Here is a 212,805-nt window from a genome sequence, read left to right on the forward strand (position 1 = left end):
GGAAATATTTCTTTAACGTGCGATATATGTATATTTGTTGACTTTTGCAATCCGTGGGCAAAGCAAGTCACATGTATCATTTTGGGATAAAATGTCTTCAGGTTTTGTCCGGCCTTTATCATTAAGCAGCTGCGTCAGACACCAAAGCAGTACATTTTCTTCATTTAGGTCTGGCCATAAAGCTGGCTGATTCTGACGTAAATTTACATCTGACGTCCGTTTAAATAAGTTGCAGGACAGAAGAGGACCTTTCAACGCTAACTTGGGTAGCAGGAACAGCACGGACCGCTTTTGTCATTTCGTAGAGGTATGGGTACACAAATATATTCTCCCCCCAATAAGTGCTGAATTCAACATTTAAATCGACCGGCTTGGGAGAAGAATGTTCGATTTCACTATACGCATTTTTTATGTCGTCATCATAGGCGTCCGAGTTCTCTCCGATCTGCAATTCTTTAAATATACCTGATTGGCTTGAAGATGATGGCGCAGGTTCATCGTCTTGAATATGACGAAATTCAAATACCGAACTATAAAACAGAAATATTTATTTATTTCAGGTGCTATAAGCTTCTGAACCAAAAAGAATTATGTTGGTAAATCGCAAATATGCGAATACTTAGTATGGATATTGATGTGTGTCTGCATCAGAGACACCTAGCACACAGGGAAACCCCAACGAAATCCTTGAAAATTAAAGCTGGTGGTTAGGGAACAACTTTTTACCTTATTATTTGATAAGTCTTGGTTGCTCCAGGTGCAAAAAAACACAATACCAATTAAAATCCCCGCTAATTTGGAATTTCCCATCAAAGCGTAATACAAAATGGACGCCATCTTGCCATAGCGAGACAGCAAATGGCCATCTTCCGCAAATGAATAGCGTTCTCAACTAATTACCAATCAATCAAGCTTTAATGTCTACTAAGCGTGGGCTGAACTCGATTTGCATACGATAATATATTACTTGTGCATTATTCACCGCTAAAATTCCAGATTTAACAATTTTTGTTAGCAGTTTCACTTTTTTTCACATTTGCTTCGAGCCCTTTCGTTTTTTTGACGTTTCATGAATTCTGGCGCCCCTTTTGATCCTGTCCTGGTATTTTTTAGTGTCAGCGAAGGCGCTATCGAAATTGACAACATATCGATATACGGCTGTTATCGCCTTGGGATCGAGATAAATATTTAAATCTAGTTTTAAAATTTAAAACATTAAACTTTCTAGACATTAGTTTACAGCAAGAGAGACTTTATTAGAGAATTCATTAATATATCCAAGATGTTGTAGAATGACCTTCCACCATTTGGCCCATATGATTGTCAATGTAAAATTTTGCACATATAACATATTATTTGAGCAGTGGTCTGAAAATTACAACAGCAAAGAGAAAGAGAATGGGGCGTGGCACTGCGGTCAAGAACGGATTGCACCCACTATCAACTCATTAGCTGGGTGGGGTTGGAATCGCTTAAACCAACCTACGGTTAAAAACAAGTCACCGGTTCCTATGAAAAGATTTTCAAATGCTGGGATTTTTCAAATTTCCAGGTGCTGGAAAATCTTCCTCGTTTTATGTTAAGAAACTCAACGCTACTTTAACAAACGCTGCTTTGGTATCCTATTTTTCAGCTATATTTGTAGACTTCTCCAGTAATCGTCAACCTCTTGTTGCTTAACTACGATTTAAAATGTGTAAACTTTGTATTAACTACAAAATAAACACATACAAAAATTATATTTTAAAACTATAAATTGCTTTTTTGTTCATGTTTTCTCCTTTAATTTTTAATAGTTATGACTCGAAGAATTATAAATCACAGGTAATATTCAATCAACAAATATATCACATATCAATTCAATTTTGGAAGGATGGAAATCGAAACCAAACGAAACAATATAAGATCTCATTCATATTGCAATTGTTGAGTCGATTGTTGGCATTGATTGATTTTGTTGTTGGTTGTTGATTTTCTTTGGTGTACGATTTGCTGCTGCTGTTGTTGAAGTTCTTATTATTACTATGGTTCGTGCAGTTTTTGCATTGTATTTTCTTAACGCATTCTAATGCGTTTGCTTGGTGGTCCAATTGTTGGAATTTGTGTCGTGGCCAGCGCATGAAATGCCTCCGCTACCAAATGTAAGTGACTATCGATCATATTTCGCCATCCGGAGGTTTCCACCACATCGCTGGCATGGGAACTTATGAATTCAAGCGTTTGTGCCTTCAATTGATCCGCACTGTAGAGATCTGCTAGTATAAGACTATCGGCTGCCTTTTCCACCGAGAGATTGGCGCACAGCTCCTTCTTGCACATCACTTTCAGCTTTTCGAGTGCAAACTCATCGGCTGCGGCTAGGAGTTCATCAGCCATGTTTCCCACATTGGGCGCTTTGCCCGTGTATATGAAACGCAGCGTTTCCTTTAGGACCTCTGGATCCTCTACGTCGGTTATGACCAAACGTTTCATCTTACGCCCCTCCATCCCATTATGAAACATGGCCGCAAAGACTACACTGCAAGCTGCCAGGATGGCCTTGTGCGCCTTGAGCTCTTGACCGCCCACGCAGATTGTGAAATCGCTGAACATAGGGTTGTCAAGGAGATTCCCCATGTGCTCGGACAGCTTGCACGGTGGCTCAGGTGGATCAGGTCCGGGCGAGGGTGCCGTGTATCCTCGCCACCCTCGCCCGGACCTGATCCACCTGAGCCACCGTGCAAGCTGTCCGAGGATATGGGGAATCTCCTTGACAACCCTATGTTCAGCGATTTCACAATCTGCGTGGGCGGTCAAGAGCTCAAGGCGCACAAGGCCATCCTGGCAGCTTGCAGTGTAGTCTTTGCGGCCATGTTTCATAATGGGATGGAGGGGCGTAAGATGAAACGTTTGGTCATAACCGACGTAGAGGATCCAGAGGTCCTAAAGGAAACGCTGCGTTTCATATACACGGGCAAAGCGCCCAATGTGGGAAACATGGCTGATGAACTCCTAGCCGCAGCCGATGAGTTTGCACTCGAAAAGCTGAAAGTGATGTGCAAGAAGGAGCTGTGCGCCAATCTCTCGGTGGAAAAGGCAGCCGATAGTCTTATACTAGCAGATCTCTACAGTGCGGATCAATTGAAGGCACAAACGCTTGAATTCATAAGTTCCCATGCCAGCGATGTGGTGGAAACCTCCGGATGGCGAAATATGATCGATAGTCACTTACATTTGGTAGCGGAGGCATTTCATGCGCTGGCCACGACACAAATTCCAACAATTGGACCACCAAGCAAACGCATTAGAATGCGTTAAGAAAATACAATGCAAAAACTGCACGAACCATAGTAATAATAAGAACTTCAACAACAGCAGCAGCAAATCGTACACCAAAGAAAATCAACAACCAACAACAAAATCAATCAATGCCAACAATCGACTCAACAATTGCAATATGAATGATATCTTATATTGTTTCGTTTGGTTTCGATTTCCATCCTTCCAAAATTGAATTGATATGTGATATATTTGTTGATTGAATATTACCTGTGATTTATAATTCTTCGAGTCATAACTATTAAAAATTAAAGGAGAAAACATGAACAAAAAAGCAATTTATAGTTTTAAAATATAATTTTTGTATGTGTTTATTTTGTAGTTAATACAAAGTTTACACATTTTAAATCTTAGTTAAGCAACAAGAGGTTGACGATTACTGGAGAAGTCTACAAATATAGCTGAAAAATAGGATACCAAAGCAGCGTTTGTTAAAGTAGCGTTGAGTTTCTTAACATAAAACGAGGAAGATTTTCCAGCACCTGGAAATTTGAAAAATCCCAGCATTTGAAAATCTTTTCATAGGAACCGGTGACTTGTTTTTAACCGTAGGTTGGTTTAAGCGATTCCAACCCCACCCAGCTAATGAGTTGATAGTGGGTGCAATCCGTTCTTGACCGCAGTGCCACGCCCCATTCTCTTTCTCTTTGCTGTTGTAATTTTCAGACCACTGCTCAAATAATATGTTATATGTGCAAAATTTTACATTGACAATCATATGGGCCAAATGGTGGAAGGTCATTCTACAACATCTTGGATATATTAATGAATTCTCTAATAAAGTCTCTCTTGCTGTAAACTAATGTCTAGAAAGTTTAATGTTTTAAATTTTAAAACTAGATTTAAATATTTATCTCGATCCCAAGGCGATAACAGCCGTATATCGATATGTTGTCAATTTCGATAGCGCCTTCGCTGACACTAAAAAATACCAGGACAGGATCAAAAGGGGCGCCAGAATTCATGAAACGTCAAAAAAACGAAAGGCCTCGAAGCAAATGTGAAAAAAAGTGAAACTGCTAACAAAAATTGTTAAATCTGGAATTTTAGCGGTGAATAATGCACAAGTAATATATTATCGTATGCAAATCGAGTTCAGCCCACGCTTAGTAGACATTAAAGCTTGATTGATTGGTAATTAGTTGAGAACGCTATTCATTTGCGGAAGATGGCCATTTGCTGTCTCGCTATGGCAAGATGGCGTCCATTTTGTATTACGCTTTGATGGGAAATTCCAAATTAGCGGGGATTTTAATTGGTATTGTGTTTTTTTGCACCTGGAGCAACCAAGACTTATCAAATAATAAGGTAAAAAGTTGTTCCCTAACCACCAGCTTTAATTTTCAAGGATTTCGTTGGGGTTTCCCTGTGTGCTAGGTGTCTCTGATGCAGACACACATCAATATCCATACTAAGTATTCGCATATTTGCGATTTACCAACATAATTCTTTTTGGTTCAGAAGCTTATAGCACCTGAAATAAATAAATATTTCTGTTTTATAGTTCGGTATTTGAATTTCGTCATATTCAAGACGATGAACCTGCGCCATCATCTTCAAGCCAATCAGGTATATTTAAAGAATTGCAGATCGGAGAGAACTCGGACGCCTATGATGACGACATAAAAAATGCGTATAGTGAAATCGAACATTCTTCTCCCAAGCCGGTCGATTTAAATGTTGAATTCAGCACTTATTGGGGGGAGAATATATTTGTGTACCCATACCTCTACGAAATGACAAAAGCGGTCCGTGCTGTTCCTGCTACCCAAGTTAGCGTTGAAAGGTCCTCTTCTGTCCTGCAACTTATTCAAACGGACGTCAGATGTAAATTTACGTCAGAATCAGCCAGCTTTATGGCCAGACCTAAATGAAGAAAATGTACTGCTTTGGTGTCTGACGCAGCTGCTTTTATGATAAAGGCCGGACAAAACCTGAAGACATTTTATCCCAAAATGATACATGTGACTTGCTTTGCCCACGGATTGCAAAAGTCAACAAATATACATATATCGCACGTTAAAGAAATATTTCCAAAATCGCCCCACCGTTGCGCTCATTTTAAATTGATGCAGCCTGAGCCAATAATAACGAGATGGGGAACTTGGACTGAGACTGCATGTTTTCATGCAACGAACATTGATGGAATCAGTCGAGTAGGTTATTCTTTTTAATTGGCATTAACTATTTAGTAAACTTTACTTGTAGGCTGTCAGATCTCTAGAACGCGTCGATGCTCAGGCCATTCAAAATGTGCAGGAGCAACTAAAAGACTTAACGGTTTAAAGGGAACTCCTAAATATTGTAAACTACTTTTACAACGTGCCGTCAATAATTGAAAATTTGGAAAAAGGATCTAATTCCCTGAAACAAAATATGGTTCTGTTAGGCAACTGTCAGGATACTGAAAAGGACGTGCCGGATGGCTTAGGAGATATTTTAAAGAACAAATTAAAGGATGCTCTACAAAAAGACTGGACTTTAAAACTATTGAAAACTTAATGATTCTATTAATAGTATAGATGTAAAGCATTCAATTAATGACTTAAAAGTAGACAATATCTACAAATTCAAATATGCTCCATTAACGTCGTGCGATGTTGAAAGAAGCTTTTCAGCATTTAATCTTTTACTCACCGTCAAAAGAACAAAATTGACAGTTGAAAATATACAACAAATTTTGGTCACCTATTGTAGGCAAAATTACAACTAAAGTCATCTTAAACGTCCTAACTTAAACCATAAAACACTAAATATACCGATATTGAAAACGTGTGGTATTTGTGGTGCATTGGAGAATCAAGGAACTAGTTTTTTGTTTTATACTTTTTAATGTCAATATTTATAAACAAATTTTCACCGAGGGGGCTTGGTCTCCTATTTCAACTGTGGATCATCTAATGGTGGGGCGATTACTCTCCGGTGCCGTCGATGGTGAAAAGGCGACCGCCGAGGCCGCTGACAAGGAGGAGTCCGCCGCCGATGGCCAGGAGGCCAAGAAGAAGAGCAGCGATGCAGCTCCAGCTGCTGTTGAGGAAGGCACCGAGGAGGCCTCCATCGGTGACTCAACAGATGAATCCGCCGCAGAGTGGATTCAGTACAGTGTTTTGGAAGCATAAACTAACCCGAAAAGCTGTTACTTATGTATGGCTTTTTTGCAATTTTGGGCTAGGAACCAAATCTGCAGAAATATATTAATAAATTCCGAACAAAGGAAATGCAGAGTTATAACTTATTAGCCAGGTATACAGAGCAGGGCGTGAATACAGCGACTCGTAGGTTAAGACGTTTGAACCGTACTGTTCGTAGGGTTGACCAAGCAGCCGACACTCTACGACATTTAGAAAGTCGACGAAATATAAATGTGAGAGTTCTACACCAAATACCGCCGCCCATCAGTTAAGGCGCTTGGAACCGAACAAGTAAACACCTTGGAAAGAACAAAAGCTAGATCAACTGAGGATATTATTAGAAAGAGGAGAGCTACAAGGTAAGGAGAGCTACAGCTAGGAGTTTTAGAGATCGCAGGGTCGTCGAGCAGGCGAGAAAAATTCTGGCTTGACGAAGTGCACGTATAGCTGCTCGACATGCAACTATCGATGCAATTAGAAGTATTAGTCAAAGAGTTAGTCAGTATAGAATTTTGAATACAATCCGAAATCAGGAAATACGACTTAATTTATTTTAAGAAAATATGACTATTGGAAGCATACCTATTGGTTTGGAAGCTCATATAATAACACTCAATAAGAATGTAAAGCTCGGCCCCAATCGAATTTGCTTCTGTTGCAAGGGATTGTGGTTTTCCAACTAAAAAAGTAAGCTTTTCAGATGTGCGTCAAATTAGCGTCAGCGACTGAGCGGCGGTGTCGGAACCGTGGAATCTGGAGCATGGAGCCAATTTTTATTTTAAGATTTTCTCGGCTTCTTGGGGCCGAATCGAAAAATATTAATTATTTATTATTATTAAATTGTTTAGAATGAAAATATCTATCGATCTAGATATGTATTGTGAAAATATGGCCATTTATTTATGAAAATTCGGAAAAATACGATTAATATGAAGATTTTTTTGTTTCCCATATCGCATGTGCGATAGGCACAGTTCAAAGCTCGAACAATCGAAAAAAGCCATTATCGGTATCGAAGTAACTACGGTTGTTGACAGTCGGCTCCGGGTGGCAGAGCGGAACAATCCGGCTTTTACTCCCCTGTTGGCACATAGGGAATCGCAAGACGAGAACGAAGCTAAGAAATACTAATTTGCATAAATAAAACATCCCTTGAACATTTCATTTATTTATAATTAAATTTCTTTGTGCACCAGCAGTCTAGTATTTTTTAAATTGATTCAATTGTCACAAAACCCAGCTGCTTGACAGTAAGACTATGCTACATGCATTGCGAGTGAGACTTCGAATTTTTGACTAGTGAAACTCTCGCGATCTGAGTACTAGGCTAAATGTATGAATGAGCCCAACAATGCCGTGGAGTAACCGCATAAGAAAGCTACTCTACTCGCATATCTCTGCGTACAGCACCAACAAATTTAGTTAAAATTTGTTCTACCATATATATATATATATTTAACTCATTTGCTTTTGAATGAAATTATAGTTCATTTTCTTTAATGACTAGACATCGGGTTATATGTTTTACTAAATTTTTGCTCCAAATACCGAAAACAAATTTGGATTTAGGCACTATATTAAATTTGTATTCGAATGAAAACGACATATCGAAGTTTGAGTTTTTTGTACCTTTTGATCAAGCATCTGCTTATTTCTATGAGATAAAGGTAGGACCCAGCAATATATTTTCGAAAACTGTAATCGCCCCACCATTAGATGATCCACAGTTTGAATAGGAGACCAAACCCCCCTCGGTGAAAATTTGTTAATCAATATTGACTTTAAAAAGTATAAAACAAAAAACTATTTCCTTGCTCTGCTGGATGCGTGCGGGATCGGGGCGACTCTAGATTCCAAAAGCAAAAGATCTTATTTTTATTCTCCCTTTGAAATTTACTAGGCTACGAAAGGCACACTAAAATCGTCTTACTTTTTGCACAAATCTTATTTAACTAAAGCCAAATAATAAGCAAACACACAAATAAACCCAATACAGGGACTAATTTGGGTTTAAAAGCCATAAATAAAATGACCATATTCATTTTTATACGAACATTTAAAACAAAATCATTCAAAATATAAGCAAAATGATTTTTGAAAATTTGTATTTTTTAATAAAACTCATGCCGACCAGTGTAGATTCCTTACGGCCAAGGTCGCGATCGTACATTCGTACGCATTTGTGCAAAAAAAAAATAATATGAACGTTTGCTTAATGTTTTTTTTGCTATTTGATAGCATTTTTTAAGCTCTTTGCTTAGTGTTTGCTAAGTGTTTGCTTAGTGTTTGCTTAGTTTGCATTTACACTAAGCAAAGAGCTAAAAAAAATGCTATCAAATAGCAAAAAAAACATTAAGCAAACGTTTATATTATTTTTTTAATATTGCACAAACACAAAGACAAACACAAAAACAAAACCACGAATACAAAATGAAAGTACACTTTGTACTTACCTTCGTTTAAATTGTTGTTGCTCTCCATTATATTTGTTTGCACTAAAAAATTAACACGACCAATTCTATATCTTAAGTGTTTGAAACAAAATTTACCGCAATAACCGTGTTATGTTTTATATAATCGTCTTGCTCTAAATTGTATGCTGTTGGCCCGTTCCTCTAATCAAAAGCTTTTATCAATATTTTTTTATTACTTTACAAGTAAAGACTTTACTTTACTGCAAAGTAAATTTCATAATATAACATAAAATTAAAAAAAAACCCCTGTAAAGAAAATTTCATAAAATTATAAAAAATCACTGTTGACGGCAGTACACATAGTGGCGAAGCGCGCAAGAGAGCGTGCGAAGACAACTACTATGTACATATATAAGCCGCAGAATTGAAAATCTGCCATTATGGTCCGATCATAACGAGTGATACTTTAATCGAAAGGTATCGCAAAAACTAAGAAGATTGCATACCAAGACTTTCGAAATATAGATTTGTTTGGGAGAAAAAGCGGTGAAAGTGTAAAAGTAAAAATTTAGAAAATTGGATCTGCTGGATACGGTGGGGATAAAAGCCCCCGGCTGTTTAGCTAGTTTTATTCTTACTGAGAATATGCGTCGAATGACACCTCATTTGTTGAGATCCGATGTCCCGTTCAAAAGTAATTCAAAAAACAAGATTTTCTTCCCAAAATGAAAATGTTTGTCCCTTTGTTTGTGGGTTTGTAGGCATCCCATCCTAGTTTTAGGGTTTTGGAAACCCTATGGGTGTATAAAGTAGCTTAAAGTAGAAAACGTTTGTTCTACGACTTTTGGAAAAAAACGCTAGTCTGGCGGAAAATCAAAAAAAAAAAAGCCAGATTTAAAATGCTTATAGTATCTAAACACCCAATGCTACAGAAACGTGCTATATATCTCTGAAAAGATAATTTAATTTGCTAAATACACTTCATATAGTAAAATTGTCTGAGTATAATAGATTTAGAGTTATGAAAAAAAGTTATTTTTTAAAACCACTTTTTGACTATTTTCTCAAAATTGAGTCGAACGATTTAATTTTAAATTTCAAATCATACAGCCCTTGAGATTCCTCAACTTTTGATATATAACACTTTTTGCCCTAAACATTACCGTTTGGAAGATATTAAGCGATAAGAAGTGCAACTCGTTTCAGCTCCGTACACGAAATATTTCATACTTATTGGAATAAACAAGAAAAAAACAATTTGATGACCAAATTCCTTATTAGATTTTTCAAACGGAAAATCTGTTATGGTTTTAGGGTCCTTTACTTGCCTGAAGCTATTCGAAATAGGAAAATTGATCTATTTGTTCTACCAATGTAGAAACGAAATGTAAGAAACGATAGATTTCTCTTAGAATCTGAAACTATACAGCCCTTGAGATTCCAAACTTGTGCTATTTAAATAGGTAATTGAAGCGATAAAACTGGTTGTGCCTAATTTAAGGTGGCGTTCAGCTAAGACTAGGGGTCGAATCAGTGAGTTTGGTTTTTCAATAGCGAAGCCATATGGCGACGACTCCTAGTCATGGTATTGGGGTACTTAAGCTCTAGAGCAAAAAAAAAACTTCTGATATCAAACAAAAACACCTCTTAACGAGGTAAAAAGTAGTGGCAAACGCGCTTTTAACAAAAATTTCTGATATCAACAATTGTGACGAAAAAGGATATAACATTCGATAAAATAAATAAACTATATTAAATTTATGTATTCGGCACGCTACAACAGAAAATTTAGAAAAGTAAATATTTTAATTTTTTTAAATATCGTATCGATGACATTTTTTATCATAAAAAATTATAACACCATTTAAAATATCACAAAAAAATATCGATATATTTGATATTTTTTTTATTAGTTAATTTTTTTGCAATTCAAAAAAACAATAAGTTTTTATAACAAATAATACTTTATATATATTCCAATGTAATAATACATCATTAAATTCTCAAATTGCAGTTCATAGATATTCTCAAATTAATAATTATAATACTTCATTAAGTTCTTAATATAATAATAATAATACAGATAATTGTTCATTGTTCATACATATTCTCAACTTAATAATAATACAGATAATAATTCATATATTCCAGATATAATAGAAATTATAGTAATACTTATATAATGATTCTGATATATGTTGAAATTTTATTTCCAATGTGACGACTCAACGACTTGAGGAATACTCTGTATGATGTGGGCATCCGTCATACGGCTCCTGGAGTCGCACACCAAGCATTTTAGAGCGGACAAAAAATTTAAAAAAAAAAATATAGACATTGCGATATTTGGGCAAGCTCAATATCACGATATAAATATATCATTTTAAGAAAAAATATCGATATATCAATATTTTGATATAATATCAACAACCCTAAAAGCTACTGAAAAAAGAAGTGACAGCTTGCACAGATTTATAAAAATATCCTAGTTTGCCTAAAATAGCTAGCTTAGTGTTGAAACTGAAGACTGGCACACACACCAAGTCAGTAGCTTTTAGGCGTTTTCGCACTTCGCTAACAATAAGACAAGTAAAGTACTTCGAAATGGCCGATGTGGCTGGACATAAGATCGAGACTCCCGTCGTCGAGGAGGCTCCAGCTGAGAATGCAACCGCCGCCAAGGAGAACGGAGCACCGGCCGCCGACAGCGGGGCACTCTCCGGTGCCGTCGATGGTGAAAAGGCGACCGTCGAGGCCGCTGACAAGGAGGAGTCCGCCGCCGATGGCCAGGAGGCCGAGAAGAGCAGCGATGCAGCTCCAGCTGCTGTTGAGGAAGGCACCGAGGAGGCCTCCGTCGGTGACTCAACCGATGCCCCCGCCGCAGAGTGGATCCATTGATAAATCTAGCGTAATAAAAGTCGATTTTTAGTTTTTGCCAATTTTTTTCATTTGTAATGTCATTTTATGTTGAATTCTGTTCTTCAAAATTGTGCAAAAGAAACACAAATTCATTTAGCACTAACAATTGCTTTGATGCTATATTTTCCCCAAGCCACATGGAAAAATGTAAGCGCCCACGGACGACATTAATAGTATAGATGTAAAGCATTCAATTAATGACTTAAAATATCTACAAATTCAAGTATGCTCCATTATCGTCGTGCGATGTTGAAAGAAGCTTTTCAGCATTTAATCTTTAACTCACCGTCAAAAGAACAAAATTGACAGTTGAAAATATACAACAAATTTTGGTCACCTATTGTAGGCAAAATTACAACTAAAGTCATCTAAAACGTCCTAACTTAAACCACAATATACCGATATTGAAAACGTGTGGTATTTGTTTTTAATGGGTATTTGTGGTGCATTGGCGAATCAAGGAAATAGTTTTTCGTTTTATACTTTTTAAAATCAATATTTATTAACAAATTTTCCCCGAGGGGGGTTTGGTCTCCTATTCAAACTGTGGATCATCTAATGGTGGGGCGATTACAGTTTTCGAAAATATATTGCTGGGTCCTACCTTTATCTCATAGAAATAAGCAGATGCTTGATCAAAAGGTACAAAAAACTAAAACTTCGATATGTCGTTTTCATTCGAATACAAATTTAATATAGTGCCTAAATCCAAATTTGTTTTCGGTATTTGGAGCAAAAATTTAGTAAAACATATAACCCGATGTCTAGTCATTAAAGAAAATGAACTATAATTTCATTCAAAAGCAAATGAGTTAAATATATATATATATATGGTAGAACAAATTTTAACTAAATTTGTTGGTGCTGCACGCAGAGGTATGTGAGTAGTGTAGCTTTCTTATGCGGTTACTCCACGGCATTGTTGGGCTCATTCATACATTTAGCCTAGTACTCAGATCGCGAGAGTTTCACTAGTCAAAAATTCGAAGTCTCACTCGCAATGCATGTAGCATAGTCTTACTGTCAAGCAGCTGGGTTTTGTGACAATTGAATCAATTTAAAAAATACTAGACTGCTGGTGCACAAAGAAATTTAATTATAAGTAAATGAAATGTTCAAGGGATGTTTTATTTATGCAAATAAGTATTCCTTAGCTTCGTTCTCATCTTGCGGATTCCCAACAGGGGAGTGAAAGCCGGATTGTTCCGCTAAGCCACCCGGAGCCGACTGTCAACAACCGTAGTTACTTCGATACCGATAATGGCTTTTTTCGATTGTTCGAGCTTTGAACTGTGCCTATCGCACATGCGATAGCCGCATATGGGAAACAAAAAAATCTTCATATTAATCGTATTTTTCCGAATTTTCATAAATAAATGGCCATATTTTCACAATACATATCTAGATCGATAGATATTTTCATTCTAAACAATTTAATAATAATAAATAATTAATATTTTTCGATTCGGCCCCAAGAAGCCGAGAAAATCTTAAAATAAAAATTGGCTCCATGCTCCAGATTCCACGGTTCCGACACCGCCGCTCAGTCGCTGACGCTAATTTGACGCATATCTGAAAAGCTTACTTTTTTAGTTGGAAAACCACAATCCCTTGCAACAGAAGCAAATTCGATTGGGGCCGAGCTTTACACTCTTATTGAGTGTTATTATATGAGCTTCCAGGCCAGTAGGTATGTTTCTAATAATCATATCCTCCTGAAATAAATTAAGTCGTATTTCCTGATTTCGGATTGTATTCAAAATTCTATACTGACTAACTCTTTGACTAATACTTCTAATTGCATCGATAGTTGCATGTCGAGCAGCTATACGTGCACTTCGTCAAGCCAGAATTTTTCTCGCCTGCTCGACGACCCTGCGATCTCTAAAACTCCTAGCTGTAGCTCTCCTTACCTTGTAGCTCTCCTCTTTCTAATAATATCCTCAGTTGATCTAGCTTTTGTTCTTTCCAAGGTGTTTACTTGTTCGGTTCCAAGCGCCTTAACTGATGGGCGGCAGTATTTGGTATTTTCACATTAATATTTCGTCGACTTTCTAAATGTCGTAGAGTGTCGGCTGCTTGCTCAACCCTACGACAGTACGATTCAAACGTCTTAACCTACGAGACGCTGTATTCACGCCCTGCTCTGTATACCTGGCTAATAAGTTATAACTCTGCATTTCCTTTGTTCGGAATTTCGGCGTATTTCTAACTTTCCCTATTTAATAATTTCTGAAGATTTGGTTCCTAGTCCAAAATTGCAAAAAAGCCATACATAAGTAACAGCTTTTCGGGTTAGTTTATGCTTCCAAAATACTGTACTGAATTCACTCTGCGGCGGGAGCATCTGTTGAGTCACCGATGGAGGCCTCCTCGGTGCCTTCCTCAACAGCAGCTGGAGCTGCATCGCTGCTCTTCTTCTTGGCCTCCTGGCCATCGGCGGCGGACTCCTCCTTGTCAGCGGCCTCGGCGGTTGCCTTTTCACCATCGACGGCACCGGAGAGTAATCGCCCACCATTAGATGATCCACTGTTGAAATAGCCCCCTCGGTGAAAATTTGTTAATAAATATTGACTTTAAAAAGTATAAAACAAAAAACTAGTTCCTTGATTCGCCAATGCACCACAAATACCTATTAAAAACAAATACCACACGTTTTCAATATCGGTATATTTAGTGTTTTGTGGTTTAAATTAGGACGTTTAAGATAACTTTAGTTGTAATTTTGCCTACAATAGGTGACCAAAATTTGTTTTATATTTTCAACTGTCAATGTTGTTCTTTTGTCGGTGAGTGAAATATTAAATGCGGAAAAGTTTCTTTCAACATCGCACGACGTTAATGGAGCATATTTGAATTTGTAGATATTGTCTACTTTTAAGTCATTAATAGAATGCTTTACATCTATACTATTAATAGAATTATTAAGTTTTTCAATAGTTTTAAAGTCCGGGCTTTTTGTAGTACATCCTTTAATTTTTTCTTTAAAATATCTCCCAAGCCATCCGGCACGTCATTAACCGTATCCTGAGAGTCGCCTAACAGAACCATATTTTGTTTCAGGGAATTGGATCTTATTTCCAAATTTTCAATTATTGACGGCATGTTGCAATGTTAAGGAGTTCCCTTTAAACCGTTAAGTCTTTTAGTTGCTCCTGTACATTTTGAATGGCCTGAGCATCGACGATTTCTAGAGAACTGACAGCCTACAAGTAAAGTTTACTAAGTAGTTAATCGCCCCATCAATGTCTTCAGGTTTTGTCAGGCCTTTATGATATAGGCAGCTGCGTCAGACACCAAAGCAGTACATTTTCTTCATTTAGGTCTGGCCATAAAGCTGGCTGATTCTGACGTAAATTTACATCTGACGTCCGTTTGAATAAGTTGCAGGGCAGAAAAGGACCTTTCAACGCTAACTTGGGTAGCAGGAACAGCATAGACCACTTTTGTCATTTCGTAAAGGTATGGGTAGACAAATATATCCTCCCCCCAATAAGTGATGAATTCAACATTTAAATCGACCGGCTTGGGAGAAGAATGTTCGATTTCACTATACGCCTTTTTTATGTCGTCATCATAGGCGTCTGAGTTCTCTCCGATCTGCAATTCTTTAAGTATACCTAATTGGCTTGAAGATGATGGCGCAGGTTCATCGTCTTGAATATGACGAAAATCGAATACCGAACTATAAAACATAAATATTTACTTATTTCATTATTAATAGCATGCATTTGTAAATAAAGATGCTTTAGCTGAATTCTTCCTCTGACAATGCACTCAGGGTTTTTGTTTAACACACGTTGAATTCGAAGATCCAAATAAACTGCACAAGTTACTATATGATTTTCCAAAAGGATTTCTTCTCTTTTTTGGAGGCAGTACACCAATACCTTACTACTGGTACCCATCGCGTTACCAGCTAGCTTAGCTCGAGCCATATCTTATAAAAAATGGTGGCCACGAATAATGGCTCCAAAGTAGTGCCCATAGTTCTGATCGTAGTCCAGTCGGTAGCCGTCAACTTGGATTCTATATAATGTTCAGTCTTGCAAAAGTTCTCATAATCCAGCAGTCTTCTAAAAATAAAATACGTTGAGCCACACCGAGCTGGGACATCTATGTCGGGAAGGGGTAATCCCAGGACGCAAGACTTATACCTTATAAATTTATAAGACTTAAGTACATAATAATAATTTAATATTATTAACGCAAACGGAGTCCTCAACATTTTGACTACTGCACGAACTTTGTCTATTATTTTTGTACATTTCGAGTTGATTAAAAAGCCCTTTACGCCTAATTTCACGGTATGGGCAGTACATTTTACAGATGTTATTAAAAACACTTCAGGTTTTTGATAAGTGGTTTATCGTCAACAAAGTGATCATCATACAAGGAAGTGGGATCGTCGTCGCCTAGAAGTGACACAGCTTTTGTCATATATTTGCCTTTGTCTGTGGTAATGCTTTATATTTGTTTCTTCGAAATTTTAACCTCCTTTAAAAGTTTCGAGCATAGATTCCTGAAGGTCTTTAATGCAGTTCGACGAGACCAAGAGTTTTTCTTAGCAAAACCGAATATTGTGATAAGTCTGTGCGTTCATTGATGCCACGGTTGCATCTTGTCGCTGTATCCATTTTTATACCCTTGCAGAGGGTATATTGATTTCAGTCAGAAGTTTGCAACGCAGTGAAGGAGACGTTTCCGACGCCATAAAGTATATATATTTACATGAGTCGTTCTTCGCCCGAATAAAAAATCAGGAGATTTTTTTATATTGGTTGGTTATTCTTTATTAGAACGTTGGAAAAAGACTAATTGTATGTTACAGAATTGGGTAGAATGAAACCTCGGTTTGCGTCTTAGAATTTACTGTTAGTGCATTAGGTGACGCAATCGCAAGTGGATGATGCGATCGCCACTTCTTTGTTTATGTTTACATAATTCGGTCTTATTAGATTTTGCGATCTTATTGGATTTTTACGTTTATGGAATTACGTCATTGTTGACATTCGGACTTAATCAATTTTCTTTGTTTGTTTGCATTGCGGGATCTCGAGCTTCTGTATCGTTTTTAATCAAAGCCGAAATTGGCGATTCTGTTTATTTGTGAACGGTTTCGTTCCTTAAACTGGTGGCCGTTGAGAAATCGCAGTGCAGACACGTCACTCCCCCATCACTTAGACAAAATCGTATGGTTATTTATGTGATTTTGGGGTATAGTTGTGGTATTTCTTGTAACTCTTGTGTTTCTATTGTTGGGTCGTCACCTTTTGTGTTATTGTATTTTATAAGTATTCCTTTAGGTATTTCCTTAAATTTATAAAGTAGGTACAGTGATACACTTAATATTAAGAGACCCAGTGTTACAATTACAATTATTTTGTAAATCTGGTTTTCTTTATTTTGTTCAAAAAATATTTCTTTTGCTTGGATGTATGATATTGGGTCTAATTTGGTGACATTATTTCTTGTGTATATGCTTTGTGTGTAGTCAGAATTATAATTGCTTATAGATAAATCGTTAATTGCAATTGAGCAATTGCGTATTTTGATCATATTGTTTCCTTCAATTACAATTTCATTTTTAATACAATTTTGATTTAGTATAGTTTTTGACAAATTCCATGTAACTAAGATATTTGGTTCGACATAATTAATTTGGGTAGTTAATAGCGTTTTTGTGAACCTGCAACTAGTATTTGTTTGATTAACAAGACCTAAAAGACATGCGTTGGTAACAGGTTTTTTTGTTTCTTTGTTATACAAACTATTTCTGTATACGTAATGTTTGTTTTGGGTGTTATCTTGTAATATTTTATTATTTTCATCTGGATAAGGTAATATTTCGTATACGGGAAGTTTCTTTATTTCTCTGGGTATGTGGGATATAATTAAAATTTCGTTTGAATCTGACCTAAGCCAAGTTGAGGTTTTTATGTTCAGAAGTATCTCAGAATTAATGTTTGTCAAGTAGTCGTGTTTTAATAACTTTGGATTGAATATTCCTAATCTTGCTAACTGCATTCCCATTTCCAGGTCTTCAATGTATTCTGCGAAATGTTCTAAATTAAAAATCAATAATTCAAGTATTTTTTCGTTTTCGTTGTATTCGAGATGCTTGTTTATTATATCGATGCCTTTGTTAACTGTATTGATTATATTATTTAGTTCGTTTACCTGTACACTGTTTTGAGCTATTACATTGATTTTTTCTTCTAATTCTTCTTTATCATTATTATCTAATGTTCCAAAAAGATATTTGTAAGCTGTTCCTACAAAATTAGCTGATCCTCTTTTGTTTCTTTTAACAATTTTTAACATATTCATTTCTCTTTGTAGTTTTTCCGTTGAATATTTAATCTGTATTATTTCCTTAAAGCCAAACGCTTGTGATAGCAAATTTTTGTAAGTTTCTTCCGTTTTTGTAATATTAATTGTGAAGCAATGGTATTCAAAACTATCTGGGATGTTGATTGTGTCGGTCATAAATAATAAATAGCCATTGTATGATTTTATATGGTTAATTTCTATAAATTGGTTGTTACCCATTGGCATCATTATTATTAACATTGATGTCAGAAAGATGAAAGTCAAAGCGCTGGGTCTTGATCTGGGTCCTCCTGCAAATATTTACTTTTATTAACTTTCTTTTGTCTCTGGAAGTTTGTTTTGTAATGTTTTATTTTTCGACCTCTGTTAGTTTCCTCAAAATGATCATTATCTATTTGTTCTATATTTCCTGTCTTTTTATAAGGATTGTGTAATTTCCCGTGAATTATGGGAGCCTTTCTAAACTTGGTATTTACCTCAAAATGTTGTCGTTTTTTATTAAGTTGTTCTATTTTAGCTTCTTTTATAATTTGGCTATTATATGCAGGGGTACCTGCATAAATAGAAATATCAGCTGGGGTTTTACCTGTTGCATTGTGTTTTATTTTATGATTGTAAGTATACAGTATTACTTCCATTTTCATAAGTTTATTTTCCGGTTTGTCGCTGGTCTCGATCACACGTATTTTTTCGTTAATTGTTTTGTGTAATCTTTCTACATCTGATACTCCATTTTTACTTGTTGTTATCTGAATATTTACTTTTTCTGTGTCCAGCCAATTTTTAAGCGCTATACTCATAAAAGCACTATCCCTACCTGTTTTCAAGGTTCTGGGTTTTCCCATTGAATTGAATATTCGAAAAAGTCCTCTTTTAACTTCCATCCAGTCCTTTCCGTTTAATTCAATCGCGCTTCCAAATTTTGAGTATAAATCAATACAAGTTAGGTAATTTTGATTTTTGATCGTGTAAATATCTGCGACGTAAATTTCCCTACAAAATTCTGTTTCTGGAGTTGTTTTTAATAAAAGCGATGTTTTTCTATGTTCGGTTTTTTCTTGGTTACAAACATTACACTCATTAATTAAATTCTGAATTAAATTCTGGTAGTCTAATAGGTTTCTTTGAAAAGCCTTACCATTTTTTCAATTCCTGGGTGCAATAGTTTTTCGTGGTTGCTAACAATAATTTCTTTAAATTCAGCGTAAGTTTTTATATCCTGTAATTTAATTACTGCTCTTACAATTTTTGTAGTAGTGTTCATAACCTGTTTAAAAGCTTCTTGAATGATTTCAAAATCAGAGTCGTGTTCGATGTAAAATGCACTTGACTTGGTACAAAAGTGTTTTATTAATATTTGCTTAGCTTTTTCGACGTTTAATTCATTAAACATTATTTTAATCTTGACTTTTTTAAAATAATTTTCACTTTCTTCACCTTCTTTATTGCTTCGAATCATTTCTACCTGTCTTGCGAAATGATTGATTGGTTTTTCAGTAATTGTTATTAAATATTCATTATCTTCTTCAGCGCTATGTGCTGTTGCTTTGTTACTGCCATAGTATACTTCGTTAATTTTGATTCTTGACAATGCATCGGCTACGTGATTTTGCTTTCCTTCTAAGTATTTTATTTCGAAGTCATATTCTCCTAACCTTATCTTCCATCTTTGCAGTTTCATATTAGGTTCTTTGATATTGTTTAGCCAGACTAACGGCTTATGGTCACTTAATATCTCAAATCTTCTTCCGAATAAATAGGGTCTTAAGGTTTTTGTTGCCCATACTATAGCTAATAATTCTTTTTCAATTGTACTATAGTTTTCTTCATGTGCATTTAGAGTCCTACTAATGTAACTGATTGGTTTGTTATCCTGAGAAAGAACTGCTCCTAATGCAAAGTTGCTAGCATCAGTAGTTAATTGAAACTTTTTTCCAAAATCTGGACAAATCAGTATGGGATCGTTTATGTTGTTTTAATTTATTGAATGCTGCAATAAATGTATCATCTTTGAATGCCACTTTAGAACCAGCTTTTAAACATTTAGTTAAAGGTTTTGAAATGTCTGCGAAGTTTGTAATACATTTTCTGTAATAACCGCAAAGACCAAGAAATGATGTTATTTCTTTTTGAGTTTTGGGAATTGGAAATTTATTGATTGCCTTAACCTTTTCTGGATTTGGCATTACACCGTTTGGATCAACTATGTGTCCCAAAAATTCTGTTTCTTTTTTCAAAAATTCACATTTGTCTAGTTGTAATTTTAGATTAGCGTTTCGAAAACAATTTTTAATGAAGTAAGGTGTTCGTCAAGAGACGTAGAGAAAACAATTATATCGTCCAAGTATATCGGCAATGCTTGTTTATTAATTCACGAAGGACATTTTTCATGCGTCGCTGAAAAGTTGCAGGTTCATTTTTTAATCCAAATGGCATTCGTGTGTACTCGTAGTGTCCGTACTTTGTGGAAAACGCTGTTTTGTTTATGGAATTTTGGTCCATTTCGATCTGGTGGAAACCTTTAGCCAAATCAATGGTGGTAAAATATTGACACCGTCCTAGCTTGCCTAGTATTTCGTCCATATTGGGAATGGGAAATTTATCACTAATAGTGATCTCATTTAAGCCCCTATAGTCTACTACAAGTCTAAATTTTTGTTTACCTGAAGCATCTTCTTTTTTTGGTACTATCCACAATGGACTGCAATAAGGTGATTGGCTGTGCCTAATTATTCCTTGCTTTAACATATCCTGTATTTGAGACTCAACTTCTTTTTCAAATAAAAAAGGATAAAGGATTTTCATGATGAGTTTTTATTTCACCATCACGATATTGAATGCATTTATATTGGTTAATTAATTTTAATAATTTAACTTTTTCTTCTTCATTTAAGTGTTCTAAGCGATAACTTTTTCCCTCTGCTAATTCATTTTGAACAGCATAATTTATTTCATCAGTATAATTTTTAGACTTTAGCAATGCCTCAAAATCATTTATTTGTGTTGGATTTTTCAAACTAATGTTTTTGTGTAAAAAAATGCGGCCACTATTAGTAGTGCGACTATTTAAATAATCAATATTTGCCTGGTTTGCCTCTAGTAACTTTCGTCCTAGTAGTATGTCATAATTGGAAGAAAGTCGTGAATATAAAATATTTGTTCTTGAGTAAATAAACTATTAGGTGCAACTTTTACATATTTCATTTAGTTCATAATGACCTGTCATAGTGCGTATAATTGTCGGATCTTTATGTATGCTCCCGTTGAGAAAATTCTTTTTCATTAAGTTAATTGATGAACCGGTATCGACGAGGCAACGATAATTATGATTATTTATAGTTATTTCTATGTATGTAATTGGTCCGAGGCTTGCATTGGAAAATTTTCATTTTCATTATAAACATCTTCTTTGTACTCCTTATTTTGTTGATAATTTTCGTCTACTTGCATTCTTGATTGTCCACTATTACTTTCTCTGACTCTCTTTTGTGATTGGTTGGGTACTGAGCCCGATCGTCCACTTGGCTGTTGGCTTTGATTCATTGTATTATTTTGCTGTCCCTGAATTAAATTTCTTCGAAACTCTTGGTAACTTCCCCTATTTTGGACAAAAGTATTATTTCTGTTATTCGATTGGAACCTATAATTTTGTGGAACCATTCATTGGGGTTGGTTGGGGTGTGGTTGAATTGAAAGAGCTGGGCCAGGATTAAATTTTTGGGTGTTGTACAAATTAGTGTAAGGGTAGGGGTTACGTGTATATTTTGTTTGTTGATGCTTTTGAATTTTATTATTGTTGTTATAATGTTTTAAATTTTCATTTTCTTCGTATAGCCCTTCTTGCTGAGCCGCTTGTTTCAGTTTAAGTACTGTTGATATATCGCTTCTTGCTAATGTCATACAAATTCTATCAGGTAATGTTCGTTGTATTAGGTTCTTTGTTGTCCTAAACATTGCTTCTGTGTACAATATTAGTTCATTTGGATTTCCCTCAAGTTCTAATTTGTTGCTTATAACTAACTGCTTAAGCTCGATCTCGTTACAAAATTTTCTTAGATTACCTTGAAAATTAGTATTGTATAATCGCCTTAATAGTTCCTCCACAGGTGTTTGCGTTTTGTACTCGTCGATTAGGGCTGCTCTAAGATCTGGCCAGTTGTTGACTTGTAGAACTTGCAGAATCCTCTGGGCATCACCGGTGATTTGAAGTTCAATTGCTCCAAATATAACGCTTGTCTGTCGATCATTGGTTGTAGGATACAGACGCAAAAGGTAGTTAACTCTTCTGACAAAGGTTCCTAGGGTAGATGGATCTCCTTCAAACGTTGGAATATTCCGGATCTGGGACAAAAGCTGATTTAAGTTTTGCTCCGTCAATGGGTTGGGTGCCACACCAATTTGTGGTTGCCCTTGAGCTGGTGGTTGTTGGTCCATTTTGTTGTGTTTAATTAAATTCCACTCAACTTTATTACTGACCGAATTGGATTTATTCAGTAGTCGATTGAAATTTAATTTTTTATATTTTTTGTTCAGTGCCTTTAATTTGCACTTAGGTTCTTTTGCGGATCTCTTAGTTGCACTTCCGAGCTAGTCGAATAAATTGCTTACTTGTGGGCAATTCCACGCGCTGATCTGGATATCCTAGTTGTTTAGAAATATCCTTTTAATTGATCAGTAAGCTACTGACTTTGTTTTTTCGCAAGGACATTTTTTTTTAAAGAGATCCTACCGACTGCGCCATTTACATGAGTCGTTCTTCGCCCGAATAAAAAATCAGGAGATTTTTTATATTGGTTGGTTATTCTTTATTAGAACGTTGGAAAAAGACTAATTGTATGTTACAGAATTGGTTAGAATGAAACCTCGGTTTGCGTCTTAGAATTTACTGTTAGTGCATTAGGTGACGCAATCGCAAGTGGATGATGCGATCGCCACTTCTTTGTTTATGTTTACATAATTCGGTCTTATTAGATTTTGCGATCTTATTGGATTTTTACGTTTATGGAATTACGTCATAGTTGACATTTGGACTTAATCAATTTTCTTTGTTTGTTTGCATTGCGGGATCTCGAGCTTCTTTATCGTTTTTAATCAAAGCCGAAATTGGCGATTCTGTTTATTTGTGAACGGTTTCGTTCTTTAAACTGGTGGCCGTTGAGAAATCGCAGTGCAGACACGTCACTATATATTCTTGATCAGCATGACTAGACGAGTCGATCTAGCCATGTCCGTCCGTTTCTACGCAAACTAGTCTCTCAGTTTTAAAGCTATCGGGCTGAAACTTTCCCAAAAGTCTTATATCTTTTGCAGGTAGTAAATAAGTCGAACCAGCCGGATCGGCCAACTATATCTTATAGCTCCCATAGGAATAATCGGAAAAAAAAATTTTTTTTAATTATATCTTTGGTGTTTTTTAGCATATAACCTCCTAAGCTTGGAAATAACTTTCTTTAATTAGTTTTGTATTTTGAATTAAATTTTATCAAAATCGGACGACTATATCATATAGCTGCCATAGGAACGATCGAAAAATTGGTGGAAAAATAATATGAAACAAATTATAGCTTCGGTGTTTTTCAACATATAACCTCCAACGCTTGGAAATAACATTTTTTAATTAGTTCTGAATTTTGAATTTAATTTTATCAAAATCGGAGGACTATATCATATAGCTGCCATAGGAACGATCGGAAAATTGGTAGGAAAATAATATAAAGCAAATTATAGCTTCGGTGTTTTTTAACATATAATCTCCTACGCTTGAATTTAACATTTTTTAATTAGTTCTTAATTTCGAATTTAATTTTATCAAAATCGGACGACTATATCATATAGCTGCCATAGGAACGATCCGAAAATTGGTAAGAAAATAATATGAAACAAATTATAGCTTCGGTGTTTTTCAACATATAACCTCCAACGCTTGGAAATAACATTTTTTAATTAGTTCTGAATTTTGAATTTAATTTTATCAAAATCGGACGACTATATCATATAGCTGCCATAGGAACGATCGGAAAATTGGTAGGAAAATAATATAAAACAAATTATAGCTTCGGTATTTTTTAACATATAATCTCCTACGCTTGAATTTAACATTTTTTAATTAGTTATGAATTTCGAATTTAATTTTATCAAAATCGGACGACTATATCATAAAGCTGCCATAGGAACGATCGGAAAATTGGTAGGAAAATAATATGAAACAAATTATAGCTTCGGTGTTTTTCAACATATAACCTCCTACGCTTGAATTTAACATTTTTTAATAAGTTCTGAATTTCGAATTTAATTTTATCAAAATCGGACGACTATATCATATAGCTGCCATAAGAACGATCCGAAAATTGGTAGGAAAATAATATGAATCTAATTATAGCTTCGGTGTTTTTTGACATATTATCTTATACTATTGGGAATATCATTTTTTGTGTTTTTAAATTTAATAATTATAGCTGCAAGGGTATATAAGTTTCGGCTTGCCGAAGCTAACTTCCTTTCTGGTTGACTAGTGAAACTCTCGCGATCTGAGTAAATGTATGAATGAGCCCAACAATGCCGTGGAGTGACCGCATAAGAAAGCTACACTACTCACAAATCTCTGCGTACAGCACCAACAAATTTAGTTAAAATTTGTTCTACCATTTATACATATATATATTTAACTCATTTGCTTTTAAATGAAATTATAGTTTATTGACTTTAATGACTAGACATCGGGTTATATGTTTTTCTACATTAAAAGAATAAGAAAAAATATTTGGACAGCTACTATGGCCGTCTAGCGTATGCTTATCTTACCCGCAAGCCGCACGCAGTCCGTCTAACCGCTCGGGAGCCTCAGTGCCCCCCAGCCGGTCAGAGATTGGATCTGAAAATAATATTAAAATTATAATTAAAGTTAAAAATCAAATCAAATTTTAAGAATGTACTTACAACAAGGCATCTAGCCCCTCGCTGAGGTCCCGCGACATGGGGGACATCGAGGACTCCCTGAAAGCAGGCGGCTGCATCACCCCGTTGTTGATCCCCGCCCAGTGTTGCCGCCGGGATGGTATGTGGGCCATCCGGCACGTACGCCGTGACCCCGACCCCATCGCACTTAGCTCCATGCCCGCTCGGGTTTTTGACCACAGAGCTGAACGGGCAATAGGGGCACGAATATGTGCAGGACGAGGCCAAGCAGTTGTGGCGCCTGGCTTTATACGCATGGATTCATTTTTGCCAGCACATCCAGCACTGATACGGCGTCGTCGTCCATTGCCTCCCATTGCCGTCGAAGTGACTCGGCTGATGCTTGGTTGGCATCTGCGGCCAGTGAGTCACTGCAGCATTGGGAGGCAATGAAAGACGAGGCCCTATCAGTGCTGGATATGGGCGCCCTGGCCGCTCCTAAGGACGCCTACGCTCTGCTAATGGCCGCGGCACACTTGGGGGTGCCAACGGGGGAGCAGCCTGCGCAGGTGGCGCTGCTGCCGGCTGCTCCTGTGGCGCTGCAGGCGCAGGAGGCTGCTGCTGGTGGGGCGGTGGCGCCACATATGCCTGCTGCTGTTCCTCCTCCCGCTCCTCCACCAGCTCTTCCTGGCGGCGCCTGATATTGCCGAGGCGGATCCTGATATTGCCGAGGCGGATCCTGATATTGCCGAGGCGCCTGATATTGCCGAGGCGGATCCTGATATTGCCGATAATAATAATAATAATATATATTTATGGCCTCTATGATAATGATAAAATATTTCTAAATACTATTAAACTTCTATTTATTTACCATTTTTCAAAATCTCTATAGATATAATTTTTAATAAGTAAAAAAAATTTTCAAAAATCATTTTGTTTATATTTTGTATGATTTTTAAAGGTGACCATGTCGGAAAAAATTTGTATGAAAAAAGGAAAAACATGGCTCAAATTTATTTTTCGAACATTTAAAACCAAATCATTCAAAATATAAGCAAAATGATTTTTGAAAATTTGTATTTTTTAATAAAACTTATGCCGACCAGAGTAGATTCCTTACGGCCAAGGTCGCGAACGTACGTACATTCATTCGCATTTGTGCAAAAAAAAATAATATAAACGTTTGCTTAATGTTTTTTTTGCTATTTGATAGAATTTTTTAAGCTCTTTGCTTAGTGTTTGCTAAGTGTTTGCTTAGTGTTTGCTTAGTTTGCATTTACACTAAGCAAAGAGCTAAAAAAATGCTATCAAATAGCAAAAAAAACATTAAGCAAACGTTTATATTATTTTTTTAATATTGCACAAACACAAAGACAAACACAAAAACAAAACCACGAATACAAAATGAAAGTACACTTTGTACTTACCTTCGTTTAAATTGTTGTTGCTCTCCATTATTTTTGTATAAAATCACTGTGGACGGCACTCCACATAGTGGCGAAGCGCGCAAGAGAGCGTGCGAAGACAACTACTCTGTACATATGTATATATGGCCGCAGAATTGAAAATCTGCCATTACGGTCCGATCGTAACGAGTGATACTTTAATCGAAAGGTATCGCAAAAACTAAGAAGATTGCATACCAAGACTTTCGAAATATAGAATTGTTTGGGAGAAAAAGCGGTGAAATACGGTGGGGATAAAATCCCCCGACTGTTTAGCTAGTTTTATTCTTACTGAGAATACGCGTCGAATGACACCTCACTTGTTAAAATCCGATGTCCCGTTCAAAAGTAATTCAAAAAACTAGATTTTCTGCTTCCCAAAATGAAAATGTTTGTCCCTTTGTTTGTGGGTTTGTATGCATCCCATCTTAGTTTTAGGGTTTTGGAAACCCTATGGGTGTATAAAGTAGCGTAAAGTAGAAAACGTTTGTTCTACGACTTTTGGAAAAACCCGCTAGCTTGGCGGAAAATCAAAAAAAAAAGCCAGATTTAAAATACTTATAGTATCTAAACACCCAATGCTACAGAAACGAGCTATATATCTCTGAAAAGATAATTTAATTTGCTAAATACTCTTCATAAAGTAAAATTGTCTGAATATAATAGATTTAGAGTTATGAAAAAAAGTTATTTTTTAAAACCACTTTTTGACTATTTTCTCAAAATTGAGTCGAACGATTTATTTTTAAATTTCAAATCATACAGCCATTGAGATTCCTAATTTTTTGATATATAACACTTTTTGCCCTTAAAATTACCCTTTGGAAGATATTAAGCGATAAGAAGTGCAACTCGTTTCAGCTCCGTATACGTAATATTTCATACTTATTGGAATAAACAAGAAAAAAACAATTTGATGACAAAATTCCTTATTAGATTTTTTCAAACGGAAAATCTGTTATGGTTTTAGGGTCCTTTACTTGCCTGAAGCTAATCGAAATAGGAAACTTGATCTATTTGTTCTACCACTTCGGAAAAACCCGCTAGTTCGGCGGGAAATGTAAGAAACGATAGATTTCTCTTAGAATCTGAAACTATACAGCCCTTGAGATTCCAAACTTGTGCTATTTAAATAGGTAATTGAAGCGATAAAACTTGTTGTGCCTAATTTAAGGTGGCGTTCAGCTAAGATTAGGGGTCGAATCAGTGTGTTTGGTTTTTCAATAGCGAAGCCATATGGCGACGACTCCTAGTCATGGTAATGGGGTACTTAAGCTCTAGAGCAAAAAAAAACTTCTGATATCAAACAAAATCACCTCTTAGCGAGGTAAAAAGTAGTGGCAAACGCGCTTTTAACAAAAATTTCTGATATCAACAATTGTGACGAAAAAGGATATAACATTCGATAAAATAAATAAACTATATTAAATTTATGTATTCGGCACGCTACAACAGAAAATTTAGAAAAGTAAATATTTTAATTTTTTTAAATATCGTATCGATGACATTTTTTATCATAAAAAATTATAACACCATTTAAAATATCACAAAAAAATATCGATATATTTGATATTTTTTTTATTAGTTAATTTTTTTGCAATTCAAAAAAACAATAAGTTTTTATAACAAATAATACTTTATATATATTCCAATGTAATAATACATCATTAAATTCTCAAATTGCAGTTCATAGATATTCTCAAATTAATAATTATAATACTTCATTAAGTTCTTAATATAATAATAATAATACAGATAATTGTTCATTGTTCATACATATTCTCAACTTAATAATAATACAGATAATAATTCATATATTCCAGATATAATAGAAATTATAGTAATACTTATATAATGATACTGATATATGTTGGAATTTTATTTCCAATGTGACGACTCAACGACTTGAGGAATACTCTGTGTGATGTGGGCATCCGTCATACGGCTCCTGGAGTCGCACACCACGCATTTTATAGCGGACAAAAATTTAAAAAAAATATCGATATTGCGATATTTGGGCAAGCTCAATATCACGATATAAATATTTTTTTGATATAATATCAACAACCCTAAAAGCTACTGAAAAAAGAAGTGACAGCTTGCACAGATTTATAAAAATATCCTAGTTTGCCTAAAATAGCTAGCTTCGTGTTGAAACTGAAGACTGGCACTCACACCAAGTCAGTAGCTTTTAGGCGTTTTCGCACTTCGCTAACAATAAGACAAGTAAAGTACTTCGAAATGGCCGATGTGGCTGGACATAAGATCGAGACTCCCATCGTGGAGGAGGCTCCAGCTGAGAATGCAACCGCCGCCAAGGAGAACGGAGCACCGGCCGCCGACAACGGGGCACTCTCCGGTGCCGTCGATGGTGAAAAGGCGACCGCCGAGGCCGCTGACAAGGAGGAGTCCGCCGCCGATGGCCAGGAGGCCAAGAAGAGCAGCGATGCAGCTCCAGCTGCTGTTGAGGAGGGCACCGAGGAGGCCTCCATCGGTGACTCAACCGATGCCCCCGCCGCAGAGTGGATCCATTGATAAATCTAGCGGAATAAAAGTCGATTTTTAGTTTTTGCCAATTTTCTTTTCATCTGTAATGTCATTTTCTGCTGAGTTCTGTTCTTCAAAATTGTGCAAAAGAAACACAAATTCATTTAGCACTAACAATTGTTTTGATGCTATATTTTCCCCAAGCCACATGGAAAAATGTAAGCGCCCACGGACGACATTTTAACTATTTGGAGCAAAAATGTAGAAAAACATATAACCCGATGTCTAGTCATTAAAGACAATAAATTATAATTTCATTCAAAAGCAAATGAGTTAATTATATATATATATATGGTAGAACAAATTTTAACTAAATTTGTTGGTGCTGTACGCAGAGGTATGTGAGTAGTGTAGCTTTCTTATGCGGTTGCTCCACGGCATTGTTGGGCTCATTCATACATTTAGCCTAGTACTCAGATCGCGAGAGTTTCACTAGTCAAAAATTCGAAGTCTCACTCGCAATGCATGTAGCATAGTCTTACTGTCAAGCAGCTGGGTTTTGTGACAATTGAATCAATTTAAAAAATACTAGACTGCTGGTGCACAAAGAAATTTAATTATAAGTAAATGAAATGTTCAAGGGATGTTTTATTTATGCAAATAAGTATTCCTTAGCTTCGTTCTCATCTTGCGGATTCCCTATGTGCCAACAGGGGAGTGAAAGCCGGATTGTTCCGCTAAGCCACCCGGAGCCGACTGTCAACAACCGTAGTTACTTCGATACCGATAATGGCTTTTTTCGATTGTTCGAGCTTTGAACTGTGCCTATCGCACATGCGATAGCCGCATATGGGAAACAAAAAAATCTTCATATTAATCGTATTTTTCCGAATTTTCATAAATAAATGGCCATATTTTCACAATACATATCTAGATCGATAGATATTTTCATTCTAAACAATTTAATAATAATAAATAATTAATATTTTTCGATTCGGCCCCAAGAAGCCGAGAAAATCTTAAAATAAAAATTGGCTCCATGCTCCAGATTCCACGGTTCCGACACCGCCGCTCAGTCGCTGACGCTAATTTGACGCATATCTGAAAAGCTTACTTTTTTAGTTGGAAAACCACAATCCCTTGCAACAGAAGCAAATTCGATTGGGGCCGAGCTTTACACTCTTATTGAGTGTTATTATATGAGCTTCCAGGCCAGTAGGTATGTTTCTAATAATCATATCCTCCTGAAATAAATTAAGTCGTATTTCCTGATTTCGGATTGTATTCAAAATTCTATACTGACTAACTCTTTGACTAATACTTCTAATTGCATCGATAGTTGCATGTCGAGCAGCTATACGTGCACTTCGTCAAGCCAGAATTTTTCTCGCCTGCTCGACGACCCTGCGATCTCTAAAACTCCTAGCTGTAGCTCTCCTTACCTTGTAGCTCTCCTCTTTCTAATAATATCCTCAGTTGATCTAGCTTTTGTTCTTTCCAAGGTGTTTACTTGTTCGGTTCCAAGCGCCTTAACTGATGGGCGGCGGTATTTGGTGTAGAACTCTCACATTTATATTTCGTCGACTTTCTAAATGTCGTAGAGTGTCGTCTGCTTGCTCAACCCTACGAACAGTACGATTCAAACGTCTTAACCTACGAGACGCTGTATTCACGCCCTGCTCTGTATACCTGGCTAATAAGTTATAACTCTGCATTTCCTTCTTTCGGAATTTCGGCGTATTTCTAACTTTCCCTATTTAATATATTTCTGAAGATTTGGTTCCTAGCCCAAAATTGCAAAGAAGCCAATACATAAGTAACAGCTTTTCGGGTTAGTTTATGTTTCCAAAATCCTGTACTGAATCCACTCTGCGGCGGGAGCATCTGTTGAGTCACCGATGGAGGCCTCCTCGGTGCCTTCCTCAACAGCAGCTGGAGCTGCATCGCTGCTCTTCTTCTTGGCCTCCTGGCCATCGGCGGCGGACTCCTCCTTGTCAGCGGCCTCGGCGGTTGCCTTTTCACCATCGACGGCACCGGAGAGTAATCGCCCACCATTAGATGATCCACTGTTGAAATAGCCCCCTCGGTGAAAATTTGTTAATAAATATTGACTTTAAAAAGTATAAAACAAAAAACTAGTTCCTTGATTCGCCAATGCACCACAAAAACCTATTAAAAACAAAAAACAAATACCACACGTTTTCAATATCGGTATATTTAGTGTTTTGTGGTTTAAATTAGGACGTTTAAGATAACTTTAGTTGTAATTTTGCCTACAATAGGTGACCAAAATTTGTTGTATATTTTCAACTGTCAATTTTGTTCTTTTGTCGGTGAGTAAAATATTAAATGCGGAAAAGCTTCTTTCAACATCGCACGACGTTAATGGAGCATATTTGAATTTGTAGATATTTTAAGTCATTAATTGAATGCTTTACATCTATACTATTAATAGTATATAATATATAATATAATAATAAATATAATATAAAAATAAATATAAATAATAATAATAATCTATACTATCAATAGTTTTAAAGTCCAGTCTTTTTGTAGTACATCCTTTAATTTGTTCTTTAAAATATCTCCCATGCTATCCGGCACGTCCTTTTCAGTATCCTGACAGTTGCCTAACAGAACCATATTTTGTTCAAGGGAATTAGATCCTTTTTCCAAATTTTCAATTATTGACGGCACGTTGTAAAAGTAGTTTCCAATATTTAGGAGTTCCCTTTAAACCGTTAAGTCTTTTAGTTGCTCCTGCACATTTTGAATGGCCTGAGCATCGACGCGTTCTAGAGATCTGACAGCCTACAAGTAAAGTTTACTAAATAGTTAATGCCAATTAAAAAGAATAACCTACTCGACTGATTCCATCAATGTTCGTTGCATGAAAACATGCAGTCTCAGTCCAAGTTCCCCATCTCGTTTTTATTGGTTCCGGCGGCATCAATTGATAATGAGTGCAATGGTAGGGAGTTTTTACAAATATTTCTTTAACGTCCGATATATGTATATTTGTTGACTTTTGCAATCCGTGGGCGAGGCAAGTCACATGTATCATTTTGGGATAAAATGTCTTCAGGTTTTGTCCGGCCTTTATCATATAAGCAGCTGCGTCAGACACCAAAGCAGTACATTTTCTTCATTTATGTCTGGCCATAAAGCTGGCTGATTCTGACGTAAGTTTACATCTGACGTCCGTTGGAATAAGTTGCAGGGCAGAAAAGGACCTTTCAACGCTATCTTAGGTAGCAGGAACAGCATGGACCACTTTTTTCTTTTCGTAGAGGTATGGGTAGACAAATATATCCTCCCCCCAATAAGTGATGAATTCAACATTTAAATCGACCGGCTTGGGAGAAGAATGTTCGATTTCACTCTACGCCTTTTTTATGTCGTCATCATAGGCGTCTGAGTTCTCTCCGATCTGCAATTCTTTAAATATACCTGATTGGCTTGAAGATGATGGCGCAGGTTCATCGTCTTGAATATGACGAAATTCGAATACCGAACTATAAAACATAAATATTTACTTATTTCATTATTAATAGCATGTATCTGTAAATAAAGATGCTTCAGCTGATTTCTTCCTCTGACTATGCACTCCGGGTTTTTGTTTACACACGTTGAATTCGAGGAACCAAGTAAACTGCACAAGTTACTATATGATTTTCCAAAAGGATTTCTTCTCTTTTTTGGAGGCAGTACACCAATACCTTACTACTGGTACCCATCGCATTACCAGCTATCTTTAGCTCGAGCCATGTCTTATAAAAATTGGTGGCCACGAATAATGGCTCCAAGGTAGTGCCCAAAGTTCTGATCGTAGTCCAGTCTGAAGCCGTCAACTTGGATTTAATATAATGTACAGTCTTGCAAAAGTTCTCATAATCCAGCAGTCTTCGAAAAATAAAATACGTTGAGCCACACCGAGCTGGGACATCTATGTCGGGAAGGGGTAATCCCAGGACGCAAGACTTATACCTTATAAATTTATAAGACCTAAGTACATAATAATAATTAAATATTATTAACACAAACGGAGTCCTCAACATTTTGACTACTGCACGCACTTTTTCTATTATTTTTGTACATTTCGAGTTGATTAAAAAGCCCTTTACGCCTAATTTCACGGTATGGGCAGCACAATTTACAGATGTTATTGAAAACACTTCAGGTTTTTATAAGTTGTTTATCGTCATCAAAGTCATTATTATCCAAGAAAGTGGCATCGTCGTCGCTTAGAAGTGACACAGCTTTTGTCATATATTTGCCTTTGTCTGTGGTAATGCTTTATATTTGTTTCTACGAAATTTTAACCTCCTTTAAAATTTTCGAGCATAGATTGCTGAAGGTCTTTAATGCAGATCGACGAGACCGAGAGTTTTTCTTAGCAAATACGGATATTGTGATAAGTCTGTGCGTTCATTGATGCCACGGTTGCATCTTGTCGCTGTATCCATTTTTATACCCTTGCAGAGGGTATATTGATTTCAGTCAGAAGTTTGCAACGCATGAAGGAGACGTTTCCGACGCCATAAAGTATATAAATTCTTGATCAGCATGACTAGACGAGTCGATCTAGCCATGTTCGTCCGTTTCTACGCAAACTAGTCTCTCAATTTTAAAGCTATCGGGCTGAAACTTTCCCAAAAGTCTTACATCTTTTGCAGCTAGTATATAAGTCGGAACCAGCCGGATCGGCCAACTATATCTTATAGCTCCCATAGGAATAATCGGAAAAAAATTGGAAAATTGGTGGGAAAATAATATGAAACAAATTATAGCTTCGGTGTTTTTTGACATTTTCTTATTTATTTATTTATATTCTGGTTTTGAGACAATTGCAAATTGCCACCAACCACTATTTTAGCTATAGCTACTGGGCCTTAAGCTAGGAGGATGTTATTTACATATAAAAGTGTATTTATATATAGTTACTAACAAAATTTATATATTGTTATATAAGCGTATGGCCTTGATGAAATCATTGGCGCTGGCGATATTGGTGGATTTTGGGGATAGGGCATCAAGTGACTTTATCGAGAGGGTGTTGCTTCTTGAAGTTTCATGGACTGGACACTCTAGGAAAAAGTGCAGCACGTTATTTCGCGTACTGCAGTGCTCGCACTGGGTTGTTTTTTGAGAACATGCTCATCGGTGTATCTTGTGTATCCAAAACGTAGTCTTTAGAATTTTGTGAGATCTCTGCGGTTGATGTTGCCTTCGGATAAGATGGTGTAATCTTTAATTGATATTTTTTTTTCGTTGAAATATTTGTAGTGGTCAGATGCGTTTTGCCAGATCGATTCCATTTGTTTTTTGAAAGTATTTTTAATGAATCACTGTGTGTCTGTGAAGTTATAGTTGCATTCCATAACCTGTGGGAATTTTTGCTGCTAGGTCTGCTGTGTCGTTACCAGGAATATTGTTATGGCCTGGAATCCACAGTAATATAATCTTTGGTTGGTGGCGGTTGAGGATGTCTCGAGTACGAACGGTATAGAAAGATTGGTTATTGGTGTTGGTAACTGAAGTTACAGCAGACAGGGAGTCAGAGCAGATACCCACTTTTTTCTTTTGTTTGTCAGCATATTTACATGCAGCATAGATGGCTGCCACCTCTGCTGTATAAATTGGGCTGAGTGTCGGAAGAATGGCTGTTTTAATTACAGTTGTTTCTGTCGTGATGCTATAGGATACTCCTTGGGCGGATTTGGAACCGTCCGTGTAGATAAATCCGTAGTTATGAAAGTTTTCCTTGAGAGATATAAATTTTTGTTGGTATACTGTTGGCGGAGTGATTGCCTGTGTTGTATGGTGCAGAGAAAGGTTAACCGTGTCTTTTGAGAAAAACCATGGTGGTGTCTTTTGTTTGTATGGTTTTATAGGTGGCGTAAATGTGCCATTATCTTTGGAAAATTGGAATGCCTTACGTAAGACTGATTGGAGTCTGGGTCTTCGTTTAGACTTCTTTACTTTTTGTAGGATGGTTTGGATTGGGGTGTTTGCTGCGAACAGTAATGCCTTGCACATCTTTGCTATACTCATTTCAAACCTTAGCTCTATTGGCATCAATTGGGCTTCGAAAAGGAGATTGTTGATGGGGGTGGTGCGAAATGCTCCAAACGCCAGCCTTAAGGCTGAATGGTAATTGGCTTTAAGTTTTTTTAAGTACGACGCAGGGCAATTTCCGTAGAATGGGAAGCACTAGTCAATTTTGGTCATTATTAGGGCATTTGTGAGGCTTATAAGAGTCCTTGTATCGCAGTTGTATTTCTGGCTTGCCAACCATATTATGATGTTGAGACGCTTGGAGATTTGGACTGTCAGTGAGTCAATGTGTTCCTTCCATCTGTATCTCTTGGTTATGGTTAAACCAAGAACCTTTATGTGGTCGCTTGAGCTTAGACGGTAAGCGGTCGAGTTGATTTTGAAATTGCAATTGGTTTTTCTACATATATGTAAGTGCTTGCATTTAGAGATGGAAAGCTTCGCGACAGAATAACTACACCAATTTAGGATGTCAGTGAAAAGTGCATTTATGTTTGCGTTCATGGTCCTCTTGCTGACCTGTCTTGAACTCCTTGTGGATAGCAATCGTGCGGCACAATTTATTGTACGCGATAAGGAAGAGTATCACTGATAGGGGTGATCCTTGTGGAATGCCATTGTGAAAAGGCTTGCTTTCTGAATATACGTTTCATATTTTAATTTTTATTCTTCTGTTGCTGAGAAAGTTAATGACATATCTTAGAATTCTAGAACCTATTCGCCAACTGATCAGTTCATCTACTATCGTATGGATTCCAATTTTGTCGTATGCTTTTTCGAAGTCCAAGCTTATTATTGACAAATGTCTTCTTGTCGATAGGGCAGCGTTAGTCTGATGATCTAGCAGTGCTAGACACTCAGATATCGACATACCTTTTCGAAAGCCAAGTTGACGGCTATCGAGGAGCTTGCAATTGGCAGCAAACCACCACAGCCTGTTCGCAATGATTTTATCCATGGCCTTTGCCATGCATGGGTTTAAGGATATGGGGCGGTATGAACTTACTGCTGTCTTTACGGAATTCGGTTTGTGGATGGGTATGACTGTGCTGTTTTTAAATTGTTGAGGTATGTGGCTTTTAAGGATATTGTTGAATAGGTTTATAAGTCTTTGAGTTACAGGGTATGGTAGGTTCTTTAACATTAAATATGATATTCTATCGCGGCCAGGAGTTTTACCTTTGAGGGAATACAACGCACTGGAGAACTCTAAAAAATTGATGTTATCGTCTATCATCAATGCTTCTGCGCACGGTGCTGGTTTTTGACATATTATTTTATACTATTGGGAATATCATTTTTGTTTTTTTAAATATAATAATTACAGCTGCAAGGGTATACAAACTTCGGCTTGCCGAAGTTAACTGCCTTTCTTGTTATGCATACTTTTTTGTTTGTGAACAACAATTTTAAAAAACCCTTTGATATCATTTAATTTTCTTTCAACTAACGTCACTGAGGTCATAAAAGATTTGCTTTGTCAATGTGGTTGCCTCCGGGACTTCGCTTTTAGACATTTTTTTTTGCGGCAAACGAAACGGTCAGAGTAAACAACTGTCAAATCCAATCCCGGTCGAAAACGCCATCGAATCGCAAGCCACACAACCGGACAACCCCGGACGCAACATGCGTAAGCTGGGCAAGAAGAAGGTGGTCGGGGAGCTGAGCCGCTCGAGTCGCGCAAAAACGGTACCGCCCCGGAAAGCGACAACGAGGAAAAGGACCTCGCCGGCTCCAATGGGGATACCGGCTCCTCGGTCTCCCACTCCTCAGCTGCCTCCACCTCGAGGAAGCCGCCAAACAAGCGCATGGCCCGTCCGTCGACCACTGTGCGCTCAGAGCAACAAGGTGTCCACCTCCACCTCCTCGGCCGCCGCTGGTGGATCGTCGGCGCCCAAGAAGCGCAAGCTGGGCAAGCCCAAGGCCAACCCCGGTCCTGCCGTCAAAAATGGCAAGAAGCCCGCTGCAGAGGATCTGGAGGACGATGCCGACCCGGTCAAAAGCGACGCCGAGCCGGAAGCCGAAGTGGAATACGAAGTGGAGGCCATCGTGGGCCAAAAGACGGTTAAGGGCGCCACCTACTTTCAGGTGCGCTGGAAGGGCTACACCAAGGCCGAGGTCACATGGATGCTGGAGGCAGATCTTAGCTGCGACTACTTGCTCGAACAACTTCGGGCTAAGGATGCCAAGCCCAAGACCAGCAAGTCCCCGAAGGCCAGCAAGAAAGTAGGAGCCGCCGGACGTGGTCACACGCCCGATGCCACAAAGGGCTTGATCGAGAAGTACAAGCGCGACCTGGTCACGCAGAAGAACGTGGATACCAAGGAGCTGCGCGAATCGCCCAAGAAGACCAATCGCCTCGTCAACGAATGTTACCCGAGGACAAATATTCACAATCGAATTGAGCGCTCCTCGAAACGGGCTGCCGCCAAGAACCGTGAATTTTACGGCGAGGACTGAGGAAGGGCAGCGGCCCCGCCCCCTTCCAGTGGTCGTCGGCGGAGGCGCCACTAAAATCCTTTTTTAGTCGAGCCTCCGCCGACGATTGTGAATATTTGTCCTCGGGTAACATTCGTTGACGAGGCGCTTGGCCTTCTTGGGCGATTCGCGCAGTCCTTGGCACCGAAGCCCTTCCACCTGATGCGGTACAGGCCACCCTCTGCGTTGTCCACAAAGTCAACAATGCGCTGGACAACCCATCCCGAGGTTTTGTGCATCGATCCTCTGGCCAAACGGTTGACCCAGACCTCTGCCGATCCCAATCTGAAGGAGGTAATAGTGGACACGAGTTGCGGAGCTGCGTTGCTTCGAGGTGCTCGCATATATCCTCCGGGCGTAATCGCCATGGGGTCCAACGCTCAGCTGGAGGAACTTGTCAGTGTCTACGCAGATCTGAATGGAAAATGCAGGCGACGGTCGATCACCCGGTACGACAGTTCTGTGAAGATTTTCCTGGGTACGGGCAAGGTGCTGATGCAGCGCTATCAGCTTTTCAACAACTCCGACCAACCAGCCAATGGAATCGCCGTGGAAATGCAGTCCAACGTCAGCGGAGTGTCCTCGCTGGGCGATTTGTGTGCGACCGCATCTTGTTGGATGCCCCATGTAGTGGCCTAGGCAACCGACCCCAGCTCTCCTGCAACATCAAGAAGGCGAAGGTCCTGCAGTCGTATCCCAATATATATATATATATATAGCACATGTACCGTCACCGAGGAGAAATGCGAGGGCCTGGTGTCCTGGGCGCTCCGGAAGTTTCCCGAGGTGCGCCTGGTAGATGCTACACCTCGCTTGGGGGTCCAGGACTTCCGCTTCCGGATTTGGATGCAACCAAGTCGCGTCTGCTGCAACGATTTGGACCCAGTAAGGAAAATACAGACACGGTGGGCTTCTTTTTAGCCAAGTTTCAGAAAGAGAGCTAAATAAATTAAACTAAAATCCATTGTTGATTGGTTGTTCATACATAGGTATGTACTTTAATATCAAGTAAAGCGAATACTGCGCTTTGGAAAGTATAACGTTTTAAAATATGCAGGTGGTTAAACTTTCTTTTCTGATTATGCGTTTTAATAACAGATATTCATATATTTGTTTTCTAGATGAACATACATTATAATTAGTATTTACTAATTCATTTATATCTTAATTTTACTTTGTATCTAAGTCGCGCCACTAAACTTGGATGATACAAACAATTTTATGCTTAAGAATAATAATTAATTGTCGAGATATAAGATTTGGATTTGCTAAGGAGAAAAGTTGGGACACAGCAAATTATACGGTTTCAAATTTTACTCCTTGATAGTAATTTTGCAACTTTCCCCGTTTCCCTGTTTACGTTTTCGTAGTGAATGTTTCAATTTTCAATTTCAATTTCCGTCGACTATAGCGTTCGAATAGTACCAGTTATCACAAGTAATGGATTAAAAATGAAAAATTTAAAATGAAAAAAGTATTATTTTGACTCGTTTATTGGGCATCGTACTCAAGCAGGTCTCTAGTTTTGCGGGTTCTTCTATGAAATCGAATGTTTTATTTTATAGAAAACTGAAATTAAGATCCAGCGCTGCTAGTCATATGCGAATTTGTTTTGTTTATCAATACAAATCTACCTATTCAAAAATTTATAAGCTCGGACCATTTATTAAAAAGTTATGAGCAATTAAAGTTTTTAACGCAATGTGTTGCCTTAGCTAAATCAGAAGTTTTAAAAATTGAAACCCATGAAACCCATTCAGCCGAATGCCACGCCCACTTTAACGTCCATAACGAAAAGTTCTGCCAAGCGCCGATATTTTGAAGCTAGATAACGATAACTAAAATTTGACTTACAGATTTATATTGGCATTTCTTTTAACTGAGCTGGACTATCAACCTCCCTGACAGCGAGCCACTTTCATCGCCAACTTCACAAAAAATTAAAAAATTAAATTAAAAAGAATTATAAAAAAAACAAGGAAGAACGCTATAGTCGAGTACCTCGACTATCAGATACCCGTTACTCAGCTAAAGGGACCAAAGGAAAATGGAGATATGCAAGCAGCAAATGCGTCACCTACCGGCGGTAGACAGATTTAAGCGTTGTGGGCGTTAGAGTGAGCGTGGCAAAGTTTTTTTTAAATCAATCGATAGGTATTGACGAGACCAATACATTTCAGTTTAAATTTTTTATCTACCATGAAAATTGTGGGCGCCACAGACTTGGGCGGTTTGTGGGCGTTGGAGTGGGCGTGGCATATTCGCGTAATAAACTTGCGCTGCGCTCAAGCCTACGGAATCTAAATCTGCAATCTCGTTTCTCTATCTTTGATATTTTCCGAGATATCCGCGTTCATATTTACGATTTTTTGAAGTTTGTGGGCGGTTTGTGGGCGTTAAAGTGGGCGTGGCAAACTTTTTTTAGGTCAGTCGGTAGGTATTGATGAGAACAATACATTTCAGTTAAAATTTTTGTTCTAGCATCAAAACTGTAGGAGCCACAGTTTTGGGCGGTTTGTGGGCGTTAGAGTGGGCGTGGCACTCTTTTGAAACAAACTTGCGCTGCGCAGGAATCTCAGGAATCTGCATGCCTAATCCCAGTATTGTAGCTCTTATAGTTTCCAAGATCTCAGCGTTCATACGGACAGACGGACAGACGGACAGACGGACAGACGGACATGGCTAGATCGACTCGGCTAGTGATCCTGATCAAGAATATATATACTTTATGGGGTCGGAAACGCTTCCTTCTGCCTGTTACATACTTTCCGACGAATCTAGTATACCCTTTTGCTCTACGAGTAACGGGTATAAAAATTTTTTTTAAATTGGGTAAAGTCCTTTCTAACAGTCTCCAACAAAAAAGCCGATACACACACCCGGCAAGACGAACTCACTTTCCGAAAGTGAAACAAAAAAAAACTGTGACGAAGACATAAAATGGTAAGAAGTAAAGTAAAGTAAGACGTAAATACTTTACCTTACTTTTAAAAAAAAATATTATTTTACTTGTAGATGTACGTTTTTATTTCCCTTTGGGATATTTTTTCTGAAATTTCTTTAACAAAATGGAATAGAATTTCAAATTTAAAATCAAAATTGAAATTTTGTAAATTCTCTTGAATTGTTTTTATCAAAAAATATAACAAAAACACAATTTAGCTTTCTTCCTTGTTTTTGAATTTATAGCAATAGCAATTTGAAATGCCCAAAAATCTACCATAGGCTTGTGTAAGCGCTATCCCACACACGGTTCTTCACCCAAGTCAGCAATGACAGCCACCTGGCATTTTAGTGAGACCGTTTGTGGAATACTTTTGGTATAATTGAATATATACCAAAATAATATGAGAAGTGCTTGTCACCGCTATCGTAGCGGAGTAGCCAACCTGAAAATTTAGTTAGGCCGTTTTGTCGCCACGGTATAATTGAGCTATAATTCCGCGGTCACACTGCTGTTTTAACGTAAGGTCATTTTTTATAATATTTTTAAGCAGTTTTCCCCGAAAAGCGCAAATCGCGGTAGGCGCAAATCGAACGCATCGCGGACTTATTGCAAAATCGCAAATCTCGCGGCGCCCTTGAAATCGAGGGGAAAAAGCGAAAAAGGCTGAGAGGCTAGCGCAAAATCGAAGAAAAAACTGTGTATGTGCGTGCGTTCGAGTGTGTGAGTGTGACGTGTGCGTTCGCTGTGTGTGTGAGCGAGCTGGCATGCAGAAACGTATGTGTGTGTGTGCGCTGCTGCTGCGGCTGTGTGTGCGTGTAAATTGAATAAGAAAACGGAGCACAAAAGGCACTGATGGAAAATTTATATGTGCGCTGAAAAATTAATTTATTTGCAAAAAGCCAAAGAGCTGCGAAAAGTAAAGTGACAAGCGGAGAGACGGGCAAAAAGAAGAACAAATTGTGGATTGCCGACTCTCTGCAGATTTGAAGAGAGTGGGAGACTAAGAAAGAGAGGAGAGGGAGTTGTATATGTGTGGGTGTGAGCCGCCTTTGCCAGGAAAACTAAAAAGAAAAAAGTCCCTGGCGTTAAAAGTTGCAAAAAAAAATTGTTGAATTCGATTGTTTGCTTTCCGCAGTTCGGCGTTTCGTTTCTTTTTTTTTGCACAAAAACTTTTTTCGCCAATCTTTCATGCACGCTTTTTCGTTTATTTAATACCTCTCTCTTGCTCTCGCTCTCCTGCTCGTTCTCTCTGGCTCCGCTCTCCGGCTCTCTCGCTCTCCGCTTTTTGCTTATGCCAGGCCAACTGTCAAAACTGTCATTTACCTTCCTTTTGTCCGATTAGCAAAACGCAACGAAAAACTAAAATCCCATCCAAATTTAAATCGTGGCCGTTCACTTGTTCTTAGTTTGTTATTTTATACCGAGAAACGTAGTACTTTTAATTCGTTTGTCCTACGCGTAAGTGTTGAATGAAGAAAAAGTCGGAGAACGAGGAGGCAAAATGGAAAAAATCGCCGCCGCCGCACAGTGCAACAAATCGATCAGAAAATAACCAAAAAAAATCGAATTGAAACAAAGTGTTAAATGAAGGAAAAATCAGAGACATTCAATGGGATAAAAGTGCAAAAATGTCGCGTGATTGTGATTGGTTGTGTGTGTGTGTGTGTGCCCATCCTTTTTGCTCCTCTTCTTCCCCTTCACTTTCGCTGTGTTGTTGTTGCAGTTGACACTTTGTACCTTAGATTTTCTGAGTTCCTCTTTTCATTCTTATTTCTCCAAAACAGCTGGCCAAGCATTTGATTAACTCCAATTTTCTTTCTTAGTTTTTTTTGCCATTTGCTTTTGTTTATAATGTCAGCTGGTGCGGCATTGTTGTTTATTTTCTGTTCTGTTTCGCCTTGATTGTTTAGTCAAGTGTTAGTTTTGTTTTTGTGCCATTTTGCAATTTTCTGCTTATTTGCCATTCGATATGGGGTATTTTTATGTGATTTTCTATAGAAATTGGATTTCACACAAGTGTTTGGAATTAGGGAGATGTATTAAGTAACGGAATCTAGTTACATTTGCAAAGAAAGTTTAATCATCATCATCCGTCTATAAAGCCTACTATACGTATTTTGTGAGCTTAATTCGAAAACAACAGAAGTTTTTATTGATTTTGCGTTTTCAAAAAGTCTTCACTACCCAATATTTTCAAAAATTGTTGATTGATTTTATTTTTTAAAAATGACAATGATTTTATGAACTGTTCTTTAAATTCGTAATATTATGAATAAGCTTAAAATATTTTTGTTAATCCGTGCATTTTGAGCCAGTGCAATGATATTAGTTACTTCTACAGAGTGAGCCGAATTATCTGTATTTGTTTTTTTATAAAACAAATAGAACCTTTTTAATTGGCAAGCCAAAACAGTTCATATTGGAACCATTTTCAAACCAACACCATTACGGATAAATCTGATTAGCTTTGCATGCCCTTGAACTGATCTTCATTATCTTCGAGATCATAATGAGCATCCCTTCCATAGCATCTCCGATTTCAAAGCAAAATAAAATAATCCTTAGACAAGATCGGTTTTTTGCCAGGCCGCGTGGCATAATTTTTTGCTTACCCTGCACCTTTTCATAATTGTCACTGGAAATACATTCATGCTTAGAAATCGGATACTTTTTAGACTCCTGATACTTTTTGGTACGAAAGTTGGCAAAGTCTCAAATGTTTGAATATCAGTTATTATTATTATTTCTAACAGGAAAGTTTATTTGAAATCGATTTTAATTTGAGGAAATAAACTGGGTTCTCTTGGGTATACCCAATAGGGATGTACAAAACATGCGTGTGCAGCCAGTCACGTCTACCAAACAAGGTTTCAATCTTTTTTCCTCCAGTTCTATTAATCTTGTATAATGTTGCAGTTGGTCGTATTTAATTTATTAAAAGGCATCAGAGTGTTCAGAATAATTTAAAATATAAAAAAAGGCTTAGCTGATTCAGTCAGTTGTTGTACACATTTAATTTTAAGTTAAAATATAAAAGGTTTGGAATTTAAAAAGATACATTTTTGATTCGTGAATAATGCTAAACAACTTTGTTTTAAGTATTAATTAACAAGTTAGTTTATTTTTTTGAGAACTAAAAAGACTTAAACCTCTAATGATTGTTGTACCCAATTATAGGGTATATAACATACGTTACTTTTAAGACATATTTTCCTTGATATCTTGTTGCATTATTTTTTGTTTGCTGCTCCACACATTCTGCGACTCAATTCAATTGAGAAATTTTATTCGATTTCAAATTGTCATTGTAATCTGTGACTTGTTGTTGCTCTTGCAGCGGCCTCTGCCTCCCTCCTCTTCCTCATCTTCGTCGTCTTTCCTTTCGCTGCTCTTTTCTCGTTTGATAAACATTTTCATTGCCTTCTCTCGTCCTCTCTCTCTCGCTCCGCTCCTATTTCTCTTCTCGGGTTCTTTTACTTCCTCCTACAACGCCTTCGTTTTTCTTTTCCTTCTCCCTTGCCATTTTTTGCATTGTGAATCATTTCCTTGCGGAAAGGAAAGGAAAAGAGGTGGGAAGCTCTGTGGGTGGGGGCAAAAAGGAAAGCGAAGTCCCTGATTAGAAATCGTTCATTTTATTTAAATATATATTATATTATATTAAGTGCTTTTCGGTTGTTTAAAAAATAAGAAATATACATATATTACCACTTTTTTAAGATGAGTTTAGGCATTGTTTGCGAATTAAAAAAGTTTAAAGTTGGTAGGAAAATAGTTTCTTGGATTGCTGCGCTACAAACTTAACATCCTTTATTTCTTGGATTGATGCGGTTATTAAAATGTCGAAGAAAATGATAAATTTCCCAGTATAGTTTGGGCTTAAGGAACCTGAAGAAAGTTTCAGTTGACGGTATTATAATGTGTTATGAATGTATTTTCCTATTTTCTATCATTTATAATTTTTAGAGTTAAAGGTATGATTTTCGGTGGTGCACTGCGAAGAATCGGGACACCTTTCCTCTTAGCTTTTCGTCTTCTTCGGCTGCTGCGCTGCTATCATCATCAATATTGATTACCGGCAGCTGTCCGAGAGAGAGAGAAGGAGAGAGAGGAGGCCGCTCTCCTTTTGCGGTTTGTTTGGTATGCGGCCCCCGCCCGCCCCGCCCACTTGTAGGCGCCCACCTTGGTGGGAGGGGGGAGGAGGCCTGGCTCTCGCTCTTTTGGGGCTCTTTCTCTCTGATTGCAATTTTCTCAACGCGCATTCGCTTGTTCTCTCCTGCTCTCTCTCTCCCTCTCTTTCTGTACTATCTGTTGTAGTTGCTTTTCATTACATTTGTTGTTCTTGTTGTTGCTGGCTTGCCATCGATTTTATGCTTTGTCGTTGCAATTAGTTCTTCTTCTGTTGCTTGTTTCTTGTCTGCACTTTTAGTTCCCATTTTCTTTTTGCCCCATCTCCTTGTTGTTTTTGCTATTGAGGAAGGCAGAGTGAGAGAAGAAAGGAGACAAGAAGAGATTTGTTTGTGTGCGAAATCTGGTGCCTACAGCGATACTTTGATTATCGACTGGCAGGGGTTAAAGGGGGGACTCAAGTTTATTGTCCAGAAGTTGAGTTATAAGAATGGATGTTCCTCTTCTAATAGTCCTGCCTAGGTGGGGCAAACATTGAAAAGTACTTAATCCTATAATTGATTGATTTTCGGTGAGAGTGTCCATACTCTTAATGCTATTATCGAAAACAATCGCTTAGGGTTAATGGATCAGTAGACCAAGACATCAATGCCATTTCTAGTTCAAAAGTACTGTCGTCTTCGATTCGCCTTTCTATTAAGCAGAAGATATGAAGATACATATATACATATATACATACATATGAGCGTTTTAAAGTCTAAGCAACGTAAATCTTAATTTGTGAACCACGTTTATAAATTAGATATAAATAGGGAGGTCCGTATATCCCAAATTTTTAGGTCCTTTGAAGTTTTTATTGAATTTGTTGCACTTTCTAAAACGGTTATTCCTTCCTTTTCTTCAGATACGACTCACAAACTGACCGATCAGCTTCAACTTTTTTAACCCAAAACATGTAATTAAAAATTTCTTAGTTTTTGCATTTTATGAACAATTTTCACTCCTTTACTCCCCCAAGAGATCTCCACAATATGAACGAGATAAAGAAGATCGACACCTGCGTGGCTCAAGAACAAGGCCAATAGACTCTTGAAGACCCAACAAGCAACAGAGCCCCAAAAAACCCACCTTGCCAGAGTGCTACGACCAATGTTGACCTATAACTGATTTTCTGTTGTTGTACGGTTGTTCTTCTGGTATGCTGATTTCGTTGGTTGTCTCTTTTTTTTCAACTAATTCCTCTTTTAGCCACGAAATAATCAGATTTTTTTGCGTCGTTTATAACTCGATTAGGCAAAAGAAATAAAACAAAATCAAGCGAGAAATAGAATGAAAGAGCAGCAGCGTCAAGGTCTTGACTTTGCCTTCTGGGAGGGCACACGCAGAGTTCAAACGCAACTACAGTAATCACTCATAGATCTGCATATGAGTCATCAGATATTGTTCTCAGCATGGGGTGTCCTTTGGGCAAACCTTCAAACTTAAGAAATCAATGTGTTACTTATGGTTTTGGTGGTCCTTAAACCAAAACATTCAAATTGTTTGATTTTCAAATATTGAACAGATATGTATCATTCCCCTTTATAAATGTTTAAATATATTTTCATTGATGAACTTCTATTCAGTGACCACTGTACCAACAAATACGAGCACACTCTTTTCTAACAAGTCCACGCAATTTATGAATGATCGTCAAAAGCGTACGGTTATTAACCAACACAAGTGCTGCGAAAAAAACGGCGCGTGTGCCCGAAAATGTTTGCAAAACTTTTTCGGCAACTTTTTCGCGAATAATTTTGTGGCTGCCTTATTATCTCTTTCTCTTTGCTGCGCGCTCATTTCTGATTTCCGTAAACGAAATCGATTAAATAATGAGTGAGGCGAAACAAAAATCAATGCTGAAAGGAAATAAATATTTGAATGTTCCATTGCAAATGCAAAGGTAAATAAGGCGATCATCGAAAAGAGAAAAGGAGAGAAAAAAGTTATTAAAAGCAAACAATCTGTTTTTTCGTTGGTTCGGAAGGAAACCACCTCCAAAAAACTTATTTCTCACATGTAGCACTTAACTAATTCAACAAAACTACGACGTACATACCTTAACTCTGACAACTCAATGAAATCAATAACAAAAAAAGGAGGCGAAGCAAAAAATAATGAAAAGCACACAAAAGCATCATCAACATCGTCATGATGATAATAAACGAATACGAACTACGCAGTTATGAAATTTAACTAGATACTTATAGAAAATCATCCAATATGCAGAAGCAGAGGTAGGGTTTAAGTTCAGGCAAATAAATATAAAGCTGTTTATTAGACGCTTTGATGGATGTCATCTACGAGATGCTTTTAAATACTGTCAAGTGAGGAAATAAAAAATAAACACTTTGGATTTAATAAGGTTTTTCTAATAAAATACAGAAAGTTTAATAAGTGATTTACAGTCTAAAATTGGAACACTTATAATGGTGAAGCTACAACATTTTTGTAATGGAATATGTTATTTACTGTTGTGTCGATTAATACTTTTAATATCTTTGGTTTCACTTTTGTTTTGGCCCAAGCATCCACTCAGTTAAAAAATAGGAAACCCTTGATTATTCGTTTATTTAATTACCCAAATGAACTCTTGACAAATGTTTTTTCCACTAGGGGTTGGTCTTTCTTTGCCTTCTGTATTCCTATATTACGTATACGTCGCGTTGCCCAGTGCAATTATTTACCTTTTTCGTTACCCCCTCCACTGATCTCCCTCGATCTTCTTGGCCGGCGGCGTTTCTGTATATTTAATTTAATAAACAAATAATGGAAATTAATATTTATGTTTATTCTTGATCGAATTTCGAGTTTAAATGAATATAATTCTGATTGTCATCCCGTTCTTTCTCTTTCACAGGAATTTCATTTCTACAACTTACTGCAGTGTGCTAGTAAAACTGAACCCAAGAAATTGATCAACCCTACGAGATAAAGCTAAAGAAAACAACAATTTGAAAACCCATTCGTAAGCGTGTTACGACAAAGTGGAAAAGTGCAACAAATACATGAATACAAGTATAAATCAACGTTAAGCCCAAACCCAATCCCTAGTTACCCAAGATCACCAAAATATTTTCATAATTTTTAAGAAATATTTCAAGTGTGATAGCAAGTTGTAAGACACCTCGAAAGAAGTCATTTTCAAAAACGAATCATCAACTGCAGGACCGAATCAAATCGAATTGATTCGATTAACAGCTGTGCTGTACACATGCACCTGTGTGTGTGAGGGGCGCGCGCGTGTGCGTGTACGTGAGTGTTTCGTGTATCTGTGTGCTAGTGTTTGTCAGTGCTGGTGGCGAAAATTGAAACGCCCGCTAAACAAAGTCAAGCGCTAGATGGCGCTGTCGCTGCCGCCTGTGACCAGTGTTGTTGTTGCTGTTGTCGGTGTGCCACACATTGTTGTTGTTGTTGATGCTGCAGCTAATAAAACGCGGAAAGGCAAATTATAACCGCCCACCAACCCCACAACACAGCATAGCGCTTAAACATCCCGCCCCAGTCGGATAAATAAATAAGTTTCAATTTATTAACCTAACAAAATCAACGCCCCAACAAAAGAGAAATAAAATAAAATACAAAATAAAAACGTAAAGTAAGTAATAATCAAGAGTTTCGCATTACCCATCGTCGGTCGGTTCAAATTGCGCCGCGTCGCGTCGCGATCGTCGCTAGTCCTCGGATCGGATCGGAACGGAACGGAACCTTATAGTACGGGCTGTTACGGATCAGATCGGATCAGTTGGCAGTCGGTGGCACCTGACAACGCAACGCTAACCGCTATTATGCATCGGCGTCGTCGGTTGGCCAGTGCAAAAATCGGATTCGAATTGGCGGGCGAGCAGCAGCTAACACAACTGACAGAACTCATCTAAACGGGCTACACATAAAGTAGACATTAAATAACCCCATAGTTATACCGGCTTACCAAACCGAAGGTAGATCATAACTTTTTTCGTGACCCAAATAATCCAAGAATCGTCAGCAATCCTGGATTATTTGCTAAAGACTTTGCGCACGCTGAAATCCAATTCGATTATGGCCGAGAATCAAAGTGCGGCCAGCGAAGATTCCGGTCACCAACAGCAACATCAGCAGCAGCAGCAACAGCAACACCAGCAACATCAGCAACCACTAGCCACCACATCAGTCACCGCCGCTTCAGCCACATCGACGTTAGCTAACCAGTCGCCCACTAACTCGCAGGCCTCATCCCCTGAAAATTCCCAGGAAGCACTGCCCCTGGTGCGACGCCAGCAATCAGCAGCAGCAGCGACAGTAGCAGCAGCAGCAGCCGCAACAGTTGCCGCCACCAGTAGCAACACTTCGCAGCAGCAACGCAGCAGCATCAGCAACATGTTCGATCGCACGGTGAATGCCAAGTTCAAGCCGACGGCCTCGAATGCCGGTCCCGGCAACAATCCGGGACGCAGGAACTCCATGCTGACACCGGCCCGAGGGGTCAGTGTGGGCGGCACTGGCGGCAACATACGCAAGTTGACCAAGGTCAACTCGCTGACCAGCAATCATCACTACTCGGTGTGCTATCCCCCCAGCAACATCTATCAGAATAGCAACAATTCCGGCAGCAACTCGCCTTTGCAGCGCACCACCAGCGAGAGCTTGCGTTTGAACTCGCTAAGCCGCGTGGCAGCGGCGACAGCCTCATCGGTGTCTAGGGCCAGCAGCAACTCCAGCCTGGCCACGTCCACCTCCACATCGCTGGCCCCTAAGTCCAGCAGCAGCAGTGGTGGCAGCAACTCGACCCCGCAGCAACAGCAACCGGTGAGCAGTAGCAACAGCAGCAGCAGCACCGGCGGCAGCACCAACAACAGCTTCACCAAGGCCAGCTCGCCCAACAACAACGGAGCACGTTCGGTGGGCGGAGCAACTGCAACTGCACCTGCAGGTGGCAGTCATCACCATCAGCCACATCACCACCATCATCACCATCACCACCATCAGCATCACAACCACCAGCAGCAGCAGCAGCAACAGACTAGCCTCAGCCAAGGACACGCCTCGTTGACCGTCGCCGGTGGATCAGCTGGGGGTGGTGGTGGTGGTGGAGGCTCCTCGGGCAACGCTGGTGGTGCCACCAATCGCAAACCAAAGACGACTTCCTCATTCGAGATCACCTCGGTGACGGTGGGCCATCCCAAGCTGAATGCGGCCGGCGACACTGGAGACGAGTCGGCCGACGATCTGGACGAATCTCACACGGATGACAATAGTCGGATAACGGACCTCGAGAACGAGACGCCCTCGATGTCGGAGGACACGTTCTCCAAGGAGGAGGTGTACTATGCCAACAATGCCCTCAGCACGAATGCGCCGGTGATACCGACTAGCTCGCAGTACGGCCTCGTGGTGGTGGATCCCATTGGTCCGTCGCTGGGCCAGACGATCCAGAACGTCCAGGTGAACGTGTCGGATAACATTATCAATGTGGTGAGTGGTGCCGTCACACCGGGCGGCACCAAGAAGAAGGACGACATCAAGGAGACGCAGCATCGCAGCGAGCGGTTCAAGGTGGTCAAAATCGAGTCCACGGAGCCGTTCAAGCGTGGTCGCTGGATGTGCATGGACTACCTGGACCACTCGAGTGTGGGTAATGGTGGTAATAACAACGAAAAGACTGGCTCTTCTACTTCCGACGCGCACGCAGCCACAGCGGATGGTGCAGCAGGTGTGGCCGGTGGTTCAGAGGCCCTGCCCCACAAGACCACCCAGAGCATGATTCTGCCGCCCACCCAGAAGCTGAACGAGAATCACCTGGAGGCCAACTCGACCGATGCCAACTGGAACTATGCCGAGCAACAGCAGCAGCAACAGCAGTCGCAGCAGCCGCCGCAATCCCAGCAGCAATCCTCGCAGCAGCAGCAGCAACAGGCCCAGATAAGTGCCACGCCCAGTGGGGTGATGACAGCCCCCGCCACAGTGGTTCACGGGATGCAACAGTTGCACATGGAGGCCCAGCAGCAGCAGCAGCAGCAGCTCTTCGACAGCGTCAATGCCAATGCCAGCTCACCCAGTGACTCCGTCAACATGGACTATGCTCGAACGGCGGCCATGCAGTTGCATCAAACGTTGAAGCAGCTCAAGGAACGCGAAGACGCCATGGACGTGCCACCAGGGGGTTATCCAAATTTCCAGAACGGCGGAGATGTTGGTGGTGGGGCGGGCAACAACAACAACACCGGTGGGGCAGCAGCTGGAGAGTCGCAGCTGAGCACCAGCTATGTGGAGCAACAGCAGCCGCTGTCGCCGACACCACTAACGCCCCAGGCCCCGCCCACATTCGCAGCTGTTGCTGCCGGGCAGTCGCCCAACTTCCAATTGGAGCAACAGCAGCAACAGCAACAAGCAACATCGCAGATAGATGGGATAGTCCCCCAGCCATTTAACCAACAACAACAGCAGCAGCAGACCACGCAGCAATCAATACCACAGCAAACAGCAGCAGCAGCACCATCTGTTGTTGCTGCAGCACCACCACAACAGACTTCAAACACTTCCAATGCAGCAGTAACCACTGGCCAGGGTCAGACACTACCGCTGTTATCACACATGACCAGCTACGAGCAGCAGCAGCAGCAGCCCAATCTTGGAGCAGCAGCAACAGGAGCAACGGGAGCAACATCGGTGGCTCCCCAGCCAGCAATTCCCACGCTGCAATTGCAGAGTGCTCCTGCAACAATTGCCGATCCACAGCAATTGATGGTGCCACAACAACAGCAACAGGAGGAGCAACAGCAGCAGCAGCTGACACAGCAGCAACAGCAACAGATTCCGCCAGCAAATATCGCGAGTGCTAGTGCCAATAATAGTAACCTAAACCTAACGAATACGAATGTTGTGGCCACCGCCGAGGCAACGACAAACGCGCTGACCTTGACCGATGAACAGGCGACCGCGGCAGCAACCACTGCAGTTGCAACCGGAGCTGCAGCAGCAACAGGAGCCACATCGGCAGCAGCAGCAACGCAGCAGCAAATTCAACAGCTACAACAGCAACCAAATGCAGAATCCGAGACTGAAAGGTGAGTCAGAAGGCAAATATCTCTTATCGAAAGGATTTACATAAATGAGTGCAGGAAGGGACAGAAAGAGGAAATTTATAAATGCCTAATTGATATGAGTATAAAGAAAAGTATTATTAAATATTATCGAGTAGTATTAGGGAACTATGGTGCGGCAAGAGGTAAAAATCAGAAAGCTGATCCAAACACTTAGTGTGTTGTTGGACTTTTTTATAATCTAAAATGAACAATGGCTAGCCTCTGCTTTAGTTTTAACACTCGAAAAATATAAGAAACTTAGGCAATTCTTTTATAAGTTATATTATAATTTCCATTCTTTTAATTTATAAAGTATCCCATCGATTCCCAAAAACCGCCAGTTTAATTAGGGGAAATCGAAAGTATTCAGTTCAGTGGGCTAATGTATTTAGCTGCTATCTTATCGGGTTTTCCATTTTCCTCTTCAAATTCATTCACAAAAACTTGTGACTTTGCTCTTTTCCACATTTACGACCTGGTATTTGGTTGTCTTATCTCAAACCGTATTGGGCTGATCAAATATTTACACGATTATACACAAAACGCTGCCGCTCTGTCTACTTATGTACGGGGGACTTAATCAATTAAGCGACGACGACGGTCCCAAAAGTTATTTATGGCCAGAGCCGAGGTTCGGCTTTGGTTTGCATTCGACTATATTTAGAACGCATAAGCGTTGTTTGAACAAGTTTTGAGAATGGCCGATGCCCTGCCAGCCCCTGGCGCCCTCCCCTTCTGAGTATTATCGTCTAGGGCTAGTTTCAGGTTCATTTCGAGCCGCTAAAGTGCCAACACGCGCCGCCTCTCTTTCCCATCGTGTTGTGCCGTCTCTTTCGGTCACAAGAAATAATTTCGCCACTCAAATAATTTGTTGTTGCCTCTTTTTTATAGTTTTTTCTTATTTTTTTAGTTTTGTTTGTTTGCAAATTTGTTGCGTCCATTTGCTGGAATAGCTTGCTTAGGCGGGAAGCGCAAAAAGAGAGAAAGAGACCTCTAATAGAGGGTAAACCTCATTATAATAATTTATTTAATAAAAATTCATCAATGAAATTAGCCATGGAATGTTTGCACTGAAAGCGAGCGGTAGATTCTTTTTTTCGGGAACGTTGTGGAAAAAGGGGGATGGACGGATCGGCGTGTTTTTGTGGGGGCGGTGGCTCTACAACTACAAAAACACGAACGTGACACAAAAGGTCGCTTTAATTAAGTTCGTTTTAAAGTGTGCAAGCGTTTACCCAATTGTCATACACTGGCAACAATTTTTAGCAAATTGTAGTTAAGACTTTTTAAATTGAAATAATAAAATCTGGTCATTTTAAGCAGCAGTTGAACTTCTTCGACCTAAACTCACATAGCACTCTGTCTTTAAAACATGTTTTATAATATATTGTGAAACATGCCAGTCCTATTTTACTTAATTGATTATTTCAATTTATCTTCGAATAGCCATTTGTATTCATGGCTGCTCAGATTCGGGCAACACATTACAAATTGCATAAATCCTTTCATGATTGCGGTCGAACTATTATCCATTTTAAAAGCAATAAAATGCTTTCATCACCAATTGTACATTTAAAAGCAAATAATTTTATAAAAGGTTTGTTTTTTTGAGTATTATAAGACTAACTCATTGACCAACTTTTTTCCGGCTAAAACTTGGTGACATTTTTTTGTTTTTATTGGTGCTCCATCAGGCTGATGACTAATTTGTTTGCCATAGAAAAAGTTTATTGGATGACTCACTTTTTGGGGGTTTTGCATGTGGCGCTGCAAAACGGATTGATTAAACTATAGAAATGCATACAAAAAGGGGGATCTTTTTCATTAGTTTACACATTGAGCAAATGCCAAGAGATTAAAGAGAGACCAAAGTCAAGGAAAATGAAACATGTGTGTAGATACAGATACATATGCAGCAGATACAAAAGATATGTGTATATTATATTCTTGGCGGATTGCGCATTTGCGTGTGACGAGGAGCGAGTCAAGTGCCTGCAACCCCCTGAGACCCCTTCACACCCCGCCCCTTTTGGTCACTCCCCATATTTCTGAACGATCGTCCCTCTTTTTGTTTTTTTTTTGTGCTTCCTCAACGAAATGCAACTGGAAAATGTAAAAAAGGGGCAGACTGTGGCAGCAAAAGGCAAATTACAATGAATTATGTGGCTTGGGTATTAAAAATAGCCGGCACCCAGGGCCGTGGGCTGCAGAGGGGGTTTCATGGAGGGCCCGGGGGGTGACATTGCGTCGTATGAGTAATACCTCCCCATATGCACACTTGGAAGTGGCTTGTCGGCTTAGCAACAACTTGAAGACCAAAACGGCCTGCACTTGACAACTTCTCCACAACTAACCCCCCTCTCAATCTTCATTTCACATCTATTTTTCTCCATTTCGTCTTACTCTGGCAGACAATTTGTCCATGTTTTCTTTATTAGAGCAACTGATTGATGCACTGGGCCCAAGGGCGTCTTACCCATGGTTTTCCACATTTTCCCCACCCCCTTTAGGTCCACTTACGTCACTTACATTGGGACAAGTGGCCATAGAGGAAAAGGAATGAGGAAAACCAGTTTGAGCCCTGCACATTGAAAAGGAAAGTCTTTGTTGAGTGGCACTCAGTGTGACTTGTTACAACAATTGCAATAGTATATCACTTTACCTTATATAAAGGAAGAGAAGGATTTTCTTGGACTTAAATTGATTAATAAATAAATAACAATTGGCTAATTGAAATAAATTAACGAGCTTTATCAGAACAATATAGGAGCTTAGCCGTTGGCAAAAAAACGTTTTTATAAAAAAACTAATATTTTATTTAAAAACCCCTTTTGCTTTCTTTTTGCCAACCTTAAATTCGTAGATCCACTGATTAATCATCATTATTCTCTTGAAATCAGCAAATGTTTATTGCTGGAATATAAATCGCTGCTTGCGTCCGCCAAGCATCTGGAATATAAATTCTATTCCCTCCCGCTGAAATTTGCAATATTCGAATGGGTTTAATGACAAAAATAAATTCCATTAACTTCATATGCCCGACTTGGCCCCATGGTCAAATGTTGTCATCGTCCAAGAGCTGAGCTCATAACTTGTACTCAACACACACACTGGAAACTAATTTGCCTTTGTCCAACTGCCAATTAGTCGGGCAGAAGTAATCAAATGTCTCTATAAAAAAGAATACTTTATGTTAAGATGGCTGGTACAATTCTTTCGCAACGGACCACTTGGTCTTATCGTTACATTGGTAGTTTGGTAGGAGAACATTTAAAGTTCATTTGTTAAAGTAAGGTCGCAGATTTAAAAATTGTATAGAAAATGTAAATACTTTTTTAATAGGTATAAATAAATAGGTAATGTGATTCAAGGAATAATAACTTTAAAACATTAAGAGTTATATATACTGGAACAAGTCATTTAAAAGTTTTTTGTTTTTATTTATTTAATCTTATAACATTTTTGTATCCTAGTTATAAGGAAACAGTCAAAGTTCATTTGTTAAGGTTAGGACGCAGATTTAAAAAATTTACACAAAATGTAAATACTTTTTTAATAGATATAAATAAATAATTAATGGGATTCAAGGAATAATAACTTTAAAATGTTAAGAATTATTTATAACATTAACATTATAACATTTTTGTATCCCAATTCTAAACATTTAAAATAATATGAAATATATCATTAAATATACAAAAATTTAATATTATATAAAACAAAATTAATAATATTTAAAATTATATTTAATTTATATAATCTCCTAAAGCTCTTCTGGCGGTAGTAAATATAATATCATATTTAAAGAAAAAACATTTTGAAAAAGGTATTAAAACAAAGGTTTTTTTTACTTTTACTCCTCCAATAATTGTTGTCACGCGGATTCCTTCTTCTTTTTCGCAGCTTTGGCTGAATGTTTTCCGGACTTTGTTGCTATAATTTATATCGAACAATGCTTCACTCAGCCGCCTCTGTCTCGACTTCTCTGGATATCAAGTGATTGTGCGCTTGTGTGTAGGCAATTGACAGATTTACTGCAATTGGTTTTGGTTTGCCGGAGGCAACGACCCGATCGTCGTTTCCAGAGACCCAGGAAAAATGCGTCACCCGGCAGATAAAAGGAAGGAGACACCTTTACCTTTGCCACAATCCGAACCCCCTGGAAACTTGAAACTACAGGGGCATATCAGTGGATGTGATTACCTCATGCGTTGCTCAAATCGCGACCAAGGCAGGGCCCACCAAATATACGTATATATGTTTATACGTATCGAATTGTTAACTTGACGCGTGCCTGGCATTGACCGACTTAGAATAATTGAAAGAGCCCCGAAACAGGAGCTGGGAAATGGGGAGGTTAGGCCTGTTCTTGGGTTCCAGTGACCTCGACAAATGAACTTCCGTAATGGGAGGAACGAACCGAGGCGGAGGCGCCAAGAAATGCCTTGTCAATTACTCACTCTCCTTCGAACGAAGTTGATTCACTCACAGACAACACCAAGCGGAATCAACAATAATAATGTATGAATAAAAAAGTAGCCAAAGAACAGGGGAAGAAGAACCATATTGAGTATTCAACAGTGTTCTTAATGCCATTATTGTTTTGTTTTTGCATTTTCTGCGTACTTGGACAGCGACGTTAAAATCTATGTCAAAGTCGCAGAGAAAGGTATGATATACCATCGCGAAAATGAATGGACACCTGCTCGAGCATTTTGCTGCTCGTGTTTCCAATGCCAAATTGATGAAATTGTTTAGTATACAGGACAGTAAAATACACTTTATTTTAAAATATTCGTAACATATACGACATTGGATTAATCTATATATTGCGAATGTCAACTGAGATACATGAAATGCTTTAAATTTCTATTGTGATATCCTTTTCAAAAATATTTAATATCAATCTTAAGTCGACTTTCCTTCCCTTAAACGCATGTGATAATGCGGTGTACGGAAAAACGATAAATCATAAACCATACCTAAAACAATTCATCTCTGTGATTCCAGTTTTTTGCAGAACATTTTTGTGAGGAACCGAAAATATTGAAAATACTTGTATTTATTTTTTGCCACAAGGTCAAAAACATTCCCGTCTCACATGTGCCAAATTATATATCATTCCTTTGCTACTTTTTCCTTGGCTAAATTTGCTGCCTGTTTTGTTTTTCGGGGCCTGTCGTCTTTTGACGCAGTTGACCTACTAAGGAGGGAACTTTCGGTGCCATTATTTTACGCTCAAGAACCTTCTGATGCGGTTGTCACTTCCGTTGGGGATTCTGCCTTATCGGGTGGCGACCATCCAACCAACACTGCTATCTTCATCCCCTGCCCTCGTCTAGCATTTGTTTATCTAAATTATCTAGAATTTGCCCGAACCAAATTGAACCCCATATACCCACTTGTCATGCCAACAGATTGTACAAATGTATCTGCATGTCGGTTCATAAAAGCAGATTCTGGGTGTTATGACATGGACTAAAGCGCACCTAAATATGTTAACTGAATGGTATTCATTTAACTATATAGAACAATTTAATTAGCTTGCTTGACTAACTTATTATTTAACAGAAAGCCTAGCTCTAGTAGTACAAATCATGTTAAAATCTTGGAAGAAATGTGATTGAAGTGGTACAGTTAACCAAATTGTTGGTTAAACACGAAACCATTCTAATCTTCAGATAATGAAAACCTTTATTTATCAGCAACAGTTGTTGCCATTCTTGGCGCTAAAGATAATTTACATTACTAATTTTTTTTACTGGGAAAAATGCATGAGCGAGTGCTAGTTCAAGCGATTGTTTAATGAAAATGTAAACAAATTTGTCAACGCTTATTAAAAAATATCATTGGATGGTCACAGTTATTAGTTGGATTTGTTATTGAATGATGAATTTACTTTAATAATTGTTCTTTGTTTTGATAGAAAAATGCAACTTAGTTAGGGAATGCCTGCTAGACAGTCAGATAATTTCATTAAACCTCAATAATTTTAGTTTTTTTTTGGCTTAGATATTTTTTAATAAATTACCCAAGACATCTTTGCCAGATTAACTTACCATTAATTTCCTCATAATGCATTACCGGCATGTAGCTAAATAAACATGAGCACAGTATACGAACATGCATTTCCATTTTATTTTCGTCTCGTTTACATCTAAAAGTACGCCATATTGGGGGCTTGCAGCCCCCGTACATCTTCCCACCCCCTTTTGCTTACATAAAAGCCACGCTTTACGCTAAAATGAGCTTCGCCTTATGCGCTGCGCACTTACTCGCCGTCCAAGTGTGTGGGGAAAAACCTTGATGTAAAAAGTAACAAAATGTAGTAAAAACTGGAAATAATTCGTTTACAACAGTGTGTGGAAAATGTAACGAAACCAAAAACACAGCTTGACCTTCGCTTGGGAAATTCGATGCTCAAGAAATGTGGCTGGCGACGGGAAAGGGAGAGGTGTGTGCTAATATAGGCGCCACACAACTTTCCAATTGGTGATGAAATAGTTTCGAGTGCTTTATTATATATTTATAATGCACATGGGATGATAAACGTGGAAATGAATAATGCGACTTTAAGGGAATTTGTTATGGTTCCCTTCATATGAGCCATAGCTCGAGTCATGAACACAAACCGATTTGAAGCTACAAAATGTTTAAGGATTGGATCCATAGAATTTTACATTATATTAAATAAAAATTGTATTATACAAGTATACCTAAAAAGTATTATAATATAACATAAATAGGAATTAACATATTTAAATACTATTCCACACAATTTTTTTTTATAAGCTTTGAAATATAACTTAACTTGATCTTTTAAATTTCAATATCTTCAAGAAAGAGTAAAAATGTATTTTCAGTTTCACTTTAAATATTTCTGAAATAGAAACGTTGCAAACTTTTGTTATTTCTCAAAAGTTTTTACTGAGGTTTAAAAACAAAGATATTTACAGAGATCAGAGAGCTCACAAAGTTGGGGAAGGGAAGTCGATGTATGAAAAGGAAGTTCTGGCTGGCATACATGTCGTATGAGTAATTTTTAAGGAAACTTTGAAGAAGTTTCGCAATGTTAATTTAAAAAAAATAAGCAAAGTTTTTGAATACATTGTTTCACACTTTAATATACTATGCGAAGGGTGAGAAAAAGATTTCATTTTTGGACCGCCCTAATGTACATGTTTCGTATGTCTTGTAAATGGACTTTTCTGTTATAGACTAAGTGTAGTATACCCTAGTACCTATAAAATAGTGAGTATTGAAAAATAAAAACAAAACGTCGACTCTCTGACGTCGCTTCGTCTGTCTGGCGTCTCACACACACAAGCGCATACAAGACATGTACGTGTTGGAGAGAGATTTTTGCAGTGCTCCTAGGATTTGTTGTTGTTGCTGTTGGTGTAACTGCCAATGATCGTTGGCCGGCGCATTACAAGCTCTATTTTTCTCTCTCTCTATCTTTTCGGCTGGCTCTCTCACTCTCTCATTTTCTCTCGCGCACTCAACCCACACAATCAACGGTCATGCGTTCGTATCGCTTCGTTTGTGTCTAAAAATAGACACAAATATTGAAGTTGATTTTTATACGACCACCGTCAGATACCCCCACCCCACCCCCTGAAAAACCACTCCCCCTTCCCGCGCTCCCCCGAGTCGTTTGGCGAGTTCGTTGTTGCTATCAAGCATCGCCTATCAATGTGCGACTATTTCACTGGATGTTGTTGTTATTGCCATTATGTATGTTGTTGCTGCCTTCATTATAATGCGTTGTTGTTGCTTAAAAATAAGCTCTGCTGCGCGTGGCATTTTTTTTTCCTAATTCTACTCTCCCACGAGAAAGAGAGGCAGACAGAGTAAGCAGTCTTCTCATGCGTTGATTAAACTCAATGAAATAAATTAGATTTAATTCATGTTTTTGGCTCTCTTCGAAATTCCCAGTCGTTACACAGAGAAAATTATAGATCATCTTTGTAAATCATCCAAAATGATTTAAGTATTAACATTCAAAATGTATTATTTAAGGGTTTATTAATGAATTTTCCTCCCTTAAAAATTATGAAGCTAGTTTAGTTTATGGATTAATCTTCCACTATTTTCTTATTTCCATCTTTTAACCATTATAACAATTTTAGAATGTTTATTTTTGGAAACTTTAAGCCTTTACGGGATCTTTTAAGAATAATACAACCTTTTAAGAGTGGATAAATAGTACCTTTAGTTTTGCTAAGTGTAACTTTTCCTTTTGCATGTTTGCGACAAAGTTTTTTAAAATTTTTGCGCAGCATTTTGCAATATTTGTTTTGTATTTTTTCGCGCCAATATTTTTAGCACCTTCTCCAATTTTTCTCAGTTGGCGTTTTGTTTGTTTTCCTATTTAACGCCACGAGCTGTTTTTCTCAGATAAAATTCAGGATGGTGGGGGAGGTAGGGGAGCGTCGTCTGGCGAGTGCAACAATGTTGCCTCGTTTCAAGTGGCTGTTTAACCCATTGGTGGCCCCGGGCGATGCGAGTGCATAATGGGAACATTTAACCGAGTGTGCATCTGTTTTTGATAAACAAGAAAAGGTTGGGAGAGTTTCAGCTTTTTGTATAAAGGAGAGTAAGGGTCAGGGAAAGTAGAAAGACATTTGGCATTTTACATAACTCTTCCAAGAGATATATTAGGGAAGAAAATTCTGACGTTCTCATCTGAGTTGAAAATGTTCTTAAAAATATAACAACATTTTTGAAGTTGAAAACATTTTTATTTTGCTCAAATCAAGTTGAATTGGCGGTACTTACATTGTATATCTCAACAAATAAACTATTAGTCCAGTCCGTTGTGTATACTTATCATAAAGTTGTTAAATAAACTCAATTTAACTTTTCTCTTCTCACCATATCGTTCTAAAATTGAGAACATTGATACAAAAATGTACTTAGACGGTTTTTGAGATCGAATGATCTTAATTCAAGAACAGTGTACTTCAATAATTCTATTTTTATTATCCCCCCCGTGTAACTTACTTTTATGTTATACACGTGTTCTGATTAAGGTCGAAAGTTTTCTAAAATCCAATGTAGTTTAACCGATTCGGCTATGATTCTCTGCACTTATAAGCAAAGGAATCTATAACCTAAATAAATAAAAATCTAAGCATTCAATAGAGACCATCAAGTACTTGCCCCCTACTTATTCCAACATAATCCAAAAATAAACTGGCCAACTGCTCCAAAACGAATTCCAATACGCTTAGAAATAGAAAAATTCCCTTTGTTGCCAGGCAGGAATGTTAACGAGGTGTGTGGTGTGCCGTTGGTGATCTCTCCAATCATTATCAAACAAATACAAAGCGAAAAAACCTGATGGCTCACAACCTGCCCCACTGTGGTTGCGATGCGAACTGCGAACCGAAATGCTGAACAGGTGTTTCCATGTGACGAGGGCTGAACTTTCATCGCTCGAAATTAAATGCGGATTGCCGGCAGAGGGAATACCTCAGATTACGACTGCCCCCAGGGTTGTGCTCGCTTTGTACTCATATTTTTCTTTTTTGCTTTTTGTTTCCCCACATTTGACACTTCCCTCACTTGTTTTAGACATTTTTGCTGAAAATTGAAACCTTGACAGAGCGTGAAACGCCTTTTATTGATTTATGGGCGCCTCTTCGTGCGCTCGAATCGCCCGATTGATTGATTGATGATTGGCTGTGACTCTGGGTATTGACTTCTTGCACATTTGCAAGTCAAATTCGGCCGAAAAAAAGGCGAATTGAAAGAGTGTAGGGAAGCCAAAGCACTGGGAAAAAGTCGGTTCCCTTTTAAAGATACCCGAAATACAGAACGATATTATTGATAGACGTCAGTTGGCTGCGATCATTTAGATAGATAGGAAATCGCAGGGGAGGAGGACAGGACCCAGAGCACATGATTTAAATACTAAAGGCAAGAATAACAAAGAAGCCAAGTAAAACGAAAGAAAAACAACCAGCAATATCAGGCATATTTATTTGCTCATAAATTTCTACGGTCCGCAAAAGATAGCAACCACCGCAGAGAGACAATGTCCCCATCTCTTTCGCCATCTCCTCTGCCCTCTCACTCTGAATCCCCCCCCCCCCCATTTCTCTTGCCAAGTGCCAAGTTTGTGGTGCGATTCTTCTCACAGTGGGTCAATAATCGCAATCAATTGAATGAGTTTATGTGCTGTGAATGCAAAGTGCTGTTTCCCATACAAAATTCTTACAAATTGAATTTATCACAACATTCGGGGAATTTATTTAAAGGGTAATAAGTGGATAAATTAATATGACAATATCGACGCCTTCGTTGATTTAAATTTTCCAATAAATTGCAGTGGTTAAACCTCCTAAAACCCTAACAAACCTCGATACCTGGAAAGTATCATAAACCTACCAAAAAATATTAATGTTAATTATCGATTTGCAAGCCAGACATTTATTTCTTTCATAAAAAATACCTAAAAAGTTTATTTTAATCTGGAACTGGCACTGCAAATTGCATTGGGGCACAATAACTTTTTTTCTCAATCCATGAAAATTTTAATTAAATGACTGCACAATAGAATCCTATCCTAATGTTGGATTGACATGTCCATTAATTAACGTTCCCTCTTCATTTAATCATGTCAGACGCCGTACAATGCCAAAAGTTGTCCGACTCTTTTCGCATGTCAAACTTAATTTGATATTTTGGCAAAACAAGGGGCATAAAGAGCTCTTTCCTTCAAAATTTGTGGCCAGCAATGGGGATGTAAACAAAAAGCAACAAAATCGAACTAACAAACCAGGGAAATTTTCGGAGAGTGGGGATATTACTTTAGTGGATTGGATTTAAGGACCCATGCTATTGTATAGTTTAAAAGGATTACTTCATGTTTATATAAAGTTTAAAAAAAAAAGAAGAGTATTATCCAAGAAAAAAATACGTATTTGTTATGCTATTTAGGGAATTCTAATTTTAGATCAAGATAAATGTCAAAACATAACATAATAACTATATATGTACATTAGGGCGCGTATACCAAAAGAATTTTGTTAAAAAAACACGCGTTTTACGGTCTGCGAATTAGTTACAAAGTTTATAACTCATACGCAGTGTTGCCTTTGATCAAATGTGTTATTTTCATGACTTGGTTTTATATCTTAAATTGGTTTTTAATACATATTGACCGAGATCAGAGAGTTCACACACTTGGAGAGGGGAAATTAATTTTTTGAAAAAAAATCTGGCTGGCATGTCGTATGAGTATTTTTTAAGGAAACTTAGTGATCGCTTTGAAAGGTCTTAATTTTAATCTTTAAAAAAACGTAACTTTCCAATACATTTCTTGCCCACTTTAATCTACTATCTGAAGGAATGAGAAAAAGATTTCAGTTTTTGGAGCCTTTGCTGTAAAAGGGAAGTAGTAAAACCCACATTCTTAAAACTGTTTGCGATACCACTTTTGAAATATTCTGCACCGTTTTTCACCGCATTTCGCCAGTACACAAATCAACTGGTGACACCTTACCTGCCCCACCATTTTCAGGGAGTTTATTGTCGGATAAAAGTGCCACAACAATGACCACAAATAGGCGAAGGAACAACAGAACTCAGTTGGAAAATGGGGAAATGCCTGCTTAGGCGAAAGTTAACTGTTGCCGGAATCGGGACCTGAAAACGGGGTGCGGAAGTTGAGAGGCTGGGGGCGGAGGTACCACCCGGCCGAAGAACGACCTTGACAGCGGAAAATAACAATCGGCACACGGGTGGGAAAAAGCGAAATTATTATTATCGTGTGTGGGCAAACAAACAAACTGCAAATCGCGGAAAGTTGATTATGGATTTGCATTTCGGGGGAAGGCTCGAAACTGAACTGAAACGCAATTTCCACTTGCTGGAAAGTTACTCGAACCGAAAATCAATAAAGAAACAAACGCCGGGAAAATGTCAAACGGTGCTGGGGGAAAAGCGAATGGGCTGCGCCAAAGTTGCACGTGAAAGTTGGCAGACATGAAAAGTGTAAAAAAGTGTTTACGTCTTTTTTAGTTGCACCTTTCCTTCAATTAGCATCGTTCGCACAAATTGCGGGGGCGTGAGATGTCTGCACTCTTGCAAAAGGTCGTTAAAACGTTCGATGGGAATTACCGGATGGTTTTTCAACTTTTGCCGAGTACTTTCGAGAGATTTGTGGCGAAAGTTCTTAAGAAAAGTTAAAAAGGAAAGTGTTCAAATTGCAACAAAACACCAAAAATGCAGAAAAAAATTTTGTTACACTTTACTTAAATTTCGTGTTGTCTTTTTTTAATATCACAAAATAAAAAGGCAAGGTAATTTAAAGGTAAAGTATTTTTTTAAACAAATTTCATAATTAAAGAAGCCCTTATACAAATTTTAATTAAAAAAGTAAAGGAAAAACTGCTGTGGAATAAGATTTGTTAATGACTTTTAAAACCTATTCAAGAAAACAAAATGAACTGGGTTGTCAGAGTGCGAAAACACATTTATAGTTCCTCATAAAAACAAATTTCAAATAAAATGTTATTTAACCAGAAATAACAGAAATACTAATACAAATGTGAATGAACCTTTTGCCCCGATTGACGTATTCTGATTGTGACGCATTTGGTCGAGACTAACATTTGTTGGCCTGAAATCGAAGGTGGCGAACGATGAACCGAACCTCAAAGCGGTTCCAAAACAAAAATGTGCGTGACAAAATGCATTTCTCTTATCAGGCATTTGTTTTGACCCAATACGGATTTTTACAGGCCCAGTTGGGCAGTTTCATCCTCTGTTTTCGCACCTCATTTGCTAATTTATTTATTGTGGGGTCATCGAACTGGGAAAGTGGGGAATATATTTGCTTCTGTTTAGATACTCTCACTTATCGGGAAGGGGCTCATTTAGTGGGTCAACCATTGTCCAATCTGTATATGTAAAATTATATATTTATTAGAATTATTATTTATATTAACCCATCGACTATGTGATGGAGTATCTGATAGTCGAGACACTCGACTATAGCGTAACTTCTTGTTTAAGTTGAATTTCAAGATAATACAATTGCGATATATGAGCTATTATTTATTTCAAACGGATGAGTAGTTTTCCTCAATCATATACACAAGTTTAGAAAAATCGTAAAATGTTAAATTCGGAATAATTTTAATAAACAAAATTTTGGTCAGCAGCGTCGTTTTATATGAATAGGATTCCGATGTTTCACTAATTTGGTTTCGAAATTCTGCGATAGTAAGGGCCTCCTAGATGAGCATTCACCCTTAATCACTGATTCAGTATTTGCTTGCCCCATTGGTATACTATATATTTCCGTTTCACTAAGCTAAGTGTTTGTATCTCTAGTTTGTACTCTCATGTTGCATTTACAATCGCGTTCCCCCACTTCCATTCACATTTTTTAATCAACTTCTTTGTCTCGGATTTCATTCATTATGAGATTTGTGTTGCCCATTCAATTCAACTTTCTATCGAAGATTAAAAGTCCTCAGATAATAAAATAAATCTTTTTAATATATAATACGGAATGACTAGCCGAAAGTTCCATTATCACATTTTTAGAATCACATTTTCTATGTGTTTATCTTTATTTGCCGGACTTGTTTTCTTTTAGCATTCTTTTTTTCTTATCTTCCACAAGTTTGCATAATTTCGTGCATTCTTACTAGTTAATACTACGTTGTTTCTGTACATTATGCGAATTAAGATTTTTGAAAAGATTTTAATTAGCTCGGAAAGATTTTCTATAGTAATAAATGTCTTTTTGAATATCTTGTCTGCTTGAGATCTCTATGGCTGACTAAGAACTTTTCTAGGCGGATACTTCTGCCCACGCAGCTTAACGGGAAATTCCTCTGAAGATGTCAGTATTTTTAAAGATTCGTAATATATCGATTTAAATATTATTGTTTGTTTTGGGACAATCGTATATTTATACCCGTTGCTCGTAAATTAAAAGGTTATATTGTATTCGGGGAAAATTATGTAACAGGTAGAAGGAAGCGTTTCTGGCCCTATAAAGAATGTATTTTCTTGATCAGGTTTTCTACTCTAGGGGATCTAGCCTTGTCCATCTATCCGTGTGAACCCGGTGATCTCGGAATCTATAAGAGCTAGAAAGTTGGGACTTAAGATTTACATTCCTTAACTTCTCATTCAGCGCAAGTTTGTTATCCGAATGTGCCACGTTCACTCTAACGCTTAGAAACGCTTACAACGCTAGGGTCTATCTAGCATATACATTTTGTAAAAATGTAAACGGGATTTGGTTTTGAATATTAATATTCATCTACCCATCTACCAGATTTTCAAATCTAACCATTCATTAAAAAGTTATGGGCAATTAAAGATTTTAACGCTTTGTGGCGCCAGTTTGGGAATTTTAAATGTGTCTCCCTTTAAAGCTAGAGTGTTGAAAAGTTTCATATATTTTTACAAGTGCGTATGAACCCCATGTTTGTTTCAGCAGATTGCAAAATCCACTCTAACTTACACATTTTTGAATTTTTTTTAGTGTAAAATTTATTTTGTTAATATCTGTTGACGTGCCAAAAGTTTGTCAAATCGGACCATAAGTTCATGATTTAAATTGGTTAGCAGTCAAGGCACTCGACTAACGTACTGTAACGGTTTATTATGTTTTAAAGGTTACCATACTTTTTTCTTTCTCTAGAAATTATAAAAATAAAATCATTTTTCTGGATACAATCTTTGAAATAGCTTCGCTCTGCCTTAAAAAATGTTTAACCAGCTTTATGTTTTATGGGTGTAATTTTTTCATTTGTTTTTATTATTTGTTTGTGCTGTTGATGTGATGTACATATAGTTTTGAGCCGGTTTTTTCTTTGTCTGACTGCTTGTTCGTTTTTAGCTATTTCGCCGGCTTTTATTTTTGTTTTTAGTTTCCAGTGCTTGATTTTTTATTGTTTTGTTTGTTGTTGTTTGTTTTACGGAGTGCAGAGTCTCTTTGTTGTTTGCTGGTGTGCGAGAGTGTTTATTAGTCACCATCCACGTACACTCCGCAATATAGACTCCGATTTCCACTTACAGAAACTCCATAAATGTGATGGTATTTGCCCTCTCTTTCTGGCGCCCCTTTGTTTGCCGATTTTGTATGTTTTTTGAGTGGATATATAGCAGCTGTGTGGAGTCAGCAGCAAACAGCTGTTTTGTTTCCAGCTCCGTCTTCTTCTTCATACGACAACGCCCACATGGCATCCACACAAACTTGCAAACTCACACGCCCACACGAACTGAGCTATACGAATACACCCAACCATATGGACAAAGGAAGTTAATCAAAGTTCCGTGGGCAGATTGAAGTTTTTCATACTTATAAGGAGTAGAGGGGAAGAGTTTTGTACTTTAGCGATGAGATTCCATTACAACAAGATGGCACTTAAAACTTAAGGAAATATATTTAGACTTTAATGTTGCAGGGATCATAAAAAGGTAGTTAAAGTTAAAGAAAGTATTCATAAAACATCTAAATGTTCTCATTAAATCTGAATCAGAAATTAAATTGATTGTACAATAATAAATAAATATACATAAATAATACACATCCTATAAATGGTATTAAAAACATTTTAAAGTGAACAACCACGATGAAAAATTATAATATAATTGTTTATAAGAGTTCAATGCCTTTTATGTTCGTTAGTGATTTTGCTTTTTGAAGTAGATACATATTTTTTTTTAGAATTTCGCATCGTCAACCACTTTGATCAGTTATTACATTTTCCTGTCTAATGGCACAGCAGTCACTCTTCTCTGAAGATTGAAGTTTTTCATACTTATAAAGAGTAAAGGGGAAGAGTTTTGTACTTTATATAGACCTTAATGTTGCAGGGATAATAAAAAGGTAGTTAACGTTCTCATAAAATCTGAATCACAAATTAAATTTAATGTACAATAATAAATAAATATATATAAATAATACACATCCTATAAATGGTATTTAAAATATTTAAAAGAAAACAACCATGATGAATAATAATAATAAATCTTGTTTATGAAAGTTCAATGTCTTTTATGTTCGTTAGTGATTAAGCTTTTGGTGAATACTACCAATAAGATACATTTTCATCTAGAAATTCGCATCCTCAAACACTTTAATCAGTTATTACATTTTCCTATCTAATGGAACAGCCATCATCGGCCTTTAGTCACTCTTCTCTGAATCACTTTTTCTGCTGTCTGGCGCTGCACTGCTGCCCAAAGTGCCAATTAATAAATTACTAATTAAATTGCAACCGAACACTTGGCAAATTGAATGGACATACGGGTGTATTATGATGTCTATATGTCTGGGGCTATGGCTGGGCGATTCAAGTGAGCAGCAGACGCCTTGACGCTCCATTAATTTCGCATTAATTTTCTTCACGCGCGAAAATGCGAAATTAATTTATTTACTTTGCCTAATTATTGTTTGTCAGTGAGACAAACACACGTTCGCAGACAGAGGGGCGGAAAATTGAACAAGACACATGCAGTTGTCATGGACACGAAAAGCGGATGAAAAACAACGGCACGAGATAAATTAAAATTAAATAAATAAAATTGTTTGCACGAACGAACGGTGGCGACGCCAAGGAATAGAAGAAATTGCAATTTTAATGAACGTTTCTTGCACTGTCTTTCGGCCTATTTATTTTACCACACGAGTTGATGGGGCATGCTCGAAGACATCATTAAAATAAAGCCATGACTTGTCTTGTTTTAATAATGCACATATAAATTTAAGTCTAAAAATCCAAACAGTATTTATATAAAGAAAGACGCCAAACCATTTCTAACGAGGAAATATTATTTATTAACTTTTAAAAAGCAGGTAATCCTTTAGTCCAAATCATTGCCTTTTGTACTGTTTATTTTGACTTTCTATTTGCATTTTACATTGCCTTGTGATCGGTCAATTTGTCATTGCCAAATTTGACTTCCGCACAGGGTGCATCGTGGGGAATGAGAACATTTTTAAAGATACATTAAATCGGGAGGGAAAAGCATAAATCAATTGAAATTCATTTTCCTCGAACTTAGATGCGCTGAGCCATTTTTCCCAGAGAAATTCCATTGCAAAATGCAATTTCCGATAAGGTAAATCGAGGTCAGCAAACGATCTATTGATTGCATTCTGACGATATTGGTGATTTATTTGTGCGCTTATTAGGAGGGTTGGGGATCGAGACTCATTAAACAATTTGCAAAACTGCAACTTTACAACTGTGTAAATATTTTATGACAATGCTTCCTGGTTGTCTATTGTGTCTATGGCATTTTTAAAAGAAAGATGATTGGTTTCGGCGCTTGAATACCTCATGTATCCATTTGATACAATACAATGGGTTTTTAAAGTTAAAAAAATTCCGAAAATAAAGTTTTAATACGTTTATTCCAAAATAAGAAACAAAATGAAACTGGATTGCATATATCAAAATAAAAGTGGGCTGTTGTGATATAACCTTCCTGATTTTTTTGTCACCCGGAAATATTGCAAGCAGAACGAAGTTTTTATTTTTGGCATTTATCAATTGGGGAAATTAAAAGTCGCCTCGTTGCAGCACGCTCGTGTTTCGCCCTCTTTCTTTTCGCTTTCTTCTTATCAGGTATCAAGTCGAGTCGAGTCGGTTCTGTGATAAGAGACATGCCATCGATTATTCTTGTCTTACGTGAATTCCCAGTCATACGGACATATGGACATATATTCACCCAACTTGGTAGTCAGGGGCCTTAAACAAAATTCTGTGCATGAACGGAATAGTGAAAAAATCGAAAATAATAGATTTTGTCGCTTGTCGGTTGGCGCCAAGGCGCTTAAGCAAATTGTCATGAGTGTGCATATAGTATATCATATACGTATGCGCGATATCGAAGGGGGCGTGTGAGGGGTTTTTCCCGTTCGCCAATTCTCTTTTTGTTTGGCACTATCTTCTGCAGTCTTTCTGCTCGTACGCTTTCTAGGGGACTATTTCGGAGTATGAAAATTAAGAAGATAATATGTATTTTAATGTTCATGTACTGTCTATTCAGTCGCAAATATTTCCTGTACTCATGCAATTAAAAAATCCAAAATTAAACTTTAATGTTTGCTTCGGAATTCGAAAAAAATTTAAAAAAGAAAGAATACCAGACCAGGGGTGATAATTTTAGCATATGACCAAATATACATACATAAATGTTTTTTTTTTTTAGAATAGTTAGGGCTATAAAAAAAAACCAAACATATTCTAGCACACTTTTAACCTACTGGATTTCTTTTAAAAAGTTGATCAGTTGTGCAAATCTTAGCTTAAAGGGTATTGAAACTGATCTTATTTTCTTACCTTTTTTTTGTTTTGCTCTTTTTGTGATTGACAGCAACAACAAACCGAAGCTGACAAATAACAAAACGTGAAAATCAGAGAGCGAAAAAAATAAAAAAAATTAAACAATTTCTCAAAACATTTAAAAATAGTGCGCATATTGCTATTTTTATTATAGACGGAAAAAAGAGAATGCAAAACAAAAACAAAACAAATGCGACACAAGACTCGCAGTCAATCAATTCTGCGAGAGGAGAGAAAGAGTGGGTAGGAGGCTTATCACTTGCGTTCTCCGCTCGTTCCTCTCTGTCACTCTCTTACATCGGTAGTCTTTTACACACGTGAATTATTTTGTTTTGTTTCTTCTCTTCTCTGCGTCCTCTAATTGCATTCTATCGTCGTCCGTTTTGTTTTGTTATTGTTTTCTGTTTTTTTCTTACCCTCTCTCTCTCTCTGTATTCCTCTCTCCATCTCTTTCCGATTTTGTTATTGATCGCTTTTGTGCATTGCACATTATCGCCTTGTTTGTATTTGTTGCCATTTTTCTTACAAATTAAAAAAACAACAATTTTGCGGCGAACGTAAACACATTTTTTTAATTGCGTTTCGGTTTTTTAGCTTTCATTTTTAAATTTTTCTTTAAGTAAAACCAATTCTCAAAATACATACAAAATAACGCAGTTTTAAATGATCTTAACTTAAAATGTTCTCAAAATTTTTTCTTGAAATTTTATTTTAAAATAAATATTATTTCGTTTAATTTAAACTTTCTTCAAATTTATAATGGTTATTATCGAATTGCAGTCTTACATGTTAAACAATTTTAGCTAAATTTCCACAGCTTGCTTAGGCAAAACAATATAAATATTATTTCTTCAAGTTGTTAATAGATTGTAAAATGATTAATATTATATTTTACTTACTTTGAAATTGTATTTTACATTACATACAAATTGTACCCCGAATTCTACACGACTGCTTGATTCCTTTAAAGCAAGCAGTTAATTGCTCTTATAGTTTTAGAGTAATTGTTCATGGCTAACGTTTAAGTTAACTGCTTTCGCTTATAGTTTTAGAGTAACTGTTCCTTGCTACATTTTAAATCCAAACTGCTTAAAGCAGTTATGTTTGAAAGAACTGCAAAGGGTCGTCAAAGCAGTTTTTATTTTAAAATATGTTAGGCGCCTTCTAGCGGAATAATTATGTACTTTAAAAATCGAAAAGCAGTGCAAAGCAAGTAGTTCATTGCAAAATTTGAATTCTAAAAAACGTTACTGTTAAGATTATATAAAAATTAATTAAAAATTTTCTATCTTAGCTTTTTACTAAATCCCACTTTCTTTTCATTTTCAGGTAAGCAAGAAAACTGAAAAAACGTGTTATTGCCTTTGTGTGTATGTGAGTAGTACAATATCAACCTTTTCCCCAACCACACATCAAATAAACATGCATTCGTTCTCGTTTTCTATCAACCTATCTGATTTTATCACTGTCTCTGTCTTGCCATTTAATGCATTTAAATAATTTATTCATGCATCAAAAAACTAACTTGTAAATAAACTAGCCTAGAAAAACACACTGTAAACCGGCAGTTATGGTTTTTATCCTGTGCGCACGACAGCTGTTTGGAATTCTGTTACTCCAAGAAAATAACTAATTGACCACTACTTAAAAATATCCACTGTGTGCTATCCATAAAAAATGTTTTTGAACCAAACACAGATTTAAATATTTAACATGCAATTTGTGTGGAATTGAATTTTCAATAGGAAACAAAATGTTTAATAAGAAAATTCAAGTCATTACAGTTTATTGTTGATTCGATATCTGGTTAGGTGAATAATAAAATTGTTTAATAATTGTTCTAATTTGTATAAATTATTTTATGGAAACATTCTGTTTTTATAACTATTCAAATATTATTTTCTTGGATCAGAAGTAAAACTTTAATCATTAGAAATTGAAAGAATTCCAAATTGAGTGCCTTGCGGATATTTGTAGTTTAGTTTTTGGTATTGTCTCCTCTTTTTCTACCCCACCTCTATCCCCTTTCGCGCTTACGCAATCCTTTCTGCTGTCCTTTCAAGCTAATTGTGCTGTCAAATCAAACTGCCGAATTGCGAATAAAAACCGCAAAATTGGAAATCAAATTACGTAAATAGAAACGAATGAAAGACAATTCGCAAATAAATTTGGCTTGGCTTGGCGGTAAAAGTGGTCAAAAGCAGAAAACAGCAGCGACGAGCGATGAAAATTCGCAGATAAACTGCGAAAACAAAACGGCAGAGCGATTAATTTCCCCCCTTTTCCACCGAAATTTTCCTTTGAGCTGACTGAAAATTTCTTTTCAACGATTTTTTGTTGTCTTATCTCTGATCGCAGTTTTCGAGGCTCCCGTTTTGGAATTCTCTGTGCAGTTTTCTTTCAACTCTAGCTCCATTCACCTAATTTTGTTCAACAACAAATGCTTGTTTTTCACTATTTTTTTTTGTTTTTTGAAACTTTTATTTCCTTGTTGGCTTTGGGGCGACATACTGAACAACAACAAAGCGGGAAAACACAATGGTAAATGAAAATGGCAGTGGTGGGGGAAAATGCTGCATGTAATGTGCATTTAATTTGCTGCTGCAACAACAACGCAGCCGCAATTTTCCATAGTTTTCAATGGGGTCGTTTTCTTTTTTTGTGTGTTACCCATTTTGTGTTGTTCGTTTTATGCTAATTTTGCTACTTTGCCATTATGCAAGCGGCAAGTGGTGAAAGAAAGGACGATGACAACCCAGTTGCCAGGATGACACTGGTTTTTTCAAGAGGATGACTCAAGACAAAAGGAGAAAGTATCAAGTGTTAGGGAGGGAAAACAATGTGAAGTAATTAATTTTTATTGGCGGAAAGGGATATTGGAAAATTAAAAAAGTCGGCAAAGTTAGCGTGTGTCAACATTTTCCATTTAAAAGCAGAAAAAACATTGCTTAACCAATTTACTTATCATCTTTTATGAACTTTTATTTGTTGTGCTAATTTCCTTAGCCGCATAAAAACTTGCACTCCAAAAAGTTAAATTTTTGTAATGTGGAGCACATAAAAAAGTTTCCCGAAACTTGAAATTAACAATTAAAATCGTAGCAGGAAATTCAAAAAAATAAACAGAGCTGTAAAAGAAAAACTTTTGCTGCAGTCGAAAAAACAGAAAACCACAAACCCTAAAGCAAAGGAAAAAAACAGACATGTGAGCCCCATTTTATTCTACTGAGTATAAGCCAAAAACCACTGGGGGAAAATTGAAAAAAAGAAGATGAAAATTGCTGCTGGACTGCAGCTAAATGTAGTTGTTTTTACTATTTTAGGGATAGCCCTGACTTTCCTTAGTATTTTTCGCACTTAGTTGATTTTAGTTTACTCTGATCTTTATTTTGTGCATAACTAATGTGAAATTAGACCTTTGGGCTTCTTCTGTATGATAAGTTTTAAGGTGAAATCATCTTTCTGCATGCCTTGTTGCATTTAAATTATGCACTTGGCTGTAGAAAGAAAATCAACTTGACTTTGTAAAACGGAAATATGTTCTTCGCTCTCAAAGAAAGTTGTCGTCACTCTGTCACAGATCAAACAATTTCAAAAGGAAATGTTCGTTTTTACCCTATTTAAGGAGATTAATTTGCCACAACGTAATTGACAAATTTCTGCACTTCCCTCGTTTTTTCTTTTTGGATTTTGTCAGTTTCATTTGCGATGCATAAATTGCATGTGGCATGCCACATCCATCATCTGCGGCAGCAGCTAAATTCGATGTTGCATCCTCGGCAGTTGGATGTTGTTTATGCTGAGAATTGGAGCGCATCGACACGTTGCCGCAAATGTTGCATCATAATTTTCCTTGTTGCTGTTGTGCTGGCAAATGAAGTGGAAATTGAATGTGCTCCTCTTGTTGGCTGCAGTCGCATTTATTTTCTTTCCTGATTCTTAGAGTTTGAAGTGCGGATTTTTGTAAATATATATATTTATTCAGCAAATATGGGCAATCAAAAAAAAAAACAATAACATTTACACATAAATTATACAGAACAACAAAACAATTTAACAAAAATCATGTCATATTATTTTATGTTCAAAATAATTTCCATAATTAAAAACATACGAAACAAACTTTATTGGCAAATAAAACCTTTGATAAAATTCAAAGCAAAAAATGCCACTCAAACTGATTCATTTTAAATTACAAAAAACCAAAAACCTAAAAAAGGTAGTCTAATCTGGCTATATCAACCCATAAGATTAGATCACCCAAATTATTTGCCACCGATCACAGTTCACTTCGAATCGCAACTTGATCACTTCATTGCAGCAACACCAAATCGACTTTTGTTGCCTGGCACCAAATCCCCTCCTATCCCAACCCAAACAAAATTATAGAAATTATATTATAGTTTCGATTGGCGAACCGAAAAGAAAACTTGCAAATCTAATGAAATCTATATATCTAAAGCTTCTTCCAACCTATCTTATGCCTATAAACCTTTTATTTTTTATTTAAACTGCGTGCGACCCTTTGCTTTGCCAACACCCAAAATCCAAATGAAAAATGCAGCTTTAGAACCGCTTCGATGATCCCAGGTGCAAGTCGGAAGCGGGCCTTAAGTAATCCGCACATAGGAGGGCCCAACGATCCGACATTCGTGCACCGACTGAACCCGCAGCTGTACTACTACAACAAGTCGCAGTCGGGGCGGAGTTCCTTTTGCGTGGACGAATCCCTGTGGCCCACCAACAATCCCAATGGCACGGCCAGCGAATCGAACTTGTACATGGGCTCGAGCACCGAGGAGGATTACGAGGAGGCCATAGATCAGTTCTCGCCCACGATATACACTCGGTCGGCCAGTCGAGCGATTCCGATACCCAGTAGTGCTGGCAACAGTCCACAGCACCATCCGCACTCGCAACCAAGGATTGCATCTGGGATTGCTTTGGTGGCAGGAGGAGGAGCAGGTGGACCTGGTGGACCTGTACCCACAGGGGCCTTTAGCGCCAGTCCCTCGATATACGCCTATCCGCACTCGCCCTTCTATGCCAGTTCGCCGGATACGTCGCTCTCCTCGCCGGCTCAGACTTCCGGATTGCCAGGACAGCATCCGCACCCCGGCTCACGCATATCCTTCAGCTACGACCCTGCCTTCCAGCGCCTGCAAGTACCGCTTATATCCAGCGATCGAAGACCCCGATCTCCGCTGGAATGCGCCACCGTTTTCGCAGCCGTCGCGGCGGCAGCCACCTGCGGTGGTGCGGTCGGTGGTGCAGGTGGTGCGGCGGATACCACGATCAACAGGTCGGTGTGGGTCGATCACCCTTCCTTTCTTCCGGTTGCGGGCTCTAATCTCCATGTCTACTACTTGTCGCTTGATTTTGATCCTATTTCCGTGTCCCTCCCTGTGAATGCTTGGTGTTCCCTAACCGCTTGGCCTGTGGTGTTGCACGCTGAATGTTGTTCTGTACTTGGATTAAGTTCTTTATGTGGTTTCGATTGCGGTGGATCCTGATTTAGTGCACGCATACCAGGGGCATCTCAGTGTATTTCTTTTTAAAAATTTTACTCCGTAAAATGTCTTTGGGACTGGTGACGATTGTTACAACTCTAATAAACTAATACATACATTCCTAGAAACAAAGTCGGAATATAACTAACTTTTAATTTTCTAACCGCCATAAAAAGCTAAATTAATAAATGCTAACAGCTATGCCATATGTATTATAATAACTAATGATATTTAAATTATAATTACTAAATCAAAGCAACATTAAATTAACAAAATAATAAATCATACAAAATCCTATCAGTGAAAAAGGTTCTTTTGTATATAAAATGCATATCTGTCTAGCTTTGATTTTCAGTGTTATTAAATCGGCATGAATTAACTTTTAATAATTTTAAGCATGATTCTTTAACCAAAATTAATAATTTGAACATTTTTTTTTGTAAATATTATTGGTAAAAATTATATACCTATACATGAATTCAATGTTATGCCCCTTAATTGATGTGTTTTATGTTAGAGTAATTTTATTACTTTAAAAATAACTATTGAGAAGTCCCCATTGGCATTTCCGATTTCAGCAAATTGAAAAAGGTTTCAGTAATATCTATCAGGAATTCGCCTTTAGCTTTCAATCACGTTGCGTCATCCCGCTGGTGATTCATGTGGCAATCACAAAATGCATCCTTTTCGTGGTCCAAGGCAATTTGTAATCCAGTCGCGAGGCCCTTAGGTTTCTTCCTTTTCATTCCGCCTTTTGCTTAATTATAAAAACCAATCTGGCGGTAGGAAGGAAGCTTCCCCCGCCTCCCTCGCCCAACTATTCAATCAACATTCAACGCATTTAAAAGTTGTGCGAATTTTTCCTTGGGTTTGGTTTTTGGTTTGGCTTTGACTTGGAATGATGTCATTCCTAAACTTGACTTCCCTTGTAATTCTTGCTTCGTGTTTCGTGCATTTGTTCCTCGATGATGATGATGATGATGCGTTAGCATTTGCTGGCTCATAAGCAATAAAAAAGCAATTCCTTTGAGGTGGTGCCCTGGCCACAACGCAATTTCTCGCCAGCGAACTGCGCAAAAAGTGAAAAGGGTCTCTCGATAGTTCCCCATCCAGCCCGAAAAACAAAAATGGGGTCCCACAAAGGCGAGGCTTTGTTGGGGAATGGCGCACTAAATTAGGTATCCATGACAAGACAAGTTCACATGTTTTCGAGGCCTGATAAATAACATTTTATGTCGCACAAAAATCCTACAAATGTCAAAAATTCAGCCCATACAATATGTTTTCCTTGAAAATGGCAAATGACGCAATTGTAAGAAATTTAAGTGAACTTCCTTTAAAATTGGAGATGATCATATTAGCTCAGAAAACTATTTGAAAGTATAACTACTCGTATAATTGCCTTCTGTGACTCATTTGTGAATCACCTTTAAAGTTCAAAGATAGCGCTTCATGTGGCCTTTTAAGGAGCGAGTATATTTGCGGGTGATTAATCGGGAAATTTTGTTGTACTTAAACTATGTTGAACGATTTCTGGTATTTCCCACACAAAATTAGCTTTTATATGGCATAGGTTCAAGTCTATCTGTTATTTGCGGTTTCTAAGATAACTTGGTACTTGCTTCTAATAGGTGATAACATAATGATACTTGACGCAAAAGATTTAAAAGAAAGTATCTAGTGGTTCAAACAAATAATTATCAAAGTAAAAATCGTTGCATCATACAGATTATGGTATTACTTTTTGTAGCTTAAAAGTTTTTACCATCGATAGATTTAATTTATACTTGGTTTACCATTAAATTAAATTTCTAAAGTAGCTAATTTAAGTTATAAGCTTTGTAACTTTTTAGAAAGAAGTTCTAAGTAAAGTTCCATCAAAAGGTTTTTAAACATGTTGACTGGTACACCGTGGGTTTTTTTTCATCTAAAGTACAGCTCCGTCAAAAGGTTTTCAAGATGCTGGTTTCGCTCCCCAAATGCAGTGCAAATGCACTCAAAAAGCGCACAAAATGATATTCTGCCTGAAAATAAAAATAAAAGATGTTCGTGCTCCGTCCAGAAACATTTTACTGGGGAGAGGACCGAACTGACTCAAGTTCAAGGTCAACAATCCCAGGGAACCGGGTGTTCCCTTAGTTTCCCCAGTACTTTCGGAACATTTTTGGGGAGGGAGCCAATGGAATGGAAGCTGCTGTCGACTCCCCAGCCCAATTAGAATTTCAATTAGGCATCATCTTGAACAACTTTGGCTTTATCTCACTCAAGAGAGGCAAATGAAACGTGGTGCTTGTTTGTGCCACTCTCCTTATCGAGAGGGTCTCCTCCTGACTTCCCCTGCCCCAAAGCCAAAAGTGAGCTCGATTTTTGTGTGGCTGCGGCTGAATGGTTTGCTCGGGATGATGTCAGCATTTATTTTTGGCACAAAATGCTTGCAGCCAGCCGAGCAAAACACAATGGCCAAAAAAAAGAGCAGACAACAAAAGCAAAACAAAACCGAAATCCCAAAAAATGAGAAAAACAAAGCAGAAGGCAACGAAAAAAGCCGCAAAACATGCCAAAAATAATATTCAAGTAAGGAAAATAAGAAACCAAAAAAAAAAAACGAACCGCACACAAACAATTATCTTATGGAAATGGTTTAAGGAGTCGGGGTGATGAAGTGTAGGCCAGAGGCGAGTCTTTTATGGCCAAGAGTAATGTATGTTGGTCCAGAAGAGGAGGAGATCTGTCTTGAAACGATTCTTCTTGTTTACTTTGCTGTCTGGCTTGAAGATTTCTCTCTTATTCTACTGGTCGATGGCTTTGTTTGGCTTTCGGGCCTGTCTAAGAGGAATTCTTCCCCTTTCTTCAGCTGCCTCCGAAGATCATTCTTCGTCGCCCACTTTTGTCTGCAAATATGACGATTTATTTATTGGTCTTTTTTCACAAGTATATCTTGTCATGTCATTTTAAATTATGGCCTACTCGATGAGTCGTGGTTATTTATTTATTTTTATCTTTAAATTTTATTTATTTAATTTATTGATTGCGGTTTGTTGTCTGGTTTTCGTGTGTGTACACATGCAATAATCGTGTCTGATAAGTCTAAATTTAGGCCTATTCAAAAAATGTTTATTCGTCAATCAAATTTTTATACTTATTTCAGGTATGTTATGCAATATTTATATTATTACTATTGGGTGGTAAGTTAAAAATACATTTTGCACTTTCTCATGCAAAATATTCATCCCAATGTCAATGAATTGTTGGCTATGAAGGCCCAAAGGTTTTGCAAAACATTACACGTCCTAATTAATTGGTTTGAAAACAAATTACATTTTTTTTGTCACATTTGAATATATGCCAAATTTAAAATTCACTTTGATTATTTCGCAAAGGCTCACTATTAAAAATACATCAATCTCTGTTAAGTTAAATTATGCAGAAAAGGGGGAAATCGTGAATATTGGTCCCTGAAGTATGTAAAAAGCTAACATTAGCAAAGTTAAAACCTAAATACATAAACATTTTGTTTTACATTTGGTTTGTATTTTCAAGTAGAAGTCCGGTTTATCAACTACATTTTGCGCATGTGGTAATGTGGTTATCTTTTCCAATAGTTCATGAACTGTAATAACCATAAATCTAGGCCATAAGGAAGTGGTTGAGGAACTTTAACTGCCTAAGCCAACTCCACTGTCCATACTAATCGATGCGATTACATTAGCATTAACCGGGGACATATACAATGGGAATAGACATAGACATCGTTGAAATGTGTAGGAAGACAGGGGGACTTCGAAGACTAACGAGCAACAACAATGGCAACCGATGTCGACGCCATCATGTCTGGCACATTCGCTCGTTCACTGGAAATCGTTAATTTAACACCCTTTTCCCCAGGCCCTCCCGCAAGCGAGGTGGGCCACGAGCCAGCGACAAACCTACAGAGACAGATATAGATACACTTTTCTTTATTTCATTTCACATAGCAAAGTGCGCCAAATTACATTTAAATGGCTGCCACTTTAAATGTCTATGGGCGGGCAGGGGAGAAACTATGGTTCACGATGAAGGCTCTTGTGGGGGAGAGAAGAAAGTTGGAACGGAAAGGGCTGTTTATTATTAAAATTGCCTACGACGGGAAGAGTGGGAGGGATTGGAAAAATGCAATGACATATGTATGTGCAAATATACATTTTTAATAAAGAGCGAAATCTCTAGAATGATTTTAGAAATCCGATAAGAGGGTTGTGCAAAATTTGCAAATTCAGCACAACGTTTTAATTCCATAAGAAGTGTAGAGATTCAAACCCTTACAGGCACCTCAGAAACAAAAGCAGGAATTTTACTAATTAGAATCAAGATATAATTACTAAACTAATTTACAACTTTCCAATTCAATTTCTAATCTCTTAAAGAAAAGTTAGGTAGCTATATGTTGATGCATATCGTTCGGGCGTGTCGAATATCTTTATTGCGGTTTCTTTTGAGGCTTTGGATATTGTCCGAGTCGATTAACGCTTTTCGTTTTAATTACTTTAATTGCCATTGGCTTTGTTTTCCACAGAATAATTCCCGATGAGAAACGGTTGCATAAACACACAAATATAAACAGAACAGCACAAAGAGCGTGCGCAATTAAAGAAATTACTGGGCTTGGTCGCATCTTGATAGATTCCGATTGAACTTTAGAATTGATAATACTCAGACAGCTGCGACTTCGTATTCTGGTATGGCGTGAGCGGAATAATTCAGGGTTGGCAGGTGTCATCAGTCCAGGTGGGAGATAAAGACTGCAGCTTGTTTTAAAACGTCATTGATACATTTGATTTAACGGTTGGGAGGGTTAGAACTATAGGGAAAATATGAAAGTCCCTGAAAATGCGGTCTTTATATGACTTACAATGGCAAAAAACAAACTACGCTAATTCAACGAGGAAAATGTTATATTTTAATAGAGTTGGCATCATTGTATTTAATACTTTGCCAGCATTGGCATCACTGATTTTTTTAATCGGACTAATTGGCATCATTTTTTCAAATTGGGCTCCGAAAAATCTTCGAAACAGAAAGTATTCTAACCATTATTGATTACTCTTCCAAACAAAAACCACGAAAACGAGGAAATCTCACTATTTGACTTCCATTTGATTGCATTTTCGCTCGACTCTTGTTGCCGCATAAAAAGGCTGAAGTTTTAATTATTTTCCCTAGAACTGACAGCCACGTGGCCAATGTTAAACAGAAGCCGAATGTTAAACACAAACACAGACAGAAAAGCAATTCTGCTCGCCATTTGGCCAGCCGCCTCTATTTGGCCAAGCTAATGAGCCGATAATGGTAGAGGGAAAAGGGAGAACGAAGGTGAGACAGTTTAACCAGAAAATAAACCAAAATATACTGACGGTTGGCACATGGTTCGCTTCATTAGTTTACCCCCCAGCCAAGGCGGGGCAACCAGCAACCTGAGATGGAAAGTGTGGGGGAGGAAAGCTGTTGGTCGACAACAACGTTTTTAGAACGCTTAAGTTCATTATGGTCTCGGGTTACAAAAACACACGGAGAAAGACGTCAAGATATGGCTAATAACATGGCAGACATTCTGGCGGCACAAACAAACGGCGACAGTGAAATATGCGGCCAAAACAAACTGTTGACTAAGCCAAAGACAAAGACACAAGTTTTCACTTTATAGTCATTTTTGCATAATGCAAGGAAATTCTTATGAAACTCCGAGCCACGGATTGTTATGCTTGCAAAATGTGGAAAATAATGGAAGAGCGCGGCTTAAATTATGGTATATCAATTATTATGCAAACGTGCAAAGCGCAAGCTGGTGAAATTGTCAAAAGAATTTGAGTGCAGTTTCAGATACACTTTATTTTGAGAGACCTTTCTGTCTTTTATATCAACAGGTTAGCCATTAAATTGATATTACTTAATCGTATTTATTAAGTCGTAAAACCTGAGAGCTCATCCCCTTGGCGGTAATTTCTCGGTAGGCTTCGTTCCGCCCACCAAGAAAAATCACAATGCAACCAAAGGAGGTCATGTTTTGCCCCCCAGTCATCGGCACAATCGCAAGCTTCATGACAAGCCCAAAATGCCCCAAGACAGGCGACTGCCATAGAGAAATAGAAAGAAAAACAACAGAAAGAAAAGTGTTGCCGCCCAGTTCGAATAATTGCATAGGCAAGTTCCCCCAGTCAATCCCAAAAAAAGTGCAACAATCCAACCGGCGGCCACAAAAACGTCAAACTTCAAAGCAACTCCAACCGCAACAAAGAAAAACATGAGTATGGAAAACAAGCTGAAATTATGATTAGTTGTAATTTGATTTTAGCCAGCCTTTTGCCTTGCGGTTGCATTTTCCCCTCTGCCATTTTGCATTTAATTATGTGCGAAATTTGTGATTTTATGGGCAGCGATAAAAGCAACTTTGCCTGAATCCGAACAAAAGCATGAAGCAATGGTTTCAAATTGCTGTTTCGACTGTGAAATACTCAGTGACCAGACTAGCTAGGCATAATATAAAAACTTTATATTATGTTATTCATCTAAAAAAATATTTTGAGTTAATAATGACCTTGGATAACTTTATATTGTTGTCTGTGGGCTACCAAAATTGTTCTTCGTGTTTAAATCCCATACATGTACCAAGTACCCCTCTACCCTTACAGATACAGAAGGTATCTAGGGAAAATAATATCTAAGAACGTGCCGCACTTTGGGATTCGGATCGTTCTCTCAACGCATACGATACTATTTGCTGCCTTTGCGATTTGTTGTTGTTGGGGAATTAGAGCAATGAACTGCGGCCACGTTGACTTGTCTCAGCCGGAACTATGAGTTCATAGTGCCCATTACGAGAAATGCAAAATACGAGAAGGCGAAAGGCCCAGGGACCACACTCGCATGCAGACAAACCGATTTGAGCACGAAATTGTACGGGTAAACATTCAAAATTCATAGCAACAACAATGGCTCCTGCTAACTGCAGTCCTGCTGACCCACAAAAAGGGTCTCGTTCCGGAGGTGATTGCACTACAGTAGCACCACCCACTTTGTCCATGTCGAACACCCCACCGAACATTACAGAAATTGCCTTCGAGGGCCCACGGCACGCGATGTGTCTCAAATGTCTTTGCAGGCCTCTTTTCCACGAATTGTTGCATTTTAATGAAAATGCATTTGGTTTTCCCAAGCAGTCGTGCATAAATAAGTATACCCCCAAAGCCAGTCAAAGTTTGCTAAAATGGAATCAGACTAAGTTGACTTTACCCACTCATCAATGGGTCAATATTTGGTCTTCTTCGGTTGAGTAAATAAAAGCCAGTTCACAATATTTGTCCATTTGCACAAAAGGCGATTGGAATGCCGCAAAAACAAAAGATAGCTAGGAAAAGATGAACTAAATATGACTCAGACTTTGTTTTAAAAATGAGATTAGTTATAATTTGTAATATCTTCTACTTTTAAACTGTAATTCAACTGCACAAGGGGCCCCAATATATTCCTTATTTTGTTAAATGTAAATTAATCTACAGTTAAATGTATATACCTTCTTTGTAAAAACAAATTTTGGTTGAGATGAAAATTATAAAAAATGTTTTGTTAATAATTGATTTAGTTACTCTTCTTGTGCCCTCCATTGTTCTTTAATTTGCTAAGTAAGTTCAACGACACTCCAAACACGCAGACAAACATACGAAAGAGAAAACTACCTTGTTTACTTACAATCAGCCAAATAAAAATATTTAAAATACGTCTACGAAAAAAGCCCTGGATGGACTGCGCTGGTTATTGTTTGATTTAAAAATATGTGTATAATTAATGGCTATGATTTACGCAGTGCTCTTCTGTTTCATTCATTATTTATTTGCTTAAAAGTGTTTTATTTATCAAGTGATGGCGTTGAGTGGATATACAAACGCAGACTACACGTGTAATTGTCTTTACACTTATTACGTTTTTGTGACAAACTTTCACTTTTTAACGAGTACTTGTTGAGTGATATTTTAATTCGTGGAAATTGTGTGAGCTTTTGCGATGTCCTCATACATATTTAATAGGCTATATCCAACAGCTAGTTCTAGAAATAGATTTTTCTTCCGTTTTTTTATGAGAGCATTTGTAAATATTTGAGAGATAGAAAGCACTCACATTTGTGAATGAATTAGTTGAGGTCATGTCCCAAATTAGCTCTTATCAATAACAGATACGACTGAAGTAGTAAGATAACCAGGCTTTTTATATATGACAGTTGGTCGGTTTCGAAAGACATTTATTTACGGCGCACATAACAGTGATAGATTTAATATGTTGATATGCAGTGGAAATTGGGCAACTCACGTTTCGGTAACTCATGTTTGGGCAACACAGTACATACTTTAGGTATTTTAATATTTTTTGCAGAAAAACATAAAAATAAACTCGTTTATTTCGAGATACAAATAACTGTAAAAATAATTTTCCATATAAATTGACCTGTAATGTTCCATCTTATAATCCCCCTCCTCTGTTTCTATATCGTTTGTAAACAACTTGGAATAAAGGCCGGGCAGCAGAGCGAAGCCAAGTAGATTTAATCACACGCAAAACTGGTTTATAAGGCTAAATTAATAACAGTCAACAATGGAATTATATATATGCCAGTTAGACCTTGCCCACCTCGAAAAACCTTTGATTCTCAGATAAATTCCAAGTTTATTTTCCAAACTTAAAGCCTAATTAAAAGTATGTATATATAAAAGGTACGATTTCTTACATAATACAATCATTAAAATACAATTAAATCACATTACACTTCAGTGTGGTCAACAAGCAAATAATGGGGGTAATGAAAACAACAAATCAAGCACATTTTAATAGGAATATGTTTGGGTGTCGCAAGAGGAATCTTTCGGTAATTTCCGCTGATTATTTGGGCACACTGCCAGCTGATGTTTCGCAATTTGTGTGCCCGTTCGTTCCGCCGTTTGTTTCACATACTTCCAACTAGATTACAGTCATGGCGACGAGCATGAGCAGCAGGATGAAGATCCCGGGGAAGATGAACATCAGGCAGGCGACTTCGAACATTTTGCTGCGGAGCCCTCCTTTTTTTTCGATCTGCCAACTGTTGCTATCGCTTGCGATGCAGGACTTCTCACAGAGCTCTTTGTTTTGGCTTGGGGTTTGGACCTGCTGCCATAACACACAGCACTCGGAAAAGGCCAGAAGTTTTGGAAACACACACACAACAGGTACGGCGTTCGCTGTCACACTGAGCCAGTCGAATTCGAACCTTTCCTCGTGTTTGTCGACGATGTTGCTGATGGGCAGCGATGTGTTGCTGTTGCTGTCGTGCTGTTGCTGCTGCTGCTGCTGTCGCTCGTTTTCTTGTCGCTTCGGCTCTTTGTTTGGTTGTGCCGGTTTTGGTCTCTCCTCTCCCTCTCTGCATCTCTCTCTCTCTCTCTCTATCTCTCTTGCTAGTATCTCTCCCGCTTTTTTCGATCGGTCCAAGCTTTTGTTTGGCTTTGCCTATAGCTTACCTTTCGAGTTCCCCCTACATCGGAAAGCTTCTGACAATTGCATTTCAATTTCATTGACCCCACACATCAGCGTTTTGATTTCCCTTCTGCTGCCTCGTTGTTTTCCATTTTCCCTTACTTTGTCTGCGAGCTGTTCTTATCGTCTTCCCTTGGGTTATCATGAATAACCTGGATTTCCTCAGGTGAGCTTCGGTCTAACACGTGTTGTGCAACTGACAATGTTGAGGATCTGTCTATAACCTCCAAAAGAAGAACAAATGGTTTTCTATGTAAATTTTGTAAATAGAAAAACATTAGCATTTTAAATATTAAAAATAAACATGGGGACACACTTTAATACAATATGAAGTTTTTTTTTTGAAGTATCCTTATGCCTATAAACATATTAAACAAGTTTTAAAATATAACTAGTTTATAGGGATTCAGAAAATAAACTGTTGTATTAAAGTGGTAAAAATTAAAATGTTTGATGTAATATGTTATTTGAGACTTACATATAAAGATTGCATATTATTAACTGCCCATCCAGTTCTTCGCGATTCTGACCGATAAAATGTATTAACGTTAGTTTTAAGGTACTAATATCTCATTCTTTATAAAGACAAACATTTTCCATGTTTTTTATTCATCTACTTAAACCTAAAATCCTTTTTAAATCTTCTAACATACCAATCTCCCCTTTGAACTCCACATAAATCATAATTATAGTATCAATACCATGACTAGGTCAATTCTACCTTTCAAAGATTTACTGGCCAGCTTTTCTGCTCTATAGTCGAAAAAAAGACATAATTTGAGAGTGGAATTGATCGTGACCATCGAGGCGACCTTTTACAGAACTGGTCTGGGGACTGCACCCATTGCCATGTGGAAAATTACAAGCAACCAGTTATGTTTACTTTGGGCTCTTTAAGTCCCAGACAGCGGCGATGATTGCTCTATAAAGTAGTATTCAATATGTGCTTACTGCCGTTAAAGCAATAAAAAGTGAACAAAGCGGGGCATTCAAGCTTCGTCATCTAATCAGTTTTTCACCCTCCAACACTTCCTGCGCATCTAATCTTATCAATCGTTGTTTACTTCTCGAAAATGTCTTCAATAATGATTGATTTACCTGCAATTGCCTTGTTGTGCTAAAAATATCAATGAACTGCACTGCATGACTGATAATTACCTAATTATTTTAATTTATTATATTTTGAGATGAATGTATTTAATGTGTTTTCTCTTTTATTTTCAGGTATGTAAATGACGATCTGCATTCTTAGCACATTTTTGTAGTAAGTATAAATCTGTGCGTGGGATATACATATATTTATATGTGCTCCTATAGTTTGTATCTATTAGCGTCTATTAGTCAGAGCTAAATGTTTTTACAATTATAATTTATTGGGGCGGCAATATATAGCCTTTTTAATAGCCTATTTTAAGTGGTGCTCTTTAGTTAGGGATTTGGTAACAATATTCTGCTAAGTATGCTATATAAATTATAAAATGTAATTATCTGAAGAGGAAACCGAATAGTGTCCCTTTTTATAAGCTTTATTGGTATGCAGATAAGTGTTTCGCCTGTGGGATTCCTATGTCAAATTTCAATTTATTGCGTATACGCCCCGTTTAAAAAATATAGTCTTACATTTTTTAAGTAGAAAAGGTTGTGGTTAACTTAACTACTAAGATAGAGCATATTTCGTAAACGCTTAGGTTCCAAGAAAACTTCCCAATTTTTCAATGTGCGAAAGTGTTTTCTTCCACATTACACAATATTACGTATACGCCTAGTAACCAACCATGATCAGGCATTAATTCTTTTAGCACAATTTCAACTCCCCTAGCTAACTGCTCTATTTGGCCTTATCAACTGAGAAGCCTTAGATTTTATTGGGCTTCGTTTTTATGACAAGAATCAGTCTAAGTTTGTCCCTTTGTTCCCTTTTCCCCAGTTAACTTCCACGACTTGAACGACCAACACGCACCGAAATTCAAATGTTTTCTTAGGGTTCTGAGCTTTTTGTTCTGAACATATATTCGCATAGCTGATTTTTATGGTTTGTTTATTCAAGTATGTGGGTCATGCTCCACTTGTAATCAGAACAGCAGGGAATTGGATAGGATGGGACGGTCCCGCATACAAGCAATTAATGTCGGGGCGTCCTTAGAATGCCCCCTGAAAAACTACATAGCTATTCAGTTCGGAAGCACAGGAAATGCCTTCAATTCCTCCACTGACATTGATTTACCTTGTCATTGAAATTCTTGAGCAGGAAATTCTTTCATTCCTCCATGCAATATTGTACATTTTTTGTGGTATTTCGCTGCCATTGCCTTTCCAGGAAGCCTTGAGGAAGGACCTTTCAAACGGTTTCGCCTCGTTGATAATTTATAAATTGGTGTAATTATTTTGGCCAGCCGAGGAGAACTTTCGAAAAATGGGGACAGCTGAGAGGCACTTCTCTCTCGTTCTCTCTCTGGGTTTTTGGCCTATTGTGCAGGGTTCATTTCTGCACAGACACATGCAATCGCAGCCCATCTCTCTTCCACTTATTACCGATGATAACGATGAATTTATGTTTTTTCCTTGTATTTTCTATATATACAAATATATCGTGGGGCTAGCACGCTTTCTTGGCCGATTTGCGCAGGCGTGAGAAAAGTGAGGGCCCCAAAACAGGAGCAGGTGTTATTTATGCTTCACCCAAACCCCAATGTGTTCTATATTTATGTATACATCAACAGAGAAAGAGAGAGATGGAAGGAAAGATAGAAAGGGCCCCTGCAGGCCAGAGCTAATTAAACGGAAACGAATCTCAAATTGGGAGGGAAAAACCAACGGAAAATTCAGATACAAATTTTCTTTTGGCGAGAGCTCGAAATTCACTTTCTTTGCGAAAATTGCGGCTCTCACGTGGCTCTCGCTCTCTCGCCTTTTCTGGCGAAAATGAACTCGCGCTTGCTCTCTTTCTGCACGGCTCTCTCCGTCTCTCTCATCTGCATGGTTGGGCGATGAACGCGCCACAAAAAGCTAGCAACAAAAAAAATCCTACCCTCAGTCAGTCAATCTACACTTTGGCTTCTTGCTAAACCAAACATAAAAACAAGCTGGCGAAATACAATATTTTGCAGCGTTAGAAAACATTAAAAATTCTCTAATAAAATTTGATAAAAGTAATTGCAAGAATTAAGTTCGTGTTTTATCGCTCGATTTCCACTGCTGTGCAGAAAAAGCCATTTTTCTGTGTCTTGTTTTTGTGGCAAACGCGGAAGTTTTCGCTGCTGTCGTCAGTCAGTCGTATTCGGACATCATCGCCGAGCGTTTGTGTGCGTTGAGGGTGCTTGGTGTGCGTGGTGTGTGTGTGTGTGAGTGAGCCTGCCACAAATTAAAATCTACAACAATTTCAAGTTGTATGGAAAATAAAAAATAAATCAAAGCCAAACCAAATCAAAGTGTTTCAGCTGGTTATATAAAATCAGCGAGTAAACGGAATGAAAATTTGCATCTGAGCAATCAAAAAGTGAAAGAAAAGGCAGCTACCAAAAAATCTTTCATTCAAAACGCCTCGGTTGGTTTGAGTGTGTGCGTGTGTGTTGGCCTCTCTCTCTCTCGCTCTTACAACTCGCTCTCGCTCGCTCTTACTGCATAGATAATTTCTAGAATTTCGCGCCCATTTGTTATATCTCTTTTTTTCCCGTACGCGATTGAGTACCCAGAAAAGTTTACTAAAATAATTACATCCAACACCAGTGACCAAAAAAGTATCATTCATGGAAAACAAAAACAATTTAGAAATCGCTTTTAATAACGGAAATATTTTTATTAAAAGGTAATGTCACCCAATTCTAAATTCTAATTATTTGTGCTTGTGTTGTTAGTTAATTCGTTTCGGCTTATGATTTCATTGTGTTGACCAGAACAAAATAAATGGCAAATTATCCAATTGAAAATATTCTTCACATCTGATCAACATTAAACGAACATCAAACATTTATGAGCATTTCCGACTAATTGTTTAAGATTATTTGAGGGATTTCGCTGGGAATCTCTGCTTGATTTGATGGTTGGGTGAGGTCAAAGCCTTGGCTATTTGGGGGTGCACAAGTATATACAATGTTCCTTGGCAAGGCAAAACTCGGGTTGCTTACCAGGGTTATCAAATCGGCAAATAAAGTAGCAATCTATACAATAAAAAAGAATTTTTTATGTTAGAAACAGTTGGCATGCATTTGTTTGTTACGCATGACTGGTCTTTTGTGGAAGAATAAAGCAACATATGAAGTTAGTTTACAAAAATCATTGTTAAACACACACTGGAAGTTTTTTATTCATATGAACTTAAATTCATTACTGCTAAGACGTATTAAAAAAATGTATTTCAATTTTACACAATGGTATCGACTATCATACCAAATTATACCATTCTTTTTATGAAACTACCCCCCCAACTATCTAAATTTCAAAGTAGTACCGAAACCAACCGCAAAAGGATCCCTAACATGCCATACCTAGTCTCTATAGTAAATATACCTCCCAATAGAGCACAGCACTTCAAATCAATACAGGAAAATACTAGTCATTGAAATGGCAAACATTTAATCGCCTTGACTGGCGCTTTGCCTTCAATGTCACGGCGTCCTTAATGGGCCAATAAAAGTGTCCTTCTCCCCAAAGCCGAACGGACATTAATCAGAAATCAATAAACAAGGGAAACCAAATGGCAAATTCCCCTGGAAGTTAAGCGCAAAAAGTTTAATTGTGCAAACATGATTGAGGGCATTTCTACGAGAGCCAACGAAATCATTGATTTTTCTCTATCTTATGCTGTTTTTCCTTCTTGTTCTTGTGCTTTCCTTAACGAATCATTGTTGTTCTTTTGCCCACACAGAACATTTGAGGTTGTCAGCTTATTCGTGTTTGTTGTGGTGTGTTTGTTTCCCACGCATTCGTTTGGCTAAAACCATAGAAAGAACCCCACCCCCCTTTTGATTACGCAACTCTTACTTGAAAGTTGATTTTCATTCATTTCCTTGACGTTCTTCCGTGGAATTCCCTTGAGTTTGGGCCCAGTTTCGTTATCGTTCTGCAAGCCACAATGGCGTCACGTCAACGCTGCGAATACGCAATATTTTGACTGGTGACCTTAACAAAGGGAGGTGGAGGTTAAACCGAAAGAAAACGATGACACACACCCCGAAAAATATTATCAACTTCTATTTGGCGAGAGCGATCTTTCTCGCTTGAATGCAGCTTTGCCTGTAATTTGCCAATTTTGGTTATTATTAATTTAATTTGAGATCTTTTCATGCTGATAATTTGATTTAAACTGCTTAGCATCATCATCAGCTGTACACGTCACACATGTGAGTGTATAGAGAGATAGAACATCTGGCTGGTTCATTTAATCGGCGGTTGCCTATTAAGCGGATCGCATTTTGTGCATCTCGCTTTTCGATTTCGAGTAAATGAATCTTGATGAACTCAGCCGGCTTAGAGCGGTTTTAGCCGGTATTTCGCGACTTTAATGATCTAATATTGATGGTTCTTTTATGTATTTATTGATTTATGATGGAATGATAAATCAATTGAACAGAAAAGTCGTTAAAAGAATTGAACGGGGAAATTACTTTTACGGAACCTAATTGAGCACAAACTTTAATGAACCTTTGAATTAAGTTATAGGAAGTAAATTAGAAATTGGTGTTTGTTTTTGTGGAATTCGTTTCAGTATGCGCTTTTTTTTTGACTTAATCTCTTTAAATTAGCTAATTTTCTTTAAAGGTTTGAACAAACTTGACACCTTCCTGTAGTTCTTAACGATACATGCGTTTTTCATATATAGTTTCAGACGAACTGTTATTTTGTAAAAGTCGGAATTGTTAAAAACAAGCAAACTTGACAAGATTTTTGGCTGGAATAGATGAGATGCAGTTGCTGGCTTTCAGCAACTATTCAAAATAGACTTGGTCAGTGTTCTCGTCTTTATGATAACTTTAAAGAATATTTTAGCCTTAATTCTTGCATAGGTCTTTTAAGTTTAATACCTTTTTACCATAAGACCGAGAAAATTATTCCAAAACTATTATCTCCGTTGTTGCCATACAGCAATTGCTCAAACTGATCATTTGGGAAACTTGTGTACACAGAGAAAATTTTAACGTTCTCATCTGAGTTGAAAATGTTCTTAAAAATAGTACTACATTTTTAAATTGAAAATGTTTTTATTTTGCTCGAATCTAGTTTGCATAGTATATCTTAACAAATTAACTATTAGTCCAGTCAGTAGTGTATACTAATCAAAAAGTTGTTAAATAAACTCAATTTAACTTTTTTCTTCTCACCATTTCGTTCTAATATTGAGAACATTGATACCAAAATGTACTTACACGGTTTTAAGAACGAATGTTCTTAATTCAAGAACAATGTACTTGAACAATTCTCTCTGTGTAGCAATTATTTTAAAGGTTATGGTGCAGCTCGAAAAAAAAAACACCAAACAATCGAATAGTCGCAAGATTTAAAATTAAATCTTTGTATTTTCTAAGAATGGTTCGATTTCTTTGTCTAATCAGACTTTTACAGTGCAGCCTTTTCAATGTGTTACGAAGTGACACAATCAAAAAGTAACCATTACTCCATAAATACCGATAAAAACGCAGTTTCATATCAACCCATGATTTTTTTATACTCCACCCATTAAAGTAGAAATTTATAGCCCGAATGCAAAGCTATTTCGTAGATGCAAAAGCCCTCGGACTGCTGAAATGCAGCTTACGTGATGAAATCGTTTTGGAAATGTTGACGTCCTTGGCAGCATTTTGCGGCAATTGTGAGTAGCTCAGTCGCTGAGTTGCAACTGGAGATGCCATAAAGTCAAGCGAAGCTGAGGGAAAACTATAAAATTTTATCATAAAATCAAGAGGGGGAATGGGGTTCAGAACATAGCGAAGCATCCGCCACGACCCACATTTGCACCCACACAATCACTTCGAGCATTTCATGCTGTATCTGTGTATATGTATCTGAGTCTGCTGCTGATTGTGGGCTGTATCTGTGTTCGCCCGCTAGTATCTGTATCTGCATCTCCATTTGTATCTGGGCGAAGCAGTTGCAACAAAGAACCGAACTAAACTCAAATAACAGCATGTTCAGGTTTCGTATTTTTCTGTTGGCCCATTCACAGGGAGATAGCTCGAAGAGGGGGCGAAAGCAGGCCACCCACCCCTCGTTTGCCCCACATGGCGCAATTTTCAGGTCAAGGTCAGGTCTGCTGGTGTGCAACTGTATGTGTGTGCTTTTGTGGCAAAAACGATTTCGTTGTATTTTTTTCTTTTTATTTTCTCTTGTTCCCAAAGCAAGTAATGCGCTTTTGGAAAGTTGACGAGTCCTTCGCCCGATCCTTGTCCGTACTTGCTTTTTTGTGTTTTGTTTTCCATAGCTCAATGACGCGCACACATACACACACTTAAAAGGGCCCGCACACAGATACTTTGCATAATTCAATTTTACACTGCGTGTGTTGCGTTTAAATACGCATAAAGTTACTAAAAGAAGGGGAAATGGGGGCAAGATGAAGGAGATTTCGACTCCTTGCTGACATTGTTCTATGAAGTGCATAAATTTTACGCTCAAATGCTTTTTACTGTGCGCCTTGGCAGGGAACGATATTTATTTATGGCAGTACATTTTGGAAAGGAAAAATATATGTCTGTCCTCGATTTTAAAAATCTTTCTTTAACTTTGAGTGGGTATTCCTTGTTTAAGAATCAAAATTTAATTTTCAGTAAAACTAGACAATGTCAAAATAGTATAAAAATACTTCAACATTACATATACTTTTTAAATTTTTTATTTCCTCAATTGTCGTTTAAAATACTTTTTACTTAATACTAAAATTAAATGTTGGGTTCATATGCTGAAATGGTAGGTTAGGTTAGATCCCAAGTAGCTGTTAAGTTAGGAATTCTAAAGGAAAAACATTTTCTGAGCATCCAGAATTAATAAGATATGATTAGTAATTAAATGTTCAGGGAACATATGGCAGACAGTTCAAATACATTGTTTTTAGAAAATGTATTTCAAATGCATTTTTGCTTTATAAATATTTTAAAAAGGTACTCTTCGTTATTTTTTAAATTATTTCTTAACGTATTTTAATAAATTTTTAAATTAATGATCAGCCAAGTAAGAAATCACCTAATATTTTCGCCTTGTTTCCTTCCCAAGCCCATTTAATATGTGCCAAGATTCCCCAAGCCAAACCTGATATACTAGGCCTTCCATCACTGTAATCTCCCATTACCGCCGCGCATTCCATCTGATGTATCAAAGCTCACTGGCCCCCAGCACGTGCTTAGCGAAACAAAAAATCCTTGCCAAACATCCATTCAACCATTGTGTTGACTACCTCAGAAATTATGCCCCTACAATGGGACTCGAGCATTAGACTTGCAGTTCATTTTCATACAGACATTTTATTTTCTTGTTTCGCGCTGTGCTCTGTGTTGTTTTGGGTTCCATTATGAAAACGCTTTCAAGGCGAGATGGTTTTTGTGTTGTTTCATGCTGGGCGCCGTGTGTCAGTTTCAATTGAGTGGGGGATGTGAATGGGAATGTGAACGAGTTTGTTCTTTGGCAGAGCAACTCAAGGTTTTCCACCAACTCTGTAGAGGAAAATACTTGGCATGCTGGTGCCCCAAACCCGACCTCTCCTTCCGAGGGCTCAGAAGTGTGGACCCTTGACAAAAAAAAGTACTTGGACCGCCTCTCTGGTACGTGACTGGTCGACTCGGGTTGTGTGGGCACAGGGAAGTCAAAGTCAGGGTCGAGTAACGTAGTCGTTAGGGCCTCAGCACTTGACTGTATTAAAAACCTAAGCGTATGATATCGCACAAAAATATATAAATAATTCTGTCGAGTATGTTCTAACCTTCGTACTCTCGGTTCGGGTGATTAAAAATGCTAATTAATGTGTGTAGCACATCAATTTTAGTCACACTGTATTTTGGGGCCTGCTTTTTAGTAATGTTTCTCTGGGGAGCCATCTCTCGTCCCTCATTATGGCTGGAATGTCTCTGCTTTTTGCTTATCGCATCTTAAACAAGTTGTTGGACAGTTGTTGACACACAAGTGCCTCCAGCCGGAGCTGTCATACTTCTAGCCGAACTGTCAACTAGCTGTCAACAGGCGCCATTTGTTGCACCCACAAAGGCTGGGGGGAGCTGGAATAAAGTGGGAAACCGGCGACCCAGTGCCTGACTAACTTTTGCATCAGAGACATATTACATTTTTGTGCCACTTGACAGGCGGTCGGAGCAATATCTTTGGCTAAACAAAACGGTGGCCCACTCTTCCAAACTAAAAACTAAATATTGTCGTGAAAAGGGAAGATCATATATTCGACACTGCGGTTCGGCTTTTCCTTTGAAATTATCCTTAGTCACTTTAAAAATTGGGTTCTTTTTACACTGTGTGGGACGTAAATATATTTTATTAAAACACGCTTGTTCACTCTACTTTCGAATCTTTTAGTTGTGCTTACAAGTCTTTATATAAAGGGGTGCCTCAAAATTCATAACAGTTTTCAAATCACTAACTATGGTGCCTAAAAGTATGCAACAACGTATATTTGGTAAATGTATTTGGCAACGGACTAAATTAAATCATACCTTTTAATCTTATATACATTTTAACAGGTTCCTGAGATATTGGTTACATTTGTATACAATAAAAATTTTTTAAAAGGATATATAAGTGGACAAATTACACATTGCTGTAAATGTAGTGTTGGGACATAGAACTTCTAAACAATTAATAGCCAATAAATTATGACAACAAAAATCCGGTAGTCGCAATTGTTTCTGTTACTGCATCTCGCATGCTCCCTCATCCGCTTCACTTGTGTTATGTAAGCGTTGCTCATCTCCCGTTTGTACGAGTGTGTTTTTGTTGTGCGAGGCATGCAACAAAATGCCTCGTGGCATGTCAGAGCTCTGCGAATGTTAATTAAATACTTTACTCCACGCTGAAACTTCGCTCTTAATAATGAAACACGCAAAACACCCACACAATCACCACCACCAACACCACAACACTCGACAAATTGCAGCTGAAACAGAAATTAATGGAAATTGGCAAAGTTTCAAATGAAAGCAACATTAAATTTGCCAATTGCTTTTGTGATTTAAATTATGGTTTTTTGGTTTAAGTATTTTTGTATGACTATTGCAGGGTGTCAAACATTTTTATTTAGGCGGAACAAAGTTTAAGGTTATTTATAAAGGATTTTTAAATTAGAGTGTAACATTTAAAAGTGTCCTGCTCATCGTCCGATAAAAGTTGCGTAATATACCTTAATTATTAATAATTCTAAATTTAACGTTATTTAGAAGAGATTTTAAACCAAAATGTAACATATTATAATGACCAGCTCCTCGTCCGTTGAAAGTTACGAAATATAATATATAACAATATAGATATAGTCAATTAAAAAATTACTGAAACTTTTGGTTATTAAAATAATATTAATACAAATTTAGACAAATACTATAAAAAATTCGTACACAAAAATTTGGCATTTTGATAATTATTTTACAAACATTGCAGTCAAGTTTTGTTATTAAATTTTGAAGCCTTTGCAATAGTTCTTTGATATCTTTGGCTTGCCAAATTGTAGACTTTTATATTTCAAATTTTTGATCGATTTTAAGTTAAGTTCGAATTTGGCTTCACGCAAGACAATAAAAGTGCGCTAATAAAACCGCACAACCAACTTTGATCAAACAAAAACAACAAAGCTAACGCGACAGAACCACAACAACAATTGCATGAGAGTAAGTGTTGCCAGCATGGCGGCAACAGCTACAACAAAATGGCTACGTTAGCCAACAAAATGGCTGCCAATATGGCGACGACCAGCAGCAACAGCAACAACATCGCCGGCAGCGAAACCGCGCTGCAGCTACAACAACAAATGCACCACCAGCAACAGCAACAACAAAACGCAAATCTGATGCCCGCCGCAGTCATTCATCCAGAATATTTACTCAATAATGACCGCGGTTTATTTAAGGTTTATTGTTTTATCAAAGATTTCATCGGGTAAGTAAACAGAATACAGGATACAAAACACAAGCCAATTTATTACTGGAAGATACTATTTAATCAACATTAATTATTCGAATTAAATCGGTTAATTATATATTATTAAAAATCAAAGACGCTGTATTATTTAATTTGATTTTAAAAGAATATTCAAATATTCTTAATCTACACAGAGAAAATTCTGACGTTCTCATCTGAGTTGAAAATGTTCTTAAAAATATAACGACATTTTTTAAGTTGAATTTCTTTTAATTTTGCTCGAATCAAGTTGAATTGGCGGTATTTATATTGTATATCTCAACAAATAAACTATTAGTTCAGTCCGTAGAGTATACTTATCAAAAAGTTGTTAAATAAACTCAATTTAACTTTTCTCTTCTCACCATTTCGTTTTTATATTGAGAGCATTGATACCAAAATGTTCTTACACGGTTTTTGAGAACGAATGTTCTCAATTCAAGAACAATGTTTTTGGATATTTATCTCTGTGTACATAAACAAAACAAATAAAAAGGGCTATATAATTTGTTATCAAACAAAAACAGCCTTCAACCACCTCGTACACTCAGAGAAAAACAAATAACTTCGATCAAGAAATATTTGTTTGTTTATTTTACTTACATTTGTTTTATTTTTAATATAAACAAAAAGCTATTTAATGATACATTGTATAAAGATCCAATAAGTTGGAAGTAACCATTCAAAGTCGAGAACTTCTGTATTTCATATAGAAACATATGTTGCTTTCAAGTTCAATTTTGAAAGCAGTGTAAATTATGATTAACACCTGAAAAAATGTATATTAATAATTTGTTTGTTTTTCTTTATTCTCTCTTTTCTAAGAACACCCTGTATCAGAATCTTTGTTGTAGGGTTTTTAGTATACCGGCGCTTATCGTTTTTCATGACACACATACACTTTTGGAATTCCGAGTGTGTTGTGCCTTTATTTGTTCATATAATTCATATTTAATCAACTGATAATATAAGAAAACTGTTCAACCTGCCTTTGTGCTGACTGCCTGGCTCTGGGGCTGTGCTCCAATTTCTGTGCTCCTGATACACTTGCTGACATTATCACCTGCCCTGGCTCGGCAAATGATATGGCAGCGAGGCTCCGGCTATGTGATAAGAGCCAGCCACTTGATATTTTCCAACAAAGCGGCAGAACAGCAGAGTAAACTTATGTTACCACACTCAATATTGGCAGATGAAATATAGAAAACTATAGAACTGGACTGATAGAGGTCTTTACTTGGGATTTGTTATATGATAAGTATTAGACAACTGTGCAGGTTATGCAGGTTCAAGTAAAAATTTAAGAGTTTATAATGATATATCACACTGATACTAAACTTCTAAATAAGGAAGTAATAAGGAAATAAGGACTGATAGAGGTCTTTATTTGGGATTTGTTATATGATAAGTAGTAGATAATTATGCAGGTCATGTAGGCTCAAAACAAAACCCTTAGGGTATATAAAGACATTTCTCAAACTGATACTTAACTTATAAATAAGGAAGTAATAAGGAAATATGATCCTTACTTGTAATTTGTTATATTATAAGTAGTATACAATTATGCAGGTTATGTGGGTTCAAATAAAAATATTTCTTTAAGGGTACATAATGAAATTTCTCAAACTGATACTAAACTTCTAGATAAGGACAAATTAAAATTCTTTGAGAACCCCTTCGCAAGTTGGCCTTGAGAATACAATTTTTTAGGTACTTGTTCGAAACAATTTGAAACTCAAGCACTCCCAGAGGAAATGTTAGGAAACAACTGTGTCAATAAATAAATTCCGAATTTTACTTAGTACCATTTCGGCCAAGTTGAAAGAGTGATAAAGCAATATGAATGAGGAGCTAGGTGACTTGGGCTGTATGGTCAGCATTGCGTTGACCTTTTGTGCGGCTGCCTTGGCGTATTTATACGTCTATCGATATCAATTGAGAACCGGCGGACGCAACCAACTGGATTTGGCCAAGTTGTGTGCTACCGATCTGCCCGACTTACCCCCTATCAAATTGACCCTGGATCAGCTGTCGGGTTTCGATGGGACTCGAAGTGATGGGAGAATACTGGTGGCGCTCAGGGGAAAAATATACGACGTGTCCAGTGATTTCCCAGAATTCGGTTTGAATGGCACGCTGTCTCATGTAGCTGGCAGGGACTTCACTTACTATCTCGAGACAATTATGGACATGCATAACTCGGAGATCAACTATGTGGATCGGTGGGAAGCCATTCTGGAGACGAATTATTCACGTGTCGGCATCGTGATCGATGAGCTTGGCAATCCCCTTATAGAAAAGATTAGTAATGTGGGTGTTAAGGACTCAAAGATCCGAAATACTGAAATAGTCGAGCAAGATAAGGCGGTTATGGTGGATGCAGAAGAAATCGGAGTCACTGTTCCGGATACTGTTAACTCAAATGTAAAGGCGAAAAAGACACTAAATGAGGTTCTAACAGCCGAAACTTTGCCATCTGATACAATACCAGAGAAACATTTGGAGGAGCCCAATTCAGATCTCATTATCAACGCGGAGATGTCTGATTGTTAAAAATTAATATTTAGCCTTATCGGGGTTTTCTTTTTGCTTGTTAGGTGATTTTAAATTTCTTAATAAAGTTGGTTGGCTTTGAAATAAATATCCTTAGTTTTAGCATAGTTTTGCTACAATGGCTTTTTCAAAATTGTGTGTGCCCATACTTAATGCTTAGCATGCAATTTGTGCTGTTTTTATACCCCTAAATATAATATAAAATATCTACCGAATAACGCATATATATTCTTGATCAGGATTACTAGCCTAGTCAATCTAGCCATTTCTGTGTTAATGTCTGACTATCTGTCTGTCTGTTCGTTTTTAATCTTTTTAACAGTTCTCGATAACAATACAATTTTGATAAGAAAGATTTTTCAAAGTATTTTCCATCTTTTACCCATTCATCAGAAACACTTTGATATACTATTTTTTGTTCGACACGTAACACTTATTAAGTAGAAATATATGTAAACAAAATAGTGTACGTAATTTCTGTAGAACAAAATTGTCACGTCCGTTTTGTTGTTTCGTTAGCCAACATTTGTGTATTCATTAAAATTCCTAGAAGTCTATTTTGTGCCTTTGGGGGCTCAACCGAGCAGCCTCCCCAAAACCACTTCACCCCTTTCCTTTGACACTTGACGATAAGTGCCAAATTAGGCAGAGTATTTCAATTATAAGGCCGAACCCATTTAATCTTTGACTCATCCTCGATCTGCCCACCTGCCAACAGCCTGACAAAAGAATATTTCGAGTCGGGAAAAGGGCGCACGAATTGTATATGTGCAGTCAAATTTTGGCCATCAACACCCACTCGGATGGTGTCACACATCGCGGTGCTATTGCCAAAATTGGCTAACCGCGAAAATTGATGCTGTTTTTCTTCTCATTTTGCTGGTGGTCGGTGCCATTTGGCCGACAAATTACACTCGTGTGACGTCTTTTGGCAGGAAGCTAGCTCTTTAAAATTGCTGAAATTTATTTTTACAGATACCCATGCATTTAATTTGTTGCTATACCTGATTACGACAATTAATTAAACCTGCCTCTGCTTTATTTTATTTTCATCTTCATTGTTGCCGAATTGCGTCTTTTTCGAATTGACAGCGCTTTCAATCAGTTTAAAATTAATTATTTGGCTAGGCATAAGTACTTGAAATTGATTGGAATTGGATTACAGTTAATTAATTGATATTTATTTTTGCATTTTCTTTCCAGGTAAGCGTTTCCATTTCAAGTCACTCACTCGCAAACGACAGTAAGTTAAACGGGGTGGGATAATTGTAGCACAGGGATAATTAAGCAGAGGAACGTGAACCGATTAATAATTCAGAGCAGGGTTTTGAAAGAACATTTTGATAAGGGGGAGGGGGGCTTAACCAGCATTAAACAACCATGTGATATAATTTATTAAATATACATGGCTACAGCATCGCTAGAAAAGTATAGTGTAATACCAAAATCAATATCATAGAGTTAGCTAAACTCTCTCAAATGAATTGTATCTGAAATGGTTTTTAATATATATTTATGTTTACGATTCGCAGAGTCCATCTAAATATATATTCCCTTCAACCGTACTGGTTTATCAATCCAAGCATTGGGTCCATTAACTTCGTTTGATATTTTCCTGACTAATCCATTCGACAGCTCTTCACACACTCAGTCTGAAGGGTATTTGCACAACCTTATATATGGTTCCAAAGAACTGCAAAGTTTCATACTGCCCCGCAAATGGTCGAGTTGGAGTTGTGCTCGGAATATTGACTGTTAATTAAAAAAAAAGCCAGTCAAATATTGACTTTGTGCTGCTGTAAGTGCTGTAAAAACAATGTCCAAGTCAGGGCAACGTGACTGAAACACCTGGTTAACGACAGCAGAAAAATGGTTTGCTTGTAATATAACAATATATTAGTAAATTGTTAAATACGACTTAACTACCTTTTTATTTTATAAGAATAAAATGACTTAAAAATTGGCTTTTTAAATCTTGCCAAACCTTTTTGTGAAAAATAAGCGGAAGTATTTCCTGTATCCGAAACCATCTCGTATTACCCAACGTCTAATGGTCTATATATAGAAAATGACTCACAAATAGCAAACATACCGCGCTTATCGCTAGACCATATAGATTATTAGTGGGCCGATAAGAGCTGAGTTCCTTGATGAGAACGTTCAACTGACAGCTGCCCAGTCCCAATGACATTCAACCAATTGCAATTAAACGCCAATTAGACATGTATACGACTGTTAACGCCCATAGATACACCCGTGTGTATAGAGATATAGATAGGTGGCTGAGGAAAGCAGCGTTGAAATATACCAAGCATAAATTCGCCTTGGCTGCAAACTATTTTTGCCGCTTTAACGTTTGCTCAACTCTAATGAGCCAATAAATTCACATTACGTATACGCGCAGGTGGCCAGCTGCTGTAATTTGCTTAAATCAGAAAGCAAAACTGAATCGTTTGCATTTTCCTTTGCCTCGCTTTTCTTCTCTGACTTTTCTTTCACTCAGGCGCGGCCCGTTGTTGGCTATAAATTTCACGCTAACTCGACACTTGTCGCAACCTCTTTCCTCTAATTTTCCTGTTTTTCCCTGCCATTTACCCCAAGGCTTATGAAATCTAATTTCTTCCTCTGTTCATAATTTGTCATTAAATCGCTTTTCAGTCAGATGATCATATAGAACATTCGATAAGTCATGCGTCAAGGCTTTGTGTTGCGTATTTGCTTAGATTTTCCGCATTTTCATATTTATTTGGTTGGAGTTGGGTAGTCGAGTGGCTTATAATCAAAGTGCACACGCTTTTCCTGTCATTTGATAGCTATTGTTTGCTTTTAATGACGTCAGTGAATAGTTCATATAAATTCTGTTGGGGTAGTATAATTGGAGTGATGGTAAAATATTATTTTATCAATTATTAGTGTAGTGCTCTTGGTGATGGCATTAATGTGCATTTTTATTTTGAATTTAAATTTAGCAGCCTCTTTTCAGTACTTGGAGAGAGTGATCATGTAGCAGGGCGGTGTCTTTAAAGCAGACTGACTACCATAAATTCTACATCCTTTCCAAAAGCCTTTGATTAATTGATTTTGTGCTTTCGTTTGTTATCAGTATCATTTACATATTGTCTTTATATGGATTTTAATAATAAATACCTTTTAAGACCCATTTGTTGACGGCAAGACAAAGTCTTGAAAAGATAAAGTTTGTTCAAGGGCGGCGTGTCTTTATAACAACAAATAATTATTTGCAGTTAAATATCGTGCTAGAGATGGAAAATCGTTTACGAATATTTATCGTAGAATCTTTAAAAGTCATATCATTCCTAATGGATGTCTTTTTAAACGTTGAGTTACTGAACCATCTCTGCCTTAAACGAATGATTTGCATACCAACCTCCTCGTCAGCAATATGATTGATGATGATTGCCGTTCAATCAGCTTTCAGGGGTTTTACTTTTTGTTCAATCCCTACTTTTTGCCACCCACAACTGGTGCCCTCCCAATATTTCAAGCTCTTTTTCGTTCTCTATTCTTCACCGCTCCAGCCATCACTCAATGCTAATTATCAGACGGCGATTAGATAGACTACTTTTTGATAAGGAACACACGACGGTTCTTCGATGTAATCTACTCTGTTTTTTCGCTTGGCGCGTTTCGTTTTTTGGACTTCATTTTTTCTCGTTATCGTTCATCGGCGTCGGAGCTGTGCTCCAAAAAAATACAATAAAATAAAAAATAGCTTCGGCTCCGGTCGTGTGTGTAAATTTTGTTTCTCGCCTATTATTCGGCGCTGTCGTCGCCGCCGTCTTCCCAAACTAAAGAGAGGAGAAACGCAGAAAAAATGTATTTTTGAAAATAATTTTATTGCTGCCGTTGAGCGCAGCCACCACTGTCGACGTCGCCAGTCGTTTTTGGATATTGTGTAAAATTCGGTTTTTGGTTCGAATTCAGTAAACAAAATCTTGTCGCCGGCGAGAGACGCAAAACGCGAACAAAAGCTAGTTTTACCAACAAAAAGCTGCAAGCGAAGATCAACCAAAAAGTAAAGAGCGAAGAGTGTTTGTTTAAACAATTTGCTATAATTTAAGTAGCAGATCTCTATCCCGTCCGTCTGTCGCTACTTGTATCTTACGGATACGCGTCGAGTGATGACGTCCGTTGAATGTTGCTGCTGTTTTCTGTTGTCGATGTCGATCTCTGGGTACCCTGACCTTGTTACTGACTGTGAATTCTTAGTTTATTTATCTACGGTTTTTCTTTGGGCCCCTATTTACCTACAGTTGAGATACAAATCTATCTATGTACTTGCCGATCGCACGCACAATTTATCTAAATCGAATTCGTCTAAAAATAAGCGGCGAGCGAAAACAAAATGAGGGAAAACGGCAAAAACAAATGGTGGAATACATTTTGGGTGGTTCAAAAGTTTTGCCTTGCATTCGCTTTTCTTGGTGGGAGATCGCTTGATTTGTTTTCACATTCGAATGGAGCCAGAAATGGACCGGAGAAAAGCGCAAATTAATTTCACAAAATAGTGAACATTTAAGTGTCTACAGTTGGGCAAGTGCAGTAAAGCTAAAAGCAATAAAATTGATTTTTTGAGAACTCAAAGTTTAAATATATAAAATATTAAGTTCCATGAGCAACTACCCCTTTTATAATTAAACAAAAATTTTCCCTGTATTCCCGATACGAAATGTGCATTTGCTAGAACTAAAGAACTTTCGTTGCCGATATAGTATTTTCAAAATACGCAGCAAAATCACGTTTTGACATTCTGTACACAAATTCCTCGTGTATCACAGGCGGCTCTTCTGCTAAGCAAACATTAAATTTGTCTGCAATTTCAACTTTGTATCTTTCGAGTGCCCGTGTGCGGCTGCTGTGCGTATCTTAATAGATAAATTTAATTGGTTGATATTTATTTTTAGTCAAGACTTGATTAATTGCCACCCGAGAGGAGGAGTTCTCTGGGAGCTCCGTTCGGGGAATTCTCCACCAGCTCGCTGTTGCTTTGCTCCCTCATATTAGTTTTTGCTATTTGGCACGCGCAACCAGTTCCAGACAGCGCTTAACAATTTATCAGCGCGAAATACAGAAACAGAAACAACAAAATAAAAAGGCGACAGCAACAATGTATGCAAAATATATAAATAAAACAAGGAAGAACGCTATAGTCGAGTACCTCGACTATCAGATACCCGTTACTCAGCTAAAGGGACCAAAGGAAAATGGAGATATGCAAGCAGCAAATGCGCCACCTACCGGCGGTAGACAGATTTAAGCGTTGTGGGCATTTGAGTGGGCGTGGCAAAGTTTTTTTTAAATCAATCGATAGGTATTGACGAGACCAATACATTTAAGTTAAAATTTTTTATCTAGCACGAAAATTGTGGGCGCCACAGGCTTGGGCGGTTTGTGGGCGTTAGAGTGGGCGTGGCAAACTTTTTTTTAAATCAATCGATAGGTATTGACGAGACCAATACATTTCAGTTTAAATTTTTTATCTACCATGAAAATTGTGGGCGCCACAGACTTGGGCGGTTTGTGGGCGTTGGAGTGGGCGTGGCATATTCGCGTAATAAACTTGCGCTGCGCTCAAGCCTACGGAATCTAAATCTGAAAACTCGTTTCTCTATCTTTGATATTTTCCGAGATATCCGCGTTCATATTTACGATTTTTTGAAGTTTGTGGGCGGTTTGTGGGTGTTTAAGTGGGCGTGGCAAACTTTTTTTTAGGTCAGTCGGTAGGTATTGATGAGAACAATACATTTCAGTTAAAATTTTTGTTCTAGCATCAAAACTGTAGGAGCCACAGTTTTGGGCGGTTTGTGGGCGTTAGAGTGGGCGTGGCACTCTTTTGAAACAAACTTGCGCTGCGCAGGAATCTCAGGAATCTGCATGCCTAATCCTAGTATTGTAGCTCTTATAGTTTCCAAGATCTCAGCGTTCATACGGACAGACGGACAGACGGACAGACGGACAGACGGACAGACGGTCAGACGGACAGACGGACAGACGGACAGACGGACAGACGGACATGGCTAGATCGACTCGGCTAGTGATCCTGATCAAGAATATATATACTTTATGGGGTCGGAAACGCTTCCTTCTGCCTGTTACATACTTTCCGACGAATCTAGTATACCCTTTTACTCTACGAGTAACGGGTATAATTATAAATACAATTGGCCAACGTATTGGGAGCTGTTGGCCGTGTTGTTGCTTTTGTCCAAGTTGAAGTGCATGTTTCTCTCGGGTCTCTCTGCACGGCTCTCACTCTCGGCAGCGAGAAAAATAAAATTAATGCAAAATTCGAAAATTCAAAGCAATTTTTGTTTTTAGTTGTCGTTCGACCGGCACCACAATTCGTTTGCTGTTTCTCCTTTCTTCGCCTGATTGAATAATAATTAAACACTCAATATTTCTGCCTGTTTTATTTATATAACAGCTGAAACCAAAAAAAGGGTCACAAAAGCCAAACAAGTTATCCAAAGCGCTAATTTATAAGCCAAAAATAAACCAACTCAAAGTGAAAAAGTAAATATTTACGATAGCAAGCCAACAAATTGTACTAAACATCAAATTGAATAAAAACAAAATAGAAAAAAGTGAAAAACAAAAGCGAGAAAACCCACAAGTGTGAGAAAATGCTGAAGTATCCGCGAACCACTTCGTCGACCTCGTCGGGCTACTTTGATGATGATGAGGCCATGATGAATCCCTATCAAACTCCTCCAGCCTCGCCGCAATCTGTGCCCCAGTATCTGCAGCGTCACATGGTGCGAATGTTCAGCACTGAAGTTGATAAGTAAGTCGTCCTCAAACAGGCCCCAACTGAAGTCTTACATTCTTTCTAATATACTTTAAACTGATTGCAAAATGGAAAAGGAAAAAATTTGACTTACTTAGATAAGCAAAAGATCGTATCTTTCAATAATGCAATGTAAACTTTTTTTTAAATATTTAATAGTGTTAATCAAGGGAAACAAAGATATTTCTAATGATTTTAACTTTTTTTAAATTTATGTGGGCTAAATAATATAATAATTTTCCATTGACACCTGAAATCGCGAATATTCGCGAGCGCCTCGACTATATTATACCCGTTACTCAGCTAACTGGCTTATTGAACAACTTTTAAGTGAGTAGATGGGTATAAATAAACGAAACATTTTTGGCACGTTGATAGATATTGACAAATTAAGTATAGTAAAAAATGCACTGAACAAAAATCTTGGACGACCAAAACTTTTGTGTTTTGCGGGCTGAAGCAAACATTGGCTTCACATGCACTAGTAGATTCTACATTTTAAATTTAAACTCTCTAGATTCAAAAATGTAAGCGCTAAAATATAGGGAAGTGTAGAGTATAGTGTCGAACAATTCGTTTTTTGAATGTTACTTTAAAAAAATATATATTTATCAAAGGCTTAAAAGCAGAATGTTGTTGACATCTGTTGAACATAATCCTGCAAAAAATCCATGGTAAAATTTCAATGATGTTAAATACTACAGTTCTTGACGTAAACCAATATTTTATAGCTTTCACAAGTTGTAGGGTAAGGTGACGAACTGTTAAGTACACACTAAAACTGTATGCAGATGTAATATTTTTTTCATGAAGAGATGAAAATCTACAATAATGGAATACAAATTTAACTGTACACTTAAAAAAATGTCTACTTCAGTTCTGGCCTTAAATTGAACAAATTAAGTTGTTCAATTTCTAGTTCACAAAAATCAACAAAAAAGTAAATGTTTATAAAGTTATCGGCTATAGAAAAGAAACAAACAACGAAATGTCAGCAAGTTCCAACAAAAAAATTTAATCTTTATACCCAACAAAATGTTTGTCACGATATTTTATAATATGTTGGTAGCACTTTTATAAGGCGCCAAAGAACAAATCACAAAATAGCAAGAACTTTTGCTAAAGATCTTATAAATATGTACTTTTATATATTTATCCGACTTTGTTTTCCACAAATATTTGCTCTGGCACTGCTGAAACACCTATAAATTGAATAGGTTTTTAATTTTTGCTCCACATTTGTAGTCCAAATTATCTTACGAACAAATTACTGGAACTCTTTATTTTAAATACAATGTCGGCACAATAGGAGAAATCGACTAAAAATATATGGAGTTTTTGACGTGACGTTCCATATGAAATATCACGAGCTCGTCACCTTACCCTACATTCCCCTGTCCTATTACTCTATAAGTAAGGGGTAAAAATTACAATTTTAAATTTAAATTACAGGCCGTATGTGCTATTAGATTTATGCCTAGTACCTCTAGTTTTTCCAGACTTACGTCTTATAAATATGCATACGAAGCTCTAGAATGAGTTATTTATAGTAAGTGATTACAAATGGAGAAATTATATAAATCTTGCACGATAAAATCTTGTAACGTTTATTAATTCAGGAATTTACAAAAAAGTAGCAAACTAGAAGAAAATAACCCAGGTCGGCAAAAAAAAAAGCCCAAGACTGAAAGTTACAAAATCTGAAAGGATTTCACTTGAAGATTACGACCCCAAACTTTGAAATTTTCATCACGTCATAGCTTAACAAAAAGGCGTTATAGTACAAGATTTCGATTTTTTCGGCACTTCACGGCTTAATAACATTCGTATAGTATATCTGAAATGCTACTTAACCTTAAGTCTGTGTCGTGATAAAAAGTACCCAAGTTTGGGGTAGAAATCTATAGGTAAAATCTTTTCAGATTTTGTAGCGTTTAGCCTTGGTCCAAGAAAAATTTTGGATTTGGCCGACCTGTGTTATTATTATTAAAAAATTCCAAAGAAATAAAGGCAATATTTAAAGAAAACTTGTAAATAAAAGAGTTCGGTTTCAGTCCTATTTGCAACGACAAAATTAAGCAAATCTTTTTTTCGCGAATATATTTTTTTTATTGCAAAATAGTTATTTAAAGTATAAGCAATTTCTGGTTTCATAACTGCAAGCAACAACAAAAATAAACAGAAGCAAAAATGCTAGGAACGCCAATTTGGTTCTACAAAAATGCTGAAGTGGAATAATTGGACAAAAATCAATTATAAATAAAATCAACGGTGGGGAAGCGATGGCCACAAAATCGTAGAATTTTACATCCGTCCTCTGCTGTTTTTTTTAATAAAACTCGGTATGCCCTTTTCTCATTGCTTTCTTCCCCTTTCGAATCTACCCGCTGTTTTCTCTGTTCTGTGATTGTGGGTGGTTCTTGTTTATTTTAACAGCCACGAGCGCACATGTGCCATGTCTCACCCATTCCGTCGTTTGTTGCCACAGAGAAGTTCATTTGTTTGACCATTTATCGCATTCATCGCTCATTGCATTTCTAAGTGCAAAATGCGCTTTTTATAGTGTTTCGTATATAGTCGCAAATCCTTTTTTTTTTGCCGGATGTCACATCATCTTAATGGTTTAGAAGTAACGGTGTAAATAATAGGGTTATTATAATGAATTTAAGACTTACAGCTGGCTAAGAATTTAATTAAAATGTAGAAGGGATTTCTCTAGAGAAATGTTTGTAGGGAAATATTGAAGGCGGTATATAAAAAAAGCCATTTTAAAGATTTCAAGATTTAATCAATGATTAATGATACGATTTTGCAATGCATTTAATATTAAAGCTGAAGTCATAATTTTTATTTTTAGCTGTCTCAGCAATTTTATATTGCATTTCATTACAGCGATTAACTTTTGACCGATTCTGACGCAAATTTACTTTGTTGTTTCTTTGTGTTGCTGCCCTTAGAACAGAACTGTTATCTCTAAGGAGTGTCTTCGTGATAATGGATTGGGATCTATTATTGAGCACAAGGCTGTTTCATCTTCTGTTGAAATTATATTGTTATAATATATTGTGCTAATCTTTTCTGACCTTTCCTTACATCTTTTGCTAAAAACCTTATCATCTTGATCATGCCCTTCTTCTAAGACTTTTGTTTGTGGTGTTTGTCCAAGGTTCTCTTATTTTGAACAACAAAACACAACGAAGTTATCGCTATTTATACGCAAAGCGTTATTAAACCCATGTCTTACAGTGCCAACTTCTTCCCTTCCTTTTTTCATTAAACCTGGGCACATGAAATATCAATTTGTCTGTTCTGGTCTTACCTTTTTGAGTTTTCCCCTCCCATAACTCTTTTTAATTCACGCCTACAACAGAACAATGAGCAGTAATTAGACGAACTTTTCTTGGTTGTTGTTCTTTTCATCAATGAACTGCCTTGAACTCGCGTAAACACAAAAATATCAACTAAAAGCTTTCAGAAATCTTGAAAAGCCCAGACAGACGAACTAAGAACTTCAACTACAATAATAACCAGAGGAAAAGGGCTTGAGCCACGCCCCCTCCAAAGGAACTACAAAGGCAGAAATAAAGTTGTTGTGTCTTTTTTGTGTCAACGACTGAAAAGGTAAATGCACCTGAAAAGGTCGTGAGCGACCTTTGACCTTTTCGTGCCCAGCAACGCTTATAACTGTGAGATATGTATGCCGAGAAGGCGTAGAGTATGGCAGTAGAGTTTTTCAAGTGGAAAAGCGGCGTGAAAGCGGCAACACATGTTCTTTATTGTGGCCAAAGCTTTCCACATCGTTCTTCTTCGAGCTTATCACGGCGAATTGACAAACAACTTATTTATATCGCGATATCGATTGGATATATTTATAATTACGGGGCGGATAAAATGTATTGGTTTATGAGAGTCAAGTCAAATAATACTCGAAAATTATTGAGCGGGAGAAAGGAGAAAAGTCCAAGTTAATGTTCATTAATTTATTTTTGGTTTTTGTTCGATAATTTCGAAGAAAAGATCCAAAGAAATCTGTTATACACCTAAACAATACAATTTTTAGAATTATAGGTGATGTTAAGCAAAACTAAAACCACAACGAATAATTATCATCCCGGAGGCAGCTTTTAATTATAAAATTATACTACTTTAATCACCTCAACAACCGAACAAAGCAATACGCAAATAATGTATTAACCTTGACATTGTCTTAATGTCAAATCATGATAAATGAAACGAAATGCAAAACAGTATGCAACAATTAATCTTCTGCGCTGACTAAAAACGTGTGGATACCGACTTTCCTCGCCAAATCGTTTCAGGAGGTAAATGAATAATGTTCAATAAATTTTAGCTTAACTCGATGAAAATGTGAACAACAAGAGGGAAAAGCAAAAAACAAGGAATATAAACAACAAAGTGTTGGCAAAATATAAACAAAAACAGCGGGGGAGGCATAAATCTCTGGTTCCGGACGATAGGGCTGCATAGAAGGGTGCTTAAAATGTTCAATTCAAGGTGAAAGAGGCGCCACAGAGTCGGCTTTCAATAGAGCCATGTGTTTTCCTCAATTAAAGCGAAAAAACATAATAAAATTACACATGCTGGGATGGAAACAAGAACTCTGAAGGTCAGAATGGTGTTAAAATAGTTAAAACTTAAAAAAAAGTATATTAAAAGAAAACATATAATATAATAAATTTATATTCATATGTAGTTCTAACCCAATTTTTATTTCCCCTTTATATACGTTTTGGTACTACGTATACAATTTTTAGCAGGCCTCTTTCTATTTTCATCTCCCATTGTTACACCTTTAGCTTTGTTATGGATGTACATATTTTCAGTAACGCACATGCAAAATAGATTGACCGTGAAAAGTGTTTTCGCTTGGCCGCGTATTTTCCTTCAGGTGTTCGACCGCAAAAAGTTGTTTACCTGTATGTGTTTTCGCCAAAATATTTCGTGGCTGTAAGAAATTAACGAGGTAAAATTGTGTGAAAACTAATTGAAAAATTTCTTCAACTATGAATCAATTAGTAGGCTACAACTTAAATTCATGAATTAAAAAATCCATTAGTGTAGTATTTTTCGTTTCACAATTCGAATGGGTTGATTGATGGTAATAAACGTAAAAGTTGTAAAATTCAGAATATAGAATCAAACATCCAAAATGTACCTCGATGGGTGCTAGAAAATTTGGTCTGCTTTTAATCGCTATTTTATTAGTCAGACGTACAGTTGCGCCCTTCATACTTACAAGTTAGTAATCGTAATGTATCGTATGTTTATGTTTTATTGATTATAATCATACTATTGGACGAATTGGATAAGATAAGTGACAACATGCTACTTTTAAAAAACAAGGGTGTTGGCACTTATATTATTTCGGCTCATCTGTACATATGTATGTATGTCTATGACTTACTTCTACCGTTTATAACTCTTATTAAAATATCCTAAAATTATTTTGAGTATAGAGTTGGAAAAATAAAGTGCGGCAATTTTCAAATGCTTTTACATACTAACAAACCAAGAATCCATTCGTCTGTCATTGCGATTCAAAAAAAAGTAAACACAGGATTTTTTTAAATTGGTTGTACTTTATCTCAGAATCCTTGCTGTGGGGAATTTTAATTAAGTAATTTTTTTACGTATGACTTATTTTCGTTCGTCAAATTTGTTTCATTAAACTAAAGGTTCTTGCTTACCGGTTGGCTTACCGATCATTTAAGCGGCTTAAATAAAATCGTTTATTCTTAAATAATAATATTGCTCTTATTATTATTCTGGATCTATAACAGATTCGTACAAATTCCTCCTTTTTTAAATATTTAAACTCACCACTTATTATTTTGTACACCCTTGATTGGGATAATGATTTTAATGAAGTATGCAACTCAGTGAAGCTGACGCGTCCGACCCCATAAAGTATATCTATTCTTGATCAGCACCGATCTAGCCATGTCCATCTGTCCGTTTCTACGCCAACAAGTCTCTCGGTTCTAAAGCTATCGTAATGAAACCTTTCCAAAAGTCTTTATATTGCAAGTAGTATATAAGTCGGAACGAGCCTGATCAGACAAGTGTATCCAAAAGCTTCCATAGGAATAATCAAGAAAATATTTGTAAAAGAGGAAATAAAAAGAATAGCACTAAGTTTTTTTGACATTAACTTATACTCTTTGGAATTAAAAAAATAATTGTACCTTTGTTATTTTTTTTTTATCATTTTTCCTTCTAGTCCAGTATATATCATTTTCTAGATATTTTAAAATTACGATATCAGTTTAATAATTATCAGACTACTATATCATAAAGCTGTCATAGGAAGAAATTAATGTCAAAGGACACAAACCCGTTATATTTCGTTTTTGGTAAATCATATACGCTAGTAAATTAAAAATCTTAAAATTTCTGTAATTATTTTTTTCTTCTAAAAATTGGATTGTATATATGTATATTGCTCCCTGAATGGGTATAGAAACTTCGTCTTGCCGAAGTTAGCTTCCTTTCTTGTATATGAATAGATTATAACGCCGGTGGTGTCACTGGCTAATACTGAGGTTTGCATCCCAGCTGATAAGAAATAAGTATTTGTTTATAATTTCTTTTCCATGGATATTCAGCTTTAACCTTATAATAAAAACCAAAATAATTCATAATTAAAGCAAATGTTCCCCTGTTATGGAACTCAAGCAATTACAAATGCGATTACCATGAAAAGTTGAAAAGTTTATCACCCCGGTGGGTGGTGTCACGTCTGAGGAACCGGTTTGGATCTTAGGTAACAAAGACTAGTTGTTCGTAATTACTTTATAGCTTGGACTGCAAAGAGAACGGGGAATCGAAACGACTTAGAATTGATAATTCACAACCCATAATCGCGTTTGGCTGTGGCATTTTCATAGGTCGCAACTTAAGATTGATTTGATTGCACAAACACGTTTCTATTTCCATATTTTCCTCACCACTTACAAGATTAGCACGTGAAACATGAATGATAGTCTATAGGCGGTCAAGCGATAGTGCTATATAGTAAGATAAGGGGCAGGGGTATATAAGTGGTGCCGGTTATACGTGTCTTTCCTGGCGATTTGTTTACTCGGCTGCGGTTAAATTACGTTCGCCAGCGAGAGTCATAAATACTAGATAGATTTAATAACGCTAAAAAGTTTGCCACGAGCTCGTGTCTCAACGATGACGATGATGAGCGTGTATATAAGTTATATAGTATATTCCACTGCCGCCAGGCTGTCTCAGCTGCAAATCGAAAATCAATCCACTTAGGTGGAGGTGTGACCACAACAACCTTGCAACTTGATTAAGTTACCCACCTTTTCTTGAGTTCAAAGTGTCCACTTTACGGCGCACCGTCTCTGGGTTTTTCTCGCCACTTTTTGACGTCACTTTGGTTTTCTTTGCCAATCGCAAACCGATCGTATTTTGACTGTAAATATTCCCACTTTTCATCTTCGACCGGCGATGGTGGCCCCTTTTTGGCTTTTCGTTGATTTTATGACTCAATTAAAAGATAAATACGCAAAGTGCAAACATTTCAATGTTCACTGAATGCAGCCGACAAACGAACACATGACGTCAACCCAACCATCAAACAAACAAATTGTTGAAAGATTTATGAGTACTTCGAGTGTCTATATTTGGATATCCACGCAAACACGCACTTTTCGAAGATGAAAGAAAAAGAGTTTGGCTAATGGGACATTTGCATCCAGCGAGTACCATTAAGTTATATGGTGGATTAAGACGAAATTTGAAATAGTACGGTGATGTTGACAGATCCTTGGGCTTTTTATGATGGAAATTAAAACACTCCCAGTTTATTTGAAAGATAAACAAACAGGCAGAAAAACAAAATTTTCAGAAAATAATTATTTTGAACACGCAATTTACTAAACAGGTAATCCTTTAGTCTTTAAATGTCACTCGCTGGTTTGCGGTTTATTTTTCGGTATCATAATTATTTGTGTTTATGAGTAACATCTTTATTTATCTTTTTAATTTACGACTCTCGACTGCGTCAGCAGTGCGTGAGTGAAAGGCAAAAGCCCGCCAACAAGTTAACCTTAACATCTTTTCGCCGCTTTTTTATTAAATTTATAATCAAGTTGCTGCCGCAGATTTGCATACAAATTCAATTAAAACGCGTGATGGAATTCAGTAAGCGAACTTTTCCAAAGGCAGTTGTGGGAAACGAACATTAAATTAAAATGCTAAAAAGGAGATTTAAATAAAAGCCCATATAAACTTATAAATAAGTTCATTTTAACCAAACCTTCATTATCATACTAAAATGTGCCCTCTTAAAATACCAAAATTATTATATATTTATTAACGAGTGCAGCCTGACGCTCAACTCGAATTAATGTTCGATTGACATGTCAAGTGGAAATTAGAGAGGAAAACATTCAAGTGGTTAATCAGTGTTGAACTTGTTTTTGTTGTGGTGCCTTTAACACTCGCCACCCACACAGCCACAACCGCAGAGAGCTGAGGTCAAAGGTTGAACTTGACGTGAGTTCGCCTTTCGCTTTTCAGCGGTCTTTGGCTGAGGGGCAGGTTTTCGCCGGGTCAGAGGTGCAGGCGCCACCTAATGACTTGCAGCCTGGCATTAAATTGCCATTGCCTGGAAAACTCTGAAAATGAAAGTAACAAAAAGCGTTAAGTCGAGCTCACGATTTTGAATTCACAAAGTTCATTGGGCGAGGTCTTCAAATACCCTTTTATGAGTATTTGTGAGAATATTACAAGGTTTTTGATATTTGTACAAACATTTTACCTGTTAAAAAGTATTTGAATATTCTTGGAACAGTTGGAACTATTGTAAAATTTCGAAATTACAGCTGAGAATTTGTTATGTTCCCAATTTAAAGTGTTTTCTATCTAATAAATATAAATCTTAAGGAAAAGAGATAAAACAAGGGAGAACGCTATAGTCGAGTACCTCGACTATCAGATACCCGTTACTCAGCTTAAGGGACCAACGGGAAATGAAGATATGTAAGCAGCAAAGCGAGATTTAAGTGCGCCACCTACCGGCGGAAGACAGATTTAAGCATTGTGGACGTTAGGGTAGGCGTGGCAAATTTTTTTTTGGATCAATCGATAGGTATTGACGAGACCAATAAATTTCAGTTAAAATGTTGTATCTAGCATGAAAATTGTGGGCGCCACAGGTTTGGGCGGTTTGTGGGCGTTATAGTGGGCGTGGCATATTCGCGTGACAAAATTGCGCTGCGTACAAAGCTACGGAATCTAAATCTGAGATCCCGATTCTCTATCTTTGATAGTTTCCGAGATATCCACGTTCATACTTACGATTTTTTGAAGTTTGTGGGCGGTTTGTGGGCGTTAAAGTGGGCGTGGCAAACTTTTTTTTGGGTCAATCGATAGGTATTGATGAGAACAATACATTTCAGCTAAAAATTTTATTCTAGCATCAAAACTGTAGGAGCCACAGTTTTGGGCGGTTTGTGGGCGTTAGAGTGGGCGTGGCACTCTACTGAAACAAACTTGCGCTGCGCAGGAATCTCAGGAATCTGCATGCCTAATCCCAGTATTGTAACTCTTATAGTTTCCGAGATCTCAGCGTTCATACGGACAGACGGACAGACGGACAGACGGACAGACGGACAGACGGACAGACGGACAGACGGACATGGCTAGATCGACTCGGCTAGTGATCCTGATCAAGAATATATATACTTTATGGGGTCGGAAACGCTTCCTTCTGCCTGTTACATACTTTCCGACGAATCTAGTATACCCTTTTACTCTACGAGTAACGGGTATAAAGATAAAGATAAAATAAAGTTATGAAAGATACATATGATCTTAAACTACAAATTATTTCTAGTTGCAAGAAACCTTAACCAAATCTTTTTTGTTAAAGGTCATATTGCTATTTGTAATTAAATATTTTTGTTTATTTACTTACTTTAACAAATTGTATAACCAATAAAAATAGACCCTATAGATAGGGTATACAAAGATGCGGCCTAGACGGCGGCGCCCCGAGCAAGCGATTTAATGTTGTTATATGTCTCTTGGGTTGTTCGTTCGGTGTTCGTTGCTCGTTGTTGGTTGTCTTGGGTTTCATAACAACAACAAGACAATGCCTGGAAATATCCATCTATCTTATTGTGGGTTTGTCTTTCCGTCGGCCCCAGTGTTCACAGTTATTAGACACTGTTTTATGTTACACAATTGTTGTTTTTGCTGACCAAACCAAATCCGGCTGGCAACATGTTGCCAACTGGCAGATCTCTTGGGCCTTTCGATAATGGTGGGGCCTTTGCTAATTGTCGGGGCGTGGCCCGATCCCCAGCACAGCGATGTTGTTTTGTTCGAAAACCAACAGTCGTCCAGCTGTTTACCACCCAATAAAATCACACTCCGAAATAACACTCATTAACAGGGAGGTTCCAGTATTTTATCGGCTTGGCTGGGTTACATTTGCAATCCTCTTTTTTATGTTTCTTATTTTTTTCGGCGGGGCTTGGCACACGTTTGCCTTTGTCAGCGCTATGAATACCAAATATTGCCTTTGCTGACATTTATTTGCACTTATTTTTCGTAGCTGGCGAATAATAATTTGCACAAACAATTTGCATGTTTTTGAGATTTTTATTTTGTTGTGGTTTTCATGGAGGCGGAACGAGCTTGTTAAACGCAGTTAATGAGGTTACGGAAGTCAAGGTAAAGGGGATCGTACCAATTCAGGTCAGCAAACGAAAAGAATGGAAAAATCTTAAAAGAACGATAGGTTTGGGGTTCCTTTAAGGTTTTTTGTTATTTAAAAATGTTTAAAAATGTAAAATATTCCTCTGCGCAGTTGTTACGCACATTTCTTTCTCTTTTCTGCCTCATTTTCATTGCGTGACCAACAAAACTTTTCTCCAACAATTTCAATGCGATTTCGAAATGGTTTAGTTACGGGGTGTTGCAAAAGTCGTAAAATAAGAAAAGGCGAGAAAATGTAGTGAAATAGCGGAAGAGTAAAGTATCTAAATGCGTGACCAGGTGGAAATAGCCTCGCTTAGATGTCCAAGCTGAAAATAAAATTAAGTTTAATTGTACATTACGCAATTTATTAATGATATTTCTCTTTTCTTTTGCAGGTGAGTCTGATTGAAAAAATGTATTAGTTTGTATCCCATGTCGGAGACGGTAAGCTTTTAAGAAAATATAACGCCAAAGTTTCGGAAAAATGTGGTAAAGTAATGGTAGCATCAGGTTTGATCTGGTTGTGCATAATAAACACGTTAGCAGAATTTAATGTCATTTATTATACATAGCCTGCCATAGATGAAAAATCCATATCCCAAGTTTTTATTATCACATTTATTGGTTGTCCACGTTAGGACAGTTTTAATTTAAAAATTCCACGATATTCCTTTACATTTTTAAATTGTTTTTTTTTAATGTTATAGATATCTTTCTTAAAAAACATTTTAATAACTATGAATTTAAGATGCTTCTATAATAAGGCAAACTGATTAATGAAAAGTCTACTTCCAGACTTCTGGAAAATATATACACATAAGTACTTGGAAAGTTTATCCAAAGTAACACCCCGCAAACAACCCGTCAGCGAAAATAAAATCAGCTGACTCGAAAATAAGCAGCCACACAGTATCTTTGATATTTCACAAAGCAACAGCGTGAGAAAATGGTCGAATGTGCATGGAAAACTCTTTTTCATCGTGGGTGGTGGGTTTGGTGGATAGGTGGGTTGCTGGTTCGTGGCCAGCGAATCTACAGTTAGCACACGGGTTATTGAGCCTTCAACGTGGCAACTTGTCATAGTCAAGTGGCATGGAGAGTCTCTTGCTGTCTCTTTCCGACGCTGATGCTGCTGCTGCATCGCTTCACTGGATTTCAAAAGTTCTTTTGCCGTTACAACACGCTCTCTCTCTCTCTTTGGGGCCCGCTCTCTGCTGACAAAACCGCTGTTGTATGGTTTCTCTCCCGCGGATATGGCTCTCTGTATCTGGAATTCAGCTAAAAAGCTTTCAAAAAAGCAGCCATGTTGCTTTTTTAGCGTCCATGTGTGTGTGTGTGGGAGTTGAACATCGCGCTCTCTCCTCTCATAAATTAACTGATTGGAAAGATTCGTTTGTCTGCTTTTTTCGGCTTCCTCGACGTTTTTCTGTGTTTATATTATTTGTTTGTTTATTTTTCATGCATTTTTTTGTTTGTCTTTAACACGAGCCCAGCGAAAACGTGGAGCGGCCATGGGAATATCGCTCCGAATCGCTCTCGAAAAAGGGTTCCGTAACAAAGATCGCGCACCAGACATACAGTGAAGCCTTTACATAAGGGGTTTTTGTCATTCTAACCATCTACGAGAAACTTAGATGTCAAAAGCTGTAATTTAGTGATAGCTATATATAAATTAACCTAAATTTAATATAACAAATTGTTTAGCAAACATATTTGGATCTTATTTCCGGTCTAGAATAATGTGTCAGCAAGAATGTTATTAATTTAATCTCATGTTAATCCATGCTATTTTCTTTTTAATTAATATATGTAAACATTTTTTTGTATACTTATATTTTGGTTTGGGAAATTTAGCAGCAATGGTGTTTTTTTGCAAGTTCCACTTTAGCTTCCAAGCTTTGCTTTGTTGTGCTCTCCTGCATTTTTGCAAAAACAACAGCTCGGTCGGAACTGCCTCTCTCTCGCTCTCCCACCAACTTCGAAACTTCAAAAGCCACCACCGAAAAGCTGTTGTAACAACTGTTGTTGTTGCTGCTGCTGCACGTTCAGCTCTCTTGTTGGCTCTCTCTCCGTCGGCAGAGGCAGGGCAGCGACTGCGACGCGCAGCAGCGACGTCAACATTTTCAGTTATGCTTCCATTTCCATTCAAACACGAATCGCCTAGAAGTTAAAACTTCGAATCGCTTTTGTCGCTTGGGCTTTTATTTTATTCCGTTGCTCAATTGTTGTTATTTGTGTGAAAAATAATTATTTTTAGCTGTGCGCTTGTGTTGCAATCTGTGTTCAAGAGAGAGAGGGAATTTGAACTAGAAAAAGAACAAAAACTGGAGAAATTGTTTGCGACGGCAGCCTAAACAATTGGCAAAAAGTTCGCCAGACATTTAATATACAAATCTTGAGGGAAAAAACGGCGAAAATCGTCTCGCGCGCATTTTTAACAATTTCCATCAGTGAGAGAGAGTCCAAGAGAAAGCAGAGAGCGAGAGAGACGGAGTTGCTGAATAAAAAGCGTATTCAGCAAAAGAGAGAGCCAGGGATTCTCTCAAATTTTATCTATCTCTCCCGAGCACACAAATAAAAGAGCTCCCCAGTTCGTTGTTTTTGTTTGTTTGGTGTGTTAAAACATAAAAAGGCCTAAAAGCGAACACCTTAAATACATGTGTAACTGCAAGTGAAACTCATTAAAAGGGAAGCTGGTAAAAAGAGCACCCAATTAACTGTTTGGACACATACACTGAAATCAATTATTGCGGCAGCTCCTCCCAACAGTGTGTGTGTGTATCTAATAAGAAAAAGCAGCTGCGACCTCCCCAAACAAATTTGTCAAATTAAACTAAATGGTCTGAGAAAAAAACAAAAATTACATTTTATACATATCATTGCTGAGCATTTAGAACATAAAGTTCTTCCAACTTTAAAAGATACACAGTAAACAAATCGCAGTGAACTATCGTAAGATCGATAATGAAAACTGAAACCGGCGGCAATAATAACAATAATACCGGCAGCAAAATGGATTTCGATATGTATCCAAGTATTTCGGGCAAGCAACAGGATCCCGTTCGCGAAGTAGTTATGAAATATATCGATTACTTTCTGCCAGAGTGAGTATGCTATGCGACAGGAACTGAACACCTCATCCAAACATTTTGAGACAACAAAAGAAGGATGTTAGAATGCGTCCAACTGTAAAATGATTCCCCTAAATAGACTTGTTCTATATTTATAGTACATACTATCAAAAAATTAATAGTTTTAAAGGATTATTTTAAAAAATAGAAAATATTTTAAATATTATTTACATTTTAAAGATAAGTTGGTACAAAAAGTTTGCAAGCCTTTCTTCTTTAAAGATATATTTATCAATTATCAATTAAAAACAATTGAGTGGAAGATCCTTTGGGAAACTACATTTTTACTTTTATAATAACTCTATTACGATAAATTACGATGAAAAAATATATAAATAGCCTGTGGGAAAACAAACATTGTTTAGATAAGGTATGGGGTTATTGTCCAAGCTGATAACAAACTGATGAAGAGGTCATCCCAAGATAAAAGCCGCATATTTGGCTAAGGATTTCAGTGGGGAAAACAGTAGCTCTTTATACATTTGTTGACAAACGGCATTATCGTTTGAGATAAAATTGTTTTCAGACTGGTTATAGCTGGGTTTTTTAAGTAAGCTTCTAGGGAAAACATTTTATGAATCTGTTTATATGGTTCTGGCTATTTTTGTTTAGCTGCTAGGTACAGCCGTTAAGCAGAGGAATTTTACAGTTTACAGTTTAAGATTGTTTAGATGTAATTAAAATGGTGTGTTACGAGCTAGAATTTATTTTGGGCGTGATATTTTAAAAGATTATACATACTTTCCTCATTTAGAAATGTATTTTAAGAGGGTTAAAAGGGAGTTAAAAATAATGTTATTTATCTTAACTTTATTTCTTTATTCAACTTTGGGGCAATGACTTATTTTATACTCGTTGTTTTCAGTTGAGTCGTTTAAAAGACATCCATTTTTTTGGCGCATTACTTATAACACATCTTCTTATCCAATCAAAAAATGGTTATGTGTCCATCTGATGACTGATAAACCAAGCGATGACTAATTTTAGATGTCCCCAATATCTGTTTAAAGTAAACTGTCAAAATGGAAGCAGCTAATTTAAGCAAATTTGTGTGAACTACTAGAAAAAAAAAAATATGAAAACAACTTCAGACAACTAAGCAAACGACAATTGAGCAGGTGGCTATAAATAGCTGGCAAAAATATAGGTACTTCCGACCCATGGTTGATGTGATTCGCCGCTTAGGAAACCAATTAGCGAACCCAGACATCATGATGATCCATAATGGGTCCTATATTATATCCCGTGCATGGCAACGCAGCTGAGCTATTGCTCTTCGATCAGATCTGAGTAAGACACATCCGATGGCAAATTCACTTCAAGGTGCTAAGTTGTGGATGGCGAGAGTTGATTTTATAAGCATATATAAATATTTATCGGTTGGATAAGTAGACGGGCGCTCTAATTATATTGGTAAATTAAGTTGTGTAAGCGATTATAAACGGTTGAGCTGGTAGGGAAAATGTATATTTCTAATATTTTGTGCTGGTATACAACGATTACATTATAATTTTAATTTGACATTTAAGACACAAATCCCCCGAATGATTTGCTTGGCAAATCTCGTGAGATATATACTTTAAACCGTACCGAATAATCGAATTATATGTAAAAGACTGGTTAGTTCGCCCGCTTCCTGTCTATGGGGCCTTACATCACCGGGAAAACGGGCCAACGCATCGTTAGTTGGATAAAATACTATTTTTTGCTCTGACCTCATTTTGTTTTTGTCCGTTACGTCCAGTTAGGCAACTTGTTGCAAGTTGTGTTGGCATGGGCGGGGAAAATCCAGGAAAGGGGGCGCCGAGGAGCAGGCTGCCACGCGCCTCTTGCTGTGAAGCCTGCCAAGTTGGCGACATTTCTTCGGTGGTTTCGTTGGCACTTTAAGGCTTCCTACAATAAGGCGGTAGCAATGAACCGGTCTTGGTATTGGACTTCAGTTTACTTTTTTCAACTCTCTTTTCAACAGTTTTTAAACCGCCATCTTACGTCTTTTGAACCCTTTTTGCCGTTTCTATATATAGACATTTATTTAATTTCCATTTTATTTGGGTCAGGGGCAAGTGATTCCTTTTTATGTTTCTCTCATTATTAAGACTGAATATATATGATTTTATATTTTAAGTTGTTGCTATTGTGTTTTCTTTACTTTGTAAAAGAGCTTTCTTTGTTATTTGTGAGAGCTGCGGTAGGAACATATTTATTTTTAAGCTATCAACAAATATATATTTAAATGATTATTGAAATAATGTAAACTTTGTAGCCTGATTGCTTCCTTCACGCCCTAAACTTCGCCTTAAATTCATTTCCCTCTTTCCGATCGTTTATTGTTCCTATTTTGCTGAACAGTTTTTACGATGTGTTTTGTTTTCGTTCGCCAACTTCCTGGAGTCGTAAACTCGGTGTCATCGTTCCCGGCTCTTGAGACCCTCAAATGCAAATAAACACTTCGCAAAACGCCATGCCAGAGTGACGGGAAATCATTCGACGGATTCAGAACCGCGAAGATGGCATGAATAAGTATGCCAAGTTCTCTTTTCGCTTACATCAGCCATCAGCAGTGCCTGCCTGACAACCATTTCGGTATCTGTTTTTCCTATGCATTCTTCGATTTTGCGGAGTCAGCGGAGGGCATTTGCTGTGCGAGCGATTTGTATTTTTAGGGGGAATCGCAGAATCGGCATCCGCAAGTTTAAAATTTCGGAAATGCGCGAAACAGTTTATGTCGTGTGAATCCCACAAAAAGTTGTCGTTGGCTCTCGATATTTTGAATCAAAATAGACCGGGAGAAAATGCCAAAGAGCAGCGACACTCATCAAGGGATTAGTCTGGCACTCGGCCAGAGTTTCATTCACAGATAATGCGCTTATTCGGATTGATTCGATAGGATTCGAAACGGCTCATTGGCGGCATGTAATTCGACTTTTTCAATTGCCAGTCGAAACATGAGTCCAAGAGCTAAAGTGGAACGCCTGTGAAGTAAATGATAAGCACACATTTTTCAACGAGTTCCAGAATACCATCTCTACTGACTAAGTTAAAAAACTAATGATGTTAAGTGGTTCAGCATTTAATGTTAATTTCCTAAATCATAAAATTTAGTAGTTTGCTGTTAAGATACTGCCAAAAATGGAAAAGTATAAGTAAATACTTAAATTTAAAGTTTATATTTCATATTTAACGAATTAAAAACTGTAATACTTAATGCAAAACATTGCATACTTTAATTTAAAAGTGTTTGAGTAAAGTTTGTACATTTTATATTCGATGCTCGTAATATTTAATTTAACCATTTTATATGATTAAGAAACAGAAATAATGGTATTTTTTTTAAATAACCAATGAAATAATAAAAAGTGCAGTAGATAAAAAATAATTGGGAAAATATTTAAAATTAATATGAAATCGTTTGATTGTTTTAAAATTAATTTTCCTTACGAAAATATATTTATTAACCTCCTACCTGGTTACTCTAAACATAACTATACATTTTGGATAGACATTTTAGTAAACAAAATCTTCACCCGTTCTTACGTTCTTACGTAGTTACTTAAAATAACTTATTTTCTTCTACTTTGTTTTTGTTTTCAATATTTTTTAATGACGTATTTTGGCAATATACAACTTTTGCTCACGAGACCTTATAAATAGTCCCAAACTAAAACTCAACATAAACCACACTCAGACTGCCGAATAAATAAATAATCTTTAAATTAGCACAAAAAGCAGAAGTGAAAAAGTAAATAAATAAATGACATCACTGATATTTTTACGAGCGTTCGATGGCGGCGTTTGAACCTTAATAAACTTTGCACTTTTCTCCCTCCGCTTATTTCTTCCTCTTCGTGTTTTGGGTGCTTTTGAATAATTAAATATATAAATTGTGTGGCTTTAATTTGTTGTTCGTCGCGTGATTTTGTGCCTTCTTTTCCCACTAGGTCTAATATTTATTTTTTTGTGTCTGTACCTGTTTTTATACCCGTTACTCGTAGAGTAAAAGGGTATACTAGATTCGTCGGAAAGTATGTAACAGGCAGAAGGAAGCGTTTCCGACCCCATAAAGTATATATATTCTTGATCAGGATCACTAGCCGAGTCGATCTAGCCATGTCCGTCTGTCCGTCTGTCCGTCTGTCCGTCTGTCTGTCCGTCCGGATGAACGCTGAGATCTCGGAAACTATAAGAGCTAGGGTATTGAGATTAGGCGTGCAGATTCCTGAGCTTCTTACGCAGCGCAAGTTTGTTTCAGCAGAGTGCCACGCCCACTCTAACGCCCACAAACCGCCCAAAACTGTGGCTCCTACAGTTTTCATGCTAGAATAAAAATTTTAACTGAAATGTCTTGTTCTCATCAATACCTATCGATTGACCCAAAAAAAAGTTTGCCACGCCCACTTGAACGCCCACAAACCGCCCACAAACTTCAAAAAATCGTAAATATGAACGCGGATATCTTGGAAAATATCAAAGATTGAGAAATGGGATTTCAGATTTAGATTCCTTAGGCTTAAGCGCAGCGCAATTTTGTCACGCGAATATGCCACGCCCACTAGAACGCCTACAAACCGCCCAAACCTGTGGCGCCCACAATTTTCACGCTACATCAAAAATTTTAACTGAAATTTATTGGTCTTGTCAATACCTATCGATTAATCTAAAAAAAACTTTGGCACGCCCACTCTAACGCCCACAACGCTTAAATCTGTCTACCGCCGGTAGGTGGCGCATTTCAATCTCGCTTTGCTGCTTGCATATCTCCATTTTCCTTTGGTCCCTTTAGCTGAGTAACGGGTATCTGATAGTCGAGGTACTCGACTATAGCGTTCTTCCTTGTTTTCTTTATTTTTGTTTGTCTGCTTGGGCCATGTCTAATATTATTTTTCTGACAACATGCTGATAACGCCTGGAGAGATTATAACGAAGCAAAACAACAATCGCGTTTCTAATGATGATTATGCTGCCACCAGCTGTGCGTGAATGCCATAGTTTTTAGAGAGTAGTTCAAACTATCAAATTAGTATCAGAAAAATATGAGTTATGTAGTAGTTATGTATTCACTTTTAATCATTTGTATTTGTTTATTTCAATAAACCTATTTGAATGTTATAAAATTAATACTTTCGCTAATTTAATTAAATTACCTTGAGGCCCAATTTAATTTTAATTTAAAGTAATACACTTCGGTAATAAGCACGGTGTTGTTGTCTCGATTTCAGTTAAATGAGTACTAAAAACTCCCCAACAACCAAATCCTATTTATAATTTATACTCCCATTCACCTCAAAATAATTAAGTGTGTTATTTGTTTAAATTGCTCTCCATTTTATTATCGAATGAATTAAAATTAATGGCCATGCGAAAAACGAAGCGAATTTTCGCCCAAAAACTCCGCGTGGCCAGCAAAAACAACTACAGCAATAAAGACGCCATTGACCGGTGTCCGAAATGACATTGGCGAATAAATGTGGTTTTATTTTATTTTTCTGGCTTTTGTTTGTGCCCATAGCCCAAAGAAAGAGAACAAAAGTCACGGCATGGATTGAGTCATTGCACTCGTCCGACGTCTGGATGCAAAGGCGAGACTTTTACTTTTTCCCGCCTTGTTTTTCCCAGGCAAGGCGAGATGATATAGAAAGTCGTAAACTAAGTTCCCTTGACTCCCCCGCCTCCTCCGGCAGGTTAAGAAACTTTCCGCCACTCGTCCTTGTCGGCTGACTCAGGGGGTAAATCACAAGTTTCCCCTTCTGTTTTCGAAAACGAAACTCTCGTAATTCTGTTCTCGTTCTTTATTACCTCGCCCAAGCCGACTTCCACTGACTTTAATTATTTTGCACGCCGCAAATCCATTGCCTACATACGAAATGATTATCTTCCATTTCATTTAAATGAAAGGCATTTCGGCAAAAGCATCAACAGAGCGATGTGTTAATCATTAAAGTGCATTGTTTATTATTGTGGTATTTTTGTCTTATTTTGTTGATATATACTGAAACCAAAAAATATTATCTGCTGAAAAATGGAGAAGAATAATATAAACAGGAAAGTTGAATATGTTATCACATACAAGATTCAAATTTGCTCATTATAATTGTAATGGCATGCCTATATAAAAAATGAAAAATGATACTGCTAATTTGAATGTTTTGCTACAGCTGATCTGGGTTTAATATTTTTTTTTTGGTTTTTTTTACGCATACAATTAATTAATTTTTTCTTGTTGTGCCTTATGTCTTAATAATATTACTGAAAGGCATTTACTGTAGATGACTTGTGCAACCCCTATGTGGACAACCTTAAATAAATTGCTTTCAAATGACTCATGACTCCATTATATCACATAAGTGTAACTAACCTAAAGCCATATAATTTTATGACACACCACTCCATATTATCATGCCATTTCTATAATTAGAAATTATTGCGTATGTCAATTATTTTTGAAGCACAAATCGAATCCATTTCGTTTGATAAAATGAAAAACAGATAGAACAGAAAAAGATATGAACAAAAATGACATGACCCTAAAGAAATAGCGCTGACAGTTGCTGAATTTTCAATCAAATGGATCGTTGGAATATGGATTCTAAAAAATTTGTTGAAAAGCGTTTTAAATTTTCCTTTTGAAATTTATCAAATAGGGCTTACCACCTAAAAAATAATTTGAATTACCCCTTAAGGTGAGGTCTAAAAAATGCAAGAAAATTAGTTCTAAAGAATGTAATCCGAAAACCAATTTTTATCAACGCTATATTTACTGTTCAAGAATTTATTAAAATGGCTTTTGGACTGTAAAATTGGCTGTGCTTTTCTAGTTTTTCCTCAGAGTTTCATAATTGTTTGACAATCGATCGACCGAGCAATGTAATAATTTGCACTTTTGCTTGCAGTCAACAATTAAAGAAATATGTCAAACTGTTGTTGATTGATAAAATCGTGGGGTACGGGGAAAACCCGTTGCATAAATATAATTATATCGGATTTAAATTCAATCAAAAAGTCTGAACACTTTTCATACCATTCATCTTTCACTTTGGTCTTATGACAATTTAATTGCTTATTTGGCATTGCAATTAGATGGGGAGATTTGCGTTTTATTCGGAGTTCGTTTTTTTTTTTTGCGAAGTCGAGGAAGTTTAATTGTCAGATTGACCTCAATTTGCGGCTGTCATCAGCAAGGTCGGATCGCCAAAAATAACTTCCATTCGAAGGTCTTCAGCAAAAGTTTTTAGGCATTCAAAAAGGCAACTAAAAAATAGGTATTTGATTCGTTTTTAATTGAGAGGTTTGATGAGACTGCTTGGATAATGATGAAGGGGCTATTAAATTGTTGAGGAGGCTAAGCTATTATTTGCAAATTTTTAAATATATAATGTGATACCCTATTAATACTTTACATTTTGTAAATTATAATACCCTAACTATTTACATCTTTATTTCAGTGCATCTGGAACAAGTGCAGTTGCGATTGATAACAAAATCGAACAGGCAATGGTAAGTTCAAATTGAATTATATTTCTAATTGTTTTATCTCAAATATTTATAAGTACGGCCGTCAACTCATAAATTATACACAAAGACAGAAAAAAGTGCGAGTGCCAAATTGATAAGAATTCGAAAAAAACATGAAATCGTTAATCTTTATACTGGGCGACAATTGCTACAAAAGTTCTTATCAGGCCAAAAAGGAATAATCAAGGAATACGTCATGGGCTGAGCCTAAAGTGTTTTTGAACTTTTGACCGTGAAAACAGTCGTTGTTTTTAAGGCAAATGGTGCGTACTCTGGTGGATGGTCCATTCTTGATCTCGATTAGGCAAGGTCTCAAGTCTCGGCAACCCATAAATAGCTAGAAGTATGAAAAGCCCATCGAAATGATTTTCGAGTGGGGCACCATGCTCACAAAAAATGATACAATTCAATCAAGTGGCCCTCCTTCATCATTCTCGGCTATGGACGAGCATGAAGTAAAAATTTAGTTCAATTGAATTGAATTTGCTTTGTACATACTGAGTTGGCATGCATTTCAATGGAGGAATCTATATTTAGGCACAATTAAAAGACAGTACACAAGACTCTCAAAACAATGAACAATCCCAAGAGATGACAATTGGTTTCGAGTCTTTTTCAATGAACTGAAATGAACTGTGGCGAGAGTTATGAATGGAAAACCATTGATATTCATGGTTTACGGCTCTACACAAAGAACAATCGAATTGGTCTTAAGTTCTGAAATCTAATCGAGCTTGTAATCGATTTTGCAATCAGTCAAAATAAAAGTTTCAATCATTTTAACCAGTGGCTTGTTGCTTACAGACAGAGTTGTTGTCAACCCTAATTAAATTTGATTTGTAGATTTGCTATCAGAAATCGATTAAGCATTAGAACTTTCAAGTCCTTTAATATGGTATACATCTTTGGGAAACGCCAGAAGCCATATTTATAAACAATATGGATTTATGTGAAAACCATAATTCTAAGAATTCAATGTTTTTCCGCTTACTTAGATTAAACTCAATTTATTTATCTCTTTCAATAAATCTTCACGATGGCGTATTTTTATTATACCAAGTAACGGAGCTAATAGAAAATTCCAAGCGGAACTTGATGACACATTTTGCGTTGTGGCAACTGGCTGCTGCATGTGGTTCGATTTTGCCTCATTTAAAGTCAATCAACTTTTCCTTTTCCACGAAATCCAATTGAGAGACAGTGTCTGCGCCTCTGTTGCAGTTGCAACTTGCCACCCATAATGGTCATTTGGGTCAATTGAATTGCTCTCCCCACTTTCTATGGGCCGACGCATTTCATTTCGATTCTCTTCTTTTTCATTTTCTTTTTTAAATTCCTTTCTATCCATCTAGAAACGTTTTCCCTCTTTTTTCACTTTGTGAAAGTATTTTCCCCAAGCGTATACCATTTTCCCTGCACTTTGTGCAACACGCTCTTAACTCTTGTTTGCGGCTGAATTTATGCGTTTAATTCTGTTGTTGCTTTTGACCTTGGCGAGGAAAGAAATAAAATAAAATACAATTGTATACGAGACTTTGGGGCTGATATTTTTATGAGCTCCCTTCCCGGCGACGCTTATCAGGCTTTTGTCTTGTTTACAAAATGGCAGACTGTTTTTTCTGCTTATCTCACCACCGCCAGCAAATGCCACACTTCAAATATGCCATAAATTGTTTGCCAATTCAAGAGCAAATAAGGCCAGAAATGTGAAAGAATAAAAGAATACAGCGATATTGTGTTTGCTTTGAGATAATTATTGAAATTACTCAACTCAATCATCGAAATGAAATTGGCTTTGGGGCAGCTTTGTATATTTATGTGACACATTGCTAGACAATTCTCCGCCTTTGTTATCTTTTTTACTTTTGGAAGTCTGAATATGTCTTTTGTTATTAAGAACAAGTTTATTTTTACTCACATGATAGTCTATTACATTTCTCACCAGGTGTAGCCTCAATTTGATTCGGGAAAGTTCTCTAACCCCCAGCAGATGTCGCATACCATTCATATTTTAGGACACTTCCCATTTCTTGATCTGCTTTATTTCATATACACATTATGCATAGTATATAAACTCATTCCGTTCGGTTCAGTTGTCACGTAGTGGACATGAGCACACAGATTGCGGATTACGGACTGCGGATCTTACGGATTCTGGCATATTCCTTGGCTGACTCAGAAACAAGAGATGATTTTTTTAGTCATTTTTTGCCTACGCCCAACAAAGGCGCGTCAAATAAAATGTAATTTATTTGCAGAAGTCTCTTTGCGACAGTCTTCCTGTTTTACAAATGCAAAGTACATAAAAAATAAAACTGAGACGGAAGCGTTTTGCTTCCTTAAACAATCGTTTTTATTGTTGATTCTCCTTTTATCACTTATCAATCAAGGCAAGTGACGTCACGGATTTACGTTCTTTTGCGCATTTCTTGGTTTTTTTTTGCCGCCGTATATGGAAGTAAATTTAAATGGTGATAAGCCCCCGAATAGGCGATTGCAGTTCTATGAAGCACAATCTCTAGCCCATATAATCTATAGACTGGGAATACTTGACAGCCACGCTCCAATTTCTGCGCTAATCATTTGCCTCTTCAATCAAGCGCCGATCGATGAAGAAAACAAGTTTTCCTCAAATAGAAACAAACATAACATATAACTTAGCGCCAATGATTAAGAGTTTCTTTTCGTACCGAGTCTGGTGATAAGGTTTTTAGGTTATACCAATATTAAATAATTGATTTGAATTGGCTCAAAACAATAAGAGCGCAGGGTAATATAATAATACACTTATCAGCTGAAAATGTTGGAGTTGATTCTACTCAAGGTAAGATGTAAGCAAAACCTTGATGGGTTATCGTTGATGATTATTTGAAGGTTTAGCTATATTTATTGAAAACCTAATGTTTCGAAGTTTAATTTATCACATACATCCCCTTTCTATTTGTAATTTTTTTTTTCTAATATTTATAAAGCCCAATAAAAACGAATTTCTCAAGCAGCTTTCGATTCTTCGTAGTTCGAAAATTATAAAGATCAAAAATTTTCCTTACCAATCTCAACAATCAAAGAAAAAGTTGTGAAAAACAACAAGATAACGATGATAAGTTGATTTGCTAAGACAACTTAATGACTTAATGACATTTATGAAGCTTTATTTCGACCAATGTGCGGATCGAATGGCTTGACTTTTGTCGAGCCCCTGGCTGGCTGGCTTTATTCCACAACTTTAGTGAAAAACAAAATGCAGAACCCATAAACAAGACCATAAAAAGCATGACAGATAAGATAAAAATAAAGTAAAAAACACATTGGCCTGGTCGGGTTGTGCTGGGTTTTTACCACTCGATTTGTTCGGAGTCTCGTATTTGTGCAAGTGTGGGGAGTTTCAGCTAAGGCGAAGTGGGAAAACAAGCCTAAGAATAGTGTTAAATAATTTACTTTTCCTCGACAGCCAGACATCAGCCGATAAGAATAGCAGACAATCGGACGGTTAGGGGAAAACAACGATATCTGCTGATTGCATAACATAGGCACAAGAATTGCCAGAAAGGTTTCTATAGGATGGGTAAACATCGGCCCAAGTCTGGTTCCAGGTTCCAGGTTATAGGCTGTTTACCTTTGGCACACAAAAGCGTGTTCTGGCCACGTGCCTTTCGGAGGTCTTTCCCTGATCTCTTACATGATCCCCACGGCGCTGGAATCACAGTTGTCCGAAACGATTCATTTACTGGTCTGTCCAAGTATCCATAACCAATGCTCAAGTAGGTACAAGTTATCATTATCCATCTCTGGCTGTATCATGATCTATCGCCCAGTCGCCCTAATTGCATTGACAATGCGCAGCTCCGCAATTTTAAAACAATTGACGTCAGAAATCGATACTGTACTGTGGGTCGGTCAGTCAGTTAGTCGGTCGGTCGTTATTTTCTGAGCCCAAACCGTTCGGGCTAATTAGACGTGGCACTACAGCAAAGGCTCCCGCTGAGTCGCCGTTGGCGCTGCGTGTCTATCAGACGATCTAGTCTGGTCTATAGTTTATTACTATGGTTCTGGTGATGGACTCGTGACTCAAGACAATGCACGATAAACCATCGGATGAAGTAAATCAGTTGGCCTGAAAAGAAACATTACTTGTTCTCATTTTATATTTTGTTGGGTGAATTATAAATATAAGGTAAATAGGTAGGGTAAGGAAATGTCAAATTATTAATTTTCACTCGATATTAATCGATAGTTATCGTGTGCTAATCGGAACAATTGTAAACTTTACAAATTCTTTTAGACTGTAAGCCCAGTTAAATCAAATAATTGTTACATACCGTTTTCTGTTAAATATAAACTGGTACTAACTGTTGCATCATTTCTACTAGAACACATTAAATGCCTTGCTTTGGACTTTGTAACAGCCACCGTGCTGACGTCATCTATTCAATCTCAAATTGCGTCACAGCATGCAGTATCACAATGCCCGGATGATGATCTCTGCGCTATTGTAATGCATAATACATGTGGACACGTCTTACACGAATTCCCCCAGCAGAGAATTCTTTAGAACTCGGAGAAATTTGATTCTGGCCTTTGTTTTTTCTTTCCCCCTCCGTCGAGGTCGGCGACTTTCAATTCACGCGAAATGCAAGAACGAAATCGGTGGGAAATCGAGGGGAAATAAGGCAAAAGCAGTGGCGCAGAGAAAGGTAGTAGGGCAATGAGCTAACAGTTCACAAACGGCGATGAGCTCACCCCTCCAACCTCCCACTCCACCAGTGGCGAACTCCTAATGACTCACAAATGCCACAATTTAGCGAGAAAATTTCACTGCAATTAGAGTTCATGCGAGCAAAGTTCCCCGAATCGAACTTTGTGTTTCAGCAACCTTGAAGGCTGAATCCGTGGGTGTTTTGCAATTGGGTGTGAAGTTCGGGTTTTTGAGTGAGAGGTTTTTGTTTGCAACGCGAGCCTAGTTGTGCTAGGTTGAAACGTGTTTCGCCTCTGGCCGCCTGCCTGCCCCCTTCTAAAATCCAAGCTAAACACTCTCAGCCGGACCAGACGTTCAACATTTTATTTATTTTTGTTTTTTTTTCGCAGCCAGACGAGATAGCCTTTAGTTTAAGTTGCAATTGTCGTTCGAGCTGCCCGCTGTTTTGTTTGTACGTGCATTGCAGCTCCAAAAGTGGGTCAGTTTTATCGCCAATACATGTCTATATGCCCATACTCACACTTGTATAGACCCGATGCAGTTGATTTTCGTTTATGTTGGCTGCCTGTTGCCAAGCGCTCTCAATTTTCATAAAATACAAATGCAAAATGCGACAAACTTTGGGTCTGCGGTCGTTACTGAAAGTGCACTGTGAGTGTGTGAAGTTCAAAGAAAATTGGATTCGAAATTTGATAACTATTAAAATAGATTTTATTTTATAAGGTATGAGTGAAATTTGACTTCTATTGCACTTGGAGTTGAAAGCCCAACCTCATATAGTCCACTTCAACTCACATTAGCAGAGATAATGCCAAGAATCATTAGGGAATTCTGCTTTATCTGCACACTTTGGGGAATTGGCCTTTCTCTGTGCATTTGTAATGCTTATCAAGGAATTTCAAAATACCCCAGGGCCGAAATGTGAAGTGTACTTTCAGTCTATTTTTTTTTTAAATATAGCAAAATATCTAAGAATTAGTTTACTAATGAGGCGTGTGTGTGGGTCTGTCCAAATGAACTACATTTTATTTTAATTTCATGTATTAGCATACAATTAGCCAACAATTTGCCTGCCAAAATATTTTCCTCAATATCAAAATTAATTGGACATCATCGGCGCATCACAAGGTATAATAAATTTGGTCGGATGCTGTTTTCATCCATCTCTCTGCTTTGGCAGCCAGTTTCCTGTCTGCTTTAATGCGGAACTTAAAAACCACATTAAAAATGCCTAATGTTTTGCCAAAAACATTTTCTAATTCACAACACTTTGACTTTCAACCAGATATTAATGTGGTTTTTATTTTTCTCTTGGCAGTGTTAAATATTAAACCTGTTTCGTGAACGTCACAAACTGGTTTGGCATGCGGGTTAAATAAAAACGAAGTAAATTAAAAGCATTAGGCGCAGTCGTTCGATTTGAACGTTTTGTCTTCCGTTAATCCGCCAGTCGGGCACGCCAATGTGATAAATGCGGCTTAGATGTATTGACCTTTGTGCCATATACGCTGAACTCTAGCTAATATCTTCCGTCTTTGTTCGCTACACACAGTCGGGCGAGAGGAATCATTAAAAAAGCGCTTTTAAAATGCAGGAAGCAAAGCTCAATGTATTCTTAATCGCTTTTAATTTGCAAACATGTGCGCCGATGATAAATCAAGCAAAACAAAAGGTAATCAAAAGTGAACAAAAGTAAGCACAAGATAAACCCTGAAAAGTGTTTTTCAACTTTTGCTGTGGGCAGCAGCCTCTGTCCTAGACCTTCCCGCCCTCTTTGACCTTTGAAGTCGTCGTCAAACTATATCTAAAATGTTTGTGGGAGGTGTGTCAAATAAAGAAAAAGAAGGCGTGCTTCAGCGAAACGATTTCTCCCCTCGGGTAAACAATTATTTTTTGGCCCATGGCCTGTGTGCCACTTTGCACAACAACTAAATATGTCAATCAGCTGTCCACCTGTCACACACAACTGTACTTGACAACCACTAAAATGTTTCGATTTTTGCTCATTTTTTCGATTCTCCAATTGTGTTGCCAGGCAAACAGCAACTCGGCAAATTATTCGTTCACGCAAAAATTGTTTAAAACCGAAATGAAAATGTTATTGGGAAAATGACAAAAACAGTTGCTGACCTAATTATATATTTTTTTGCCTGTCGAAAAAGCTCCCAAAACATACCAAAATTAACTAAAAACGCTATAAATAAACGCGAGTTTATATTTTTGCTAAAGCTTTTATCTTTCGCTGTTATGCCTGCCTGCATATACATTTTAAGTAATTTATTATGGTTAAATTGATGGCAGCAATTTGTCTGGTTCAGGGTCCGATTTGTGGATTGGTTTTCGGGTTTTTGGCGGCACTTGCTTTCTAATTGGGTTAGTGACATCACAGTGAGGGAGCTAAAACCAGTTTGGCAGAGTTTAAAGTTGTTCAATTGCGGGTTGTTTATAGGTTGTTTTTATGTGGGCTACCGAATAGATTTGCCAATGAATACGGCCAGGTATATAAAACGGTTTAACGATCTCAGATAAACTTCAGGTTTACTCAGAGTCAAGGATGGCCAAATTTAATTTTTATTTCGAAATTAAGATGATAAAATCGTAGTATCATTTAAAATTTTGTAACTCTAAAAAAATGCACAGTTCTTTTGAAAAATCACTACATATCTTTTAAACTATCATACAAATCTATATCTATCTATAAAAATAGTTGTGTTTATTTAAATTTAAAAAAAAATTGAGGGAAACCCCTTATAATTTCTCTCTAATATTTAATCAGAGCATTAATCATTGACAAAAGCCGAGACAGAAACTATTTATAATGTGCCTACGCCGGTCTAATCGGGCCAATTAAGTTTTCCATTTTTAAAAATTTTCAAGTGCATTGCTGACATAAATTGATTGTAAGTGGCAGCGCCATCGACAGATTTAAATACATGCGTTAATCGATTTCGGTTGAGGTGCGACTCGTGTTGATTTTTTGCTTCTTTACTTTGGGGACCTGTTTGACAACTTACTTGCAAATGATCTGAACTGGACCCAGCTGATCTCAGATCTCAGATCTCAGCTGAGCTGAGAAAATCAGAAATGCGCTGCGTGTGCGTGGCGTGCGCGTTGGCAATTGGCCGAGACACACCTACCTGCCTTACCTGCGAGTCAGCCGGACTTGTACAAACGATTTAAATTTGGCCATGATCGAACACCAACGCGAAACGCGTTTGGCCCGAGACACGGCGATCTCTCTTTCTCTCATCGTAAACTTAAAAAAGATTTTGCAATTGATGATTAATGTGTGCGTTGGCTTGTTTGTTTTTTCCCTGCCTTTGTCTTTGGCTTTATTTTTGGGCCTTTGCATTTTAATTGACACCAATATGTCATTTGAAACAACGCGAAGCGAACTGGCAATTTGAGGCCCCCACAGAAAGTTTATTCCGACCTAAGCATTTCTATTTTGCTGTGGCCGGCCCCGCCTTTGGTCTCTACAACCGCTACGAAAACAAAACGCCAATAAATATATCAAAGAGATATGTGTGTGTTTATATCTGTGTGCTCAGACCCCCACATAAAACTGTGGCGACTTTAGCTTCCGCATTATAACTCATCTAAAGACCTATTGAGAAACATTTGTCTGGCCAAGAATGGCGGAGAAAATTCCGCCTTAGAAACTCCCAATGAACTATGTATGTCAAAATGTTAATTTATTTGGGAAACATTCCCAAAGATTATTCGAAATAATTAAGTTTCTTTCTTGATATTAACCCTTCAATTTATGTTTTTATTCGCTCGTTATCACTGGTTCATTTGGAACAATAACCGAATCAGAACGGATCCATTACAGGGTTAAAAGTGGTTATTTCTGGCAAAGTGCCGGTTAAAAACCGATTTTAAATCAATTCATAAAAAATATAAAGCCAATTAAATTGTTCAGTTATCAGGATTGAATCATCAATTTTAAACCATTTTCATAACATGCTTAAAAGCAAAAAAACAAAAAAATATTTCACCGCAAAAATATTCCGCGGAGCATTTACTATATTCCCAGAAATTTATTTTCCCGTTGACAGTTTTATTTATTTGTCTAAGAAAAAATTCGACAATAATTTTGTTTACACATTTTTGACACTCTTATTCTGCTTCTTCTCTTTGCAGGTAAGCAAAACAAAAATTCATAAAATTAGACAGCAAATTTTGTTGTTCTATGGTCGGCGTAAGTCAATTAGTTAACCCATATATGTACAATGTACATATATGCAAACATTTGAGTACAAATATATATTCTTTGAGTCAGTTAAAATTATTCCACACACAAATTGAATAAATTCCAATCAAAACAGAAGAGGGAAAAAGAAAAAAAAAATTCCACACAATAATTGAAGGAATGGAAATTATGTTGACATTCTTGATCACTTCTTGTTAGGGTGGGAGAAATACACATTGCCAAAAATATATTCGGAATATATATAGCAAAACAAAATAATTAAGCTACTTCGCGTTAGGATCGTTCCTTACTGCCAAAATATATCATTCAAACAGAGCATGATAAAAACAAAATACTTGTTATTGAGAACGAAGACTTAAGTACCCTAGATATGTATTTTTCTACTATATGATATCACTACTATTCCCAAGACGCATAATCCTTTTTTATGGGGTATACAATAAAGTGCGAATAAGAAGAAGGGGAGCTGAACTATTTTTCCGAAAGCTTTAAGGCCTCATTTGGGTGCAGAACACTAAATAGTAAACACACAAATCGAATGATACTCACACACAGACTTATATCAAATAGTGTTATTGTGACTGCCTCGATTGGCCTTGAATAATTCATGATTATTTGAGGTCTTTTTTTCGCTTTCGAGCTTTAATTTTTCATTAATGGTTGTTTTTGTGGGGCTCTTCATTTTGTGTTGTTTGTAGTTCTCTTTTTTGTGATTCCTCTTTGTTCCGCTTATTTGTTTACCAAGTTTTTAAGACCCTTTCGCCATAGGTGGAAAAAAGAACTTTTGATTTGCGACCAAAATATTTGTTAGGTTTAATCGTATTCTGGGAAGACACAATATAGACGAATATCCAGGATTGCCTTTTTTTATTTTAGGCCCGCTTTAATTTTTAAACTTTTCCTTATAATAAGTTGTTATGGACTCAATTTTTTTGTTTAAAAGATGAGGTCATCCATAGCAAAATAAAAATATTGAAGAAAAAATGGGTTTATGCTTCACCTATCTCACGAAATATGTTAATATTTTAATTTGTATTGCGTTCCATGTCACCTATTTCTAATCTATTTCATTTTATGAGTAATTGGTTTTTTGCGTGTTTGTCCTTAACCCAAAAGTTGTCGCCAATTGTCAAATCAATTTTCCGAAACTTTTTCAATTAAATTATAGTACAAGAAATGGTCACAAGGATGAGAGGCAAAAACAAATTCTATGCAATTTCAATGAGTTTTTATTATTAAGCCAAAATAAACAAGATAAAAAGCAAGAAACAAACAAAAAAATAGAAACATGGGAAAAATTCAGGTCAAGATGAAAGTCTATTCAACCGAATTGCTTAAAATAAACCAAGAAAATGATATATATATTCGAGATATATCGTTTATATAGAAAGGACTTCCAAGCAATGTTAGACACATACATATATTTCAACGTATAAACCTTGAAAAGTCGAGACATTTTTTTCGATGTTTGACTCTTGGCTAGAAGTTAATTAGCAACACGTGCCGGTGGTCGAATCTCTTTACAACAAATTCGTGCGCATTCAAATGCAATTAGCGGTCGGGCCCCTACCTGAAAGTATCTTTGTCTACCTGGGAGTACTTTCAGAGGGTGAGGACGATCGACCATAAAACGATTTAATGGCTCGCCGAAACTGCAGCAGCCGGCCGATTTAAATGCAATTTGCGCTTTTATTTTTATCTCTTTCGTGTCCGGATGGCGCATTAGTTTCACATGTGATAAGTGGCCGAAAAAAAAGTATTTTAAATATCTTTTATGACCTGTTGCTGGAAATCCGGAAGCGTTAAGGAAGAAATAAACCAAATCCTGCCCAGCAATCATATGTTTAAACGATGTTAATTGATTAAAATCTATAATATATGCCATTATATTTTTAAAATTTTTTTGTTGTTCCACTAAGTCGTTGAATCTTTTAATATAGCAACTGGGTTATGGAAAACCAACCAAATGAATGGCGGATTTTAGTAAAACACTAATTGAAAGTGAAAAAAACAAGAATGTCAGCCAAAAAGAACCCCGCACAGTAACAATCGCTGCAGAAGTAGTGCCAAGTAATTTTTTTATAAGGCCAGCCACTGCACCGTCCATTTTGAACCTAAACATCAAGTTGGTGACCTTAAAGAGCCTTGGAGGGATCGTTGTAAAGGACACTCTTTTACAATACCTCCCAAACTATATTAAAAAGCGGAATTCTATTAATATCTAGGAGTACCGAATTTTCGACTATTTATCTAAATCAGTGGATAACCCAAAAGATTAAATCCTCGGACATTATGACATACATATTAAAACATCGCAAACTTTAAAAAGGCCGTGCGGGAAATGGAAAAATCAGTAGAGGCGGCGACAAACTAATTAGCCAAACTTTTAAAATAGGAATATTTTTGCGGATTTCCTAGAAAACTATTTTTTATACCGTTAAACAAATAGTTCCTTGACCAAATTCAGGTCCCATGTATTAGTTTTTAGTTTTTTTCTCCCTGTTTACAGTTCCCAATATCTCACAATTTCGCTCACCTTTTTTTTTGCGCTGATCACGCCACACCTGTCGATCATCTGTTTGCAATTTCCGAAAATCGAATTTATTTTTTTGCTGGTGCCAAATAACGTCCCAGACAAATGTTTGTCATAGTCAAAGAAAGGGAAACCGTTTGATGGACGTATTGACAGACAGCTGCTTGGACTTGCACCGGCCGTTATGTACACATAAAAATATATAGTCGTATATTTGTGAGTAGGCCTCTTGTTTCAAGGTGTTCCCTTGGCCGGTCAACACAGATAAAGGCTCTTATCAACTAAACAAGAAAACGGAACTATAAAATGTGCTAGGCAAATGCCAGCTAATCGCGAACCGAAACTTGTTCTAAGCAGACTCAACTCAACAGCGAATTCTTTGTTTTGATTTTCATTCGATTTTGTTGTTACACAGCTGCTGACGTATGGCTGCTAAATGGTGGACAATTGAAATTCATTAAAAGCGAATCAAAAGCGAAAATTGTCAGAAGCAGCGTTCTCCAGTTAAAAATCTGAACCGCTATCAACCCATCTGCTTATGACTCGCCCTTATCAGCTTGCCTATATGTCTAGCTAAACTGCGAGCGATTTATTTAATGTTTTTCCTTATCAGCCAGCTCATCCCACTTCCATCTTGCGTGATTCGCTTGTCCAAAGGCAAATAGCACAAACATCTTCTATTGAAATAGTATGTGAAATCATTTCCTATCTCCTCATTACCACCAACAAAGTTTGTTTACCTCAAAAACTGGTCTATCAAGAAACGGGAAACGAGATAATATCAGCAATGTGTAAGAACCGTTGCGTGGCTCTATTTTGCGTAGGCTTGTTATTTTCTTTAAAGATATTTATAAATTTTAAATGATTTATTGAAACTAGGGCAGAGATAGTTCATACATATACCCCATGATTGCCTATATATTTTAGACCGGCGCGTGTCTCGATGGCCATCATCCATCATCCATTTTGAAGGCACGTGTATGGAATGAGGGCAGGGGATCATCTGTTTAAACCGCGCTCCCACGGAGTCTTATCAATTTGTACTGAGCCATTAGTCAGTTGTAATTGTCTAATTGTATCTATCAGATACTATCGGATACTGATACTGAGAGACACACGCAAATGCTTTTTTCTTTTCAATATAAGGAAATAACTAATCAAAACGTTTTCTGTAGATTGGACAAAGTAAAAAAAATGAAATTTCTAAACGAGCTCAATAAATTGTATTTACGGGAAAAAAGATATTGAGTGAAAAAAGAGCAGTTTCGATATGGGATGGATATTGAAGAAAATTGAAGAGGAATTGTTCAGATTTTACTTGCTATTTAAAGGATCTTTTAGGGGGGTTAAATGGTTGTAATACACGTATATTTGAATTGTTAATAAGTAAATAAATTGTTCGTTAATAAAATGCTCTTCATTTATTTTATGGCCACTGAGATCTTGAGCATGTCCTCTTGAGATCTTAGCCTCTTGAAAAGTCAGTCAAACGACTTTAGATATATGAGTTGTTACCTAAAATGTAAAAAAAGTGATAAACAATACTTTTCCACTGCCAGTTGATGTCTTCTCTATCTATATCGCCAGTTTTTGTATCTCCCTTTGTGTCGGACTCTCTGAGTAGAAAAATCACTTGTAAGTTTCCACTGGGTCTGAGACTGCCTGTCGCACCTTTCCCTTTCCCTTGCCCCACCCACACCCTTTCGGGTTTAAGGTGTACCATTGGCTACCGCATTTGTTATGGATTGTATATTATGTCGGAGACTGCGGGACGACTCACTTTGCCCTCCTTTACCCCTCGCTCCAGGTTCTGTGTTTTATTGCCCTGTTTTTGAGGATTGCAACTTAGACAACCTGTCAAGCGGTTGTTGTAGGTTTTGTTCGGCGATAACCTATCTTATCAACACTCGGTCCTATGGAAACCAATTAAAACTCGTTCAAATGGCCCCAAAGTCCAGTACATACTATCTACAAAAGCAATTGCCATTAAATCAAAATTTTCCCACATATGAAACCCCGTCGATCTTCTAACAATCTGACACGCGCCGCTAAATGAATCAGAATTAATTGAGTTGCATGAGAAAAGAGCTGTTTATCCCGATGATGATACGGTAGAAATGTTGAAAATTAATCAAATACAAATAACAATGTAATGTTTTGTTGTTTTATTGTTTACTGTTGTGTCTTAAAAAATTAAAAGGTTCCAATATAAAGGAGCCCACGTTTTTTTCTGGAAAGTGTATCAAACATTTAACACCCACTTCCAATTTTAACTATTTTGAAGTGTATATATGTAAAAATGTTATTTTTTTTATTTAAGATTCGCAAATTTGTATAAATTATTATAAAAACACAACAATAAGTCAATAACAACCACTCCCTTAAAAACTCACCACACACATACGAACATGTGTTGGGGGCGTTCGAAAATCAACAACGAAATCAACATCAGAAATGCTGTAATTTTCCACACTCTTTTTCTTTTTGATTTCGCGGACTTTTCAAATATTTTATAACTTTTCCGCATGTGTACAAATTTGTTATGAGTGTGGGAGAGAGTGAGATGGTGGGATGACTTGCTCCGCTCCACCCACCGCCCGGTTTTCACCCTTCTTTGGGATGTGGTCAGGCTGTTACAAAACATTTGGACTTGTTATTGTTGCTCGCTCGCTCTATCTCAGTTTTTCTCTCGCTCGCTCCGCCCCCTTCTCGGGCGCGATTCAGTTTTATTGATTGTCAGACTCGGCGACTATTTCGAAATTTTCATTTGTTGATTCAAAACACACACACAGAAACAAAGAATGTGCATTGTTATTGTTGTCTTGATTTTGTATGCAATATGTGCGGCACTTAAATGCATATTGTTTACATATACAGCCAGTCGTCAACAAATGCATGCAAAAACTGTGTGTACAGAAAAGCTGTTAGAACTGACACAAGCCAGCCGCATAGGAAAGTTTTTTGAATGGCTTTTAGAATTTTCCGATTTGATTGAACAGTTTTATAGATGCCTTAGAAGCAATGGCAATCAATAGCTAGCCCAAAGTATTAAACTTAATTGCTAACACTTTTTGATGACTTATAACTATTGTAAATTACAAAATATTGAGTCAGTAGGGTAGCTTAGGTAATATTTACAATACAAGCTAGAATGTTCGTAGTCTATTTATGGGTTTCTAAATATTTTTGAGTCCTATTCTAATATTTAAAAAGTATTCCTTCCTATCTTTTATGTGCGGAATCGTTTTTCTCCATTAATGCATTTAGAGCCTCTTAAGTTCCTTAAAAACTGAAGCAGATGCCCCGTTTCACTTAGCACTCTCAGCATCCGAAACTCCCCTCCACCACCCCAAAACCCAACCAAGTACTACTCCCCACAACGACCCAACCCATGACAATCCCAACTCGATCCCATCTACGCAGTTTGCGTAGCAATTAGGGAACTTCTCTGCCTACCAACCCACGATTGTTGACATATTATTTTACAGCATGCCATTTGTTTATTTAGATGTGCATTTAATTGCTGTTTTCTCCGGTGTCGGCATTTAAAAATATTCTTTTTCATTTTTCTTTCATAATTTTTAACGCGGATGTTTGTTTCATTTTTGTTAAACAATTTGTTGTTGATGCGTCGCATGCCGCTCGTCGAGCTTACTGTTGGTTCCTATATAGATCGAAATCTATATGGCGTGTATGGATTGACAGAAAACGCTTCCTTCAACATGCGCGTGAAATCGATACGTTCTGTTCGTTTTTGTTTTATTGTATAAATTTTGTTCTGCGGGTTTTTAGTTTACCCTCTTCTACTTCTTGAGCCCTTGAATATGTTTTGTTTTTATCACTTTGTCATTGCCGAAAAAAGGGAGTCGGTTGTATGTCAAGGCTGGGGTTATACAATGTTTATGCTGATATATTTTTAAACTAATAAGCCGCTGATTTTGTTGGAAAATATCAGTAAACTTGAAAGTTGTCTTGCAACAGCTTTTGGTACAGATTTTACGAAAATAAATGAGGTGTTAAACAAAAATTTTACTTGGTATGAAGACCAAGGAAAAAAACTTTCGTATTGCAACCCTTTCAATTCCACACCATAATTATGTAAACTCATGAATTTTATCGAGGAATTTTGTTTACTGTTTACTCCAACCGACTTAATTCGGTTAGGGGGAAAACGCAATGCGCAAAAGGTAAGAAAACCAACCCCACACACTCACACATTCCCAGAGAAATGCCGAAGTAATCGAAAACCACCGCGTGGCAAGCGAAAAAGTATCTACAAGAACGTCCCATCAAAATAAAAATAAAAAGAAATAAAATATAATAAGAGAGCGAGCAGAAGAGCTGCTGAGCGAGGCGAGTGATAAACAAAAGTGTCGTAAAGTTTTTGCGTCGCAGTGGCTGAAAAAAACATATGTATATTTTTCAAACAACAAAAAACCGGCTGGCTGTTCGGGAATTCAGTCAAACATTTTGGCAAATGAGCAGCCAGAAAGCCAAATTTATATATGTGGATTGAATAAATAGTGGAAGTCTTTGTAAATTGATGAGAAAACAGTGGGAATGAGTGGCGCGTCAAAACAAACAGAGAGTATCTGAGTATCTTTGTATCTGGCAAATGCTGATGGATATATCTATAGGCGGCCAGATACAGATACACAAGAGAGGGCCGCCGCAGAGAGAGCGCGATTCGCAATGCGCAACGAGAGAGTCCGGCTCTCTTTCACTCAAAGGCACTGCCATTTTATATGAAATCCGCACTAATTGCACGCAGACGTTGAGTCGCCATTTGCTCTCTCCGCTCTCTGAGAGTCTGTTTTGGTGTGATTACACTTGCGTTTTGGTTGGATTCCTTGAAAAATGCCAAAAAATTGGGAATATTATAGGTGCTATATCTTAACCCTCCACCAGTTGGCGGGGGTGAGATCGTCGTCGTCTCTCGCACTCGTGCTCCGACCAGCTCTCTCCCAATGTATCTCAATGTGGCCTGGCTCTCTCTTCACTCAAAGGCACTGCCATTTTATATAAAAGCCGCACTAATTGCACGCAGACGTTCAATCGCCAGTTGAACTCGCAACACGCCACATCGCCAAGTAGAATTGGCACCAGTTTTTTATACTAAAATACAAAAAAAATTACAACTACTTATATATACCAACTAAAAAACAGAAAAGCCAACCAGAGACTCGTGAATTATATTAATTCGTTTTAAGCAGACGCAAATCGCCAAAGGCAGTAATTTTAATCGAGAAAAGCTCAAATATATCGCAAAAGCTCTGCGCCGGTCTCGTAAATCTCACAAAAAGCTAAACTTTGCCATACAAACACAGCCCGAAAAAGGCCTGAAAAGCAAGAAAGAAAAGAAGTGAAAATACAGAAATACATTTTTCAACCCATCTGTGATCTGATCCAACTGAAACTGAAAAAATAACTGAAAAGTGCGAGTGTGGGAGCAGAAAGTCTCCGAAAAAAGAAACCAAAAATTATCGTAAAAAACCCTTAAACCCAAAAAACCAAAACGCCAAATATGATGGGCACAATGTCGCTGCGCCAGCCAGAGAATTGGCTCTACGAGATTTGGCAGAAGGGCTACGACAGCCCCTGCTATGTGATGGTGCCCAATGCAAAAGTATGTATACCTTGCAAACCCCTTCGAAAAACCCCAGTTTACCTTGACTAGATGCAATTCAATCGATTTTTTCGTATTTCGTGAGGCTGCGCGCGTTTTCGTGGCGATTTTCTGGCGACTTTTCAATGTCGTCAAAGGCAACCAAGAAAAAAAAAAAAGAAACGTTATTCGGTGCTGTCACTTGTCAATTTATTTTCGCTGTGCCATTACTCTAACTTAAGTGCAAAAAATGAGACACCACTTCCCCTGCTTTGAACAAAAAGCAAGAAGAGGAGCTGGGTCTGGGTCCTTTGTTCTCTACACAAAGACATATTATTTCTACCTAAGGACCCCCGACAAGTGTACCAAAAAAACCTCAGTGCGGTGTCCGCCATGTTTGTTTGAGAAATGCAACCGAAAAAAGCAAACTGAGGACTGCAGGAGACCTCGAGAGAAGAGATATCTCTGGAGAAGCGCGTGACCTGACCCCAGAAGGCAACCCAGCCCGCTTCTCCAGAGGGCAGAGGTCTCTCTCTGTTTCTCAGCCGAGAGTGTGTGTATCTCCCCCGAGTGTGTATAATTAGCATTCAAATCGCTTACCTGAGCCGGAATTATCTTTTTAGCAGATAACCCCTATGCCTATCTATGGAGATTTTCTCGAAACCCCTTTTAAGATGGTGCAAAAAGCCGATAGAGACCAAAAGAATGGTTGAAAAACAGATATTGTGGCACACCTGCCCCGTTTTTGAACAACAATTTAATGATTCGGCCCCCGGGCCTCACCCTTATATGCCATATATTTGGTGTTCACTTATTTTTTTTTTTGCTTTTTTGCACCTCATTGTTAACAGGCCGAAGCGGTATCAACCGGTTTGCATTTGCTTAAAGCGGTTGCTATTGCTGTTCCAACTCGGCTTTTGCTCGCCGATTCGACTGCCGTCTGCTACGAGTTTTATCAAATCTTGTTTTCGTTGCGTTGTCTTCTAATTTTGGTGATTTTTGCACTTATTGATCGGTCAAGCGAGGGACCGTGTGTGTGGGTCTAAAAATACAGATTGGTATTTTTATAAAATTATTTATTAGCTCGCCTCGAAACAGGCGAAAAACGTGCAAAATATTATTTCTTACGATGGTTTTTGGCACTGCTGCCAGAACATGCGACTCTCCGATGGCTTTCCATGCCTCATGCTCATGCTCTACAGATATACATATACCCACTTTATAGCGTATAGAATTTGAAGTATGACTAATTGGCAAGAGGCGTGCGAAATGTTTGCGTGGTTCAGAGTTCTCGAATATAATTTATATTTATTTTGGACATTTTTGGTTTGCCTTGCCAACGACGTTTCATGACAGGATTTCGGAACGCGCTTTTAAAGTATTTCCAGTTTAATATCCTTTTGCCGATATTGTGCGTTTTTCTTTGGGAGATTTTTACTTTCAACTTTTATTTCTTGGGCTGCCTGAAAAAACGAGGCCACAACAACAAGAAAATGTTGAAAGAAATTGTTGAAAGTGAAGACGACGAAAGCATCCGAGCTGACTATTTATAGAGCTCGCAGTGGAGAGTCGAGAAAGAAAGAAAACTCTTTCGTGAAACGGAACTGCCGCGGGCAGCCTTTCCTAACCAAAGCCGAACCGAGCGCCCCTTTCCCCACCCACGGGCTCTTTTCGTCTATTGACATTTCACATTAAACATGGGAAGAAATCACCTGAACACGTGCGGCTAAATGCACAGAGGAAAAAACGAACAGACGCCCATGCGATTATTCTATACGCCTGCACGCGTTTTCCTATCGGCCGCCTCTTTAATGGGTTTATTAAAATTTCACAAGGTGCCTGACAGCCAGGTGAGCCGTGGATGTTGTGTGCCGATTCGGTTTTGTTTCGGTTTCGGTCTGGGTCTGGGTCTCGATGACGTGTTCTGCGGCGGTGGCATTGACAATGACACGAAAGCATTTGATTCTTCGGGGAACCATTTACATTTACATTTACCTTTGCTCGGCAAACAAGCGAAATATGCAACGCGAACACGCCACCACATTGGGCAAACATTCGCCGCTGGTGCAAAATGTGATTTATGAATGGCCTGAATGTCGTGGGCAATGTTAAATCTCTGCAATGAGTCAGAGCCACCATGTAAAGCGCATTTATGGGATGTTAGATGAGCTGAACTAACAGAGGATGCCGGTTAAACTGTGGGGTAAATATGAGAGATGGATAAGATTTACTTTACAATGGGGTTGTTAACTGGGGGTTATAATCCCTTATAAAGGAATGATTAATGCAGAATGAATTGACTTATGAAATATTATACTACTTATACTACTAGTTAGTTATACTACTAGTTAGGATTATTTTAATATTGTATTAAAAACAACTTACTAATCACATCTTTCCTCTCCCCTTTCAGGATCTGGTCAAGTCGCATCTCATGATAGCGGTGCGCGAGGAGGTGGAAGTGCTGAAGGAGCGCATCTCCGAGCTGATGGACAAGATCAACAAGCTGGAGCTGGAGAACAACATTCTCAAGTCGAACATCCCGCAGGAGACGCTGCAGCAGCTGCAGATGCAGCTCCAGATCGCCGCCCCCCCGGCTACGCCCGCCATTCAGGCGGCACCGGCGGTACAGAGTGCCGTTGCCACGGCTGCCGCGGGTCAGGCAGTGCAGGCCGGTCAGCAGCAGGCCGCTGGAGCGGTCACGGTGGCGGTCGCGGGAGTGGCCACCAGTCCGGCCTCCGCGGTGGTCCCCACGATCATTCCCAACGGCAGCGCCGAGAACGGCGGCAGTGCAGTCGAGCAGTCGGCGGCAGCGGCGGAGCAGCAGCAGCAGCAGCAGCAGGTGACCTCAGCAGCGGCAGCAGCAGCGGTAACCACGACCAACGGTCCCATGTCCTAAGCTGCTGTGGCCCAAAACACAGTGTTTGTTTTTTAAGCGCCCACGCTCTGGCATGTGGGGGAAAATGAACGTTTTTTAAGAATGAAAACCGTAATGTAAACTCAGCCTGGTCTCTTTCTTAGCCGGAGGAGACGGGGCCGAGCAGAGCAGCGAAAGTATTAGGTCACTAACAACAACAACAACAGCAGCGGCAGACTCGCCACCAACTTGTTAACCTCACGTTGGTTGGGCTAACCTGCGGTTAAGGACTGTTATGTTGTTGCTGGCTGTTAAAAAGCTGCTGCAGCCGCCGTTTTGTTAATTTCTCGATTGTGATATTTGTTTAACACACACACACACATACAGACCACACACATGTACACACACACATCCATATAAAACACACACACACAGATAGACTGCACGCTAACAGCGACTGCGGCTGGCGCTGTTAACGTCCTCTGTTAACAGGAGGCGAGTATAGGAGTCATTTTTAACATCGCGCTGCTGCGCTTCCACTTTTTGTTTAAACTTTTTATTTTTGTTTACCCGTTTGTTTCCACGTTGTTAACGCTACGAATAAAAAAAATTGAAAATCATAAACAAACACACCCAGAACACAACACAACCACTCACTGAACTGGCTGCAAAATAATACTTGAGGAGAGTAGAATTTTTGGCCATCGGAGAAAAATAGCAGAAAAAATATACAAATCGATAATGTGTAATAGAGTGCCAGGGAAAAACATGCAGAAGAAAGAGCAGGACAGAAGGGAAATTAAATGAAAAATATGTGATAATTTGCATTGTGCAGTCAGAGACATAAGATGTAAATTGTAAAAAACAAAAGCGAACCAGAGAAGCGCAGGACAGGAAAGTAGGATTCAAATTTCCAAACATATTCAACATTGGTTGATAAATACAAATACAATTTAACGAAACAAGAAAGGACAGCTGCTATTTTTATAATTTACTTTTAATTCGTAATTTTACTGTAAAAAAAGAACACAGCAAATATTAACTACATCATAAATATAAATATGTTTCAAATTAAACAAAGCGATAAAAAAGCACGTAGAAAATTGTAGTAATTCTAGCATATTCTCAAGCTATATTAAAAAAGATGTATAGCTTTTCAAAAAGAACATAAATAACAACAACCAAACAAAATGAAAGCTTATCAAAATTGTTTGTTAAACTCTTAAACTATCTGCAAATCGAAGAACCCAAATATATCTGTAAATATTGTGTAAAACTAAAACGAAAATTGAGAACAAACTTCTAAAGTCACGATGTTGAAGATCCAATGCAAAGAATATGAAAACAAGCAAAACAACAAGATGAAAAGCTAAATTTGTAAGATGAAAAAACTCGTCCTATTTTTGTTATAATTATTTAGTCAATAATTTTGCATTAACCTTAGTTTGAGAATTCCTCGGTGTTTAAATGAAATCTGTTATAGGATTTTCTCCACATTATATTTTTGTTCCCCTCCCGCACTCTACGACCGACAAACCAAAAGAATGAACCATGAAAAGAAGCTGAACTGCTGCAGCCAAGAGATGGAAGTGTGAATAACTAAAAGGGCAAAGCTCTCGAGAGGTCCCTCGCCTCCCAGAGTGGTCCCCGTCCGAAGTTGACCGCCCCGTAGACGCCAAGTTTTGTAATGCCCAGAGCACTCACTCATTTGGGGGCAGGGCATAAGATCCTGCCCCAAAGACAGAATGCCACACACAATGCAGCCTGCGGAGACTCAAATTGTCTAAGGCTAGCGTGGTAAAAACAAGAAAAACGAATGTCCCACATCGGTGAGGACCATCAAAAATGATCGAAGAATAAAACGTGAAGTAGAACCAAAAATAATACTCCAACTAAAGTGCCCAAAACTAGCAGTCTACGGAGCGAAACCCAACGGAAGGACATATAGGACAGACAGACGGACGGACGGACAGACTATTGCCATCCCCCGATCCCACATTAATTCTGTTAAAAGTATTCCCCTTTTATGATTTTCTTATTCAATTCAATGAACCATCATCATGCGTTTCATGTTTAGGTTTTTTCCTATGAGTTTTACGACTTAAGCCTCTTTTTAAGCTAACTATTAATTTATTAATTAGTTTGTAAGCGCAAAAATAATTAAAATAAATCTAAACAAAATAACTGCAAACAACCTATATTAAAATAAAGGAAAAAATAAAAGTATATTGAAAACCAAAATAATCATGACTTGACTTATTTTTTGGGAAAGATATCTGCAGTTTAAACTTTTCCAATTTCAGAATGAGGATACAAAATATGTTTGCGGGGACCAAATGTGTTTCAATTTGTGAGACCCCCAAGTCGGAAAAAATCCATTTGGACCTGTAGATGTCTTCGGACCAACTTAATTTTGGCTAATACTAAACACCAGTAAGCGGGCATATGGAATAGCCTCGCTCAGCCTCTGGCGACACACGTACAGCGTAGAACTGCGTCGTCACACACATCGATAAGCTGTCCCGTGCAAATATCTCATACAAAATAAGGACAAAATATCGTTGTGTTCCATGCCGACCGCTAAGATAGTCCTATTAGAGCTAGAGTAGTCGGCCAACTCATACCCATTTTTCGTATCAATCTAATTCAAGAACTTGAAGATAGCAGTTTAAGCTTGACTATGCATTTGTCTACGTCTTTATACATTTTCTGTAAGGGACTTTAAACTACCTCCGCCTAAAAGTATACTTCATTTTTCAGTACTCACTCTTCGCGTAAAATTTACTTGCCGCTTAATTACAAACAATCACATTAATTTCGTCCGATGTATTGTGATACAATATCAAGATTGTTTATTCAATGATGAATTAAAGGTTCAAAGTACAATTTCAGATAAAATTTGGCTCTTGGCTACAAATAATTTGACTGATGTGAAGCCGTAAAAATACCTACGCATTCAAATTATAGTACTTTCGACTCTATTGTTTCGAAACTTTATCGTGGTGGAAAGTTTTGAAGTTTGTGTTCGTAATCTACAGGAAAAATCCGTTCAGATTTTGTAGTGTTTGTTCTTGGGATTTTTTGTCGTCTTGTGTTATTTGGCTTTTACTTTCCGAACGTTCTAATGTTATCTGCCATCGAAATGGCATCTAAGCGATATTTATAAAATGTAAATCGTAATTATACCCTTTACTGGTATACTCGACGCATAGTAAGTAAAACGTAGAAGGATGCGTTTCCGACTCCAAAAGTCCGACCGTATAAACTCTGTCATCTCGAAAACCGTAAAAACTACGATTCTAAAGACTACTACGCATTGTAAGTTTGTTTCATAAAAGTGCCACGCCCACGAGACGCCCAAGACAGTGGCTCCTGCAATTTTAATGCTAAAATAAAAATTTTAACTGAAATGTATTGCTTTTGTCAATACCTTTCAAATGAAACAAAAAAATGATACCGCGCCCGTCCTAAACTGTGGCGCCTATTTTCAAAGCTTAAAATGTAAAATAAAATGTGTATTATTCCTCTTGTCAATACCTAGCGGCTCGCCGAAAATGGTTAAGATGTTAGTTAATGAGTAATGATTTTACGCCCGTATCTAGCTAGAACATCTGATGCTTTAATTTTGACCAAGAATATACAATATTTAATAAGAGATAAATATGGACTATTATTATTTTGGGGTACGCAACACTACATACGAGTACTACTGTGGTCGAAAGGAAAAGTAAATGTGTTTGTAAAATGAAAAATCTTTATTCTTCTAAATAAATTTAATCTCCTTTAAAGTAATCCCCTCCCGATGAAATACACATAAGGCAACGTTTCTTCCAATCCTCGAAACATCCAATCCGGTATAGCCATCAGCGCCTTCTTCGATTTTTATACCCGTTGCTCGTTAAGTAATATTATATTGTATTCGACCCCATAAAGTGTATAAAGTCTTAATCAGCATCAGTAGCCGAGTCGATATAGCCATGTCCGTCCGTCCGTCTGTCTGTGTGAAAGCTGTGAAACCCACAGTTTTCAAGCTACAAAAAATTTTAAATGAAATGTATTGGTTACGTCAATACATATCAGTATACCTAAAACAAAGTTTGCCACGCCCACTCTAATGCCCTTAACGCTTAAATCTGTCTGCCGCCCACATTACCATATATTGAAATCGCACATAGGTGGCGCTTTACAATCTCTCTCCATCTATATCTCCATCTGGGTAACGGGTATCTGATAGTCGAGGCACTTGTTCTTCCTTGTCATTTATCTCCTCACGAAAAGCGTTCCCCGAATTGGTCTTGGATCTAATCTTTAATGGCTTTACAATGGAATGAAAGATAACTTTATTTGTTCAAATGATTTGTCTTGGCACATTGGATCGGTCTTAAGCTAAGGAATGTAATAAAAACACGTTAGAATACTTTGGTGTGGCCTCCTCAGAAGTCCGTTTCGGGGCTTTGTGGCCTGGCATCGTCTGGCTGCGATTGGTGGTTTGGATGTGCTGGAGAGTTCTCCTCCTGGACCTGCGGATGGACCTGTGGGAGCACGGCTTGGACCTGCGGTTGGACATGCGCTTGAGGTTGGGTGACCACCACGTCGTCTGTGTCCACCGTATCGAGACCCGGGTCAGCCTCCTGTTTGGGAGGATTGAAGGACTTCAGATTGCCCAGCTGGCTGCGAACGTCCGACTCGGAGAGAAGGTGCAATGGAACATTGGCTGGGACGGCCAAGCGCTTGGGACTGGTGCTGCCGTCATCCGGCTTGCGTTTGTCTGGCGGGAAGACAACCTGCGCATAGGTGACCCCACCCTCATGGGGCTCCACAATGCTCTGGGCCCCGCCCGACGAGGTGGTCACCGAACTGGGATTCCTGAAGACAGCCGTCTCGGTCCGGCGCTCCTGCGGGGCATCCCGGCGTTGCATGGGCGAGGAGGTGGTGGTGGTGGTCACAGGACTTCCTCCAAGGGGAGCACTGGGTGACGTGGTCGCATCCTCGTGCGGAATGGGGGCGTACAGGGAGGGTGTGTAGTTATTATCCGTCACCTTGCAGTTGTACAGATTGAGACCCTTGGCGAAGACATACACGAGGATGTCGAAGAGCACACTGGCCAGGATCAAGGAGGCGGTCAGGATGTCCAGGATATTGCCATGTTTGGGCGTCTCCCGCAGCAGACAGCGCTCGTAGTTGGGAGCCCAGTAAACGCAGGTTGAACCTGGGCAACAATTTATTAGATATTTAATGAAATTCCCTTGGGATCACTGCACTTACGGGTGACAATATCGTAGCTTAGATGCACGGGAACATAGGCGAAGAGGCCCACAATCATGAGCTCGAAGGCCAGGGCCAAGGACTTGTCCTGCGGCAGAACAGCCCTCAGGGTGATCAACGTTTTCCCGATCACACCCACGCCCATCAGGAAGGCCACCGAGATGCTCATGATCTGGAAGATGATGATGGCCGACTGGCAGCTGTCGGAGCTGCAGGCTCCCGCGGTGGCCCTCATCTGGCCGGTGGAGTTCAGGGTCTGGTCCCCGCTGCAGCTGCAGCCCTCGAACAGCTGGAAGCTGTTGATGGTGGTCTCCTTGGTGCAGCCCGCGTAGCAGGGCGAGAAGTAGGTGACGGCACTGTTCTCCGGGCAGACGGGCATGAAGGCGGTGGGCGTGCACAGGCACTGGCTGGAGCAGTAGGGCTGCTTCAGCTTGCCCCCCTCCACGCCCGCGATGGCGCCCACGTCGCACTGGACAAAGACCAGGCCCACAAAGATGGCCACCAGATGGACACTGAGGGCTATGTTGATGCCCGTGATTTTGCGGGCCGAGAGCTGGGCCTTCGAGATGATCAGGCCACTGATGAGCATTCCCACCGCCATCACCGGCGGCTTGAGGAAGTAGGCGACGAAGGCCGACCTCCACTCCGCCGTCAGGCCATCCTGCTCGTTGTAGGGCAGGAAGAACCTACTCTGCAGATAGCTCTCCTCCTGCAGGCCATAGTTCACCACCGCACTCTGCACACACATGATGCTGAGTAGGTTGACCATCAGCAGGCGGTTGTTGAAGAGCCTCTTCAGCGATGGCCAGAAGTCGGAGTCATCCAGGTAGGTGGAGAACTGGCTGCCAAAGCGCCGCATGTTCGACTGTTCGATAATCCTCTGGGCGGCCTGGTGGATAACCGTCTTGGGCAGCCGTTTGGGGAACAGCCCCAGAAGCAGGGCGCCCACGAAGATGAAGGGAGCCAGTATCACCCAGCCGAGCCACCAGCCCACCTGGGTCAGTCCCACTGCCAGGACCAGAAAGGAGCCCGCCTGCTGGCCAAAGACGCGGGCGGCCAGGGCAGCCGCTATCACCGCCGGACTGTCCTGCGAGAGGGAGTTGTCGTCGATGTAGCTGACCCCCAGTGTGTAGTAGGCCAGGCCACCCATGCCCAGGGCCAGCTGGAGGACGAAGAGCATTGCGAGGGTGAGGCTGCTGCTCTGGGCCTCGGTCAGCGTGAGCTTCTGGAACTGGGCCAGCGAGGTGGCGCACAGATTGGCATCCAGCAGAACGTCCTTCGCCTTGTTGCCCTCGGCACTGTAACAAATCAATGGGAATTAGGATATTAAAATTCATTATTCGTTGAAAACCGTAATCAAATTATATTACAAGGTAAGGGACTACATGATAATTCTACACAGGGAACCAATACTTGCATGGTTAAGTATAATTTATCTATCTTGAACAACTCTCTCAAATCAAAAACGAGGAAGAAAGGCGAGAAAGCTCTCAAATTGATGTGGGAAAGGGCGAGAAAACAATTTTCGAAACTCTCAGGAATATAAATAGAGAGCTAAAAACTTTATGGCGGACATATCAAAAAGATACGCCGCCCTATACATTGAAAGAATTGATACCGAATTTCATCAAATTATTCATCATATCCTATAAAGTGTTTCTCTGTGTATCAATAAGTTTAGGTTTAAATAAAAGTCTTGGACTTGGACAATTGCAACACTAATTGTAATGTATGAGACCTTTGATTCTTTTGGTAACTAACAATATTTATTTAATTTGGAATTGAAAATAAATGTAAATAAAACAGATCGGAAGATTTTAAACTTAAACTGCTTATGCTAAAAACATGATCCTTTAAACATGGCTTAAGATGTTCGTTTGAGTTTCTTTATATTCTTCGGGCGAAGTTCAGGGGAAATGTACGTTAGCATCAACATAAGATTTTCCCGAAAGATTTCTCTGACAACCCCGATTATACTGGTAAACACAGAAATCGATTAAACTTATATTTCAAAACATTATAATTTTTAAAATGTTTTTCTACTCTTAGCAGCGTAAAGTATACCCCTAAGCATTGCTTCGACTGAAAATGTATTTATTGCTGACTTTCCTTTGTCCTACTTATTACACAAGTTTGCTTTATCGGGTTACTCACAAGTTCATGATGGAGGGAATCACAGCCACCACGCAGGTGACTGCCTGCAGCATCAGAGTTCCCACCAGCCATTTGATGGGGTGGTAGAATTCCGCCCAGTAGGCGAAGGCCAGTGCGAATACAGCCTGGAACAATCCACTGGCCACCAGCAGCCAATCTGTGGGGTTTAAAATAGAACAGTATAAATAGATGGCTCAGGTGTGCTTCAGAAGTGCGATGGCGAATCCCTGGTAACCGTTATCTAACCCATTCACTGACGGAGCTATGACGTATGAGTAACGCGACGTCGGGCCAAGTTAATTCTATATATAAAGTCGAACTTTAATTGAGGGAAAGCCATTTCCGTTAGGAGAGAATTTGTGTTTGATTCCCAGAAAGTTTAGCACGCACCAAATTTTGCTACGATTACACATTGCTTATCTCTTCAAACGATGACGAATATTTATTACCCACCGCAGTAGTGTTACAAACAATTGATAAGGAGCAAGTTGAATAGTGAGCCTATTAGGTACCTCGGATATAGTTTTATTTATTAACGGAACCGGAAAAAATAAGTCATTTCTGTCCACTCCTGCATATTCGTTAATATAATACAATTACTTTATAGTTATAATAAGGTATTTATTTTGTTTCAGTCAATCTACGATTTTATTCCGTTGCTTAATAGATGCAATAATAAACCAAGGAAATAATTGATATAATTCTTAAACACCGCTTATTTATGTATAGCTAAAAATTGCGTACTAGGGTTAGTTACCGAAATAGTAAAGAATGCCCGTGGCAAGCCAAACAAATGTTCCATTTCGACCTAGGGGTAACAAGTGGAAAGAAGTGCCCCCAACCCCATACACAGGCAATCGACAAGAATATCGCAAAACTGATAACTATACCGAAATCTCCACGTAGAACCAGGCCAACACCTCAATTATCTTTCCCCGGGCATGTCAGCATTTTCCCATTCCAGCGATAAGGCTTCTTACTCACCCACTAGCAGCGGACTATAGCCGAACTGGAAGGCAGCCTGTTTGGCCGAAACGCGGAAGTAGGATTCGCAGGCACCCTGGAGGGTTCCCGAGATGGCCAGGACCAGGATGAAGGTGCGCAGCCGGGCGTACTTCTGACATCCAGGACCGCGACACCATCCCAACCCTTTGATGCCGCAATCGACGCTATCTGGTTGGGATAGAGAACTTCAATAAATTTTACGAAATCGGAGGCGATTTGGGTTACCCACCATCGGGTATATTGTTGGCATTGACCGCTATTTGCGATAAATCGGAGTTGCGCGTATTCTGCGCCATGTTCGTATTCGATTTCGGATTCGGTTGTGTTCACTTCACTTCACTTCACTCGCTTTTTGTATTGGTTATTGATTACTTTAGTTAGTGGCCCTGGCTCGAAGGCATCTTAGCCGCGTTGGGACCGCAACTAACGTCTATTCGAAAAGAGAAACGAGAGCAAACTAAGGAGCCCCACCTGTCCAGAACCGATTTCCTCTCTCTCCGACTTTGGTTTGATAAGCCATTTCTTATCTTATCTTGTTTTTTGTTTTTAATTGCAACTGTATTGTTATTCCGCATGCAACATGTTGAAGCAACAAGTTCCTAGTCGAGTTAGATCGTAAATATAAAATAAGTCTGGAGGAAATTATTATTCAGCACAAAATGTGTATGAGTAATGACAATATGTGAAAGATAATATACAAAATGTGTAAGGTAATATTAAGGAACAAGAGAAAATGGTATTTCTTTTATCAATTTCAGAATATCAAGCCAGCAAGCCAGTTTTATGTTTCAAACATTTGCCTTAAGCTGTTAATAATTTCATCAAGTCAAGAGAGCGATTCAATATGTATTGCCTAATAAGTCTTTTATTGGTGATGCATTTTATCGTAGTATCTGCGAAGGTGACGAGTTCTCCACCAGTTCTGATCTGGGGCACCGATACGTGAGTACTTGGTAACCAAAAATAATATAATATTCCCTACAGGATCTTCTTTGCAGTCCTAAAGCTACGAGTATTTTTCGCCCGTTGAAGAGTGGACAGTTTCAAAAGATAATACAAAATTTGAGGAAGGACAACATGATAGTGGTTTACCTAGCCTCTGAGGTAATTTATGAGGCATTTACTTAAAAGGTTTTTAAAAACCTGAACACCCTATTATTTTAGCTAGCCGCCAAGGACATCAACTGCGATGTGTGCTTTCCCTACTTGAGCAAGATCCAGCCCATGAACTACTACAGCCAGGTGGAAGAGCCTTTAAAGGCCGTGGAAAGGGTCAGCAAAAGGACCGGAGAGATTATCTGGCACTATCCTGCTCTTAATGAAATAAGGAAACTGGAACTGGAAATGGAGCTGCCCTGCAAAAAGGGCCAGATTCACGCTTTCAGCTTCAACAATCGCAATGTCCTGGCCCACGGTAGGTTTAAATGGAATCCATTATTTTAAACTAGCTTAGGACATAAATTACGTAATAATCGTGCTGATTGATTGCTCATGAAAAAATATTTTCGGTAACTGTTGAACTTTTATCCCATTTTCACGTTATACTTTTAAGATTTCACTAGTACTAAAATTAAATTGGGCATAAGATAGTTTAACAAAGAATCAAACAAAAAAAAATTTTAAATAAATAAATGTACTTATTTTATTTATTTATAATGGTAAACAGTTTGCTAAATGTAAGGGACGTTACGGCAAAAATGTCAAATAATTGTAGTCGAAGCCTCTTATCGTGCCGAAAATGTTTAACAGTATTTGTAGGGTATCGTGCGGTATGAAGATTTAATTTTTTTCGGTATTTGTTGACATTTTATCATTATTTGTGTCTTTTCTACACCTGATGCTACAAAAACAATTATTTTTTGTTGATTTTTGTGAACTAGGAATTGAACACCTTAATTTTGTTCAATTTAAACCCAGAACTGAAGTATACTTTTTTGTTAAGTGTTCAGTTAAATTTGTATTCCATTTTTTGAATAAAAAATAAATCATTTTCACATCTGCATAAAGTTTTAGTGTGTATTTATCAGTTCGTCACCTGACCCTTCAACTATTAAAAGTGAAAAAGATATTGGTTTACGCCAAGAGCTGTGGTATCTAACTCCGCTGGAATTTTACAATCGAACTTTTACAGGACTATGCTCAATAGATGTCAGCAACCTATGAAAAATATTAATTTTTGGAAAAGTGACATTCAATAACGATTCGATCGTCACTATACCCTACACTCCCTTTTATCTATAGCTCGAATATGAATATGGTTATCGAGCAGAACGTCGAACTTTTTCTTAGTATTTAATATTTTTCTGAGCCTTTTAATCTACAGAACTCAACATCAGAATAATAAATTTCTTAACTTCTGCAAATAAAACAATTAAGTTGGAAGCCATTAAAATATTACGATTTAATTTGTATACTTCTAAAGTGAAATTGATTATTTCAGACGCCGCCATGGCGGTGGCAACCTATCAGTTCAGCGACTGTCCGGTGGTGCATGTGTACACGGCATACACGGAGGAAGATAGGGCTTTTCAGCGTCGTAAAATCCACAAGACCCGTCCAGCCGCCCATTTAATGGACCCGTTAAAGAGCCTCGATGCATCGTCGAATACATCTGATTACGAATTTGGTCAAATGCCACAGCGATTCAGCTACAGCTTGGTCGATAACATGACCGTTCTGCGCCACGACATGCTCATCTTATCCTTTCGGAATATTCTGCTGGCCAAGAGGGAGGTGCCAGGACTGCTGAACCCCTTCAACCGAACGGACGTGGTCCTTCCAAATGGAAGGGAGGAAGTGCAGGTGGCCTTCCTCAACGGCCGGGACGTTCACGGGGGAATCATAGTGGGGATGGACACAAACATCAGCCCCCTGCTGCTGGAGTTCATTCCCTCGCAGGGCAATTGGTTCCTCACCCGCATGATCCTCAGCAATTCCTCCCACTATCTACGGGACTACTTGTTCTTCGGCTTCGAATTCAGCCTCTGCTGTACGGACATTACGGGCTTTGCCTCCGATACGGAGCGGCTGACATTCTTTGACTTTCACCTGGACATCCTTTGGCGTGGTAAGTGTGAACAGTCGAGCTCTTGTATCTGTATAGGGAACTGAGGCATTCGGGCAACTTTTACTATCTTTTGTATTTAATACTTTCAAACAAACAATCAAAACAATTATTTGTTGCACTCTGTTGCTTTCCGAAAACTAGAAAGATAGCATGCAACCTTTTAATTTTATTCCGACCATATTATAATATTCACTTTAATGCATTTAGTTTAATAAAGATAGATAGATAAATTAGAAGACATGATATTTTTGGGTCAATAATAATACATCTTTGCCAAATGATATCCGCTTGAAAAGAATATTTTTACTTGTGTGCTCTTTTTATATTTATCTTTTATTACCCCATTGAGTCGCGATAACAATGTGCCATAAATAAGGAATATTATTAAACTTTAAAGAGAGTAAAGATAAATTGTTTATACGTTTCATAGATACGGATAATGGCATGGACCTGAACTACGAGGTGAAACCCTGCTGGAGCTGTTCTGTACTTATGACCCCGACCCTGACACAGACCTTGTTCGTGGGTCTGATCATCGTCATACTACTCTGGATCGGCCTGGCAATGATACTCTCCATCGGGCAGAACAAGATCCTCCAAAACGCCAACGACCCTGACCTGCACATCAAGACGGACACCTAGGCGACCCGCAACTGTGGTGGCGACCCTCTCAACCCACGCTCTTTGATGCACATGCGGCACAGTACTCTACACATTCTGCTAATTCACTTGCTTACAATTCTAATCGCGTGGGGTCGCGGATGGTGCTGGGGAAGGGGCTTAGTGATCGTAATAATAATGTCATTGTCGCGTTATTTTATTGTCTGTTTTGAACAGTGGCGGATCCAGGATTTTTTCTAGGGGGTTTTGAGAACACATTTTTGTTGCATACTTATTGAGCCCCACGTTTCCTTTCACTTTGTACCCGAGTGGGAGTTGCCGATTTATCCCTCGAGTCCCCCCCGTGGATCCGCGCATGGTTTTCCACAGTCATAGCCATTCGGCCTCTCCGAAGAAAACAATGGTCCGATAAGCCATAGGTTGCCTGAGATATGTCCAAAATTTGATTTGCACGTGGAACAGCGATGAGAGAACCGATTGTTCCCGCCCTAGGCTTTATGGCCTGATAAAGCTTTATCAGGCTTCGATTGGCACCGAGCGGACACGGCTAGCTGCCTGGGAATTTAAAATTCCATTTCTCAGTTTTACTCGCGCCTCGATTCGGAACGGATCGGCTATCACTATCGCCGCCCACCTACCTGTGCGCTGAATCGGGACTAGTTCCTGGGAAAAGGAACTCGAACGGAATTTAATTAATCGCATAAGTGCAGATTAGATTGTATACGCCAAACGAGTGACTACTATTTGGCAATTGATAATATGCGCACTATATAGGCAACTCTTCACTCGAGTCTAAAACGTACGTACACCTGTCTGGTAATCTAATTGTTTGTGATATCGGGTGGCATTCGTCGTTCGACATTGGGGTAGCTCGTCATGCGGAAGGAACCTATAGTATAGATACTGTACTATAGATACACTCCATGTGCATTTGTCCCTGCCGGGAATCTTTAGATCTCTGGAGCCTCATTCAAGTGGAAATCTTTCTAATCTTTCAAGATTGCCTCCGTAGATAACTTTATAGTAGTCCTTTTTTTGGAAAAGTGTTCTACATTAATGGAAATGATCTCATAAGGCCTAGGTGCTTTTCTTTTTTTATTAATATAATCTGAAGGATTAAATTGTTTTCATTCAAGTGAAAAATTTAAATAGAAGAGTACTTTTTTACGCTCTTTATATTGATTTTTTTAAGTGAAGTTGTGTTTTGTCCTTGTTTTGGTTTGAAGCGATTTCTGGAACACCCGTATAAGGTCAAGTTTTTTTTATAGATGTGATCACTGAATAAAATTGCTTAAAGCCTTGAAAGTTAAATAATTTTGATAAAATGTTATCCTTTCTTTGGGTTTGTACAAATTGTTTTCCATGTCTTAAGAAAAACCATGGCATATGAGTAGTTACAATTAAAGAAGCCCAGACCGTATTTTTAACTAATCAATCACTTCAACTCTTCGAATCAATATTTTGATAAGCCTTTTGTACCAGACAAATTTGTTGTTGGAATGCCCAACGGCAAATGGAAAGCAGTCCACAAATAAAATAACCATGAAATTGTCTGAGTCACAATAAATATGGGATTTTATTCAATAAATTGATAACCAAAGAATTACATTACGAAACATATAATTTTCACATCAGTTGGTTGTAATCTGAGTTCATTAAACTGATTTCAGTTAACGGCTGTTGGTCTAAGTAACAACAAAACGCCGTAATTATGATTGATAAGAAATGTTCCTAAAAATAGAAACCAAGAATTCAAAGTGTGTCGACTTTGCAGGCCTTTTTACCCCAGATGTATACTTCTCCAGGCGGGATTTCTTGGCCAGTCATAGTGATATAGGTGGGCTATAGCCTCAATTCACCGTAAAGTACCCTACTAATATGAACCTCTTTGATATAACTTACGATAAGATTTCTTTGATGATTCTGATCATTTGGCGGGTGGTATGATCAATGAAGAAAAGATGACTTAGTGGTCATCGTTATGCGGTAAATATAGCTGTTTATAAAAGCTACTCCGACCATATAGATATTGTTTATTTGGCAACACCGGCTTATCTAATCGTCTCGGGCAATGTGATCTTGAGCGGGCGCCGTCGATAGTTAATCAATACCGCGAATTTCCCTATCGACAACTTTTATAAGCCCTAAACGATATTTGAAGATTTTGGAATCCGGAGAGTCATGATTATAGAAGTGATTTTTAATCGACTAAAAGTGTATGGTGAAATTCCCTTTGAAGAAGGGAATTTTTCCAAGAAATCTTAAGGCAATGTGATTTACAGGAGTACGTCCCTTTGCTCTCTCCCTGGCAGACTGTTTGCTATCACTCCACTATCTATAGGGAAGCCGAGTACGCAATCTTATCGTACCAAAATCGATGGTTCGCTGAGTACCACCGACAAGACAATAGCATCCCGCAGTAGGGACTGTATGGAACCGAAGATGGCGGAAGTGAAACGTCGGGGATCGAATATCCCGCCCGGGCACTACTTGTGCGGCATGGCCAACTGGCATCCAGCATGGCTCCAGAAGTACGCCACCACCAAGATGTTTATGGGCGTCTACGGACTGCTCGGCACCATCCAGGCCATGTCCTACATGTACTTCATCGTGACCCTCACCGTGCTGGAAAGGCGCTTTAAGATTCCCAGCCAAACAACAGGTAATATTTAGAAATAATTATACATTTAAATTAAATGATTTTATTTAATAATAGTAAAAATATGTTCTTACCGTTCGTTAAAAATAAATACATTTACTATATAAAAATATAGAATTTTACGGAAGCTATCTCAAAAAGTATTTTTTTGATTTAAAAAAGAATCTCAAGAGCTTCCCGAGAACTCTTCCACAAATTAAATTTTTCTCATTTTGAAACTTGTCCCATTGCAGGTATTGTCCTTAGCGGCAATGAAATCTCGCAGATCATGCTGTCCCTTATCCTGTCCTACATCGGTGGACAGCGGAATCGCCCCCGTTGGATAGCATGGGGCATCGTCTTCTGCGGTCTGTCCTGCTACATCCTCGCCCTGCCGCACTTTATCTACGGGGCTGGTCACGAGGTGCTGCAGTTCACCAAGGAGTACCAGGAAAGCCTACTGAATGCCACGTCTGAACTGGGTCAGCCCCTTGTGGTGGGTTACTTGCTCTCTCATCTATCATTACCTTCACTAAATAGTCATTCTCCTGTAGAATTTCACCTCTCCCCAGACCGAGCGACTCTGTGGAGTGGGCGCAAAGGGGAACGACTGCGACGATCTCTTTTCCTACGTGCCACTGGTGCTCATCTTCCTCTCACAGTTCGTGCTGGGCGTGGGCAACACCATGTACTACTCCCTGGGACAGACGTATCTGGATGATAACACCAAGAAGACGAACACTCCCCTGATGCTGGCGGTGGCCATGGCCTTGAGGATGATTGGACCTGTCGTGGGATTCTTTTTCGGTATGGTAGAAAGAGTTCTCAAGTGGCCTTTGTTAAAAAATACATATAAATGTAGTTAAGTTCTGAAGATGGTAAAGAATGATTTTATTAAGTGTTAGGATTTCCCTAACTTTTATACTGTTTCGTAATAGTTTTAGATTTAAAAATTTGAAAGTATTGATCGATACGAGTTAAGTCCCATTTGAGGTTGGCTATATCTTAAGGGCCGATTGATATTTTATTTTCAGGTCTATATAGGTATAGGAATAATATGTTCGCATAAAGAATAAAAAGTCTTTTTCAAAAAATGCTGTTATCGCAAATTAAAAAAAAAGGAAGTGAGATAAAATATCATGTTGTATATATTGTTTGTTATACCAAATGGTATATTTTTTTGCATTTTTAAATAAATTGGTTTTAATGTTGTACATCTCTGAGTCCTTACCCAAAATAATGAAAGATTTGAGGTGTACACAAAATCTTTTAAATAAAACAATCGCGGGCGATGTCAGAGGAACTGCAATGAGTACTTTCAGATCTTGAAATCCAAACTGAGGTTACATTTTCCAAAGCACTGTGTAATCTGTCAAAATACAAACTTTTAACCAAAACTCAAAATTTTCTTACCATTTTAGGTTACTTGTCGCTAAACACCTTTATCGATCCAACAAAGACTCCTTTGATCGACAGAAAGGATCCTCGATGGCTGGGAGCCTGGTGGCTCGGTTGGGTGGTCCTGGGCACCCTGATGTGCCTGTTTTCCGGCCTCATCGGTCTCTTTCCCAAACAGCTGCCCAGGATCAACGAAGCGCCAAGGACCAACTCCCACTTGCCACTGGCGCTGCGTCAGACGAAGGAGGAGCTCAAGCGGGAGGAGAATCTCTCGCTGAGCAGCCGCTTCTCCTCGAACGCCGCACTGGACACCATTGGAGCAGCTGCGGGTGCCAATGCCGAGCTGCCAAAGCTGAAGGACTTCCCACGCGCCCTCATGCGACTGCTGCGGAACAAGCTGCTGATCTTCAACATTCTCTCGGCGGTCTTCTACATCCTGGGCGCCTCCGGCTTCATGACCTTCCTCACCAAGTACATGGAGGTGCAGTTCCACAAGGACCCCCAAAGCGCCACCATTGTGAGTTTATTTTTATAAACCTTTTTATAAAATGACTTAAATATCTATCTATTTGAATCCTTCTTCTTAGGTCGTTGGCCCCATCTCCATTATGGGCATGGTCGTGGGTCTGATTGGCTCCGGGCTGGTGCTTTCCAAGAAGAAGCCTCACGTGAGCAAGGTGCTCATGTGGAACGTGCTCGTTGGCGGGGTCTCCATTTTGGGGCAGATCGCATACGCTTTTCTTTACTGCCAGGACACCTTTTCCATGGCCCACGTAGGACAGTAAGTATCCGCGACCAAATTTATTTTAGTACTTAGAAGTAGGATGCCTAATCGAATTTGATTATAATTTTACAATTCTTTATTTAATACTATACCATATTTATACCCGTTACTCGTAGAGTAATAGGGTGTGCTAGTTTCGTCGGAAATTATGTAACAGGTAGAAGGAAGCGTTTCCGACCCGAGTCGATCTAGCCATGTCCGTCTGTCCGTATGAACGCGTTGACCTCCGAAATTTTATAAGCTGCAATACTGGGATTAGGCATGCAGATTCTAGAGCTTCCTGCGCAGCGCAAGTTTGTTTCGTCAGTGTGCCGCGCCCACTCTAACGCCCACAAGCCACCCAAACCTGTGGCTCCTACAGTTTTAATGCTAGAATAAAACTGAAATGTATTGTTCTCATCAATACCTATCGTTTGATCTAAAAAAAAATTTTCCACGCCCACTTAGAAGACCACAAACCGCCCACAAACTTCAAGAAATCGTAGGTATAAACGTAAATATCTCGGAAACCATCAAAGATAGAGAATTGGGATTTCACATTTAGATTCCGTAGCCTTGTACACAGCGCAAGTTTGTTATGCGAATATGCCACGCCAACTCTAACGCCCACAAACCGCCCAAACCTGTGGCGCCCACAATTTTCATGCTAGAGAAAAAATGTTACCTGAAATGTATTATTCTCGCCAATACCTATCGATTGACCTAAAAAAGTTACCACGCCCATAACGCTTAAGTCTGTCTGCCACCCACATAAACATATATTGAGATCGCGGGTAGGTGGCGCCTTACAATCTCGCTTTGCTGCTTGCATATCTCTATCTCCCTTTGGCCCTTTAGCTGACTAACGGGTATCTGATAGTCGAGGTAATCGACTACAGCGTTCTTCCTTGTTTTTCTTTATTGTTTTAGTTTTATATTGAGTGTAGAAAATTTGACTTAATATAATTTTGATACTTTTTTAATAGACTAAACCTGACTAGCACCTGCAACACAAACTGCTCCTGCGAAGGGATCAAATACACACCCGTATGCCACGAGCTGACGGACACCACCTTCTTCTCGGCCTGCCACGCGGGATGTCGCGGATACAATGCCACCTCAAAGTTGTACGAGGATTGCAGTTGTCTGGTTAATGATACGCCTTCAACCAGCGCGACCCAGCGGCTGCTCAATCTATTACAACCCACTCCGGAGCCGGAACTGGATAGCACCACAGATTTTGACGGGTACTTCAGCGGTGTGCCCCTGCTCAACGACGACGGTGACTTCGATGAGAAGCTGCTGTCCAGGACCACCAGATCCACTCCCGATTCGGTGCTCCGGCCGGGTATCTGCACAAAGAACTGCACCTGGAGCTTTTGGGCCTTCTCCATCACCTCGATGATCGTAAGCTGGTTCGGCTCATCCGGTCGGGTGGGCAACGTCCTGGTCAACTACCGAGCCGTGGCCTACGAGGACAAGTCCTTCGCTCAGGGACTGGCCCTGATGATGATCAGCTTGCTTGCTCTGATCCCGGGTCCCATCATGTTCGGGCGTCTTATTGACTCCACGTGTCTGGTGTGGACGAAGACCTGCAATGGCAATGGCAACTGTCAGTTGTACGATCAGACTCGCTTCCGTTACTCCCTCAACTTTTTGTCGTTCAGTAAGTTTCATACTGATAATTTTTTAAATTTGAATATCAAAAACAAAACTAAGACTTACTTTTTTACCAAGAATATTTTATTAGAAAAATATCATAGTTAAATCCACTATAATTAAATCCAAATTTTAGAAAAATATTTTTAATTTTCCATTTATCATATTAATTCCTGTTTAAATTACCAATCAAAGTTTTACATATATTTGAAATCGATGAACAAATTAGTACGTTAAATCAATGTGCTAGTGTATGATTTAAGACAACTTTGTGTTCAAACTTTGTTACGTATATTGGCTCAGTCTAAAACTCATCAATTATTTCAGTACTCACCTCTATGGGAATATTCTTTGATTACCTTGTTTGGTACTATGGACGCACTCTGGACATTTATGGCGACAAGGAGGCTAAAGAAGAGGAGCGGGCCAACAGAAGGAATCAACCTATTACTCCGCTTCTGGCCAAGAAATCCGACCAGGAAGAACTCTAAAAAGAATCCGTGATACTCAATTATAAGGGGTAGATTCATATAATACACACCAATTCCGAGTATTTAATTAAACAAAGCACATTCCTAGAGTAAGTTTCTGTAATCAAATGTAGAGAAAGATCGGGCGAAGCTAATAATACAAAGCCATATGTACAAACTTCCCGCTCTTCGATAGGATTTTAGTTATTGGATTCGCAATATCCTATGTCATATTTCAATGTACAATTGTTAACTATTTTTATTACGTGCTAAGTTCGCTTACTGTACCATGATTAGTTTAATAAAAAACAACTAAAAGAATTTATTTGTACGCATGTAAATAAAAAACAGGGACCGAAAACAATAATTTTTTTATTTATTTATTATATCTGTTACTCGTAGAATAAAAGGGTATAATAAAAAGTATATGTATTCACTATCAGGATCACTAACCGAGTCGATCGACTCGATCCATGTCTGTCTGTCCATCCGTATAAACGCTGGGATCTCGGAAACCATAAAAGCTAGAAAGTTGGGATTAGGCACACAGATTCTTCAGAATCTTGCGCAGCGCAAGTTTATTAAAACAGGATGTCACGAACACTATAACGCCCATAGCCTTAAAACATTTCTTGCTCCCACATTTTTGAAGATTTTGTAAAAGTGTAAATGGGATTAGGTTTTCTCTATCAATATCGAGCCATCTATTAATGGGTTATTAGCAAATAATGAAATCGACTCTAGGTGGCGCATTAGCGCTTTGCTGATTTTATATTTCCATCTCCCCCGCACTCCCATAACCGACTTACGGGTATCTGATAGCCGAGGCCATCGACTAAAGCGCTCCCTCTTGTTTTCCTTATAAATTTAAAAAATAAAAAGGAATAGATTTAAAAACAAAAAAAGCCATTTACTCTTGTCCATAATTTGCGTACAAATCAGTTAAATTAAAAAAAAATAAAACAAAATCGTAATCATTTGTGAATGTTATCTTCAAGCATTCACAAATGATTATTTTCGGTTTCTGAAGAATATGTAGATTCGGGGGTTTCTTCTACCTCTTTAGTGAAAATGTACACAAGTCTCAATAAAAGTTCCCCCAAAGCTCGCCCGAATAGATTTCTGTGATTAAATGGGTTTTTGGGTATGCTTCAGATTATTAAATCAAAAACTCGAAAAGGACCATGAAATTATTTTTGCAGTCCACACATCAAAACAATTAAAATCGCTAAATTTGGTTCGTTTAGTTCTTCATCTTTTTTTTTATTTTTCTTCACTTTTATTGATAAAAAATGTTCAAATTTATGCAGATCGTTTGTTTTTTCATTTCATACGTATATGTATAATAATAATACATTTGAATTTCGATTTTTGTATAAATATTCCCGTTTTGTCTATATAATTTCTATTATTACGATCGCTCCTATTCCTCAGTGGCTTAGTTTTCGACTTCCGTTCTGTCTTCGCGTGTGATTTGGTTGAGTGTCAGTGTCGGGGGTGTGTGTGAAACATTTTAAATAAGTTTCCGCGTTGTCAACAATTATATCGCACTTAGTATTATTACAATAATATGAATAATTTATCATTCGAGTTCGATTCGTAGGAGGCCGCGAAAAGCGTTAGAAGCAGGCTTAAGTCCTTCATTAAATATGTCCTTGATTTAAGTATGCATCAGTTAATTAAATTAACTTAGACAGGGGGACTGCTCAACGTGCTTAATAGGTATTATTTTAATTATTTATTTGATTACTTGTGTCGGTATGGGCAACAACTTTCAATTGTAACAAAAAATGAATTTAAAATAACGAGGGGAAGACAAAATTTGAATAATGGGGTGAGTGTTTTGAAACCGCCTTGGTCCTGAATCTGGATGAGTAATGAAGCAATACGGGGTAAACTTAAATAAAAACCTTAGATTTTTTGTTTTTGTTTCTGCTTAGTAGCAAAAGGCATTTTATTCTTTCATAAGTGGGTTTCGTGTTCAACTCTCACGAATTCTTCAATTAACTAAATTATAAAAATCAAATATTTTTTGAATCAGCAAAATAAAATGGTTTTATCAGAGGGCTAAAATTAAAGTTAACAATTAGATGTTTCCGTAAGTGATATTGTGTGTTTCACTGTTATGCTTTTTCGTCGTGTTTTCAATACTCCAAAGACTTTTCATTTTGAGCTTACAAATCAAACCAACTTTACTCCAAGTTCTTTAAGCTTAAACTTAAATTAAAGCATTTAGATTATATCATGTAAAAAAGAAGAGCAAACATATCGTATAGTATTTTGTAGGGGTTTAACAAATTTGCAATTTGAAGGCGCATACAGGAAGCTAAATGGGGAAGGAGGGTTGGGAACTTGCTATCGCTTGTACAAATACAAAAATGGGGTAGCTTGCAGCTTTAGTTTGTTTTAAAAAATTTCACGTCTTGCGCGCGTTTTAGGCATGTACGTGTACGCTATGTAATGCTTACAGTTTATACAAAAGTGGTGAACCAATAAAACGACGACGGCGACTAATGCTCTGTATCCTTGAGACAGGGCCTCAACAAACGAAATCATTCCAAGAAACTATTAATTAATGCCTTATCAGTTATCATCGCGGCTCCTCTCCAACTCGCTTTCGCATACATTATTTTATATATACGTGAGTGGTTTGTGTGTATATATATATAAATAGTTCATCTTGTTTCGCGTTCGCTGCCTCCGATTTTGCGGCTTAGTTATACATAATATAGTTTATATTTCGTATATAATGCAATTCTGTTTCTATCTCTGAACTCTCCAACCGTGCGTCCGGCTTGTAAAATAACTTTTTGCTTGCCCGTTCTTATAGTGCACTCTACATTGCCGATCCGTTCCGATTCGATTCCCCTTCAACCCCTCTAATCAATGTATAATCAATTGCTATTGCTGGTAGAAAGTAAAGTAACCATATGTGAGTCAGAGCTCGAGCGTGGGTGTGTACTGTTTTTGTGGATTTGTCAAATGTGAAGAAAGCGTGGCGTGGCGTTGCTGTTGTTGTGGCTGTTTTCTCTCGTCGGGCGTGCAATGCTATCTCAAAAATCGCAGTGAAAGGCGGGCGCTCGAATTTAGCTTGGCTCAATTTATTCGACCACCTTCAGCACCTTGCCAATGGCAATGGTTTTGTCTGAAAGTTAAGGATAACGTTAGTCGCGGATTTGGACTTATATGAACTCTAGACTTACTTTCATCTCTGAGCGTGAATCGGCCCATTTGAGGGAATAGCTTAAACTGTTCAAGGCAAATCATTCCGGAGCACTCAATTCGCATAATTGCAACCTGATCCTGCTTAACGAACCGTGGACGTGTTTTTGATTTGTCGCCAGTCTTTTTGTCGACCAAACAGATGAGGGCCTAAGGAAAATAAAGCGATTTAGTGTCCGTGCAATTTATGGAAATTATGATGAAAACTCACCTTAACTGTAACCTCTTCGGCAGCGCAGTGTATGTGCATAACAGCCGAGTAACCCGCACAGATAATTGATTTGTGTTCTAAGATTACGACCTGAGCATCAAAGATTTTTCCCGTCTTGATGGGATTAGCCGCGTCGCAGAGCACAAAACCTGGCGAGACATCCTCCTCTTCAATTCCCTGAAAAACAGATTTTAAAATAATTAATTACGGGTTAATAATAAAATTTGCAAAATTATTTTATACTTGAATTACAATATTACAATTAATAACACGTCCATGGCCTCGACTATCAGATACTCGCTACTCAGGAATGCGAGGGAGGTGGAGTCATGCATGCAGCAAATATTAAATATTTTAAAATACTGTGTTCACCAGACACACAGATTTAGCGTTATGGGTGTTTGGAGGCGCAGGAAGCCAATGTTTGCTCTTAAAGTTTCTGAGATCTCAGCGTTCTTACAGGATCGACTCGGGTAGTGATCCTGATCAAGAATATATATACTTTATAGGGTCGGAAACGCTTCCTTCTACCTGTTACGTTCTTTCCGACAAATACAATATACCCATTCACTCTACGAGCCTCGAGTATAAATGATTAAAACAGCACTTACTTTCAGCTTGATCTTGACGTTCTCGCCGGGGCCAACAGATGTGACTTCGAAGTCGTCGGAGAACAACTGGTCCACAGCGACTTGCGTCTATAAGAAACGTTAAGTTAGTACGTAGGAAGATGTCAGCTAGTTGCTAACCGCAAGAACTCACCCTATTTGGCATCACCAACAGGTTCTGGCCCTTGCGCGCCATTCCGGACTCAACCTTGCCCATCACCACGGTGCCCATGTCCTTGTACTTGTCCACGATTGGCATGATAAAGGGCCCGTCAGACTTGCGGTTCAGTGAGGGCAGCTCGTCGATGAACGGAATGAAGGCGGGCCCCCGGTACCAGGAGCACAGCGTCTCCGGGACTTGGTCCTTCAGGCCGTAGCCGCTGAGGCCCGAGCAAGGCATAAAGGTAAGGTCCTTGGCCGGGTTGAAGCCCAGCTTCTTGAGGTATGGTAGTATCTTGTCTTTGCATTCGTTGTAGCGCGACTGATCCCAACTGACGGTGGGGTCATCCATTTTGTTGACCAGAACGACCAGATGCTTGACGCCGGCGGTCTTGGCCAACATGGCGTGCTCTCGGGTCTGACCACCACGGTCGAAGCCCGTCTCGAATTCACCCTTTCGCGCCGAGATGACCAGCACTGCGAGATCGGCCTGCGCCGCTCCACCGATCATGTTCGGCACGAAACTCTTGTGACCGGGCGCGTCCAGGATGGTGAAGTGCTTGCGGTCTGTCTCGAAAAAGGCTCGTCCCACCTCCACAGTCTTGCCCTTGTCGCGCTCCTCCTGGTTGGTGTCCAGCGCCCATGACAAATACCAACTCTCGCGCGACTTCTCGCGCGCCTCCCGTTCGTACTTCTCCAGCGTCCGCTTGTCCACCATGCCTGTGAGGGACATGATCTGTCCGCCAATCGTTGATTTGCCAGCATCTAGCCGATGGAAAATAACAATGTTAATAAGGGTTTTGGCGGGAGCTATATAAATAACGCAAACTTACCAACGTGGCCGATGAACACAACATTCACGTGCTCGCGCTTGCTTCTGTTTTCCTCCACCTTGACCACCTTCTTCTTGGACACCTTGGGCGTGGCCTCGCCCTCCGTGAACTCGGCATCCTCCACCTCCTCGTCCTCAGGCGTGATCACTGCATCGTCCACATCCCAGCTGTCAGCGGGATCGGTTTCTAAATACAAATCAAAAAAATAGTAATTAGTTAAGTCATTAACAGGGGTTCCACAGTGCTTTGGTGAGGGAATGTCATTAGTTGCTGAGGAATTAGGTGTAGGATATCATAGAAATCCGAGAGTATACATGCTTGTTTGTTTTTCCTTTAATAGTTGTGCCAAGGGAGGCATTTCAATGAGGTAGTGGTCGTTTGGGTTATATTACTAACATGCATGGGAAAAAATCTTAATCATGGGAATACAAAATGTATTTACTTAAATTGTAAATAATAAATAATTTAAATAAAATTGCTTTTAAGGAATATATTTTTTTATATTTATATATATTTTTTTTAAGATTAAGAACTGGCAGCTCGAAGTATTCCTCAAAATAGTATCAACCAAATGTCGCATAAAGTCAAAGGCATTCACTGGATTAATCCAGTTTTAAACCGAATAAGTGAATGGATTCTGCGAAAACATAATATGAATTTCTTCTTGTTATTTTTGGAAATTTTCCACATCATCGTAGTGCTTTAGTGATAGAGAAGTGCGAAGCATACTTTCTCTATTTTCACAAAACTAAACCTTTTTTACATTTACTGTGCATTTGGTGGATACAAACGTGTCTTTTTTGTTGGCGTACTTTCTGTTCTTTTTAATTAAAATGAAACTTTTTGTTCACTTTCTTGTATATTTTTAGAAAACTCTCAAAAATGCGAGGTATCTTTTTGAAGGTGTACCTTTAGTCTTTCATTTTTGGCGCAGAGACAACTGTGCAAATAGCTTTATTTCGATTTAGGTCGAGTTGTAGAGAAATTCATTTCTTGGAAGCACTTCTAGATGATTTAAACTCATGGGAACTGCTATGGCAACCAAGTTGAGCTAGCTCTCTCCTAGTTAAAAGTATGTGTACTTCATTCAGGGGCAATCGGTGTTAGTTGAGTATCTACTACCACATGCACTCGCAGTGTTTGACCTAGCGGCCACATGCTAATTGGAAATCACTGGCTCTAGCCAGCCGACGATGAGTCATGTGCCGAGTGGAGTGCTGGTGACAACGTGCTCGGTTGAAGAGGTGGATTTCTAGTGTTAGGATCCCGAACCTTAGCCTTGGCAGGAGACCCTCCGACCATGTGAAGAGGGGTGTTTCGAAGTGGATACCGTATCCCGTATGCCGAGGCCCGACCACCGGACATGACATCCCGGACTACTAACTTTTTCTCCACTGCGACGTCGATGGTTTCTTGGAGTAAATGTAGCGAGAACCGGCGCCCTTACTCATGACTGCGATACATAAACTCAAGGCGAATTGGTAATTGGTAACAGGAGCGGATGGACGAGCGAGCTGCGATCGCGCGAAAGTGTAAGAGCCAACAGCACATAATTTTTGTTCGTCAGTTTGGCTTGCCTGCCGCACAGCCAAACGCCGTGGAATCGAGTTCGAAGCGGTTTCAACCGCCGGCGAGCTGCACTAAGCGCTTCCATTCGGGCCAAACAACTACAAAGTAGCCCCAGTGGTGGAGTCGCTGCGATAACGACGAGTGAGCCAGCTGAACGGATGCCGATGGCGGTGGCGATGCCATGCCATTCCATTTCATTCCAGTCCGCGAAGCGAAGCTGGGCGCAGCATAGGCTCCAATAAACGGCTGGCAAAACGCAAACGTGTCAAAAACACATGAACGGGGGGAGCCGCTTGCGCGTGTGGGTGAGGAGAGGACGAGGCAAATGGCCAAATAAACGACGGCGCAAAGCATAGCGGGAGTAAAATGGCAGCGCAAACAGCTGCTCGTCGGCGTCGCCGGGAGAATGGCAAGTGGGTGAGTGGCCCCCAGAGATGCGCGGTGAATGGGAACAAGTGACTGTGATGTGATTGTGATACATCAAGATAGTAAACAAGGCAAAAACAGGAAACAATTGAGTGAGATTAGCTAACTGCCTGATTAGCTAAAAGGGTGATAAGGCATTTAGCAGAATTGGAATGCACGGAATATAAATATTTCGATTGTGGAATAAAACAACCTGTGCTAACAAAAACGTCCTCTAAAATAATATTAGATCTTTTTTATGGCTTGTGTTGTTTAAATTTATATTCCAGTTCACGTACTTGGCTTTATCTTTAACGTAATGCAAAAAAATGAAATTTATTCAGAATGATTATTTCAGGCAAGGAATTCCTAATTCCTAAACTAAACAACAAAAGTAGTTTGTTGGCCTTATTCAAATTTACTATTCAACAAAACGAACCTTCGAGTAATCACAGGTTAAAAAAAACTCATAATCTTAAGTAACTGAATTCTTAAACAGTCATAAACTTGGCGGAGACTAAATTGTTTGAATGTATTGTCTGCTGTTCTTCTAAACTGGTTATATCAAAGGGTAGAATAGAATACGTCCAACAAGTATACATCGAATGTAAGAGGTGTACAAAAATGTAAGACTCTCACGTACGTTTGAATGTACAAATGTATCTTAGGATGCCTTATACAAAATTATACTAGAAAAATTAGATTACTTTTAGGCTAACGAAAACAAGTAGTGACATTTTGAGTGATTCTGACCGTGATGCCTGCGCATCTCTGCGATGAGCCACCGCTGGCGACACGACGACGTGAAAAGCGGCCAAAGAAAAGGCCCTGACCAACGAACTGTTTTTGCGCGCAGGCCGAAAGCGATTAGCCATTTGTTCAACGGCACAATAATGCCCGCAAATCGAATGGAGCTAAAGCAACACATGCGACGCCGACTGCGGCGTTGGCGCAGATTGAGGTTATGTGCTGCGGTACGCCGATAATAACCTAAGCCAAACCTGCTGAATGCAGCCTTCTTCGGGCTCTCCATTCGCTGGCTAAGCCCTCCCCCCTCCCGCTTTCTCTTCTCTATTGCGTCCCCTTCTCCTGTCTCTTTGCACCAGCAGGTAGCAACAATAACACGCTTCTTTGTTGACGTCACAGAGGAAGAGTTCAATGGACGTGGGGCGAGTGGATTTGGCAGGGGCTCAAGGGGTTTCGCTCTAGCTAGCTCTATTTACCATTGTTTGCGACTTTGTCCGAGGGGTTGAGACCTTCGATGGGCGTTGGAGCCGCCGCCGCTGCTCCAGAAGGCGTGGTGGCTGGAGAACCCGGTGCTGGCGATGCGGAGTTGGAGGACGATGTGGGTGGTGGTGCTCCCGCCGCAGTCGCCGCCTGTGCCGCAGATGGGGGAGGGGGAGCTGCCCCCGCTGTGGATCCCCCGCTGCCGACGGAGTCGGGTGTGGTGGCTGGCGTGGCTGATCCGGAGGCGGGACCCGGGTCCGCCGCCGCCGCTGCCGCCTCCTCCGCTGCCACAATTGCCACCGCCTCCTCTGCCGCGGCCACGACGTTGTTGTAACTGAAACTGGGCACGAATTCCACGGCGTTTACATTCAGCGTGGAGAACTTTGTGCTGATCTCCGTGTTTTCCTGGGCGGCCATAGTTGCAGTATGTCGTTATCCTCTGTCCTCTGTTTTCCCGATGAAAATCTCTCGCTTTTTTCACGCGACACACTTTCGCCCTCCTTCAAACGGCTGCTTCTTCTTGCTGCTCCGCACTCACACAGAACACACGCGGTCGTTTCTTGGGATTGCAATGGGAATTGGAAACTGGGAATGGCAATGGCACAGCACCAAAAACACACACACACGCTCGCCTCGACGGTTGTGGGCCGGGGTTTTGGTTTTGCGGGGGGTTCAAGCCAGACTTTCGACTCAATGAGGTCTACTCTAATGTTGTGATTCGGTGTTGTGTTGCTCGAATGCGCTAGACAGGGCAACTCCGATTAAACTCGATTTCCCTGTATTTCCTGCGTTATCGACTGTTGACGGCAGTGGTGACCACCTGGTGAGCTGCAGGTGCGATTCGACTACCTGAACGCTAAATGCAGTGCTCGGAATTAGCAATCTTCTCGTATTTTACACGTTTCAAGCCACGCATCGGAGTCAGGGTTGTCACAAATGCGCAATGTTATCGGCTTATCGATAGGTGCAGGCACAGTGGTTCAGAACAAAGAAACCCAAAAATGATTGAAATATATAAAAACCATTATTAAAACCTTCAACTATTTCAGTCAATTGCAATTTTGCAATTTTAATATCCCGTATCACAAAATTTCATTAATATACGTGTTTTTATTAAAAATGTTAAAAACAATTTATTTTCTTATAAGACTATAAAATAATTTAAATTAACATAGTAGGAGTATCTATTAGAAACGCACTATATACTATTTTGTTTTGGGAAACATGACCTTTTGTCACCACATTTAAAAACAGGTACGGTGATTTTAAACGATAGTCTAAGGAACTAGTTTTCGCACATTTCCTATACATATCGATTTAAGTGTTCATCGATAGACCGAGTAATCATCGGCCATTGTACCAGCTCTAACGTCGTCTCTGATCTGACGCCATTTTAACATAAAGGAAAAAATCGTCTAGGGATAAACTCGCTTTGGGGAGTCGTGTTTTTTAAGTGGTATTAAAATTTCAATAAAGACAATGAGTAACGGTGGAGGTGCCGGGGGATTGGGCGCAGCGCGTCCGCCTCCCAGAATCGATGGAATGGTCTCACTGAAGGCAAGTACATATGAAAAATTGGGGAAAACGCTAACAAAATGGCGGCCGGCTGGCAACGTTGCCCGGTTAGATAACCTCTTTGCGGCAAGTAAATCAACCCGCGTGTATTAATATCCGCAGGTCGACAATCTCACATACCGCACCACGCCGGAGGACCTGCGTCGGGTCTTCGAGAGATGCGGCGAGGTGGGCGACATCTACATACCCAGGGATCGCTACACACGCGAGAGCCGTGGATTCGCCTTTGTGCGGTAAGTAGTCGCTGTTCGGGCCATTTTCCGGGAAATGTTACCAACCTTTGGGTCGTCTTAAATTTACCTGCTACAGTGTTGCATTCTGAGAACCGTCAAAAATGTTAAAGCGAAATCATTCGAATGTTTTTCGCTGGTCAAAGCCTCAACTTTAGAACTTGATCTTAAGCTCTAAGACCTTGTTTTCTGTCTACGTTTTATTTGCTAAATCAAATGTACACATATACCTTATTCATATCTATGTAAGTTTGTAGAGTGTAACCATTCCTCTAAGAATATTTATAAAAGATGGCGCATCTTGGCGGGTAATTACTTTTTCCAAGAAAAACTCATTTTGTGATAGTAAATTCGATCATCTTGTGTCAATTATGTGCAATTATAGACAACTTGTAACAGTTCTCTAGAAAAGAAATAGCCGGCTCATTAGACATGTGTATAATATCACCTAATTAAATAGAATTAGCATTATTTGCTATCATCGAAGGTGTATCAGCTACGACTCTGTACATTTTCAGTAGCAAAACGGTGCCAGATCAAAGTGTTCACTTGCAACTGTTGCCTACTCTACTCCTACTAGCCAACATACTGAGAATACTACATCTAGATATAATGAACCCATTATGGAACATTACATAGAGTAACCCTGATTTTTCGCGGTTATATTTTAGTTTCACTCGCATCATTGCAATCTTTAAAAATGTTTCAGTTATCAATCTGTACATTTTGTTTGGTACGGTGCCAGAAAAACTGTGTTCGCTTGCAACTGTTGCCTACTAAACTTTTACTAGCCAACATACTGAGAATACGACAATTACGAATACAAATGTTATTGCTTAAAATAAGGATATGCTTCGCGACATAATACTTTTCAGAATTTTGGTTTCCATGCATTAACCTAAGATTTAAACCTTTGATGTATATCATGTGCATTATTTGCTATCTTTGAATATGTATCAGCTTTAATCTGTACATCTTCCCTAGCAAAAGGGTGCCAGATTGACTGTGTTTACTTGCAACTGTTGCCTACCAAAACCCTGCTAGCCAACATACTGTGGACCCCACAACTTTCTTTCGATTTAAATTAAAATGTAGTTTAACTGCAATGTGCGTTCAAAGATCTAATCAAACGTCTGTCTTGTATCGCAGCTTCTATGACAAACGCGATGCCGAGGACGCACTGGAGGCCATGGACGGTCGCATGTTAGACGGCAGGGAGCTCCGTGTCCAGATGGCCCGATACGGCCGCCCGTCGTCGCCCACTCGCAGTTCCAGCGGTCGTCGTGGCGGAGGAGGAGGAGGTGGATCCGGCGGACGTCGTCGCTCACGATCTCGCTCTCCGATGCGTCGCCGGTCTCGCAGCCCGCGCCGCCGCTCCTACTCTCGCTCCCGCTCGGCTGGTAGCCATTCGCCGGAGCGCCGATCCAAGTTCTCGCGCAGTCCAGTGCGCGGCGACAGCCGCAACGGAATCGGAAGCGGGACCGGGGCACTGGGCACAGCCGCGTCTCGCAGCCGCAGTCGCTCCTAAACATCGAAGAAACGTTCCATCTTGTAAGAGGGCGAGGTGAGTTGAAAATAACCCATTTTATATGTCATTCCCTTTTTTATTTCTTTCGGTTTTCAGGTATGGCTCGCTGACAAAGACCACATCCGAATCCTGTGCCGGATCTGTGGCTCCTACTGTGTCATGCTGTACCCGAACAGCAGGTATACAAACCATTAAACAGTCTTACACTTTACAAAACTATTTATAGCGAACTATTTTAAGTTTCGGCAGAGTAAATAAGTAGAGAACAGGCATGATTATGTTCCGAGCGAGATACCCGATAACTGGGCGATCCCTCGATGTCGGTTCCTTCGCATTAGGCTTTTGATATACTTATTAGTAGCGTAGTAGAAATCCTGAACAAAACCAGAAACAGAACATAATAAACTCAAATTAACACGGCTTCAACTTAATACCCAAATATCAGATGAGAGACAGGAGGAGAATGAGAGGAAGATGAGTGATAGCACTGCTCTAGGACACTGTTTGTTTCGTTGCGTTCCGTTCGATTCTATTCGATTCGATTGCGTTTGTGTTGCTCGTTTCCGTTCTTTGTACCTTTTAACGACAAACTTATTAACAAGCTTCTCCCACACGTTTATTATATACATGCAGGCAAATGGTGTGTGGCAGTTGTTGCGGTTCAGATAAGATTGTGGTTAAATCGCGAGGGAGGATCAGCAGCAGCGCATCATCTAAGCTACAACTCCTTCCTCCCGGGAGCGGACATCGCGTGGCTGCTGTTTGTTGCTGCTACTGCAGATGCTGATGCTGCTGCTGTCGCACGTTGCTGTTGCTGCTGCTGTCGCACGATGCTGCTGCTGGTGCCGCTGATGTTGCAGTCGCAGTTGCCGTAGCAGCTTCCCGTTTCCTGTTAGCCGCTGCCGCTGCCACAGCTCCAGATTCTGGGAGCCCAGCTTGGGAGCTGGGAGCAGCAGTCACTCATAGTTTCCTGTTACCCGTCACTTCTTCTCTCGTCTCATCTCGTCTCGCGATTTGTTGCTGGTTGGCGTTGTTGGTGTTTTCCTGTCGTTGGTGGGCGTCCCTTTTGACTTTAGGGGAAAAAACATTTCCAGCAGAGCTACGCCGACGATGCGGTGGATGTCCAATTGGGGATCACGAACTGACTTGTGAGATTTAGATACCTTCAATTACCTTGACGATTTGGTAAGTGTGAAAACTAACCTCTTATTTTGCAGCTTAAGTAACGACTCAATAAAATTTAACTTGATTTAATGTAAACCATGACGTTGTTATTTGGGAAATATTTAGATTTATTCTTCAGGTGATGTAAAGTAAAACAGCGGACTCAAAAAATACTTAATGGAATATAATTTTAAAGTACGTTGATTCTATCTTTTTTATGGAGAAAAGAACAAATTAATAAAGTTATTGTGATTTCTTTTAAAAATTAATAAAGCCGGTGTTTAAGGGTTTTTGTTTCTACACACCCAGTACTTTTTGATTTGTGTTCTAAGGTTCGCTTTGTCTTCTAAAGTATTTGGTTTCCCAGAACTTGTGTTTTTCATTTGGTTTCCATTGACACCAACAAACTTGGTAATCGGGTTGTTTATTGACAAAACAGTTGCCGGGAAACCGTAGGCCAAATCACAAATCCAAGCTGTCTTGACACTGGTCCAGTCTCCCACTCTCGTCGAATTCTTTACACTCTCGTCCAAAATTTGGTTGGTTCCTTCTACAAGATGATTCAATACGATACTGTGCAGGTCAAAAATGTGTCCTGGTAAGCTTTGTCTAATGTTGGCTTGGTGTCGGATGTTCATTCTTGTGGGTTCATAGGCAGCCTGAGCTGCACACGGAGGGCACCTATGTGTGCTCCTTTCCAGAGCCTCCGCCGCCGGAGCCTCATTTGAATCCGGGCACATGGCATGGTCATCTGGAGCCGTATCAGCGGCTTTTCTACCACCAGACGATGAACTCGGTGCGCTCGAGCAAGCGATACCGTGCCAACCCGAACGTCCCGAAGGACGGTCTAGATTTCTCGCTGCAGTCGCGCTACGACCATACTCGTGAAGCCTTTCCGGACAAGGTTGATTACGTGATGCAGCGGGAGACGTGCCGCGCCATAAGCAGCTGGTCGGCTCCCGGGGCCTCCAAGGAAATTGGGGCCCAGCTCAAATCATTTAGAGTCTTACGCAACACTCGGTTTATTCGGCGCAAACAGGAGGATGTTCTTGGCCATCCTCTTCGCATTGGTAAGTTATCCCATTAAGACACGTTAATGGGTTTTAGAGCTAAAATACTTAAGAAAAATTGGGAGTCTAAAGCCTACTATTAGTTTATAATGCGGAAATGCAAACGGCCTTAAGAATAGTGCACTATTCCACTTTTAAGAGGGTCTTAAAAAATTGTCTCTTATCAAAGAAAATATTTTTAAAAAGTGGAATGGAGAACATTTCGATGGCAAATTTTCTTAAGTCCAAATAAGTTTAAAAAGTAAAGGTACAAAGGAAAGTTTCTTTTATAAAACATCACCTACAAGTAAAAAAAGGTATCAGTAAGAAGTGAGAACAAGTTTAATTTTAATCACTAAATTTAAATGTGCACTGAAAATAATAATTGCATAGGATTCTCTTGATTAGAATTCTGTTAAATTTTGTCTCTATAAAAATGTTAGTTCAAGGCAATAGTTATATAGTAACAAATATTAACTTATCAATATTATGAATTTCATATATTTCCAGGCGGTTGTAAGGAAAAAATACACCCGCACAGCGTCAAGTTAATTTGCAGCGGCGTCCACAACCAGCTGGTCAACAACGGATTCTCGCGCCAGACCTCCGACGGCAACTTCTTCCGCTATTAGTTCCGCAAAGGTATTCGCTTTCCCAGAAAAAATACCGTTTTGTGTTTTGGGTTTTACAAACATTATTGGCAATAAATTTGTGACATAGAAGCAGTTGTCACGCAGTCGCCTCCAGCTTGGCCTGCTTGGCGGGGTGCTTCGTGTCAGCATCATCCTCCACCGCTTGTGAGGCATCCTTCTGGTCCTCCTCGGGCTGCTGTTGCGAAGCTTTGTGACGCTGCTTCTTGTTCTGGTTGCGGTAGCTTTTGGGCAGTTTATTTTCGCCAATCCTAGGATGGGGTGGGAGTTTAGTATGCGAAAAAGGGTGGTTTTAGGATTTAGCTTACATAATTGTGGCTCTGGTGCCTGGTCCCCAATGAGGTGTTGGATTCTCCTGGAAACGCGATAGTGCTGATTTGCGGCTTTTGGGATTGGCCTCCGGGTGAAGGTCATCAAACTCGTATTCCGCGGTGCCTTCCTTCGAAAGTATTACCTGAAGGGGAGTTCCAGGAATCATTCTCTCGGGATTCACCGGATGCCTCTTGCTCCAGCTGCGCAGAATGTCCCACAACACCGCTGGCGGGGCATCGGTTTTCAACGAGTTCTTCGAGGCATGTGAGTAGGAGACTCGATATCCTGCATGTAGGATGGCAGAGCGGAACTTCAGCATGGGTACAATCTCCAGCTTAAGCACACAGCACAGTTTGTCCGGAGTATAGTAAAGTGGGACATCTTGCAGTTCCTCTTGTACCATGGAAAGCACTCCAACGATCCTCCTTTGGGTGCCCAGGGGTTGCAACGGCGTTTCCTGCACGGTCTTCAACAGATCCTGGACAAACTCTGGGTTGTGAATCGGAGCTGACCAGATGGGTCCACCGAGGTGGTGCCTGTGACCGCAATGCTCGCACTGCGAGTTAACCGCCGGACCTGTCGGTATCCCGAATTTCAGTTGCTGCGGATTACCCGCCGTGGGATTGGGCTTAGTGGCGCCCAATGGCTGAAGGGTAAAGGTCTCGCAACCGGTGCACTGGTATATCCAAGACTGCTTACTCATCGACAGCTTGCACTGGGCCTGTCCGACATACACTCGTACAAATATGCGGACGTAGAAGTCCGCTGAGATGCTCAGGAGCGGCTCAATGTACTTGCCGTGCCTGTTGGCATGGCTCTCGATGCAGTGGAGCAGGATTCGTAATGCCATCTCGTGGCAGCACTTCATCCGCAGGGGCACCGACCCGTATTTTACGTAGCATGCTTCCGGAGCATTTCCGGCCAGCACGGCCATGTCGGTGGCTGTCACCAGCAGGAGACCCCCGTCTACTAGGCACTGCATAGCCCCGTCCAGGAAGCGATTGGGACATCCGTACGGATCGAGGTCTACAGCATCGAAGCGCTTCTCGGGGTGAGTCGAAAGATACATGAGGGTCCTGTAAGATATAGATGGATAAGATATGGTGATTGGAAAAGTTTTTCACGAAATTGTATAATTAGTTATAGTTAGTAAATGATTAATAAATCATTGTCCATACATGTATGTTGATTGATGTTTTCCATCTAATACACTTTTAAGTACCAACTTTTTCGGTTTTGTACATTTTGTAAAAAAATTACAGAATGGATCATATAAAAGTTTTTACAAATTTAATTCAATATATTTTGTAAAAAAATTACCTTTCTATTAGCGTTAAATGAGAATTAGATAACAAAGCCTTAACATTTTGCAAGAGCTTTGTCAGTATACATTAATTCTTTGTAGGAGTATTTCATTTCTGTGCGACACTATAATTATTACTAATTGATTCGAAGGATTTTAGATGTTCCCCTAGACTTATCAAAACTTTTTAACAAACCAACTTACATGGCATCCGAGTGACTGGGCTCGATCAGCTCCTCCACTTTGTTGTGTCGGATATTCGTGTTGATAGAGGCCACCGCCTGGCGGGAAAGGTCGTTGGCCACAATCTGGCGTACTCCGGCGATTTCCTGGGCGTAGCGGATGCTGCGCAAGCCGGTGGCTGCGAGGGCCTCGAGGATCCGAAGTCCATCCTCATAGCGAGTACCTGCCACGTAAACGGATTGATCCTCGGGGACGGGAGAGGGTTTCCCTTCTTCCTCCTCTTTCACCTTCCTCCGCTGCTTTTTGATCGCTTTTTCGATCCTTTCCTTTGCTAATCTCCGAAAGTAAACATTCAGAACCGCGATGCTCAGATCTCGATTAAATTCCTGGACAGGATTGTAAAAAACATTGCCGCCGGAAACGATCTCCGCATTTCGTTCGCGGATCACGGTCTCGTTGGGGTTCTCCGCAATGATCTACAAGGGATTGGTTCGTTTAAGAGGTTTAATTTTAACTTAAGAGATTTTATTAACAACCTGCGGTTTTTCCTCCTCGACTTCCATTTGGTAACGATAGAAAACATCCACGTGGGGAAACGATAAGTCAGAATCGTAGCTATAGCTAAATAGTCATTACAATTTATAGCTAGATTACTATACAGATAGCTAGGTATTAGGTCAATTAGTTTTAAAAATACTTTCAAAATTCACAGCGCTGTTAAGGGGGTATTCTAGTCTAGAAATTTGAATAAATCGAAAAAATTTTTTTTTCATAATTCGATAGTTTAGATATTTAAAAATATCTCCCTAAACGGATTTTTCAAAATTCACATTAATTTTAAAATTATGGCTGATTAAGAGAATGTAAGTTATACGTGCTATTCTATCAGTTACACTGCCTGAAATATAACGTAAAACTTTAAACGCGTTTTTCTCCAAACTACTTTTTCTGATACGGTAGCCATAATATTTCAAGTTCTAATCAGCCGATTTACTTTAAATTTGGCATGAATATTCTTTCAATATCTCCCTATCGCATGAACCAACAAAAAATAAGAATTTAAAATTTGTAATATTTTTAAAAAATTCGATAAAATTAAAAAATTAGTAAAAAAAATCGAACTTTTTTTTGAGTTGCCGCCATTTTATGAAAAAAATTTTTTTTTTAGTTTTGCTGGTTCATGACAGCGACATTCGTACTGATTAAGAATCTTTTTTATTTTTATTTTTAAGCTGACCACAAGGGTAGAAATCATGGCGACGAAGACATGGCCTTTTTTTTCCCCTCTACTTCAAGGACGCATAACTCGATGAAAAAAAAATGTTTTTTTTTTTAATTTTATTTTATGTACTCTTCTAAGTTAAATAAACAAATGATAAAAAACCCGACACTAAAAATATCAATTGTTTAGTTTTAATTAATTGTTAAAAAAGGCTCGAAACTAGAGCCTCTAGACTAGAATACCCCCTTAAGCAACCAGTTTATTTTTATAAATAATAAAAACTAAAAATTCTTAAATATCAACATATTTATTTTTTATATCATAACTAACTTTTATATAACTATACTCTTCATAACTAACTGCTGGTATTCATTTAACAATCACATGTATACTAATTCAATTTTTCAAATTCTGCATTAATAATTGATTTAAAAAGTTCCTGGTTAATATTAAAAACTCTAAAATAAAGTATATAAAGCGATCAATACATTAAAAGTGCCAAACCACAGTTGAACATTTATCAAACTAGCCAGCATGCCACGACCAGAATTATCGAAAGGCCCATCGGAGCACAGTCCACCCCTATGCCTGATAAAGAAAATAATTTGCAGAAGTGAAACAGCCGCAGCCGCAAACGGAAGCAAAACAGCTAGAAGCGATAGGAATTTTGTACTTTTATACAGCGACACAAAGAAGCCACAGAATGACCGATCTGCGCAACGAGATGGACAGCGATCTGGACCAGAACTACTCCCTGAACAGCAACGCGGACCCCAAGAACATGCAGGAGCTGACCATATACGTGAGTAATGCCCCATCCGGGAACACCCAGTAATAGACACCCCCAAGTGAGCACCCAGTAAAATCCGCCTCCTGTTATCAGGTACAAAATCTGTTGCAGAATGTGCAGGACAAGTTCCAGACGATGTCCGACCAGATAATAACGCGCATCGACGACATGGGCAACCGCATCGACGACCTGGAGAAGAGCATCGCGGATTTGATGAACCAGGCCGGGATCGAGGGTCAGGGCCCGGAGAAATGAGACCCGTAGAGCTGGTTCAGCCACGCCCATCTGGAAACTGCACCCAAATCCCATAAGATACATACATCGAACACCTGGCACCCAGTCACCCGTATCAAGATTACAATTCCAGGCTCTCACATTCATTTAATCTCCTCCGCACCCAGTTGCTCCGAAAAACACATTTGCTCATCCGTTTATTGCATAGTTTTAAGTTTCGCCCACTCGGGGAAGATCATAATTTAAGTAACGTAATTCTTTGTGAGCAATGGCCAATAATTTTGAATTATTGCCGACTAGTTTCTATTTATAAATTAAAAATTCGAGAATTTTAAATCCCTGGTATTTGGGGGTTCAGGACTTCGATTTAACAACCGTTACCAGGCGACCAGTTCCCGACTTTCGTCTCCTCACCTGAAGAGTTAGGGCGTTATTGCGGGATAGGGGAGAGAAAAGTGTTATTTCCGCTTGATTAGTTATGTTATGCATATATTTATTTTTGTTTATCTGGGGCAAATAATGCAAATCGTGAGCCGTGTCCATTAAAACTGTATGCAAATCAACGTTGTCAGCTAAATTCTAGATAAACGTAGACAGTTTTAGAAGGGAAAAGAACCCTGATTCATTAACCAGTCTGGCCTTCTTCCTTAGTACTTAGCACTTTATTTTGTCAAAAATTGTGTGAGATATTTATTTCTTTAAAAAGGGATGGGTTCAAATTTTAGAAAAGCAATCCAATGCAAAACGAAAATAACAAAAATTTTATAAGGTTTTGATAAGTAATTTTATTGGATAGCGATTTGTTCTCGAAGAAACGATTTCTAAGTAGAAAAAGTGGATAGAGGTCTGATATCTTGGAGCCATTCCAAATTTAAATTTTGAATACAATACTTATTAAAAAATATACGTTTCAGAATAAAATGAAGGATGTAATGATAAAAAAACAATAATGGAACGGTTTTCAAACTGGGTTTAAGAACCAAATCAAATTATTAAAATTGTATTTTGTCTTCAATACTGATGGGACCTCTAGTTGACTAGGAGCTCTAATTCTGGATGTTATTTCAGTGCTAGTGCTGGGGCACGTGGAACTGTTTCTGCAGCCTTACATGGGTGGAGGCCACCGCCTTGAAAGGATGTTTGACCGTTTGCCTGCTGGGCTTCGAAGGAGCAGAAGTGGCACTGGCGCTGTTCGAGGGCGTGGGGACATCTTTACCACCAGATCGGATCTTGGCCCCGAAGACATTATCGCGTGGAGTGACCTGGCTGCTCGGCTGTGTGGGCTCTCTTTCATCGTCTGTTGCTGTTCCTGATTCCTCCTCATCGCCACTTTGGTCGGTTTCCTGGATGGAAGTTTAAAGGGTCAATCTTGAAAAGGATTATCCCAGATCTTTTACCTCGTCTTCGTCATCATCATCCTCCTCATCCTGCTCATCTGTTTCCTCTTCGGGCTCTGTCCTACTGCCGTGATTGATTCCCGCTCCTGCCAGATTTTTGGTGCTCCTCGATAATTTCTGATGCCTTTTCAGCGGACTTACAAGGTGCTCGTGCTCCAAACTATCCATTGATTGGGAGCGCAGGCCCTTCTTTAAGGCTGCCTTGCGAGGCGTGGGCTCCTCCTTGGTTTTCATTAGTTTCTGAAACTCCAGGAAATCGTCGCGCTCATCGATGCTTCCTATATCATAGTAACTTGCGCTCAGCACCTCCAAAGCTTTGGTGTGCTGCTTCATGGAGATCAGTATAAAGTCGCTGATTATCTGCTTTATATCACGCAATTTTCGCTGCTCGAAGTTCCCGATGATATCGTCAATTTCCTTGTTGGTGCGCTGCACCTCCATTTTGGCCTTGAAAAGTTCCGAATCGGCGGCACTCTAGAAGTGTATATTTCAGATTATTATGGAAAGTATTAAACTTTATTCCACCCACATTGTTCGCTGAAAACTTTGACTTTAACTCCAACATCTGGCGCTGACGTAGAACCTCCTTGTCCCGGGCTATAACAGCCAGGCGAAGATTGTCCCTGGTCGACTTGCAAAGCTGCTCGAATTGCGCCAGCTCGTTGACAATCTGAGGGTGGAAAACAAGGTGAGCTCACAAAAAGGAATGCAAATAAAATGGATTCCATAATAAATTATTAAAACATTTTGGTACTGACCAACGAGTAAGGTAATAAATTTTTTTATAAATTGTTATGCCATTCAAATTAATAAAATTATTCATTACGCTTTTTATGCAAATTCAAAATTGCGACGCTTATGCATGACATTTTAAGCAAGTATCTAGGTAGTATATTAAAATTATGAACAGTTTTCTTTCCATTTCTCTTTACTTTTTATACCCGTTACTCGTGGAATAAAAAGAGGTAGAGTTGAGATTTCAGATTTAGATTCCTTAGCTGCGTACGCAGTGCAAGTTTGCTCCCCTAAGTGCCATGCCCATTGTTACGCCCACAAACGGCCCAAAACGGTGGCTTTTAGAGTTTTAGTGCTAGAAAAAAAGTTTCCCTTTTGCTCTCTTTAGCTGAGTAACGGGTATCTGGTAGTCGAAGCACTCGACAATTGCGCTATTTCTAGTTAGATTTATAAATGTAATTCTTTAAAATTGCACCTTATGTTCCAACCGATGTACGTTGATGTCCATATAATCGCCCATAATGGTAACCGCATTAGTAAAGCTCTTAAGTCCATTAGAAAGACTCTCGTTGATTTCCTCGTCGTCCGCATAACTCTTTACATTCTTGGCCAACTCATCGAAGGAGTCGCGATATCTGTAAGGGATCGATATAATTTAGAAATCATTATTTTGCTATTTTCAATAATAATTATTACTATTTTCACTTACTCGCCACGAAGCCTATAGACGCTAGGGGAGCTAGAGAATAGGTTGCGCTATAGGCTAGGTGGCGCGTTAGTGAAAACAGCCAATTTTTTGCAAGCATATCTCTATCCCTCTCGCACTACCTGAGTAAAGGGTATCTAATAGTCGAGACCACCGAATTTTGCATATTAACTTGTTATTAGGTATTTTCACGGGACTCACTTGGCCATTTTTCTTGTTACCAAAGCGAAGGCTGAGCACATCTCCATTAAATGGCGTTCTGTTATATTGATCCGTTCGTTTATTATTTTGATGCGATCGTCTTTGGTGCTCAGAAAGGATAATTTTCCGCGGCGAAACATTTTTATTGTATTTTGCTTAGTCCTCTTTTTTCTTTCTTTCTTTTGACAATAAAATCGAGTGCAAACCGTTACCAAGACAACGTTTAAAATCCAGCTGGCAACTCTGGTTAACAGACAAACTGTAAAATCAACAGAGCTGGTATGAGCTCATGTACTGTAGGTGGCGCTTCTGCCAGTTGCTTTGAAAAATACATAGATGGCGTTTCAATTTAAAGAATTTGAATTGAGTACGAACGGACAGACATGACAGACATCACCACCTAACGGCGGTTTACAGATTTAAGCGTGATGGGCGTTAGAGTGGGCGTGGCAACATTTTTTTTGGATCAATCGATAGCTATTGACGAGACCAATACATTTCAGTTAAAATTTTTTATCTAGCATAAAAATTGTGGGTGCCATAGGCTTGGGCGGTTTGTGGGCGTTAGAGTGGGCGTGGCATATTCGCATAACAAACTTGCGCTGCGTACAAGGCTACGGAATCTAAATAAGAAATCCCAGTACTCTATCTTTGATAGTTTCCGAGATATCCGCGTTCATACTATTTTTTGAAGTTTTTGGGCGTTAAAGTGGGAGTGGCAAACTTTTTAAGTCAATCGGTAGGTATTGATGAGAACAACACATTTCAGTTAAAATTTTTGTTCTAGCATCAAAACTGTAGGAGCCACAGTTTTGGGCGGTTTGTGGGCGTTAGAGTGGGCGTGGCACTTTTCTGAAACAAACTTGCTCTGCGCAGGAATCTCAGGAATCTGCATGCCTAATCCCAGTATTGTAGCTCTTATAGTTTCCGAGATCTCAGCGTTCATACGGACAGACGGACGGACGGACAGACGGACATGGCTAGATCGACTCGGCTAGTGATAATGATTAAGAATTAATATACTTGAACTCGTAAAGGTTTGCAACAGCGCCAGGGAGTTCTTCTTCATCATCATTAAATAGATACAATTAATATGAAAATATGAAAAAGTAAATAAACAGGGCAATTGTTTCACTTTTATATCAAAATTTTTCATCGAATGTCAGATTGACAGCTGCAATTGAGTCAAAAAAATCTTAATAAGTTCTAAATACCATATATAAGCCAAAAAAAATTTTTTTTTACACTTTTCTATGTTACGTTTAATATGAAAAACATATGAATTTGTCAAGAACTCATATCAGTACGATACGGATTTAAATCAACATTTGTAATTGATATTATTTGTAAAGTGATATGTGATAATTAAAAAATGTCATTTCCAAGCGTAGGAGGTTATATGTTGAAAAACACCGAAGCTATAATTTGTTTCATATTATTTTTCCACCAATTTTCCGATCGTTCCTATGGCAGCTATATGATATAGTCGTCCGATTTTGATGAAATTTAATTCGAAATTCAGAATTAATTAAAAAATGTTATTTTTAAGCGTAGGTTATATGTTAAAAAATACCGAAGCTATAATTTGTTTCATATTATTTTCCCACCGATTTTACGATCGTTCCTATGGCAGCTATATGATATAGTCGTCCGATTTCGACAAAATTTAATTCGAAATTCAAAACTAATTACAAAATGTTATTTCCAAGCTTAGGAGGTTATAAGCTAAAAAACACCAAACATATAATTTCTTAAGATTTTTTTTCCGATTATTCCTATGGGAGCTATAAGATATAGTTGCCCGATCCGGCTGGTTCCGACTTATATACTACCTGCAAAAGATATAAGACTTTTGGGAAAGTTTCAGACTAGTTTGCGTAGAAACGGACGGACAAACGGACGGACAGACGGACAGAAGGTCATGGCTAGATCGACTCGTCTTGTCATGCTGATCAAGAATATATATACTTTATGGGGTCGGAAACTGCGTTGCAAACTTTTGACTGAAATCAATATACCCTCTGCAAGGGTATAATGACTAGAATTTAAATTTGAAAACCCCAAGACGCTATTAAGCCCAAGATTACTTCCTTAAATGAGTCCTAAAATAACCATTTTTCTTGCTCTTTTCCGTTCTATTCCATTGCTCTCTAGATCTTGTAAATGTTTTAATATCACTTGACTTTAAAGCAGCACACAAAATAATATTGTATTTAATTGGAGCTCTGGGAAACGATAAATATACTCCTTAACTAGGGGAGCAAAAGTACGGCAATTTTATTTGTCCATTTAATGTATTACCATAAAAAGGCGTTGACTAAATTGGTAATTTTGACTTTCTAAAAATGTAATCCTTTTCCAAAACGTGTCAAGTAAATTTGAAATTAAAAAAAATATTTTTACATGGAATTTTAATGGATGTTTTTTTGTCATCGATTTTTATAATAAATGGATCTTCATATAAACCATGTTCCCTAAGAACCTTTTAAAGCTTAGAAGGCCAATTCACACAGAGAGGGATTTCTCTTTGCCATTTTTTTTTCTCCATTAGAAATATATGTGTTGGAAAGAGACGGGTAAAAGTCGCTACAACTCGCTGAGGCGAAAAATGGGACCGCACACGGAAATCGATTCAGTATTCCAGTGTTTTATTTAGTATGTTTAACAAGTTTAGCTGATTTTTTTACTTGGCGTTTCGGGATATTTTTGAGAAGGAAATGCATTTGAACTGCAATGGCGCCCGGTATAAGGAAATAGTTTTTGGGTGCAGGCCCGAAGAGCCTTGCAACGGCTCGTTACTCAGCCATTGTTATTTGGCTCTGTAAACATTCCACATGTTAGCGTTCTAATTGTATTTAGTTTTGCGTATTTTCTTTGCACTAGTAATGGTAATACAATTTTTGCTTGTCTGAGCCTTAATATAAACCTTTGTTTATTTCACTAAAAAACGAGATATTCTTAAAAATGTAATTAAAAAAACAAGAATGAATGCTATAGTCAAGTGCCTCGACTATCGGATACCCGTTGTCACATATCGGGACGAGGAATAAAGCAGTTAACATGGTTCGGCAAATCACCATAATAAAATGTGTAAGGGTACAAAATTTTTTTCTCATACAGTTATAATAACATAACTTGTTTAGACGATCCACACTTTGTGCCTGGGCGACCTGATTTTAATTAACAATATTATATGCCCGACCCAGAGCATTTCTAATAAAATCTCTTAGCTCAATATTTGCCAATCCAACGGTTTTGTCGATATCAGCACACATTATTTTGGCATAATGACTTGTACAAAACTGTACGCATACACTAGGAAATATGTTACTTTCGCCATATAAAAAGCGAAAGCACATAGTATTGTATGCAACAATATCTAGTTCGTTTAATTCCTTCAAAATTGCCTGAATACTAGCAAAACTTACATCGGTTATGATGCGTTTGCATTTTGGCAACTTGAACTTATTTACTTTACAAAACCTATTTATCTTACTTAAAAAGCGAGAAGTATCGTATGTAAAGTGGTTTGACACTGGATACAGAATATTATTCTCTGGAATCTGTGCAAGTAATGAGTAAAGGAGAAATCTTGTCTCTACATATTTCATTTTTGCACATCACATTCCGTTACATCTAAATGCAATGTATCCTTCTTGAGATTGTGGATCAAAAGACTTATATAATTAATAATCAAAGATGTATTCCTTGGGGTAAATGGTTACTTTGTACACATAAATAACATGTTTGTACTATTGGGAAATTCCCATCATGAATTATACGCACATTGAAAATCGTTCGATAAACTGCTTATCCTTACAACGGTAATTCGTATCACTTTATCAGGTCTAGTGAATTACCATGTTATTTCTTTGTGATAAATTTAAAACTATCCACCTTCCATCGCTCAAGATATGTATTACAATGATTGATTTGAAGAAAGAACATTTAATAAAAAATTCACAACCTAAGGATAATGTCACAACACAGCCTTTATTAAATTTCGAATTTTTAAAGAATTTGTAGTAATTTAAGGATAAACGAAATAGTTTCGAATTCTGCTTAATTTTGTATTTAAATTAGTTTTCTTCTAACACCAGCAGTGTTATACAAACAATAATTATCGAAAAAGTACAACAACTAATTAATAGTTTTATTAAAGAAAAGCGTTTAACAAAATGTTAACATAAAAAAAACTAGATATTCTAATTCGCCAACTTGAGCCCGGTTTAAAACCTTTTTCACATCTAATTTATTTCGTGGTAGAGGCCACCGTGGAGTTCTGTTGACCACTGCCGGGCGCTTCGGCTGCTCCGGATGCTGAGCTTCCGGCGAGATCGAGACCCTGAGGTCCGGCGCACTGGGAAGACGCTTCCTGCTCGCCGAGGGCTGCAGCAAATGTCGCCCATAACGCCGCCGCGCGACTCCCTGGAACTCTTCTTCGACAGCATATGCGCCACCGTCAAGAGCCTACCGCCCAAACTGGCCACCGAGGGTAAAATACGAGTAATGCAGCTTATCGGAGAGCTGGAACCGCAGTTCCAGTTCTTGACGGTGGCGCATACGCTGTCGAAGAAGAGTTCCAGGGAGTCGCGCGGCGGCGTTATGGGCGACATTTGCTGCAGCAGGTAGGACTGCAGCTGGCGGGCGGCGTAGGAGGGCGTGGTGTGTATGGGCGTAATAGTGGCCGGTAGTTCCCCGGCAGCGGAACCCTCCGCCTCCGTATGATTTTCTTTCACCGGCATCGCTTTTCTTTGGGCATTTTCCGAGTGCTTGATGCTGCCCTCGTGCTTGCCCAGATCAGATCTCTTGCAGCTGAGCCGGCACTCGCAGACCGCGCAGAATACAAAGTGCGGATCAGTTTCATCCGGGAGCAGCCACGGATATATCGCCTGGTACTCGGGCTTCGTCTTGGGTCGTGGGTATTTCAGCAGGGTGCACGGCCGGCGTGGCCTGTACTCGGAGCGTAGGGCATCTCTGTGGGATATAAAGTCGGTTAGCTACAACCCCCGGTCTGGTGCACAGCAATACTTACAGTTTTTCCTGAGTTAACTGGAGGTTCGACATTTTGGACTCGATTTTCCAAAATATAAATTACTTTGAATGAGAAGCTCGTGCAGAGAAGTAAAGTGAAAGGAAAATAAAAGCTAAAATTTATTATAAAAATTAAAAACATAGATACATCATGTGTAAGTTATTCGTATTAAAACTATTTTGCTGAATGTCTTTTAATATGTTCCTTTATTATAGCGCAAAAGGAAGTCAAGGATTCCACAATAGCAACTAGGGAATTTTTATATTTTTCTAAAATCAATAAAATGTTAAATTCTACCAAGCCACTGGCTCGATTTCGATGAATTATATATTAAAATAATCAGGAAATAAATACCAATTAGGGGGTGCATACATATCACAATGAAGATTTGATATTAAAAATATATATTTTTGAATATTTGGCGGCCAAAAGTAGCCTGGCACTTGGCGATATATCGATAAATACCTTTTTGTGGTAAATGTCTTGGCTGAACTCGCTTTCTCGCTGGTCTGGACAGTGTGACCGCGTGGCAAAAGCCATAATTGAAAAGACTTGAATTTCTCGAAAACTGTGGGTTTGAATTGCCTGTAATTTATTTAGAAATTAGCTATAGTGATTCCCCTTCGAATGCGATACCGTGCAAGTTGGCACAACCTCTGTGAGAGCTGTATGAATTAATTAAAGTTTGCATATATATTTTGATGGTTGATGTCACGGGTCATACGATTTATCGCAGGCCTTGACAGTGTGACCTCGTGGCAAAAGCCATAATTGAAAAGACTTGAATTTCTCGAAAACTGTGGGTTTGAATTGTCTGTAATTTATTTAGAAATTAGCTATAGTGATTCCCCTTCGAATGCGATACCGTGCAAGTTGGCACAACCTCTGTGAGAGTTGTATAAAGTTGTAGAAAGTTAGCGTCGAATGATTGTCATGGCTAAGCTATTTACATTGTGGTTCATGTCTTAGTATCCAATGGTTCCGTTTCTGGATTAAACGGCCTTTTATTAACCTTTTTAACACCCCCAACTGTTAAGCAATTTTCTCAAAATCTGTGGGTTTGATTTTAATAAAACTTTCACAGAACACTCCTTAGATTATCCCCTATCTACCCATATACCGTGCATGTTGGCACAACCTCTAGGAGTGGAGCAGTAGGTAATTTCATTTTTGCCCCCCTTTTTTGTATGGGGAAAATCCGAGGTTGCGTCACTGTTAGGCTATTTTCTCGAAAACTGTGGGTTTGATTTTGATGAAACTTTCAGACAAGGAGCTTGAATTAACCCTCAATAGCTTGGCTTATCGTGCATATTGGCACAACCTCTGTGAGGGGAGCAGTTAACAAAATTGTGGAGACACGATTTTTCAAATGCATTTTTGAAACATTAATAGGCCTCGGATGTGTCCCATACCTACCTAGATCGATAGATCTTTTCTTTCTTAACAATTTAGCATTTTAGATTTTTCGATTTGGTCCCCAAATAGCGAGAAAATTTAAAAATAAAAAGAGCCCCCATGTTCCATATTCCACCGTTCCCGGTTTCGTTGCTAACAGGCCGACGCTAATTTGACGCACATCTGATTTTTGTACTTGGCGTTCCGGGATATTTTTGAGAAGGAAATGCATTTGAACTGCAATGGCGCCCGGTATAAGGAAATAGTAGAATAGCAACGGCTCGTTACTCAGCCATTGTTATTTGGCTCTGTAAACATTCCACATGTTAGCGTTCTAATTGTATTTAGTTTTGCGTCTTTTCTTTGCACTAGTAATGGTAATACAATTTTTGCTTGTCTGAGCCTTAATATAAACCTTTGTTTATTTCACTAAAAAACGAGATATTCTTAAAAATGTAATTAAAAAAAAAAGAATGAATGCTATAGTCAAGTGCCTCGACTATCGGATACCCGTTGTCACATATCGGGACGAGGAATAAAGCAGTTAACATGGTTCGGCAAATCACCATAATAAAATGTGTAAGGGTACAAAATTTTTTTCTCATACAGTTATAATAACATAACTTGTTTAGACGATCCACACTTTGTGCCTGGGCGACCTGATTTTAATTAACAATATTATTTGCCCGACCCAGAGCATTTCTAATAAAATCTCTTAGCTCAATATTTGCCAATCCAACGGTTTTGTCGATATCAGCACACATTATTTTGGCATAATGACTTGTACAAAACTGTACGCATACACTACGAAATATGTTACTTTCGCCATATAAAAAGCGAAGGTACATTGTATTGTATGCAACAATATCTAGTTCGTTTAATTCCTTCAAAATTGCCTGAATACTAGCAAAACTTACATCGAACTTATTTACTTTACAAAACCTATTTATCTTACTTAAAAAGGGAGAAATATCGTATGTAAAGTGGTTTGACAAAATGGCATGCGCCACTGGATACACAATATTATTCTCTGTAATCTGTGCAACTAATGAGTAAAGGAGAATTCTTGTCTCCACATATTTCATTTGTTGCACATCACATTCCGTTGCATCTAAATGCAATGTATCCTTCTTGAGATTGTGGATCAAAAGACTTATATATTCTTTGTTCCACAAATACACTTCCGGTTTCGTCGATAGAAACTGAATAAAGTGTGAAAAATCCTTACTATGAAATGTACGCGTCTTTGAAGGGATCTTTATCGAAATCCTCTTTAGCGTTCTCCTCCGATATAAAATTTCTATAATATGACAAATGATTATGATTTGATCATTGCCAATTAGCACTCGAGTGCAAGCAAAAGGGCGATATTTCGATCGCCTGTCGTCCAGAAGTCACTTTTTAGTAACTTCTGCGCGATAGAAACACGATAGAACACATTTTACAAAAACAAAATATACATATATCGCGTAGAAGTCACTTCTAAGTCACTTCTAAGTCACTTCTGGACGATAGAAAGACGATAGTACACATTTTACAAAAACAAAAAGGGTCGGGATCGCGAAGAAGTAACTTTTGAGACACTTCTGCGCGATAGAAAGGCGATAGTACACATTTTACAAAAACAAAAAGGGTCGGGATCGCGAAGATGTAACTTCTGAGACTCTTCTGCGCGATAGAAAGACGATAGTAGTGAGTAAAACACGCGATAAAAAGAGGTCGCTGTAATTTTCCGTTACCCCTTTTTTTCTGAAAATTTTTTGGGTCTTCCTTTTGACCCACGCCGTTATTTTTCGCCCGAGCGTCATTTCGTTGCGATATTTGTCTGTGGACAGTGTGGTTTTGTATCAAATTTGTGCGTTTTAAAAATATATCTTTGTTTTTTCTAATTGTTTTCAATTGCTTAACATATTTAAATGTCCCCCCAACAAAGCGTGCGAAATTACGTGCTTATCGTGAGCTGTATGATTACACCAGTTTACAAAAAAAAATTGATGAAATACGCACTTCAGGAAACCTTTGTTTTCCGGTAAGATACATCTCCCTGATTAAGAAAAGGGCATTTAAAATTTTTTCTATGGTACCAATTTTTTTTAAAGTGTAAAAAACGTTTTTCGCACTTTTTTATTTTTTAACTCGAGTTGTGATAAACCGAATTCGGTCATTAAAGACTCATTTTACAGGTAATGGAATGCCCTTTAACTTTCTTGTACACATCGTTGAGTTCCATTCATTAGTTTAGAAGCTACACTTCGTCAAAGTTGAAAAAGTTGGAAAAAATGCAAAAACGCTGGCATAAATTGCTTCTTTAAAAATACACGCCTAAAAACCGAAATTAGTTTTATGTTGTTTTCTTAAAGGCTGAACTTTAACGGAGAATATAAGCCATTGATCACGACAATCCGTTGGTAAATCGATTTTTTACAGATTTTTAAACGTATATACCCAAGTTCAGTGTTCGGGAGCAGCGGCCGTTAAACATTATTTTAAATTTTCAGTGTTGGGGAACGTAAGATTTTGGTGCAAGTAGTTATGCATAACGTCAGTTTCTTTGCTATTAGTGCTGGGCAAGCTAAAAAGGATGCGATTGCAGTTACAAGGAAATCATTTTCATATATTTTTAGCAAGAAATTAGCAAGGAAACTGACGTTATGCACTACAACTTGCACCAAAATCTTACGTTCCCCAACACTGAAAATTTAAAATAATGTTTAACGGCCGCTGCTCCCGAACACTGAACTTGGGTATATACGTTTAAAAATCTGTAAAAAATCGATTTACCAACGGATTGTCGTGATCAATGGCTTATATTCTCCGTTAAAGTTCAGCCTTTAAGAAAACAACATAAAACTAATTTCGGTTTTTAGGCGTGTATTTTTAAAGAAGCAATTTATGCCAACGTTTTTGCATTTTTTCCAACTTTTTCAACTTTGACGAAGTGTAGCTTCTAAACTAATGAATGGAACTCAACGATGTGTACAAGAAAGTTAAAGGGCATTCCATTACCTGTAAAATGAGTCTTTAATGACCGAATTCGGTTTATCACAACTCGAGTTAAAAAATAAAAAAGTGCGAAAAACGTTTTTTACACTTTAAAAAAAATTGGTACCATAGAAAAAATTTTAAATGCCCTTTTCTTAATCAGGGAGATGTATCTTACCGGAAAACAAAGGTTTCCTGAAGTGCGTATTTCATCAATTTTTTTTTGTAAACTGGTGTTATTTAAACCTTTATACGGACAAGCTAGCTGTGGACATTACTTGGCGTGTAACTGCGGAGAAACCCAGCATTCAACGATTCTCAACATATCTCATTGTAAAAGGTAATGTATTCTACTTTATTTTTACTTTGACTGAACAAAAAACAATTTTTGTTTCTGTTTCTTTTAGAAATGGTTATTAATAAATTTCTTATGTCGACGGAGCTGGACCTAAATATCATTGTTCAGCAAAATTTCCTACATGCCAGGGACCGTGTATACAAGTGGACAAAGCACGTATACAAAAAATAAATGAAAAATATTAAAAATAAAAAAAAATATGTTTATATTCAAGATTTTCCAATTGGGAAAGACTCTTCTAGGTATCTTCTACAAGCATATGTAAAGTCACTTTTGAGTGACTTCCATAAGTGACTTCGGCGACACTTGTAGAAGTGTGCTATTTTTTCTGAGAGTGTAACCTTATCCAACAGATTATAAAAACGATGTAAACTAAAAGTTAGCAAAATCAAACACAAGCCTTAATAGTATTAAGTTAATACAGGTTTCACCAACCTAGTTCTCAATTTTTTAAACATAGGAGCCATTGAAAATTAGGTGCCAGATTCAAACCGAAAAAATCACACTCACTTTTATTTTTTGGCCGAGTAACATATACTGAAGCAAATAACAAAACAAGTAATAAAACACAATGAGCGACGAACAAATTCCGGTAGATAAAGATGGAATAATATTGTGCTACGACTTCTAACGCTTCTAAATAGAATTTTCAGCCTTTGGTGTCCGAGGAAAATGATGAAAACTCTGGTAATATGACTGTAGATCGACCAATGTCACCACCACCGGAAGAAATTGTGGAGGCTATAGAAGTGGTTTAAGACTCGCCTTCATTACCCGAACCAGAAGCTCCGATATCCGCGCCTCGAAGGAGCGCCAGAATCGCTAATCGTAATACAACTCGTAAGGAGCTTCAAGACAGCTCTTCTTCTTGAAAGTGGAAAGTGAAACATTCATTAAGAAAACGTAAACAATGCTGACGGGAAACTTTTGAAAATGGAAGGCGAGAGAGTATGTCCCCACACTTATATCTTTGGTTTAAAATTATCTAATAAAATGTATTTATTGCAGATACTAGGGAATACTTGGATGTAGACCCAGATGACAGGGTCTGCAGCGGCAGTCAACGCTTAGGCAGCACTGCGCCCCCTGCTAAGCGCGCCAAGGTGGACCACAAGTCGGAGCTTGTGGAGATAGCTCGAGAAAGGCTGAAGGAGCAGCGAGCGCAGACAGAAATATTGTCGAGAATGGCAGACAGCCAAGCTAAATTCAAATCGGATTTGTTGGAGCTGTTGAGAAAAACAACGAATTCCAAATAATTTAGAATAAATAGACCAAAATAAAATTTAATAAAACACAAACAGATTTATAATTAATGAACTTTATTTGTTACCATTTAGACAATATTGGGAAATAGCTGCCCTTTTTTTTATGCAGGCTGGCTAAAATCTGCAGACATATTAGTCCGATTTGGTTGTTCGCGTAGGTCACTTGCAGCCTGTTGCCAAGTTTCATTTATAGCGCTGTTGTGCTCATTTAAAATGTTGTGCAAAATGCAACAGGCTAAAATGACTGCATTATTATTCTTGTAGTGGCTGTCAAGACCATTCCCAACAAACCGCTAATGATCCCAAGGCTATAGCGATCCGTTTTTCCAGAGGAATGGCATTTCGCCAGTTCTTCCTCAAAACACCTAGTCGGTCCACCAAAAACAAAAAGGTCCTCTTCTCCATACGAAAGCTCTCTTTGAAGAACTCGTCGTTGTTTTCCGGTATATCCTTTCCCAAAATGTCCCGTATCGCATCTGTTTAATATAAATCGCATTCTTTAATAATATTTTTAATACTATTTAAGAGCACGTACCAGCATCCACACACTTCGTGGCATTTGCTCTTTTGCAGAAAAAATGCTTTCGTACAGATCCAATTCGTCGTCATTCCACTCCTCTGAATTGGCTGCCAATAAAAGCTGATTCAACTTAAGATTTTGCTGTGTGCAACACCCAAAATAGTTGGTAAATGTTTCATTTTGGTCTGGCAATTCCACTTTTAAAATTTTTGCTTGTGTTTTTATTAGCCACAGCTGATTTGACGGCCGTTGTCGGATGGTAGATGGTAGATGTGCCCTGTGGGAATCGGATGGACTCTATGGGAAGGGGGTATTAGTGAAAACATCGTTGTTGGAAAAATACATCGATGTATCGCCGTTTTGAAAAAACATCGATGCTTTCAATATAACATCGATGTTTTAACATCTCTGATTTGCCGATCAGCTGTTCGCTTCAGCGATTCTCTAAGTGAAAAGGAACTCGCTTAAAGTTGCAACAGCGGCTGTGTGCAGAGGTTAATACTTTGCAGATACGGTTTCGAACGGATGTAGACAAAAGTCCAGATATTTTTCTTCGGTCGATTTTATATTTAGCTATTTTTGTCGTAGCTCTTTTTTTATTCGCGGCTTTAAGTGTTTCCGTATTTCGCTCTGCAACTTGATTACGGTTTCCTGCTTTTAACAAATGTTCGGTGTAAAATTTTCGGGGCAATTGAATATGTTATGGCCCTCTAGTTGGGAACTATTCGAAAAAGCTGTTGGTTCGCTATTTACCTCTTCTTCTAGTTCTTTGTGCTTACATATGTAAAAAAAAGGGTCTGTTGTCACAGAAAATTTCCGAAAAAATGTTGCATATCAATTCCATTTTTAAAATAATACGTAAAAGCTTACGAAAGAAAAACAAATTGCCTTAACTTCAAAATATGTCAAAAAATAGAAAATATTACCTATTAATGAAAACTAAAGCCTAAACTTTAAAATAGTACAAATTTGAGCCTTTTTAAGCACAATTCGACTTTAACTATTATTTAATAATACATGTACAAGGTACATATTACAATGTAACCCACAGATATCGGGAAATTAAGTATTTCTATAGCTGTCGTTTATTATACAATTCCAACAGAAGTTGTATAAAAGAGAATACAGAGTATACAAGCTGTATACAGAGTTGGTATACATACCAACTTCCGCGGTTTCATTAGACACGGGCGAAGTTTAGACTATTTTGTAGACTTGTTACAGCCAAATTAATCCCAAAGATTTCGAGAAGATCAAGTTTTTCCAAAGTTGTCGATCTTTTGCTCGGTCACATTAGCCAGCCTACTTCCCAAGACATTTAGCGTATGGGAACTCACACGACTTTCACACGACTTCTAAATAATAGATTACAGTTTTAACTACCGTTTTTTGCTTGAATTTTTCACGTCAAAGTAAGGTTGCTTGCGTTTGCAATTTATTTTTGTTTTTTATTATTTATTTATTTATTCGCCAACAGATTTCGAATCCTTAACTGGCTACTTAAATAGGTCTTAACTAATTACTTAAACTAGAGAAATACATGAGCAAGGTTTTTTTTTATTAATATCAACTGTTGAATATGTGCAAGGCTCATTTAGAGCGTAAACCCATCTGTGCATAGGTACAGAAAACGGTTCAAATGTTCTTAGAGTCCTACTAGGTACGGACAGATTAATACCGTTTAGCAAGGCAGGGCAATAAATTTCGCCATCAAGTAAATCGAGTATGAAGAGCAACGCCATTACATTTCTTCGATCTTGAAGTGAGGACAGATGCACGAGATGACACTTAGCGGTATAAGAATGAGCGGGATCGGTGAAATGGAGACTTTAAAGGCCAAAACGCAAGAAAAGCTTTTGCACTCGCTCAACGCGACGGATATGAACGACTCCAGTCGGGTTCCAAACAAATGCTGCGTATTCTAATTTGGAACGAACAAAAGAAGACAATATGCTAAGCTTAGTATATGGGTCAGAGAAATGTGTTGCATTGCGCTTAATTCGATTGACTACAAAGCAAATCTGAACACGGGACACTCCAGGGATCCTGGCACCTTTATCATACAATGATCCTGAAAAGAAAGGAAGCAAATATGCCATTTTCCACACCACCTTGTAGGTAGAGCTGTAGGCCCTTTTTTATGGTCGTATCCCCCAAAAAGCCCTTAACAACTTTTACACATATTTACATTTTAAAAAGGTATAATAAAATAAAAATGTTAGTTTTATTTCTAAACTAAAATACAATTAGTATTATATTAAATGTATATATTAAACTACACTACTACATAAATTATCCATCCGATAGCGTGCTCTGGTCTTTCTTAGTTAGTTGAGTTTCATTATTGACTCCCTTGAATACGTCTACTCGAAATTGCAATGCCGCAAAGGACGCCCTCGTTATTTGAAGGTCCTCCAAAGCTGATTTACGGCCAGTCCTCAACCTTTGGCCTACAGACTCGAAGGTATCGTTTTTCAAGTAGCGGGCCTGGAATAGAACATCAGGCCCAGGTGAGTCATTAAAAAATCTAGAGGTGGCTATCTGAAGATTAGCAATTTCGGTTTTTAAAGTGGCGTGGTAGTCTCATTTAAATAAACAAATTGTTTAAAAATGTCTTTGAAATTATTTCTGAAGAGTGGTTTTTTATACAAGTTTCCTAATAAGACTTCTGAAAACGAAACATTTACAATTGCCTTCAAATGATTATAGTCCCAAAGCCTTGGGATTTCAGAATCTAACTTTTTAGAATTAACTGCATTATCAGATGACTAACCATTTTATCTTTAAAAAAAGTTAGTAATTAGATTCAAAACATTGTTAATACATTCGCCCGTATTTTGGAGGCAACTTCAATAAATACCACTTGAAAATGAGACCCATCGAAGGTCTGCATGGCGCAGCTAGATGCCCTGTATTTATTTCTGTCTCTGGAATCTAAAAAAAAAGGTTGATAAAAACAAGACGGAATTTTGAGAAATAAATATCATTATTAAATGAAATGTGGCCATAAAATAAAAATTGCACTATTAACTTTGGCAAAAATCAAAGATAATATTCAAGGAGGTGGAGGCACACACACACTCAATCATGCATTTAAATAACTTACCTTACAAAGCAATCGCAAATTTTGGGAAGGATGATAGAAATACGCTTGCATTTTTTTTTTAAATACCTATCGGAAATCGACTTTGAATTTGCAAAACAAGTGAAAACAAGTGAAACAAGCTATTTCTATTCTACTATAGTTCTGCAAAAACAATGGATTCTTTTAAATATTTTATTTTTCCGCCAATGATAAGCCGAAAAGTTAAGACTAAAGAAAATACGGCTAGTGCTAAAACGCGCTAGAAATTAATAAAAACAGTGCTGTCCTTATTTATTATTTATTTAATATGATAGTGAAGTTTACAAAGCTAATACTAACATAGGGGGTGTAGTGCTAGCTACGAGGCCTTCGACTACGTATTTATTTACTTATTTTAATAATTCATTTATATACTTAATTTAACAATTTTTTTTTTTTTAACATTTAGGTTTAAATATATTTTTATTTTGAGGGATGTGAGGAGTTTCTATATGCTATTATATAATTTTGGTTCTTTTAAATATGTAATTATTGTTTTGATGTTTTCTATTGATGGGTTTCTAAGGTACTGTATGGCGTTAATGTTTTTGAGGATATTTAGTTTTGTTTGGGCTATGGCGGGGCATGAATTAAGGATGTGATCCAGTTTTGTGGGGTGGTGCGATCTAAATAATATTTATGTGTCAGGTTTGTATGTCCTAGACGCAGTCTAGTAAATTTAATTTGATCAAGGCGAGTTATTTGTTGTTGTGTTACGTTTGAGTAGAAAGATGTTTGTGTTTTATTTGTGTTGATGTTTTGGTAACAATTATTGCATTTGAAAAGTATTAGTGGCATATTTAGTGCTAACTTTGCTGCTTTGTCGGCCATCTCGTTTCCTTTAATGTTGCAGTGTACTGGGGTCCATAAGATTGTGGGTAGTGCTTTGTTATGATTGAACGGATTAGGGCTGGGTACATGTTATTGTTTGTGTGTTTTTTATGGCTTCGATGGCTCCTAGAGAGTCGGAGCATATAACAATTTTACAGTGCATTTTTTTAACTTTTTTTAGGGCTTCAAGGATGCCTAAGATTTTAGTTAGCCTGTTATATTTATACCCGTTACTCGTAGAGTAAAAGGGTATACTAGATTCGTCGGAAAGTATGTAACAGGCAGAAGGAAGCGTTTCCGACCCCACAAAGTATATATATTCTTGATCAGGATCACTAGCCGAGTCGATCTAGCCATGTCCGTCTGTCTGTCTGTCCGGATGAACGCTGAGATCTTGGAAACTATAAGAGCTAGGCTATTGAGATTTGGCGTGCAGATTCCTGAGCTTCCTACGCAGCGCAAGTTTGTTTCAGTAAAGTGCCACGCCCACTTTAACGCCCACAAACCTATCACAAACTTCAAAAAATCGTTAGTATGTACGTGGATATCTCGGAAACTATCAAAGATAGAGTATTGGGATTTCAGATTTAGATTCCGTAGCTTTGTACGCAGCGCAAGTTTTTTATGCGAATATGCCCACTCTAACGCCCACAAACCGCCCAAGCCTGTGGCGCCTACAATTTTTATGCTAGATAAAAAATTTTAACTGAAATGTATTTGTCTCGTCAACACCTATCGATTGATCCAAAAAAATGTTGCTACGCCCACTCTTACGCTCATAACGCTTAAATCTGTCTACCGCCGGTAGGTGGCGCATTTCAATCTCGCTTTGCTCCTTGCATATCTCCATTTTCCTTTGGTCCCTTTAGCTGAGTAACGGGTATCTGATAGTCGAGGTACTCGACTGAAGCGTTCTTCCTTGTTTTAATCTTGAACTGTATTTCACAAGTTTCTCTCCTCGCTAAAGGCTTGCATTAGCTTCAACGCCTACCTGAAGCCTAGTACTCAGGTCGGCTAAGAGTTTCACTAGTCGAAAAATCTTACTCTTTGTAGTGTGACAGAAGTTTTCAGAGTTCATCCGCAATGCATATAGCATGGTCTTACTCCCAATCAGTGGATTTGTTGACAAACAAAAATCAAACAAATTGAAAATTTAAAAGTAACAAAATGTGGAAGGCCAAGGACGCCAGCTTTACCTTTGCAGTTGGCATGGCGATGTGCATTGCCGCAAGAGAGCAGGAGGAGGCGGGAAAAAGGACACAGAAGAGGAAATATTGGGTGAGCTCGTATCTCAAGGAACGCTCCTTTAAAGGCCGCTATGTTTCAGACGTATGAGCATTTTCTTCTATTTTAAAGTTTCAGAACTTGGTTAACAGCCGATCCATGTTCTTCGAAAACTTCCGGAGAGCTTCTTAAACGCGCTCTTTGGATTGGGTAGATGTCAACCGCTAAAAGCGAGGTTGGACATCGTTTTGGAGTACATTGAATATAAATACATATTTGTTTAGACTTAGATAGCATTATTTTATTTTAATATTGTGATTTAATATTCTTTTGTTAGATTTCTTGCTTCTGGAGATCTGCTACGCCATGTTGGATCCAATTATCGGATCAGCAAGCAACATTTCGGAATCGTCCTCGACCAGGCTTGCACAGCAATTTGGACTGCGTTGCAAGGGGAATTTCCGAAGTGGACAACCGATTACATGCTGAGGTGGGCCAAAGACTTCAAAGACGAATGGAACTTTCCAAACTGTCTTGGTGCCGTCGACGGGAAGCATGTGGCGATAAAGGCCCCCACTAATAGCGGAAGACTTTTTTACAATTATAAGGAATGTATATGAATGTTTAAATTTCAAAGAAAATGTAATAAGTAAATCTATTTTAATGTAGGGATTTCATTCGATTGTTCTTATGGCAATCTGCGATTTCGCGGTTTTCGTCGATGTGAGTACTAGGCTTGACGGCCAAAGCCCTCAAGCTGGACAAACTGCCGGCCCTTATGCGAGTCATATGTTTTGAGTCCTAAAACTAACATATTTTACAGGTTCTAATAATTTTTTCATCGACACGTTTCATACCGGCCTAATTGAGACCTATAACACGGCACAGTAAGAGGTAATACTCTTGTAGAAATTAACTTTGTCAACATTATAAACTCAGTCAATATTAGTAAAAAATTGACAGTTCCGAAATGTTTTTGGATGGACATCTAAAATCCGAATTTGACACAACGGATTTACCATCTAAGGGATCCGTATTACCTAGTGTCCTCTATAGGAGGAATTATATAATGGCAAGATGACGAAGGACAAGGACCAAACGCAATACGTTCTTCAGTGCGTCGAGCACCACAGAAAAGACTATTCTAATTGTGACAGAAAAACACTTTCTAATCAATTTTAAGGATCACCACAGAACGCACCGTGAACCAAGACGACAGTGGGAAATAACGGGTCCCCCACGACAGAGAAACAATAAAGTTTTCCGATTTGTCCCAATCGGATATAATGCATTTTCTTGGGTCACGGGTAGTCGCGCCATATAAATTTGGTGCAGCGTTAACGAAGCGAGCAAGCAACAGAAAAAGTTCCCTACAATACTTATGCATGTACATATGTACATTGTACATATATAATTCACCTTGTTTCAGCACAGAGAAAATAAGATACCAAAAGTTGTCATCAATCGGGTATTTTTTTATTAACAATTTTGATCACTTAAATCCTATTCAGACAGAGAGGACTTCCGCTTCATCGACTTTTTCTTCCATAAGAAATGTACGTACTACAAAGAGAATGGGAAAAGTAGCTACAACTCCCTTCAGCGAAAAATGGGACCGCACACGCAAATTGATTCAGAACTTTAGTGTTTCTATTCAGTATTTTTTATGAGCTTAGGTGATTTTTGGACTTGGCGTTTCGCGATTTAATTGAGAATGAAATGCATTTGAACGGCATCTTGAAATCCTCCAGTTTATGTTTTTCTTTGCCAGACCCGGCACCTGTTTCACCAAAACGTACATTATTTATGATCCCAAATTGTTGCTCAAACCACACTATCTGTGGATCTTGTAAAAGTTATATGAACTTAAACATACATTTTGAATACCCAAATGTTTATTTATTGTGTTTGATTGGAGTTGTGGGATGCGATAAATATAATAGAAATCCTTAAGTAGGGGACCAATGTGGACCTTATCCAACTACTGTGTTATTAAGCCTAATTTTTTTCCATTAAAAGGCGGTGACAAAATTGGTAATGTTTTTATAACTTGCTAATAACCCAAGAATTTTCAAAAATGCGTCAAGTAAATTTGGAATTTCAAAATGGTTTTGACTTTAACATGACTTTGTTCTTCGACCGTATTGGTGTTATTCTGTCATCGATTTTTCTAATAATTGGATCTTCATTTAACCCCTTGTCCCTAAGAACCTTTTAAAGCTTATACTCTACATATCAATATTAAATTTGAGTAATTTTAGGTCTAATTCGACATTAACTGTTATTAAATAATATAAATAGTATTTGTAACTTCGCATGTACAATGTAGGTGTTACAATGGAACCCACAGGTTTCTGTAAATTAAGTATTTCTAATCGATTTTTTATACAGTTCCAACAGAGGTTTTACCAACTTGCATGGTTTCATCAGATTTATTACAGCCAAATTAATCCCAAAGATTTCGAGAAGATCAAGTTTTTCCAAAGCTCTTTTTCCAGTCACACCAGCCAGCCTATTTCCTAAGACATTTACCCTATGGGAACTTATGTGGCTTCCACACGATTTTTAAATAATAGGTTACAGTTTTAGAAGACCGTTTTTGGCTTAAATTTTTCACGTCAAAGTAAGGTTGCTTGCGCTTGCACGAGACGTTCAGCAATCCATTGTGTTGTGGCGGGGTGGCTTGATCGCTGAAATAGTTGAAGTCCCAAGAACGAAGGGTAAGTAGAAAACAGGGAGGATTTTTGGGGTTTTTTGCGCGAAGTGCATAGGTGATTATTGGTACACTTTGAAATAAGAACTCGGTAAGCCTAACTTAACTTAAGCGCTCCAGAGCGGAGACTTAGGGGAGAGATGGAGAGGGAGAGCGGACGGCAGTGCGAGCGCGCGAGATGTAGACATAAAAACTGCCGCTCGTACTCAGCTTACCTTTCAATTTTAACAGCGTTTCTTCATAAATATTTTTTGTAAGCACATTTTGCAATGTTGTACGATTAGGCAAAACGTGTTTTGGGTCGAGTCATTTTATAAAATTTTGGAACCCATTCTCGTTCACTATATTGAACGGTTGAACATCTGACGACACAATTGTAGCAACCCTTTATCTAATTCGATATTTCAGCATGGCGCTGGATCGTACGCTACAGAATTCCATATATTTTCTGGATTTGCATTGGATGAAGGCGCTTTCAAAGATCAAATAAGTTTGTTGTGTTGCCGGAAGTTTTTTACTCCCTACACCAAAACCACAAAAAATTTTTTTTCTTACTTCTCAAATTATTTTTATAAGTTTGGACCGGGTTTTTTCTACGATTTTTGGTACTTGGAGGCTGAGTCATATTCCGATTCCATATATTCCGAAATACCAGCAGACAAAGATGTAGTAAAGAACCAAGCAGCAACCGAAGGAGTGGACAACACAAGACAACACAATGCACACAAAAAAGAAAAATATGTAAAATTAACACAGAAAATTAAAATTGACTATTTTCAAAAATGTTATACAGTTCATATTTATTTAAAATGAAAGGGTAATGTCGTATTAGTCTTCATTTTGTCGGTCTCCACGTTAGCCTCTTTGTTAGGGAGTTAGGATGAGAGCCAAGGTGTCTGAAATAGTTTCAGGCGTGCGTACGATATCATCGCCTATCTTTGTGATATAAGGATCTCTTTCTATATCTCTAGTTCTTATGAACATGGGGCATTACAAATCGATCTAACGAATTTACTTTGCACTACTCGTATCTGGTTGTGGTGTGACTTAGACGCTATGCCGTACATTTCTTTCAAAATCGCGTTTTTTACTTTAAAATGTTGAAAAAATTCAACAAAGTTGAATGGGGTTGTGCCTTCAAATAGATTCTTCTTAAGATACCTATAGCGATAACGAATCGCCACCTAAACTGGTAAAAGCAGCAAAATACTAAATCGCTTTGCGTGTGCGGTCCCATTTTCCGATAAAGCGAGTTGTAGCGACTTTTTTAAGCTCTTTCTAGCTCTTGTATTTCTCATGGAATCAAAAAGTCGATGAAGCGGAATTTGGTGGCTGAAGTGTTCTAGCTAGATGCCGGCGTAAATTCAACATCTATTTACTAACCAATATTATAATTTTTGGCGTGCCGAGTTTTTAATCTTGAAAAATGTGAGCGGTTTTGGGCGTTCGATGCGCATGAATGTTAACAATATCCAGCCATGATCATATAAATAGGACAAATAGTACGCTTTCTCTATTTGTGAGTATTGCACAGTCAACATATTATTTAATGGACCAATTTGTTTCCAATTGTGTTCGATTAAAATTGTTTCTTAATAAAAATAACATTTTTTGGCATCTATGGTTATGACCGAAAATCGAATTTTGGTTGTAAAATGACCCGTGCATTTTTTCGGTCCGGTCTGGCAGCACAGATACTTTTAAGTTGCTAGTGGCAACAATTTAAATCAAGAAATTTAAATTCTAAGAATATTTAAATCTGGCTTGTGTCTTGGCGTTTAGCCGAGTTCGCAACGTCTATCTAGCAACAACATCGTCAATAAGGTCACAGCAGGTAGATAAAAGTGTAAGATGTACAAATGTAAGGTATATATAAATGTTAACATCGATGTTTCTACACCTCTTCTCGAAGGTAAATTTATTTTGAAGTTAGTAGCTGAGTAACGGCGAAAATGTGGTTTTATTTTGCTTAGTTCTCTATTTTTCTTTGAGATTCTTTTAAAAAACGTCGAGTTTAAAACCGTTAGCGAGACCATGTTTTAAAGCCAGCTGGAAACTCTAGTTAGCATAGGTCATTCATCTGACACTCTGTAAAATCATCGACAGTAGGTGCCGCTTGTGTTAGTTGCTCTGAAAAACACAGATGGCGCCTTTAAATGTGGGCGAATTTGAACATGGCGGTGAACTTAAACGATGTGGAGCGAGTTCGACCGAGGCTGGGCGAATTCAAAGAAAGTGGAGCGAATTTACAAGAAAGTGGTCCGATCTTAAGAATTAGCAAAAAAGGAAGGTTACTTCGGCAAGCCGAAGTTTTTATACCCTTGCAGGTCATTTTCATGGGAGCAACTAATAATTAACACATTCAATTTTCACAAAAAATCTGCATTTTCAATTAGTACTGAATGGGTTAAGAATAGTCTTGTATCATTCAAGGGGAATTCAAATAACCTTTCCATTGATGCCAAAATGTAAATGAAGTAAATTCAAATTATGAGTATTCTTAACTTTTGTTTTGTGTAAATACTTTTGACCACTCCTGTGTAGTAGGCCGATTTTTATTAAACGTGATTCGTAATTGTGAAATAATAAAAAAACAAGGAAGAACGCTATAGTCGAGTACCTCGACTATCAGATACCCGTTACTCAGCTTAAGCGACCAAAGGGAAATGGAGATATGCAAGCAGCAAAGCGAGATTTAAATGCGCCACCTACCGGCGGAAGACAGATTTAAGCGTTGTGTGCGTTAGGGTAGGCGTGACAAATTCATTGTTCAATAGAATAAGTTAGCCGAGCACTTTGCTCTCTCTGAGCGCCGGCAGTGCTTTTCTCTTTGTCGCTAAGTTCGGCCGGCAACTATTTACATACACACACATACACGAGTAAAAACATTTCGCACTGTCTGGCTCTGACGTCATAGCTTTTTTTCTTGGGAGGTTTGTGGGCGTTAGAATGGGCGTAGAAAATTTTTTTTTGGGTCAATCGATAGGTATGGACAAGACTAATACATTTCAGTTAAAATTTTCTATCTAACATCAAAACTGTAGGAGCCACAGTTTTGGGCGGTTTGTGGGCGTTAGAGTGGGCGTGGCACTCTACTGAAACAAACTTGCGCTGCGTAAGAAGCTCAGGAATCTGCTCGCCAAATCTCAATAGCCTAGCTCTCATAGTTTCCGAGATCTCAGCGTTCATCCGGACAGACGGACAGACGGACAGACGGACAGACGGACATGGCTAGATCGACTCGGCTAGTGATCCTGATCAAGAATATATATACTTTATGGGGTCGGAAACGCTTCCTTCTGCCTGTTACATACTTTCCGACGAATCTAGTATACCCTTTTACTCTACGAGTAACGGGTATAATTATATACCGGCGTAGAAGACAATATGATCAAAAGCAATGAAGTTGCCTTTAATTATCCGATCTTTATCCGATCTGATATAGTCGTCAGATTTTTTAACAATTTAACTCAAAATCCTAAATATTAAAAAAAATTATATTCCAAAGGGTAGAAGATAACAAGTCAAACAAGGATGAACGCTGTAGTCGAGTACCTCGACTATCAGATACCCGTTACTCAGCTAAAGGGACCAAAGGGGAACGCAGCAAAGCGAGATTGGAATGCGCCACTTACCGGCGGTAGACAGATTTAAGCGTTATGGGCGTTAGAGTGGGCGTGGCAAATTTTGGATCAATCGATAGGTATTGACGAGGCCAATACTTTTCAGTTAGCCACAGGCTTGGGCGGTTTGTGGGCGTTAGAGTGGGCGTGGCAAACTTCTTTTTGAGTCAATCGATAGGTATTGATGAGAACAATACATTTCAGTTAAAATTTTTATTCTAGCATCAAAGCTGTAGGAGCCACAGCTTTGGGCGGTTTGTGGGCGTTAGAGTGGGCGTGGCACTTGTGCTGCGTAAGAAGCTCAGGAATCTGCACGCCAAATCTCAATAGCCTAGCTCTTATAGTTTCCGAGATCTCAGCGTTCATCCGGACGGACGGACAGACGGACATGGCTAGATCGACTCGGCTAGTGATCAAGAATATATATACTTTATGGGGTCGGAAACGCTTCCTTCTGTCTGTTACATACTTTCCGACGAATCTAGTATACCCTTTTACTCTACGAGTAACGGGTATAAAAACACCGAAGCAAAATTTAGTAATACCTTTTTGTTTTACAAAAGATGAAAATGGCTAGATCAACTAGACCGTATAAAAGGGTTGCTACCAAGACCAAAATTTATATGAACTGGGAGAAGTAGCGGTAAAAGTGTGCAAAGTGAGCACAGTAAAAATTTGAGGATGAATGTCCCAGCGTATTAGCATAACTTTATTCTTGAATTTGTTAAAGTCCGATCTAGTTTAGCGGAAAATTGCAAAAAATATACAGATATTAAATGCTTATAGTTTCCAAACGACTAAAGCTACAGAAACTTGCAATATGTTGCCAGTATAAATATTTTTCTGAAGCGTGACGAATAAGAAAAATTTAGGAAATGTTTTTGCTAATCATTTTTCGTTACAAAATTTGATATCAGAACTTTTGTCTGTTGAATTATGTCAAAAAAACCTACAAAATCAATATTTATTACATTGATCGCAGTCTAAAGGTAAAATCCCCTCAGATTTTGTAGTGTGTTGTCTTGGTTTTCTTTTGTCCCCCTCTGTAATCAATCACAAACAAATCTCCGAGTGGCACTTCATTTGGAAAAATCTATTTCAACAGTGTCAAGGTCAAGAGCAAAGTATTTTGTCATAGTTTCTGTGGGATGCTTTCTGTGTCTAAAATTAAATTGGAAACATTCGTGACTAATTAATAGCTGCACATGCTAAGGAAAAAATATAAAAAGAGGAGAAATACATTAAGTGGCGCCATGTTTCACGATAATTTTATTGAAATTCACAGAACTTTCAGATTTTTAAGCTTTTAAATAAATGTCTTAGTTATTTTTATTTTGACAGTACTGCCTCAATTTTTTCTCACTTTAAAGCCTTGACAACCAAATCTTGTTTTTGGGGAATTTATTGACTCGACCGCAAGAATGTTGTGTTAACAATTAACCGAAAATGGCAATTTATTTTAAATGCTCCTCCGCCACTTAAAGGCATAGTGCAATCAAACCTGTATGTGGTAAAACAAAAATAGCAGTCCGAATAAAAGCAACGAAAGTGCAGTTAAATCGGAATCCGGTTCGCGGGACGACAAGAATTACAAGTTGTAGAAAACGAAGAGCAGTCTACAGAAAACAGAAGACTGGAACAGCTGTATGCTGCAACGATCGAGATTTCAATCTGGTCGAGAACTATAAAGGAACTGTGGGCGAAAGGGGGAGGTTCAGGTGAAAGGGGCGGGGGATTTCATTGTCAATCCAAGAACGTCGCTTGGCGCGCGTTCCCTGTCGCTGTCTATATCTCCGCCTCTCTCTCATCCCCTGCATCCGTCTCTTTCTCCGGTGCTGACGGCTATCTGCTTTGAATTTCTGATTTCGTACACCTCGAACTGTTTTGGTCAAGGGATTGCCCTGAACGACGTCCACAGTCCGCGCATAATGGTTCCACTGGCCACATTCACTTTTGCCGCCAATGACGTGTCAATGAATGCTCTTTTAAATTTCTGTACTTTGCGTTACCTTTAAAAACGTTGGGTATGCAAATGCAATTCCAAAAAAAGCAGGATGACTAGACTGAGAAAAGAATATTAAATATTATGCACATCCTATAAAAACTAAAGTAGCTTAAAATAATAAGTCTTTAGTTGTTGTAAAGTCAACTAAACTCCAACCAAATCAAAAAATTTCGGTGTCGTAGAAATCGCTTTTAAATAATGTATAATTTTTAAGCCCAACCAAATAATGGTCCTTGAAATAATTTCTAAATCAAAATAAATTTACCGCAAAAAATAAAAAAAATTACTTAGCTTCTGTGAAACCGACAAATTTTCGGTTAGTTCTTAATTTAATAGTTTAGAATACTTCATTACTTTAATTAAAAAGAAATACATTTTGATTCATTTGTTTAGAATATATCT

The 212,805-nt window shown here is 38.4% G+C and overlaps 17 protein-coding genes and 1 long non-coding RNA gene across 31 annotated transcripts; 12 read left to right on the forward strand and 6 right to left on the reverse strand.

The window, feature by feature from the left end:
- Positions 1 to 1,782: 1,782 nt before the first annotated feature.
- LOC119546106 (protein roadkill-like) lies at positions 1,783 to 2,670 on the reverse strand (the record flags this gene model as incomplete). The annotated part of the gene is made up of 1 exon (XM_037852192.1): positions 1,783 to 2,670. A coding segment is annotated over one exon (615 nt), but the record flags the coding sequence as incomplete, so codon positions are not given.
- Positions 2,671 to 2,673: 3 nt separating this feature from the next.
- On the forward strand, positions 2,674 to 3,424 carry LOC119546110 (protein roadkill-like; the record flags this gene model as incomplete). The annotated part of the gene is made up of 1 exon (XM_037852196.1): positions 2,674 to 3,424. A coding segment is annotated over one exon (624 nt), but the record flags the coding sequence as incomplete, so codon positions are not given.
- An 8,043-nt stretch (positions 3,425 to 11,467) lies between these two features.
- On the forward strand, positions 11,468 to 11,761 carry LOC119546112 (brain acid soluble protein 1-like). The gene has a single exon (XM_037852201.1). The coding sequence runs from the start codon at positions 11,468 to 11,470 to the stop codon at positions 11,759 to 11,761; it is 294 nt and encodes a 97-aa protein (XP_037708129.1).
- A 16,937-nt stretch (positions 11,762 to 28,698) lies between these two features.
- LOC119546113 (brain acid soluble protein 1-like) lies at positions 28,699 to 28,992 on the forward strand. Its single transcript, XM_037852202.1, has one exon. The coding sequence runs from the start codon at positions 28,699 to 28,701 to the stop codon at positions 28,990 to 28,992; it is 294 nt and encodes a 97-aa protein (XP_037708130.1).
- Positions 28,993 to 36,601: 7,609 nt separating this feature from the next.
- On the forward strand, positions 36,602 to 37,748 carry LOC119547594. Its single transcript, XM_037854514.1, has one exon. It carries the CDS (start codon positions 36,628 to 36,630, stop codon positions 37,459 to 37,461), a length of 834 nt encoding a protein of 277 aa, XP_037710442.1. The 5' UTR covers positions 36,602 to 36,627; the 3' UTR covers positions 37,462 to 37,748.
- On the forward strand, positions 37,642 to 38,423 carry LOC119546114 (tRNA (cytosine(72)-C(5))-methyltransferase NSUN6-like). Its single transcript, XM_037852203.1, is given in 4 exon segments — positions 37,642 to 38,081; positions 38,084 to 38,182; positions 38,184 to 38,290; positions 38,293 to 38,423. Coding segments are annotated over 4 exon segments (735 nt in total). The 5' UTR covers positions 37,642 to 37,683.
- A 2,472-nt stretch (positions 38,424 to 40,895) lies between these two features.
- On the forward strand, positions 40,896 to 147,950 carry LOC119546495 (protein bunched, class 1/class 3/D/E isoforms). 10 transcript variants are annotated; one of them, XM_037852797.1, is made up of 5 exons: positions 40,896 to 40,944; positions 47,451 to 51,636; positions 74,548 to 75,285; positions 126,799 to 126,850; positions 146,332 to 147,950. In XM_037852797.1, the coding sequence occupies exons 2-5, from the start codon at positions 48,632 to 48,634 to the stop codon at positions 146,815 to 146,817; spliced, it is 4,281 nt and encodes a 1,426-aa protein (XP_037708725.1). In that variant the 5' UTR covers positions 40,896 to 40,944; positions 47,451 to 48,631; the 3' UTR covers positions 146,818 to 147,950. The 10 variants fall into 10 exon arrangements, with proteins under 10 accessions (XP_037708725.1, XP_037708723.1, XP_037708726.1 ...); XM_037852795.1 differs by lacking the exon at positions 40,896 to 40,944 and adding an exon at positions 40,989 to 41,124; XM_037852796.1 differs by lacking the exon at positions 40,896 to 40,944 and adding an exon at positions 41,739 to 41,884.
- LOC119546497 (membrane-associated progesterone receptor component 1) lies at positions 97,835 to 98,765 on the forward strand. The gene has a single exon (XM_037852805.1). The coding sequence runs from the start codon at positions 97,964 to 97,966 to the stop codon at positions 98,675 to 98,677; it is 714 nt and encodes a 237-aa protein (XP_037708733.1). The 5' UTR covers positions 97,835 to 97,963; the 3' UTR covers positions 98,678 to 98,765.
- Positions 147,951 to 151,122: 3,172 nt separating the features above from the next.
- On the reverse strand, positions 151,123 to 155,637 carry LOC119546784 (solute carrier organic anion transporter family member 1A1). The gene is made up of 5 exons (XM_037853340.1): positions 155,429 to 155,637; positions 155,179 to 155,367; positions 154,195 to 154,351; positions 152,041 to 153,338; positions 151,123 to 151,984 (listed from the first exon to the last, which is right to left on the reverse strand). The coding sequence occupies exons 1-5, from the start codon at positions 155,493 to 155,495 to the stop codon at positions 151,209 to 151,211; spliced, it is 2,487 nt and encodes an 828-aa protein (XP_037709268.1). The 5' UTR covers positions 155,496 to 155,637; the 3' UTR covers positions 151,123 to 151,208.
- Positions 155,638 to 156,010: 373 nt separating this feature from the next.
- On the forward strand, positions 156,011 to 159,062 carry LOC119547623. The gene is made up of 5 exons (XM_037854549.1): positions 156,011 to 156,141; positions 156,198 to 156,303; positions 156,364 to 156,613; positions 157,640 to 158,266; positions 158,697 to 159,062. Exons 1-5 carry the CDS (start codon positions 156,044 to 156,046, stop codon positions 158,906 to 158,908), a joined length of 1,293 nt encoding a protein of 430 aa, XP_037710477.1. The 5' UTR covers positions 156,011 to 156,043; the 3' UTR covers positions 158,909 to 159,062.
- A 419-nt stretch (positions 159,063 to 159,481) lies between these two features.
- On the forward strand, positions 159,482 to 166,124 carry LOC119548476 (solute carrier organic anion transporter family member 74D). Of its 2 annotated transcripts, none has more exons than XM_037855745.1 (8): positions 159,482 to 159,686; positions 161,170 to 161,549; positions 161,780 to 162,021; positions 162,080 to 162,332; positions 162,947 to 163,440; positions 163,511 to 163,704; positions 164,673 to 165,352; positions 165,673 to 166,124. In XM_037855745.1, exons 2-8 carry the CDS (start codon positions 161,318 to 161,320, stop codon positions 165,834 to 165,836), a joined length of 2,259 nt encoding a protein of 752 aa, XP_037711673.1. In that variant the 5' UTR covers positions 159,482 to 159,686; positions 161,170 to 161,317; the 3' UTR covers positions 165,837 to 166,124. The 2 variants fall into 2 exon arrangements, with proteins under 2 accessions (XP_037711673.1, XP_037711672.1); XM_037855744.1 differs by having other exon boundaries at positions 161,200 to 161,549.
- A 1,607-nt stretch (positions 166,125 to 167,731) lies between these two features.
- Positions 167,732 to 174,961, reverse strand: LOC119546549 (eukaryotic peptide chain release factor GTP-binding subunit ERF3A). Of its 3 annotated transcripts, none has more exons than XM_037852902.1 (7): positions 174,046 to 174,961; positions 170,849 to 171,034; positions 170,011 to 170,780; positions 169,860 to 169,946; positions 169,249 to 169,425; positions 169,019 to 169,187; positions 167,732 to 168,960 (listed from the first exon to the last, which is right to left on the reverse strand). In XM_037852902.1, exons 1-7 carry the CDS (start codon positions 174,464 to 174,466, stop codon positions 168,917 to 168,919), a joined length of 1,854 nt encoding a protein of 617 aa, XP_037708830.1. In that variant the 5' UTR covers positions 174,467 to 174,961; the 3' UTR covers positions 167,732 to 168,916. The 3 variants fall into 3 exon arrangements, with proteins under 3 accessions (XP_037708830.1, XP_037708831.1, XP_037708832.1); XM_037852903.1 differs by lacking the exon at positions 174,046 to 174,961 and adding an exon at positions 173,576 to 173,606 and having other exon boundaries at positions 168,819 to 168,960; XM_037852904.1 differs by lacking the exon at positions 174,046 to 174,961 and adding an exon at positions 172,233 to 172,380 and having other exon boundaries at positions 168,819 to 168,960.
- Positions 174,962 to 175,427: 466 nt separating this feature from the next.
- Positions 175,428 to 178,642, forward strand: LOC119546818 (serine/arginine-rich splicing factor 2). 2 transcript variants are annotated; one of them, XR_005219195.1, is made up of 5 exons: positions 175,428 to 175,606; positions 175,727 to 175,857; positions 177,004 to 177,418; positions 177,479 to 177,561; positions 178,016 to 178,642. XR_005219195.1 is itself a non-coding variant. In XM_037853405.1 (4 exons), the coding sequence occupies exons 1-3, from the start codon at positions 175,529 to 175,531 to the stop codon at positions 177,380 to 177,382; spliced, it is 588 nt and encodes a 195-aa protein (XP_037709333.1). In that variant the 5' UTR covers positions 175,428 to 175,528; the 3' UTR covers positions 177,383 to 177,418; positions 177,479 to 177,813. The 2 variants fall into 2 exon arrangements, 1 of the variants encoding a protein (XP_037709333.1); XM_037853405.1 differs by lacking the exon at positions 178,016 to 178,642 and having other exon boundaries at positions 177,479 to 177,813.
- Positions 178,643 to 178,983: 341 nt separating this feature from the next.
- On the forward strand, positions 178,984 to 180,468 carry LOC119546820 (protein C1orf194). The gene is made up of 3 exons (XM_037853406.1): positions 178,984 to 179,144; positions 179,201 to 179,616; positions 180,106 to 180,468. The coding sequence occupies exons 1-3, from the start codon at positions 179,104 to 179,106 to the stop codon at positions 180,225 to 180,227; spliced, it is 579 nt and encodes a 192-aa protein (XP_037709334.1). The 5' UTR covers positions 178,984 to 179,103; the 3' UTR covers positions 180,228 to 180,468.
- Positions 180,272 to 182,640, reverse strand: LOC119546817 (probable tRNA (guanine(26)-N(2))-dimethyltransferase). Its single transcript, XM_037853404.1, has 4 exons — positions 182,580 to 182,640; positions 182,065 to 182,519; positions 180,554 to 181,633; positions 180,272 to 180,496 (listed from the first exon to the last, which is right to left on the reverse strand). Exons 1-4 carry the CDS (start codon positions 182,604 to 182,606, stop codon positions 180,325 to 180,327), a joined length of 1,734 nt encoding a protein of 577 aa, XP_037709332.1. The 5' UTR covers positions 182,607 to 182,640; the 3' UTR covers positions 180,272 to 180,324.
- Positions 182,641 to 183,859: 1,219 nt separating this feature from the next.
- Positions 183,860 to 184,625, forward strand: LOC119548369 (heat shock factor-binding protein 1). Its single transcript, XM_037855587.1, has 2 exons — positions 183,860 to 184,067; positions 184,149 to 184,625. The coding sequence occupies exons 1-2, from the start codon at positions 183,969 to 183,971 to the stop codon at positions 184,308 to 184,310; spliced, it is 261 nt and encodes an 86-aa protein (XP_037711515.1). The 5' UTR covers positions 183,860 to 183,968; the 3' UTR covers positions 184,311 to 184,625.
- Positions 184,626 to 185,049: 424 nt separating this feature from the next.
- On the reverse strand, positions 185,050 to 193,490 carry LOC119546117. Its single transcript, XM_037852208.1, has 8 exons — positions 193,476 to 193,490; positions 192,364 to 192,401; positions 191,673 to 192,305; positions 187,329 to 187,571; positions 186,897 to 187,056; positions 186,216 to 186,356; positions 185,687 to 186,160; positions 185,050 to 185,632 (listed from the first exon to the last, which is right to left on the reverse strand). Exons 1-8 carry the CDS (start codon positions 193,488 to 193,490, stop codon positions 185,360 to 185,362), a joined length of 1,977 nt encoding a protein of 658 aa, XP_037708136.1. The 3' UTR covers positions 185,050 to 185,359.
- Positions 193,491 to 198,400: 4,910 nt separating this feature from the next.
- Positions 198,401 to 199,160, reverse strand: LOC119547468. Its single transcript, XR_005219229.1, has 2 exons — positions 198,899 to 199,160; positions 198,401 to 198,839 (listed from the first exon to the last, which is right to left on the reverse strand). It is a non-coding gene; the product is annotated as an uncharacterized LOC119547468 (long non-coding RNA).
- Positions 199,161 to 212,805: the final 13,645 nt, after the last annotated feature.

Source organism: Drosophila subpulchrella, chromosome 2L (genome assembly GCF_014743375.2).
Source record: "Drosophila subpulchrella strain 33 F10 #4 breed RU33 chromosome 2L, RU_Dsub_v1.1 Primary Assembly, whole genome shotgun sequence".
In the NCBI taxonomy this organism is placed as follows: Eukaryota; Metazoa; Arthropoda; class Insecta; order Diptera; family Drosophilidae; genus Drosophila; species Drosophila subpulchrella.

What these genes read in the sequence shown, in the direction of transcription:
- LOC119547594 (XM_037854514.1), top strand. Translation starts at nt 36,628, where the DNA reads ATGCGTAAGCTGGGCAAGAAGAAGGTGGTCGGGGAGCTGAGCCGCTCG.
- LOC119546113 (XM_037852202.1), top strand. Translation starts at nt 28,699, where the DNA reads ATGGCCGATGTGGCTGGACATAAGATCGAGACTCCCATCGTGGAGGAG.
- LOC119546820 (XM_037853406.1), top strand. Translation starts at nt 179,104, where the DNA reads ATGATTCAATACGATACTGTGCAGGTCAAAAATGTGTCCTG. An exon ending in CAGGTCAAAAATGTGTCCTG is followed by an intron (nt 179,145 to 179,200) that starts GTAAGCTTTGTC and finishes GTGGGTTCATAG; the next exon opens with GCAGCCTGAGCTGCACACGG. An exon ending in TGGCCATCCTCTTCGCATTG is followed by an intron (nt 179,617 to 180,105) that starts GTAAGTTATCCC and finishes ATATATTTCCAG; the next exon opens with GCGGTTGTAAGGAAAAAATA.
- LOC119546818 (XM_037853405.1), top strand. Translation starts at nt 175,529, where the DNA reads ATGAGTAACGGTGGAGGTGCCGGGGGATTGGGCGCAGCGCGTCCGCCT. An exon ending in ATGGAATGGTCTCACTGAAG is followed by an intron (nt 175,607 to 175,726) that starts GCAAGTACATAT and finishes TAATATCCGCAG; the next exon opens with GTCGACAATCTCACATACCG. An exon ending in CGTGGATTCGCCTTTGTGCG is followed by an intron (nt 175,858 to 177,003) that starts GTAAGTAGTCGC and finishes CTTGTATCGCAG; the next exon opens with CTTCTATGACAAACGCGATG.
- LOC119546497 (XM_037852805.1), top strand. Translation starts at nt 97,964, where the DNA reads ATGAATGAGGAGCTAGGTGACTTGGGCTGTATGGTCAGCATTGCGTTG.
- LOC119546495 (XM_037852797.1), top strand. Translation starts at nt 48,632, where the DNA reads ATGGCCGAGAATCAAAGTGCGGCCAGCGAAGATTCCGGTCACCAACAG. An exon ending in GCGGATACCACGATCAACAG is followed by an intron (nt 75,286 to 126,798) that starts GTCGGTGTGGGT and finishes TCTTTATTTCAG; the next exon opens with TGCATCTGGAACAAGTGCAG. An exon ending in ACAAAATCGAACAGGCAATG is followed by an intron (nt 126,851 to 146,331) that starts GTAAGTTCAAAT and finishes CTCCCCTTTCAG; the next exon opens with GATCTGGTCAAGTCGCATCT.
- LOC119547623 (XM_037854549.1), top strand. Translation starts at nt 156,044, where the DNA reads ATGTATTGCCTAATAAGTCTTTTATTGGTGATGCATTTTATCGTAGTA. An exon ending in TCGCAATGTCCTGGCCCACG is followed by an intron (nt 156,614 to 157,639) that starts GTAGGTTTAAAT and finishes TGATTATTTCAG; the next exon opens with ACGCCGCCATGGCGGTGGCA. An exon ending in CCTGGACATCCTTTGGCGTG is followed by an intron (nt 158,267 to 158,696) that starts GTAAGTGTGAAC and finishes TACGTTTCATAG; the next exon opens with ATACGGATAATGGCATGGAC.
- LOC119548369 (XM_037855587.1), top strand. Translation starts at nt 183,969, where the DNA reads ATGACCGATCTGCGCAACGAGATGGACAGCGATCTGGACCAGAACTAC. An exon ending in TGCAGGAGCTGACCATATAC is followed by an intron (nt 184,068 to 184,148) that starts GTGAGTAATGCC and finishes TCCTGTTATCAG; the next exon opens with GTACAAAATCTGTTGCAGAA.
- LOC119546817 (XM_037853404.1), bottom strand. Translation starts at nt 182,606, where the DNA reads ATGGAAGTCGAGGAGGAAAAACCGCAG. An exon ending in CCCAGTCACTCGGATGCCAT is followed by an intron (nt 181,634 to 182,064) that starts GTAAGTTGGTTT and finishes TATATCTTACAG; the next exon opens with GACCCTCATGTATCTTTCGA. An exon ending in GGCACCAGAGCCACAATTAT is followed by an intron (nt 180,497 to 180,553) that starts GTAAGCTAAATC and finishes ACCCCATCCTAG; the next exon opens with GATTGGCGAAAATAAACTGC.
- LOC119548476 (XM_037855745.1), top strand. Translation starts at nt 161,318, where the DNA reads ATGGAACCGAAGATGGCGGAAGTGAAACGTCGGGGATCGAATATCCCG. An exon ending in AACTGGGTCAGCCCCTTGTG is followed by an intron (nt 162,022 to 162,079) that starts GTGGGTTACTTG and finishes ATTCTCCTGTAG; the next exon opens with AATTTCACCTCTCCCCAGAC. An exon ending in ACCCCCAAAGCGCCACCATT is followed by an intron (nt 163,441 to 163,510) that starts GTGAGTTTATTT and finishes CCTTCTTCTTAG; the next exon opens with GTCGTTGGCCCCATCTCCAT.
- LOC119546549 (XM_037852902.1), bottom strand. Translation starts at nt 174,466, where the DNA reads ATGGCCGCCCAGGAAAACACGGAGATCAGCACAAAGTTCTCCACGCTG. An exon ending in GGACAAAGTCGCAAACAATG is followed by an intron (nt 171,035 to 174,045) that starts GTAAATAGAGCT and finishes ATTTGTATTTAG; the next exon opens with AAACCGATCCCGCTGACAGC. An exon ending in ATTCACGCTCAGAGATGAAA is followed by an intron (nt 168,961 to 169,018) that starts GTAAGTCTAGAG and finishes CTTAACTTTCAG; the next exon opens with ACAAAACCATTGCCATTGGC.
- LOC119546117 (XM_037852208.1), bottom strand. An exon ending in TACATCGGTTGGAACATAAG is followed by an intron (nt 186,357 to 186,896) that starts GTGCAATTTTAA and finishes TTCCACCCTCAG; the next exon opens with ATTGTCAACGAGCTGGCGCA. An exon ending in ATGATGATGACGAAGACGAG is followed by an intron (nt 185,633 to 185,686) that starts GTAAAAGATCTG and finishes ACTTCCATCCAG; the next exon opens with GAAACCGACCAAAGTGGCGA.
- LOC119546112 (XM_037852201.1), top strand. Translation starts at nt 11,468, where the DNA reads ATGGCCGATGTGGCTGGACATAAGATCGAGACTCCCGTCGTCGAGGAG.
- LOC119546784 (XM_037853340.1), bottom strand. Translation starts at nt 155,495, where the DNA reads ATGGCGCAGAATACGCGCAACTCCGATTTATCGCAAATAGCGGTCAAT. An exon ending in TGCCAACAATATACCCGATG is followed by an intron (nt 155,368 to 155,428) that starts GTGGGTAACCCA and finishes TATCCCAACCAG; the next exon opens with ATAGCGTCGATTGCGGCATC. An exon ending in CTATAGTCCGCTGCTAGTGG is followed by an intron (nt 154,352 to 155,178) that starts GTGAGTAAGAAG and finishes TAAACCCCACAG; the next exon opens with ATTGGCTGCTGGTGGCCAGT.